The 256098-nt window shown below is 43.8% G+C and overlaps 1 protein-coding gene and 1 long non-coding RNA gene across 2 annotated transcripts; one reads left to right on the forward strand and one right to left on the reverse strand.

The window, feature by feature from the left end:
• Window positions 1-696: 696 nt before the first annotated feature.
• SLC17A7 (solute carrier family 17 member 7) lies at window positions 697-166712 on the forward strand. Its single transcript, XM_068241167.1, has 12 exons — window positions 697-1423; window positions 66884-67139; window positions 93651-93769; window positions 128716-128830; window positions 134358-134445; window positions 139305-139391; window positions 142701-142843; window positions 145230-145379; window positions 149884-150016; window positions 160424-160534; window positions 163239-163366; window positions 164859-166712. Exons 1-12 carry the CDS (start codon window positions 1359-1361, stop codon window positions 165195-165197), a joined length of 1734 nt encoding a protein of 577 aa, XP_068097268.1. The 5' UTR covers window positions 697-1358; the 3' UTR covers window positions 165198-166712.
• On the reverse strand, window positions 44812-139851 carry LOC137521649 (uncharacterized). The gene is made up of 3 exons (XR_011022172.1): window positions 139755-139851; window positions 130468-130545; window positions 44812-44935 (listed from the first exon to the last, which is right to left on the reverse strand). It is a non-coding gene; the product is annotated as an uncharacterized lncRNA (long non-coding RNA).
• Window positions 166713-256098: the final 89386 nt, after the last annotated feature.

Below are 256098 nucleotides of genomic sequence, written 5' to 3' on the forward strand. Positions count from 1 at the left end.
AAATTGGTTGCATCATCAATCGGGCATGCTCTTGGCGGTACTGATTTTAATCCGATATGATTATAATTAGGATTATTATAATACTCAAATCAGATGTTAACCACCAAGTCGCCTGATGTATCTACTGCTGCTCCTGCCGACGTAGATTTTTCCACCCTTCCGATCGATACTTTCCGTAGATTTTTGGTCTAAATCTATCAAAAATCTGACCGTTCTGACATTTTAGGAAATTGATTCCCAGCAGATTATTGAATCTGCAGGGAATCGAGTGGGAAAATCGATGAGTGTATGGACACATTTAGGATTTAAAAAAGAGAGCAAGAAACAGACAGAGAGAAAGACAGCGAGAGACAGACAGACAGAGAGTGAGAGATGAGGAAGAGAGAGAGAGAAAGAAATACACGAAAAGGGTTAACTACTGTAAATTGAACATATGCATTCCTAAACTGCACAATGCAAACCTTTTGTTCCCCCCCCCCCCCCCCACCACCTGCACCCATCCCCCTCCTCTAAGTACCTTTACAGATTATATTAAGCAATGTCTTCTTGCTTCTACATTATCCCCTCCCACTGGTCCTCACCCCCCCTCACCCCCTTCTACAGAATTCAGCTGGGACAAGCAGGAAAATGTTTTCTAATCCTACTCCAAATATAGCAATTGGAGTGGAGTTGTCTATGGTGCTGCTAGATGGGAGGGAGAGGTGGGGGAACTGAGGCGGCTACAGCTGATCACAGAGCAGGGATCTCATCCTCTTACACACTGACAGGCACTAGGTGTGCAGGCTGCCTAGCTATAGGGGCAATGGCCGTAGAGGTGTAAACGGCTGCAAGACAGAGTTTCAGGAGCTTCCTTTGAAGTTGGTGCTGAAGCTGCGGAATTCCATTGTAGCGAGTGGCCAGCCCCGCTGCTGTCCAAGGTGCTGAAACTCAAGTCCAGCCTTTTAATGCTATTCCCAAGCTTGCATCAAAACCCTTTTCCAAACCAACATTCCTACCTAAAAGTCTGACTACAGAGTTTTTTTTTCCGCTCTGGTTCATGGCCGTCCCACGCAAGAAAGAAGAATATTTATTGGATATTATACTGCATAGCACAGCCTGATCTCCCCTCATCACTCCTATGGCTCTTCTCGTTACTACATAAGCCCATGACTTCATCTTCTCGGCTCTCCCAAGGCCAGACCTTCCGCTGTGTTTTATTTACGTGTCACGATTAAATATAAAAAAATAAAGGGGAGGTAAACACTAAGAAGAAAAGGGCTCTTTTGTTTTTGACTGAAGACCTATAAAGTCGTAATGAGAACTTTTTCCTAAAAGCACAGAATTTAAGACCTGGACGTTTTCCAGAGACTGCCGCAATCATGATGGAATTTAGGAAAGATGAGTTCAAGAAATTAGCTGGGAACACCTTGGGACAACTGCACAGGTATGTGATGTATACAGGAGACTTGCAGACATGTAAACCGACTGACAGATTGTTATTAGTGATGATTAAAATGTGCTAATTCCGCTTACGTGAAATTCCACGTAAAATTTAGGAATCATGATTACTCGTTATACGATTTTGAATCTAAATTGATTTCCTGTAATCCATTCATACATTTTGCACGTTACATGGAATTATGAATGCGGCAGTTGTAAAGAATTTCTTGCATATATTGTGAAAAAAACATTTGAGTGAACCACAATTGTTTGAGTTAAAAGGAGGAATAGTGTGAACAAGTGCAAAAAAATCAAAAAGACCTTGCAGTTTTTAAGAAAGTCGATTTAAAAAAATCTAAAAACTCTGCGGTGCACTTTAATAGATACTGAATTCTAAGTTCTGTATACTTATTATATACAGGGAACCAGAAGTGGGAAAGGGCTTTGGGGGGAGGGGGAGTACAGTTCAGGGTGGAGAGCTCCAAGCGGTCCAGGTTTTGCATTCTAGCTATACCAGCCTGCATAGGTGACAAGGGGTTAAAGAGGCATTGGTGGGGGGACCCTTACAGTGTCCGTTTTCTTAAAATGTATAAAAAGGGTACATGGAACTCAAAAAATATTGAAGTGTTCTACATCTAAATGTCATTGTACCAATTTTTCTTAGAGTTTTTTTAAATCAATTTTCTCAAAAACTACAATTCTTTTTTAAAACATTTTTTGACTTGTTCCTAAAAAAAAAAAAATGACATATTTTGCTTACTTAATTACATGTAATCCTCGAAATTACGGAACATTACAGTTAAACGCAAAATTAATTATGAATTTACTGGAAAGAACACAGTACTATTCACATAGTAAGTGCTCATTTTTTTATATGAAATTGCGATTTGTGAAATTTAAGCTCAACATTAATTATTATTATTCATACTGATAGAGATGGACAAATATAATTGGTCAATTGTTTTCAAATGGCACTTATTTTCCACTGAAGCTTGTTCTAAAATTGCAGACAAGATAGAGAGAAACATAAAAAATATTTGATTGAGAATATTCCCCCCCCTCCCCCCTATTGATACCATCAGTTGTTGTTTTAAAACAGCTTTGTGTCTTCCCTATTGTTCTCTATGTGTTTATTGGGCATAACAAAAAAAAAAAAAAGATATGTAATCTGTTTATTTTGCTGAAATTCGTTTATGTTTTATGTCTATAGCAAGAAAATAAAAAATTAACCAAAATCTAATTTTGTCATTCATCGCTGTCGTTTTAAACCTTCGTGTGATGACGTGTCAAATGCTCCCACTTCTGGCAGCCAATCAGATTTTCAGTCAGGACCGTAAAGGATTCACCCTGCTTCTTTATTAGATCATGCAGTGACATCTACGTTGCTCTTAATCTTTGCCTTATTGAACATTTTTACTGCTATTATCTTTAAATTGTATCACAATAAAGCACAATTTGATAATGTGTCAGAGGTTGTTGAAACCTCCTTTCTGCCAGCTTACCATGATGAACCCCCTGCTGCAATCTCTACAAATGTCAAAATGTAAAGCATGAAGGACACATATGATGCAAACCTTTGCTGCTCAAAAAAATTGAATATATATATATATATATATATATATATATATATATATATATATATATATATATATATATATATATATATTATATATATATATAGTTGTGAGTATAGTAACAACATGTAGTAATAGTAATAATAATATTAATAATATTCTCACTTGAATTATCGTTTGGTTTAGGGGTAAGCATTTTGTAAAATATGTATATTTAACAAAAAAACAAAACAAAACAAAGAATAGAATGTATCATATACAATATACTTGGATGCATGTGAGCCTTAAAATAATAATAATAATTCAGTGTACATTTATGTAACGGAATCATTTCAATAGCTAACATTTTAAAGCTCTTGTTGGAATTAATTCTAATGATGAATATATTGAAGTTAGTGCTTGTATTCTAAATTCCAGATTAACTGGAATGCAACCTAAAACAGACAATATGAGGGAGCAAATCTAAAAAAAAAAAAGAAAATACATGCAAGTTCCCCCAAGATTGATACTATTCTATATTTGAACAATCCTTTGTAATAATATAAATATATATATATATATTATCACATTTGCTCTAGGTAATTTTTTCAGACCATTTAATATTTAACACTAAATAAAATAAGTTCAGTACATCAAAGCCGTGCCCCCCAACTCCCAAAACGTGACTGCTGGTGCCTTTTTGCTCTGACATCACCATATTGTTATGGATGGGATGTCACCTTGTCCCTGCGGTGTGATTCCTGGACTGGAATGCCCTTTATTGAAGCACTAATATTCTTTTGCTGCATCAATGGAAGTTGCCTATTTTTTTTTTTAAATTACCTATCTACCAAATAAGTAAAGTAGATTTGCAGCTTATAAAGAGTCTTAAAGGCGATGCTTAAATCAATGAAATATAAGTGAGGCTATTCCAAACTATAACTAATAAATCCGACTTCCTAAAGTACTTGAAGCTACACCTCACTGTAGCCAAATTTCAACCAAACCTTGAAAGCAGCCTGCAAACAATGTCTTTCTGCAGTGCAGCCTCAGTATTATGAATTGCTCTGTGTCAACACTGGTCATATTTTAAAACTTGTATCTGATTCAAGTGGGTGACACACATGGGCATAATTATTTTTTTGTTCTATGGAGGCACAATGCGCCCTTTTCCATTTGCGTCCTCTTTTCATGTGTGTCCTTGATGCTTCCCTGCAGGTGCACTTCTGAGGGCTGTTCCTCTATTAAGTGAGAATATCAATTATTCAGCTCATCCCCTGCAAGGTCGCCTGTGCAGTTATTTATTGTCTGTTAGATTAAACCAAATGTTACATATTTCATCTAACAACAGACAAAAAAAGGTGAAGTAACCAAATACTAATAATAACTACCAGACAAGGTAAAATGTCAATATGTCACTCAAATAGAGCTTTATATAATAAAAGTAATAAAAGTAATAATAATAATTATTATTATATTTTTTATAATTTTTATACCATTCACCATCAAAGCATTTAATCATTGGGAAATTATATGCCATTATTAACAAGTCCTAATCATATTTGCTCACACTGTTTTGAAGTTTCAACGTCCTTTTACAAGCCTATAAAGCAGTTAGTTGTTTTTAAATGATTCTCATGTCTGTATCTATGTGAATGGGCTGCAGTGGAGGGAACGTGGGCTGTACAGTCAGCAGCAAGTTATGCTATAGTTGGGGCCACGAGGGGGCGTAGCTAAAGATGCACCGGCCACTACACCTTGTGATCAGTCATCGTCCTGATTCAGCAATCAATGAGGGAAGGTTATGCACAAGGTGACATTGAGGGGATGCACCTTTCCTGCAGTACAGGCCTGATACCCCTGACTAGGACTGCCCAGGCTGGGGGTCCATGTAAGATGAGTGATAAGCATGCAAAAGGCCAAATGGTGGGAGTATGTTGTAGTTATAAATGAAAATGGAAATATAGGATGGATGGATATAGATAGATTTTTTTTTTTGGGGGGGGGGGGGGGGGATCATTAGTTCATATATTGTAGAATGCATGTTTGAGTGGGATGGACAAGCATATTCGGTATTAAAAAACAATAAAAATACAGTAAGATATACCTGTAATATTGAATGAGATGTGTGTGTATGAATGAGAGAAGATAGATAGATAGATAGATAGATAGATAGATAGATAGATAGATAGAAACTATGGTAGAGAAAGAAATGCATTCAGACAGAAATGCCAATACAGTAGGCTATACATATGATAGTGAATGAAGTGTGTGTGTGTGTGTGTGTGTGTGTGTGTGTGGGGGGGGGGGCATTAGAAATGCCTTCTGAGAGAAATATAGATACAGTGAGATAAACCTGTAATGGTGATTGTAGTGGTGTGTGTGTGTGTGTGTGCGTGCGTGCGTGCGTGTGTGTGTGTGTGTGTGTGTGTGTGTGTGCGTGTGTGAGAATAGATAGATAGAAGATAGATAGATAGATAGATGGATAGATAGAAAGATAGGTTGTACCCTACACATTAATGTAGGTGCAGTAAGATATGCTTCTGATAGTGAATTAAGCATGTGTGTGTGTGTGCGCGTGTGTGTGTGCGTCTGTGTGTGTGTGTGCACGCGTGTGTGTGCGCACGTGTGTGTGTGTGTGTGTGTGTGCGCACGTGTGTGTGGTGTGTGTGTGTGTGTTTGGTGTGTGCGCGTGCGCATGGTGTGTGTGTGTGTGTGTGTGTGTGTGTGTGTGTGTGTGTGTGTGTGCGTGTGTGAGAATAGATAGATAGAAGATAGATAGATAGATAGATAGATAGATAGATGGATAGATAGAAAGATAGGTTGTACCCTACACATTAATGTAGGTGCAGTAAGATATGCTTCTGATAGTGAATTAAGCATGTGTGTGTGTGTGTGCGCGTGTGTGTGTGTGCGTGTGTGTGTGTGTGTGTGTGTTTGGTGTGTGCGCGTGCGCATGGTGTGTGTGTGTGTGTGAGAGAGAGGGAGAGAGGGATGGATGGATGAATACATAGATAGATGGACAAATTATACCTGGTAGAGAGGAAAACACCTACAGACAGCATATGCTCAAAGCACATTTTCAAAAAGAGCTCTGAGTTAAATCTTCAGCATTGGGACAGTCATTAACCATCTGTATGCCAGCCTATTGTACTATTATCCCTACATGTAACAATTCCCCTGCAGTCTTTGGGTCCTCATCAAACTACAGATATAAAACCCCTTCAGAAAATGATCTCTAAAATCACTGCAGGATTACTGGATCACAACTTTAATATATCATATACTGTATATTATAATTATTATTTATTTTTGGGGGGCATTCATCCTATCATTTGATGGTTTAAAACAGCTTTGAGTTTTCACTATTGTTTGAACACTGTTAATTGGGCATTAAAGAAAACAGGAATCTTAATCTTGCCCTATGTAGGTAAACTGTCTCGTGTTTATTCTGCAGAGATCCATTCTCAGTGCACGCCTCTAGCTGTAAATGTAATGAAAATCTTGTTTTGTCATTCATCACTGGTGCTTTAATGCTGTGTGTACAGCAGTGTAACCCCAAGGGGTACGTCCCAGGAGCGGGGGGCCGCAGGAACATCCCCCCTAAATGCTGCTGTCCGCTCATTCATTTTCTCCTGGAGCGATAATCCCAACAAAATCAAAGCGGCTTTTCCATTCACAGTCCATGTCATTTTTATTGCTGTCTCTCCCAGATTAATTTATGCCTGGTGCCTGTCATGTGAGTGGGCATAGTGGACCATAATGTGCTTATGGGTTTAGCAGGGTGAAACGCAGGGAGGAGTGATTACGTTGATGGCCTGCAAAGTATATTATCCTGTAATCCCGCAGTGAGGTTAGGGATAATTTGATGCAGGGGCTTTTATATCGACGGTTTCGAGGCCTCACGTGCAGGAGGGATGCATGGAATGTTATATGGAGGGGCAATAAATAGGGGGGACATATAGAGGACTGTCCCAATGTCACAGAATCAACTGAGCTCTCTTGTGGAACGTGGGGTTGATGCTTATCCAATCTGCTGGATCTACATTCCTATATATGTATCTATCATCTACCTCGATAGCTTATCATTTATTAGTGTTGTTCGAATTCAGGACCACATGGTTTAGAGCCTGAACGTTCAGCATTCAGCACCGTTTCAGCACCGGACAGCAGGACTGAGTGTGTTTCATTTAGCTCTGATACTTCCTGGTTCCAAGCAGGAGGGAGGAAGTATCAGAGCTACTGTAAATGGAATGCACCCTGCCCTGCTGTCCGGTGCTGTCCGGTGCTGAATTTGGGTTCTGAGCCACATGGTCCTGAATTACAACACTTTCATTTATATCTTCTATGCATCTACATATCCTGTCAGTTAGTATTCTGAGTATTGTTACTAATGTGTCATGGGCCTCCATTTGTCTTCTATGCTCCTGAGTCTGCACTGCCCTTGTGAAGGGTATCATGTGATGCAGGACTGGCCCATGCTCTCAATGTCACCTTGTACATAACCTCCTCTTTGATAACTGTATCATGATGATGACTGATCACAAGGTACAGATGATGAACAAGATTTACCCTCTCCCCTGCCCACTTGGTCCATAGAGCAGAGTAACTTCTGCCGGACTGTACAGTGCACATTCCATCCATTTCAGAGGATACAAATGCATAAATAATACCAAAAAAGCCAAATGATTGATTTATGTGATTCTAACAGGATGTTGAAACCTCAAAATGGTTTAAGTAAAAATATCTAGAACTTGGTTAAATTGATACCCATTTTGTGTGTTCTGCTTAAGTGCTTCACTGTGCACATGGGATCATAATCTAAAGGGTTCACATTTATAAAAGTGTTGTATGTTATAAAATTATAGAGATATTCTGCTTTTGTCTTCTTCTGTTTTTCCTTCTCCTTCGTCATCTTCATCATTCCTCTTTATTATGTTTTATTTTTTATTATTTCTTCCTTTTTCATTATTGTTTCATTACCTGAATACAAAGCTTTATTTGTACAGAATCCTTTGGCTGAGATTGGAAACTATAGTTACCTTCACCTTTTATGATGTGAAGTGTAACATTTGTTGTATTCTAACAGACAATAAATAGCTGCACAGGCGACCTTGTAGGGGATAAACTGAATTGATTATCTTGGTAAAGAGCTCTTAGAGGCGTACGTAGAGAAAAGCATGAGGGGCACACATAGAAGGGGGTGCACATATAAAAGGGGTGCATCATCACAATGGAACAAAAACAATTAAAACTATGTAGAAAATGTTCAGCTTCTGAGATGAAACACCAAAAAACACACACACACACGTACACACACTTGTACACACACACATATACACACACACGTACACACACACACGTACACACACACACTCACACGTACACACACACACAAATATACACATGTACACACACACACGTACACGTACACGTACACACACACACACACACACACACACACACACACACACACACACATACACATGTACACACACACACACACACACATACACATGTACACACACACACACGTACACACACATGTACACACACACACACACACGTACACACACACACTCACACGTACGTACACACACACACAAATATACACATGTACACACACACACACACACGTACACGTACACGTACACACACACACACACAAACACACACACGCACACGTATACACACACACGCACACGTATACACACACACAAATATACACATGTACACACACACACATGTACACGTACACACACGTACACGCACACGCACACACACACACACACGTACACGTATACACACACACACACGTACACACACGCACACACGTACACACACACACACACACGCACACACACACGTACACGTATACACACACACGTACACACACACAAATATACACATGTACACACACACACACACAAACACACACACACACGTACACGTACACGTACACACACACACACACACACACACACACACACACACGTACACACACACACACACACACACACACACACACACACTTGTACACACACACATATACACACACACGTACACACACACACGTACACACACACACTCACACGTACACACACACACAAATATACACATGTACACACACGTACACGTACACACACACACACACACACACACACACACACACACACACACACGTACACACACACACACACACACACACACACACATACACATGTACACACACACACGTACACACACATGTACACACACACACACACACACGTACACACACACACTCACACATACGTACACACACACACAAATATACACATGTACACACACACACACACACACGTACACGTACACACACACACACACACAAACACACACACGCACACGTATACACACACACACACACGCACACGTATACACACACACAAATATACACATGTACACACACACACATGTACACGTACACACACGTACACGCACACGCACACACACACACACACGTACACGTATACACACACACACACACGTACACACACACACACGCACACACGTACACACACACACACACACACACGCACACACACACGTACACGTATACACACACACACACACACACGTACACACACACAAATATACACATGTACACACACACACACACACAAACACACACACACACGTACACATACACACACACACACACACACACACGTACACACACACGTACACACACACACACACACACACACACACACACACACACGTACACACACACACACACGTACACACACACACACACACGTACACACACACACACACACACACACGTACACACACACACACACACACACACAAATATACACATGTACACACACACACGCATACACATTATCATTAAAATATTTCTCAAAATAGATTTAATGTTGTAGTTAGCATCACTAGTATGCTAAGTTATTTTTCATATATATATATATATATATATATATATATATATATATATATATATATATATATATTTTTTTTTTTGTAAGTGCTAATTCATTTTGGGCACAGAAATCAAAAATAATTTCAAGCGGACCATTTACTGATTCTTGTACTGTAGGAGGTATTTTGTCATTTAATCAACTGACTTCCTTGGCTGGCTAAAAGTTATTTCTATTACTACTATGTTACTACTGCTACTATTTATTTATGTTAATACAGTCACATAAACAGAGCAAAAAATGTATTCAAGGAAACCCTAGGTGAGAGGGATATGGCGGCTGTCATATTTATTTTCTTGTAAACAACGCCAGTTACCTGGCAGTCCTTTTGATCATCTGGCACATACAGTGTCAAAACCCTGGAAAAAGCATATGTCTAATCCAGTAAAACCTGAGTCAGCTGAGTCAGGGTACCTGATCTGCATATGCTTGTTCAGGGTCTAAGGCTAAAAGTATTAGAGACACAGCATTAGGACTGCCAGGCAACTGAAAAGGAAATCAATATGGCAGCCTCCATATCCCTCTCATCTCAGGTTCCCTTTAAAACAGTTGCAAAGTAAACTGGAGCAAAAGTAGTGTAGCTGCCTAGATCATCATTTTTTTATTTTAGCTGTAGCATCTGAAACCTGATTGGTTCCTCTAGGCATCTGCTGCCTTTTGCTCCAATTCTCTTTGCACCTGTCTTGATAAATTTGCCCCATAGATCATTTCAGCAGAAAAGACCTGCATTATATGCCTCCTCCTGTGGTTATGCCGCATTGAGAGTTTGCAACAGGGAATACAGATTAGGGAACAGATTTGAGGTTTAAAGCCTTGCAATTCTTTAATAAATCCATATTCATCTTGAATACAATAACCAAAATAAGCATATAATGAGGGGAAGCACATTGTGTACATTGCTGCATTAACTAACAAAAAAAACAAACAAACAGGGTTAAACATTTACAGATCTGACTTGAAATTAGGTTGGCTGCTGCAGTTGTAGCATTGCCCACATCACCAGTTTTCTTAGCATGGATTGGATGAATACACCTCACATGACATTGTGATGCAATATGGCTGCGTTGAATGAGGTCATTCTTCTATTGCTTTCAATTGCTAGAGGAGTGCGTGAAATCAGCACCTTGTCACAGATATGGGTGGAAAATTCAATCTGCAGCTTATAATGAAACAAGTCTAGAAACAGGGCATTAATTACCCAGAAGACCCCCTAATAAGATTACGTCTGTGAGATCCGTGTGTCAGCTGAGCGCACTGATCTGCACGCACTGTCAGTGAACGCAGTGCATACACAGCTTCATACAGAGGGGAGACAGCAGGTACCCGTGTAATAATAATAATAGCAGCTCCCATACAAGAAAGGATGGTAGGATTTGATGTATCGGTAACATTAGGAAATCCTCTATATGCCCGGGGCTACCTTTTTCAATGAAGAAAGTAGCAGCCCCCATTAATTCTCCTGATTATCAATGCTGGAGATATTTCAAAGTGACTTCATCCATTGTGACTGGCAGAGCAATACACGGGGGAGCCAGTTCTGGTTTAACAACCCATTTATTAGAGAGGCCACCTGACACCCCTGTGCCAATTACACGAGCAGGAAGAGGGGTGGAAATAATGGAGGGGGGAGGGGCAAATATCAAAATAAACAACATTTATTGTGGAAAGAGAGAGACAGAGTAGGGAGTATGGAATGACTGGAGGTGAAAGTATTAGGTTGTGTATGTATTATTATTCTTTATTTATATAGCGCCAACGTCTTCTGTAGTGCTGTACATAGTACAAAACAAATAGCGGGGCACAGTGTTGCTTGCACATTTTTGCAGAAGTCATTTTTGCATCGAAAATGCTGTTTTGGATTTCGAGAAAATTTCCGTAAAAATACATTGTACCTTCACAATATGGTCAAAGGAAACAAATGTTTAATACGAAAATTCACAAATGAAAACCAGCAAAAATCTGTAATTTTTACAGTGAAAATGCTCAAAAAGTGCAAAGATCGATTCTTTAAACGCAAAATAGGGGAAAAAAATCACAAATGTATTACAAAATGGTTTTCAAAGGCATTTTCGCTCCAAAGTCGAATGTTACATTATTTTATGCCAAAAGAATATTAGCATTTTCGCCTATTGCTAGTGGGGAGCATAGATTATTATTATTTTAAGTATTTATATAGTGCCAACATCTTCAGCAGCGCTGTACAGAGTATGTTGTCTTATCACTTAACTGTCCGTCAGGGACAGTCTCACAATCTAATCCCTACTCTAGTCATATGTCTACGTATGGATCATAGTCTAGGGACATTTTTTTAGGGGGAAGCCAATTAACTTATCTAAATGTTTTTGGGATATGGGAGGAAACCTGAGTGCCAGGAGGAAACCCACGCAGACACGGAGAACATACAAAGAGATGTTTAAAACACTGTACAATCAGGACATGCAACAATACAAGTACATAATTGATGTGTGGTTTGAGACATCACTAATACTGGTCCATGCTCATATGATTCATTACAGCAGAATAAAAAATACAAGGAGGCGGTCCCTGCCCTTGCAAGCTTACAATCTAGATATATGTATGTGTGTATGCATGTATAAATGTGTGTGCGCTAAACCAGTTTATCCTTATGACCGTTGTTTGCTCTTGTCATTTTTGTTAGCAGAAGAAAAATATATGTATGCAGTATATAATTCTATGCCCCCATCTCTCCCGCTTGTGCTGTTGTTCTACAACGCTGTGTAAGATGGGGTTTATTTTTTAGATGCATGCTATAAATAATACATGAATATGATACGAGTTAGGATCCAGCACTGCAGTCAGTGCCTTTGTTAGGTGAAACCATTGCCTGGGAAGACAGTGTCGCCCATCAGGCATGGATAGAGCTCCGTCTGCCTAACACAAGCAGCTCCGGGGAACTCTGTATGGAAACCTATGAAATAAAGACATCACAGGAGATCCCTCTTCTCAGCCGGGGACAGACTGACCTACGCATGCTGAGAATTATAATTAGCATTGCGCTTCCCTAGTGCCTCTGCAGCATTTCCCCCCTACCAGGGCTAACAGCTAGATTTCTGCCTCGGCCTGTGGACCGGGATTCATCTGCTGAGGCCCCGTTTACATTGGGGCATTGCGGTGCGACGTAACGGACGCGCTGTAATGCGGAATGTCCCTGTGCAATTTGAAGTCACAAAGAAATCGAGAACCCAAATAGCGCAGTAGGTCAATTCAACGGTATTAACAGTATGTATGTATATGAGATTATACTCACAAATCTGGGTTACGCCACAGGTAACCACTTAAGTAGCAGGTGGGGGATTAGACCCAACCCCACTCGGGTTAAGTATGTCGCTCTCCATAGATGTAGAAAAAGGGTAACACCCCTCCACCAAGGGTGGATTCACGAAAAAGAGGCGCCAGATAAGGATAAAATCATTAAAAACTGTTCAAAATAGCAGGGGCGTAACTAGGCCCCACCGGGCCCCCCTGCTGAATTTCTGAGCGGGCCCCCGACCCCCTTCCCCCCCCCCCCCGGGGCCTGTTCGGGGCCGTTTTGGGGGGCTGAAGGGGTCGCAGCATGAGGGAAAGCCATGGCCACACTCAGCGGGGAGGGGGGACGTTCCCCTCCCCTCCCTCACGTCAAGGCTCTCCCCTCTGCGCTCCCCTCCAGCTTAAATTAGAGTCCGGGCAGCGGCAGGCAGCGGACTGATGCATACCTTCCATGCGCTCCAGCGTGCGTTCCTCTCTCTAGTCTCTGACGCGACTTCCTGTTTATACGTGGGCCCGCTCAGAAATTCTGCAGGGGGGCCCAGTGGGGCCTAGTTACGCCCCGGCTATTTTGAACAGTTTTTAATGATTTTATCCTTATCTGGCGCCTCTGCTCCAAAATTGTCTTTTTCGTGAATCCACCCTTGGTGGAGGGGTGTTACCCTTTTTCTACATCTATGGAGAGTGACATACTTAACCCGAGTGGGGTTGAGTCTAATCCCCCACCTGCTACTTAAAGAGACTCTGAAGCGAGAATAAATCTCGCTTCAGAGTTCATAAATAGCAGGGGCACGTGTGCCCCTGCTAAAACGCCGCTATCCCGCGGCTAAACGGGGGTCCCTTCACCCCCAACCCACCCCCGCAAAATTGTGTCGTAGAAAGGTCGCAGAATTTCCCTTCCTGGAGGCAGGGCTAACGGCTGCAGCCCTGCCTCCAGTCGCGTCTGTCAGCGGCGCATCGCCGCCTCTCCCCCGCCCCTCTCAGTGAAGGAAGACTGAGAGGGGCGGGGGAGAGGCGGAGATACGCGTTGACAGACGCGCGTGGGGCAGGGCTGCGGCGGTTAGCCCTGCCCCAACCAGGAAGCGCTCCCCGGGTGTATCGAGGGGGATTTGGGGGTGAAGGGACCCCCGTTAAGCCGCGCTATAGCGGCGTTTTAGCAGGGGCACACCTATTTATGAGGTCTGAAGCGAGATTTATTCTCGCTTCAGACTCTCTTTAAGTGGTTACCTGTGGCGTAACCCAGATTTGTGAGTATAATCTCATACAGCACGGTGCCGTAGTGGTTAGCTCTCTCGCCTTGCAGCGCTGGGTCCCTGGTTCGAATCCCAGCCAGGGCACTATCTGCAAAGAGTTTGTATGTTCTCTCCGTGTCTGCGTGGGTTTCCTCTGGGCACCCCAGTTTCCTCCCACATTCCAAAAACATACAGATAAGTTAATTGGCTCCCCCTAAAAATTGGCCCTAGACTACAGTACTTACACTACATAATATAGACATATGCCAATGGTAGGGATTAGATTGTGAGCTCCTTCGAGGGACAGTTAGTGACAAGATATATATATATATATACATTGTACAGCGCTGCTAATATGTCGGCGCTATATAAATACTAAAAATAATAATAATAATAATAATATACATACATACTGTTAATACTGTTGAATTGACCTACTGCACTATTTGGGCTCTCGATTTCTTTGTGACTTCACATGTGGCCATGGCTTTCCCCTCATGCTGCGTCCCCTCCAACCCCCACAAAACGACCCCGAGCGGGCCCCAGGCCCCCGCGGGAGCAGGGGCTGCAGGCCCTATTGTTATGCCAGTGCAAAATAGGGAGGTAGCGGTGGACTTACCTCCCCAAGTAGATTTGACAGTCTGTTTTCACTGAAAATAATTTCTTTATAGGTACTCCAAAATTATGCAACACGTGTCACGGGCTGCAAGCCGCTTCATCAGGCAATAAAAGGAGCTTATTTAGCTGGCATGAGCACCTCCTTATCTGACACTTCTATCGCTATGCAATGTTCACAGTGCGTCCGGTGCGATCTAACAGCGTGCAGCATCCCAATGCACTGCATGTAGTGTGTTACCGCAAAATAACAGTGGCAGTGAAGCATACTTTTCATTGACTGTATGCTTCTCTGTATGTGAAGCAACATGTGCATAACGTGTGATGTGACTTTTTCATTCAGTTGCATTTCATTCCTGCTTTTAAAGGGTACAATTAAAAAAAAACAAAAAAACAGATGCATCCCTAAGGAGGTTTCAAACACTGTCCTCTGGCCCTCCGCTGCTGCTTAACCTCAGGGACAAGCTCCTCATCTGACACTGGCTTGGTTGTGCTGCACCTGCACAAGCATGGCTGAGCTTGCACAGTAGCACAGAGAACGGAAAATTGAATACTTACCTGCCGGTAATTTTCCTTTCCTTTCAATATCCATGGCAGCATTACTACGGGGTTAATCCCGCCCCATTAACACCTGCAGGACATGTCAGTATAAATTCTTAGACCTGCCCCCATGAAAGTGCTTTTTTTGATAGTCTCCCACATACTGTAAATACCTGGGTGGGCGCTCCGTATGCTGCCATGGATATTGAAAGGAAAGGAAAATTACCGGCAGGTAAGTATTCAATTTTCCGTTTTCCTTCCATCTCCATGGCAGCATTACTACGGGGATTTAACTAGATAAAAATAAGGGAGGGAAACAGGTCTTTGCTGCTAAATGGTTTAATAATACCGTATTCAAAATACATCTTACGCCGAGTTACTCCACTCGACTAGTAAGTCTATCAAGATACATTCACTTTAATTGCAGAAAGTATCTCCTTTCCAAATTGGAGCGTCGTTAACGCCCCGGGGTCTACTTTGTAATGCGATATAAAAGTATTCACTGATGACCAGTTGGCTGCACGGCATATTACTTCCGGCGAGACTCTCACGAATGCCGCCCATGATGCTGCGATGGATCTTGTTGAGTGCGCTGAGATCTCATCTGGTGGTGCTTCGCCCATTATTTTGTACGCCATTCTAATAGCTCTCACCAACCAAGTAGCAATCGTCCTAGTAGTTGCCGGTTCTCCTTTCCTGTAACCCAAAGGGATAACGAATAATCTCTTCGTCTTTCTAATGTCCTTAGTGACCTCCACATATCTCATGAGTAGTTTTGGAATATCCAGGGATTCTGGCCTATCCAAACTTGGGTCCTGAAAGGAAGGTAGGCTCCATTCCTGGTTGAAGTGATACGATGTAGCAACCTTAGGCACAAACTGGTCGATCGGTCTCAGTGATACCCTATCCTGAAAAAACTGTGTATGGGGAGCTTCACAGCTTAACGCTTGCAGCTCTGAAATTCTTCTTGCCGATGTTATGGCTGTTAGGAAGACTACTTTTAAAGTTAAGTTAAGCAAAGTGCAGTCTGATAATGGTTCGAATGGTTCCTTTACAATTCCCTTCAATACTAACGGTAAACTCCATTGCGGATACCAGGGTTTTCTCGGTGGCCTCAGCTTTATGGTGGCCTGCATGAACTGGATCACCAGTGGCTCCAATGCCCACCGCTTATGTGTAAGGGCTGAGATGGCCGACACCTGGGTCTTCAACGTGCTAAGGCTGAGACCTAGATTCAATCCTGCTTGAAGGAATTCCAGTATTGTAGTAACCTGAACCGCTTCAACTCTTATATTTTTCTGTTCCAGAAAAGTCAGAAACCGATTCCATGTTCTGTGGTATGTCGAGTTCGTGGAGGACTTGCGTGCCTTCAAAAGCGTTTCTACTACCTCCTTTGACTCTCCTGGGGAAGTAGCCCCGATTTTCCCCCCGTGACTCTGGATATGGCCGTATCCATCTTAGCGCCAAACAGGTTCTTACCGTCATAGGGAATTCTGCACCAGGATGTTTTGGAATTTTGATCGGCTAGCCAGGGTCTTAACCATAGTGCTCGCTTTGCGGTTACCGTTAGTAACATTCCCTTAGATATTCCTCTGATGACATCAATCGCGGCCTCACTGATAAAGTCAGCAGCTAGACGAAATTCCTGTAGGGCCAGAGAAAGGGTCTTCCTGTCTACATTCGAATGTATTGCACCATCCAGGTTATCCGTCCAGGTCTTCAGTGCTCTGGACACCGAGGTTAGGGCTATGGCAGGTTTACATGCTCCCCCAATTGATGAATAAATTTTCCTGAGATCATTGTCCACCTTTCTCTCCAGGGGTTCCTTAAAAGAAACTGCGTCCTCTAATGGTAGCGTTATATGTTTGGCAAGGCGCATAACGGATGCATCCACTGTGGGAAGGGGGGGGGGGGGTGTCTAACTGTGTGATGATCTCCCCTTCCATGGGATATAATTTTGAAAAACGGTTGCTCATCGCGACCTTTCTCTCTGGTTTAGACCATTCGTCTAAGATCAATTCTGAAATTTCTTCCATCACTGGAAACGCTACAAGTTTCTTTTTAAGGTGGGGAAAAAAACGTTTCTTTGCGGGAGGCTCCTCCTCCTCCTCCCACTGGATTGCTTCTCGTACCGATTTTACGAAAGGTGTCACTAATGAAAAGTCAAAACCAACCGCCAGACCGTCTTCCTCGTCTGTTCTGTTGGCCTCCTCCGTGTCTTCGCGGTCTTCCTGCTGAATATGACCTGCAGCCGCTGCAGAGGTTGACGCGTGCTCAGTTAATGACTGTTGCACAATTTCCTTAACTAATGCCGTTATATCCTGAACAGGTTCCTCCTCCATAGGGATGGAATAAAAGCAGTCCACGCACACTAATTTCCCGGGCATAGGTCGTTGCCCACAAGCCCAGCACGGTTTAGGTTTGTACTGTTGTGACGGTTCTCTATGGGATTTGCTTGATCTTGCGGAAGAAGCTCTTGCAGAGGTAGAAGGATTATCTTCTGGTTGTGAGAGGCTGCATAGAGAAAACAGAAATAAATATTTCTGTTAATATATAAAGCCTCAGCGCAAACATAGCAATGATTGCGTCAAAAATAAACAAAACCGTGCCCTACCTATTATGATTTGGCTGATCTGTTTTTTGGGCAGCAGAGGATTCATCCATCTCCACAGCTAAATCGTAGTCTTAAATGAGAGATGAAACTATGAATGTATATGTAATTGTATAGAAAAAACAAAATTTATATTAGCTCACAGTGTGTGTACCTATACCTTTAGCAAAACGAATATTTCCTTTGATTCCCCAGGCTCTTGCCTGCAAGACAACAGGCAGACTAGAGTCAAAATAGTACCAAATCAAAGACACATGCGTATGAGGTAATATGGAAAATAACCTCCCCAGAGAGGTTTACCTTATGTGACCGACGTGCTCTTTGGCTGTACTGTGCGGGAGGTCAGCAGTAGCTGTTGCTGCAAGCGGCGGGACTGAGGCTCCGTAATGGCGCTGGTCGGCGTCTCCTTCCGACCTAAGTAGCTGCTCTGCCCCGCCCGCCGGAAAGAGCGACGTTTGACGTCACTTTCGCCGGACATCCAGCGCTCCGGCGTGGAGCGCATCCCCCGCATTCACTCTGCTGCCCAATCCAGGTAAGCGCTGATTTACAGCGCAGCTGCTGACCAATTGAACTTTGTCCCCAGAAAGATCAGCCAGAAAGAGGGGACACCGCTTGCTTAGGTTTATTTAAAACCAAACAGCAAGGGCTTCACACTTGGAGGCAAAAGTGTGGCTGGCTGCCAAGATAACAGCAGGTAGGGCAAAAAATGAAAAACGGACTGACAAGAAAAAATAAATAAATAGGTAGATGTCCATAATCTCCGCCTTACAAAACAAACGACAGTCCTGCAGGAGGACAGGAAAAAAAGCACTTTCATGGGGGCAGGTCTAAGAATTTATACTGACATGTCCTGCAGGTGTTAATGGGGCGGGATTAACCCCGTAGTAATGCTGCCATGGAGATGGAAGGAAATCCTTTTGTGCACAACCGGCTCCTGCTTATTGTGCAGGCGTGGCCTTACTTGTGCAGGCGCAGTATAGTCACAGTATAGTCACAGCAAGCGCCTGCAGAGGAGAGTGGCCCCAAGGCTCCTATCGGCAAGCCCGGTAATCTTTAGGGAGGAACCACGCTCTCAAACGGGGGATCTGAGAACGGCGTGGGAAGCCTCTATAGGATCCAGAGGCTTCTCTCTTCTAGGTAAGACATTTTTTTAATACCCGAGTTGGTGCAATTTTACATGTTTTGTACCAGTTCTTCTTGAACTGGTGTTGATAAATCTGCAACCTGTAGCTCTGGGCAACTGTCCGCTTTCCTCTGCTTGCTTTGCTAAGCTCTAAGGGCTTGTTCACACCTAGAGCGTTTTCGTGTTTTTTCAAGCACTGGTGATTTTTAAAAGAGCTATTCACTAAAGCGTGATAACACAGTTATCACGTGTTAAAGCTTTTCATGCACAAACCATTGTGCGCGCTTGTTGTGCGTGAAAAGTTTAGTGATCGCGTGTTAATTTTTATCGTGCGTATGGCGTTTTGCTTCACGCGCTTTTCACGTGATAATTATGGCTAAGCAGATATAGTTTGGTACAGAAATCAACAATGGTGCTACACTGATCGCGCGCAAAGTTTCAAGCGGATCGCATGATGTGCTGTGTGCAGTGATATCACGTGATACTGATGTTTATCACACCTTTGTGTGCGAAGTCATTAGTTATCATGCGTAAAGGTTTGCGTGCTTGCAATTGCGCGCAAAAGCGCTTATCGCGCCATGATAAGCGTTATCACACTTTAGTGAATCGAGCCCTTGGGCCTGATTCACAAAGCGGTGCTAACAGTTAGCTTGCTGGTGAAAAGCCCTTTATCACGCCTAAACTCAGTTTAGGCATGATACGTTTAGGTGTGATAAGTTTAGGTGTGATAAGTTTAGGCGTGATAAGTTAAGGTGTGATAAGTTTAGGTGTGATAAGTTTAGGAGTGATAAGTTTAAGCACCAACTGGGTTAGCACCGCAGTGCACAGCTGATCAAAAGTTTTGCGCTAGCAAAGTCTGATGTACTTCGCATAGAGTTTAACGGCGCTGCTTTGCGTGCGGGACTTTGCGCGCGATCTAAACTTATCTAAACTTATCACGCCTAAACTTATCATGCCTAAACTTATCATGCCTAAACTTATCACGCCTAAACTAACTTTTCACCAGCGTGGTGCAATGGTTATCATGCCTAAAGTCTCTAACTGGGTTAGCACCGCTTTGTGAATCAAGCCCATTGTATTTATTCATTTCCGGGTGAAAGAGTTCACTTTCTGACTGACATCAGGAAGTGAAAAAACGAATCGCTCTGCAAAAGCGCTTAGAAAAGCTCTTAAGCTTGAGATTTAAATGTGAACAAGGTACTCTTTGAAGACTGATAGCCACAAGGTAGCTTTCTATGGAGACATTGAGTTTCAAATTCAATGTTTAGTTGTCTAGAATCCACCACACACACTTTGGTTATATAGATTGATTTCAGCCAGATTAAATTATTTTTCATGGGGTCTGTCAGAAATCTGTCGACAGACTAAAAATCAATCGATAATCTCTGAACGTTTTCTAGGGTAGAGAATGTGACTGGGCAGTGTGAGAAATTTCACTCCAGTTAACTAGTGTATTAATAGTTTTTTACTGCAGCAAGCAATACAAAACTATAGTGTGCTGCAAAACTTTACAAAACTATAGTGTAATATAATTGTCGGTTTCATTCATTTTCAGCTGGATTTTGCCAGGAAGGGGTTGAATAGCAGGGCACTCACTCAGCAATACATCTACATCAGTATTTTGAGCAAGGAGTATAATTATAATTATGTATTTATATAGCGCCAATATTTTCTGTAGCACTGTACATAGTACAAACAAATATTGGGGAACATATTGGGCTTGATTTACAAAATGGTGCTAACTTTAGCACTGGCCCTTAGCACGTCTAAACTCAGTTGAAATGTGAGAAGTAGTGATCGTGCACAAAGTACAGCGCGCAAAGTTTTGCGCACGCACTGCACAGAGCGCAGGACGCTCCGCGCGAAGTGCCCACTAAAGCCTATGGGACATAGCGCGCGCGGTACTTAGCGCACGATCTAAATGAGAAAACCGGTGCTAACCTACTTAGCACCCTGGTTAGCACGCCTAAAGACTTTAGACGTGCTAAGTAGGTTAGCACCGCTTAGTAAATCAAGCCCATAGTGTATACATGAGGCGTTCAAATCTCTGTCCATTCAGGACATCCAACAACATAGGTACAAATACATAGTTGTTGGTGAGTGACTTGAGACATCACCAATGTTGGTAGGTACACATTCATATGATAAATTACAGCAAAATAAGAAAAATTAGGAGGCGGTCCCTGCCCTTGTGAGAATGTGGCTCTCCAGCTGTTAAGGAACTGCAAGTCCCGCAATGCATTGCAGGAGTCTGACAGCCACAGTCATGATTAATAAAGGCAAATGCATGCTGGGATTTGGAGTTTTATCATTCCCGGGTGGGTGGTATCTGGAGATTAATGATATAATTGATGAGGGAGGGGTTTGATTGGCAACATGTTTCAATAGTTTTTTATTGGGGTTTTTCAAATTATTAACAGCCATATGAAGGCAAATTGTCAAATAATAATTGTCAAATAATCAAATAATTACATAAACATATATATAATACAGTTTGATACATTTGAAATACTTATGCATATAACTGGTCACAAGGTTTGCATCTGTGATGAATAAGTATAACATAGTATGTAAAAACTCATTATCACATTATATTCAATAAAATAAAGTTTCTGGATGTATAATGTTTGAATGGAGCAGATCCTCCTGGGAACTGGGGGGACCAAAACCACCCTGCTGAATTCCCAGGTGTCGTATCCATCTCTACAGAGAGATGAATCAAAAAAACATTAATAAACCTTTAGTGATAAGAGAGATTGGAGAACTAATTAGATACTGAGCTGTGTCAGTACCCCAATTGAAAAGTCTCAATTTCAAGTGTTGAACTAAATAACAAAAAAGAAAAGAAGATAGGAAATAAAAAAAAATAAAGATAAGAATAAATGCTGTCTATTTAGATCATTGCTGAGAAAGAAATCATAGTTATCTTTATAATGATGAGTTATATTCTGTAGCATCGTCAAGGAAAGATTGGCAACATTAAACAAGATCAGCCAGTCTTTATGCAGTGTACAAGTAGCTAAATACGGTCCACGCCTAGTAAGGCTGTATTCACACAATACCTGTGGTTGCGTCATAATGCAAGTTGTAATCGCACAGCAATGAGATACAATGTTCCTGCAATTGGCACATTTACATTTTCGCATTGCCTCTGCGGTGTGTTGGATTCTATTGTAAGAACGAAAGCCAAGCTGCGTGCTTCTGGACGCTGCCGTCCTGTGCCCGTGCCAGTCCTCTAGGATCCTCCGTTCTCCCTTCGCGGCTAAGTTTAGTTCCTGACCGACTGGTTGTCGGGGAACCACTGCGCTTGCACATGAGCAGGACGCTATTGGAGATAGGAATGCGAGCTAAACTACGCACGGCGAGGGCCGCACAGGCGCAGTCGACTCCCAGTCGGTGAAGAAGGAAACGTAGCCGCGGCGGGAGAATGCAGGATCCTATAGGACCGGCGTCGTGGGCACAGGATGGCTGCGGGGGGCTGGTCGAATCACCAAGTAAGTGAAACTCATCGGTTTAGGTACCCTTTAAGTTCTTCAGAAAATGGGACTTTGACCAAGTTGGTTAACTAGCTCAGAGGAGCTCTTTTGCATAGATAACAACTCAAATGTTTTAACTCTTCCTATAGCGGAAAACAGAAAGGGACTTCACATAATTTCTTAGTAGGGCTAGGATCATATGGGAATATGTGTATCTCATCATGTCACATGTGGCTTCAGATTCACTTGAAAGAATTGCCAAAATTTTGCGTGACCTTGGGAAACACCTGCACACAGGGTCGGCCCCACACAACCCCCTCGACCAAGTTCCAACTGGCATGTGTATGCAGTGTAAGACATTCCTATTCCTATGACTTAATGACATATTGTATTGTCGGGTTGATTTTGTTATTTATCTTTGGGGGGAAATGCACTTTCATCTTAAAATCACCGTAAAAACACACAACAGCACTACACAAGTCTTTTTGTAATTTGTTTTCATTAAAGGGACTCCGAGCAGTGCAGAAACTATGGAAAGATGCACATCATTTTAAAGCTCTCTTTTTCCTCTTTCCAATGATATATAAACCGCCACCCTACGCCTTTTAGTTTTCGCAATTTTCGCGATTGAAATTGCCGCGGCCGCGATTTCGATCGCGAAAATAGAGAAAACTAAAAGGCATAGGGCAACGATTTAGGTGTCGTCAGAAAGAGGAGAAAGAGAGCTTTAAAATGATATCCATCAAGCCATAGTTATATTGTATTACACAGGGCGACTTTTTGTCAAAGTCAGCAGCTGCATTGAGCAGAATGGAGCTGCTGACACTGGGGAAAGTGTCGTCCTGTGTAATACAATATAACTATGGCTTGATGGATATCATTTTAAAGCTCTCTTTCTCCTCTTTCTGACGACACCTAAATCGTTGCCCTACACCTTTTAGTTTTCTCTATTTTCGCGATTGAAATCGCGGCCGCGGCAATTTCAATCGCGAAAATAGCGAAAACTAAAAGACGTAGGGTGGTGGTTTATATATCATTGGAAAGAGGAGAAAGAGAGCTTTAAAATGATATGTATCTTTCCATAGTTTCTGCACTGCTCGGAGTCCCTTTAAAACAAATAAATTCAAATAACTTACTTTTTGAAAGTATCACAGGTGGCAACATCTTTAGTACTGCCAGGTGATCTCTGCAGAGCGTTGGTTACTGAGGCAGGGAACACACTAGAAATGCTAGCGTTGCAAGTCTATGGGCCGCATGTAAAAATGCAATAATAATAATATATGTGCGTTTTACACTGTGCATTTTTGTAAACGCACAAATTGCTGCATGATTTTAAAAAACCATGTAAAACGCACATAACGTATCTCAATGGAGACACAGGGGAATGCATTTTTACATGCGTTTTTTGATTTTTTTTTAAATATGTTACTGCAAAACGCACCAAAATTGCATGAAAACCACACACTCAAAAATGCAAACACAGAGTGTGCTCCCAGCCTGAGAGTTCTAAAGCCATTACAAGGGCATAGCTGGTCTCTCAGAATGCTTTGGGGTGGAGAATTCCACATAATAAACAGCCTAGGTTAATCCTCAGTGGGAGGGCAGGGCTATGTACCATTTTACAGCAATATATAGCTATAGGTAGTGTGGCTGAAACCAGACTATTTAAAGTGAACCTAAAGTGAACCAAAAAAAAATGAGATTAACTCACCTGGGGCTTCCCTTAGCCCCCTGCAGATGATCGGTGCCCTCGCAGCCCCGCTCAGATGCTTCTGGACCCGCCGGCGACGACTTCCGGTTTCGCCGTCACCGGCCGACAGGCATGGGAACGCGAGTGATTGTTCGCGTTCCCAGCGTGTATATCGCCCCCTATGCTGCTATTGCGACCTCCTGGCCGCAATAGCAGCATAGGGGGCGATATACAGGCTGGGAACGCGAAGAATCACTCGCGTTCCCATGCCTGTCGGCCGGTGACGGCGAAACCGGAAGTGCTCACCGGCGGGTGCAGAAGCATCTGAGCGGGGCTGCGAGGGCACCGATCATCTGCATTTTTTTTGGTTCACTTTAGGTTCACTTTAACGTAAGAGAGTGGGTACCCAGAATAGTTTACTGCATTCTACTATATGGCTCTACAGTGCCTCTTTAGACTTTCCAAAAACACATGGTAAGCTGCAAATACCCTGTGCTGCAACCATGGCAACATTGCTCTGTTTGGATTCCAGATTGCCCCTATACTTCAGTCTTGCTGCATGACTAATTAGCTTCACAAAGCAGATGCTATTGTTATGCATTTTAACACCAGCTAAATCTGAGTCTCCACAGTTTCTGATACACATACTGGGCTTAGGCAAATTTAGGGGGGGATTACTGGTGCTCAGAATCCCCCGTCAGACCATGACCGGTGCAGTCTCTGGGGTAGAGATGGCCCGAACCTCCGATTTTCGGTTCGCGAACTGCAAACGCGAACTTCCGCAAAAGTTCGCAAACATGCGAACTTCCGCGAACCGCAATAGACTTCAATGGGGAGGCGAACTTTGAAAACTAGAAACATTTATGCTGGCCACAAAAGTGATGGAAAAGATCTTTCAAGGGGTCTAACACCTGGAGGGGGCATGGCGGAGTGGGATAGACGCCAAAACTCCCCGGGAAAAATCAGGATTTGACGCACAGCAGCGTTTTAAGGGCAGAAATCACATTTTATTGCTAAATTGGAGGCCTAAAGTGCTTTAAAACATCTTGCATGTGTATACATCAATCAGGTAGTGTAATTAGTGTACTGATTCACACTGACAGACTAAACTCACTGTGTAATGCACCGCAAACAGCTGTTTGTGTAGTGACGGCCGTGCTGGACTGGTGCGCACCATGGCTATGGCGGTTTTCAAGCCCATATGATCGCCGGGCTGAGGTAGCTGAATGACAGAACAACAGTGACTGAGTGTCCAGCTGATCGAATTTGGTCTGTCCACAATGAAGCAACAACCTTATTATCTATCTTCTTGGGTCAGGTGTGCCCCCCAACCCCAACACACTCATATAACCGGCGGTCATTGCTTCATTGTGATACGCAAGCCCCTTCACCGTGGCAAGGTAACGATCATGGAGGGGAATTGACACATGTACATACCTTTTGTTTTGTTGTTGCAGCTGCAGTGCAGCCAGAAAAATTAGGCAGGCATGTACACGCACCAGAATAATTATTATAGCGGCCACTGCTAGCTTTTTTGAGAAATAATTGTGGCCTGGTATCTTCCACTGCGGTGTGTGGCTTTGCTTTTGTGTGCTGCTTTTCCTCAGGTGGTCATCCCATTGCAGTTTGTGCTTTGTAATCATGTGTCTTCATAAGGTAGTTGTCCCTATGCGGGTCTTGGTCTTTCCACAGCTCAATTTTCGGTGGCAGAGAGTACAGATCTGCAAGTGGTGCGAGAACAACAACCTGGTCCTCAATGCAACAAAGACTGTTGAGCTGATTGTTGATTTCAGGAGGTACCCTCCCACCCACCTACCAGTCTACATAGGCGAGACCGAAGTCTCCAGAGTATCATCGGTCCGGTTCCTTGGCACAACCTTATCCACTGATCTAAGGTGGGAACAGAACACCATCAAAATTCAGAAAAAGGCACAGCAGAGGCTATTTTTCCTGCGCCAACTGAAAAAATTCGGCATGCCTTGGGAGCTGCTGACCAGCTTCTACACCGCCACCACGGAGTCCATACTTTGCTCCTCAGTTATCGTCTGGTACGCCCGCGCAACGGCCAGCGACAGACATAAACTGCAAAGAATCATTAATGAGGCAGAAAGGATCATCGGATCGCCCCTGCCACCTCTTGATCTCCTCCACGCGGCTAGGATGAGAAAGAGGGCCACCAGGATTTCCTGCGACCCCGCCCACCCTGGCAGCCGCTTCTTTGAGCCCCTCCCATCCGGCCGCCGCTTCAGAACTATCCCATCCAAGACAACCAGGCGCAGAAACTCTTTCTTCCCTCAGGCAGTTCTGCTGCTCAACAACACCGACCCCTGACTCTTCCGTCCTAGCCTGAAACCCAGCATACCTGCCTTAATGTTGCTCTTCTGCCTTCTCTTCTCTGTAGCCGCTAATGTATTGTAAATGCTGTTAGTATGTGTAACCTGTCGCCGTATATGTAAAATGTACAACTGTCATTATCTACTTGCCCAAGCCATGTGTACCACAAGCAATTCTGAGTACGGCAACAACCGTACTTGGCGAATAAAACTATCTTGTATCTTGTATCTTGTATCTTGTACAGATGGCATTGCTCTCATCTGAGGCAGACACACAAAAAAATTTCCACACCACTGAGCCCTGGGATGATGGCACTTTGGTGGTGGCAGCTGACTGAGTGTTAAGTGGGGTGCCAGAATCAGAGCAGGAGGAGGAAGATATGTCACGCTTCCGTGCGGAAGCTGAGAAAGATGAGGTGTTCTGTGTTAAATAGTCAGCTACATCCTGACAATATTGGGGGTTGATGGCACGTGCCTGCTTCTGAACACTGTACTTTGGTCGAGGGCCGCACGAAATCACGACAGCGTGACCTCGAACAGACCTGCCAGGTGGCCTGCCTCTGGCTCTGCCTTTTGTTTTGTCCATATTGGGGGGGATGAGGTGAAAGGTATGCACTGACTTGAATAATACAATGTATGGTTACACAGCTGCAGTGAACAGGTTGCAGTGACTGCTGGTGCAACAATGTGCGGTTACACAGGTGCAGTAAACAGGTATGCACAGACTGGTATATAAAACAGCGTGCGGTCACACAGGTGCAGTGAACAGGTATGCAGTGACTGGTATTAGAAATGTGTAGCTGTCACACACACAGGTACCGTGAACAGGTGTAATGACTGGTGGTATTAAAAATGCGTGCGCTCACGTAGGTAGGTAGGTAGGTAGGTGCACTGAACAGTGAACAGGTGCAGTGATTGGGATTACAAATATGCAGCTGCCTGTCACACACACACAGGTAGTCACTGAATGTGCTGGGCCTGGCAGTGGCACTGTAGGAATTACCACCAAGGAGCCAAAGGCCAGCTGGGACTGACTGACAGAGCTGCATATAATGCAAGTGGGCCACACAAAAAAAAATAGATCACAAGAACAAGATTAGCTCTAAAAAGAGCTGTTGAGGGGTGCTCTTTTAGCAATAAGAATCAGCAAGGAGCATGCTAACAAGCCTACAAGAGCCTAACTAAGCTTTCGCTATATCTCTCTCTGCAGCTGCTCTCCCTTCTCTGGTTACTGCAGGCACACAAGTGAGTCCAATTCCTGACGCTGCCTGCCTTTTATAAGGGGGGGGGGCCTCCGGGAGGGAGGGTAGCCTGATTGGCTACAATGTGCTTGCTGACTGTGATGTAGAAGGTCAAAGTTGACCCTAATGATGTAGTATAGGGGCGGACCAAACTTCCGAAAAAGTTTGCGGTTCTCTGCGATCGCGACTCACGGAAGTTCGCCAGTTCCCGTTTGCCAGCGAACCGTTCGGGCCATCTCTAGTCTGGGGACAGTCACAAGTGGTGACACCTGAATGTCTACAGGCTGCCTTTCACTTTCTACCTCTTCCTTTCCCCAACTCTCTTCTATCTCTTTCTCCAACTCTCCTGTCTCACCGTCATCATTCTAACTACTATTATGTATTTACCGTATATACACCACCAGTATAAGCCTACCCGAGTATAAGCCGATCCCCCAACTTTTACAATAAAAAACTGGAAAATGTTTGACCCAAGTATAAGGTGGAGTGGCAAAGCCACAACCACAACACCACTCACAGTCATAGTATATACCACTGATATCTTCTGCAGCACTTTACAGATTGCATAGCCATGTCACTGACTGTCCTCAGAGGAACTCACAATCTAATCCCTACCATATTCATATTCTAATTATGTATTTAAAGTATATAACACTGACATCTTCTGCAGCACTTTACAGAGTACATAGTCATGTCACTGACAGTCTAATCCCTACCATAGTCATGTATCTTACCATATTATTATTATTATTATTATTATTATTGTATATTAATATAGCACTGACATCTTCTGCAGCACTTTAAAAAGTACACAGTCATGTCACTGACAGTCTAATCCCTACCATAGTCATATGCCCTACCATATTATTATTATTATTATTATTATTATATATTTATATTGCACTGGCATCTTCTGCAGCACTTTACAGAGTACATAGTCATATCACTGACTGTCCTCAGAGGAGCTCACAGTCTAATCCCTACCATAGTCATGCTCTAAAGTCCCTACATTATTATTATATTGTGCGTGGCTGATTTAGACCTTCAGGGATATCCCCCTCTTGAAAATCCTGGGTTTGCCCCTGCTGGGGAGCCACTGAGCTTTAGATGCACATAAAACAAAAAGGCTATAACAGCTGCCATTTATGCTTGCAGTATATAGTATATAGACCAAAAACTGAATATCTTAAATCGCCTTTGAACCACTCTAGTTAAGAAGCAACTTTTGGCTGTCGGCTGCATTTCATTAACCCTTTTTTTTTTTTGGGCTGCATTTCATTAACCCTTAGGCTCTTGTGCATGGAGGATAATAAAGGTTGAGATGTTTTTGTGTGTGTGCTGACCTCTGGTTGGGATTAGCATCTGAGTCATGTAATCCAGCGGGGAAAGTGTCTCCCTCTTGGGGAATTACTCTGTGAAATCCGGAAAAGCAGGAAAGATTACAGAGGAAATGAAGGTCCTGTAATATGGTTCATTTTAGTCCGCTTTGCTATATGATAACTGGTGATTATAATCACAGCTGTGTGAACCTCACTTGTTATTGGGTGAGGTCAGGACTCCCCCCTGGCCGGGGTTTTACAGGGACAATTTACTATTTTGTGGTCAGTTTTATGTCATTTTTTTAGAGTCCACAGGTTTACAGAATTATGTTTGATATTGTTTCCATGAGAAATAATACCCTTCTCTACCCTCCTCCCCACCTAGTGGCACCCTCTCTGCCCTCTTTCCCGGACAAGTGGCACACTCCTCTCCCCTCCTCCCCACCTAGTGGAATCCTTCTCTCCCTCCCTCCACACCCAAGTGGCACCCTCCTCTCCCCTCCTCCCCACCTAGCGACACCCTCCTTTCCCTTCCTCCACACACCAGTGGCACCCTCCTCTCCCCTCCTCCCCACGTAGTAGCACCCTCCTCCCCACCCAATGGCACCCTCCTCTCCCACCACATAGTTGCACCCTCCTCTTCCCTTCTCCCAACCCAGTGTCACCCTCCTCCCGCGAATCGCACCCTCCTTTCCCCTCCTCCCCAACCAGTGGCACTCTCCTCTCCCTGTCTATGAGGTAGAAAAAAAAGAAAAAAATGCCGGGCACCTTCCGTCCATATTCATTTATTGCAGTGCATACAACGTAGGGTAGCTTGTTGAAAATGTATCCATATTTCAAATCATCATTTCAAATCATCCGGTGGTGGTGTGGTGGAGGTGGGGGGATACCGGGCATTAGTTGGGGCTTGCGACGGCCGTCTCTCTAGACGCTTGGTCACGCTGCTTTACCTCATAGACATTGACTGAATCCTTTCTTCAAGCACAGCCGTGGAGCACACGTCCCAGCAGACCTCTCAAGGGAGCGCCGGTGATCTGGTGAGAACGTTGTTTATTTCCTCCTGCTACTCACACTGCTCCACAATAGCACAGGGAGTGCCACTCAGACCCCACTTTATCTGATTTACTAGCACACTCTCCTCTCCCTGTCCTACAATTGTCCGTTAGGGCCCCCAAGCTACCCCTCCGTGGGAGGAGCTGTGAGTGGGGCAAGAGAAAAGATTTTCTATGGGGCCCAGCCATTTCTAGCTAGGCCCCTGCACGGGGGCACATTTATACACTAGGGGGAACAGTGTCTGGGGTTTTCGTCGCATTCGTCCCGATATTGATCGCCACCCGATCGACCACAATGACCTAACACCTTGCAGCATGCCCGATCAATACATGCCAAGTTTGGACCAAAATTGGTTGCATTGTCGATCAGGCATGCTCTTGGCAGCACCGATTTTCATCCGATTCGATAACAATTATCGAAGTGGATGGTCGATCAGCTACCAAGTCCAGAGATGTATGGTCACATTTATTCTTTCCCTTAACTGTAAGGAGAGATAAATCATGATATAAACAGATAAGGGGCCAGATGCAGTAAACTGTAAGGTACTACGCACAGCAATTTAACCATTACTACTACTGATACAGCCACTCACATTAACCCGTTAGCACCACGAACGTTACAAGGTAACGTGTGCATTGCTACGGTAACATGCCTTACACTGTACGTTACCATAGCAACGTTCACTTTAACACGGTCATGAGTTAAGTTAGATAAAGAGGGATAAATCATGAGTTAACTCAGTTAAGGCGAGAGAAATTGTGAGCTGGTAAGTAAGGTGAGATAATTCTACAGAAAAGATTTGTGAATCAACCACAATCAGATAAAAAACTGTGCATCTGTACAGCTCAAATTTGTGCGCTGAAAAAATGCAACTGACAATCTGGACACTGTGAAAATGTACATGTGTGAATGGATGATAGGAAAGCATAGATCTGTTCTGCATGTCCATTGGTCCAGTCTGTGAAACGGTCCAACAGCACCTAAATCACTCTGCCAGGGATTAGTCACCCGGCATGCCTAATAGATAGAACCCTCTCTGATCGGAATCTGGTTAGAGAGGGATCTATTCTTGCTACATACTGCAAACAGGTTTTTAATACATTTCAGCTTGTAATTTATTACAGATTTATTAAACCACAATTCAGTGCTACAGCCATCACCATCGATCTACTGCCGCTATTGCCCTGCCCCCACATGAGCAAGATCTTCCATCTGGACTGACTGATAATTTTCTATTGATTTTGGATGGAAATTGATCTAAATTATGATCGGGTGGGCAGGAATTCTGGGACCACGGTGATTGAATATGCAGGGGAAAAGTGACTAGTGTATGGGCACCTTTACCAGCTCCACCTCCCCCATACTGTTGTCCAATCACTAAGAGGTATGTGAGGCTGGGGAGGTTGTGTTCTCAGGAGTTGCTGCTTAGCAAAGAAGAAGTTACTCGGAAGTGATGGCTGGATTCCGGGGTGTAACTACAGCGGAGCAGCTCCTGCGACTGCAGGGGGGCCCAGAGGTGTGCCCCCCCCCCCAAACTACTAACCTTCCCTCCCTCTGATACCCCAGATCAGGTGTTTTTGTGGCTACACATGTTATGGGTATGAAGATTATGATGGCCACCTTGTTTAATGACTCTTGTAAGATGGTCCCCCAGGCTGTGAGGGTCATCAAGCAGAGGCACCGGAATGTGTGTGAATATTAATGGACCCCATCAAAGTTTGCTAGGGAGGCCCTATGATTTGTAGTTGTGCCCCTGGCTGGATTAGTAACACTGTGGTCCTATAAGCATATGCAGATGCCCCCAAACAGCCCCTTTTAAAGGAATGAGAGTGAAAGGAAATATCTCCCTGTCCCTGCGCCAATCGTTCCCTACTCTGCTTCCCTCTCCACACCAATTCACAGCGTACGTTAGAGTATATGTTGAAATGGAGCAGAATAGTCAGGTAGTGGATAGCACTGTGGCCTTGCAGCACTGGGATCTCCAAATTTGGGCCAGGATACCTCCTCCTCATGTTCTCTTCATGTTTGCGTGTGTTTGTTCCCACATGCCAAAAACATACAGATACGTGAATTGGTCCTCCCAAAGTCAGCCTAAAGCTTGGTATACACATCTAATTTTGATTGGCCAATCACTGGCCAATTTTACCACCACCATGTAGTATGAGGGTCAGCAGATTTTGAATACTATAAGCAGATTGAGTAGGCGAGCTCTCATACTACATGAAGAAATCATAATTGGATCTGTGGTACCGTGCAAGGCTTTAGCGTACAATACAGGCAAAAGTCTACGACTATGGTAGGCAGTGGCGTAGCTAAGAAGTTGTGGTCCCCAATGCAAGTTTTACAATGGGGCCTCCCAGGCACTCTATATATAATAATGGATAAGGCGCACCAAAACCTACCAATGGCAACTACAGTGTCAGAGGTGTAAGAAGGGAATGGGGAACAGTTTGTTAATGATTACCACTATTCAAAGCATCTGTAGAAGTGATTACTATGAGCACAGGACCAATAGAGAGCTAATATTGTAGTTGAGGGAGGGTCATTCGGGGCCCCTCTGGCCCAAGGACCCCGATGCGGTCGCTACCTCTGCAACCCCTATTGCTACGCCCCTGATGGTAGGGATTAGATTGTAAGCTTCTCCTCATGACTATATACTCTTTAATCCTTTCCAATCCATTTTCATGATCACCAATGCCCCCCCCCCCCCCCCCCAGCACTTGCATTTTCTTTGTGCTATCGAGGATGTAGATGATCGTGAAAATACTCCTGCTGCTGGCAACTGTGGGCCTGTACCTACTCAGTCTAAAGCATACATGTCAAACTCCGGCCCATAGGCCAAATCTGTCCCTCAGAGCCATTAAATTTGGCCCTCAAGTGGTTTCCCCATTTTGCATTATGTTTGACCCACTCTAGACCACCAGGGGAACAATATTGGTGAAGCCCTAGATCACCAGGGAATTGTATAGGGGAGGGTGGGGGCCTCTAGATACCAGGGAACTGTATAGGGGTTAGAGGGGGCCATTAGACACCAGGGAACTTTATAAGGGAGGGAAGTGACCAGTAGACATTGAGGTTGGCCCACGACTAGGTCCCAGTGTACACTTTCGGCCCACTTTGTATTTGAGTTTGACACCCCTGGTCTAGAGTAAGGGAGTAACCCAGCATCAGGAGGAGGGGATAGGCAAGTGCAAGTTTCTGCACTGTAGCTTCACCCCCTTGCATGCGGCCTGTATAATACCGTTAATTTGCGGCACAACGTGGGGATGAAGTTCATTGTTCGACACTTTGATCCACATAGCATAACGCCGTGCAAGACCAGATGCCGCGGTGGTGCCCCTAAAACAAGCCCAAATGATCCCACATAATATCTACATTACATTACACAGCTGTAGTGGATGGGATTCCTGTGATCAGAGTGTCTAACCTATTCCAGCACTTTGATTTGAAGAGAGTGACGCTGTGATTTTATCCGGCAACAAAGCCATCCAGAAGCAGCAAGTTACGTCTCACAGTACAGCAAAGAAGGAAGATGCCAAGGTTGGACACAGTCCGACATGGGAGCAGAGAGGGTTAACCTCTTGAGGACTGCAGGGCTAAACCCCCCTAGTGACCAGGCAATTTTTAGTTTAAAAGGCCACTGCAGCTTTAAGGCCAAGCTGCAGGGCCGCACAACATAGCACACAAGTGATCCCCCCCCCTTTTCTCCCCACCAACAGAGCTCTCTGTTGGTGGGGTCTGATCGCTCCCCCATGTTTATTTTTTTTTTAATAAATATTTGTGTTGCCTTTTTTTAAAAAAAAACCCCTCTTCCTTTAACCCCCTTCCCTCCCTCGCTCCCTCCCTCCCCACAGCCGGCCAATTACGGCGATCGGCTGTCATAGGCTTCTGCCTATGAGAGCCGATCGCTCTCTTGTCCCCCAGGGGGACAGCCGTGTCACACGGCTGTCCCCAGTGCAGTGCTGCTGCTGATCGCAGCGCTGCACAGAGTAAATAGACGGCGATCACGCCGTCTAACAGTCTCCCGAGCGGCAATTGCCGCTCGGAGACTGAAGGCGGGGCGGAGCTCCGCCCCCCAAGCAGGAGATGCGCGCGCAGCCTGCGCGCGATCTCCTGCAAAACAGAGCCCCAGGACTTTACGCCAATTGGCGTTAGGCGGTCCTGGGGCTGCCGCCGCGGCCACGCCTACTGGCGTGACGCGGTCGGCAAGAGGTTAAAACACTGCAGAAGATTTCAGAGCTATATAAATAAATAACAATAAGAATACACATAGAAAAATTAAGACTTAGAATGTTAGAATGATGAACCAATCAATATCGGTGACAGAAAGATGATCTGTCAGCTTTTTTCCCAGCAGGGAATAAACAAATATGGTATGCAGAGTTTATTAAAAGATCAGCAGTACCGATTTGCTATAACAGCATCTGGCAGGCTGAGCTGGGAGCACTGATTTGGCCACCTTACTAAAGGCATCAAAGTGACAGTGTGCAGTTCACTTTTTCTCCTAAGTTTTTGTTAGTTCTAGGTGATATTTTCACACCTTATCAATAAAATGCCTTTTAGGTCACCAGAAATCAAGAAAATAATCAAAATAATTTTGACAGCACTTTTTCACCTACTTTTTCAATTGCAGAGAGGTGAAAAGTTATTTTAAACAGAGGATGAAAAATTATCTACTAGGAGAAAACTTTGTAGAAAAAGTGAATTGAATAAGGGCCCCTGTCTTTAAGTTTAGGATTCAGTCAATAATTTAAGGATTCAATCATTAACTTTAGGGATCACTCCTTAACTTGAGGACATAGGGGTTGATTCATTAAGCTGCACTGCTAGAGCAGCGCAGCTTAAAGGAATACTATCGATTCACATATTTTTTTCAATTGACACAGGAATTGTTTGGGAAGTGCTGCTAAGTACTAGTGTATACATTTTAGTAGCAACTTCTTTGTTTACTGTTAGCAAAATACATTCAAAGTTTACTGACGCCAAAACTGACGGCTGACTGAGCCATGAGGGGAGGGGAAATTCCCCTCACACTTGATCAGTTAACTCTATGTGTAGCTCTGTGTGTGACAGAGAGAGAGCTCCCAATAGCTGCAGATCCTGTGTCCTGTGTTTCTGACGTGTCTGAAGAAAGCAGAGGAAATGTAACTAATTGTCACAGCTTTTTCATATTGTTTTTGTTTTCAGAGTTTGATATGTTTGATATTTGCTTTCTGTAGTCTGATATGCAACTCTGGCTGTGCATTGAAGAAGACACCCCTTCTGCAATTGATTTGTCTCAATATAGCTAAATCCTACCCTCAATAAATTACAGCTTTTGCCTCTGATATTTAACATGAAAAGTAGCAAAATGTTTACACAGCTACTTAGACATTATTTGTACATTGTACATTTGTACATTTGTACATTGTCATTTTAGAACACTTGGGTATCGATAGTATTCCTTTAATGAGTGGAGCACAAGTGGAGCACAAGTTATGCTTACACTACGCACGATAGTGCGCACACACGCATGCTACGCTGCACTACCGCACGTATAACTCGTGCTCCTCTCATAATAAATCAACTCCCTAATCCTTAATTTAAGGTTTGACTGAGGCAAATTGCTTAGTGAATACTAAACAATTTATCACCATGGTGATAACAGTAAAAACAGCTCAGAAGCATTATTAACGACAGAAGATAAGCTTGGTGAATTGTGTCCATTTGTTTAAAAAGGAATGTCAATGTAGTTAGACTGGCAGAGGGGGCCCACGCTGCTGACCACCAGCCTGTATGGACGGACACTGGTTGGCTGGCATCTATGTGGTGGGACTTCCAATGGTCTGCCAGACTACAAACACTTGCATATGATCAGGACTATAATATGATGATGGAGGTCTCTGGTTTCCTCTAAAGGTCCCTATTTGTACACCCATCAGAATGTCTGGCTGGAGGACTATAACTGCACTACTTCCACTGTTACAAAAGAAATGGCTAGAATCTACAGCTTGATATGTGTGCCTAATATGTGTCCAGCATACTAAACTCATCACATCAGCTTCCAGTGAGACTAATTGTACTTGGGATCAATAGTTCACTTTAGGTGCTACACTTATTGATTAGATTGTGCGTAACAGATCTCTTGATATTGCATGTCTCATTGTATGACTTCCTGCTCATCTGTCTTCATCCAACATTATTGACACTGCAAGGCTATTGCAGGGCAGGTTCTGCACTTTTTGCCACCTGAAGCAATCCCCCTCCCCCCCTCAGTAAGAAGTGTGGTGTCTGTTCCCTCCAAAACTCTTCCCTCTTAAGGTGCCCATTATGTTACATCTTCCGAACAATCAATCATAAGATGGAGTACCGTTAATTGCACCGATCAATGATGAATGATCTTTCTACCGATCGTTTCATTGATCCAAACATTTGGAATGAGTTTTGTAGTCTCATCAGATTGCTTACCATTTTCTCTCCGTCAGTGGCTCCAAAATGATCACAATCGCAATGATCCAATGGGACGGTCGATCATTCAGGAAATTGGATGGTTAGTTAGCGTAAAAAATGGAGCCAGAAGATCATGTACCCTCCCCCTTCTCACTCCCTCCCCCCCCTCAAGGAAAAATGCTACTGCAGGAGAGAAGCCAGCCAGCACTGGGTTAGTTGTTTGTTCTCCACTGCATGCTCTGACATTCAGATTGGGGCGGTCTAGATTTTGCCACCTGAAACATATGATTCAGGTTGCTTAATGGTTGGGCTGGCCCTGGGCTATTGTATCTATCTTCAAAATTGGGTATCTCCCTTGTGGACTGGCTATTGTGTGGACTGAGACACCCTTGCAACCACCACTTTGATCTGATTTCACATGCAGGCATACAGGGCCATAGCGTCACAATGTATCTTGACTGAATTTATATCCCGCTTTGACCAGTGTTTAGGGCTTTCTTACTTTATTATAGCAAACCAGAAGTAAAAAAATTAAAATAAACTAATGAAATTAGAAATAGTATGTGTATTATTGTTATTAATTTACATAGTGTCATCATCTTCAGTGTTTCTGTACAAAGTAAGACAGCAGTTATGGGTACATAAAAACACAGGCAGAATAACATAACACAGAAGAATATAATAGTTATAGTGACAAATATATTGTGCTTAAAAAATGTACAGCAACTTATAAGACACAAAAGGGAATGACTCCTGCCATTGCAAGCTTTAGTCTAAAACAATAGGAAGGAAAGGAGAGGTGGGAAGGTACATAACGTTTTCAGCCAGGGGTGTTTTGTCAGATTATATTCAGGAGTACAGCTCGGCCATAGCCTGGAAATAGAATCTCCTAGGTTGTTCTATGTTTGTCAGATAAAAATGGTTATAAGGGTTGGAGAGTGATGGATGAGTTTAGGAAGAATATTGCAGAGGAGGGGAGACTCTTGTGAGAAATCCTGTATACATCAGTGAAAGGAGGTGGTTCTAGGGGAGAAAAGGAGAAGGTTGTGTGCAGAGCAGAAGTTACCGTTTGCATACTGTATATACAACTTTATCAGAGTCCCTATTAATGTATCTAGTTTTTATTGGCAGTGGCATAAGTTCAAGAATACTGAAACAGTAAACAGCATTAGTTGTACCATTTTTATTACATAAAGTAAAGGTGGCCATACATGGTACAATTTTTCATTTTTTTCCGATTAGATAATTTAATTAGATTATTCTGTTGGATCGAATATAAAGATTTTTCCAGCATGTCCGATCTGATTTTTCTCAAAAAAAAAAAACAGAATAATCGTTCAAATTTCTTGATCGAAAAAAAAATATTTTCAACTTTCACTCGATTCAATCATTTCGATCGAATAAACAGGATCGAACATTTTTATTGTACCATGTATGGCCACCATAAGTGAAATAATAACAATGAAAAGACAATTGATTACAAATATTCCTAATTTGGACTAAAGGGCTGCAAACAGGGGCGTACCTAGAAATCCCCGGCCCCCCCTGCAAAAAAAAAATCCGCCCTCCCCCCTAGGGCCCGCTCAGGGACTTTTGGGGGGCAGGAGGGGTCGCAACATAAGAGAAGAGTGTGGCAGATCGGTGGGGAGGGGGGAAATTCCCTCCTCCCTCACCTCGGGCTCACCTCTCAGCGGTCCCCTACTGCAATCATTGGTGGTGGCAGCGGGCAGCAGCGGCAGCAGGCTGAATACATTACATCCTTCTCGCCGGAGGTCTTCAGATCTCTAAGAGCAACTTCCTGTTTACGCAGGAAGTTGCATGAAGCTCTTAGAGAACGGAAGACCTCTGGCGAGAAGGAGGTAATGTATTTAAGCCTGCCGCCGCCGCCGCTGCTGCCCGCTGCCACCACCAATGATTGCAGCAGGGGAGTGCTGAGAGGAGAGCCCGAGGTGAGGAAGGGGGGGGGGATTTCCCCCCTCCCCACCGATCTGCCACACTCTCCTCTTATGCTGCGACCCCTCCTGCCCCCCAAAAGTCCCTGAGCAGGCCCTAGGCCCCCCCCCCCCCCTGCGACAGCTGGGTTCGCATCCCCTATTGTTACGCCAGTGGCTGCAAACCTCAGCCTGAATTCTGACTTGTATTTAACGTCACACTCAAAATTAATCAAAAATAATAATACTGAATGAACGAGGACATATTTTCTGCCAGTACCCACAGAGTTTTTGTCATATGTGACTTGGGAACTAACTGTAAGATAGTTATACACACTAGACTTTTGTTGGCAAACTTTTGGTCAAAGGCAAATTGGATAACCATATAGTCAATAAGAAGTTGGGAGAAAGATTTTACTTGTATGCTATGCTAGACTTTAGTTTTAAAGTAAATGTAAAGTGACATAAAAAGTAAGACGCTTACCTGTGAACAGGGAAGGCTTTGGATCCTATAGCCCATTCCCTGTCCTATCTTGTTTTTCTCATTCCAGCATTGTCACCCCTGTTTAAATTGCTGATTCAGGGGGCTTCGGAAGCACTTTTTCCTGAGTGCTTCCAAAGATGGGCGGCTCCGTACTGCGTATGCACGAGTGTGTTTGCAAGGGCGCTCCCGCATGCACAGTACAGAGCCGCTCATCTTTGGAAGCCCTGAGTGCTTCCTAAACCTCCCAACAGCTCACAGACGTGTATTCAACCAGTTGGTTGAGAACACACAACGGGGTGACAACACTGGAATGAGGGGAGCAAGAGAGGACAGGGAACGCTTTATAGGGTCCAGAGCCTTCCCTGTCCATAGGTAAATATCTGACTTTTTTTTTTAGTCACTTTACATTTACTTTACTTTAAAGCAGGGGTGTTGCTAGGATCCTAAGAGATCTGGGCACTCCAGCCGGAAAATGGAGGAGGTCACACACCAGAATGTGGGTGTGGTCATGGGTGGAGGCAAATTTACATGATCTTAACAGCAGTCTTAATAGGCCTGCCAAGCAAAAATTTGGATGAAGCTCTCTGCATTTATACAAAGAAAAACAAAAATGCAGCATATCGCATAAATAGGCAGTGTCACTTAAACATTACTAGGCGGAGTTACCTGGCTTGTGTGCTGGCTGGTCTGGCTTTCTGCTGGGTGGGCTGACCTGCCGCCAGGTCATCTGGCAGTTTCCCCATAGCATTCCCTGATCTTCTAGTGGACCCTCTCCCATGCGCCTCCCATTGAGGCATCACATTTCCCAGCATGCCCCCATAGAAGAACCACAGTTTCCTGCATGCCCCAATAAAGGCACCACAGCACCCAGCATGGCACCACAGCACCCAGTATGCCCACATAGAGGCACCACAGCACCCAGTATGCCCACATAGAGGCACCACAGCACCCAGAATACCCTCGATTGATGCACCACAGCTCCCAGCATACCCACCATTGAGGCACCACAGCTGACTCTGCCTGGGGGACATCCGGGGCGTCCCAGAATATATCTGGGGCATGTGCCACTGATCGTTGGGGCTAGCATCGCCCCTGCTTCAAAGTGATCTAATAGTGGATCCATGCATAAAAAACAAAAAACACTGTGATATCTGAAAACAAAAGTGTTTAAAAAATGCTCAGATGCTGGGAATGGCGAGGTAGAGGGACCTTTAGCAATAGGGGCATTAAAATAATAGACCAAAATTTAGGCATACCTATAAATGATATAGACGTATCTGTAGGCAGTTTTGGTGGCTCCTATATGGTGACATTATTGTTGCCTTTCTCTGTAGAATTTGGGACTTTTTGCTGTGGATTCCAAGCACATTGTCCAAAGCTTTGAAAAAATTCTGAAGAAAAGTAATGGTTGTTATTGCGGGATTGTGGGATTCAGTTGTCTTTGCTAGTGATCAGTGATGCTCATCCGAGCTCGGATATCCGAGATACTCGGATATCCTAGCTCTTTTTTCACTATCCGAGCTCGAATACTGAGCTCGAATAGTATTAGCTATCCGGGCTGTGCTATCCTAACGCATTTGGATAGCAATCAGCTATCCGGAGATATCCTAGGCTATCCAAGCTCAGATAGCGTCATCCGCTCGGATAGCGTCACGTCACCTCGAGTCCTCACAAGCGAATCAGAGGGCTACCAGCCCTCTGACTGCAGCCAATCACAGAGGGGGAGCCTGGCCAAGCCCCCCTCTATAAATAGCGGGCGCCATCTTGCCTCACTCGTCCTGCTTGCGACTTACTGACTGACTGTACTGAGAGATTGCTCCAGTGCTTTTTGTCTGTGCAAGTGCATTTATTGCTCAATACACCTAGCGTTTTTACACTCCAACACTTGATATTCACCTGTATTGCTTTGTATTGTAAATAGATTGTATTTTAGGCAGTTTAGTTTGTGTGATTAGGGACTAGGGAGGGAGACTGTCGCTGGTGCTGCTGCAGCTGCAGCCAGCAGCTAGGCCCTGTGCCTAGGCAAGGCAGCCTGCCCTGCTCTGTGCTCTAGTGTCTAGTTACCTTACCTGTGCTATCACCTGTCCTACTCTACTGTACTACTTCTGTGTTAGATAGATTATTGTACTCTTTTGTAGTTAGCAGGCCCAGCTTTACTGCTATACCTGTCCTGTATCTGCTCTCTGTAATCTAGTCACACCTGTTCTATTGTTTAGCTAGATTCTTCTATTGTTTAGTTAGTACTGTAGTACTGCAGTCAGTGCTAGTAGTTGTTAGAGTAGTAGTACTACTGTGTTAGCTTTCTACAGAACTGCTGTGCTGTGAGCAGTGCCAGTGTGACAGTTAGTGTGCACCAGTGTCTTCTCCTCTGCTGTCTGACTGGCACTTGGCACGTGCCACATCCGGCATGCTCCTGGCACACGTTACACCTGCTGCTGCTGCTGCATTGCCCTGCTCCTGCTGCCTGTGCAGCTCCCACTGCCAGGCCAGGGTGCCACAGGCCACTGATACCACCTATATTTAACCCAAAACACAATTGCTGCGTAATGTTTTGGAGGTGTCTGGGGTGAAAACTGTCATGTCCCAGTTGTGCGGTTGGACTTTGGACACAATGTGGGCTGCACGACTGCTGTCTGGAACCTAGGCCTGATGTTAATTTACAGCTATTTTTTTTGGGGGGGGGAAGGGGGGGGGATTTTAAGTCCCCACATCATCAATTAGTGTTCCCCTTTACAAAATAACAATGCTACATGCCTCATATACCCTAAAAACGTTTTTACAGCAATGTAAAGGCCACTTCCGGTTTTTCTATCCGGATATCCGAATTTGCCCGGATAGCCCGGATACTGTGGTCGGATATCCGATTTGCATTCAGATCGGAAAATTTTGAACTCGGATATCCGACCTGAATCGGTTCCGGATTTTGAAAAGGGGTATCCGAGCATCACTACTAGTGATGGAACTGATTTTATTACTTGCTTTCATTGGTCCGTGAACAGTCATGCTAAAGCTGCCTATAGACATTAAGTTGTCAGGTTTGGTGGATTTAAGTGGTGGTGCATTTAAACATCAAGGTTCCTGATCAATAATGCAATATACTTGCATTATTCATTCTATCCCTCCACCCCTCACCCCTTTCTATAATATACACATGACACATGTGAACACCAGTATGTATGATATAAGCTGTTACTTATGCCAAGCTGTGGTGTGCTTCCGTGGCCACACCCTCTTCCTAACCAAATAGGGAACATGGTTGAGTGGCAGCCCCTCCCCTACAGAACACGTGAACGTTAGCACACTTCCCTCCCCTCTATCATTGTGCAATAAGGCCTGGAGGGAGAGGGAAGAAGCGTCTTTCCACATAAAATAAAAGGTCAACTGTAACAATAGGGACAGTTTGCCATATTTATTTCCTTTTATACAATACCAGTTGCTTGGCTGTCCTGCTGACCCTCTACCTCTAATCCTTTTGGCTATAGACCCTGAACAAGCATATGCAGATCAGGTGTTTTCTTCTATTGACAAGAGTAGCTGCATGCTTGTTTTTGGTGTTATTCAAACACTGCTGCAGCCAAATAGATCAGCAGGGCTGCCAGGCAGCTAGTATTGTTTACCAGGAAATAAATATGGTGGCCTCCATAGTCTTTTTACTTCAGTTGTCCTTTAAATCACAACATACAGGATATATTTTATGATTGAAAGTACTGTTTACCGCTTAACAGAACTCACCTGAGGATTCTTGCGCTTTAGTTTCGTTATATTAGGCAGGAAATGTCCACTAGAAATAGGTCTAGCTTAGCTTATTAATGATTAGGATTGTTTGAGATTCTATACTTTTGTGGGGTTTTTTTTTGTTTCCCTGCCATACTTTTGATGTGGTATTTTACATAAGTGTTTTGATGTTACATTTTACTTGATAAGTGTTATTTATGCCGCATATACACTTGAGTTCAACTTTTACACACTAAGATTCACCACTCCCTGAGGGATTTGGATACAATTAAAGAGACAGCAACCCTCAACAACTTTCCATTGAATGTTAAATGCATTTGATGCTCCAATTTTAATATTTGATCTTTTACTTTTTATATTTTTACTCCTATTTTTCTAAATATTTTTATATACACATACTTGTGCAGCCTGGTGTAGAATATAGCTGTTGATTGACCACTGAAAACAAGTTCTGTATGCATATCAATTGTATTCATATCATTGTAATTTTTTTTATATATACGTATATACTTTTTTTTTCAGACACCTATTTTTTCACTGCAGTGAGTGTGACTGTACAGTGTGGATGTGAGTGTGACTTAAAATCACCTCTTAGGATACTAATTTGTATGCATATCATTTGTATTTACAGTAATGTTCAACTGCAATAAGCTAGACCATGTTTAACTTGTGCAGCCTGGTGTAGAATATAGCTGTTGATTGACCACTGAAAACAAGTTCTGTATGCATATCAATTGTATTCATATCATTTGCATTTACAGCAGTCATCAACTGCAGTAAGATAGATAATTTTAACTTGTGCAGCCTTGTGTACAATATACAGTATATGTTTATTGATCATTTGAATAAAAGTTTTGAATGCATATCAATTGTATGCATATCATTTGCATTTAAAGCAATTATCTACTACAGTAAGATAGACCATTTTTAACTTGTGCAGCTTTCTGTCAAACATATATGTTGATTTATCATTGAATAAAAGTCGTTAGTATTCACTATTTGGCCTTCTTGTGGTCACAATATAAATCAGTAATAGGACAACAACTAGGACAGTTTGAATATCCTTTTCTACACTTGAGTTCTGTTTAATGTGTACACAGATATTCAAGTTAGTATTCAGTTGAGTACTTTTGCTTTATGAAGTCATTCATATACAATGTTTAATCTACTACTGTTGCGTCAACTATATGAATTGTATCATTATTTCTTGTACGCTGGAAACTCAATAAAAACAAGAAACAGAAAAAAAATACTGTTTATCTGTTCTGCATAAGCACAGTGCCCTGAAGACTGTTAAAATGTGACTGTCTGCCCTCCAATTTTTATGAGCCATGTATGCCTCACCAACCCAGTGTCATACTTCACAGGAAATCACCGTTCTGCTCATAAAAGGGAGCCAGAAAAAGTTTACCCACCAGGGATTTGGTGTCTGCAATCTATCCTCTTCCCACTTAGTATTCCCTTCCCCTGTGTTTTTCCCCAGCCTAAATAATTAGCAATCTGCAGGGTTTTTTTCCTGCCGCTGATCCAGAACGCGGCCTAGTGTACCAATTTGCTGCTCGCCTCATTTCAATTCATTATGCGGAATATTAACAGCACGGTGTAGTAACCTTAAATCCTCTGAAGTATCCCCAGATAGGAGCTGTGGTTGGGTTAGTCTGAGCATTAAAGGTCTGCTGAATCTGGGCCTGGCTTCAAGGAACCTCACAAATGGAGAGCTCGGCTGCAACATGTAGGGGCTGCCCCCTACCAACATGTGATATTATTTATTTATAGCGAGGGGAGGGGCTCCCTGGCAGCTCCGATGAATATTTGATGAGGCTGGGGGCTCTGTTGTATTTCTTCCACACATCCTGAAGATCTCAGCGCCAGCTCCATATGTTCACACTCCCTGCAACGCAGGACCCCTGCAAGAGAAAAAATAATGAAACACTCAATTAGCAACTCCATCAGAGGGCTGCTGACTAAACAAGACAAAGGAAATGTCAGCAGCACCTGACGCCACGTAAAAAGATGCTGTGGAAATGTACAGACATTTGTAGGTAGCTTATGTGCAGTACTGACTAGGAATCTAGGACTGAATGTGTTGAGTTTTTGAAGATGTTTCTTTTATATATTTTATTATGTTCGGTACTAAAAAAAACATAATATTATTTTAGTAGGAAAATATGAAATAGTACCAATAAATATGCCTTCTTTTGGCGCTCCGCTAGCTGCTGCGATTGTCAAGTTTTGCTTTACGGCTCTAGAGACTCACAACATCTGAGAGGTCTTTTTGTTTAAGCTTGATAAATAAGTCAAACTGGCTTGGCATAGTTCAGGATATTTAAAAAGGAGCTTTAACCCAGGATTGAACGTCATCTTAATCAGTAGTCGATACCCCCTTTACCACGAGAAATCTTTTCCTTTTCTGGAATACACTATCAGGAACGTCTGTGTGACTGATATTGTAGTGAAACCCCTCCCACTGTGTGATGTCAGGGCCATGTCCCTGACAGCTTCCTGTCTGATAACCTTTTTGCATTGTGGCTTGGCACAGTTCAGGATACTTAAAAAGGAACATTAACCCAGGATTGAACTTCATCTTAATTAGTAGTTGATACCCCCTTTCCCACGAGAAATCTTTACCTTTTTTCATTTAGCACATCAGGGACGTCTGTATGGCTGATATTTGTGGTGAAACCCCTCCCACAGTGTGATGTCAGGGCCATGGTCCTGACAGTTAAATGTCTGTGAACCTTTTGCATTTAGCCTATCTCATTGTTAGTGAGTGTGTTTGGACATAAGGGCAGTTGTGCTGTTCATTTTTTTTTTTCATATCTGCCAGCAGTACAAATGCTGACATACAGCCTCATGGTGGATGAAGCAACATGAATGTATTACACGGCAAGTATCAATGATTTTGTGACCTATGTTCTATTTTTTAACTTCCTACTTTGCAATTTTTTGTTTTATTTTTCTCCTCTTTTTACTATCATCAGTAAAATTACCAATACTCTTTAACCTCCCTGGCGGTATATTAAAAACCGCCAAGGGGCAGCGCTGCAGTTTTTTTGCTATATTTTTTTTTTTAAATCATGTAGCGAGCCAAGGGCTCGCTCCATGATAGCCGCTGCTCAGCGGCATCCCCCCAGCCCCTCCGATCGCCTCCGGCGATAGGCGATCAGGAAATCCCGTTCAAAGAACGGGATTTCCTGGAGGGCTTCCCCCGTCGCCATGGCGACGGGGCGGGATGACGTCACCGACGTCATGGACGTCGTGACGTCTAAGGGAGTCCCGATCCACCCCTTAGCGCTGCCTGGCGCTGATAGGCCAGGCAGCGCAGGGGTCTAGGGGGGGGGCTGTATGGCGGCGCGGATAGCAGCGATCGAGCGCGGGTGGCGTCGATCGGTGTGCTGGCGCAGCTAGCAAAGTGCTAGCTGCGTCCAGCAAAAAAAATTATTACGCAAATCGGCCCAGCACCGCCAAGGAGGTTAAAGAGAACCCGAGGTGGGATTTAATTATGCTAGTGGGGCACAGAGGCTGGTTGTGCACACTAACACCAGCCTCTGTTGCCTCATGGTGTGCCTCCAAGACCCCCCTGCGCGCCGCTTTACCCCCCCCCCGCTGCGCTAGCGACACGCAGTGTGTCGCCAGCACAATGTTTACCTCTGCCTGTCTGTTAGCGCCGCTCCCCCGCCTCCTCCGTAACGCTGCTACCCGCCCGCGTCCCTTCCCTCCCGCTGATTGGAGGGAAGTGACGCGGGCGGGTAGCGCCGATACGGAGGAGGCGGGGGAGCGGCGCTAAAAGACAGGCAAAGATAAACATTGTGCTGGTGACATACTGCGTGTCGCCAGCACTGCGGGGGGTATAGCAGCGGGCAGGGGGGTCCTGCAGGCACACCATGGGGCAACAGAGGCTGGTGTTAGTGTGCACAACCAGCCTCTGTGCCCCACTAGCATAATTAAATCCCACCTCGGGTTCTCTTTAAAGCCAGGCTATTTGTTGAAAATATGACAGGCACATCTTTTGTGCCACATTATGTTTCCCCAGAAATTAGGTGGCAAAAGCTATTCAAGTTGTATGGAGCTTCCAAAGAGCGCAGAATCCTTGGGGGCTGGCCTTTAGTCAACCCCTGTCACAGAGGCGTACATAGGCCCGTGCAGACCGTGCAGCTGCACAGGGGCCCCATGTCCTCTAGGGCCCATGCCATTGGACCAGTTAGGGCCTGATTATCCTCTAAGCTATTCTCCATGTATTTATCTCTGAAACTTAAGAGAAACAGTGATCATAACTTGTACACCAGTCATATACAAGTTTAAAATGTGTGCTACATTAATACAGTGCCTAGAGAATGTGACCTAGGTTCATGTACTTTTATCTTATCGGTATTGTTTGGATCCAACCATGATCTGTTATGACCACACCCACTCACATGGGGCCCGATTTATTTAATTTTGCACAGGGGCCCATTGTTGGCTTTGTCCGCCACTGCCCTGTCACCACGGCCATATTAATAATGAAGAGATGGGATATTCTCTTGCACCCCCACCACTATTCACAAAATGTTTTAAACAACAGCGCATTACCCAAATCAGCCAATTGCAGTCATATAATGAAGAACACCACTGTGCAGTTAAACAATATTTCTTAATGCAAATAATAATTTTCAGCTTTACAAAAAAACAGAGCAGAATTTATATTGTGTACTATTTTCATGAGTAGCAATGCGAGATGGAGTATAAAGTGATAGTTTGCTTCATTAACCTTCTTAGCGTTAACCCCGTGCTGGACACGGGGTAAGCCGCCGCGGAGGATATCTCAGCCCCTGGTGGGGCGATTTTCATTCTGCAAAGTGCTGTACGTGCAGCTAGCAGTTTGCTAGCCACGCGTACAGCTTGATCATCGCCGCTGCGCGGCGATCGGCCGCACGCAGCGGCGGAAGAGGGCCCCCCGCCAGAGCCCTGCGCAGCCCGGACAAATCACTCCCGGGCAGCGCAAAGGGCTGGATCGGGTGCGCCTGACGTCAGGACGTCGGCTGACGTCCATGACGTCATTCCGATCGTCGTCATGGCAACAGGAGAAGCCAAACAGGAGATTGCGTTCTATACGCAATCTCCTGTTTGCTGTTGTTGCCGGCGGCGATTGGACTAGAGGGACACATGCGCCCTCTAGTGGTGTTTCATGTAGCTACCACTCGGGTAGCTACATGAAACAAAACAATAAAAATTACAAAAAAAGTGTAATGCAGCCTCCTTGGCAAAAAAGTTGAACCGCCAAGGGGGTTAAGGGGGCCTCTATAGACTTATCTGTACTACACAGTAGTAAACCAAGGACCTGTTCTAGTACTAAAAAATTGCCAGTCAAACCAGCAGGTAGAGCCCACCAAATATAATTTTAAAATTAAAAAAAATGTTAACTTCCAGTATTGCATTTCTTGTCTCATTAAATTTAAATTTAACTAAGAGCTGTGTTTTTGTCATGTTTTACATTAACTTTTAGTAATTTTGAGGGCCCATTCACACTTGTGCGGGAATCGAGCGATTCCCGCTCACGGCAAACCGCTAGCGGTTCTGCAAGAACCGCTACACAATGTAGCGAGTGGCAGTGTTCTCACTGCCGCGGTTGCGGTTAGCGATAACCGCAACCGCGCTGCATGCAGCGGTTTGCCGGCGACGAGCGTTCCGCGATTAGCGATCGTGATTAGCGTGCACAGCACGCTAATCGCGATCGCTCCAAAACCGCCGCAGTGTCCAGTGATTTTTCCGCGCTAATCGCGGGAAAATCACTCCCGCAGAACGCCGGCGGTAATCGCCGGCGTTCTGCGATTGTAAGTGTGAATGGGCCCTTAATGATTACATCTATTTTAGTATTAAATCAGGAGAATATAAAAAACAAATTGGGAAAGAAGAAAAAAATGCCAGTACACAATTACTTCAATATTAGTTCATTTAATTAAAGGACCACTATCACAAAAAATGTAACATTTAAAATACATTTTAAAACATACAAATAAGAAGTATGCTTCTTCCCGAGTAAAATAAGCTATAAATTACTTTTCTCCTATGTTGCTGTCACTTACTGTACCTTAGCTAGCAAAAATCTGATGGAAACCAACAAGTTTTTGACTAGCCCATCTCTTCATGGGGGAATCTCAGCATTTCATTTATTGTTTACAAAAGCTCTCCATGGAAAGGATCTATACATAGATGCTGCACCCCCCCCCCCCCCCAAAAAAAAAAAACACACAAACACCTGTTTGCACACTATTTTGGTAGTTGAACTGAGCAACAGCCATTCCCTAAGTACTTTTGACAGTAAAGAAAGTCGTGAGAATCCCTCATGAGAAGATGGGCTAGTCCAAAACCTGTCAGTTCTGTCAGATTTCTACTATCTACTATGACAGTAACATAGGAGTAAATACATTTATAGAAATTTTTTATCTGGGAGAAATGTACATTTTATTTATGTACTTTCATGTATTTTAAATTTTATGATTTTTGCGATAGTTAACCTTTAAGTAAGTTAGTTGATTCACTAGTAATAATGTTAGTTTGAGTTAGTGCAGTGCTTAAAAATGAAAGGGGGTAGAGTTGTACCTTTTTATTTTCTGCCCTGTATCAGTGAGTGATGCTAGGAGCACATTGCCGTGTTTATACCCGGCATGTGTGGGCGATGTGTAGCACAAAAGGTTAAGTCAGGTTGTCTGGGATTAGCGGTCTATGCGTGGGGATCACAGGGTGGCAGATCTGAAGGAAACAGCTGAAGATTTACTAAGGATAATAGAGTATTTTCTGTCCTCCAGTCTGCTGCACATTTCTAATGGCCCTCAGAAGTCATTGTTTAAAGGGAGATATTTGTCCTGTTAAAGACTGATCTAGCACTGATGTCCATTATATAGGTCAGTAAGTTTGTTGCTATTGTTGGTATCGGGGTTTATTTTCTAACATGCTTGCACCACAATTACACAACGATAAAATGTAATTGCGAAAACCATGTTCCTTCCCCCTGACTTGTTCTCTTTAACCTTATTAAAATGCAAGCCTATGCTGAGGTGTCCCACTTTTGTACCAGGTGCAATTCACATCTATAGGTGACCAAGTGCACTTATTAAACTCAGAGAACTCGAAAAATAAAGAATAAGGCCGGTTTTACACTCGTTGTGTGCGATACAATGTGTGCACCACACCGCCACGGTGCGGCCACAGGGTCATATGCATAGGATAGTGATGTATTCCCTGTTGAGCAGGAAGAACGACACTGGAATTCCCATGGTCCACACACACGCAGTGCCACACCGTGCTCCTGTCATGCACACTGCCTTTGTCAACTATTGACTTGCATTACCTCATGATCTGTGCGGTAAGTGCGATTCATGTGGTAACATGCTGCAGACTTTGGGACGGCATTGGGGCAATTTGGGTATGTCCGTCCAGCCGTGTCGCATTGACTGTGCAAGTCTCCATAGACTTGCATCTCCCTTGCGACAAGCTACGGCGGGGAGAGTACCGCGGAGCAATGCCACTAGCGTGCAAGGGGCCTTAAAGAGACTCTGTAACAAAATGTTGAGCCTTATTTCTCCTATGCTATAAGTTCCTATACCTGTTCTAATGTGGTCTGTCTTACTGCAACCTTTTCTAGTTGCACAGTCTCTGTAATAAATATTATCTCCTTTCCTCTGTTGTGTCTGTCGGCTGAGGCTGGAATGTGTGGAATCTGCTGCACTGCTTGTCATTGGCAGAAGCTTTACACACCCCCTCCAAGCTCTGCATGAGTCACACAGTAAGCTAGTTCTCAGCCTATGATACTCTGGTTAGAAGCCAGTCTTTTGTTTGTAAACACTGCCTAAAACTGTTAATTACAAACCAGGATTGCAGCAGGGAGTGGCAGAAACAGCACAGAGGGGCACAGGAGAGCATAAGGAATAGTATGGTATGCTTTTTATTGTAAGAATATTAGAGTACGGATTCTCTTTAAAGGATTAAAGTGAACCCGAGGTGAAAATAAACTAATGAGATAAACAATTGTATTTATCCTCCTACTCCTAAAATTACCTTTTTTAGATATCCCATGGTTTTATTTTATAGTTAAACATTTACAAAGTAGAATGAATGTTTTGTTGTCTCTGCTCAGTGGCAGCCTATTCCTTTAATGAAAATACATGAACTATTGACGTTTTTCTATCTCTACCTGCTCTCAGAACAAGTTGTATTCTGCCAGAAAAAGTTTCATGGCTGTAATTTGCTTATCAGTGATGATTACTATATTCCTGACAAGTTACCGACGAGCCAGAAGCTGTCACTTCCATGCCTAAAAATTAACTCTTTCAGGCAGCAATATAATACAAGTAAAACAGCTGTTATTAATATGTTTTGTACTGTACATACACATGTTTATCTCATCATGTCACATGTCACCTTGGGTACACTTGTAGAAAACATTACAGTATTAGACTGTAACACCTGGCTTAGTACTTCAGGTTTATTGCAGGCAAGTTAATTTTATTTATTACATTTTGCATTGTGGTTGAATAATTGTTTACATGTGTAAAAAATACAACACTAAAAGTATGAAGGGAGAGTAAAAAGATTAAAATCTTGAAAAATTACTGTGTGAACAATACAAATTTGTTACATTAACTAATGCAAAATTACACCCACACATAGCTGGGATAATATAAAGAGTTTATGGTAGGTAATGCATGAAATAATGCTGGGATTCGTGTTTGATAAAATATGTGATTGCACTTTTGCGCATGCCTTAAACTTTGCGCAATGTCTAGTGTTATTAGTAGCTACACCTACAATGTTGTTTCTGAATCAACACCAATGTAAAGCAATACGACATGTTATCATCCAGCAAGTTTATTAAATTAAATTACTGTCAGTCAAAGTAATTGCTTAGCAATAAATGTAAATGGTGCACATCTTACAATTCAAAAGCAGACCTGAACTCAGAACTTCCTCTCTGCTCTAAAAGATAAGCAACAACATAATAACCTTTACAGGAAAAACATTTCTTGATTACTGCTTACAGAATCCCTGCAGTAAATCTGCATTGTCTATTTACAGATTTCATGGAAGAAGACAACGTATTACAATCCTGTGTTTACATATTAGCTGTGTCTGCCGAATTTCTGTGCTTTATTACAGCAGAAACATTTTTGATTATATTGGAATGCTTGCAATGCATGGTCAGGTTCCAGACTGCATAATAAACACAGAGCAGTGGGTAAATGGAATTTGGTTTTATGGCTGACAATCTCCCTTTAACGTTCAAACTGGCACTTCTGATTAGTTCACAACAAGTAGTGACCTGATTAGTATGCCATTGGTGTGATTGGTTCAATTAATGTGCTAAATGGTGACATATTGGTTTAGAATGATTATTTATTGATTCTTGCAGTGCAGTGCTTGAAACTAAGTAGAGGTGGAAAATGGAGGATTTTTAAAACTTTACAATGTGTGAGATGTTCACTTTCAATCTTTGACACTCAAAACAATCTTTACTGATTGTATCAGAATATAATTTTGGAAAGATTGCTGTATAGACACAATGCCCAACTCCCGGCTGAGCAGTATGTACTGGAGAGGTAAGGGGAAGACGTGTGAATGACAGCACACCACAGGAACTTCAAAGCAAGATTTCACAGGAACCACTGGAGATACCAGCAACATTAGGTTCCCCTGCATACACTTTACATTTCCTAAACAAAAGTGATAGAGATGTTCAATTAGATGGTACTCATTTTTGTTAGCAGGTAAATGTAATGCAAATTGTATGCAGCTTGGAATTGGCCAATCAAATTTAGCAGGAAGTGGATCAGATTGGTCCAATGCTAAGATGCCTACAGTTTGCAATAAATATTCATGCTTTACAGAATTATAAGCACCTTATTAACCATTGGAAACTATCATTTTGGCAAAGGAAAATCTTAACTGTATAGGTAGCTTTTTAACAGGGCCAGATGCCAGGAAAGGCCCGGGCCTCGGGTGGCTGATGGCCAAGGGGCGGCTGCACATAGAAAAGCGTTTGCTGAATATGGAAGAAAAGCCTGCAAATGGAAAAGGGAAGCAGCCAATGGGCAGCAACTAGGGATGGTCGGAAATGATAATTTCCGAATTTGCGGAAAATCCGCATTTCGCCATTGCCAATTACCGCTATTGCTACCGATTCCACTTTCCGCTACCAATTTCCGCATTCCGATGTGGATTTCCGCCGGAAATTGCGGAAATTTCCACCGACTTTAAAATCGATTTTTTTAAAAACTATAAGGTCTTTTTGAAAACTTTTTTTTTCATCTTGTTCACAAGATTCTGTTTAATAAACTCTGAAAATGTGGTGTTTCTAGTTCCTATGGAGGCTTTGCTATTAACCGCTAAATTTGGCAGATTTTTACTGTAATGTAAAAAGAAGAAAATCCGCATTATCCGATATGCGGTAATTTTAAGCCAATCAGAAGACTCAGAATGAATAAGCCAATCAGAGAATGCGGAAATTTCCACCTTAATCCCCATTCTCTCATTGGTATATTCATTCCGAGTCTTCCGATTGGCTTAAAATTACCGCATATTGGATAATGCAGATTTTCTGCATTTTACATTACAGTAAAAATCCGCCTACTTTAGCGGTTAATAGCATAAGACCTAGACACACCAAATTTTCAGAGTTTATTAAACAAAATCTTGTGAACAAGATGAAAAAAAAAGTTTTCAAAAAGACCTTATAGTTTTTGAGAAAATCGATTTTAAATCCGCCTACCGCACTTGTATTACTGATTTCCGCATTCCGATGCGGAAATGCAATTTCCGATCAGAAATGCAGAAATTACATTTCCGCGGAATCCAAATGAGCATCCCTAGCAGCAACATATGCAAAAGGGGAAATGCTGCTAAATGAAGCTGTACATGAAAGATAGGGATTGCGGTACATGGATGTTACACATGGAAGAGGGAGCTGCACATGGAATAGGAGGGATGCTGTTGCACATGTCTAAACTAGAACAACTATTAGATGTTCTAAAGGTGGAAAAAGTGTAAATCTGGCCCTTGACTTTATATTAAAGTGCCATAAAACTGCAACCCCTCTTCCATGTATAGCTGCCCCCTTAAGTAGCAGCTGCTCTAGGTATGGTCTTTCTAGAAATCCAACTCTGTAACTGTGCCCTATTCATTGCCATGGACGAGAGAATCGGGCCTGGTACTGCTCTATGATAGTGCAGAGACTATCCAATTTAGCCGACTGCCTTTTTCTTGTGCAAAGTTGGGCCAAGACATCAGGAAACGTCCACACAGACATCAGACAGTTGCCCAGTCCAACCATAAGTGGCTGACTATTGATTGATTATGCCCTAATGTTTGTATGCTTCTTTACAAAGAGGACAGGGCCGGGCCGAGGCAGAGGCTGGAGAGGCTCCAGCCTCAGGGCGCATTGTAGGAGGGGGCGCACAATTCATTCAGTTGTCATTCCCAATTGTGTTTGAAGCAGAAAGAAATAGGAAAAGGGGATACATGGCAGTGACTGCAAGTCAGATAACTAGAGATTAAGGTATTGGGGAGGTTGGGGGCCCTGGGGTGCCTCTTAGTCTAGTAGCAATCAGTGTGTGACAGCTGGGGCGGAGGGATGGAGGGGCGCACTTTGGTGTCTCAGCCTTGGGTGCTGAAGGACCTTGTCCCAGCTCTGAAAGAGGATAAATGCATTATAAAAAAAAACGTTTGCTGTGATGAGAGCATTGTTTTTTCAAAATAATGAACATAGTGGTGACATTACTGCTGCAGATGAACAGCGGTCAAGTCATCCTGGTTTCCTGTCAATAATTCCATCATTTGCTGAGATATTTCCTTGTTTGTACATTTTTCTGCTCAATTAGACATTGAGGCTGACTATAGCTTCACGTTACAACTCTCTCTTGCAGTTTTCCTCAATCCTTATAATCCCCTCATTACTTGTTTCACTGGAAAACATGAATATAGTCACAGTAGGCTTGGCAGGCTGTTGTATGCGTATACAGTGGGGTGTGAAAGTTTGGGCAACCTTGTTAATTGTCATAGTTTTCCTGTATACATCGTTGGTTGTTATGATAAAAAAATGTCAGTTAAATATATCATGTAGGAGACACACACACAGTGATATTTGAGAAGTGACATGAAGTTTATTGGATTTACAAAAAGCGTGCAATAATTGTTTGAATAAAATGAGGCAGGTACATCATTTTGGGCACTGTTGTCATTTTATTTATTCCAAAACCTTTAGAACTAATTATTGGAACTCAAATTGGCTTGGTAAGCTCAGTGACCCTTGACCTACATACACAGGTGAATCCAATTATGAGAAAGAGTATTTAAGGGAGTCGATTGTAAGTTTCCCTCCTCTTTTAATTTTCTTTGAAGAGTAGCAACATGGGGGTCTCAAAACAACTCTCAAATGACATGAAGACAAAGATTGTTCATCATCATGGTTTAGGGGAAGAATACAGAAAGCTGTCTCAGATATTTCAGCTATCTGTTTCCACAGTTAAGAACATATAGAGGAAATGGAAGACCATAGGCTCAGTTCAAGTTAAGGCTCGAAGTGGCAGGTGGCAGACCAAGAAAAATCTCGGATAGACAAAAGCTAAAAATGGTGAGAACAGTCAGAGTCAACCCTCAGACCAGCACCAAAGACCTGCAACATCATTTTGCTGCAGATGGAGTCACTGCGCATCATTCAACCATTATACAAGGAGATGCTGTTTGTGAGAGTGATGCAGAGGAAGTCTTTTCTCCGCCCACAGCACAAACAGAGCCGCTTGAGGTATGCTAAAGCACATTTGGACAAGCCAACTTTATTTTGGAATAAGGTGCTGTGGACTGATGAAACTAAAATTGAGTTATTTGGGCATAACAAGGGGCGTTATGCATGGAGGAAAAATAACACAGCATTCCAAGAAAAACACCTGCTACCTACAGTAAAATATGGTGGTGGTTCCATCATGCTGTGGGGCTGTGTGGCCAGTGCAGGGACTGGGAATCTTGTCAAAGTTGAGGGACGCATGGATTCCACTCAGTATCAGCAGATTCTGGAGGCCAATGTCCAGGAATCAGTGACAAAGCTGAAGCTGCGCTGGGGCTGGATCTTTCAACAAGACAACGACCCTAAACACTGCTCAAAATCCACTAAGGCATTCATGCAGAGGAACAAGTATAACGTTCTGGAATGGCCATCTCAGTCCCCAGACCTGAATATAATTGAAAATCTGTGGTGTGAGTTAAAGAGAGCTGTCCATGCTTGGAGGTCATCAAATCTGAATGAACTAGAGATGTTTTGTTAAGAGGAATGGTCCAAAATCCCTTCAACCAGAATCCAGATTCTCATTGGAACCTACAGGAGGTGTTTAGAGGCTGTAATTTCTGCAAAAGGAGGATCTACTAAATATTGATTTCATTTATTTTTTGTGGTGCCCAAATTTATGTACCTGTCTTATTTTGTTTAAACAATTATTGCAAACTTTTTGTAGATCCAATAAACTTAGTTTTGCTTCTCAAATATCACTGTGTGTGTCTTCTATGTGATATATTTAACTGTAATTTTTTACTGTAACAACCAACAATTTATACATGACGATTAACAAGGTTGCCCAAACTTTCGCACCCCACTGTAGGTTTTTTTGTTTTGTTTGGTCACCTACCTTCCGGTCTGTGGTCAGTAAATGGGAACAGCTGTTCCCAAAACCAATGACAGTACCTGTAATGAATGAAAGCCAGCGTCAGCGAGATGCCGACATTCATTCACAAAGTGAAAGTAAAACACAGACAAATAACACTTCCTGTGTACTGTTCACAGTATACAGGAGTTAAATTTGGCTACATCTTGTGGGCAAAAAGTAAAACTACACACACATATACACTATAATATATAAAAATAAATACAGTTGTATTAGTTTTTTACCCCTTTCCTCTCTACCCCATAGTTACCCCCCAAAAATAGTTACTTTTGCAACTAACAGTTATGTCATGAGAGAATTTTACTGTAATATTTGTAACTAAAGGCTTTTAATTATTGATATAGTATAAAAAACACTAAACAGAAAAAATACACTTTTATTTCCAAATAAAATATTAACTCCATACTTTGTACTAGGGGCACTATTGTAGCACGTTTTATTTAAAAACTGTAATGGCTGAAAACTGAGAAACAAATATTGTTTTCTTATTCCCTTCAAAAATGCATATAAATTATTATAATAATTCTTAGCAAAAAGTATCACCCAATAAAAGTAGAGGGTGTGGTACCAATGGAGTGCGACCTTCCAAAGGAGGCAAAGAACGAGACAGGGACACCAGGAGCCCCTGATAGTGTAGCACGTTGATGGTATGGGACACTCAACAACAGTATGTGCAGAATACTCACAAGAATAGGTTGCAAGACCAGCAACCACATTGTAACGGCTGGTGAGGAAAGCCCATACTCACTCGGGTTCTTTCGTTTTCGTCAATGTAGGTCGCTGTCCAGGAAAAGAAAAATGTGTGTATTAGGGTTCCAAGGAATCCAAAAAAGTAATACAATTTTTAATAGAAACCAGATACTTCAAGTGTCTGGTTTCTATTAAAAATTGTATTACTTTTTTGGGGGCTACCCCCTTCTTTTAGAGGTAAGCCTATTTAGGTATAGAGATGTGAGCGAACAGTTCGCCCGTGAATCTCTATGTGGCCATACTACTTCCGGGTCGCTATGACCCGTAGTAGTACGGCTGCCCTGGGTTGGCGGTGCGCCTCTTTGATCGCGTGCCTGTTGCCGGGCACTCTCTGCGCATGAGCGTGACATCACTCATGACGTCACACACATGTGCACAAAGTGCCTGGCAACAGGTGTGCAATCAAGGACGCGCACCGCCGGCCCAGCGCAGCCGTTCTACTACGGGTCATAGCCACCCGGAAGTAGTACAGGGTGAGGGGTTCGCTGATATCTCTATTTATGAATATTTTATCCAGCTTACATTATCCATTCCACACATCACATCTTGGGGCGCCTCCCAGAACCACCCAATGGAAGCCTAATTTGTGGAAATAAAAACAACAACAATATATAGATAATTTTGCTGTGATAAGTAACAATAACGTTATGGGCAAATGAATGGGAGGAGCACGATGTGAAAATTGTTCTGGTTTTTAAGAGAAAAGAAACTGTGGTTGGGAAGTGATTTCAAGTAAACAGAACCCAACATGTTTTTCCTGCCCGCTCCCCAATAGTCAGCTGCCTAACTATCCAATCATCAGCTGAGGGGAGGAGCTTTGCCCCAGCTCTATTGTGCACCTGCAGAGGGAAGAATGCTGAGCAAAATCCACACAGCTGATTATGCTGGCTGTACTGAAAAAATGACCTATTTTGCCAGGCGAGATATTTCCCATATACTGAATCTCCACTTTGTATGATGTAGCTCTCTGCCTAGGTTTCAGCTGTGATAGAGATATGACAAGGCAATGAATAAGATGTGCTAAGTGTGACATAAACATGAAGCATATGTGAGGGCAGAGGCATGCAGGTTTCCTGGGACAATGTAAAAGGCCTTTATGTTACTTGGATTACTTGCTCATTTGCTGTAATTAATGACAGATGGCATTTAATACTGTATAAGCCGGTTGCACTGATTCTTGTCAGGCATGCACCATTGGGCTTAATTGGTAAAACGTGAGCTTGTTAAACATGGTAAATGTATTCACTATTTATAAGGACTATTTGTCTATTGCCTAATAATTTATTACTTACATAGCTTAATAAATGCATATGATGTTTCCTTATCTGTAGTGTGGAACTTTTAAAGCCATAATGGCCAGTTGATTCTCTGCAGTATGCAAAAATTCCATTTATAATTTTTCTGATAGTATATTATTAACTATCTATGGAGAGATGGACTAGCCCAAAATCTGTCGGTAATATCAGATTTCTACTACCTACTGTAAGTGACAGCAATATAGGAGAGAAGTAATTTATGGCTCATTTTACTCTGGGAGAAATGTACTTCTCATTTGCATGTGTTTAAATTTTAAGATTTTTGCGACAGTTCCTCTTTAAAAAAGCACTGTAGTGACATATAATAGAATGCAGTAAATTATTCAGGACATCCACTAATTACATTAATTGTCCTGGTTATCCTGGTTTCATGATCAGAAACACTTCCTTGCTGTATATTGGTATGAAGCCCTGCCCTCCTGATGATGTCACAGCCTAGGCTGTTTATCTGTGTGGAATTAACCTCCCAGAGCATTCTGGGAACCCAATTATTTTTTTGACTGGTTTCTACTGGTTCCAGGACATGAATATACAAACATTCCACAGAGCTGCAAATGACAGCACTAAAAATGTCCCCACCCGTGATAAATTTCAGAACGTAAACCAGGGGGAGGAAATGGTGTGGAAAGGTTTTACAATGGACAAACACTGACTAAATTATTGACTAAATTATTCATAAAGTAATATTGTAAAAATAGGAAATTGTATCCATTACATTATTTTCAGTACAGTTCCTCTAAAGGGAATGTCCGAGGATTAAAAAAAAAATTCTATTACCCGGGGCTTTCTCCAGCCCCTGGCAGCCGTCCTGTGCCCTCGCCACAGCTCCGGTGTCCCAGGATCCCCTTTGTTGGAGATGCTTCGTAGTTCGTAGACGAAGTTTAAGAACTACACGTACGCATTTCCGCGTAGTCGTAGTCCCGCTATGCGAAGCTTCGCCCGCTACGCGTAGTTGACGTATGTATTGCGAAGTCAACAACGCGTGCGGTAACTGCATCTATATGGATCATTGCGCATGCGCAGAAATATTATTGCCCTTTTAGACGCATACCATTCCGCATTGGAAGGTGGAATGTACGCTTATATTAGTTTATATTTGCAAATAGGTTGAAGATTATTGCGGAAATTTTTCCGCATAAGGGCATAAGCGGTCGCATCAACTACGCTTCGCACTACGCGAAGCTTGCGTAATTTAACACGTAGTCTACGAAATGCAAACGTAGTGAAGTTTCTGATTACATAGCCGTAGATTGCGAAGCGTATTTGCGTAAAAATACGCATAGTTCCTGCGTAGCGAAGTTGGCTGACTACGACCATCCCTGCTTCTGCACCTGCGCAGAACGCTCCAGACCATGTGAGCGCCACCAGTGATAAATGTCAGAACGTACATCAGGGAGAGGAAAGACAATGGTAAACACTGAATAATTAATCTATAAATTAATATTGTAAAAATATAAATATTTTATTCATTATGTTATTTTCACAATACTCCACTATTAGCTTTACAGCAGAGCTTTCACTGGAGGTTTTAGTGCTTCTCCCAGTCAACCCCCTTCTACTTCCAAATGCCTAATTCTAATTTCCTCTTCTAAAGTAACGCCTTCTGTAATGCCTAACCCTAACTTATCCCCATGTTAAATCCTTCCCAAAGGTGATCATTAATGGTACAAAAAATGAATGACTCTGTAATCTCTGAAAGGACAACCGTGGTGACATGTGACATGATGAGATAGACATGTGTATGTACAGTGCCAAGCACACAAATAACTAGGCTGTGTTGCTTTTTTTCTTGCTCTGTCTGAAAAAGTCAAACATCAGGTATGCAAGTGACAGTTTCTGCCTGGGTCGGGACCCATAACCCTCACCAGAGGCGGGACAAGGTCCTCCAGCACCCAAGGCTGAGACACCAAAGTGCGCCCCTCCATCCCTCCCCCTCAGCTGTCACACACTGATTGCTGTTAGACTAAGAGGCGCCACAGGGCCCACAACCTCTCCAACACCTTAATATCTAGTTATCTGGCTTGCAGTCACTGCTATGTATCCCCTTTTCTTATTTATTTCTGCTTCAAACACAATTAGGAATGACAGCTGAATGAATTGTGCGCCCCCTCCTACACTGCGCCCTGAGGCTGGAGCCTCTCCAGCCTATGCCTCGGCCCGGCCCTGACCCTCACTGATAATTACAGCCATAAAACACTTTCCTGATAGTAAAATGACTTCTGAGAGAAGGAAATAGATAAAAAGGTTCAATCATTCATAGATTTGAGCTCTGGCATACTTCAATGAAGGTGTCATTGAGCAGAGACAAGAAACAGTGAAATATTAAAAACTAGATTTAAATATAAAATAAACTGTGGGCTAGCTTAAAAGGTAATTTTTAGGAGAAGGAGGATAGATACAATAGTTTTTCTCATCAGTTTATTTTACATCGGATGTCCTTTCAGGAGTCATCAGGGCATAAATAGTAAACTGAGTGGTACTTACCATGGGCTTCCTCCAGCCCCAAGCTCCCAGGACCCCCCTCGCCGCAGTTCTGCCTTCAGCCGTTCGCCGGACCTCCGACCTGGTCCCTGGCGATGACGTCAGAGCGACCTGCTCGATTGGCGCTGTCAATCACCGCCATGTGGGCCAGAGCGGACCGCGCAGGCGCAGAACCTCAGGTCGCTCTGACGTCATCGCCGGGGACCGGGTCGGAGCTCCGGCGAACGGCTGAAAGCAGAGCTGCGGCGAGGGAGGTCCTGGGAGCTTGGGGCTGGAGGAAGCCCCCGGTAAGTAACACTCAGTTTACTATTTATGCCCTGATGACTCCTTTAAAGGTTTACATTTTCAAAAATATTGGTACAAATTAAGAGTGTGTGTGTGTGTGTGTGTGGGGGGGGGGGGGGTTAGTGTTAGGCATTAGGTTCGGGATTTAGTTGTAAGCACTAGGATGGGAGGGTTTGTGTGAGACTGAGTGCTGGGTAATGGCTCATACACATGGGGTACGGTGGCACGCGCGTGTTTGCGGCGACAGGTCGCCTGTGTGTATGAAGCGCGCGCCCCGAACCGTCGCCTGTCGGAGCTGTCGCCAGGCGATTGACATGTTCAATCGCCGGCTACAGCTATTGCTGCAACTTCGCCGCAACTGTCGCTAGTGCGACAGGAAACACAATGCAAGTGAATGGAGCATCTGGCCGGGGATGCTCCATTCACAGACAGCTTCTGGCGTGTCTCTGCCTTTCTGGCGACATGTGGACAGCTGTCGCCGGCAGGGAGCTGTTGCTCCCTGGTCGCTTGTAAACATGCAATGGGGGACATTTGTCCCCCGTGTGTATGTAGCTTAAGTTTATGGTAAACTATCAGTAATGTAAATTGCCAATATTTTTACTAGCGGAAGCACCCTCTGCCCAACTCACGCGGTTGTGCCGCAACATGTGCTCCATCAAACAATAGCAGTACAAAGTGGCATATAGGATAGATTAGCACTAAATATAGAGTACATCACATCATGAAATGGTTAGTACATGCTTCGTGTCCTCTTTAAAAATAGTTTCTTCTTGAGATGTGATAATTTTTCCTCTGATTTTCAGGTTCTTTTTCCAAGCTGCAATGTGGAAGTGAAAGATTTCACAGCTGTTAATGAGCCATTTTTAAACAGTGAAGCGCAGCAGAAAAAAAAGTTAACAGTTCTAAAACCTGTCATTCAGAATTCATTAGGGAACCATTTCGTGCGCTGCAGTTTATGATTCACAAAATGGCTGATGGAACGACAATTCTCTCATGGTCACTAAGCTGAAACCTAAGGGTAGGTGTTTGTAGTTCTCCTCAGCTGCAGCTGTTTGCTGTGGAACGAAGCAGCAGGTTTAAAGCAGCAGGGTCAGCCATACTACCCCAGGAAAACAAACCACGTATACAGTATAAGTAGATACATACTTGTTCTATTTAAATAACATATCTATTGTACTGTCTACATTTTGATATCAGTGAATTTTATATATTAAATAAAGAGAAAACTTTTTCAGCTGTATTTCCCTTCTCAGCTTTGAACTGCCCTGAGCCAATCAGTAAGAAGCAGGAATGTGGGAGGGGAGATAACAAGATTCCATCTCATCGGCAATGTAGCAAATAGAGCCAGATTGACTGAGATAAGATTTATTACAGCAGAAACATTTATAATTATATTGGAATGCTTGCAATCAGAATCAGAATCAAGTTTATTTCGCCAAGTGTGGTAGGAGCCACACTCGGAATTGTTTGTGGTACACATCGGCATTGTGCATAGTGCAAGAACAGCAAAACACATAGTAATGCAATACACATAAATACATTGACATAGGCATTGAAATAAAAGTAGTGCAATACACATAAATACATTGACATAGGCATTGAAATAAAAGTAGTGCAATACAAATACATACATTGACATAGGCATTGAAACATTGTAGTGCAGGTGAATGAAGAACAGACATAGAGAAGGTGCGTAGCAGCTGAGCCAGCTAGATAGTTAATTAGTCCTAGGAGCGAATGTATACAGAATGAAGAACAGCTACAGAGTCGGTGCATGCAGGCTGACTAGTCCAGGGTGACAGGCCTGCTGTGTGCAGGGCTCGAGTTCAGAAGGTGCACTGCTTGGGGGAAGAAGGAGTTCCTGTGCCTGGAGGTTTTGGTGGAAATACCCTCTTTCCCCAAAATTAAGACATCCCCTGAAAGTAAGCCCTAGTAGGAATTTTGAGCATACTCGAAATATAAGCCCTACCCTGAAAGTAAGCCCTAGCGGCCGTAAGGGAGAAAAATATGGAAACTTGTGTTATTACTAGAGCCCATAGTCTTGGGAGCAAGTAGACATGGGACACTGGAGGACAGGGGATAGAGGAGGATACAGGTGCAGAGGGGGACACTAAAGGTACAAAGGGGAAAAAAGTGGCACACAAGAGGTTGATCCAGCAGAGGAAAACGTGTCACAGTGGGAAAGTCAGGAGGACACACAGCACAGGAACTGAAATATAAGACATCCCCTGAAAATAAGCCCTAGCACATCTTTTGGTGCAAAAATTAATATAAGACACTGTCTTATTTTCGGGGAAAGACGGTAGCTCTGTAGCGGTGGTCAGAGCGCATGCGGTTGAAGAAGTGGCTGCCAGGATGTTGGGGGTCTTGCGTGATCCTGTTAGCCCTTGTCCTCAGCCTGGATGCATGCAGGAGGTCCAGTGGTGGCAGGGGTATACCGATGATTCTTTCTGCGACCTTGATTACTCTTTGTAGTCTGTACTTGTCGCTTGTGGTGGCGCCTCCGTACCAGACGATGATAGAAGCGCACAGGATAGACTCGATGGTGGCAGTGTAGAAGCTTGACAATAGCTCCTGAGGCATGCCAAATTTCCTAAGTTGTCTTAGGAAGAACAGCCGTTGCTGAGCCTTCTTCTGGCATTTAGTGGTGTTTTCACTCCATCTCAAGTCATTGGTGATGGTAGTGCCCAAGAACCGAACACTTGATACTCTGCTGACCTCGGTGCCATCGATGAAGACCGGGTTGAGTGGAGGAGGGCGCTTTCTGAAGTCCACGACCAGCTCGACAGTCTTTGCAGCATTTAGGACGAGCATGTTGTCTTTACACCAGTTGCAGATTCGCTCGATCTCACTGCGGTAGGTGCGTTCATCCCCTCCCCTGATGAGGCCAAGTATGGTGGTGTCATCTGCAAATTTGATGACTTTAGCACAGTCGGCAGTTGAGGTACATCGGTTAGTATATAGAGAGAAAAGTATCGAAGACCCAATGCAGGGTCAGGTTGTAGACTGCATAATAAGCCCAGAGCAGTGGGGATATGGAATTTGATTTTATGGCTGACAATCCTGCTTTAAAGATGGCCATTCATAATTCAACCAAGGTTCTATTTTTGCATATCGATAAAAATGATCGATTGTAAAAAAAATATAATCACCTTACGACCGCCTAACGCTGATCAGCGGCCACAAGGTGGCTCCCCCAGGACCACGCAACGCTGATTGGCATTCCCACTTTAGTTATGGAGCTCCGCTCTGTAAACAGCCTGCTAGCTCACAATCGCGGCAAGGACGGCTGTCAAAAGGAAAAAAAAACACTTTTTTTTATGTAAACAACGATGTGATCGTTGCGCAGCGCTGTAAGGGGACAGCTTTGAGGCAAAGCAGACTCCTCGAGTGGCCCACAATGTGATCCCCTCTCATAGGCTGATGCCTATGAGAGGTGTTCACTGATTGGATCGTGGGGGGAGGGAGGGGGGGGGATGTAAATAATAAAAAAAATTAAAACAAAATTCTTTATAAATGAATCAAAAAAAAAAATCCTGGCAGCAGCAATCAGATGCCACCAACATAAGGCTCTGTTGATGGTAAGAAAAGGGGGGTAAGGGGGGTATTTATTATTTGTATGCTCATTTCATTTGTGTGCTCAGTTGTACAGGCCTGCAGCAAGCTTTTAAAGCTGCAGAGCACTGAATTGTAAAAAATAGCCTGGTCACTAGGGGGGTGTAAGCCTATGGTCTTTAAGTGGTTAATGTAATTTTTTGATTGTAAAACTTGTTCAAATTCCCTGAATTTTTGATTGATCAGCTGTGGTGGAAAATTCTTGTCAAAAAACTGAATAGTGTACAGGGATTGTTTTGATTTTTCAAACATTAGAATCAAAGGAATGCATGTGTACACTTCATAATGCAAATAACACCACTTAACTTATACTATGGTTAAAGACACCCACATACTTATTTGCCATTTATAGGTCACGGCCCTTTGTTTATTGGGGGTTTAAAAAATCATGAACCAGAATATAATAAACCAATATTAACCAACCACAAACTTCACACCAATTACTTGATCACATGACTCAAGCAGCTACCATAAGTTACCATCATACTTCATACCAAGTGCTTGGTCACATGACTCAAGCAACCACCGTAAGTTACCACCATATATTGCACAAAGTGCTTGGTCACATGAGTCACGCAACCATTATAAGTTACCACCGTAAAATTCACCATCAGGATCCTCACCCTTTAGTGGGAGACATTAACCACTTCAGTCTATGTAGATGACTATAGTCGTCCATATAGACACCTCTGAAGTGTAACTGGATGCGTATAAGCATCCGGTGTTATAGCGGCGGGTGGGCACGCATGTTGACGCAACCCCTGCAATTTCCCCGCCAGCTTTTCTATAGGGGTGATTGGGGAAGGGAACCGAAGCTTCCATTAACAATCGCAGTGCTTGGAGTGAATGGACATGGCTATATCCATTCATAAAGACAGAAGAAGTGTAAAGTAAAAAAAAAAAAATTAAACACTTCCTGGAAAACCAGGGTAATGTTTCTAGTGCCATCTATTGGTGAAATGTTAAATTACACACACCACAATTTCTTTTATAAAAAATAATAATAATACAATTAATCCATTCCAAAGCCCCCATCCCAGTTACCAAACAATCACAGTATAAAAAAAGATAAAGAAAAATGTATAGTTGCCTTAGGGACTCAACTTTTTTTAATATGTATGTCTTGAGGGTATATTACTGTTATTTCAGTACATATGGGCTTGCAATTGACCGCACACAAAAAAACCCAGAAACAGAAAAATACACCTTTACTTCCACATATTATATTGCTGCCATCACTTTGCAATGTATTGATTTACATTTCCCCCCATCTAATACCCTCTTTCCCACAATAAATCTTTACTTTTTCTCAAATAGATTATCAGGGAGGTCTGTATGGCTGATATTGTGGTAAAAACCTTCTCACAGTGTGATGTCATGACCAAGGTCCTGACAGTTTGCTGCCTGTTAACCCCATTGCTTTGTGGGAAATTACAGCTTTTTCCAACTGCCAAGCAAGCAATATCTCCCTCTGTGCATAGAACTCTCAGTAAACAAATATTCCATCCCGATCACCTGACATACATTTCAGAATGTAAATCAGAAGAAAGATTTTACAATGGGCAGACACAGACTAAATAACCTATAAATTAATATTGTAAAACTTAAGCAATTTTATTCATTATGTTATTTTCACTGCATTCTCCTGTTTAATTTTTAAAATATGATCTCTGTAAATGGGCATTCTTAACAGAAGCATGACAGTTATTTTCACTGGTCATTTCAGGATATTGGAGAAACGGCAGCCCAATGCGGCGGAAGTCATCGAGCTGTCAGAAGAAGGAAGGCCTGTGGTGAAGAAGGAGAAACGCCAGCCTGTGGTGGACTGTACGTGTTTTGGGCTACCCCGCCGGTATATAATTGCCATAATGAGTGGACTGGGCTTCTGTATATCATTTGGAATTAGGTGCAATCTGGGAGTGGCCATTGTCAGTATGGTGAACAATAACACCGTGTACAAAGGGAACAAGGCCGTCATGGAGGTAAGATTCTCTTATTGACTCAATACATAAAAGGTGGCTAAGGCCACAGGTGTCAAACACAAGGCTCGTGGGCCGAATGCAGCCCTCCTTGCCATTTTATGTGAATGAGAGCTTCAAATGTGCATCTTTGTAAGCAGTAAAGAATGACAGTACACTCATAAATATATAAGAAGGCGCTCCAGCCAAAAGATATTTGTTAAATGCAAAAACAAAGTGAAAATTTTAAAAACAATGCTTAAAATAAATCTAGTACAAAGGCTAATATAAATCTAGTATGAATCTAGTGGAGAAACAGAGTTCCAGTTATTTTTGGTGCATGCGCTCTCAAACAGATGTAGGTAGACCTTTCTTGTATATTCGAAGTTTGGTGTAAGTGTTCAACAGAAGTCCTTATCACTCAGGGCAACAAATAATCCTCCACCAGGCACCCGTGTAGGAGAGAACTCACCCGGCTGTTGTTGTGACCACTGCTAGGCAGTGGCGGCGCCACGCTGGGGCTTACCCAGGCTTAAGCCCCAGCTGGCAGCTCATTAGCCCCCCTCAAAGCCCCCCCGCCGCCGCCGGCTGTGTCCGACCCGACCTGGCTCAGCTGCACTGCAGTGAGCGAGGGCTGCCTGAAGTCTGGGAGGAGGGCGACTGGGCAAGAGCTTGGGCTGGCACCCACCCCAGCAGCGATCCCACGGACCCACCCACCCTGGCTGGCCGGCCGGCCGACATCTGTCCTGGGCCGGGCCGGGCGCAGGCTCAGCTGAGTGAGTCATGCAGAGCGCGGCCCGCCCCAGGGGTAACGTCGTGGTGGGTGGCAACTCGCCGGCGCCGCGTAGTATAGCGGTGCCGCGTTATAAAAGTGTCTGCGTCACAGACAGACTCTCTCTGCGGGGTGGCCGGGCTAGTCACGCTGCCTGTCACTGTGTGTCACACTGACACAGACACGCCACCGACACACGGACAGGACAGCGGCAGCGGGGCTGGACTCTCTGGACCCTCTGGACCTCACCTGGCTGACACACTGACACAGCCAGGCTAGCCAGGCAGCAGCCAGCAGGAGCAGGAGGACTCGGAACTCCGCGACAACTCCAGGTGGGTGCGGTGGGCGGTGGCTCCTCTCCCAGAGTCCCAGTCAACTGCCAAATTGTCTCTTTCTGCCGCAGCCCCCCCAGGCCTCCTGAGCCTAGCACCAGCAGCACCACCACCAACAACCCCCAGGCCCCAGGCCTGACTCTGGGGCCCCAGTCCACCAGCCAGGCCTGAGCTGCCCTTGGGCCCCCCATCCCACCACCACCAGCCAGGCCTGAGGTGCCCTGGGCCCCCCATCCCACCACCACCAGCCAGGCCTGAGGCCTTCCCACCAGGCCTGAGCTGCCCTGGTACCCCCATCCCACCACCACCAGCCAGGCCTGAGGTGCCCTGGGCCCCCCATCCCACCACCACCAACTAGGCCTGAGGCCTTCCCACCAGGCCTGAGCTGCCCTGGGCCCCCCATCCCACCACCACCAGCCAGGCCTGAGGTGCCCTGGGCCCCCCATCCCACCACCACCAGCCAGGCCTGAGGCCTTCCCGCCAGGCCTGAGCTGCCCTGGGCCCCCCATCCCACCACCACCAGCCAGGCCTGAGGTGCCCTGGGCCCCCCATCCCACCACCACCAGCCAGGCCTGAGGCCTTCCCACCAGGCCTGAGCTGCCCTGGGACCCCAATCCCACCACCACCAGCCAGGCCTGAGCTGCCCTGGGCCCCCCATCCCACCAGCCAGGCCTGAGGCCTTCCCGCCAGGCCTGAGCTGCCCTGGGGCCCCCAGCCCACCATCACTAGCCTGACTACATATACTGGGGACACTGGCTGTCTGTCATTATGTGCATTAACTGGTGAAACGCTGTCTCTCATTACATGCATTTACTAGGGAAACGCTGTCTGTCATTATGTGCATTAACTGGTGAAAAGCTGTCTCTTATGTGCATTTAATGGGGAAACTCTGTCTGTCATTACGTACATTAACTGGCGAAAAGCTGTCTCTTTATGTGCATTTTCTGCAGAAACGCTGTCTGTCATTACGTGCATTTACTGGTGAAAAGCTCTCTTATGTGCATTTAATGGGGAAACGCTGTCTGTTATTACGTGCATTTACTGGTGAAAAGCTGTCTGTCATTACGTGCGTTAGCTGGTGTAAAGCTGTCTCTTATGTGCATTTACTGGTGAAAAGCTGTCTCTTATGGGCATTAACTGGTGAAAGGCTGTCTGTCATTATGTGCATTAACTGGTGAAAAGCTGTCTCTTATGTGCATTTACTGGGGAAATGCTGTCTGTCATTATGTGCATTAACTGGTGAAAAGCTGTCCCTTATGTGCATTTACTGGGGAAACGCAGTCTATCATTATGTGCATTAACTGGTGAAAAGCTGTCCCTTATGTGCATTTACTGCGGAAACGCAGTCTATCATTATGTGAATTAACTGGTGAAAAGCTGTCTCTTATGTGCATTTAATGGGGAAACGCTGTCTGTCATTATGTGCGTTTACTTCATTTTTTTTTCCATGTAACTACGTTAGCTGGTACAACTACATTACAGTTAGCCCCGCCCACATGACATCATGACCACGCCCAATTCTTCGCCCCCCCCCCCCCCCAAGCCCGGCCTGCCAGCCCTCGTGCCCCCTTTGAGCCCCCCCAAAAATCTAAAGCTGGAGCCGCCACTGCTGCTAGGCTGGTCATTACTCGCTCCCGGCACTTTGGTCAGAGGTTTGGCCCTTTTGTTCAATCCCCCTCTGTCTTCGCAGCTCAGTTCTTCTATCGTGCAAGCTGTAACCTGTGTTTTTGTGGTCAGCTGAATTACTGATTTTCTAGTTTCTAAAGTTCAGCTTTGTGTCAGTATTCTCCATACCGATCTCGGCCCAGACTCCCAACTCCGCATGTCTACAGCCCAGTATGATTCCCTTTTAAATCTGCCTGCGGCAGCTGGGAGCTGGCTCTGTGATCCCTTATGTGGATCAAAATAAAGGACAAAGTCTGACAATTTGATCTCCTCCGGTAGCACAGAGCGTCACATAATAATGATATTATGCTGGTGCTCATGCAAAGGGATGGTGCTACAGCCAAGAGCTGGCATTGGCCTAGCCCCGTGCCACTGATGCCGGGCTCCACTCCCCACTATTGATGCCAGTCAGAGAGCCCCCAGACCACCGCCACCAGTCCTTTTTTCGGATCAACCATGTTCCCCATAGTACCCTGGAAAAAAATGGGTGCTGAGGGGACATGGATGATTGGAAGAAAAGGATTGGAAAGTGTTGGGCACACCCCAAACTGCACCCTTCTTTTGCATCTGAAAAGCTGTCTAGGCAAATGGAACAATGCACAAACATGAATGGGATTGTGACAAGTGGTTGGACCCAGCAGTGATGTTGTGAGAGCATCATGCCTGTTGTGCCTAGTGGTAAATCCAGCCCTGTAAGCAATTATTTAGCACTAAAAACCACTCCATCTACTACTACAGTGGTGGGTAGCAGCAGCATGGATTTTTTAGCTAGTGGTTACAGAAAGGCAGAAGTGCACTTGAGCAGGAAAAAAATATTACATTTTATTTAGTGCTGTACCAGTATGGGGTAACAGGATGACTTTTTTTTTACAGTGATACAATTCCTGGGACTTGTAGTAGTTGAAAGATCTTGGCTTCTTCTCCCTCCAGCCACTGGAGGTCACTGTTGGCAGACAGGACCTCTGTTATTCTGAATAAGATTTCCACCTCTTGCTACCCAGTATCAAGGATAGAAAGCTCTGTGGCTAGAATAACTGGAAACTGACTTTAGTCAAGAAGGGCATGAAGGAACAATTTTCATATTCTACTCACTTTGGATACAGAACAGATCTCAGCAAACTGGATTGTCAGGATCCGTAAAATGAATCAGCTCTATATCTCAACAATCCAGTTGGCTGAAATTTCTTCTGTATCCAACTGAGTTATGGAGAACCATAAGGGAAGAAAAAGGGTCCATAATAATAAAAATGCATTGGGAAATTCACTTACAATGTTACCATAAAAGAAAAATGTATTTGCAAATCTTTAACCATCCCGTACATGAACAAAGAGCACTTCCCATCCCTTCTGCAAAGTGAGTAGAATATGAAAATTGTTCCTTCATGCCCTTCTTGACAAAAGTCAATTCCCAACCATAGAGCTGTCTATCCTTGATACTGGGTAGCAAGAGGTGGAAATCTTATTCAGAATAACAGACCCTGTCTGCCAACAGTGACCTCCAGTGGTTGGAGGTTATAAATCAGCAGATCTGTTTAGGCATCTGGCTTACAAGGTCACCTGTTCTGCTTCTCCTCCCCCCACCTCCTTGAGCAGAGTAAGGCTGGGAACATACTTAGGAGAAACGCTAGCATTGCGAAAAAAAACACAGCGTTTTTGCCTGTAATGTTAGTCAAAGGGCCGCATCAAAAAATGCATATAAAAAACGCATATGCGATTTGTATGCATTTTATAATATGCATTTTTAAAAATGCTGGTTTTGTTGCATATTTTTCAAAAACGCATATAAAACGCACATAATAAAGGTCAATGGTGACGTAATGTGATGCATTTTGTATGCGTTTTTCATGCATTTTTACATGTGTTTTTAAAAAAAAACAACAACAAAAAATGCATAAAACGCATACAAAAGGACCCTTAGGGCCCTTTTACACTTAATGCATTGGTATGTGTTAGTGTGCGTTAGTATGTGTTAGTACACGTTAGTACGCGTTTTTCCATAGCAGTGCATTGTGAAAAAGATTTCAATTAAAATGCGTATAGTGGGAACTGTGCCATAGGAAAACGGGCATTACTTTGAAAATCCGTTTCCTTTCAGTTTTAACTGAAAGCAACTGATTAAGGAGCATTATTCTCAGGATGCCAAAAGCCAATAGACCTTAGATTATGCTAATAAAGTCTGGCATCCAGCAGAAGAGTTAAACAATCCTATGCAGTCTTCGCTGGTGCTGTTTTTTTTCCTCATTATAAACGTTGGTTCTGGCAGGTGTAAGCTTCCACTAGGGGCCAGCCTCATCCAAGTTTAAAGTTTGCTTGAATAAATAACCTCCTCTTTAATGCTGGCCTTGAGCAGGTCTGGGCATTGTGCTGCATCGTCATGGCGACCAGCAGATCCTGATATTTTTACATTGTGAAAATGAATGTATTTATTTTTATTCCTGGTAACACAGGGTTGCTGAAAATGGCCTCACATTTTCTCTGCTCTTGAACCTTAAGCTCATCATAAAGACTGCAAGCTTTTTCTTGTACAGTTTCTAGGTCTATGTTGATGTACCTGTTGTTCTTGTCAGTTAGCCGTATTCCCATCTCCTTCTCTATTCTCTCCTAAACATTGTGGTGTATGTATGAAACTTTTGCACAAGCCTGTCTGCTCTCACTTAAAGAGAGTCTGAAGCCTAAAAAAGACCTCTTTTTAATAGGCAGTCCTGTTCAGCATTAAGGCCATAGCTAAAACGCTGCATCCCCGCGGCACAACGATCAATTAATACACCCAAAATCCCGTGGCAATATTCCACGACTTTCCAGGTGGTGGATTTTGCTGCCCGGGGGAGGCAGAGCTTAGCAATGTGGCTCTGCCTCCAGTCGCGTCAATCTCCACGTATCTCCGCCTCTCCCTGCCTCTCTCAGTGAAAGAAGACTGAGAAAAATGCCTAGAACCGACCCTGCCCCCAGGTACTGGAAGGCTTCCACTATTTGCATGGAGCAGAGGTAAGGATACTTTAGGATCATCCAGTCCAAGGATGGCTGACTTCCTCCAACTGATAGATAGACCAGAATATAAGCCCATATCTGTAATGAGGTTGAATACAGTCTGCAGGCAGGATTGGAGATTTGTACGATATAAAATGGTATCACCAGCGTATTGAACTATCAATTTATAATAATAACTATTAGACCTAAGCCCGTTACTTTAATGGGCTCTAGGCCTCCCTCACCTCCCACCCCTGTCACCATCGCCGTCCGCTGCCAGTGCATGTCAGCACGCATGCACGTGCACACGCCCGCCCCCCTGGTCCTGTCCTCCTCCTGCTCTAACTGCCACCCGCGTGCCGTGCATTCGCAGTATGCAAAAGCACGGACACAGGGACACACAGGAGGAGGACGCAGGGACACAGGAGTTTTATTGTATAGGATAATAATAATAACAAGTTTCAACAATTAGTTATTGTGGGTGAAATTGGTTTATTGACTGCATTTTGTATCTACAGTATGTCACATGTGTGATGGATCTTCTGGAAGACCCCTGTACTACTCAGCAATCATAATAATTGGGGGCAACATGTGCTTGCTGGGATGGCAAGCTGGTGTCATCCATTGTTGCACGACTTTGTTCTTTTCGTGCAATTTAAATTTTTTCATTTATTTTTTTTCAGTAATAAGTTTAATTTTACATTGATGACTACACTGCTGTCTGTCCTTGTTTTTATATACAGTATTTAGCATTATTTATTTAACGCAGAGTTGGGTGCACTGCTGAACATTATTATCACTGCTGATTATGTGGTGTGCTGGTGACTTTTCTTCCTTTGTGTATAATTTATATTAATTGTTAATTATTTATTCATTATGAATTATGTATTGCAGTGTTAGTTATTATTAATATATTATTTATTACAGTGCTAGCTATAGATGTGGTGCTTTCTTTATCTCTACATGCTAGATGTTGTCATGGTTATTATGGTGCTATGTCCTGGAGTGCTGACTATACTGTTATTCCTTACTTATTTTTTAATTTAGTGGTGTTTATATGTATGGTGCTTTCTTTATTTTTAAAGAAAACCTGAACTGAAAATTAAGTCAAAATAAGCATACACAAGTCATACTTACCTTCCATGTAGTCTACTCCTCAGTGTCTTTCTCCTGTCCCGCGTCCTGTTTGTTCACTGTGATCAAGGGAATTTTCCGTCCTCCATTTTGAAAATAGCCATTACCCATAACCGCTTTCTGGTCAGCACACAGTTAAACTGTAACATCGCCCACTTCAGCCATAGGGAAGCATGGACATTACCTGGTACATCAGTTTTCCTCTCAGCTATAACTGACAGCAACTGATAATTTACTGACACCAACTGATATATTTCAGATCTGACAAAATATTGTCAGAACTGGAAGGGATTATTGTCAGAAGAAAATGGTGAGCTTCTGAGAGGAACTGATGGCAAGGTAACTCTGTAATGTTCATTTGAAGTTACCTCATGTGTTTATTTTAAATATTTTTACTCAGTACAGGTTCTCTTTAAGGACTAGATGTAGCAGTGCTTATCATAGTGCTGTGTGCTAGAGTACGGACAATTAGAACTCTCATGAAGCAAGGTGAAACTTTTGCATCAGGCGCAGAGATTACAGGGGCAGCATGTTTGTACTGTGTTTATACTAAAAGCATGCGGTCAGTGTAGGAGGAGAATCAATAAGAGAACGAGGGGGAAGAGTTCATCATTGGGAAAAAGCAGCTTGTTGTGCTGTGTGAGGAGTCTGACAGTGAGTGAGGAGTAGGGATGATCAACGAGATGCAAATACTTCCGAGTTTATGCACATTTTATGCAAATATATGCAGCTTTGAAAATGGACCAATCAATTTAAACTCAGGTTTAAATTGATTAGTCCATTTTGAAGCTGCAAATATTTGCATAAAATGTCTGCATAAATTTGCATCAACGCGGAAATATTTGCATATCATTTATCATCCCTAGTGAGGAGGCGGGAGGCAGGAGAGTAGCAGTGTCTCATTTGACTTGCACAGCAGAAGGGAGGAGGTGGCACTGCTGTCCTGACTGAGGAGGAATGGAGTGGCTGAGGGTGAGCAGTTTGTTTGTCACAGACTCACAGCCAGGCAGCCAGTGTGCTATTGTGTTGTGCTGCAGAATGTCATATGAGAACATTAAATGAAGCAGAGTAAATTGTCGGGTGCTGTGCGATCATTCCAAATCGGGGAGGCGGGGTGCATCCTCACAAGTTTGCTACAGGCAGCAAATATCTAGAACCGGCCCTGCTGAAAATTATTTATTACTAGCCATCTCATTGGACGTCATCCCACTGCACACACATGCCATGAGTACATATAGTACCATTGCTGCATGAGTTGGGCGCACAGAGTTGAATGTTGCGGCAAATCACAGCTGGGTGGGGCAGGAGGTGGAATGTGTGGGGCACAGGACACAGTGCCCTGGCCAATCAGAGCAGGGCAGTGCAGGAAGGGCATGTGCAGGACAGAATGACATACAGACACACAGCGGCTGGATTGAAATTCTTATTATACATTACTGTGCTGGCTATGTGTGTGTGTGGTGCTTTCATTATGTGTCTAACCAAGGCTGGGTGTAGTGGTGCTTATCACACTGCTCAATGCTCGAGCATGGACTGTGATTGATTTATTACATGTTGACTATGTGTGTGTTATTTTTATCTTATGAATTAGTGATGGTGGTTATTACGTTGCAGTGTGCTGGCTGCATGTAGTAGTAGTAGTAGCAGTGTGCATATGAACTTTCTCTTTTTCTCTTTGTCCTCTCACCACTCTGTACATCTGTCCACGTCTGTCCCATATAAGCAAATTAGGCCGAATATTCCAAAATAACATAATTAGACAGCATGTTCCAAACATGAAAAGATAGGTAGCATGCCACCAAATAGCATAACACCCATGTGACTCAAATAAGAAAATTAGACAGCATATCCCCAAATAACAGAATTAGGTTGCATGTCCTAAAAGTAAAAAAAATTAAAAAAATAAGCAGGAAGTCCCAAAACAGCAAAATTAAGCAGCATGGGCCCATGGCTCAAACTTATTTCTAACATCCAGCTGTATCCAGTTCTTCTCCTTCTACCAGTGTCAGTCTTCTTCTCCTGCTTCTTCTTGCACTGGCTCTCAGCCCATACGCAGGAAAACTTGGCATGAGGAGGGTGGGACCAGAGAGAGATGGGACAAAAGGAAGCCAGAAACTAGGGGAGAGACACCAAGTCAGCTGAAAAGCCTGAGTCTCAGGGTTGAAGTAAGATGGACCAGAAAATCCAAGGACTGAGAAAACGCAAAAGAGAAAGCACAGGAGCCAATAGTGCCATATGCCACAGTTTCGGGAGATAGTTTGAGTAAAGTGAATCACTTACACTTTCCTGGTTGCAGTAATATGCAGCTACCAATAAGGCCTGTGGAGGGATTCCCGCTCCTGCTCGGGTTTGTGAGGAATCTCATCGGTCATACTCCTCCTGGTTATTAGAAATGCCCCCTAGGGGGACTTGACTAAAAATTACAACCTCTCAGCATAGGTCTGAACAGAAACGCTGAAGTTGGAGGTGCCCAAAAATGTATAAAACAATTAAAATCAGTTAAAAATCAGTTTAGAGGACCACTGTCGCGAAAATCTTAAAATTTAAAATACATGTATGTAAGCACATACAAATTAGAAGCCTGTTTCCCAGAGTAAAATGAGCTATAAATTACTTTTCTCCTATTAGGTCATAATTTGTGCACTAATTATCACTGAAGCTAACACCCCCCCCCCCCCCTTGGTCTATAGTGATGCAGGGTGTGTAATATAGTCCAGTTTCTGGAGCTCTGCCCACCGGTGCAGATTAATCACTAATTCCCCCTCCCTCTCTTTGCCTGCAGTGTATGCTGCGTGTGTAATATAGTCCAGTTTCTGGAGCTCTGCTCACCATTGCATATAAACCATTCAGGTATGAGGTTTGTTTCAAACCGCTGCCATGTCTCCCACTGTGCAAAATTGAATGTAAGTATACTAGTGGCTAGCTGCCTTCACTGTTTTAAATTCACTCTCAAATTTTTAGATTAGAATTTAGCACATAATTTTGCATCTGTTTTGCATTAGAGGCATGTATTCAGCCCTAGGGGGCTCTGCACTGCCGCTGATGGCTTACAATTCAGGTGCATCCTTGAGCGCTTATCATTTGTCTGTTTTGCTTGTCCTATGTTGCTGTCACTTACAGTAGGAAGTAGAAATCTGATATTACCGACAGGTTTTGGGCTAGTTCATCTCTCCATAGGGGATTCTCAGCATGGCCTTTATTCTTTATAAAGACACTCCTGAATTTTTTTTTATGAAAATAGGCTGGTCGGCCTCTGTGGCCGCTGCACACTTATTTGGCAGTTGGACGAAGCAACTGCCATTCACTGTATGCTTTTGAAAATAAAGAAAACCCTGAGAATCCCTAATGACGAGATGGGCTAGTCCAAAACCTGTTTGTTCTTTCAGATTTCTACTACTTACTGTAAGTGACAGCAACATAGGAGAAAAATAATTTGGGGCTCATTTTACTCTGGAAGAAACCTACTTCTTATTTGTATACGTTTATATATATATTACATTTTAAGATTTTCAGTGGTCCTTTAAGAAAAGGAGATGTAGTAGTTGACTTACCTCTGCTGAAGAATACTTTCCAATATGACTTTTAAAAAATGTATTGCACAGAAAAAGGGTATGAAAATTTAAAAATGCATTTCATGGGCTTAACCTGCTTTCTCAGGTCAATATTAGCAGCCCCAAAAGATCCCTGTGTTGCTTCTAGTGATAAGGTACAGGTGCCTTGGAGGGCTTTACTTAGTGTTGGGCGAACAGTGTTCGCCACTGTTCGGGTTCTGCAGAACATCACCCTGTTCGGGTGATGTTCGAGTTCGGCCGAACACCTGACGGTGCTCGGCCAAACCGTTCGGCCACATGGCCGAACTAAGAGCGCATGGCCGAACGTTCCCCGAACGTTCGGCTAGCGCTGTGATTGGCCGAACGGGTCACGTGGTTCGGGCCCGAACGCGCTCTGATTGGCCGAACGGTCACGTGGTTCGGGTAAATAAATACCCGAACCACGTCATATCTCCGCCATTTGTCTGTGGGTTTAGCTTCGGGTAGGCAGGCAGGGTAGTTCGCTCTCCAGCCACGCTAGCCAGGGTCCCCCCCAGTCATTGTGTGTCGCTGCTGGGAATAGTAGTACACCGCCCGCTCAGCCACACTATATATATAGCATTGTTTACTGCCACTGTGTACCTCGCTCAGCCACGCTATATATAGCATTGTGTTTTCTGACACTCTGTGTACACGGCTTAGCCTGGCTATATAGCATTGTGTGTACTGCCACTGTGCACCTCGCTCAGCCACGCTATATATAGCATTGTGTTTTCTGACACTCTGTGTACACGGCTTAGCCTGACTATATAGCATTGTGTGTACTGCCACTGTGCACCTCGCTCAGCCACGCTATATATAGCATTGTGTTTACTGCCACTCTGTGTACACGGCTTAGCCAGACTATATAGCATTGTGTGTACTGCCACTGTGTACCTCGCTCAGCCACGCTATATATAGCATTGTGTTTTCTGACACTCTGTGTACACGGCTTAGCCTGACTATATAGCATTGTGTGTACTGCCACTGTGCACCTCGCTCAGCCACGCTATATATAGCATTGTGTTTACTGCCACTCTGTGTACACGGCTCAGCCAGACTATATAGCATTGTGTGTACTGCCACTGTGTACCTCGCTCAGCCACGCTATATATAGCATTGTGTTTTCTGACACTCTGTGTACACGGCTTAGCCTGACTATATAGAATTGTGTGTACTGCCACTGTGCACCTCGCTCAGCCACGCTATATATAGCATTGTGTTTTCTGACACTCTGTGTACACGGCTTAGCCTGACTATATAGCATTGTGTGTACTGCCACTGTGCACCTCGCTCAGCCACGCTATATATAGCATTGTGTTTACTGCCACTCTGTGTACACCGCTCAGCCAGACTATATACCATTGATTACTGACACTCTGTGTACACCGCTCAGCCAGACTATATACCATTGTTTACTGCCACTCTGTGTACACCGCTCAGCCAGACTATATACCATTGTTTACTGACACTCTGTGTACACCGCTCAGCCAGACTATATACCATTGTTTACTGACACTCTGATTCTGCTGGGAACAGTAGTACACCGCTCGCTCAGCCAGACTATATAGCATTGTGTTTACTGCCACTCTGTGTACACCGCTCAGCCAGACTATATACCATTGTTTACTGACACTCTGTGTACACCGCTCAGCCAGACTATATACCATTGTTTACTGACACTCTGTGTACACCGCTCAGCCAGACTATATACCATTGATTACTGACACTCTGTGTACACCGCTCAGCCAGACTATATACCATTGTTTACTGACACTCTGTGTACACCGCTCAGCCAGACTATATACCATTGTTTACTGACACTCTGTGTACACCGTTCAGCCAGACTATATACCATTGATTACTGACACTCTGTGTACACCGCTCAGCCAGACTATATTGCATTGTTTACTGACACTCTGTGTACACGGCTCAGCCAGACTATATAGCATTGTTTACTGACACTCTGTGTACACTGCTCAGCCAGACTATATACCATTGTTTACTGTCACTCTGATTCTGCTGGGAACAGTAGTACACCGCTCGCTCAGCCAGACTATATAGCATTGTGTTTACTGCCACTCTGTGTACACCGCTCAGCCACACTATATAGCATTGCGTACTCTGCCAGTCAGTGTGTATATTGCTGGGATCAGTAATACTCCACTCACCGTCAACCACTATATGAGCTCAACATGAGTTCCCCAGAGACCTCCGCTGTGAGCAGCACTCCCAACAACAGCAACAGCCAACGCCCCACGCAAGCTATAACATCCACCCCAGCAGCCAGTGGTCAGCAGCAGCCCTCCCCGGAGGAGAACGTTGTGTCCATCGGTCCGTCGCCAGAGCGATTAATGAGGGCTGCCATTGAGGAGATGATGGGGCCTGATGTGGAGGAGGAGGTCTGGCTCAGGCCAGCATCCCAAGTTAATGTTGAGGACGATGAGGGGTCTGTGTCTGGGGATGTTGGGGTGGCAGAGGTGGTGGGTGGGTCAGACTCAGGAGAAGAGTTGTATGATGAGGATGATGATCGGGACCATCTGTATGTGCCTCAGAGTCCGACCCCGGAAAACATGTTGTATCGTGTGTTTAGGTACTAAAATCTGCGTTCCCTCCCAGTAGTGTTGGGCAAACAGTGTTTGCCACTGTTCGGGTTCTGCAGAACATCACCCTGTTCGGGGTGACTATATAGCAGACTATATAGCATTGTGTTTAATGCCACTCTGTGTACACGGCTCAGCCACACTATATAGCATTGTGTTTACTTCCACTCTGTGTCTGCTGGGAACAGTAGTACACCGCTCACCCGCCACTGTATAGCATTGTGCTCTGTGTTGCTGCTGACAATAGTGGTACACCGCTCACCCACCACTGTATAGCATTTCTGTACTGCCACTGTACTGCTGCCAGTCAGCGTGTACTTTAAGGATAAGTGAAATGAGGAAGAAATCCGGTGAAAGAGGGAGGGGCAAGGGAAGAGGTGTTTCCCCTGACGGTTCACATACAGGCCACAGGGGAGCACCCAAGAAAACCCACTCAATACCGCCCATGTTGTCCAGGACAACAACCCTCACAGATCCAAAAGAACAGGACCAGATAATTACTTGGATGACCTCTCAAGCGTCCAGCAGTGGGTTAAGCAGCACCAGTACATCACGCACGAGGTCCGAGTCCTCAGCCAGTTAAAGTCTGGGCTTTCTTTGAAGACTGCACTGAGGATGTTACCATGGCGATTTGCAAGGTGTGCAAGACCCGCCTGAGCAGGGGGAAAAGTATTAACAACCTCTCCACCACCAGCATGAGCCGCCACATTCTATCCAAACATCCCACTCTGTGGGCAAACGCGGCAGGACAGGGTACCACCAGCAACACTGCCTCCCTTGGGTTCACCAGACTCACCACCAGACCCGCCTCAGCAGCAGCAGTAGCCCAGCCATTGCGTGGTTCACAACATTCACAAACATCAGACGATGCTGACACTGTCACTTTCCGGACTAGTGCTCTTGAGGTCTCCCAGTGTTCATCAAACACAACAACCAACAGCCCTTCGGTGTGCAGCCCTACGGTTGAGTTGTCTGTCTCTGAGATGTTTGAGCGCAAGAGGAAATTGCCAGCAAATGACCCCCGGGCCGTGGCAGTAACAGCCAGCCAGCATAGCCAAGCTTCTGGCCTGCGAAATGCTGCCATATCGAGTGGTGGAGACAAACAGCTTCAAGGGCATGATGTCAGTGGCCATCCCACGTTACGTGGTTCCCAGCCGCTACCACTTTGCGCGCTCTGCAGTGCCTGAGTTGCATGAGCACGTGGTCAGCTAAATAACCCGTAGCTTGAAGAATGCCGTTGCCTGCAAGGTTCACCTCACCACTGACACCTGGACGAGTGCGTTCGGCCAGGGTCGATACATCTCCCTTACCGCGCACTGGGTGAATCTTGTGGAGCCTGGCAGCGATTCCTCACCTGCTACGGCGCGGGTGTTGCCCACGCCGCAAACAGCTGCACCGCCGTCCCTCCCACTGGATAACAACAGCAGCACCTACCTCTCTGACTCCTTCTCCTCCAACGCATCTCAAAGCTGTACCTCATCCGGAAATGCTAACCCAGCACCAGCAGCAGTAGGATCGTGGAAGCAGTGCAGCACAGCTGTTGGCATGCGTCAGCAAGCGTTGCTGAAGCTGATCTGCCTTGGGGATAAGCAGCACACAGGGGAGGAAATTTGGAGGGGAATAAAGGAACAGACGGATTTGTGGCTGGCACCGCTGGACCTGAAACCGGGCATGAAGCTAGACACCTGGCACGAACTGGCAATGTACGCAATAGAGGTGCTGGCTTGCCCGGCAGCCAGCGTTATGCCGGAACGCTGTTTCAGTGCTGCCGGAGGCATCGTCACAGATCGGCGTATCCGCCTCTCCACAGAAAATGCAGACCGTCTGACTCAAATTAAAATGAATCAATCCTGGATTGGAAACGACTACGCAACACTCCAGGACCCCAACCAAGTAACATGACCGATGAACATCTGGGATGGTTTAGCGTTTCCGGTCCCTGTTTATTGAACCTCTCATCTGTATTACATTTATGACTGCATGGCGGCAAAAAGCATTGCTGCTATATCCGCACGCTTTTTGTCCTCATGCAAGGCCTGGGTTGTTGTGTCTCACAAAGCGTGGCCTTCTCCTCCTGCGCCTCCTCCTGTTCCATCACGTGTGCTGCTGCTGCTGCTGCTGGGTTAGCGTTGCCGGTCCCTGTTTATGGAACCTCTTATCTTTATTACATTTATGACTGCATGGCGGTACAAAGCATGCTATCCGCACGCTTTTTGTCCTCATGCAAGGCCTGGGTTGTTGTGTCTCACAAAGCGTGGCCTTCTCCTCCTGCGCCTCCTCCTGTTCCATCACGTGTGCTGCTGCTGCTGCTGCTGCTGCTGGGTTACCGTTGCCGGTCCCTGTTTATGGAACCTCTTATCTTTATTACATTTATGACTGCATGGCGGTACAAAGCATGCTATCCGCACGCTTTTTGTCCTCATGCAAGGCCTGGGTTGTTGTGTCTCACAAAGCGTGGCCTTCTCCTCCTGCGCCTCCTCCTGTTCCATCACGTGTGCTGCTGCTGCTGCTGGGTTAGCGTTGCCGGTCCCTGTTTATGGAACCTCTTATCTTTATTACATTTATGACTGCATGGTGGTACAAAGCATGCTATCCGCACGCTTCTTGTCCTCATGCAAGGCCTGGGTTGTTGTGTCTCAAAGCGTGGCCTTCTCCTCCTGCGCCACCCTCCTCCTGTTCCATCACGTGTGCTGCTGCTGGGTTAGCATTACCGGTCCCTTTTCCTGGAACCTCTTATATGTATTACATTTATGACTGCATGCCGACAAAAAGCATGTTACCTGTGCAAAGAAAACAGACATTTCCCGCATTTAAAAGACAGTTTTCCCTTTGAAACTTTAAAATCGATTTTCTCAAAAACTATAAGCTCTTTTTGCTAAAAAATTTTTCCTCTTGTACCCACTCCCAAGGTGTACATACCCTGTAAATTTGGGGTATGTAGCATGTAAGGAGGCTTTACAAAGCACAAAAGTTCGGGTCCCCATTGACTTCCATTATGTTCGGAGTTCGGGTCGAACACCCGAACATCGCGGCCATGTTCGGCCTGTTCGGCCCGAACCCGAACATCTAGATGTTCGCCCAACACTAGCTTTACTGAGTCTCGGGGGAAATATGCAAGTTCCTAGCTATAAATATGCCTAAAACATATGGAGGAACATATTATTATTAGGCCCTAAGGAGAGAACCTTGCTTCTGGTGAATTGGTCCAGTACAATATCACTGCAGTCTGTTTTGGAAGCAAAGGGCTTTACAAGCAAATGCCCAGATGCTTTTATCCAATTCACTACTAAAATTTCAATTTGTTGTGTGTTTTTAATGCAGAAGGTTAACGATTGCTTGCATGGAAATTGAGTCCAGTCCTCCCATTTTCCCTTATTTATGTCCCAGCAGGATCAGCATGGTTATTCTTGTCTGTGCATGTGTCTTAGCAGCCATTGTAGTCAGGCTGCAGGCTGTAGCTCTCTTCCCCCTTTGCCATCACAACCCATTTAATGGTGTGAGAGGTGCATTTGTTGCCCCCTTTAGACATTAGACTTATTCATGTGCATGCATGCATTCCCTTTGCTTGAAGTAAAACTAGAAATTACCTCTAGTAATGAGCAGAAATTACGCCCATGCGTAATGACGCATCGTAATACGCAATTACGCATCGTAATACGCAACTATGCATCATAAGCGTAATGTGAAATTTTGGGGGACTAGCGTAATGAATTTCGTAGTTAATTGTTCCTATCTGTAATAACCCATTAATTTATGCGTAGTTTACGCTTAATTTCATGTTGACTTTGGCAGTAAATAGCAAAGCTACATGCCATTGCTACCAAAATTGCTACATATGTCAAGAAGATTATTAGGTACAAGTTACAAAAAGAATTGTTCAAAAAGGCCATGTAGTTTTCGAGACTTTTTTTGACTTGTACCCAATATGCTCTTTAACATATGTAGGAATTTTGGTGGCAAAAACACATATGGGGGCTCTGCTATTCACTGGCAAAGTCAGCACAAAATTACGTGTAAATTACATGTAAATTCATGCATAATTACGAATGATTACACAAAGTCAATTGCATTACACATTTTTTAATTACGTGTATGCGTAATTGCTTAATCGTAATTTGCAGATTACGATCATCATTAATTACCTTTAATTATTAATTACCTTTAATCATTAATTATTGCTTGACTCAGAGGTATACTGAAGCATGCAGCATTTGCTTGCTTGTTGACTGGCATAGGTAGGTACTAATTCTATGGAGAGAACTTCAGTGCTGGTGAATTGGTCCAGTACAAAATGACTGCAGTCCATTTTGGAAGATAAAATCCTCCTTTTTTGCAATTAAATACAATTTTACAACCTAGTTGTCTTTATCACTGATAAAATCCCAGCCCGGTTTGAGTGCAAAGGGTTAATGATTGGTTGTATGGAAAATAGCCACACCCCTCAGCACCTGCTTATCCTTATATTACCGTATTTAAAGGGAACCTGAAGTGTGAGTAAAATTATTTAAAACAAACACATGAGGTAGCTGCAAATGAATATTACATACTCACCTCATCATCAGTTCCTGTCAGAAGCTCACCATTTTCTTCTTATAGTGATCCCTTCCAGTTCTGACACGATTTTGTCAGAACTGAAATATATCAGTTGCTGTCAGTTATATATCAGCAGCTGTCACAACTGAATGTACAAGGTAATGCCCATGTTTCCCTATGGCTCAAGTGGGCGATATTACAGTTTAACAGTGTGCTGCCCAGAAAGCTGTTATGGGGTAATGGCCATTTTCAAAATGGAGGATGGAGAATTCCATTGATCACAGTGGACAAACAGGACGCAGGAGAGGAGGAAGAGATTGAGGAGTAGACAACACCGGAGGTAAGTATGACCTGTTTATGGTTATTTTGACTTTTTATTTTCAGTTCGGGTTCTCTTTAAGTCCCAGCAGGATGAGGAATGCTATCCTTGTTTGTATATATTATTAGGCACACTGGGCTCAGCCTGGGTACAGTTGCAGTTAACTATCTAGATATTTCAGAAAAGGACTAGTGGCAGCACCAAGGCCCTGATTTGCTAAGGCTGCATAAGAATTCGCAAATTGCTAATACAAGTGCGGTAGGTGGATTTTCACAGAAATTGTGGAAATTTCTGCCAACTTTAACATTTTTTTCCTCTTGTTCCCACGTGTCAGTTTAACAAACCCCACCAAATTGGTGTTTCTAGCACCTATGGGGCTTTGCTATTAACCGCTAAAATTAGTGGCCATTGACTGTAATGTAAAATGCAGAAAATCTGCATTAGTAATATGCAGTAATTTTAAACCAATCAGAAGACCCAGAATTAATAAGCCAATCAGAGAATTCGGAAAATTACACCTAAATGCCCATTCTCTGATTGGTTTATTCATTCTGAGTCTTCTGATTGTCATAAAATTACAGCATATTGGTAATGCAGATTTTCGCATTTTACATTACAGTCAATGGCTGCCGACTTTAGAGGTTAATAGCAATAGCAAAGCAAAGCCATAGGTACCTAGAAACACCACATTTTCAGGGTATGTTAAGCAAAAGAGTGGGAACAAAAGGAAAAAAAAATCAAAAAGACCTTGTAGTTTTTGAGAAAATCGATGTTAAGATATTTACACGAAAATCTGCATCGGAATGGGGAAATCGGTAGCGGAAAGTGGAATCGGTAGCAGTAGCAGTAATTGGCAATGGTGTAAAGCGGATTTTCTGTGGAAGCAAAAATTAGCATTTCCGACCATCCGTGCCTGGAACGATTCTATTAAACCTTGTCTAATATAAGTCAGCAAATGTTTGCAATTAAACCCACACTAGGGTCATACTGTATAACATCCTAGTTAGGCCTCTTTTACACTACGCTGAAAAACCATTGCGTTTTAACTTTCCATAGAAGTGCATTGAGAAAGAACTTTCAGTTAAAATGTGTATAATGTGAACTGAGCCATAGGGAAACACTGCTCTTTAACGCTGTTTAAATGTAAAAATTCGGAGTCCACTTGTGCATGTGAGAGGTGCGAGGGGTGGGACTGTAGACACACACATGATGCTGCTGTTGTGGGGTCTTGTAATTTAGGAGACCACGAATCTTCTGGCTACAAAGTGATAAGTGCCAAAAAAGCTTAAAGAGGACCATTGGTGAAGAGGTATGCGTATGCCAGAGCCTGTAATGTAAGACTCTGGTATACTGCTGCAAGGATCAGCGGGTGGTAGAGTTAAACACTCACATGCTCACCAGCAATTCATAAGATAAGATATCACAAACTCTGCCCCCTTCATCTGCAAGACAACCACGGCCATTTTTTCCAAGTCTTCTGAAGTTCTGTGGCCACCCTCACCTGTGTTGCCATGGCCTGCCCCCTCCCCCCCCCCCCCCCCCCCAAGCAGTAGCCAATTAGACCATTGCTGCTGAGCTGGGGGCAGGCCGCAGCAAGCAGGCAGAGGTGCTTAGAAATAAGAATATTTGAAATATTCCTTAGGTTTCACCACAGCTGAAATTTGATTCCTGTAGTTGAATTCCACATCAATCAGTACACCCAGGTTGTGCACAGTGTTGGAGCTAGTAAGGTCTGAGTTCCCTACTCCCAGTGGTGTTGACTGTGTCTGGAGCTGCTTTGCTGTTAGGTGCTGACCTCTGATGAGAAGAACCTCAGTTTTACCAGCATTTATTTTTAGGCCAGGTTGTTATTATTCCACTTCTGAAGTCCACCTAAGCATGTGAGCTACTTTGGAATGGGGTCTGTCATGTCGGGTTTGAATGACAAATATAGCTTGGTGTCATCAGTGTAGCAGTGGTATGACAAACTATCGGCAATGTACAAAACTTGATGCCTGTGCAGTGTGTGTTATCCAAGTGTCTAGGTGGATGCAAGTGGGTCCAGTGCGGAACAACTGCCATTTCACGTCTGGGTCAAGCACGTGAACAAGCATTGAAAAAAGTGAAACAGCTATTGTGCTGCACTAGATCCATTTGCAACCACCTAGAGACTCATCACCCACACTTGTATAATCACACACCGCACAAGTGTTTTGTATATTGCCGATAGTTTTTCCAATGAACTTCCTTTTGAATAGTCCCCAGACATCTGTTTGTTTCCCTAATACTGTATATCCAACCCCTTGACATGTGCCATTGTAATGAGACAATCACTGTTATTCAACGGAGTGATCAATGCTAATAGGTGACGGGTGTAACTGGCAGTATGTCTAAAACCCTAAAGGTGGCCATACACTGGCCCGATTCCCGGCCGTTTCGACAGCAGATTCGATCCTGGGATCGAATCTGCTGCCAATCGTTCGCGGTAAACGCCGCCGACGATCCGATTTCCTCCCGAAATCGGATCGGTCCGTCGATCGCGCCGTGCGGGAAATTACCCTCGATCGCCCGCGGGTAAAGTGCGCGTCGCTAGCGGCGGCCGATCCGATGAAAAATACATTACCTGATGCGGGCTCCCGGGCGTCTTCTCCGCATCTTCTCAGCGCTGCACCCGCTCCATCCCGGCGCTTCCTGGGTCACTGCAGTGACCCAGGAAGTTCAAATAGAGGGCGCTCTATTTGAACTTCCTGGTCACGGAGTGACACAGGAAGCGCCGAGATGGAGCAAGAACAGAGCGGTGCAGCGTGGAGAAGATGCCCGGGAGCCAGCCTCAGGTAATGTATGCGCGGGGGGAGGACAGGCGGCAGGAGCAGCTGAACAGATTGTGATCGGTTTCAGGCTGAAATCGATTCACAATCTGTTTGCAGTAAAGGCAGCCATACGATCCCTATCTGATCAGATTCGATCAGATAGGGATCTGTCAGCTGGTCGATCTGATGGCACATCGACCAGTGTATGGCTGCCTTAACTGTGTAAGACTCATAGCAAGCCATGAAAGAGTATGGAGCTGGAATAGCAGTGTCCTCTCCTACCTTGTCTAAACAAAATGGACCTTCATGCTTTAATTTACATTCTTCCAGCCTCAGGGCCGGCCCTGGATTTTTTGCCGCCTGAGGGCCGCCGAGCTGGAGGGGTAGCGGGCAGGACGGGGGTATTGGGCCTAGCGGTGGGGAGGGGGGTCGGACCCCCCCCTCCCTCGCCTGGGTCCCCCGATCTGCGCTCCCCTCCAGCTTTAAATAGCGAGTAAGCAGCCGTCCAGCCGACAGTAAGAGGCACGGGCGGGGGATCACTCACCTCTTCCTCGTTCCAACGTGCGCTCCACTGATGTCACTTCCTGCAACGCCGGCCACGTACAATACAGTGGCCGGCGTTGCAGGAAGTGACGTCAGTGGAGCGCACGCTGGAACCAGGAAGAGGTGAGTGATCACCCGTCCGTGCCTCTTACTGTCGGATGGACGGCTGCTTACTCGCTATTTAAAGCTGGAGGGGAGCGCAGATCGGGGGACCCAGGCGAGGGAGGGGGGGGTCCAACCCCCTTCCCCACCGCTAGGCCCAATACCCCCGTCCTGCCTGCTACCCCTCCAGCTCGGCGGCCGGCCTCCCCACACCCACGGACGGGCGGATGCCGCCCCTAGAAGTTTGCCGCCTGAGGCAAATGTTTCACCCCGCCTCATGAGCGGGTCGGCCCTGTCCAGCCTAAAGCTCTCTCCTGGCTGCTCCTATTGGCCCTTACTGCAGATTTTAGGTCATAAAGCTTGTGTTCGTGAGCCTCTTGTATTTCATAGTATTAAATAATGTTTAATTTATATTCATGTATTATTTATTTCACGTTTCATTTGCATTTAAATAGTGTTTGGTACCAACAAACATTAGATTAAAAACAAAACAAAACAGTAAAGCTCTTCAAATGTAGGACAACAGGGCAGGATGAGTTTAGTATAATGGAATGCATGTCAAGCACAAGAAAACAGAGTCTGGCTGTGGTAGCGTGTTGCTGGAGATGTCAAATGTTCAGGAGGTTCTCTATTTCATATTTTATAGGAATGTTCTGGTATTAGGCCATTCTGGTAAACAGTAACTTATCTACTCATAAACATTTTGGAGACCAAAAAGGAATGCATTTCCATTAGGTTATTTATTGGGTTACCTCTTACTCACCCTTTCACATAATGCCCAAACTTACACCATATACTGTATTTTAACTACAGCTATGGGGATCAAAATATCTGCAAATAAAAAAAATGTTGACTAGTCATATTTTGGAAATGTAATGTTTGGAAGAACTCAAGGTCAGAATGGCAATAGATTAAGTGACCATATGCAATTAGGTGAAAAAGATAGGCCTCATCCAGTCCAGTTTCAATCCCACCTCACATTACTGCTGCCTAGACTAATGGTTTAACAGGGTATATATGTTGCCACGGTCTTAACTTTATAATTTTTGTTTTTTCTTATCTCCTGTTTTTATTTCAATGTTGCTTATGTTAGCTTAAAGCGAACATAAAGCAAAAATAAACTTATGAGATAATGAATTGTATGTGTTGTACAGTAAAGAAATAGAACATTAGTAGCAAAGAGAAGAGTCTCATATTATTTTCCAGTACAGGAAGAGTTCAGTTCAGTTGTAATTTATGCAAAAGAGTTTCTCTGAGATATTCGACCCAACTGGGTCGAATCCAGTCCTGTTTTCTGAAGCACTTAAACAGCCAAGAAACAGTAAGAGACAGCTTGCGATAAAGTTTTACTGCAGGAGGTTCAAATTTATTTCTGATTTGTTTTGTAGTTCAAAAGACTGTGGTTTTAAAACCATGACTGTGATAGTATGATGGAATGTTATAAAAAAAGCCATATAACTGAAAATAAAAATATAAGACTCTTTTCTTAGCTAATGTTCCATTCATTATCCAAAGGACACGTACAATTAATTATATCATAATAGTTTTTTTTTTTAATTCAGGGTTGCTTTAGGGCTGTGTTGTCTTAATTACTATTCATTGGATAGCTGTTATTCAGCTTTGTAGTTAGCTAAAATGGTTGCTAGGGTATCACAGATTTGAGGCCTCTCAAAGTCATTGGGCTTGATTCACAAAGCGGTGCTAACAGTTAGCACGCTGGTGAAAAGCCCCTTATCACGCCTAAACTCAGTTTAGGCATGATAAGTTTAGGCGTGATAAGTTTAGGCGTGATAAGTTTAGGTGTGATAAGTTTAGGCGTGATAACTATAGCACCAACTGTGTTAGCAGCGCAGTGCACAGCTGATCAAAAGTTTTGCGCTAGCAAAGTCTGGTGTGCGCTAAACGTCACATAGAGTTTAATGGCGCTGTTTTGCGTGCGGGACTTTGTGCACAATCTAAACTTATCACGCCTAAACTTATCACGCCTAAACTGAGTTTAGGCGTGATAAGGGGCTTTTCACGAGCGTGGTGCAATGGTTATCACGCCTAAAGTCTTTTTGGCGTGATAAATGGGTTATCACCGCTTTGTGAATCGAGCCCCTTGCATTCTTATGTATAATGGTTTGTAATCTGAGCTTGTGATACATTAATATAATGCCTTAGCATCTTGGTACATATGCCAGACTAACAGTTTAATTTACATTTTGAATTGTTATATAATTTTCTGATATATTCTATGAGACACTTCCCTATGTCTTTCTTGAATTTTTTTAAAGTGATATGAAACCCAAAATTGCATTTCTGCTCTAAACCATTAAACACTACATAAAAGTAATTAAGGGAAAAAAAAAAGTGGTATAAGGGCAGTGGGCACTGGAAGGCAAAGTTAAACTTTACTGAAGCTAACTGATAATATTACTGGTGGCTAGACAAATTATCAGATTATCAGAGCCTTGTAATTAAAGAAAACTGAACTGAAAATAAATTGATGAGATAAACAATTGTATCAATCCTCCTACTCCAAAAAATGCTTTGAAGAATACCACCATTTTATTTTCTGTTCAAAATATTTAATGTTTTATTGTTTCAACTGAATGACACAGTCTTTTGCATAGTATGATACAGTTCAGAACCACAATCTATGAACGTAGAGGGTTTAGGGTTACCCTAAAGTCCAGACAAAAGAGAAACTATCATTTGCATACCTGAATGTTTAACTTTTTCAGTGACAAATAGAAAAACAGAACACAGCCTAGAATGGCACTGCACATACATATGTGTATCTTATCATGTCGCATGTCAGTTCAGGTATTCTTTATTTGCAATGGGAAGCTTCTCTGCATTGTTTACTCTTCAAATACAGCTCAACACAATCTGATCATTTTGTCCAGGGCAATCTTATCAATTTGTTTCTGAAATTCTGAGTGAAGAGAAAGATTTTATTAACTCTTAAAATCCAGTCATATTTTTTCCTGTTAGTTTTATGCTGTTTTTTTAATGTTTTAAAGCAGAGATAAAATTGGAGTTTTGTATCACTAAACAGATAATATTTCAATTATTAATTAAACAATATCTTATTCAATTACTAAGTAATGCCCAGTGGTGTTGATCCAGGGATTTTATCTGATTGCCATCTGGAGTCGGGAAGGAATTTTTCCCTTTTGGGGCTAATTGGACCATGCCTTGTAAGGGTTTTTCGCCTTCCCCTGGATCAACAGGAAAATGTGAGGGTGCAGGCTGGTGTTATATTTTGTTTTCTTGTTGAACTCGATGGACGTATGTATTTTTTCAACCCAAATAACTATGTAACTATGTTGAAAAAGGTAAACATTGGGCAGTACCCTATTAACTTTTTACTTGCGTTTTCTCCAAGTAAATATTTTAAAACATTATCAATAACATACTTTTAAAGCTCCCACCAAGCAAGAACTACTTTTTTGTACTTTTTCCATTGCTAAGTACTGAAAAATTACTTTTTATAAGGGATGAAAAATGATCTCCTTGGAGAAAACTCAGGATAAAATTTAATAGGATATGGCCCATTGTCTTTAATATCCATCCAAATTGCTTTAGAAATTCAGGTGAGGTTAGAAAATACAAGTATTAAAGCGGAATATAACCCTGCATTTCAACTTTGCTCTAAAACATTATTTACAGTATATTATATGCAACCAGCATTTTTTTTTTTACTAGACCAGCATTGGAAGGGTTACACAGGGCTTTAAAGTTCCTTTAGATTCATGCAGACGCATCCGAAGCTGAAAATAGATACATTTTGTTTACAGAAATGTATCTAAGTGTTTTATGTGACTCATCTCTCTGACTGAGAAGGAGCTTGGAGGACTGCCAAAGAGTGTGTAACTGTTTATCAATAGATACATAGAATGTAACAATCTGAACTTCTGCATATCTCTCCACGGAACTTAAAACGTCTGTGTTTAACCCTTCCAATGCTGGTCTAGTAAAAAAAAAATGCTTTTTGCATATAATATGCTGTAAATAATATTTTAGAGCAAAGTTGAAATGCAGGGTTATATTCTGCTTTAATGTAACTCCAACAGCAAATTTACCATTAAAGAGTACCTGAGGCAAAAATGAAGAAATGGCAGAGCCTGTCATGACAGGATGGGGACCGGGGCAGGAAATTTGAGCGACTGTGGCTAGTGGACAAATTGGGCGCCCCATAAGCGCTAATGCAAATATCAGCAGCAGAAATTTGGGTGCCCGATAAATAGTGGGTGTTGGGCCCATCTATCTGAATTTTTTTGTTTTGAAAAATAGAAAGTTATTTTTTGTTATTTTTTCAGTTTCTGAAATTTTTTGTGTTTACAAATTTTTTATTTTGGAAAATTATTGTTTTGAAATGTATCATATTAAAAGGTTAGAAACAGGAAGATTAGGTGTTAGGAAGGGGGGGGTTTAAGATTAGGTGTCAGGAAGGAGGGTTTTAGGGTTAGAAGTCATGAAGGGGGTTTTAAGGTTAGGCATTGGAGGGGGGAGGGCTCTTTATTAGAGTAGGGTTAGGTTCTAGTTGTAGTAAAATATCGGTAACATTTACCAAAGTTTTACTATCGTCATTACCACTGTAATATTTTTTGTCTTCATTCGGCGCCCAATTCACAACAGTATAGACTTCTATCGGCTTCACCTGGTGCTAATTTTTCCCTCGTCTTCCCCTTTCATGCATGCTTCGCTGGCGATTCTGACATCATCCTTCCAGGCTTGTGATCACCTGGCACCCCTTGGAGATGAAGCCCTGCCGATTTCTTTTTTTCAAAATCTCCTCAAAGGCTCTGGCCAACCCTATCTGCGTTGCCACGGCAGCCTCTGCCTAATGAGTGTGGCTGCTGAGCTGGAGGCAGGCAGAACAGCAAGTACAGAAGGGAGAGTTTTTCTTATGGAGTGTTAAAAAAAATTATCCCAGAGTAAATGTTAAAAACATTTGTATTCTCCCTGTATGATGATTGACACAGATTAAAATCATTGTTTTTGTATGATAATGCATATTCTGTGGACTCTAATGATGTAATGATGTTGGGTGTACACTGGCTTTACTTGTATACTGCCTGTTTTTCTTGTACAAATATCAATAAAAATTATTTGTTAAGAAAAAAAATCATTGTTTTGAGAAAACATCTTTTTACAGTTATGTTACAACAGACTCGCCTGATACCTGATGTCATAACAGTATAATTTTTTACTTACAGCAAGCACAATTCACCTGGGACCCAGAGACAGTTGGAATGATCCATGGCTCATTCTTTTGGGGGTATATCGTAACGCAAATTCCGGGAGGGTACATTTCACAAAAATTTGCAGCCAACAGGTAGGAAATCAACAATGATTATTATTTTGTTATATTTCCTTTATGAATGTGATATTTATAGCATCATGATACAATAGTGCTAAGTTATTTGTGGTCTTAAAAAAATGAAAATCAAAAGCGTGCAATTATCTACACTGTATCAAATCTCCAGTGAATGCATTAAAAATATATTTTTTCCTATACTAGAGCTATCCAGGTATTTTTGAAGTGACGATTGTAGTGCAGGTGAAGCTTGAAAAATTGGAATATTCTGCAAATATCAATTTATTCCCCAACCCCCTCCTCCAGATAATTCATTATGTAGTCACATGCCACCCAACAAAAATTTTAAGTAGTAACAAGATTCCAGACCAGATAAATAGATAAAATATATAAGCAGTCAGATTCTTTAAGGTAATCAAGTTAAACAGCCAGGTACATGAAGATAAAATAATTAAGTAGATAAATACACCCTATACTGTATACATAAATTAAGTAGCCACCCACCCCTATATAGGGCTGGGTTCACACATAAAAGTGTCCAGTTCCATGCTGTCAGTTTTTGACATTCGACAGTGTAAGAAGCCCCCCAGTTTAGGGAGTGACAGGTGCCCCCTCAGTTAGATAGTGACAGGTGCCCTCCCCCCAGTTGACATGGTGACCGGTGTCCCCCCAGTTGAGGTAGTGACAGGTGCCCCCCCGGAAGATAGTGACAGGTGCCACCCCAGTTAGATAGTGACAGGTGTCCCCACAGATAAGGTAGTGACAGGTGTGTGTCCCCACTTAGATAGAGACATGTGTCCCCCTAGTTGAGGTAGTGCCAGGTGCCCCCCAGTTACATAGTGACATGTGCCCCCCCCCAGTTGAGGTAGCGGCAAGTGTCCCCTCCCATCAGTTAGATAGTGACAGGTGTCCCCCCCCCAGTTGAGGTAGTGATATGTGCCCCCCCCAGTTGAGGTAGTGACAGATGTCCCCTCCAGTTAGATAGAAACAGGTGTCCCCCAAGTTGAGGTAGTGACAGATTCCCCCAGTTACATTATATGTGCCCCCCAGTTGAGGTAGTGACAGATTCCCCCCTCCCCCCCCCCTGCCAGTTAGATAGCCACAGCATTGCTCAGACCTCACAGATCGCCGGAGACCGAAGTAAGCAGAGCGAGCATGGTACCAGCACAGCTGAACTTCACACGCGGAAGTGACTAATGATGTTACTTCCGCATGTGAAGTACTCCGTGTATGCAGGTACCATGCACCCTCTGCTTACCTCAGTCTCTGGCGATCAGTGAGGTCATGGCCAGCGGGGATAGGAGAGAGCATTGGCGGGCACCATATGAGAGAGCAGGCATGGCGCCCATGGGTGCTCTGGCACCCATAGCACGAGCCATGCCTGCACCCCTTAAGGTACGCCACTGAATTCAACTTAAAGTAAACCTGAGATTGGAAAAAAAATATACATAACTGGGGCTTCCCCCAGGCTCCTTCAGGCTGATCTCTCTCTCGCTGTACCACTGCCTGGATCATCCACAATTGGCCCCTGGATCGTTGGCCCCTAGCCAATTGCAGACAATCCAGGTTGGCGGAGGAGGACAGCGAGTGAGCAAACAGCCGGGAGGGGGCTGGAGGTAGTCCCAGGTATGTATCATTTTTTTTCAGCGTCTTTGAAAAAACATAATAAAAGTTGAAGTTGTTAAACAGAATAGCCAGATAGCTTATAGTTTCCCAGAACAAAGTGTGAAGGGCTTGAAGCAGGGGTGTAACTAGAGCTGAGCAGCCCCTGAGATAGCCAACTACTAACCTTCCTTTCCTCTGATACAGGGCACTATACTTCAGACCAGGTGTTTTTTGTGGCTATGCTTGTATTGGCTGTGAAAATCATGATGGCCACGCTTGTTTTATGACCCTTGGGATATGAGCCCCAGGGGCATGAAGGGCATCAATGAGAGGCAAGGGAATATTGTGGGGCCCCATCGAAGGTTTTCGGGGGGGGGGGGGGGGTCATGAATTGTTGTTACACCACTTGGCGTTGGGGAAAAGACCTAAAAGCCCTCTTATTAAAAAAAACAAAAAAAAGTTCTTAATCCAGCAAACCAGCGCAGCCAAATCAGAGGATATTTATTTTAATGTATTTAATCCATCATTCTTGCTGCTGTCAACAGAAGCAAGGTGACTTCTGATTGCTGTAGGTCATGGCACATGACAGCGGTGACACTGCCTTGCTAAACAAGCCCGAAGCAAAGAGTCACACTTGTCAGAGTGCAGAAACTTTTCAGGCACAGTGTAACCATCATAACATGTACTATTAATGTACTGCATGCAGAGAACATTGTTTTGTCTCTCTATCCTCCATATGCTCCATGCACATGAAGGGGTATCCAGAAAGGTGAGAGTGAGAGCTTTCATCATTGAGAAATCCAGGGACAAATAGAACATCTCACGCTGCTAAAGACTTCTTTTAACACGGAACAGTGAAGACCTTTATCAAAAAGAACTGCTGTACCAGCTAAGAAGGCTTTGTGAAGAGGGGAATGTTTCTCTACTCAGCAGGGAAAAGTGTGAGACCTCTCTGTACGAGAAATACTGCTTATTATTTTAACCCTTTCTTCACAACTGGACCTCTTCCCTGGATTCAGTGTTCCTGACACAGTATACATGATTCTAGTACTGTTCATACTGTACATGTGTAACAGTTGATAAGTTAACACATATATACATACACATAATTACACCCAATTACACCTGTCAAAAACACACCTTTGTTAAAATAGCAAAAATTGCTTTAGGTATGGCTCAGTTCCCACTGGAGTAGAAAAACTGTCATTTTTCACCAGTTTTATGGTTGGATAACAGCTATGTTGACAGGTCCTATGGACGGATCTGTTCCACAGATAGACCAAAACTTTGTGCTTCTGTACTGTGGAGCTCATTGAATAAACTGGACTAATTGGCCAAAATCTGGGTAGAGACTCAGTCGTTTCTTTCATTTGGACATTTGCTACACCTTCGGTGGATCCAGATGTTGGCTGGTTTGACTCTCTGGTGTGTGGAATGTTGTGGGTTGCAGCTCTGAAGCCTTCTTTATGGTTATGTATAGTTAAGTCCAGATTTATACTTTTTTCACCCATAGGTCAAGTATATTAGGGCTCCCCTTCCAAGCGCAGCCCCCTCTTCCATGTGTATCATCTCTGTATTGCAGACCCTCTTTTTCATTCACAGCTCTCTTGGACATCAGCTTCCCTTTTCATGTGTTGCTCCCCATTTGAAGTCTTTTCTTTCATATGTAGCAAACACTATTTCGTGTCTAGGTGCACCCTTAGGCCCCGTTCACACTTGCATTTTTGCAAAAAACGGAACAGATGTCCGGATCCGTTCCATGCGTATCCGGACCAGATGCGTACGGTTGCACTCCGGATCCGATCCGGATCCATTCCCTTTGCATCCGTTTTTTCATCAGTTAGTGATCCGGTTGATATCCGGATCCGTTTTTTAAAGAGATAACAGACTATATAAATTCTTGGGGTTTGGGAGGTCTGCAGAAGCCCTGGGGTCATTGTTGGAGACAGCCTGACGTGTGGAGACCATCCTTGGATATAGAGACTGCAGTTTGGACCATGGATCCAGTGTTTTTGTACTCATTTTACCTGGGAATTGTCTCCTTTTTGATTTTTACCTATTACTATGTGGGAAGAAGGCGTGCTCCTCGCAGGAGATGGTGGGTGCACCAGGCAGGTAGCTGCTGCACCTGTAGAATCAGGTCCTCAGGTGTGTAGGGCCTCACCTCTTCGTCCGACATGCTGCCAAATATCTCCAGCCACAAGTCACTGCTGCTCCACCCCTCAAACGCTGGGCCCATGTACCATCCAAAATGGCCGCTATGACCATAGAAAACGCATAGGAAGTGGGTAGAACGTCCAGATTTGCTAGCCAGTGTGTTGCCTCCTTTCCGTTTCTCATTGGTTTCAGCTGTGCGGATGGTGCAGTCAGGATCCGGTCCGGGTGCGGCGGCCGGATCCGACGTACGTGAAAAATAGAGCAAGTTGGAAAAGTGTCCAGAGTCCGTATCGGGTCCGGATCCGGCAAACCATTGGATTGCCAAACGTCCATTCTGTTTGTACAGTATACGTTTCGGAACCGGTCTGGAAAATCCTGACTGCTAACGCAAATGTGAACCCTGCCTTAGGCTGTAGCCGCTCAAGGCCTGGGCCTTTGTGGCCTTCCCAGAAGCCCGTCCCTCTGTATAGTACCGAACCTACTTAGAACTTGCCTATGTGTGTCCTTTGAAAGATTTGGTGAAATTAGCTTTTGTGCTAAAATCCATCTCTGGTAACTGTTACTAAGCAATGTTTTCTGTTTTCAAATAGTTCCGAACATGTTTAAAGGCATTGAAATATAGCTATAAATGTTTTTTTTAAAAGAAACATGGAATTAGATGTGGATATGTTAATTAGGGTTTTTAGTCTGAATATAAAAGTAGTCTACTCTAATCCACACCAAAGGGTTAGCGGGTGTTCAGAAGTGTTTGCGTGAAGATGTGAGGATGCTGTATACCTCTGCAGGTCCTGCTGTGTCTGATTGGAGAATGAAATGTGTAGGTGGAGCAACCTGTGTCAGAGTCTGATATCCCTGGCATTGGATTCATTTTAGGAAAGAGAACAGTGAGGATTGATTTTTTGTAATCACAATCCTTTTTGTGATTACATTCTCACAATTACTAACATTTCCGTAGTTACAAAAAATGTTAGCATGATTTTTTGTGTAAAACATGAAATTTTGATATTGTGTAATTTTCTTGTTTTGCAAAAAATTATGAGTAACACAAACTGAAACACTACATTACAATTTAACCTGAAATTATAAGACAAAATTACGAATTCCGAAAATTCAAATTTTCTGATAATTACAAATTACAATTTCCTGTTGTTATTGCAAATTTTGTATCATAATAACAAAAACTTGAAATTTTGGCTCATCACTAATAATGACAGCTAGCAAGAGCATCAAAGCAGAAATCAGCTTTTAGCAGATTCCAATAGATAGCTCTATAAGCAGATTTCTGATTGGTTGCGAGAGCTAGGAGCGCATCATCGTGTTTTACACTATTTCGTTAAAGAAGCTCAAATGAAATTGAAAGACAACATTTGGGGAAACAGAAACAACACAGTAAACCTACAAAATTGATTCGCTTTGTGAAATGCAATTTGTGCTGATAGATTACAAAATACTCAGTGTACTCTGGCAAAATAGACTTTGTATTCAACTTTATACTTTACTCTGATTAAAATCTCCAGTGTTTTGAATAAGCTGAATGTTACTGCTCAGGCACAGAGAGTACCAGCTATAAAAGATGTGGTTAATCAGGATTCAGGAGGTGCCCGGCTAAGATGAGATGTCAGTCTATTTTCTGCAGTGTATGATTATTTATGATATTATAATAGTGAGGAAAAAAGTCCTGTACAGGATGCATTATTTTTAGCTATTAGAATCCACCTCATTTACTTGACGGCAGAAGATATATCCATCTTGCGTGAGCCTTTAAAATGGTTCTGTCACTTGGCTAAAATATTTACAGCCCAAGCTCAGTCTCATGTTTTTTAATGCATATTGTGTGGCGGATATAGATAGGCTGAACTGTTTGCGTTCACCCCCTCAGGCGAACACATTGCGTTCGACCCATCCCCTATACATTATAATGGAGCCAAACTTTGACCCCTCACCCCAGAGTCAGCAGACACATGGCAGCCGATCAGCTATCCCTTCCACCTGGACCGCCCCACCACCTATCAGAAAGCCAGCACAGCAGCCATTTTGCAGTCGGTTTTTGGCTTCTGTGCTAGGCAGATAAGGGAGAGTGTGTTGCTGACAGGGAGAGCATTAGGTAGGCCTATGTTCTGTTTCCTCAGTGATTCTTGCTGCTACCACTTTGTCCTGAAATGCTAAGCCCTTCTTAGGGCGGATACATTGTTGTGTTGCTGATCTGTGTCCATTGCACAAGTTAGCTGTTGGAGACAGGTCTGCTGGTCCTAGTAGTGCACCGACCATAACCCAATAACCCTTCGCCACCACTACTGCCCTCTGTATAAGGCCTCAGTGCAGAATCAGTGTCAGAATCAGTGTTTTTTTTGGTCACTTAACTGTCAATTAACTACCTCAGTCTGACCATTGAGGCTGTAAAACCGCAATTGCCTGCACTCCCATGGACAGCGTACAAGCACGGTACCCACTACATACCACTACACAGATTGCCGACGAAATGACTAACATTTACGTCCTGGAGGTGTCCTCTAGCCAAAACAATGATTTGCTCACCTGACGTTATCACTAAAGCTCTTTGCGGTTGTTTGCGGTGCATTTAACGCAGTGTTTTGCCTGTCAATGTGAACCAGGCCTAAGTCTTACAATACTTTATCACCGTGTATGTATGCCAAACGTTTTAAAGCACTTAATTCCACAAATTTAGGAATGTACTGTGATATCTGCCCTTTAGAGATTAAAACTCTGCATCAACTATGTAATTTTTGGTGGGACTTTTGCCATGGATCCCCCTCCGGCATGCTACGGTCCAGGTGTTAGGTCCCTTGAAACAACTTTTCCATCACTTTTGGGGCCAGAAACAGTCCCTATAGGTATTGAAATTTGCATGCCCATTGAAGTCTATGCCTGTTCCCAGATTCGCCTGTTCACGAACTTTTGCAGAAATTTGCATTCAAAGTTCGCAAACTGAAAATTTGTTGCCGGGCCATCACTAGTGGAGGATATTATGATAATTTGCAGCAAACAAGCCTTTGCATACTGTACCACTGCCTGGCATAACTACCAGGGGTGCAGAACTTGAAGGAGAAAGTATTATAGTGGCAGCACATTTTTTTTTTGTTTAATAGTGTCGTCCTCAATTGACATTTGGGTTGGTTTATAGTGGCTGAAGGAGTATCGAGCGAAAGTGATAGGTGACACTCCTTAGTATGGAGGGGGGGGGGGGGGAGGGGAATGAAGAGGTACATTTGTAATAGGAAGTGGTGGTGACCTCACCTATTATTGGGGTTGGTAACTAGTCTCACTTATTATTGGTTGTAAATGACCACACTTGCTATGGGGAACAGAGGAAGTGTAGTTACTGCCCTTGTCATGTGAGGGTGAGGAGGCTTAAAGGGAGCCTGAAGTGAGAGGAATACAGAAGCGGCCATCTTCATTCTCTAATAAACAATACCAATTGCCTGACTTCTGGGGAAAATGCTCTGTCTCTAATACTTAATGATAAGTTACTGGCCCAGAATTCAGAAGACATTCTTTCACTTTAGTCTCACTCCACTGGCTGCATGCCAGTGTGAGGTTGCGAAGCTGGCAGGGAGATGCGAAGATTCAAGCTGGAGGAAGGAGAGGCAACTATGGTTTCACTGACACGATTCCAGATTGCACTTTGCATTGGGGGCTATTAATGTTTGACTTCATTGCATTACATGTTAAAAGAACCCGATATGATAGGGAAATAGAAAGCTGACATATTTATTTCATTTTAAATAAAGCACATTACCCGGCTGTCCTGCTGATCCTCTGCCTCTAATACTGTAAGTCGTAGTCCCCGAACAAGCATGCAGCAGATCAGATGTTTATGACAAATCAGACAAGATTAGCTGCATGCTTGTTTCAGGTGTATGCTTTAGACCCCACTGACCAGAAAGATCAGAAGGACAGCCAGGCAACTGGTATTGTTTAAAAGGAAATAAATATGGCAGCTTCCATAGGTCTCACACAGATCTCAAAATGCAATATAAGGTTTATAATAATTATTATATTAATGGCAACTGAAGCGACAGTGATATGGAGGCTGCCATATTTATTTCCTTTTAAACAATACCAGTTGCCAAAGCAGGATTACCAGTTGCCAAAGCAGGTGGATACCAGGCAACGTAGGCAGGTGCTTGGGGCCTAATGCGTGTCAAGGGGCTGACCTGTCCCCTTCTCTGACCTCTCTCCACTTCACCTTGACAAAAAGACCACAAGGGGGCCACAAATCGACTACCTTGCCCGGAGCACCATTACATCTTAATCCATCTCTGCCAATTGCCTGCCTATTCTGCTAATCCTCTGCCTCTAAGGGTACATACACACATCATATTTTGATTGGACAATCATTGACCAAATCACATCCATGTAGTATGACAGCTTTCCTTCACAGTCTGTTCAAGTTGTGACAAGAGTAGCTGCATGCTTGTTTCAGCTTCAGGTATGTGATGCAGACACTACTGAAGCCAAGGAGATCAGCATGTCTGCCAGACAACTGGTATTGCTTAAAAGGAAATAAATATAATGGCAGCCTCCATATTCTTATCACTATCCAGTTGTCCTTTAAAGTGGACCTGAGCTCAGAATGTCCTCTCTGCTCTAAAAGATACACAACAGCATAATAGCCCTTAAATAAAAACATTACTTTTTTACAGCTGATACAAATCCTGCAATACATCTGCATTGTGTCTACTTCCTGCTTTTATGGAAGTAGACATATTGTTAACATCCTGTGTTTACCAAATAACTCTCTGCCGTGACAGGAGCTGACACAGCTGAGGGATCAAATTACCACTTGTGCTTAGCACAGATGAGGGCGAATTAGACAGGCTAAACGCTTTAAATACATACAGGTTGCATTTCTCTGTGTTTTCTTTCTGTCCTGTGCAAGAGCTCAGGTCCACTCTAAGCTTCCAGGCTTGGCACAAATCACGCACTGAAAATGTTCATCCTCATTAGGAGTTCTGACACTGCTGCTTCTATTTAGATCTGGATATGCTGAAAAAGGGCACTGTGGTTTGACATGAAAGGCACAGGCACCCTCTACAAATACTGCATGTCTTGTTATCCAACGCTGATTTCAGCTTCATTATATGCGAGAGTCAGACAGGGTCACTTTATTGGAATCTCTTGTCAGTAGCGGCTCATTTATATATATCCGTAGTGGTTGTGACGAGTTAGGGTTGCCTATTTGCGCAGTACAGGTAAAGCACTAATGTAGGATTTCTGGGCTTTTAAAAAAGTCAGCTGCACAGCCTCATGATCTGAAACTTGGAATGAGGCTATTAGATACAAGATGATGCCTCCTCGGTCTGGACGAGAGCCCAAGCTAATGTAGAAATGCAAGTCAGCTGTCTAATGATAACACTACTCCTACACAATGCATCTGCCTAGATTGGAAAAGATGTTCAGGGAATTACTAATTAAAATTACAACCTTTTTTTCTCTACTTATGGGGAAAAGGTTATTGATTTGTGAGATGATAAGCCATTTTGAACTTCAAAGAGAACCCTTTGAAACAGTGACATGCAGTGGTCTTGGGGGGGCACGGCTCTGACACAAGAAGGTTCATCTCTTTTCTGCTCATTATTCCAACTGAGGAATCCTAATGATGTGTTCATTAGACCCGAATGGCATTCAGGCTCTTGAATTTGTTCTTCTATATGAAACATTTAATGCCCATATTTAAAGTTAGACAAATTAGTTTGCCCAATTGGGATTAGGCGCGAAGCTGGTAGATTAACGGCAAACAAATGTTCATCACACAAAACAGTCTTCATTTTAAGTGGACCCCTGGACTCATGCAAGGGATACAAGGAAAACACAGATTAATCCACCATGTATGTATTTAGAGAGTTTAGCCGAATTCCCCCTCATCTGTGACTAATCACAAATTGTAATTTGATCTCTCATCTGTGTCAGCACAGGAATCTCAGCAGTCCTTGGCAGAGCAGTTAATTTGTAAACACAGGATGTTAACCCTATGTCTGCTTCCATGAAAGCAGGAAGTAAAAACAAAATACTTTCCTATTGGAGAAATGATGACATTGTGGGGGAAAAAACTTTATAAATGAGAAAAACACAGCTTCATATATATGAAAGGCTAACTTAATCCTTCTTCGGGAGTTGTATAGTTTAAATAATATGATAGATAGCACCACACATTATTTAAGTGGTAAATATACATTTGCCAAGTTATTCCCCGCAGAGGGCAACTGAAGCAAGAGGGAAATGGAGGCTGCCATATTTATTTCCTAATACTAGTTGCCTGCCTGTCCTGCTGATCCCCCCCCCCCTCGCCCCACCTATTAGTGTGTTTGCTGCCAGGACATGCAAATTGCACACTCGCAGTTAGACACAATTAGCAAAGGTAAGGGGTGCAGCATTTTGGGGTGCAGCATGGATGGTCCCCTCTGGGCTTTGACCACGGCTGGAGGATGCACTGTCTGCATTTCTCTGCTCCCCCCTCCTGAGGGGCAGCTGCAGCCAGTGGCGTAGCTAAGGAGCTCTGGGCCCCGATGCAAGTTTTACACTGGGGCCCCCCAAGCACTCAATACATAGCAATTAATACGGTGCACCAAAATCTGCCAATGGCAACTACAGTGTCAGAGGTGTAAAAAGGGGATGGGGAACAGTTTGTTAATGATTACTACTACTCAAAGTATCTATAGAAGTGATTATTATGAGCACAGGACCAATAGAGAGCTAATACTGTAGTTGAGGGAGGGCCCCTTGGGGCCCCTCTGGCCCAAGGGCCCCGATGCGGTCGCTACCTCTGCACCCCATATTGCTACGCCCCTGGCTGCAGCACTCCCGGGCAGTGGATGCTTTGTGGGGGTGTCTACACTGCCTCCCCAGGCCTACACGCGGCACCCCTGTTGAGATGCAAAGTATTTTGCATGGGCAAAACTTCTGCAGGATAAAGCAGTGGGATAGTTTTAGGTCCTGAACTTTCTGGCAAGAAAATGCAACATGCAAATGCTATGCCATTTTAATTAGTCAATAGACCTGAGGCAGCCAGTATATAAGTCAGGTGACACCTGGTCTGAGCCCACACTACTTTTTCTTCTGTTCGTATCTAATGGTGGCCATACACGGTACAATAAAAACGTTTGATTTTCCCGTTTATTCGATCTAAATGATCGAATTGAATGAAAGTTGAAAATATTTTTTTTTCGATCAAGAAATTCGAACGATTATCCCGTTTTTTCGGGAAAAATGATCGGACATGCTGGAAAAATCTTTATATTCGATCTAACGGAATAATAGAACTAAATTATCTAATTGAAAAATTGTACCATGTATGGCCACCTTAAGGGTGGCCACTAACGATCCAATCTTTTTCATCCAATCCTACCAAAATCTATGTAGTAGTAAACTGATGGAATATATTAATTGGATACTATAGGTAGTTCCCTTATATTAGATAGAAATGGTAAGATTGGATGAAAAAGATTGGATCATTAGTGGCCACCATAAAGGTGGCCATACATGGTACAATTTATCATTTTTTTCGATTAGATAATTTAGTTGGATTATTCCGTTAGGTCGAATATAAAGATTTTTCCAGCATGTCCGATCTGATTTTTCTTGAAAAAACGGGATAATCGTTCAAATTTCTTGATTGAAAAAAAAATATATTTTCAACTTTCATTTGATTAGATCATTTAGATCGAATAAACGGGATAATCAAACATTTTTATTGTACCATGTATGGCCACCATAAGAGTAATACTCACAAACATGGTTTGCAGTACTAACCACAGTATAAAAGCAGGGGAGGAAAGCCTGTCCCCACTCGGGTTCTTTATTCAGTTAGAGATTTTTGGAAAGCTACCACTCTACAAAAATTTACTAAAAGTTCTGAAAAGAAAGTACAAAAATGCTCCCGAGGCATATTTTTTTTTTTGGGGGGGGGGGGGGGGGGTAAGATTGGGTTATTAATGTTAGTAGGGAAGAGGTGCCACCGGATGGTTTGTTTTGTAAAAAACATAAATAAAATAACATTTGCTTACCTCAAAAGAGGTAAGCAACGTTTTTAAGATAACAAGTTTTTTTTTATTTAATCAACAACTAAAAGAGATTTTGCATTTCATGGGCCTCTGCCTGCTTCCTCAGATAATACACATTGTTTTTGAAAACATTGTTCTGGAGTTAGGAGTACAGGGCCGGATTTACCATAAGGCATGTGCCTACAGGCGCCTGATGATGGAAGGGCGGCTCACTCCCCTAGTGCCTCCATCCCTATACAGAGTCCCAAGCAGAGAGTAAATGAGAGGTTACTCACCCAGCTCTCTGCATTCCACTGACAAGATGTCCCTTCAGTTGGGCGCACTTCTAGCTACTTAATACTGAGATTCCTCTAGCTACCTAATACTACGAGATATCTGTAGCTATGACAGGTAAGGGAAGTAAGGGAGAAGTCACAGCTGGGTCAGCCAGCACACTTGCAGTGTGGTTTTGTGGGGTTTGTAGGTTCATGGAGGACGAAGTCTAGGGTGCCAGGACATCTGTGCCTATAGGCTCCTGTGATGTAAATCCGGGCCTGAGTGCCTGTGAGAATTTAAAAAATTCAATGTATTTTCAATGCCTTGAGAACAGTTTTGTGAACTTTGCAGGCTCAACCCTAGTCATGAGTCATGACTCTTATCCATCTTATCCAGCTCTGTTTCTGCAGAGAGTAAGTAAAACATACACTACTTCTGAAAACAAAACACAGTTTTGAATACCTTTGTATTTTGTGACAGAAGATTGATACACACAGATCTAAGCAATGCTTCTTTTTGGGAGGTTTCTCAGCAGGACCGGTCCTACTATGAATCGACCTGAATCAAATTATTCAGATGTCGCAGGATGAGGAATGTGTACACCGAGTTGTGAACCACAGTTGAATCTAATGAAGGCAATGTGTAATAATAACAGACTATTGCTTTTCAACCTGGCCACACTGAAAGATACATTTGTGTGACTGGAATAATACTTTAACTGCCTTTCCCATGCTGGTAGCATTGTATTCAATATTAAATATGCATTGAATTGCAAATATATTTGGTCAGTCTTAGAGGCCTCGTGAACAGAGCACATCACAGACTTCATTTCAGAGAGAATTTGGCTGTTGTTCAGTTTCCCTGATATGGCTGCATTTGATTTGTAGTAGGCCTGTTCTTCAGCACACTCTCCCTGGGCAGTCATCAGAAGGAAATTGCTTCAGCTAGTTTACTGATTTCTTGTCCAGTCTTTAGTAATAGTCTCTGCCCTGCGTGTGTATTACCTTCTTGAGATGTTACTCTACACATGCTGGAATGTTTTCTAGTATGAGCCAGCTGAAAACACTTAAACCAAACCAGATCTAAATTTCCCTACCCTCAATCCCATCACTGCCATGTTCTACATACAGAAGAAACATTGGCCTCAATTCACTAAGCTTATCTGCCGTCTTTAATAACGTTTCTAGAGTTATCACCATGGTGATAAGGCATGTAGTATTCAGGAAACATTTTACCTCAGGCAAACCTAGAGTTAACTCTTCTGTCTTTAAATTAAGGAGAGATCTCTAAAGTTAACTCTTCAATCCTTAAAATAACTCTAGAATTCTAAAGTTAAAGACAGGCTGCTAATTAACTGCATGTGAATAACTACAGAGGAGGTAACTTAAGGAATGAAGAGATAAGATAACTCTCTCACTGTGAAAACTTACAGTGGGGTGCAAAAGTTTGGGCAACCTTGTTAATCGTTGTGATTTTCCTGTATAAATTGTTGGTTGTTACGATAAAAAAATGTCAGTTAAATATATCATATAGGAGACACACACACAGTGATATTTGAGAAGTGAAATGAAGTTTATTGGATTTACAGAAAGTGCGCAATGGTTTGGTAAAATCAGCAGTGTTCATGGAGATCAGTAAGATATTACAATTATTGGTAATATCTCACACCCACACTCACAAGTGACAATACTAAACATATCCTCCAGGATAGCTATCTTATCAGTAGTTTAGAAGCAAGACAGAAGTACAAGCAAGATCAGGGAAGCTTATTACGACCTAGTAATTACGGCTATGCTATAATTACAGGCCGATTTCTGCGATTACAACCTCAAAATCATCATTCATGATCTTCCTGCGATTACAGATGGTGATTTCGATTGCAGCCGCAATTGCATCCACATTCTGCCAGTAATTCCGGATTACGAGACTTAATGCCGTTTTGTATAATAAATGTATTTTGTTTTTGTTTTGTTTAGAGTGTGAGAAATTTTTAATAAATTATGTGGCGTGCCCCCTCCCGATCCTCTTTAACCCCTTTTGACCCATACAGGCTGGGATAGCAAGAATGTGGAGCAACAGCCGCATGGGGCAACGCACCTTGAGCTACACCAGCCCACATGGTGCATGGTATGGGGGGGCTCTGGGCGGGAGGGCCAATCCTCCTCCTCTCCCAGAGCCCTTGTCCAATCAGTGGACCAGGGGCTCTTCCCCACCTCTGGTGCCCCAGGAGGAGAAGGGGGTCAACAACATTCATGGTGGCATCTGGGAGTCCCCTTTAAGAAGGGGAGCCCCAGTTACCAGCTCCCTCCCCAGGAGAATTACCCATTTTCATAAAGAGTTATAGAAATAAAAACGTAACCACAAGAAAAGTCCTTAAACATTCTTAATTAACCTTGAATACTTACCTTTAAAAAATGTTCCCATGCCAATATCCTCAGAAATGGTCCCATGCCAATATCATCTAATGTTGCAAGCTTGATTGAAGATCTCCGCACACCTGCCGCAACACACGCAGCTCTAGTATAGCTAGAGCCAAAACATCTTTAAATATGGCTCCACAAGGGTTTAAATTTGGAACAAGGGATTAAAGAAGCTCGGGAGGGGGACCCCACATCATTTTTTTTTCAACTTCCCCCACTCTGAACATAAAAAAAAAAAATAAACAAATACATTTATATACATGTGATATCTATCATTTTACTGCATTAAAAAGCGACTTTTTTCCTCTAAATTTAACATCAATTATCTCAAAAAACTACAAGGTTTGTTTGAAATGTTTTGCCCTCTTATTTCTCCTGTTCTCCTTAACATACCCTGCAAATCTGGTGTGTCTAGCACATATGGGGGCTTTGCTATTAACTGATAATTACATATATAGTCATAATTCCGAGTCATAATTATGGATACAACGCAGAATTCCGACTCATAATTGAACTCAAATCAAAACGGTGATTTGATTCGTAATTTTGATTACGGTCGAATCGAAAGTGCATGAAATTGTAATCAAAACCACTCGAAGTCGAAACTGGCCCCTTGCAAGCATCACTAAGCAAGATAGTAGTATAAACGTTCTGATGTGTTGGATTCTCTTACTTGTAGACTTTTGTCCTCTGTGGTCTCCTGTGATGGTCACTGTATTTTCCTGAACATCCGTCAGATTACCTTACTGTCAAATGACTTTTATTACATGTGTGTACAGCCCAGTAGTTCTGGACAATGGATTCAGATTTCCTCCAGTTTTTATTACAGTAATCTTGATAAATCAGGCTCTCTGCCTTGCAGTGCAGTTAATTAGCTTGCCTATGGTGCAAGCTAATTTACTAATTATGGTGCGATCTAATTAGCTAATTATGGTAAGAGTTGAGAGCTGAAGGGTTCCTACAAGCTATAAAAACAACTCTCTTTGTTTTGAGTATACTTTAAAGTACTCGTTTTCTGAGGTGTCTTTGCCAATCCTTTTTACCCTAGTTTTTCTTCATGCTGCACCGACTAGGCATAAAACAACTGGGGTTGACTCACAACATTTTTCAGTTGAATTATCTCCCCTTACTTATTAAGTCACAATTTATCTCTCCTTAAATCAGCCTTAAGACCTAGTGGGCGCAAACCACGGAGTTAGGTGGTTTGCGCCCATACATAGCGCACAGCCTAGCGTAGTGCACGCACAGTCGTTAATAGTGTGCTGCACTGATGCGCCGGGGGCACCCGATGGGCAGCAGGTGCGACGTTATAGTGCACTCTGCTGGGCTGTGTGTGATGTAGCTTTGCGCGGCTATTAGAGCCCACAAAGCTACTTTTCAGGCACTAATTGGATTTTCACTCCGGTGCTATCACTTAGCGCCGGTTAGTGAATCAAGCCCAATGTCTCTTAAATCTCACCTTATTTGACTTAACTCATGATTAATGAATTATATATCCGTATTCGTTTATTTCATGCATTAGCTCTGCTTACAGTTAGGCTCTGTTCCCACCTGAGCAGAGAACAGTCATTTGATACCTTTCAGAAAACAGACATTGTTGGTTCCACATGTTCATAGACAATATGGGTTAAACCCAGAACCAAAACAAGGACAGTTTCATTCCGAAATAATCCCTACGATAGTGTAACGATCGGTGTAACACAGAGAGGGTCTGATTACCGGTGATCTGCAGTATCACCGAGAATACAGATATATACCCGATTATTGATGATCTGCAGTATCACCGATAATCAGATATATCTCTAACCTCTGGACACCTGGGTAAAAGAGTGTATAGTGCAACAGAAATACTTTGAGGACTGCACCTGTGGAGCAGGCGCACAGCAGTAAGGAGTACTGCACAGAACACGTTCCTTCCGTAAGCCTGAGACTCTCCCGAGGGAGGGGTCAGGCTAGGAGTAGGCAGGACAAGTTTGAGTGACACCAGGAGGAGTGTCACCCACAGGTCTGTGAGCTATCTCTTGGCTGAAGAGATAGCTCTCGAGGTCGGACAAGCCAGGTCGGCAACAGACAGACAGATCAGGGACAAAGACAGGAGACAGATGCGGAATCCTAAGACAAGCAGAGTACGGCAACAGAGTATCAGATATAGCGAAGTACCTAATCAGAGATCAGAAGAGTAGTTAGGAAAGCAGAAGGTCATAACAGATAAACAATGCAATTAGTACTTTAAGCTATCAAGAATCTGACTCAGTGTGGATTCCCAGCTCCAGCCGGTTCTGGCACACTGTCAGATCTAGCTAAGGTCTGAGAGCTAGCACATATAGTATTCCCTAGACTGAGGTGTGAGGTCCTTGATCATCAACACCTAGGAACTGGTCTAGATAATAACACAGATAATATCACAGAAACTGACAAGGTCTGAGTGCTACCACATAGTGATCGCAACGCCAGACACCAGAGAAATTACCAGCACCCAGTATATATACACAAGCGCTCTCCAGCGCCTCCCCTAAGTGCTGGACCAATGAAACCTGATAGAATTGTCAGCTGATCGGCTGGATCAGCTGACACCCTTCTGACTGCCATAAAGGCTCTGCCTCTCAGCGCGCGCGCGTCCTTCTGAACCTATGTGGACTATCAGTCCCAGCCACACCAGACATGTGTTGTAATGCATCCGTTGGTTTGAACGCGGAGCCAGCCGCACCGCTGTCAGAGCATGCGGCGGCTTCCCCGCGTTCATCCATACTGCTAGTGGTAAGCTCATGCGTGCAAACCGCCGCGTCAGACGCGGAATCTGCCGCCTTGTTCACTGGGCATGCGGCGGCTTCTCGGCGCTCCGTCAGGCTAGTGGATACAGGCCCATGCGTGCAAACTGCCATGTTGAACGCGGAATCAGCCGCCCTACTTTGAGTACTTGCAGCGGCTTTTCCGCGTTTTCTCACAGATAGTAATGGATGCCAATGCCAATATCTATAGTGGGCCACTTATCTGGATGAACAAAAATCAAAGCAATGAAATGATGTGTGGCTCCTTATTGGGTCAGAGATCCTAAACCTTTTGGAACGTTCGCTTATCTGCTTTTCATCCAGGCAGAGAGACACGCATAGAAGCAATTTAACTCATTTGACACTATAGATAGCGTCAAATGACACTATAGATAACACTTCAAAAAAATTAATAAAACACAGTTTGCTGTTGTTCCACAGATTTATAAATATGAGGGCAAGCTCCAGACCCACAGCCAAGCCAATCTCATTCTTTTTGTTCATCCAGATAGTGGTATGTGTCCAGTTGCAGTTGCAGATACGTTCTTAGCGATGAAGGACAAGTAAAAACTGTATAGGTACCCCAGAATAATATCAATCTTGCTAAGGCTCTGGAACTTATATCAAAAGGTGCCCATTAAAGGCAGAATCCCCCACATGGTTGACCGTACAATTGATCAGATCATGTAATGGTGGAGAACGATGGTTCTATCAATTGTTCTGTCAATCCGAATTTCTGAACAATTATTTTAGTTTGATTGGGTTGCTTATCATTTCCCCCTCCATTGGTGGGCCCAAATAATTGTTTATGATTGATTGCAAAAATTGAATCGGACGGTTGATCAATTGGGAAATTGGATCCTTAATGGGCATCTTAAGCAAACCTGAACTGAAAATTAAAAGTCAAAATAAACATATGCAGGTCATACGTACCTCCCGCATAGTCTACTCATCACTCTCTTTCTTCTTTCCTGTGTACTGTTTTTCCACTCTAATCAATGAAATTCTCCATCCTCCACTTTGAAAATGGCCATAGCCCATAACAGCTTCCTGGCCAGCACACTGCTAAACTGTAATATCGCCCACTTGAGCCATAGTAAAACATAGACAGTGCCTTGCCCATCTGTTATTCTTTTAGTTTTGACTGACAGCAACTGATATATAACTGACAGCAACTGATATATAACTGACAGAAACTGATATATTTCAGTTCTGACAAAATGTCAGAATTGGAAGGAATCATTGTAAGAACAAAATGGCAAGCTTCTGAGAGGAACTGATGGCGAGGTAAGTATGTTATATTCATTTGCAGGTACATATTCATTTGCAGATACATAATTTTACTTAGTTCAGGTTCACTTTAAGGATCTGTGGAATCACTGATCGGGGTTTTTTTTTTTAGAGTTCTTAGGGCTATGTGCTGTCTTCAAGTAAGCTGAGCCACTTTTTTTTTATATTAATTTTTGCTGTGTTTGATTAAGTGCCCTTCTGTTATGCAGGTTATTAGCCAGAGAGAGTGACACTTTGATATACAAATGTGAATTATGTCTCTATGTGACACAAGTTCATAAAAAAAATGTAGAACTGAGCAGCACCCATCAAGTATATGCATCTATATGGGTAAGGTAAAACTGTTATCAATGTCCTATTAAAGCTAGGTGAATTGTTCAGTTAAAATCTCTCAGTGCTGGGAAGTGACACTGGCTTGTCCAGCTGCCCCCTGGCGGAGACGTCGTGCTCTTGACATATTTTCCAGTCACGAACACAGGTCTGCAACCGTTTCAAACACAGCCTCATTTATAGTGTCTCACAGAGTGTCAGTGGAGGTGTTACAGGGGAGTGTGGAGGTGGGAAACCGCAACAAGATGTTCAGTTCTGAGGTTCAAGAAGTCCTCTCGGCATGTGTACAGCTGTGTACTGTCCATACCTATATATATATCGTATCGTATATCGTCAGTTTAAAGCACTTGAACCGTATTACGGATCTTTCCTTGTAAGGATAGGTGAAGACTATGCCATTACTCACACAGTTTTTATATTATTATTACTTTGTAATTCTATAGTGCCGACATCTTCCACAGCGCTTTTGCATAGTTTATTCATTTATTCACTCACTCACTCACAATCTAATCTATATTCAGTCATTGTGTTATGTTCCTATTGCAGTCTAAAGCCTAACATACAGACTCCGTGCAGATATATTTATATTTGATGCAATTACAGCAGAGAAATTCCCTTAGGCCAGTTTTACACCTGGCCAGTACATTTGCATTGTGATGCCCTGTCCCCATCGTATTGCACCGCAACACACAAAGCGTCATTCATATGACCCTGCAGCAGAGTGTGCCAACGCGGTCATATGCATAGCACCGCATTACTCCCCCTGCTGGACAGGAAGTACGTCACTGGGATTCCTGGGGATCCCCATCATATTCCGTCGACCTGTGCATGCGTCTGCAACGCCACCGCCAACCCTTTTAAAAGGTCTGTGTTGCATTACTTCTTACGCTGAGGAAGTCCGGCGGTAACGTGCTGTTGACTTAGGGGTGACTCAGCAGTGAAACGGGCACTCCCAGCGTAACGCAACATGATGCGGTAAGCCTGCTAGGCCCAATTGCATTGCCCTGCTGCAAAACGGGGTAATACAATGCAAGTGTAAAAGGGGCCTAAGATAAATTTACCTAAACATGTTTGTAGAGCCAAGTGTCTGCAATCAGAATACAATTCTCACTGGTCTTTTATTTAATCACTATGGAGAGGTTGGGAAGAGGCTGCTGCAGCTAAGAGAGTCTCGTAAGATCTTAACCTTAAGACCTCACCTACGCCCCACCCTTAAAATTACCCCCCTCCTAACCTTAACCCCCCCTCCACTCTTAACCTTTAAAACGGGGTGCATATCATTCCAGCATCGGGCAGTTTGACGCAGGGTGAACGGAATGACGGCACACCCTTCTGCCTCTAAAGTCTGAGGCAGCTTTAAATAATATTCCCACTCCTAGTTGTCGCAACTCGGAGGGAGATGTTACGCGGGGCGCGCAGCATAGCATTGCTGCTATCATGGCGCCCAGCTTTGGCGCTCATCGCCAAAATGCACTGCTTCATGTAAAAACACCCACCCATGCCGAACCTTAAAGGAATACTATCGATTCACATATTTTTTTCAATTGACACAGGAAGTGTTTGGGAAGTGCTGCTAAGTACTTGTGTACACATTTTAGTAGCAACGTCATTGTTTACTGTTATCAAAATACATTCAAACTTTACTGACGCCAAAAGGCTGACTGAGCCATGAGGAGAGGGGAAATTCCCCTCACACTTCATCAGTTAACTCTATGTGTAACTCTGAGTGTGACAGAGAGAAGGCTGCAGCTCCTGTGTCCTGTGTTTCTGACTGATCTGTCTGAAGAGAGCAGAGGAAATGTAACTAATTGTCACAGCTTTTCATACTGTTTTTGCTTTCAGAGTTTGATATGTTTGATATTTGCTTTCTGTAGTCTGATATGCAACTCTGGCTGTGCATTGATTGAAGCAGACACCCCTTCTGCAATTGATTTGTCCCAATATAGCTAAATCCTAGCCCCAATGAATTACAGTTTTTGCCTCTGATATTTAACATGAAAAGTAGGAAAATGTTTACACAGCTACTTAGACATTATTTGCACACTGTCATTTTAGAACACTTGGGTATCGATAGTATTCCTTTAATCGACCCTCTGTGACAATCCACCGCAATAACGATAATAGTAGGGGTATAAACGCCATTATAAATTGCGGCTCCACTGTGAAATTTGGCGCCCGCTATATTTTGGGCAAAATTTTACAGTATAGCTGCAATTTTTAATGGCGCCTAAGTTTCTGCCAACAGTGGGTGCTTCGCAGTTCAAAGTAAGCAGCACCCTAATATAATCCACATAGACCCCCAGCTAACTGCGGGAAAACAGAAATCTCGCATGAGGTGCCTTCATCATCATAGCTGATTACTATTACCTCAGTCCCTAGAGACATGCCTGCTAATAACTCATTTATCATTCAAATTAATTCCCTATTTAAAATTATGGCAAATTATAAAAGCAGAAGAATACACAGGAGAAAGAAGCATTGCATTGCTATACATCATTTCAGATTAAGCTGTTTGCTGATTGTGCCCATTTCTTTTTTTTTCGAACAAACAATTAAAGAGAAACTGAATATAATGTAATGAATAAAATTGCTGTTTTTTTTTGTTTTTTTTTTACAATATTCATATATATTATTATTATTATTATTACATACACTTTAAACAAGACTGCTGTCTCTCTGTACATACAATTAGATTTTAATTACAGCCTTGGCTGCATGAAGATCACAGGACATAGTTAAAAACTGTTTGCTTAAAAACAATAGTACCTGGCCAGGATATGCGTGCTTTTATCTATAGAGGGACCAGATCTGGTTATCTGCAAGGTGTAATCGCGCAGCCTATGCAGAAAACACAAAGCAACCAAGATCTGTTTGTCCTCATCCACCACCTGAACACCACACACACTGTGTTATTGTAACAAACACCGGCCTCCCTGGGACCACTGTGTTAATTGACTGCAGTTCTTTATGGCCTTTAACTTCCACAGACAACTGAGGCTACTATTGCAGACAACTTGCGGACAGACAGTTCAAACATAGGCATTGGCGTGCAGGGGCTAGCAGTTTGGAGCAAACGTTTTTTCACTGCTTCAGAACTTCTTACAGCTTGTCAGCATATTATACTTGCGCAGATTGGATGGTAAGCTCCTGCTTACACGACCTTCCATTACCGCAGTGCACTGGGTGTTAGAAACTTCCTCTGCTGCTTGAGTTGGCCATATCCTCCGTCCATGTAGGCCTCAGCGCTGTCAGCACAATGTTTCCCATAGGAGCTCGGTCAGTGTATCCAGCGTTACATGTGGGGACACCGCGCGAGCACTCCGGCGGTAGCCACGCCCACCGACGCGTTTCGCCCTGCCCACGGGGCTTTCTCAAGGTGTTTGAGTGGCAGCGGCTTCAGTTCTTCCTCTTTTGTATTAAGACGTCCCAGCTCACGCCCACACAGCTTTCAGGCTGCATTTACTTCATGTATAATCCACACATAAGAAGGTGGGGGGCCAGATGTCTTTCAAAAAACACATCACTGTATTCAGATCTCATTCTATCAGATACTTGAGTGGAACTTTCGAATCATTTCTCTGTTATGAGATGGCAAATCTTTATACACAGGTATAGAGCAGTTAGTGCATATATATATACGTCCCAAGGACATTGTAAAACATAGTCTCTTCATACATTGACTGCCGATCATAGAAAATATGACAGGTTAAGATCTGTATTGAGGCCTTTTGGAGCAAGTGTCCCCAGACGATAGATCCAGGTTTGCTCAATTTTATACAATTCCCTTTCTATGTCTCCACCTCGAAAAGGGATATGTTGTTTTATAATTCCTTTAAACACCAGACCATCAGGTTTACCGTCATGATAATCTAAGAAATGCTTCCCCAGGGGACTATCGAGATCCCCATTCCGAATGTTGCCAATATGGTCACCAATTCGTCTGCTTAATCGATTTTTCGTCTTCCCTATATACAGTAAGTTGCAGGGACATTTTATCGCATATACGACACGTGTCGAGTTGCAGTTTATATTGGCTCTGATGTCAAAGACCTTGGACCCATCAAAGTTCGTAAACGTTCTACTTCTGTCCACATACCTGCAATTGACACAAGATCCACAGGGAAACATGCCCTCCCTTCTAGGATATCTGTCCAGCCATGTTGAAGGTTGTGTGGACTGGAATTCCGACCTAACTAGATGGTCCTTTAAATTCTTCGCCCTGCGCGCCATCATAAACGGTCTTTCACCAATGCCTCGTTTGATATCTTCGTCTAACATCAACACGTGCCAATGTTTTTGGAGAATTTTTTGCAAATCATTCCAATGCGGGCCATATTCAGTCACAAATCTTATAACTTCCTTTTTCTTGTTATTGTGCTTGGGTGTTCTCCTCTTGTCTTTCAACATCAGCAGAGACCCTCTGTCTTTTTGGTTCAGTTTCCCTACTGCTTCCTCAACAATTCGTGAGGGCAGTCCATGTATGAAGAGACTATGTTTTACAATGTCCTTGGGACGTATATATATATGCACTAACTGCTCTATACCTGTGTATAAAGATTTGCCATCTCATAACAGAGAAATGATTCGAAAGTTCCACTCAAGTATCTGATAGAATGAGATCTGAATACAGTGATGTGTTTTTTGAAAGACATCTGGCCCCCCACCTTCGTATGTGTGGATTATACATGAAGTAAATGCAGCCTGAAAGCTGTGTGGGCGTGAGCTGGGACGTCTTAATACAAAAGAGGAAGAACTGAAGCCGCTGCCACTCAAACACCTTGAGAAAGCCCCGTAGGCGGGGCGAAACGCGTCGGTGGGCGTGGCTACCGCCGGAGTGCTCGCGCGGTGTCCCCACATGTAACGCTGGATACACTGACCGAGCTCCTATGGGAAACATTGTGCTGACAGCGCTGAGGCCTACATGGACGGAGGATATGGCCAACTCAAGCAGCAGAGGAAGTTTCTAACACCCAGTGCACTGCGGTAATGGAAGGTCGTGTAAGCAGGAGCTTACCATCCAATCTGCGCAAGTATAATATGCTGACAAGCTGTAAGAAGTTCTGAAGCAGTGAAAAAACGTTTGCTCCAAACTGCTAGCCCCTGCACGCCAATGCCTATGTTTGAACTGTCTGTCCGCAAGTTGTCTGCAATAGTAGCCTCAGTTGTCTGTGGAAGTTAAAGGCCATAAAGAACTGCAGTCAATTAACACAGTGGTTCCAGGGAGGCCGGTGTTTGTTACAATAACACAGTGTGTGTGGTGTTCAGGTGGTGGATGAGGACAAACAGATCTTGGTTGCTTTGTGTTTTCTGCATAGGCTGCGGCTGGGCGATTACACCTTGCAGATAACCAGATCTGGTCCCTCTATAGATAAAAGCACGCATATCCTGGCCAGGTACTATTGTTTTTAAGCAAACAGTTTTTAACTATGTCCTGTGATCTTCATGCAGCCAAGGCTGTAATTAAAATCTAATTGTATGTACAGAGAGACAGCAGTCTTGTTTAAAGTGTATGTGGCTGTATAGGAATTAAGCTGCTGGCTCCTTGCTTGTCAAGTGGTACAAGAGGTTCATAGGGGGAGGCTCTCCTTTACAAATTTCGTTAATCTATTATTATTTGTATTTATAAAGCGCCAACATATTACGCAGCGCTGGACAATAGATAGGGATACATACATTGCAACAAGGGGTGACAGACAGAGAGGTAGCAAACGGTTATACAACATAGCACAAGGTTATACATGCAATCAGGGTATAAAATGCGTTTTACAGAGACCCGGCAAAACAAGTCTGAGTTAGTCCATGAGAAGGGTGTCATTGCTGGGGTAGTAAAATTAACTAAGAAGGACACACTAAGGGAGGGGAGAGGCCCTGCAAAAGGCTTACAATCTAAAGAGTGGGGGAGGGACACATAAGGTATGACTGTGGAAAAGGTGGTTGACTGAGAGAGTTAGAGTGTGGTAGATGTGGGCTAGGCCAGTTTAAAGAAATTTGTTTTGAGGACTTGCTTGAAGGTGTTGAAGGAAGGAGCGAATCTGAGGGGGAAGGGAAGGGAGTTCCATAGGGTGGGGGCAGCTCTTAAGAAGTCTTGTAAGCGTGCATGAGAAGAATGAGAAATGCATGGGGGGGGGGGGGGTCAGGCAGAGATCATTGGAGGATTGCAGGGGGCGGGCAGGTATATATCTGTTAACGAGCTCAGAAATGTAGGTTGGGCAGGTCTTGTGCACAGATTTGTAGGTAAGGCACAGAACCTTAAATGACTGGGAGGGTAGGGTTACATACCAATATACAGGTAGAAAAAAACAACGTTTTGTAAAAAATAATACCTTTTAATGGCTAACTAATAGAGTTAAATGATGCAAGCTTTCTGGGATCTAGTCCCCTTCTTCTTCTTGCATCATTTAACTCCATTAGTTAGCCATTAAAAAGTATTATTTTTTACAAAACATTGTTTTTTCTACCTATTTAATTTTTTTTGACTAACATGGTACAGAAACTTTTTTGCTAATACCAATATACAGAAATAGAGGAACCGTTTTTGATTCTGAAACCAGGATAATTGTAATAAAAACGGAGTACCCTGAATAATTGACTGCCTTCTACGACATGTCCTCTTTAAAAGAGGATTGTCCGCCATAAAATCAAATTCCATTTAGCCCCTGCTCTGTGTTTATTATGCAGTCTACAACCTGACCCTGCATTGCAAGCATTCCAATAAAATCAGAAATAATATAATAATAAATCATTCAGCCTGGCTCTATTTGATAAATTTCCAGGGAGAAGGAGGCTGTTTATGTCCCCTCCCACGTCCCTGCTCCTGACTGATTGGCTGAGTGCAGTTCAGTTTGACACGAGGCTGAGAAGGGAAATACACCTCACCCCTCTGCAGAAGCTATTGAAATAGGATCTATGTTGTGCTCACATGTGTTTACAAAGCAAACTAAATATGACAGTGCAGTTTTTAGGAGAAAAAAAAGTAAGGGAGGAACTGACATCAGGATTGGCTTCAGTCAGAGGTAGTAAAGATGGAAAATGTCTGAAATCTTTTTCTCTTTATTTACTTCATAAAATTCACTGAAATAAAACAATGAACACTACAATCCACGTGTTATGCAAGTAGAACAAGTATTTATCTATCTATCTATCTATCTATCTATCTATCTATCTATCTATCTATATATATATATATATATATATATATGTGTGTGTGTGTGTGTGTGTGTGTGTGTGTGTGTGTGTGTGTGTGTGTGTGTGTGTGTGTGTGTGTGTGTGTGTGTGTGTGTGTGTGTGTGTGTGTGTGTGTGTGTGTGTGTGTGTGTGTGTGTGTGTGTGTGTGTGTGTTAATTATTTTTTTCTGGGATAGTATGGCTATCCCTGCTGCTTTAAATAATTAAGTAGTACTTAAAGTGCAGTTACGTCTGCTGATAACAGGGCCTGATGTCCAGTTGATCTCTCATGGCTAAAGTCACCCATCCCAAAAGCGGATATATCTGTGTATCTGTGTTTGGAAGAAAAAAGAACAGAGCTGCATTGAACCCACTTGGTTTCCCACACACGTCTTGCTCACATTATGGCTTGTTTTCCTTGGAGCCATCTGTAGCTCACAGCCTCACAGCTAGACATGGTAAGAAAGCGCTGTAGTGGAGCATAGTGGAGGAAGGCTCACGTGGCTACAAGTTTCTTGATACTTTGCCTTGGAGGCACAAGTTAATGAGACCTGCCGGGTGACTGTTCACTTCTGTACATGCCACCTGTGGTGCCAACCTAAGAGCAGTATTGATGGATTTTAATGACCTGTTTAGAATTCTCCCCCCAGTCTTTCTTTGCCGGTACAACAGTGGTACATTAATGAGCCAGCAGTAGGAAGAAAACCAAGAGAGATCAATAAATCTGTCTTCTACGGCAATTTTCTCCTTTCGGCCTGCACAGATACTCATTTAGAGCTCACAGGTTGTTCAACATTTAATTTAGCAGGCTGAAGACATTACTGACTTGTTAGGGTGTTAGGTCTGCGACGGACAGCACAATAAACCTCAAGTTTATGAGCTTAATATAGTGAGTTGGCTCTTTCCATCTCTTAGATTCCTCCTGATTCAATGAATGATGGGGACGTTTCTTGGGTGTTCAGCAGTTGCACTTCACCTTTCTGATGTACTGTTTTGAGGGCTGGTGACACTGAGTGTTCTGCTTCGCGTTATTGAGCAGTTGTATAACGCTAGTCAGACAGCTTAACAATAAGTAATCCAGTAGTAAGACACGTGAGACCTTGAGTCTGTATGAATCTTTGTTGAATTACACTTTACTTGTAAAACTGCAACATAAACAAATACAGAATGCACAAATCAGTACATGAAACATCACTACAGCACATTAAGCATTATATCATCCCATAGGCTTAAGTACTTACGGACAATTCCACCATTTAGTCCTGAAATAGTAAGAGCTCTTGCCACGTGCTGTCATTCAGCTGAATGCTTCTCACAAAATGGAAGACAGGAAGTTCCAGTTCAAGGGTTGAGACCCTCCCATGAAATTACATCATCCTGTAATTCTGATCTGACTAAACATAATTGCTCACTAGTACCACTAGGTGTCAGCATAACATCACATTTTAGCTTATTGAATGCCCATATTAGTAGATATGGGCAGAACACTCCCTGCCTGGCATAATTTATTATGTCACTACTTATATAAACTACCACTATGCAGAGAACACAAAAACAATAAAATGAAATCCTGACTAATCTGAGACTAGAATTATAACGTCAGTGATAGGTCTAAGATAAACTCTGGCAGTCCCATTTTTGGTGATTTTGACCTCCACCTTTCTAACCTTGCCATCTCTACTTGGCAGCGTGTTAACAACAAGTCCCACGGGCCACTCATTCCTGCCCTCTTGGTCATTTTTTAGCAGAACAACATCACCCACTTTAATGTTTGGACAGTCCTCAGCCCATTTCCTTCTGCGTTGCAAAGTGGACAGATACTCCCTCTTCCATCTTTTCCAAAAGGTGTCTGCTAAGCATTGCACTTGTTTCCACTGCTTCACGTGAACTTGTGTTGTGTTTAGGTCTTTAGATGGAGCAGACAAAGAGTTTGTTTTTTGAGTCAACAACATTGCTGGGGTGAGGACCATAGGTGTATCTGGGTCTGAAGATACAGGAACTAAGGGCCTGGCGTTCATGATGGCTGTAACCTCTGCCATAAAGGTACTTAAAGTTTCATGGGTCAAGTGAGCAGATTTATTTTGTAGCAACATAGCATCCAAGATTCGCCTGGCTATGCCTATAAGTCTCTCCCAGACACCGCCCATGTGAGAGGAGTGTGGAGGATTGAAAACCCATGTACATCCTTTATCATGCAGAAAGTTCTTCAACTGTGGGTCTCCGACACAAATGCCAAGTTCTTTGCAAGCTCCCACAAAGTTTGTTCCTCTATCGGAGCGGAGTAGTTTTGCTGGGCCACGAATTGAGAAGAATCTCCTCAAAGCGTTAATGAAGCTTGAAGTTGACATGGCTTCAAGTAGCTCTATATGTACAGCTCGGGTAGACAGACAAGTGAAAAGTACTGCCCAGCGTTTGCTGTTTGCGCTGCCTCCTCTAGTGCGGCGGGTTAACACTGACCAAGGACCGAACACGTCCAAACCTACATTAGTGAAAGGTGGTTCAGCAACCACTCTGTCCTTAGGTAGCTCTGCCATCTTTTGAGTCTGTAGTTTCCCTCTCAGTTTGCGACAGGTGACACATTTGTGTATGACTGCTGATACCAAGCGTTTGCCACCAAGGATCCAGAAACCTGCAGATCTAATTGCACCCTCTGTGATGTGGCGCCCTTGGTGAACAACTTGTTCATGATAATACTTAACAAGCAGTGTAGCAATGTGGTGATCGTGAGGTATGATGATAGGCTGTTTCTCTACCTCTGAAAGTTCAGCAAGAGACAAACGTCCACCTACTCTAAGCAATCCATTTTTGTCTAAAAAGGGACTAAGCTTTCTAAGACGGCTTTGTTTTGGTAATGTCTTTTGTTTTGAGATGCAGTCAATCTCCATTTGGAAGTGTTTGGCTTGAACAGAAGAAATGATAACAGACTTTGCCTGAGAAAGTTCTTCTAGATCAACCTGCTCATGGAAACTTTTCCACCCTCTAACCTGGTTGCTATTGGTTTCCCTCTGGAAGCTTTTAGAGACGTGGATGAGTCTGGCCAAGGTTCTAACTAGTACCTTCCAGGAAGAAAATCTTTCAAGGCACTGCGAGTGGAGAGTGGCTTGAGAAGCTTTAGTACTTAAACTTGTAACTTCAGATCTGATTTCTGGGTCAGCTTCGGGCTCTATGAGTGGGTACACATTAGCAGTGTTCATATTCTCACAGTGTGATTGGTACAAAAAAGATGGACCTGAGAACCATATAGAGTTCTGAAGGCATGCAACTTGTGTAGGTCTAGTGGCATAGTCTGCAGGGTTATGCTCTGTAGGTACATAGAACCACTGATCTGTCTGTGTAGATTGCCTGATTCTATTCACTCGGTTGGAGACATACAGGTAGAATCTCCTAGTGGTGTTGCAAATGTACCCTAAGACAGTCTTGCTATCGGTGAAGAATTTTACAGCATTAAAGTCAGTATCTAACTCACTTGAGATTAGCTCAAACATTTCAACTGCGAGTACAGCTGCACACAACTCTAAACGAGGAATCGTGTGGGCTGGTTTAGGGCTTAATTTGGACTTTCCCATCACAAATCCTACATGGCATACATTTTCTATGTCACTTACTCTCAAGTAAGCTACTGCACCGATAGCTGTGGTGGATGCATCTGAGAAAATGCACAGTTCCTTCTTACAAGCTGTTGATAGAGATACGGGAGCATAGCATCTGTCTATCTTTAGGTGCTCTAAAGCTTGCAAAGATTCTTTCCATTGAACCCACTTACATAATTTCTCTTGTGGAAGCAATGCATCCCAATCATTTTTACCAGATGACAGTTCGCGAACTAAGGCCTTGCCTCCTATTGTCACGGGTGATACAAACCCTAAGGGATCATAAAGGCTATTTACGGTGGACAGAATACCTCTACGTGTGAAGGGCTTTTCCTCTGAGGAAACTTGAAAAACAAAGCTATCTGCTTCTAAATCCCAACTCAGGCCTAAGCTTTTCTGCAAGGGGAGAGTATCTGTACCTAGGCAAAGGTCTTTGAGGTCCTTAGCTCTGTCTGCTACAGGGAAGGCTTCCATTACTTTTTGGCTGTTAGAAGCGATTTTGTGAAGACACAGATTGGATTCTGCCAGCATTTGTTTTGCCTTACCGAGGGTAGAGATAGCATCTTCAGGTGTGCTTGCAGAAGCGAGTCCATCATCTACATAGAAGTGTCTCAATACAAAGTGTTTGGCTTCTTGCCCATAGCACTCATTTTTCAGGGCAGTCTTTTGCATGCAGTATATAGCAACTGAAGGAGAAGGGCTGTTGCCGAATACGTGTACCTTCATTCTGTACTCAACAATTTCTTTGTGTATGTCATTGTCCTTGTACCAGAGAAAACGCAGGAAGTCTCTGTGGTCTTCTCTGACAAGGAAGCAATAAAACATTTGCTGCACATCTGCTGTGAATGCAATGGGCTCTTTTCTGAAGCGCATAAGGACACCTAGCAAAGTATTGTTAAGGTCAGGGCCACTTAACAGTACATCGTTTAAAGAAACTCCATCATACTCTGCACTGGAATCAAAAACTACTCTGATCTGGTTGGGTTTGTGTGGGTGGTAAACACCAAACATTGGTAGGTACCAGTGTTCCTTATCAGTTTCAAGTGGTCCTGCTACTTCAGCGTGGTCATTGACTAACATTCTCTCAATGAATTCAGTGAAGTCTCTTTTTACTTCTGGCTTTCTCTGCAGTGTTTTGCTAAGTGATTGCAAACGTTTCATGGCTTGCTCTCTGTTACAGGGCAAAGTACGCCTGGGTGTGCGAAAGGGGAGGGGGGCCACCCAACTGTGATTGTCATCTTGGTGGGCCTCCCTATCCATAATCTGCAAGAAAGTTTGATCCTCTATGGAGAGGGTCTGCTTATCATCATCTTTGGTTTTCTGGAACACAGTAACCCCTAGATTGTCTGTCTCCATGTTGTAACTGACTTCTTCTTCTTTGCCATATGCTATAGAAGAGTCCCAGTGTTGTGTTGGGCTGTCAAACTTTTCTTTGACAATGAAGCTGTTGTGACATGGACTGAGAAGAGATGGGCGTCCATTCATTAACACAGATGTCCTTAAAGTGCTAATGCTGTCAGGCTGGTGCCCTGTTCCCAGACAAACTTCTCCTACAACTACCCACCCCAGATCTAGTCTCTGTGCATAGGGGGCATTGTAAGGTCCATTAATTTGCTGGCGCACCTTGTGTACCTGTAGGATGTCTCTTCCAAGAAGTAGAAGGATAGAAACATCTGGCTCAACAGCTGGAATAAGGTGAGCAATTGAGCGAAGGTGGGAGTGATGACGGGCTACTTCAGGAGAGGGGATCTCTGTTTTGTCATCAGGTATCATGTCACACTCAATCAGGGTAGGAAGTGGGACCTGCACTTTCTTATTGAAAGATTCAATGGTAAAGTCAGTAGCTCTTCTCCCTGTAGTTTCAATTGTCCCTGCACATGTCCTAAGAGTGTATGGAGATGCACTTACTTTAAGATTAAAGAGATCAAAAAAGTCTGACTTTGCAAGGGACCTATTGCTCTGCTCATCTAGCACTGCATACATTTTCACTGCTCTTCCTCTCTGGCCGGTGGGGTACACAGTCACTAAACAGATTTTAGAGCACGATCGTGCACTCTTGCCTTGGCCACATACTTCGGTGCAATTAGACATTACTGAGGACAGTGGGGTGTCTTGTTGCTCCCTGCCCTGATCTTTCACGGGTTCTACAGTCTCTAGTGGAGCAGGGCCAGGGTGCAAAGCTGTGATATGTCTCTCGCTGCCACACTCTGTGCACTCTACAGGTGTTTTACAGTCTTTAGCAATGTGGTAAGTAGATCCACAGCACCTGAAGCAGATGCCGTTTTGCTTAAGGAAAGACATGCGCTCTGCAATAGGTTTGCTTCTGAAGCCCTTACATTTCTTTAGTGAATGTGGCCTTTTGTGTATTGGGCAATGTTTATCAGGGCTTTCTATTGCATGTACCTTGTGGGTGCTTTGACAGTCTGTGGCTTCTGAGGGTACAGCTGTTTTGTGTGTGGACACAGAGGTCTTACCTTGAGGTCTGTGAGGTCTTTCAGACCTATGTGTCTGATTGCTGCTTGTGGTAAAGGCGAAACTGGGATCGCTTCGGATTTTAGCTTGCTGTCGAACAAATCTGGAAAATACAGAGAAGGGGGGAAAGGCAACTCCATAGTCCTCTTTGAATTTACCTCCTACAGACATCCACTTGTCTTGTAAATTTGAGGGCAGTTTCTCTACTATTGGATTGGTACCTCTGGCTGTATCTAGATATGAAAGTCCTGGCAGGTAGCCATCCTCTTTAGCAAATTCTACCTCCAGCAGAAGATCACTCAGCTCTTGTAGTCGCACATTATCTCTGTAGCCTAACTTAGGAAAGACTTCAAGCTTTCGCAACAGTGCTCCTTCGATTGCCTCTGGGGATCCATATGTTTCTTCTAGTCTTTTCCAGGCCATGTCGAGTCCTGCTGCGGGATTGAACAGGTTTGCTCTTCTCATCCTCTTTGCATGTTCTGCTGACTCGGTACCAAGCCACTTTATCATCAAGTCAAGCGTTTCTGCTGGTGATAAGTTTAGACCTCTGGTGGCATTCAGAAAGGAGGATTTCCATGCCCAATAGTTTTCAGGACAGTCATCAAATTGGAGAAAGCCTGAGCTAATCATGTCTTTACGGATGAGATATTTGGTGATATCTGCTACACATTGTTGCTCATGCATGTAATCTTTGGGTTGAAGCGGTTGGGATACTTCCTCCTTGTTCCTGGGAGGCTCTGGTGCTTGATTCTTGGTTTGCCGGCAGCTGCTGGTGTCACGTGGTTGATTGGACTCATTCAAGTGGTCAGTGGAACTCGGTCTGAATTCCTTTGCTTCAGGTTTTAAGGACCGTTCTTTTGTATGCACATTAGTGAGGTTCTGAACATACTCGCTTGTACGATCCACAGGGGATAGAAGTTTTCCTGGGACCTCTGGGTCTTCATAGGATTTCTCGCTTCCTGGCTGGCTTGTTTCCTCATAGGCAGCAACCTTTGCTTCAGCCACAGCAACTGCTGTCTGACGCTGCAGGATGAGCAGTCTTGCTTCTTCTTGTGCTACAGCAGCTTTCTTAGCTGCCATCTCCTGGATCACCTTGGCTTCCTTTTCTGCAAACTGTAGCTGGACACGGGCAGCTGCTGCTTTCGCGCGAGCTTTGGCTGCTAGGGAACTAGCTGAGGACATCTTGCTAGATCGTGAAGATCTGGACACATGCGACTGTGCGTCATCTTGCTGGGCGCTGGGGATGCTCTCCCTGCTCTGCTGTGTCGGCGGTGGCACATCATCCACCTGATACCTTGTTCCTGATCTAAGACTCATGCTGCAGTAATGATGTCTCTGTATATTTCAGACTGCTGCGCAGGTTGTCCTTTTACTGTTCTGCTTCGCGTTATTGAGCAGTTGTATAACGCTAGTCAGACAGCTTAACAATAAGTAATCCAGTAGTAAGACACGTGAGACCTTGAGTCTGTATGAATCTTTGTTGAATTACACTTTACTTGTAAAACTGCAACATAAACAAATACAGAATGCACAAATCAGTACATGAAACATCACTACAGCACATTAAGCATTATATCATCCCATAGGCTTAAGTACTTACGGACAATTCCACCATTTAGTCCTGAAATAGTAAGAGCTCTTGCCACGTGCTGTCATTCAGCTGAATGCTTCTCACAAAATGGAAGACAGGAAGTTCCAGTTCAAGGGTTGAGACCCTCCCATGAAATTACATCATCCTGTAATTCTGATCTGACTAAACATAATTGCTCACTAGTACCACTAGGTGTCAGCATAACATCACATTTTAGCTTATTGAATGCCCATATTAGTAGATATGGGCAGAACACTGAGGGACCTTTTACATCTGAGCAGTGTAGTGATTGCGAAGCAGGGGAGCCTCACATCACCGCACCGCAGAAAGCCATATTCATATGTGCGACAACGGGGTCATATGCGTAGCCCCACCCCCGTTCAGTAACATACACCCTGCTGGGCCGGTCTTAACTTCTGATTCATCTGTACTTTTCTGAACCTGAAGTGGAGGAAAGTAAACTAAAAAGAAAAATACACCATTCCAGTGCTGGGTCCCTCTAAGGATAAAAGTTTGTAGGATATGCTCTTGTGTCTGCACTCCTGGCCAAGTTCAAGCTTCTTCATACAGGGCCTACGTGAGTATGGTCTGCACATGTCCAGTAGAATGGAGCTGCTCATGTATGAGTCGACTTCATTCTACTGAATATGTGTGGACCATATTTGCACATGCCCAGTATGAAGATGTTCACACTTGGACAAAAGCAAGGCCATAAAGAGGAAGACGGTCCTAGACAGCAGTGGTAGGCCTGAGGAAGATCAGGTAAGCGCAGCACAAATGAAGGTTTACAGTGCGCATGGTAATATCTCATAGAACATAGCTTTTTATGAGTCACATAAAAAATTCCATATGAACAGGTAAATAAAAAATAATACATCACGGTAAAGTCATTGAACGCAGCCCAAGATCAATCAGGTCCATGCTACGGTGCATGTGCAAGTCATCTGTGCATGCGCTGTAGCAAGAACTCAGTTGGCTTTTCCCGCTGAAGCCCAAGCGGGTCTGTGCTACTGCCTAGGTGCAGTGTGGTTGTGTGCCTGCGATCTTCGGGGTCTTGGTGCTGAAACGGCCTGGTGGAGGAGAACTGTGGGAGCCTCTGGAAGAACCAGAGGCTTCCCCATCCGAGGTAAGTATCTAAATTGTGGAACTGCAAACCTCACCGGTCTGCTTTAAGATATATGTTCTTTAAGTTTTGTACAGATTTTTAGTGGGATGTTTGTTGGGGTCCACACACTTTGATGTCTTTAATGTTTTACTGAATTAATAGTAGAAAGTATGACTGGGTTTGTCTTTACATTGCAGAGTATTTGGATTCGCGATAGTTGCCACATCAACGCTGAACATGTTAATACCGTCTGCAGCCAGAGTGCACTATGGCTGTGTCATCTTCGTCAGGATCCTACAGGGATTAGTAGAGGTAAGTCATGGTCAGCTCTGGCCAGAGTCTACTTTATGGTTAACTTTCGACATGTCCCATAGAGAATAAGAACTCTGCTTTAGAGGAAACCTGAATTCTGCTTTTGAAAGTTTAAACTGACAGTAAAAAGCTATATGTACACTTTATTTTTTTTGGTCGAAATGATCAGGAACAAGCTAAGGAGTATCTAAAGCATGCACAGACGTTCCTGATATTTCTGGCCTCCCATGACAGGGACATTGCTAGGATTCTGGGGCACCACTGAGAACCAGGAAGTGGAGAGTAGCGTGCCCCTGTGAAAAAATGGTCGTGATCATGCACCTGAAAGTGGGTGTGGTCACGGTACATGAATCTAGCAGTGGTGTAATTCAAAGACAAGGAGCTTGCCCAGCAAAAGGTTGGGTGAAGCTCCCTCTCCTTTAATATAGAAATAATGCCCTAGTTACCATACAAACAGCCATATGAGATTTAATAAAATATACATTTGACACCCACTTCTTAGATTATAATTAAGCATGCAGATTCCCCACATAATAATAAGGCACCATGCCACCCCAAAACACAGAATTCAGTCGTGTGTACACCAAACATCACAGTTGGCAGTGTCCAAAAGCCATTCATTAGAAAGAGTGTCGGCTCCAATCAATGTACCGGTAATATGGGCCTTTGCACGCTATTGGAATACTCTTGATCCCCTCGCCCCAAGCATTGTGGGAGATCAGGTAAATTCTGTACTGGCTTTGGAATTCTCAGTAACCAAATATTAAACACTGACTAAATAATTTATACATGATAATTGTAAAAAAAATTAAAATAAATAAAATAAGCAATTTAACCCATTATGTTATTTTCATTACAGTTCCTCTTTAAAATGCATGCAGAAGTGCATTAGCTGCTTGTCCATCACAGACAGTGCTGTTGTATGGTCTGTTTCTGCGCATCTACACTAGAAGTGTATACAGCATCTCCCATACGACGGCCGGCTATCTGCCTGGTGGGTTGACTTGGCCGATCCAGTCTAATCCCTGGTAATTCCCTCCTAGCAGAGAGTGTGGAGGAAGTCAGTGCTTTAATTTATTCTGGCTCCACATCCTCTTTTCCCCACTCATATGATGGCATTCCAAGTTCAGCATGGTGGCCAAGGGTGGAGCATGGCACTCATAGAAAGAACACCTCCAAGTATAGGCAGAAACTTGAATTGCCTGTGATCATTAACTTGGCAAGGACTGGTAAACAAGGAGGCATAATCACTAAAACATGAAAGCACTGCATGGCAATTTTACTGGTACTTACACCACTGATGTAGGGCAAGTTGTGTAATTAATACAACCCACATTACCTAGGTAACGCACGACAGGGGCGTTTCTAGGTTCATGGGAGATCCGGGGCACCCCTGGGCACCAAGAGTGTAGGTTAGATAGGAAGGTTCCCCCCGAGTAAGCAGGTGGGACGCTGGGCGGAGCGGAGTGGGCATAGCGTAGTTAAAAACTCACCTTCCGACAGCCGCGTCGCTAGGGCCTTTGATCCGGGCACCGCCAACGAACCTGTTGCCATGGTGCCCTGGATCACACTGAGCGGCAGGAGGGGGCACTGGGCGGAGCGGAAGGGGAGCGGGCATAGCGTAGTTAAAAACTCACCTTCCATCTCCGCAGGCACAACTTCCATTTTCTTCCGACTTCCTCTCCCGGCGTCCGTCGCCTTGGTTACAGTGCCCCCTGTGATGACATTTGGCAGTTTTTTTTTATTTTGTATTAATTTTTTTGAACGATAAACACTGACTGCTGCGGTTATGCAGAACAACTCCGCATAAAAGAAAACCTATATCAAGAGAAATATGGAGACTGCCTCTTTTTTTGTCATTAGGGCTCTTTTCCACTGGGAAGCATGATCATTGAGATTGTGCAACCCGCAATTTACACCCGCCGCAAAGCTGTCGGAAACAGAGCATGATCACATGCCTTTGCATTCTGGGAAAAACAAAATGTGCTAATGGGAAATGAGCACAGTGATTTTCATGTAAATTGTGGTACTGTTGCGATCGGCAAGAGGACTGCTATCCACTTTTTAAAGCAGATCACACCCTTGTGGAAAAGAGCCCTATATCTTGTTGCCGCTAAAAGATTTCTGTCACTGTTTCCTTGCATGAATAAAACACAGATTACACACATAAAAAGGTAATTAACATTCTGAACTCACATATTTTTTGAAAGCAGAGAGCTTGCATAATTTAAAATAAATAGCATCAATGATTATTTACCCCTTTCTTTATTTGCATACTGTAGATGTTTATCAAAGTGACATTTTCTGTAAAATACAGTACAGTAAAATCCCTATTAGCACAGTTAAATAAAGCATAATCTTCCCAATTACTTAAATAGATGAAACTCTGTTGAATTAATAAATATATATATATATATACAGTGGGATGTCAATGCCAATTTCTGATTCCGAGGAAATTCAGATTTTTTTTTCTATTGTTCTGTTTTCGGAATTTCCGATTTTCCATTTTTCCGATTTCTGAGGAGTTTTTATCAGTCAACTTTTGCATCAGAGAATGAAAGTGAAAAAAAAAGTCAGAAAAATGGAAATTGGAAAAAACTGAAATTGAAAAAATAGAAATCGGAAAAACGGAAAATCAGTCTTGTGATTGGGCTACAATTAAAATTTTGCAGAAAAATTCTACATTCTCTGATTGGTCCAATGTTTCGGAGTTCTGTGGTTGGACTAAAATTACAGAGTTGTGATAAATCGAATTTCCGCAAAATTACAATTTTCAATTGCGGAAGTTTCAATCCCGCGGTATTGGAATAAACATCCCACACACACATATATATATATATATATATATATATATATATATATATATATATATATATATATATATACATATATGTACGTATAGGTGAATTTGGTGCACCGCAGTTTGCCAGGCGAACACATAACATGTGTGCAAGCGACAGGCCCGGATTTACCTCTCAGGAGCCTATAGGCACAGATGTCCTTAGCCAGAAGTACCCTCAATATTAAGTAGGTAGAGGTGCCCCCAAGTATTAGGTATGTAGCATAACCTCAGTATTAAGTAGCTAGACGTGGGCGGCCCTGACTGAAGAATGATCTCGTCAGTGGAATGCCGAGAGCAGGGCGAATAACCTCTCATTTACACTCTCATCAGGACTTTGCGAAGGAAAGGAGGAAGGGAAGCGCTCTGGGAGGGGAGTGAGCCGCCTCTCCATCATCAGGCACCTGTAGGCACATGCCTACATTGCCTTATGGTAAATCCAGCCCTGGCAAGCGAATAAGTGAATGGCTAACGCGAACACCCAGATGTGAATATGTTCTCACAATCACGTTCATCGTGACAAACTCCATCCATACAGGCCGGCTGATAAAGGCATTATGTGACAAAAGTTTACCACTGGTGAATATGAATGATCACAGGGGAATCCTGTTGTGAATGCATGTTCTCAAATGTATTCACTCGTGACCTCCATCCATATACATTACAAGTATATCTGCATTCAGATCCTACTAGGCAAAGGAAGGGGTACCTAGGAGTATGTTTGATACCACTGATGCCAGGGATGGTCGTTTGGTCACAGGTTTACATGGCCAGGAATTGCAGGTCTGCCACCCTAGTAGTTCATGAGTGGGGTATTGCTGACCTACTGAGTGGGAACGGTACCAGTATCAGAAAATTGTGTGTGTGTGTGTGGGGGGGGGGGGGGGGGGGGCATACACCCCTACCTACTCCTGGGCACCAGAGGTGGGGAAGAGCCCCTTGTCAATGAATTAACCTTACTTACATGAAAATAAACACTCTGACTGCACATTTGGATTGAATTATCATTGTTATTTAGTATTTGTATATCCCTTTCCATAGCACTGTAGAGAGTATATAGTTTTGTCACTAACCGTTCCTCAGAGGGACTCACAATCTAATCCCTAGTCCTTTGTCCATCATAGTCTCGGTCCCTATACCATCTTAGGGACCCACTGCAATGGCAAATATGCAATCAACATCTAACTTAAGTGAAGAGAACCTGAAGGACCATCTACAACACCACAAGATAACCCTAAGGGAGGGTAGGGAAGCATCCTTGTTGCTCTGTCCCTGTGGAAGAAAGACCTCCCTTTCCTGTCTTGAGCTTTAAGCTTCCCCTATCCCCATCTTCTTCCTCCCAGCCAATCAGTTACTTCCTGGCTACCTAATCTCTGTCCTGTCCCAACTTAACCGATACCACTTTGAACTCCTGCCTTTGGCAAATACTCCCCCCTTATGGCTGCAAAACCTCATCATGGTGGCCCTCCCCTAGTTCTCCTTGTTTTTGTCCTGTGTCAGGCCTACCAGATATGCCACACTGTTTTTTGGCTGTGATTTGATCAACTAAATGTAACTGATAACCTTATAAATAAATCTAATTTCTTAAGCTTAACTCGAAAGTCCCTGCTTACGTTCACCCCTTCCTGACACCTAATACAAACTGCCACCCTAACTTTCACATCTTTCAGATACTTAACCCTACCTCTTGCCTTTGACGAAGCTAGAAGACTCACAAAACTAGCCAGGCTACCTTTCTGTCACCCCCACTGCTACTACCACTGTATCACTCTTCCAAGCTGATGATAAAGGGATTGAAAGGAGCAATGCCTCCTTTACCACATGGCCAACTTTAAAAGGAACCCAAGGTGAGAAACGTATGGAGGCTGCCATATTTATTTTTTTTTAAACAATACCAGTTCCATGGCAGTACTGTTGATCTTTCTGGCATTAGTAGTGTCTGATTCACACACCTGAGGCAGTCAGACTTCTGTCAGAGTACCTGATCAGCATGCTTGTTTAGGGTCTATGGCTAAAAGTATAAGAGGCAGATGATCAAAAGGACAGCCAGGCAATGTGCATTGTTTAAGCAGGTCATCAGGGTGCATGGCTCCGGCCGCATAGCGTCAGATGATGGCGCACTATAGAAATAACGCGATAGTCCACACCCCGCGCACGGGTAATTCAGAGATCCGGTGATTGCCAGACCACAAATTTACTTCTCTCTATGAGTTGTTATGACTTGGAGAGAGTATTTAACACCGTCCAATATTTAAGCGGCAGCAGGGTGAGCCGTCATTTGGCTCGCCCTGCGCCCAGCTGACCGAGCGGTGAGAAAATCCATACGCACAAATATGTCAGCCTCCATATCGATCAGGTTTTCTTTAAGAAAGACTATTATAAATCCGACTAGTGGGTTTTTCTTACTTTTGCAGTCAGTTACCCTTAGTCAGTCAGTTACCCAGACAACAGATTCTTGGAGAGCAGGCAAACGTTTTGGATGTTTTTCTCCTTGGAAATAGTAGAGAATGTTTGTATAATGCTGAGTGAGTCAGTGTTGGAGGTCTGCTTATCCCCAGCTTGTGGGTTCAGTTACATAACAATAATGCGTTGTCACATTTCTTAATCTCTGGAATTTTTGTAACCTGCTATTTTCTTATTCTAATTTTCTGTAGTTAAATGATTTAGTGACATGTAGCTGTGTTTTAGGGAGTGACATATCCCGCGTGCCATGGAATATGGAGCAAGTGGGCACCGCCACTGGAGCGCAGTAGGCTGGCCACAACAGCTTTCTGTGGTAATGTAATTCAGTTCAATTCCTATTACACTTGGTTAATCATGTAGCACATGTTGTTTATGTAGTTATGGATCAGGTTCTGGGGTGTTGGGGAGGCATAAAAAGAGGTATCTTATCTCCTACAATGACTCAAAGCAAGAATTGAGGAAAGGGAACTTTAATATTCAAAAATGGCTGTAGACAATGTGTTTCATGGGTCTTTGCCCGCTTCCTCAGGTCAATACAACAAAAACACCTTGTGCTGAGCTGTGTGGGGCGTGGGCGCCTGTATAGATATACATATTGTTTATGGTACTTAGAGAGGTCTGGAGAAGGACACAGAGCAAAGGGACACTGAAGAGTCAATCACCTATGCAAAGATCTTGCCCTCACCTCCAGCTGGCCATACAGGGTTGACTTTTCTATTCATCTAAGCAGTCCATTAAGTCAGTTCATCAAATCACCTACATCTATTCCAAATTTCTGTAATAAATCAACAAAAAGTAGGGCAGGCCTTCCTTTAAGGTACAGGGGAAGGTGCAATATTAGGCAGTGACACCCAGCGGATGTGAGGAGGAACTTTTACCAATCATTGGCCTCAGTGTGATCAATATTATTGTTGGTGTTCGAATTCGGCACCATGTGGTTCAGAACCTGAACAAACGCATTCAGCACAGAACAGCAGTATGCGGTGCATTTCATTTCACTCCGATACTTCCTCCCTCCAAGCTGGAATTGCAACGCGCGCGGTGCATTTCGTTTAACTCCAATATCAGAGTTAAGGCGTAACTGATTTGAAATAGGTGTAAACATTTATACTTACCTGAAGCTACCTCCAACCAGAGCTGACTGGGGGAGAATGGAGCAGCCTGCGAGGACAGCAATAGAGTCCACGGCCTACAGGGGTCTGGAGGTAGCCCCAGGTAGGTATAAATGCTGGTACTTGTTTCATGTCGGGTTTCCTTTAAATTAAACACACCACATCCTGCTTTTTGGTGCTGAAATGGTGCTCAAAGCGTGTGTACGGTTTCCGAACCACGTAGTGCCGAATTATAACATCAACACAAATAAATATTTAATATCAATAATTTACAGGAGCAATATTTGGGTGTATTCAGGTGTTCCAAATTCGATATGGCGCAACTGAACACCAACACTACCCACATGACACTAACCTACAGAACTGTCATGCATTATTTCTCTTTTAGATAGCATCGCTACAACACAGCACTGAAAACCTATAACCATTGCCTGAGGCTGATTATTTTATTTACTTGCCCAGGGACTTTCCTTTTGCAACCATGAATAGTTTACATGGCTGTTTATAGCAAAGTATGAAAACTCAGTAACATACAGTATTGCAACCCGTGAGAAGCCACTGATGAGTAATGTGATATCTATAAGCTGAGATGTGGTGGATGCTATGGGTTACTGCACTTAGCACATCATCAGCCCTTCCATCCCTGCATTGCTGAATAAGACATGAAGTGCCCTTGACTGATATTTCTTTAGCTCTGATGTTTGATTCCAGTAAACAGGTCAGGCTGTCTTCTAAAATTAGATTGACTACGCATTGCTTCGCCCATTAATAATGCAGGCTAATTGATTGGAAAATACAGAATGTGACCTTTTTATGCATGCTGCTCTCGCACAGTAAAATCAGTAAAATAAAGTCATTTTGAGAAATGTATGAATTAACAAGACTGTGTGGTAATTAGCTCTGATGATCTGTTAAACATATTTGTTTAGAAGTATAAATAAAAATGAAATAAAAAATAAAGTAAATGTGTTTGTCGGTCTATCTATCTATCTATCTATGGGCTTGAGTCATGAAACCTCATTAAACCTACTGTGCACATGCAGCGCAGGAATATTAGCGCATGCATGGGTCCTGTCAGCATAGCGTGTGCTCTTAACTTACAAGCGATGCTCCTAACTGCCGCACATTGTGCTTGTAGCACGACCATGGTACTCCACTAGCAAGGCCGCTACTACATTAATGTGGTAGTCAGGAGCATTGAGCATGAGTTAAGCGCACATGCTACATTGACAGGACCACACGCAGCATGCATACGCTAATATGAACCTGCACTGTGTGTGCATGGTAGATTTAACAAGGTGTCATGAATCAACACCTGTCTACCTATCTTTCTATAGCTAAGGGAATGATCGGTCCCTTTGGGATATTGTCTTTTTTTTAGGGTCATCCAGAGATTAACAGCCGTTTTCATTTAAGCGGGATCCTCCACAAGCTTCCCCCTTCCCCCTTCACCTTACTGTTCCCACACTGGCCCCCATGTATATCAATATCATCAACAAGCCCTTGTCATTGAAGCAAGGCTGCACAGAGTAGACAGCTTGCGCCTGTGCAATGGCATGGAGCCAAACATGCTTGGCTTTTTCCACCTAACCTGAGCAGTGGGTCTTTGCTACTGTCAGGCGCAAGCTGTCCTGCCCCTGCCCAGTGCGGTTGCGCTAAGTCTCGACCAGTAACGCGGCCGTGGGCTTCGGGGGAGGTGGCAGTGCTGGAACAGTGAGGTGGATGGAGGAAGCCTCTGGAGGATCCAGTGACTTTCCTGTACCAAGGTCAGTATCTATATTTCTATCCAGAGTTTCCCTCAGGTTTGCTTTAGCTAATTAAGGTAACTTTTTATACATTCTAATTTAGACATGCTGGTCCTTTCTCTTACATTATTCCTCTTCTGTTTAAAATATCTGTTCAGCACTCTGAAATTGAAAAGGTATTGTCAAAATTATTATGAGTATTTTCTTGCTTGCGGGGGGCTTAAAAGGCATTTTATTGATAAGGTGTGATAATATCACCTAAGAGAAAACATAGGAGAAAAAGTGAATTAAATAAGGGCTAGTCTAACTTCTGATTATTTCTTCACATAATGACCTCCTTTCTTTAAGTATTTATCATAGCTTTTTTACAAGGTTTTCAATCCATTTGGAGTAGTAGTATCACAGTCCTCACCTATGAACAAACAGTTACTGGAGTTCTGCAGTCACATGACATACGGTGCAGGGAGAGAGGAGGTTAACCTGACAGATGCAAGCTATATTACCCTAAGGCCCTATTTACAATTAAATAGCCAAAATGGGACTCAACACGAAGCAACTCAACACAATGCATTAAGTGTAAATACGGCCTGAAAGAATACCTCGTGTGGCAGATAAAAGCAAATGGCTGTTTCTTACTGAATGACCCTGGTAAATCAGACTTAGTATGGTAATTAAAGGGACTCCAAGTACCTCTCATGGGCATGCCTTTAAAAAGACGCCAACCAGTACTGCAAAGTACTTAAAGAGAACCTGTACTGAGTAAAAATATTTAAAATAAACACATGAGGTAACTTCAAATGAACATTACAGAGTCACCTTGCCATCAGTTCCTCTCAGAAGCTCACCATTTTCTTCTAACAATAATCCCATCCAGTTCTGACAATATTTTGTCAGATCTGAAATATATCAGTTGCTGTCAGTAAAATATCAGTTGCTGTCAGTTATAGCTGAGAGGAAAACGGATGTACCAGGTAATGTCCATGTTTCCCTATGGCTCAAGTGGGCGATGTTACAGTTTAACTGTGTGCTGACCAGAAAGCTGTTATGGGTAATGGCTATTTTCAAAATGGAGGACGGAAAATTCCCTTGATCATAGTGAACAAACAGGACGTGGGACAGGAGAAAGACACTGAGGAGTAGACTACATGGAAGTTAAGTATGACTTGTGTATGCTTATTTTTACTTTTATTTTCAGTACAGGTTTTCTTTAAAGATGCATACCTTTCTGTAGCTTGTGCTCTTCTCTTTCATTTGATGGTCTGAATTGCCATTCTACACCAAATAATGTTCGTTTGATTTCAATTTAAAAATTGCGGCTGCCATCTTGGCTATGTTATAACTTCCGGGTCACCCCTGTCTTCTCTGTTAGAGACGTGCATGACTGAATGAAGCAGGAAGAGGAAGTGACATGCATGGCCATTGCAAGAGGCTCCTCCAGAGGGGTCATAGCACGGCTTTGTTGGAAGGCTTAAAGGCATACTATCCATGAGAGGTGCTCGGAGTCCCTTTTTTTTTACCTTATTTTGTTTAACAATCCTCTTCAGCTTTAATGCCAGAGTTAAATCGCTGCATCCCCACAACAGAGGAGTGATTTATTACCTAGAAAACGACCTGCAAAGTTCTACGACTTTGCAGGTCGCAGATCATGCTGCCCGGGCTCGCAGGCCTTTTCTTCCTGGAGAGGCTGAGCTTTGAGCTGTAGCTCTGCCTCTCCGCAATCAATATCCACAAATCCCCCCCTCATTCCGCCCCTCTCAGGGAAAGAAGATTGAGAGGGGCAGGGAGAGGCGGCGATCCGCAGAGATTGACTGCGGAGGAGGCAGAGCTACAGTGTAAAGCTCTGCCTCTTCGAGCCCGGGGCTTTGCAGGGCTTATCTCTGATAATAAATCACTCCTCTGTTGCGGGGATGCGCCGATTTAACTCTGGCATTAAAGGTGAAGAGGATTGTTAAACAAAAGAACGTAAAAAAAGAGACTTCAGAGTCTCTTTAAGTCATCTGGGATGATTGAAGAAATACACAAATGCTAAAGTGTGAATCTTCAATAAGGCTGCTCTAAATGCCAATTTCTAGCAAACACTTCCACAGTGCCTGTAAGGGCCTGACCCCACTAACGCAGTTGTATCCGCTTTTGTCCGCTTTTCAGCATCTGTAACATTGATGTGTAACTGAAAAGCGGACACAACTGCATTAGTGGGCTCAGGCCCTTAGTTATGGTACTTTGCTGGTGAGTAGTTGAAAGCAACAGAAAAAATTGGTTGATCATTGGCATTGTCATAATAAAGATTTATTTCTGTTGTTATATTGTTATATTAGGCTCTTATGCTGGAGCTGTGGTGGCCATGCCTCTGGCTGGGGTGCTAGTCCAGTACTCAGGATGGAGCTCAGTATTCTATGTGTATGGTAAGTTTCACCAGAAAAAAAAACATAATGCTAATGTATTGAATAAAAATGTCACCAATAGATTGATGACAAAGGAATTTCCCCAGCCCCAAGGTTTGGCAAGTGTAACCTGATGTTTGAGGCCATATTTCTGCAAAGGCCATATAGGCAGTGGCAGCTGCAGCCGAAATCAGTTGCTGGGCTGGGAAGTAGTGATGAGCACGAGTTTCGTATAATTGTAATTTTGCATCATAATTCTCAATCACGATGCAAAATCGTAAATGCAAAATTTCATAAAAATCATAGTAGTTAAAATATTTCTGTATCGTGTTAGCCAAACAGAATATGTAGGTAGAAGAAAACAAAGTCTTGTAAAAGTAATACCTTTTCATGGCTAACTGATAAAGTTAAATAATGCAAGCTTTCTGGGATCTAGTCCCCTTCTTCAGGCATATTTCCAGATGTATGCTGTAGTGAAACACTGATGCAGGGAAATAGCAAACATGAAGATGGCAGTTGTGCTGGTTGCTGTTTAGCAGTTAGGTGTCAGGTGATCAGCAGGCTGAAGCCAGTGAGTTTATGCAAGCAAACATGAAATCTAGCAGGTTTCTGAAGATCATGAAGCCAAGTCAATCATGTTACATAAGGAGTCATGAATCCCATTCCACAATTAAAACTTCTGTTAATGTCTTGAACATTTTCATAAATGTGTACTCATAAATCTTTCTTGCTTGTTCATTTTTGAAGTTACCATTAAAGAGAACCCGAGGCGGGGTTCTAGGAATGAAATCCCCATACAGAGGCTGGGTCTGCCTAAAGAGCCCAGCCTCTGTTGCTATTTAGATTCCCCCTAAGCCCCCCCTGGGCTCAGCGAGACCCCAAAATTCACAGTCGCGCTGGCGACACTGAGCGTGTCAGCAGCGGCTGAGTTTACCTTTGTAATGCCAGTCTCCGCTCTCCCCCGCCTCCTGCATTGCTCCGGTCCCCGCCCTCGTCCCTTCCCTCCACGCTGATTGGAGGGAAGGGACGCGGGCGGGGACCGGAGCTCTGCAGGAGGCGGGTGAGAGTGGAGACTGACGTTACAAAGGTAAACACAGCCGCACAGCGCGGCTGTGAATTATGGGGTCTCGCTGAGCGCAGCGGAGGCTTAGGGGGAATCTAAATAGCAACAGAGGCTGGGCTCTTTAGGCAGACCCAGCCTCTGTATGGGGATTTCATTCCTAGAACCTCACCTCGGGTTCTCTTTAAGAATAAGTACTTTGAGATCTTGCATGCTGTGTCCTGGTTCATAGAAGTGTTGGGCCACTGGTGTGTCCATTTTACCCTCCTTAATTTTAAAGTGATGATGGTTCATTCTTGTGTGCAGTTTTTGTCCTGTTTCTCCTATATACTGCAGATTCCTCTTGAGGGGCATTTCATGCAGCGTATCATGTATACAACATTGGATGACTCACAGGAAATTATATTTCTGTGAGTTTGGTATTTGTATTTGGTTTGTGCACAAGATATAAGGGCAGGTCTCACACCTTACGTTATTGCAGGGTAATGTGCCTGGAGTTTCTGGTTAGCCATTAAAAGGTATTACTTTTACAAGACTTTGTTTTTTTCTACCTACATGAAAAATCATAATTCATTTTGTTTGTAAACATAATCAGGAACCATCATTTTGTAATTTCGTGAAATTCATAATGTTTGCATAATTTTGTGCTGAATTTAGCGTTTAAAGTGGACCTGAACTCTTGCACAGGACAGAAGGAAAACAGAGACATGCACCCTGTATGTTTTCAGAGAGTTTAGCCTGTGTAATGCCCCCTCATCTGTGACTAATCAGCAGTGTAATTTGATCTCTCAGCTGTGTCAGCTGACTGCCTTGGCAGAGCAGCTAATTTAAAAGCACAGGATGTTAACCCTTCATCTGCTTCCATGAAAGCAGGAAGTAGACACAATAAAAATTTATTGCAGGATTTGTATTCACTGTAACAAAGGAATGTTTTTCTTTAAATGTTATTCTGCTGTTGCTTATTTTTTAGAGCAGAGAGGAAGTTCTAAGTTCAGGTCCACTTTAATAGCAAAGCTCCTATACATGATAATGCTACCAAAACTGCTATGTGCGATAAAGTTAACAAAGCAAAATGTCCAAGCTAAAATGTCTTTTTTGAAAAACTATTGTTTGCCTTGTTCGCTATTAACGGCAAAATTGCAAAAAATATGCAAAATTTTGCGTAATTGTAATTAGCACAGATTACGATGATCATCACTACAGGGAAGGTGGAATTGGTTAATATGGAAAAGGGAAATTAAAACTGGATGTGGCAGCTGCAGATAGGGAACGAAACAAGGGAAGGGGAGAATCTGCCACCCAAGGTGCTGCCCATGGAATGGGAGGGGGCTGCTGCACATGGTAGTTGCTACTCATTTTTTATTTAGATACCGCTGCTTCTGAGAAGTGCTGTAGACATCTCTTACGCTATACTCACTGAACCAAACTGTATCTTCCATAGCTGTTTAAAGATAATTCCCCTCCCCTTCCCCCATGCAAAGAAGAGAGATTAGCCTAAGCTGGATCTACCTCTCCTCGCCCACCCGCCCCATATGGGGGGTGGTTAAAAGAGCAGTTCACACAGAAGGTTGGAGACTAATAAAAGACACTGAGAGCTCATCCAAAGGAAGTTTTGTGGCCAGGATTTTGAGATCTGCTAAGCAATAATTATTTATTTCTGCAACCATGGGCTGTCGTGGGGTGTTTTGTGGTTTTAATAAAAGCAAACCTCACCATAATAGTCCAACATCTAGTATAACACTATACAAGATAAGTAATGCCTGAAGCAGGTAATTTGGGTACCACCATAGGCACTTATGTTTAGGCATTGGTGGTGGTGGTGGTGGTGGGGTCAGTTAGAGTTAGGCATCAGTGGGGGTGGTTAGGATTGGGCATTAGCTGGGAGGGAACTTAGGGTTAGGCATCCACTGGTGGTGTGTGTTAAGGTTAGGCATTGGTATAGGGTGGGCTCGAGTGAGTGTAAGTTTAAGTTAGGCCATAGTAAAATATCATTGAAAATTACGTATATTTTACTATGAAAATTACCCACTGTCAAAGTAGAATATTAGTCCTTTACCGATACTCTATTTGTGGCTATCCCCAGTTCCCAAATTACCCTGGCATCCTTTTTTAAATGTACACATAATGCCTTTTTTAAATGTACACATAAAATAGGAGATCTTCAAAATAATAAGTCTTTGATGTCTATTCGCTTACTGTAGCTTCATCCCTGTGTAGCTTTATCTTTATTCATTTCACTGGAATGTAAGAGATGATGTTATCATTGGCAGGGAGCTTTGGTATCTTCTGGTACATGTTCTGGATCCTCGTCTCCTATGAGAGCCCAGCAGTACATCCTACAATATCTGCGGAGGAGAGGCAGTACATCGAGGAAAGCATTGGAGAAAGCACAGGTTTCATGAACCCGCTGACGGTGAGTGACATTTTTACGCTCTGTACTTTACAAGAACTAAGTTAAAATAATGAAACAAGAACAAGATGGTCAATGCCTGGAATGTGTTACAGTCTGATGAAGCTGAGCAGCTACATGGTATAAATGAAATTTAATGGCAATCTACGCAAAAGTGTCTGGATAGCTATGAGCTGAAATACCCATCAGCTTTCTATAGATACTCATGGAACACATGGAGTCATTTGTACACCTATAAATCTGGTGTTTCCATTCCAAAGGGATTTTAAGCTGGCCGCACATTAGTCAATGCTATATTTATTTAAATGTTTGATTCGAGTTAAACATCAAATGGCATGAAAACAATCTGGTTAAGGTTAGGGCCTCAGGCAACCAATTTTTATCAATGAAACAATCAAAAGTTGACAAGGAATCAGGTGCAAACAGGAGGGACAGTGAATTAATAACCACATAAGTTTGCACTGCATTTATTGGTACACAGCTAAAGGGGGTGTTACTTCAATTGATTGGTGGTGGGGGCCTGGACATGCTTGAAGTAAACCTGACCCGAGGCAAAGCTGCCTAACATAAGTACATAGGTATGTCGATGCTGGATTCACATACCCCTGTGTAACATGCAACATCAAAGAACAGGTGGAACTCTCTATGGCCAAGGAAGTTGAAGAAAATGCAAAATTTATTTTAGCATTGAACATGGCTAATATGTCCTGAGACCTTAGAAAACGTGCACCATATAGGTGGCACGGTGCAAAACAATACAAACACTTTGCTGTACAGTACTTTTACTTGTCTTGGATATTTATTTTAGTATGCTAGGCTGGTCATAAGAGTGGCCTTCTTTTCCCATCAATGTAAACAAATAACTATGGATGACTTTGATTTTTTTTTGCATCTTCACTCTAGTAGAAATAGTTCCTTTGTTGGTATGCATCCCTGCATTACCAACAAAGGTAATTGTCCTTGCAGACAGAATGGTAAAGAACCGAGACAAGTACTAAGCCACAGATCCTTTTGTAAAGTTTGGAATGTATTCGATTATGCTGTGCTGGTGTACTTATACTTACTATTTGTAAATTAACAATGGCATAAAAGATTTGTACTCATATCTGGCAGCGTTGGAGTCTCAGGTTCAAATCTGGGCCAGGACACTATTTGCATGGAGCGTATATGGCCACCCACGTTTCCTCCCATTTGGATTTGGATTGGCTCGGTTTTGAACTGAATACAATTGCTTTACATTTGCACAAAAAGCGGAATAATTAGCATCTTATTGACCATATCTAATGGTGACCAACCATGTTTCAGATCTCATATCAGTACCAGATGGGCATCTATCCCTTATTGAACCTAGCCATTGATACTGTGATGACTCCATATAATTACTGGACTAAATTCTTAAGCTTAACAAATTACATATTCTCTTAAAACTCTCTGAGCCCCAATTTAAGACACATTTCATTTTATTGGGAGATGGGGAATTTTTTTTTTCCAAACAATCACTTTTTCTAGTAGTGTGGCCTTTTAAAAGGTCTCTATAGTATATTTCAGTGAAGATTATCAGTTATTTCTTCTTAAAGTGTAACTGTCGGGCATAGAATCAAAAATCAATTCTTTATTTTTATCTGGTAAACAAGTAATAAGGATGCTAACCAGGCAATCCAAAAGTTAAAATCTCTATTACATTTCTTGTTAATAAATGATAATTCCCGAGTTTACCTGAGTCTTATTTGGGACGTTGCCGCACAAAGGAAGTTGCAGGGCATGCTGGGTTGTCCTTTTTTGCTTCTGTACATTAGTTTAGTCTGAGGGGGAAATAAAGAAGCAAAAAAATACAACCCAGCATGCCCTGCAACTTCTTTTTGCGGCAACGTACCAAATAAGAGTCAGGTAAACTGGGTAATGATCATTTATAAACAAAAAAAAGTAATAGAGATTTTTACATTTGGATTGCCTGGTTAGCATGCTTATTACTTGTTTACCAGATAAAAATAAAGAATTGATTTTTTATTTTATGCCCGACAGTTACACTTTAAAGGACTTACGAGGCCAAAAAATAAATGTCGTTTTACTTACCTGGGGCTTCTTTTAGCCCCTAGAAGTCATTTGGGTCCCTCACCACAGCTCCGGTCCTCTCTGGGGTCCTGCTGGCAGCCTCTCTGGATCGCCGACCCCAATGGGTCGGCCTCTTCTGCGCATGCGTGGAAGAAGCCCCAGGTAATGAACTACTTCTATTTTTTGATCTTGTAAGCCCTTTAAAGAAAAATAGTGGAGGACCACATTCTATGTTGCAGTTCTGAGTGGTATTTCAAGCTCACCCTTCTATGAACAGACTTTATCTCATTTATCTGCTTTAGTTTCATCACATTAATGGAATTATATCTTGTTGCAGAAATTCAAGGCACCTTGGCGAAAGTTCTTCACCTCCATGCCAGTGTATGCCATAATTGTTGCCAATTTTTGCCGCAGTTGGACATTCTATCTCTTGCTCATTAGTCAGCCGGCCTATTTCGAGGAAGTCTTTGGATTTGAAATCAGTAAGGTAGGTATATTTTTTGCAGACTCTGCGTTATTAACTTGCTAAATCTAGAAGAGATCAATAGCCTCCGTAAATAAATAATTTTAAGCATCTTGTGGTTTTGTATAAAAACTTAGCAAGGTCCATTATAGTCATAAAATACAGTCTTAAAAGACATTTTAACAGGGTAAATTGAGGATAAAATTGACAAGACTTCCATCAATGAGTAATACGGTGTTAAACTCCCTCCCACAACATTGCGGTGGCATAATTGTAAGTGCCAGCTGAGGCAACCAATTGCTCTTAGAAGTGCATGTCACCCAGTTGTTCAGGTGAAAAAGTCCTTTTCCACGAGGAACATAAGTTTGTTGGAAAGTAGACTTTTCCACCTGAAGATCTGATCTAATGAAGTCCGACTTTATGCCAAATTATTGTTGTAATTTAAAACTTGGAATTTGCATTTCTAGTTTTTAAACATCTCTGTATTGAAAAGCAGAGCATGAAAAAAAATGGACAAAAATTGTAGTAACGTTTGCAAGGTGTGGTAAGGTAGATAAATAAGTTGGTTATCCAATATCTAATATATATATATATATATATATATATACAGAAGACCATAACATAGCATGATCAAAAAATAAAGACTGTATCTGGTAGCAGGGTACTATCAACCTAATCGAGGAAAGGGAGAAAGTGTTGTGCATATGGAGGGGTCTCTGGTCTCTAGGCTTAAGATATATGCTAGAACACTGTGATTTAGGCAAGGAGGTTAATGGTAAGGATCCTCTATGGTCTATCCAGGGTGACCAGTTTTTGAGGAAGAAATTAGCATTTGTAAGACAAGCTGCAGAAACTGAAAATTGCAAAACTGCATGGAACTGCATTTTTTGCATTTTCTGCAAGCTCAGAGAGAAGCACTAGAGAAGGTCAGGGTAGCCAACTAGTATCAACTTTGATGAAATTTCATATATACAATTAAACGTACAATATTTCACCCAAATTGGCTTTTTGAAATTTAGGGTGTTCATTTTAAAGCCCCCAAAGATGCTTTTTTTCGCCATACTTACTTTGAAGGTCAGAGACATTTTTGGCAAAAACTAATTCACCAACTTTATATTTAAAAAAAAATTGTTTTTCTAAAAATTGTAGTTAAAGCCTTGGCAGGAAAATTTGTTTTTAAAGCTGGTGGGAGTTAGAATGGCAGCATTTTTCTTAAAGCTCACTAAAATAAAACTGAAGTGATGTGAAAGAAAAAAGGTTATATACTCACCTATGGAGAGGGAAGGCTCTGGATCCAGTAGAGCAGTGGTCCTCAAACTAAGGCCCACGGGCCGAATGTGGCCCCCTAAAGCTTTTTTACCGGCCCCCACACACAAAATGTATTATAGATGCGGTCAGCTACATTTTTAAATATTGGTGGTCCGCATATAGAATGAAGCCAGAAAGCAGTAATTCGCAGATTTCCAATCAAATTCCACATCAGGTGTAACTGTTGTCCAATTGGACTGAAGGTTGTCACCTTAGTATGCATCACTGTCTGGCCCACAAAGACGTCTATGTATACTCCGGCAGTCTGAAGTATGTTGACCTGGCCCTCGACCCAAAACGTTTGGGGACCCTTGCAGTAGAGTCTTTCCAGTCCTCTCTCTGTGCTCTTGGTCTATTGCTGCCCCCCTGTTGAAGCTATTCAACCAAATGTTCGAATACACCTTTAGGAGTCCTTCTGAAGACAGGCGGCTCTGTATTGCGCATGCTCGATTGGTGAAACTTTTAAAGCGGAAAATGACATTGCATATATGATAAATGAACAGCCCCTTCTCCTGTGCAGAGCACCATTACCCAGTGATAGTCAAGAGGTTCATCTCCACCAGGTGCTCAGAGGAGACTAAATAGTTTAGAAATTTGTGCAGAACTGTCTCAGACATCTTAAGAAATTGCTAAATACTGCAGTTTCCTTCTTAAACGGTTAAATAGGAGGAGTTAGGAAGGTTTCTCAGACAGGGCAGGGAAATTGCTGGTGCTGAGGTAACCAATACATCTGCTGTATTGATACAGAAAATATAAGTTATAATAGCATAAATATATTATGTATGATAGATTATTTTAGGTTAACTGACAAAATGTAATGTAAATAAATATATACTATAAATGTATTAGAGCTGAAAAAAAAATCAAGCTTAATAATCAATGCCCAGCACTGGAAGGGTTAAGCACAAAACAGCTTCACAGGATTTAGCAGGGGGGATGAGCACTTCACAAATCGTGTCTAGCCTGCACTGCACAATCTGTAGAAGTGCTATTAAGCACTTCTTAATCTGTGGCAGTTTAGGGTTGGATTTGCACTTTCTTAACTGCAGTGCAGTTCTAGAAATGCTTGCTAAGCTGCCACTATTAAGTATGATTTAAGAAGTTCCTAATTATCATGCAGAACAAAGTTCCCCTGCTGGTTAGAACTGTTTAAGAAGAAGAAACTGTTGGTAATGCTTTGATAAATCTGGCCAAGAGAGTTGTAGGAGGGAGAAGGACCTGGGGTGACTTATGGTGGAAACTGTAAGCTCCCTTTAGTACTGCTGATAAACTCATTGAAAGGCAGTTTATTGGCAATAGCAAGTTCATATATGGGTATTCACGTCATCAAGTTGGCTGCCAGGATCCCAGACCACAATTATGACTGGTTGGAAAAGTAGTGCTGACTGCTCCTATGGTATGTTCTGTTATGTCAAACTTCTGGTTTTGATGCAGGTCAATAAGTTACTCTTCCATCCTCCTTTCTTAAACTGATGTGGATAATAAGGAGATGAACCCCTGCGCCAGCTTTACCTCCCCACCAGTGCAGGGGTTCATCTCCTTGATGTACAGATGGCAATACTGCTTGCTTGGCAGTTGGAAAAAGCCATTATTTCCCACAATGCAATGAGGTTGAGGCTAGCATACCTTTTTATGGTAGTATTGTTTTTGTCACTGAAGTAAAACTTACTTCCAGCTCTCTACAGATTCTCCTGGTGGGTGGATTAGTCAGATGTAATCACGTGACGTGCAAAAGTAAGAAAGACCATGGGGACCAAAATACATGTCCCAGAATTAAAGTAAAAACATGTGGCTGAAAGTGATGGTGAAGGCAGAGGTGGTAGATCATGGAAACAGTTTACACACTTGTTTTTTTTAGCAGCATGGATCCCCACCCACCTCATCCATATTCCCTTTTATGCACAAGAGAAGGGTGAGAAGTTGTGTTAGTCATTATGCTAGTTTAATATTTTTTCAATTTAAAAAGTGCAATGCCAAAACTGATACACAAAAGTCACACTAAATAACATATGCACTTTCCCAGTTTATCTACTTAAAGGGAATCTGAAGTGAGAGGGATATGGGGGCTGCCAGATTTATTTCCATTGAAACAATACAAGTTGCCTGGTAGTCCTGATCTCTTTGGCTGCAGTCAGGGGCGTAACTAGGGGCAGGGCCGGGCCGAGGCAGAGGCGAGAGAGGCTCCAGTCTCTGGGTGCAGAGTAGGAGGGGGCGCACAACTCACTCAGCTATCATTCCTGCTTCATTGAAGCAGAGAGAATTAAGAAAAGGGGATATATGGCAGTGACTGCAAGCCAGATAACTAGAGATTAAGGTGCTGGGGGGTTGGGGGCCTGGGGCGCCTCTTAATCTAATAACAATCAGTGTGTGACGATTGGGGTGGGGGGTATGTTGTCTCAGCCTAGGGTGCTGGAGGACCTTGTCTCGGCTCTGACTAGGGGGTAGCAGCCCTTGCAACTTTGGGATGGCCCCAACTACTAACATCCCTTTCTTTAATACACCATAGCCAGTGTTTTTGTGGCTACACTTGTTATGGGTGTGAAGATCCTGATCATCATCATCATCATCATCCGAACATTTGTATAGCGCTTTTCTCCTGTCGGACTCAAAGCGCTCAAGAGCTGCAGCCACAGGGACGTGCTCAGGAGGCCACCCTGCAGTGTTAGGGAGTCTTGCCTTGAACTCCTTACTGAATAGGTACTTGACCTAGCCAGGATTCGAACCCTGGTCTCCCATGTCAAAGGCAGAGCCCTTAACCAGTACACTATCCAGCCACTTCTACTACTGATGGCCACACTTGTTTTATGACCCTTGTATGGTGGACCCCCATGTTGTGAAGGTCACCAAGAGGTAAGGGGAGGGTTGTGAACATTAAGGGGACCTCATCAAAGTTTTGCTGGGAGCCCCATAATTTGCAGCTACGGCTGCAGTACTATCTGAATCACATACCTGAAACAAAGATGCAGCTAAATCGGGTCAGACTTAGGTCAGAAAATCTGATCTGCATGACTTTTCAGGCTCTAGGGCTATAAGTAATTGGGGCAAAGGGTCAACAGGACAGCCAGGCAATTTGCATTGTTTAAAAATAAATAAATATGTCAGCCTCCATATCCTCCTCACTTCCCTTTAAATTTGGGGTTTATTTGATTCCGTGTATTTGCAAAAAAAAAAAATGTATGCGTTCTAAATGTCACGATCCCCTTCCCCATCTGTCTTGCAGGTTGGTCTTCTCTCTGCACTACCCCACTTGGTTATGACAATCATTGTCCCCATTGGAGGACAGATAGCCGATTTCCTGCGTACTAAGAGGATTATGTCAACAACCAATGTCCGTAAAATGATGAACTGCGGAGGTATGTCTTCTTGGAGAGTAGATGGCTTCATTGTCGTATATTGGAACACAGCAGCAATGTTATTTTGCAAAAAAATATCAACCTAAAAACAGAGCTCCAAGCATAAGATAAAAATCAAACTGTAGGGAGACAACATGGTCCTTAGTCCTCTTCTACTTTCCTTTGCAGGGGTCTTCTCTCCCTTCATGGTTATGAAATGTTCAGCAAGTGCAGTGTCTGTAAGGTCATCCATTCCATTGCATCTGTTATCTAGGCCTATAGAAAGCATAGGATCATAGTGACCCTGACGCCTTATCTTCCTAAAGTGGTGATTACCAGAAGGGTCACAGCATAGTGGCTATGTTGGTAGACATGGCTGGATGATTTTCACTAGAGAGCCAGAGCAATGGGTGAGAAGAAGCCTGTAAAGTAAAGAAAGGCCTTCCTAGCTAGATGCTTGTTTTTCACTGTGAACTAATTTTGGTTTAAAGCCATTTAGGCTGGTTCATTGAGAACCATGTAAAGAACACGAAATCATAAAACACTCCAACATTCTTAAAATATTCAGTATTCACTTTTAACAATTGGATTGTTCTGGAATTTAGAAATCAGCAACAAAAAAGATTAAGTGAATAAAGTGGAACTAAGTCACAGCATATCTTTTTGATGTGTACTTATTTAAGAAGGATTGGCACTTCTGTCATACAATTGTTGAAAAAATAATTTTTATTAAAGTTTTTTTTTTCCTATAGCAACAATAGTGTCCATCAAAACTGTTGACACCATAACAACACAATTAAACAGTTGAACAATCGAAGTGGCTTGTCAGTGTCCAGTGTTGAGCTCGAGTGACCATTGTTACAATAATGATAGGTATGGTATACAGCAGAGGTCCCCAAACTTTTTCGGTCAAGGGCCGGGTCAACATACCTCAGACTGCCGATGGGGCCGGAATATACATAAAATGATGTTGAAAAACATTACATTGAATCTAGGTATTGATTCCCCCAATTATGCCCGGAGGAGAACTCCCAGCAGCCAATTAGTCATGCGTTGCTCAAAGAACGTCTTTGTACACCAAACAGTGAAGCATACCAAGGTGACAACCTGCCGTCCACTTGGACAGCAGTGTCACCTGATACAGAATTGGATTGGTAGCCACTAGCCAGCGAATGACTGCTAGCTGGCTTCTGTAGTATGTGCATGGGTGATGCCAGCACTGCTATTCTATATTCAAGCAGCCGATATTTAAAAGGTATATTGGACTGCATCTATAAGTTATACATTTTGTGTTTGGGGAGCCAGTGAAAAAGCCTCAGCATGCTGCATTCGGCCCGCAGGCCTTAGTTTGAGGACCACTGGTATACAGTGTCAAAGAGCCCAAAGCAAAATAAAACAAATTAAAAGAAAGTAAAGTAAAGTAGTCCTAATCCGATTGCATTTCCCCACGGGGGGTTCAGAGCCTTCAGAAGAACTGTGCATTTATTAGAAATGAATCATCAAATTTAAGTTTATAGTAGATCCAGCTAGACCACACTTTTCTACATTTCTTAGAGAATTTTCGTTTAAGGTAAACACTCTGGAGGATAACTAATTCCCTGTCATACAATTGTGGTGTTTATGTTACATGTGGTGAGATTTTCCTCACTTCTAAACCTAGTGACAGTTGTCATCAGCACACAAAGTGTCTGAACATTTTACCTGACAGAATTCTCAATAATTTTGAGAGGTGGTTAATCTTGGCAATTGCTAGAATTTCAGAATGGTCTATAAAAAGAAGGAAGACCAGAAGCCCAATGGTGCAGCATCTTTATGTGGTTGGGCAATTGAAATTAATAAGCGTTTATACTCACAACGGTGGACTTCAAGCACGTGCAACCACGGTCTGTTCCTGTAGGGAGAGAAGAGCCCCCACTTGGTTTATCCAGATCTGCTACACAGGAACTGGTTGTTGGTCGCACTTCTTTGGTGTTCTTAAGTGTAAGACCAAAAACCTTCAACATTCCAACTAAGGTGGGTTACATCTTGAAAAGCACTAGTTGGAGGCACTTGTTAGCCAAATTGTAAGATCTCACGTTACTCCGATACTTCCTCCTTCATTTTGGAAGGAGAAAGCATCAGAGTCATGTGAAGTGCAACGTGACATGTAGGTCAGTGAACTCCTCCCTGTCCGCTCGTTCAGGTGCTGAACAGTGGAAGTTGGGACTATTCAAATTCACTATACCGAATTGGTACACCAACAATAGGAATAACCCGTTTGGCAGGTTAGAAACAAAGCAGTCAATTTGGGCTCATAGCTGATCATTAATGGGGGCCTGAATTGGGCTGTTATATAGCCGGACATAGGACTGACTGTGGCACTCAGCTATACAGGTTAGTATTAGGCATAGGTGCAGAGGAGGTTAATGTTAGGCATGGGTATGGGGTGGTTAGTTTTAGGTGTAAGTGGGGAGGGTTAATGTGAGGTTGTGGTCATGGAAGCTGATAGTAAAATACTGGTAATATTACATTACCAATATTAAAACTACTGGCAACAGCAGACACCAAAGTTAACAGGTGCTATTATTAAATGTAGAAAAAGCAATTTCAACTGATATTGTTCCTTGCTGAGATAAATGCATGGGGCGGCGTCTATGAAACGCGTCAGTAACTTTTGTGGAGTGGAGTTTTACTGGAGCCATTGATGTGTTTTGGATCTATTCTAACTACCTGTTTGGATTGCGTTGGAGAAAAGGTCTTTTGTAGCACCATCTTGGTTATGAGCATTGTCATTTGACTTTGAATCAGGTAGTGTCTGCTGCTCACATCATACAGAGTATAAGCAGAAATGGATTAAGATGAAATTAAGCCCGAGGCAAGGTAGCAGATTTGGGGCCCTGCCCCCTTGTGGTTCTTTTGATAAGCTCAAGTGGAGAGAGGTCAAATACAAACAGAAAGAGTGGAGGAGCACCCAATAAATGTGGCATCGTGCCCAGACCCTTAACCCAATGCCTCCAGGTGGTTCACCAGTCCAATGTGCGAAGATTGGGTCGGCACCCCCATCAGTTAGTTTTATAGCTCTTTTATTGTAGTAAGCAAGACTGCAATGACTGACTGCTGTTAAGGGCAGTAATTCCCTTTATCAAATTGTAAATAGCTGTCACGGAACAGCAGTCTGTCATTGCAGCCTTGCTTACTACAATAAAAGAGCTATAAAACGAACTGCTGGCAGTGCCGACCCATCTTTGCACAGTAGAGAGAGGTCAAGGAAGGTGTCAGGTGATTGACACCCACTAGGCCCCAAGCACCTGCTTAGGTTGCCTGGTGGATAATCCTGCTCTGAGTATAAGTGCTGCCAACTTCATAAAAATATGCCCATTTACGGGAAGATACCTGGTCATAACAAAGGGCACAACAAGCAAACTGCAGCGAGTCCCTGTGGAATAGGCCTAGTCAGGTCTATGTTGCCGGTGCACAATCCCTCTGTGGGTCACCACTCCACACACGGTTCAATGTAGTAAATACGAAGGAGGCACTCAATTGGCTTCAAACTTGCGTTTTATCAAATCCCAGTAATACACGACATGTTTCGGGGCATATCCCCTTCATCAGGTGTACATACATTGAATGGCACACAGTGAATAAATGCATACTTCTAACCACCACACCCTAAATTGGACCACCTCCATCTTGTCAGCTGACAAGTCAGCTGATCACTGACATCACACAGTCCAAAGTCTTGTTAACCCCTTAGGGCACTGATCAGAGGCATTACTATATCCGTCTACCTCGGTAAACCTGATTAACAAATCAAATTACTGCATCTTAGGTAAACCTAATACAGACAATACTGCGAAAAACTTCTGTTGCAAATATTTGGACCACAGATCCATCTTACCACCCTCCAACCGACACCCCCAACCAATCACGATGGTGTGTGTCCCATTAATACCTGGGGATTGGAGAGAGAGAGAGAAATTAAGTCAGTAACACATAATACAGCATCATAAAAAACATTTCAAGCTGAACATTTCATTCATCCCCTTGGGGTTGATGGACTCCAACTTTCTCATCCACCGGGCCTCCTTCTGTAGGAGAATCCGGTCTCTGTTCCCACCTCTCTGCAGCGGTGGTACGTGGTCCAAAACTAGCCATCTTAACTGTGACACCCTATGTCCGCATTCAAAAAAATGTCGGGCTACTGGGGTGTCACAGCTTTTTTCTCCTGGCTTATAACCACGAATGTCACCCTTATGCTCCTGAATCCTAGATTTTACTATTCTGGTGGTTTTACCCACATAGAACATCCCACAAGGGCATTTCAAGGCATAAACAACAAACATGCTGTTGCATGTATACATTGAGTTAATCTTTATTCTGACACCAGAGTATGGATGTTCAACATAAGCGCCTTTTATAATTGCATGGCAGCAATTGCACTCCAAACAGGGAAAAGAACCCCTTTTCCCTGTCAGATCACCAATACATTGTTTCCAGGTTGACAGATCAACCCTGCTCACCCTGTCACGTATTGTTTTACCTTTCTTGTAGGAGAATAAAGGTGGCTCAGTGAATAACATCCCCTTAATCATTCCAGACTGTTTACAGAATTCCGTTCGTGCAGACATTCTGTAAACAGTCTGGAATGATTAAGGGGGTCGTTATGAAGTATTGGCCCATACTTCAGCATGACCCAAGTTTTGGAATGTTATTCACTGAGCCACCTTTATTCTCCTACAAGAAAGGTAAAACAATACATGACAGGGTGAGCAGGGTTGATCTGTCAACCAGGAAACAATGTATTGGTGATCTGACAGGGAAAAGGGGTACTTTTCCCTGTTTGGAGTGCAATTGCTGCCATGCAATTATAAAAGGCGCTTATGTTGAACATCCATACTCTGGTGTCAGAATAAAGATTAACTCAATGTATACATGCAACAGCATGTTTGTTGTTTATGCCTTGAAATGCCCTTGTGGGATGTTCTATGTGGGTAAAACCACCAGAATAGTAAAATCTAGGATTCAGGAGCATAAGGGTGACATTCGTGGTTATAAGCCAGGAGAAAAAAGCTGTGATACCCCAGTAGCCCGACATTTTTTTGAATGCGGACATAGGGTGTCACAGTTAAGATGGCTAGTTTTGGACCACGTACCACCGCTGCAGAGAGGTGGGAACAGAGACCGGATTCTCCTACAGAAGGAGGCCCGGTGGATGAGAAAGTTGGAGTCCATCAACCCCAAGGGGATGAATGAAATGTTCAGCTTGAAATGTTTTTTATGATGCTGTATTATGTGTTACTGACTTAATTTCTCTCTCTCTCTCCAATCCCCAGGTATTAATGGGACACACACCATCGTGATTGGTTGGGGGTGTCGGTTGGAGGGTGGTAAGATGGATCTGTGGTCCAAATATTTGCAACAGAAGTTTTTCGCAGTATTGTCTGTATTAGGTTTACCTAAGATGCAGTAATTTGATTTGTTAATCAGGTTTACCGAGGTAGACGGATATATTAATGCCTCTGATCAGTGCCCTAAGGGGTTAACAAGACTTTGGACTGTGTGAAGTCAGTGATCAGCTGACTTGTCAGCTGACAAGATGGAGGTGGTCCAATTTAGGGTGTGGTGGTTAGAAGTATGTATTTATTCACTGTGTGCCATTCAATGTATGTACACCTGATGAAGGGGATATGCCCCGAAACATGTCGTGTATTACTGGGATTTGATAAAACGCAAGTTTGAAGCCAATTGAGTGCCTCCTTCGTATTTACTACATAACAGAGGGCACTCAGATCATGCCTGGCTGAGTCACGGAATCTGGGAAATGGATCAAGAACCATCCAGAGTTCATAAAGTAGTAACTGACTTTGTGAATTTTCTGGGCCCTTGTAAACTGCTGCTAGATTTCCACAGAGTGGTGTCACCAGGACCTAGTTTATTGATGCCATAAATCACAGATTCCCACCCAGTGACACTTGTATTCCTCGGGGTTAGCTAAAAATAGCTTACATGTAATAACAATTTGTTAAGTGATATGCCTACAATTCACACATTGCAAAGGTGGAATAATGTGACCCATTTCTAAGGCTAATTACCAGTGGCGTAGCTGACGAGTTGTGGGCCCTGATGCAAGTTTTACAATGGGGCCCCCCAAGCACTCTATACATAGCAATTGATACGGTGCACCAAAACCTGCCAATGGCAACTACAGGGTCTGAGGTGCAAGAAGGGGATGGGGAGCAGTTTGTTAATGATTACCACTATTTAAAGTATCTATAGAAGTGATCATTATGAACACCGGACCAATAGAGAGCTAATACTGTAGTTGAGGGAGGGCCCTTCGGGGCCCCGCTGGCCCAAGGGCCCCGATGCGGTGGCTACCTCTGCAACCCCTATTGCTACGCCCCTGCTAATTACCATGCCATGTTTTACAAAGCTGTACATTCTGCTATGGACATGAGCTCCTCTGTTATAAACTTTCTGTTTCAGATTTGTGAGACAGAGTTTTTTGTTCCACATATTTGAGCTTTCAATGATAAGCCTTTGTGGCTTAGATACCGTTTTGTGCTGATGTACAAGGAAGGAGTTGGATGGGGGTCTTCACAGCTATATTCATCTGAATATATGGGGTTCTCTGGCTCCTTGGTCAAGGCGAAAATATAGCAGAGAATAGTTATAATTTTTTATATTTTTATCAGGCTTCAACCATCCCCAATGCCTGTCTATTAGCATGTCTGTCAAGGGCTTAGCTATAAATCATGGCTCCTCATAGCAAAAATTGTCGCCCCCCCCCCACCGAAAAAAAAATATGATAAGGTAGCTTATAGATGGAAAGCTAACACTCAGACAGCAGGTGTTGGCTGTCGTCAAGTCCTCATTCTTCCATCTGAGAAATTGAGAAAGAATTCAACACCTTATCCCAGCTGAAGACCAACCTACTCTAGTTCATGCAGTTGTATCCTCCTGTCTGGAGTACTGCAATGCCCTAGTCATTGGATCACCAGATACAATTCTGTGCCCCTTACAACTAGTACAGAATGCAGCAGCCAGACTCCTAGCCAATGTCCCCTGCAGATCACACATCTCCCCAGTACTGTAAACTCTTCACTGGTTGCCAGTAGAATGGAAAATCCATTTTAAGATCAGCCTGCTGAGAGTCGAGGCTTTAAACCACATTGGACCCAAGTACATAGCAGATCTTTTGGAACTATATGTCCCTCCACACACCCTCCACTCTGCCAGTAAGATGAATCTGGTTATTCCCAGGATCCACATAAAAACATGTGGTGCATGGGCCTTTTCCTTTGCAGCCCCTACTCTATGGAACTCACTTCCACAATCAGTGAAAGAGGCTCCTTCTCTGGATAGCTTTAAGAAAAGGCTAAAAACCCACCTCTTCTCCCGAACCTTTGAGACTGCATAATGCAGGGTCACAGTGTTTTGAGTACCCAGGGAGAAAAGTGCTATAAACATATTATTATTATTATTATTATTGTAGGTAGCCTGATTATCTACCCAGCCCCAGTATAGGTAGCCCACCAGCATAGGTGGCCAGATTATCCACTAAGCATAAGTAGCCAGATTATCCACCAAGCATAGGTAACCAGATTATCCACCCAGCATAGGTAGTCAGATTAGCCCCAGTATAGGTAGCCAGATTAGAACCCCCCCCCCCCAGTATAGGTAGCCCACCGTATAGTTAGACAAATTAGCTCTCTGTATAGATAGAGAGATTAGCCCCCCCCCCCCCAATATAGGTAGCCAGATAAGCCCCCAAAGTAAAGATATAGCCAAATTAAATGCCAAAGCATAGGTAACCAGATTAGCATCCCAAGTATAGGTAGCAAGATTAGCCTACCAAACTACAGGTAGCCTGGAGAGAAGTAACATACTTCTCCGGGATCCACCGATGATCTGCCTTCCCCATGTATCCAAGTCTCTATGATTACAGCGCCCTTTCTTGTCACATAAGAGAGGGCATTGTAGCCATGGATACAACAATGCTATGAGGAAAGTGCATCATCGCAGGAGCACAGAGAGGTAAGTCCTTTACTTCCACTAGTCCGCTTGCTATTCTGCAATTCGGCAGGCCTGCCACAGGGTCTCCATGAGGCCCCCAGTGGACTCCCTTAATGCTGGCCCAAAACTATCCGGGCCATCCTTGGCTACGGGCCCCATAGGAGCCACTGTGAGTGCTATAGTGATTCCTATGCTACCAGGGTCGGCCCTAGACTTTTAAAAAAATCGCCCCCCACCACGTGTGGGTGGGGGGGGCACCGAGCTGGAGGGGTAGCGGGCAGGAAGGGGGTATTGGGCCTAGCGGTGGGGAGGGGGGTGTTAGGCTTGGAGGTGTATTCTCCACGGTCAGCACGTGATGCATAAGCTGACGTGAAGGAGGTACACACACCAGCACAAGGAATCAGGATATCCCTAGTTTAGTGGAGGAGAGGACTGACTCCAATAGGAGATTGTGGCGCACAGAGCCGGTGCAGATCCGAACAGCCACAAACAATACTTTCGTGATAACGTCTCAGCGCAAAGTAGCGCTGAGCGCATAAACCAGAACTGAGGAGATCAGGGCAGGTAGACAGAATGAACGCTTGCTTAACTAGCCACTACTTAGTGACAGCAAGCGTCCACAACAAGACAGACTGGAATGAGGCAGCCAATGCGTTTGCAGCGATGGTGTGCCTCACAAAGACAGGACAGGATAGTCAGGAAATAGCAGGATCAAGATAGATGAACGTAACACAGACAAATATACAATAAGTATGTTTTCCTAGCGTATTACAATTACAGCTATCAATGAAACTATTTGTAACGTCTGACTAACATATGTATATATTGGCAATGAACCGATATATGACATAAGCAGAAACACTGACTAGCACTGGAGCAATACAGGGAACAGGACTCAGAAGGATTCGCTATCTCTTCGCAGAGATGAACGCAATCCACAAACGGTAACAGGACAGGATTCAGAAGTATTCGTTATCTCCTCGCAGAGATGAACGCAATCCACAAACAGGACCAGGAGCAGGATACTAACTCAGCACGGGTGATCACGATACGCGCAAACTACCAAAACGTGCTGGAAAACTGACTAACTGAACACAGGATATAAACAGTTCATGTACGTATATATCAGCGACACTGATGTATCAACGTAACACGAATACAAGGAAAATAATAAACGTGCTGGTATGCATATATATTGGAGATGAACCAATATATGATGCAAAACCAGCAAAGTATCTTTTGAACAAGAAACACGGTCTGGGGCTGAAGCAACAGCAAGACTAGCTACACTGAAACTATGATAGCCCGAGGAAACCCTGCAGGAAGCAGATCTTTATACTGAGGTCATCCAATGGGAGCAGACATGCAGATTCCCACACAGGGGAATGATAATCAGTCACAAGCTGACAGCAGGGAAAGGCAGACAAAGCTATGCAGCTTGCATGGAAAGAGATCAGAACTGCCTGAGCAGCAGCACTACTACTGCCAGCAATACCTGCTGCAGCAGCGATCATAACAGGGGTCGGACCACTATGGGCGGCGTTGCAGGAAGTGACATCAGTGGAGCGCTCGCTGGAACTCGGAAAAGGTGAGTGATCCCCGCCCGTTGCCTCTTATCTATAAGCTGGAACTTAACTATTTTCAGCTGGAGGAGAGCTCAGATCGGGGGACCCAGGCGAGGGAGGGAGGGGTCCGACCCCCCTCTCCCCACCGCTAGGCCCAATACCCCACGGACAGGCGGGTGCCGCCCCCCCAGATGTGCCGCCTGAGGCAAATGTTTCACCCCGCCTCATGAGCGGGCCGGCCCTGTATGCTACTGATGTCTGTGTATCTAGGCAGTCCCTCAGTGCTATGATATTTAAAGCTTAACTATAATGAACAAACACGTCTTGTTTAAGCTTAACTGCACTAAACCAGAATGTCTTGTGTAACCAGGGGTGAGCAGAAACTACGCCCAAACATAATTACGCATCGTAATTGTAAAGCAGTTTGTAAATTACGCTTACGAATTTACACGTAAAAATCTTCCACTATGTGTAATTACAGCTGTTACGTGTAGTTCACATGTATATTGCGAAGTCACTGACGATTGTGCTACACGCGCACATTTACGTTCAGCTTACGCGTAATTCAATGCGTAATTACGTAGGTGAAATCTGGTTACACCTACGTCATTCCGCCACGGGTAATTGCGGAAAATTACGCGTAATTAAACGTAATCGTAGTTTGCTCATTATGAGCAACCCTATGTGTAACAGATCTGTGTATAGTTCATTATGTTGGAGAAAGTGAGAGATGTACTTTATGCTGACTCTGAAGCAGGAAAGAACAATGTTACCAAGCCTGTTTTCCAACAACTAGAGGTTTATAACATGTGTTTAGTAATTGCATCCATTTTACTATTTTGAGCTCTGTTATTATTTTCCCCCTAAGGATTTGGGATGGAAGCCACCCTCCTTCTAGTAGTGGGTTATTCACACTCCAGAGGAGTAGCCATATCATTCCTTGTCCTAGCCGTCGGCTTCAGTGGCTTTGCTATATCAGGTAAGTCACTAACCTCCTATAAGTATACAGTATCTGATATATTCATTCATGTAATCCTCTTATTGAGATTAGAGTTTTCCTAGTAGGTGATGTATGATAAGTTCACTGTGATCTTTGCCTTATAGAGTAAATCATTAAAAATGCATGCCAACAACGTGGCTCATTATTAAGAAAAACTTCAATTTTACCTTTTCTTTTTACATGTAAAAGTTTAGCAGAGGCCTTTATTACCATACTTCCAATCCAAGGCGTGCCCACCCGCAGAAATTTCAGGCAGATAAGGACTGATGTAATTATTTTATTGAACACATTAGCAGAGAGAAAACAAAAAGCTTTCATTAGTGTGTGTGTGTGTGGGGGGGATAGGACACTGTGCTTTAAAGAGTTTAGAGAAGCCACAAATGCAACAGATGCTATCTTAACACTTTCCCCTGGATAAATAATGGGCATCTAGAAGGGGGGACATGGCAGTTCCTATAGCTATTAGAAACCAGGAGAAACTGTGAGAAAAAAAAGTGGTGCTTAGTTCCCTTTAAACTCCCCAGCATTATTCTCAAGTAGATGGGGTTTACTTTTACTTGCCAAAAGCAGTAACCCTGAGATACACTTGGGACCCCCCCCCCCTGATTCCCGAGCTGGGAATGTACAGTGAGCGCAGTAGAGCCGGGCTGTGTGTAGCTGGATCCTGCGGAGGAGGACACAATGCACATGTGCTTCATGTCGCCAGATCCCTTAAGAGGTAAGTTGTATTCTGCTCCACTTTGCATATAAGGGGACAAGTGTGCCCTGTCAGACTACCTATAATGAAGGAGAAGGACACTCACTGGCTACCTATGCTGGAGGGAGAGTTCTCTCTGGCTACCTATGCTGGAGGGGGGGACCTCTGGCCACCTATACTGGGGGACACACTGGCTGCCTATATGGAGGGGCAGTTTATAGGCTATCTACATTGGGGTGGCACTGTCTGGCTAGCTATAATGAGGGGGCACTCTCTGCCTAGCTACACTTAAGGGACCTCTCTGGTTACCTATAATGGGGGGAGTGGCGATCCATAAGGGGGGGCATTCTCTGAATACCTATACTTGGTTGGTACTTTCTGACTACCTACACGGGTGGGGGGGGGGTAATCTCTGACTAAACATACAATTCCAGTAACTCTTCTTCTGCCACGTAGGCTGAGTCTGTCTTGTAACACTTCCAGTGAATGTTCTGGTGCCACAATAACTCAGGCAAAAATATCGATCGGGATCGTCCATCAGTAACCTTTGGATGCCGACCAGATGAACAGCTGACTACTGCAGATCCTGATTGATGCCCAAGTTATTGTGGTACAAGCCCATATGCTGAAACTAACAAATTCACCCTATGGAGCAGGCGAGAGTCATTGGAATTGTGTGTGACTCTTGCCAGTGAAACTGATACACACAAAGAAAAACTATGTACCACCTTTAACACTGAAATCCAGACCGAAATGAAACGCCCTGGAGGTTAAATTTGTAGTTAAACCAAAATTATTTTCATCTCATCAACCATCTCTAATGTTGACCAGTTGATATATAATTCTTAAGGTGCCCACTAGTGATACAATCTTAATTGCACAATCTTACTGTGAGGCCTGGCCAGTGGCGTAGCTAAGGAGCTGTGAGCCCCGATGCAGGTTTTACAATGGGGCCCCCCAAGCACTCTATCCATAACAATTGATATGGCGCACCAAAACCTGCCAATGGCAACTACAGTGTCAGAGGTGCAAGAAGGGGATGGGGAACAGTGTGTTAATGATTATTACTATTCAAAGTATCTATTAGAAGTGATTATTATGAGCACAGGACCAATAGAGAGCTAATACTGTACTTGAGGGAGGGCCCTTTGGGGCCCCTCTGGCCCAAGGGCCCCGATGCGGTCGCAACCTCTGCAACCCCTATTGCTACGCCACTGGGCCTGGCAGAATCCTTTCCTTCTTTTCAGTCCTTATGCCCCAAACAACCACCATGCTCTTTGCCTATAGACAGTAGTACCAAAACAAGTACACGGTCCCGTCTGGAGTGATGCTGGGGTTGTTGCGCTGGCTGCATCGCTGGAACCACCAGGTAAGTTCCTGATACCTACCACTTCTATGCAATATGAGGGACTACTTAAAGTATCCGTACAAAGTATATTCCCTCATTTTATTCTTGTACTTCATATGTTTAGTAAGATTGTACAATCAAGATTGCATCATTAGTGGTCACCTAAAGACAGTCGGTAATGATTGAATTGCAAACAAACATCCAAAATAGCGTAACAGTTTAATGAATGAGGGTCCTTTTGCACTGTGCATCTTACATTGCGGTAACATTGCAATGCAACAGTGCCGAAAAGTCACATTAGATGTGTGGTGCGACTATACAGTGAAACACACAGTAGAATGAAAGAATGCTTCACTGCCACACCATGCTTCACGGCGCATGTGCCTGGTAAATGCAGAGCATGCTATGCATTACTCCGTTGGAACCTGCCACACTGCACTCAACGTGAAAGCACCATATAATTTGTCAATATCAACGTTGCATTGTGATATTGTCGCTCAACGCAATGGACAAAGTGTGATAGGATCCTGACGTACTACAGAAGACATGAGTTTACTTAGATCTAATTAATTGTAGAAATTGAGAACTTTAATGTAAGCTGATGTTTTAATTTGAACTCCTTTTTTGCTTGACTTTAGGTTTCAATGTGAATCATCTGGACATTGCGCCTCGCTATGCCAGTATTCTTATGGGTATTTCCAATGGTGTGGGGACCCTGTCCGGGATGGTTTGTCCGCTCATTGTAGGAGCCATGACAAAGCACAAGGTATGTAAATAGTACAATACTACAAACTCCCCATACATTCACAATTTCAACTCTTTTTCAGCCAAGCATATGAAACTTCTCACCATATATATTCAGTAAATTAAAAGATAACAGCAATGCAAAGGCTCTCTTGTAGTTATCAAAAACATGTTCTTGCAGTGGGTGCATCACATGACCACAATAGCACAAAATCCAATTCACTAAACGTTCAGCAGACCTACCTATGGTTTGCTATTGCCCAGATCACAGTAGCTAACATTTGCCACCTAGTAGCAGGCAGTTCTTAAACATCTAGTCTGGGTTCTGTGGATCATTTTGGTTCTTCTGTGCCCTTCAGTAGTCATGTCTAGAAGAACTCATGGAGAAGCATGTGATTTGTCTGATCAGCTGATTTGCAAAGTCCTGATTTGCTGTGATCACAATCTGCTTTAGCACATGAACTAGCAACTCAGAGACTTACATATCTACTACCTGACCAAATTGATCACATGCTTCTCCATGAGTTCTCCTAGACATGTCCATCACTATTCTTCAGCTTCTTGTTGAATTAGGTAGTTATGGCACAAACATGATGGTAGGGCTACATAGTATCAGAACTTACCATCAGATAAATGTATCAGTGTTTTAACCATTTCTCATAATTCAACAGGACTGTATTTCAGATTTTGGGGATTCTATAGCTGTAATAATTAGTGTCGTTCTGCCTGATTTAGCTTGAGAAGATATGTTTGTCTTTAGTTAGGCATTTACTAGGCTAGTCCAGGCTAGTCTTGAAATATGGTCCCTGTCTTAAAGGGATCCTGAGCAGTACCTAAAATCTAAAATTTCAATTACCTGGGGCTTCCTCCAGCCCCCTGTAGGCTGTGAGGTCCCCCGGCGTCCTCCTGGCTCCTCTCCGTGTCCCGCTGGAGGCTCCGTTACCGGCAACACCTGGGCGGGTGTCGGACAGAGTCTTCCTGGATCTGGTCGCTCCAGTGGAGTGACAGTGCTGCGCATGCACAGTTTAGAGTTCGAAAACTGTGCATGCGCAGGATTGTCACGCCGGCCGCCGTGATGACGTGTAGCGGCCGGCATGCTGTTGCGGAGTGTCCAGATCCAGGAAGAGTTGGCCCGACACCCGCCCAGGTGTCGCTGGTAAGGGAGCTGCCAGTGGGAGACAGAGAGGAGCCAAGAGGATGCTGGGGGACCTCACGGCCTATGGTGGGCTGGAGGAAGCCCCAGGTAAGTACCAATTTTAATTTTAACCCACTGCTCAGGGTCCCTTTAACTGAACATAGCTCTGCCATAGTGGGAATAGTTTTGTAAAATTCACGTTAATTTAGATTAATCAGGATCATATGAAATATCCAAATGTAAGTTTGCAAGACATTATATAAACACAGGAAGTATTTTTAGAAGTACTCAAAACGGAAATTGTAGGCGTTATGAAATTGTCTCATATTACATGTAAGCTTGAATTTATCTCTGTTCTTTCTCATTATTTCCACTGTAGACTAGAGAAGAGTGGCAATATGTCTTCCTCATTGCAGCCCTTGTCCACTATGGTGGTGTCATTTTCTATGGCCTATTTGCTTCAGGAGAGAAGCAGCCATGGGCTGAGCCGGAGGAGACCACTGACGAGAAGTGTGGTTTCATCCATGAAGATGAGCTTGCTGAAGAAAGTGAGGATCAGGGCTATAGTGGTGGTTATGGAAGTTATGGTGCTACCCAAACCACTAGCTTTGCCAATGGTGGTTGGCCAGCAGAATGGGAGAAAAAGGAAGAGTTCATCCAGGACCAGGGCAAGGACCCCTATTTATATGGGACAGCTGCAGAAAGGGACTTGTCTTGAAAAAAAATACTGAAGCCTAACTAGATAGCTGTGTCTCAACTTCAAATGAAGGTGAGCAAGAATCTAACGAGAGGTGACTGGTGTTGCCAAGTCTCCACATTTCACATGATCACAGTGGCTTCCTTTTTATTGTTTTACTACATTACTATATGAGGGGATAAAGGCAGTGCCTATAGTGACTCCTTCCTCAAAACCCCAACATTTCTTGTGGTGTCCAAGGGTCCATTCTGTTTCTGGTATCAGTGATTTGCTTGTTGCTTGTGTAGGTTGCCACAAGACTTGATTATTTTATTTTAATTTATTTTTTCAAAATGTTTATCACTTGTATAAGTGTGTCAGCAATAACTGATGAATGAGTGTGTTTTAACATTGACAGTGAACACTGAGTTACAGATGTATTCTTTCTTGTGAGTTGTTATTTATTCATAATTATAAACAAGCCAGAAAAGAAATCATGGGTACTTCCATGGGCACATGTTTCTCCAACCAAGGCAGGATATCCAAATACTTACAACCTTATTTTGATTCTTCTATTTATTTTTTAAAGAGGTTTTAAAAATAAATAACTATTATATAAAGATGAGTATATAGAAAAATGAATTCAATATATAAATATATATATATATATGAATAGAAAAAGTCTCCTTATTTGGAGTAATGTGGGGTTATGTCTGGTACCCATGGCAGTCCCATCGTTTTGTAATTTTTCATTCTCCCTGAGTTTTTTTAGTGCCAGGGTAACTATCATAGGCATTGGTTGATGGGTGAGAAATATTTGCCAACACATTGGGTATTGTCATTTCCTGGTCTTGGGGCTTATTTTTGTGATTGGCGTAATTGACAAGGCACCTTTTTGTGTACTGTTGTGTGCTTGGCAATGGTGTGTAAGTCCATGGCATGCAGTATCAACCCTTGGACCATCCTAATGGCAAAAAAACAAAACCTCTCATCAGCTACCATTCAGTTTTTTTGGTTCCTTTTTCATCTACTCTTTAAGGTCCAAGTCAGCGCCCCATGTCTAGAGAATAAGTGCATTACTTTACAGTCTTATGTGTGGCCTCTTAGTACATTGCAGTAAACTTGGAGTAAATTGTGCCCTCACCAAAACAGTGTTTTGTTCATTGAAACATACCGAGCATTTTGGATTCTAATGCCAAAGCCCTTGCTGGACTTTTCAGACCTAATCCAAAGAAAACAGCTTTCGATCTGTAAAGCGCTGTAGCTTTCCCCAGTTCTCACACACAGTGTTAAACCCCAGCATTCCAGCTGCCAATAACACATTGCATAGAGAAAAAGCCATTTGCTACATGTCTGGGCAGTAGGGTGAGCTTCCTGTTGGCATTATTTTGTGTTGTCATCAGACAAACCTGGCACTTTCTGTACATTAAGCTTATGGCAGAGGGGTAACCTGGGGCTGAGCAAGGATAGGTTCTCTGGGAGGGGTGATGGACTGGAAGATAAAATGACTTTAATATGTGCAGTTATTGTACATAATAAAATATATTCCAATTCAGATTGTGGTGATTCTGTTTATTTGTTTCCCACGTTTATTAATGGATATACAAACTTTTGGAAACAATGTATTCATGGAGAATATTAAAGAAGAGGAAATAAATTATTACTTATCCTAAAGGTGCTCATTAATGATACAGTCTTGCCCCTTCTATGTAATATGAGGAATTACCTAACGTATCCCTTTAAAGTGGACCTGAACTCAGAACTTCCTCTCTGCTCTAAAATATAAGCAACAGCATAAAAACATTTCTTTGTTACAGGCGATACGGATCCTGCAATAAATCTGCAGTGTGTCTACTTCCTGCTTTCATGGAAGTAGGCATAGAGTTGACATCTTGTGTTTACAGACACAGCTGAGAAATTACAGTTTTGATTAGTCACAGATGAGGGGGAATTAGACAGGCTAAGCTCTCTAAATAATACAGGGTGAATTTCTCTCTGTTTTCCTTCTGTCCTGTGCAAGAGTTTAGGTCCACATTAAGTATATTCGCTCAGTTTACCCTTCTACAACATACATTTTAACATTGTAAAGAATCATTGATGGACACCTTAAAGGAATACTGTAGGGGGGTCGGGGGAAAATGAGTTGAACTTACCCGGGGCTTCTAACGATCCCCCGCAGACATCCTGTGCCCGCGCAGCCACTCACCAATGCTCCAGCCCTGCACATGGCAACACAGGCGCAGTGGTTTTCAGACTTTAAATTCTGAAATTCCAGAAGTGAACCAGAGGCGGGGCCAGAGCATCGGTGAGTGGCTGCGCGGGCACAGGATGCCTGCAGGGGACCATTAGAAGCCCCAGGTAAGTTCAACTCCTTTTCCCCGACCCTCTACAGTGTCACTTTAAGGCAATGTTTGCTAAAAAAAAAAAAAAAAAAGAATAGATGAAGATGCCTGACAATGATTTGATCATATAATCAGTTTATATTCCCCTTGCTGATCATGGTCACATGATGATGTTTACTCTCTGCTTCCCATTTTTGCCAAAGCTAGGTAACGATGGCTAGGTAATAGGGACACATGACCCGTCAGATTGATAATTTCCAACATGTCTGATCTGCTCCCGATTAATAACAGGAATGAATTTCAGTACTGCACAAAATTGTTATCAATCGGGAGCAGATTGGACATGTTGGAAATGATCAAGTTGACTTGTCGATCTGGTGGGAAATTGCGTTGTGTATACCTAGCATTACACAAGAAGCCAAAGTCAGATGTTATCAGAAAAGTACATATCAATCACCTGATGGAACTGATCACATGCATTCTTTTTCTCTCCTATGAGAATCCAGGATCTTGGAAAATTCCAGTGCTCAATTTTGGCCACTTCTGTGGATTGTTAACTCTTCTGGAAAGTACAGTTTTGAGTGACTTTCTAAAACAATAGGAATTTCCAAGTAGACAAGTTCACATGAGCAAGATATTTCACCCATAATGCATCAGGACAATGAGGTAATATGGAAATCGTTCTTTGATGTACCTGAATATGCAGACACATGTTCAGAACTGTTTATACTACGTTAGTTGTTTCAGACGTAATTGATCTTCATTCAGAGCAAGGTATGGATTGATCTGGTTCCACAGTAGGACCTGCAATGTAGAGGTGTTACAGCTTACCCAGTCAGGTTATGGAAAATCAGAACTAGTACTTTTGTAGAACTTAAATGAACCGAAAATTTTCCCTACTAAAAAAAGCCATGCGAGACAGAGTTGTTTTTTTTTAAATAGAGAGTTTTTGGGTACCTTTAGGCCCTCTGCAAAAATCCTATTGGTTTTAGTTATGCATAATGTAAGTGGATAGCCTGTGAAGGTTCTACTGGATAAACAGTACTTATAGCTAATGGGAAGACACACACACACACACACACACACACACACACGCACACGCGCACACACACACACACACACACACACACACAAAAGCAACAACAGATACCGGTACTTACCTAAGCAGAGTCCTAGAGCAACCCCACTCCTCTCCCAGCCACCACTTTCCAGCGTTGGCTCCTCCGTTTCAATGCCCCGCTGCGGGAGGCTTCAGAAGTCTTTGGGAGCCCGAGAGCTCCTGAAGATGGGCGGCTCTATGCTGTGCTTGCCTGACCATGCAAGAGAGGGCGCTTGTGCAGGCGCAGTACAAAGCCACCTGTCTTTGGGAGCACTCGGGCTCCCAAAGACTTCCAAAGTCTCCAGAGACCAGTATGCTACTGACCGGTCTCTGCTACTGGGGATGCCAGCGCTGGACCATAAGAGGAGAAGAAAGGCTCTATAGGACCCAGAGCCTTCCCTCTTCTTAGGTAAGTATCTGTTTGTTTGCACAATGAGGGTAAAGAAGCGCCCAAGGGTTTATAAAACTGAGTTAAAAACAACAGTAAAAACGATAAATGAGGTGGCTTATCTTAATAAGGACACTCTCATAGGAAAAAAAAGAATTTTATTTTTGCACAGGCAACATGTTTCTCGGGTCTAAGCCCGCTTCCGCAGGCCAATAAGAGTGCCAGAGTATGTAGAGCCAGTATACATGGAGCACTTCCCTTGTTTTTGTTTTGTCTCTTCTTTCCAGGGTGTCCCGACACCCCATCCACTGCATCTGTTTGCTTCCCATTCACTTTAAAGTGTTCTAGCCATACTATCAGTACTGTTCATATGAAAAGAATAGATTCCCTCACCTCAAATGTGTTGAAGCTATTCTTGAAAAGTGGGATGTGTTAACCGATATTATCAATTGTTATAATTAGGATTCTCTATTCATTTGTGTGATTCCACTGGTACGTCAAAGAGAAAAGATAAACACAAGAAACTAAAAAAGTATGGTAAGTGTGGTAAAAATTATTTAGTAAATAAATTTGCTTCTTTTTTGTACAATACTCATTTATAAATTATTAAGTCAGTGTTTGCCCACTGTAAAAAATGTTTCTCACCCTAATTTACACTCTGAAATATTGTATATCACAAGTGGAGATGTCTTTAGTCCTGTCAGGTGATTTCTGCAGAATGTTTGTTTAGGTCCGGTTCACACTGAACAGGTGAAAAACTGATTTGTGGAAAATTGATCTGTGGAATGCATCAGTTTTTAAAAGGCATCTGTTTTTCATCTGCGGCCCTCCGTTCTATTAACGCATGGTCAATGCGTATTACGTGTCAACTGAGAGTTCCAAAGCCAGCACAAATAATACCTGGGGCTCGATTCACAAAGTGGTGCTAACCCAGTTAGAGACTTTAGGCGTGATAACCATTGCACCATGCTGGTGAAACCAGTTTAGGCATGATAAGTTTAGGTGTGATAAGTTTAGGTGTGATAAGTTTAGGCATGCTAAGTTTAGATAAGTGTAGATAGCGTGCAAAGTCCCGCACGCAAAGCAGCGCCATTAAACTCTATGCAAAGTGCACCAGACTTTGCTAGCGCAAAACTTTTGATCAGCTGTGCACTGCGGTGCTAACGCAGTTGGTGCTTAAAGAAAACCTGAACTGAAAATTAAAAGTCAAAATAAGCATACACAAGTCATACTTACCTTCCATGTAGTTTACTCCTCAGTGTCTTTCTCCTGTCCCGCGTCCTGTTTGTTCACTGTGATCAAGGGAATTTTCCGTCCTCCATTTTGAAAATGGCCATTACCCATAACAGCTTTCTGGTCAGCACACAGTAAAACTGTAACATCGCCCACTTGAGCCATAGGGAAACATAGACATTACCGGGCACATCAGTTTTCCTCTCAGCTATAACTGACAGCAACTGATATTTTACTGACAGCAACTGATATATTTCAGTTCTGACAAAATGTTGTCAGAACTGGAAGGGATCATTGTCAGAAGAAAATGGCGAGCTTCTGCGAGGGACTGATGGCAAGGTAACTATGTAATGTTCATTTGAAGTTACCTCATGTGTTTATTTTAAATATTTTTACTCAGTACAGGTTCTCTTTAAACTTATCATGCCTAAACTTATCACACCTAAACTTATCACACCTAAACTTATAATGCCTAAACTGAGTTTAGGCGTGATAAAGGGCTTTTCACCAGCGTGCTAACTGTTAGCACTGCTTTGTGAATCAGGCCCTTGGTCTCCCAGCACTCCCTGGGTGGAAATTCTGCATATCTAAACAGCCTAAGCTAAGCATCAATGGGAGGGTGGGGCTACATACCAATATACAGCAATATGTACTGTATAATATAGGAAGTGTTTCTGATGCTGTATCCTGAAAAATGTACTGCATTCTACTGTATGTCACTGCATGTGTAAATTTAACTTGGATATTAACCACTTCGCATCCAGACCTTGTTTTCCCCTTATTGACCAGAGCAGTTTTGACACTTTAGCGGTGTTCCTTTTTAATCAGCAATAACTTCATCTGTACTCGTGCCACTTAAATTATCTATATATCGTTTTTTTCAAGACAAACTAAGCTTTCATTGGGGGTATTTGGTACAAAGTAAAATGTTCCTCTCTATGCATTTTAATGGGAAAAAGTGGGAAAATTTTTAAAAAATGCATTGTTTCTCAATTTTGACCAATTCCTGTTTGGAAATAAAAAGTGCGATTGACATAAAAACTGTGCCGCCAGTTAAAGTCGCCCCAGTATAGATATCCAGATGTGTCCCCAGTATCACCGCCTCCCCCTGCATAGTCAGATGTGTCCCCAATATCAGCCCCCCTAGCATAGCCACATGTGTCCCCTGCGTTTGACAGCCCCAGAATAGATTGACAGACGCACCCCCAGGAATAGTGCCCCTCTTTATAGCCATATGTGTTCCCGGATCAGGATTAACCCCATTATGGCCAGATGTACCCCCAGGATTAGTGCTGCCCCCCCATTATAGCCAAATGTGCCCCCAGTATATGATAACTGCCCCCCCAGTTGCCCAGATGCACCAAATTAGTACCCCCCCCCTCCCCTTAGTCAATTAGATGCCCCAACAAATATCTAAATCCCCCTTTTATTTATGCTACCCCCCACCCCCCAGGATGGATAGCCAGATGCCCCCCCCCCCCATGAGGCATCCCCCTCCGTGCAGAAATCCTAAAAAAAATCATCCAGCAAGCAGCCTCACTCACCTACCTCGTTCCTGTGACGATCCTGAAGCCTGATCCTCTGTTCGCTGCTCTGCAGTCAGCCGCATATTGCCGGTAACCCGGGTCCCGGCTTGATGACGTCATCAAGCCGGGACCCGGGTTTCCGGCAATATGCGGCTGAATGCAGAGCGGTGATCGGAGGATCAGACTTCAGGATCATCGCAGGAACGAGGTAGGTGAGTGAGGCTGCTTGCAGGATGATTTTTTTAAATCTTTGTGCGCCGAGGGGGACAGATGAAGGATCGCTGCAGTTCACTACTGCAGCGATCGTTCATGGGAGGGGGGTGGACTAATTGGCCAAAAGGGAACATGTTCCCTTCCACCAATTAGTATTGCAGCTGACAGTGCCGGAGGGTGCGCTCTGAAGCGCACCCGACCGTGCACAGCAGGGCTGCAGCCAGGTCAGTATATCTACGTCGCTGTGGCTTGGAGGATGCCACAGCTGACGTAGATATACTGTAGCGGTGGGGAAAGTGGTTAAAGAGACTCTAAAGTATCTAAAAAAACCACGTCTTTTTATTTCGTAAATGTTTTTAATATGTTATCCCTAACTAAACCGCCGAACCCCCGCCGCAGTACGCTATCTAAATCCCCCCCAAACTCGACCCTACCTCTCCCCCGCAAAATCCACAACTTTCTTGGTTGTGGATTTTGCTGCCCTCTAGTCTTCTGTGTGAGGCAGAGCTATGAGCTGCAGCCCTGCCTCACACGCGTCTGTCAGCGGCGGATCTCCGCCTCTCCCCCGCCCCTCTCAGTGAAGGAAGACTGAGAGGGGCGGGGGAGAGGCGGAGATCCGCCGCTGACAGACGCGTGTGAGGCAGGGCTGCAGCCAATAGCCCTGCCTCACACGGAAGTGCCCCCCGGGGAGTTTGAGGGGATTTAGATAGCGTACTGCGGCGGGGATGCGGCGGTTTAGTTAGGGATAACATAATAAACATATTTATGAAATAAAAATACTTTTTTTAGAGACTTCAGAAGTCTCTTTAAACTGGAATTTGAGTAGCAGGTTAAGTAGTGCAAGCTCACTACTGTGACTTCTGTTACCATACTATCTCTTGTGACCCCCTAGCCAATCACCCATTCCCACCTTATCCTCATTTCGAACCCTCTATCCTACGTCTAATTCTAATCTCCCCCTTCCCCGTACTTACACAAAATTATGAATAGATTACGCAAAAGCAATTGAATTTCCAAATCGTAATTCGATATGGCCGTAATTGTGAAATTTTACGCAAAATTCTGCGTAATCGCAATTAGCACATTACGATCATCATTACTCTTTTACGCACACTGGATTATCAATTGAGATGTTTCCAAATGGATGTCTCTTTATTTGTGTTTTGTACATTGTTGGTGAATTCTATTTAAAGGTGGCCATATATCTATTGACTTGACGGCCATCGAATTCAATAATTATTATCAAATGAAAATTGGTGCTGCCAAGTGCGTGCCCGATTGACATTGCGACCAATTTCAGGCCGAGCATGTCAAGTGGAACATGCTGCAAGATGTCGAGTCATTGTGGTCGATCAGGTGCACGGCAGTAGTGACGAACAATATCAGGGAGTGAGTGACAAACGCAACAAAACCCCCGTCGATGTCCCCCCGATGTTTACTGTGCCCCCACCTGCATTATACATTACCTGTCCATGCCCACCACTGGCTCTGGGCGCCGTTATCCATCCATACATGGAGGACGTATGGTACATCGAGTCTGGATTGATTTCAGCATGAAATTTATCGGGAATCGGCCTGGGGGCAGATCAGGTTTGATTAGAGAGAGATTTGTCTCTAGGTCGAATCTGCCCATCATTGCTGGATGTATGGCTACCTTAAAGGATTGCAAGCAGATGAATGGAGTGACATACGAGTAGAGCAAGTTTTGACTTTATCACTGCAGACTGCGTATCGTGAATTAGCCTCCAATGTATCATAGTCCATTCTGACACGCTGCACAGTGGATTTTCTCTGCTCCAGCATCTTTACCATCATTTTTCAATGCCCCTCTAATTTATACAGCATGTCAGTAATGGTGCCTGTAGGTCTCTGTTGAGGTTTATGAATCTGTTAACACTACATTACATCCCCTGACAAGACAGAGCACAATGCACCCGTGCCCGGGGACCCCGGGGAAAAACAATCAATCTCTGGTCAATAATTAAGCAGTTAGTGTCATCGCATCTGGGCCTTCCATCTCAAGGTCCCATTAGTGACCAGTAGAATCGTTCACCATTAATCATTTCCTAATTGGTTACTGCTGGACCAGCTGTGCTTAGCCAGGCAGAGGACAGTGAGTGCAGTTATCAGGGAGGAGGGCAGTGCTTGCAGTGTGTACACTAGCAATTGTCTTCACTGTATAGAGCCATGGCAACTAGGATATCACCTCAACAATGTCAGAATTTCAGTAGAAAATAATGGTGATGATTGCCATAGTTATAAAAGTGAGGAAAGATCACTATTGCTGATAATTATGACCCCAGCATGAGGCCCACGGCCGGTTTAACACCAGAAGGGGTCCCGGGGGAAAGGTAACCCGGGGGCCTGATCCCCCAGAAACATTTCCCAGATGCCAAGCCACCCCCCCCCCCCCCTCCTGCTACCAGAACCCCAACCTTCCTCCTAATTGATCCACGCTAACAAATATATCAGCAAGCGGGGCCCCAGCATGACAGCAGCATTTGTAGTTTACCTGTCTCTGCTGCTGTGCTGGAGCCGCTTACCCGTCACCATTCTACTTCCTGTGTGACTGATGGTTACACATGCGCCCGGTCACACAGGAAATGGAATGAAGATGGGCAAGCGACTCCAGCACAGCAGCTGAGACAGGTAAACTAAAAATGCTGCTGTCGTGCTGGGACTCCGCTTGTGGTGATCTTTATCAGTGCAGATCAATTAGGGGTAAGGTCGGGGTTCTGGCAGTGTGGGGGGTGATGGCGCAAACACAGTTTTAAGGCAGAGAGAGTTTTCGGGGCCCTGGGGCAATTGCCCCCTTGCCTTAATGCAAGCGTCGGCCCTAATGAGGCCAGTTTCAAACTTCTAACTGGCTTTATAGCTGAGCTGCAGTGCAATGATATGATAAAATTAGATTTCCGAGATTACCACGACAATGCTTGGTAATCTCACTTCTGGCTACAAGCCAAGCAGGAAGGGAAACTCTAGCATTCGCTTCCTGTGGTCGAAATTAGAATAATTTGAAAAAATAGACTTCCACGCATGGGTGTTGCAACGCGAATGCCAAACATTTGAAACTTCTGCGTCGCCATAGACTTACATGACTTCTGGTTGCCGCACGTTGCTGATAACCCACTGTTGTTGCGTCAAATTCGATACATCGTAAAACATATTTTTTTGCATTCAAAATGCACCAGTGTGAAAGGGGCCTCATGTGGAGAACTCTGTTGACTTCAGTGGAACAGAGTGGAAAACGGGATGTTTTAGTTTCACTTTAAAAAGTGGCAAAACCCACGAGAATTCCAAGGGAGGGGTTGGGGGGGGGGGGGGCTGGTTGTTGGGGATGTTCATGTTGTACTGTTTTATGTTTATGTGCAAAAGACAAAAAAACTTATTTGAAAAAAAAAAAAAAAAGTGACAATCCACTACTGCAATAAAAGTCAAGTTATTTGTCTTATTTTGACAAAAATAACCAATAATGACCGTAAATGCTTTCCAGGACTCCATTCAAGTGAATAGAGCTACGAGTTATCATTTTAGGGTAATTAAGGTAGAGAATGAAAATGATCATCATTACCATAATTCATTATATAAAATGTTTGGTAAATATAGTAATCTTAAAGGGGTAGTTAGATTTTTAAAACAGGCAAACAAACAAAGCGGTAATAAGATCACCATTTCTTAAATAAGTAAGTAAGTAATAAATAAGCCTTTATCATTCACTTGCATTAGATTTCTGTATATACTGTGTATTTAGATGCCTTCAAAGATTGTGAGCTGTTAAACATAGGGGGAGATTTACGAAGAGTCAAGGACAGTGAAGAAAATACAGTAAGTGACGCACAAACCTGGACATTTTAAAGACGTTTTCTCATAGGTGGTAAGAATTTTGAAGCCTTACCTGGTTTTGTATCCTTATCTTATCTGCTCTATCTATCTTTATATATTATTAACCACTTGACCCCCCAGTGCTAAATTTCTCCGTCCCTCTGCGCACTGCTTCACCCCCAGGGACGGAGAAAGGCGCACTTATTTGTTTACTGGCTGGGAGTGGGCGGGGACCTCGCGCGCACACTCCAGCCAGCCAGCACAGCAGGTGACTAATTGGATGTTAGGAACAAGCGTTCCTAAATCCAATTAGACGCGCCGATTGCGGACACAATGGAGGCTGCTTCAAACAGAAGCAGTCTCCATTGATAACACATTAATGTAAACAAACGTGTAGCGCGCGATCGCGCGCCCCCGCGACCCACGCGCGCGCGCACACACCCCCGCTCTGCAGTGCAATGATTGGTTATGGGGACCCCAGTCCCCAATAACCAATCATATCACAGTAAAAAATGAATGGAAGCAGCGCTGCAATGTACAAATTGCGCTGGTGCTTCAGGGGTAAAACCCCTCCGTTGTGAAGTGGTTAAAGATGTAGCACAGTGCTGTACAAAAAGACAGATGCAAAAAGAACTTGAGAAAACATGCAGCTGGTGCACTGAACACCAATCAACCAATCAGGTTAAACCTGTTTAATGAAAAGCAGGGGCATAACGAGGGGGCAGCAGCCTCTGCGACTGCAGGGGGGCCTAGAGGTGTGGGGGGCCCCAACTAATAACCTTTCCTTTCTCTGATACCCCAGATCAGGTGTAGGTTAGATAGTTAGGTGCCACCAATATAGTTAGCCAGCATAGTTGCCCCAGTATAGGTTAGATAGGTAGGTTCCCCGCAGTATAGGTTAGCTACTATAGTTGCCCCCAGTATAGGTAAGATAGGTAGGTGCCCCAGTATAGGTTAGATAGGTATATGCCCCCAGTAAAGATTAGATAGGTATATACCCCCAGTATAGGTTAGATAGGCTTAATTGCCCCCAGTATAAATTAGATAGGTATATGCCCCCAGTATAGGTTAGATACTGTAGGTATATGCCCCCAGTATAGATTAAATAGGTATATGCCCCCAGTATAGATTAGATAGGTATATGTCCCCAGTATAGGCAGGAGGGTGGGCGCAGTGGCGGTGGGGGAGCGGGTGGGGGAGTGGGCAGAGAGAAGTTTCCACTTACCTGCCTGGATCCTGCATGCAGCTTCTATCTACATCCTGTCCCGGCATGCGTTGCATCGGTAAGAGCTCCCCCTGTGATGACATGCGGTTACGTCATCACAGGGGGCGCTGTTACAATAGCGACAGACGCCGGGACAGGAAGTAGATAGAAGCTGTATTCAGGATCCAGGCAGGTAAGTGAAAACTTCTCTCTTCCTCGCCGCTGCGCCCACCGTCCTGCCGCTCCGCCTGGCGCCCCCACCTGCACGCCCGCCACCAGCAGCAGAGCAAGGCCCCCCGCAGTGTGAGGCCCCAAGCGGGGACGTGCCTCACCTGTATGCTGACGACGCCCCTGATGATGTGCAGGCTCATTGTGGAACAAACAACATGGATGAATTGCATGGCGAATATCAATCATTTCTTGATCTCTCGTCTATTTTTCAACTTCTCACTTTGCAATTAATTGATTCATTTTCCCCCATTTTCGTTAAAGTTCCTCTTTAATTAATAGCATTTACCAGCACTTTAATGCAAGGTATTATCTGCTGCTGTGCCGAGTATTCATTTATTAATATTTTATGTCAATACGTCTTCTTTCTGCCTGTAGAGGCAGCCCCCCTGCAGCACTTCTGCTGTTACCAGAGTTCCTGGGGTCCCATTCAGAATGATTAGGTAGGTCACACACAGGCTAATGATAGCGAATTGGAGCTCAGGACTTCCAGGACCAGCAGAGGTGCAGGTGGTCCTGAGCTGCAGGTGGGCAACCGGTAAAGCAGTGAAGGTTATTGACGAAATGCATAGGGCGGAGCTTTGATGCACGTGACTGGACCAGGAAGCAGTGCCGGCGGGGAGACGGAGCGAGCTTGGATCTGACGCTAAAGCAGCTGAGCGGTTCCCGGGGACCCTAACTGTTTTTGATACACGCTTGTTACCCTGCGAGGCTTATGAGTGAATCCGTTTTTAACTTTTTTAATAAATTGGCAATATTACGCTATATCCGCTGTTTTTAAGTTTTAGTTGGATGGGCAGGCTGCAACCAAGGTCTTGAGACATCTCTGGAAAAAACCCCCATATACCTTCAATCCTACCTCCGGAGATCTAGGAGGCCAGAGCGGTGAGTGCGGGCACTTGGGGGGTGTCCTGGCACTGCTACTGGTTTAGAGGAGTCTTTCTAGCATTTGGCACATTAAGGGATCCTGGTGACGGCCTTTTTCCTTTTTTATAAGGAGTCTGCGTACTCGCAGGATTACGCTATATTTGTCTTTCTTCTTCTTTACATGTGGAAGTGTTGGTCCAAGGATAAAGATTATTAGGACATTGTCTGACAGGACCTCCTGGAAATTCCCCCAGTGCTTGGAATTGTGAGACTTTTCTGATCTTATCCGGTTTGAGACATTTGTGCGCGTTTCTCCTCAATATACAATATAAAGGTTATTCATTAGCATAAAAATGAGTAAAGAGAGCATCATGAGTAGATATAAACCACGTGGGAACACTACATATTGTTTTGAAGCCCTGGGAAAACCCTTTTAATTAAAAGTTCAGTTGGACTTTAAGATTTGGAAAACTTTCTGATGAAACATGTTTTATATTACTTACATTTTCCCTCCGGCTCAGAAGAGCTCACCTTCTCAGAGATGCTGAGGCTAAAGATGCTGCGATACCATCTGAAAACTTTTCATGCTCAATTAGTTTCCTGAAGGTAAAAATAGTTTTTAAAACTATGACTATGTAACTGAAAGCAGACCAGTGAAGTTATTGACAGCAAGTAGGTGGGGCACAGACCTGTATCTTTAAGAAAGTTACAGCTTGTAGTTCTGGAAGTCTGCGCTACAGGGGGGTGTGGCAGAGGAGAACCAATGAGATGGCCTGAGAGGCAGGAAAGGGGTGTTACGCAGGAGTGCCTCTCCTGCTACAGGTGCCTCTTCCCCATTAATCTACTGACAAGCTGCTTGTCGGTAGAACCGGGAAGGGAGGTGCAGCGGTACGCAGGGGATGTAAAGAGTGGCACAGAGGGGACATGGACCTAGCATTATGGAGTGAACTTGCCTCTGTGTCCCAATTGGCACATAAATATAGGCCTTAGGTACACTTTAAAGTGTACCCGAGGCGACCTGACATGATGAGATAAACAGGAGTATTTAGAGGGCAAAACATATAACCAGGCTGTTTTACTTGTTTTATTTTGCTGTTTCAAAGAGTTAATTTTGGGGTATGGAAGTGACAGCTTCTGTCTTGTCGAAACCTTGTCGGGACTATAATAACCATCACTGATAAGCAAATTACAGCCATAAAAGTTTTCCTGCCAGAATTCAACTTCTGAGGGCAGGGAGAGTTAGAAAAAGGTCAATAGTTCATGTATTTTCACTCAGGGACACTTAATAGGCTGCCACTGAGCAGAGACAATAAAACAGTCAAACTACTTTGAAAGCGTTTAAATATAAAATAAAACTATGAAATATCTAACAAAAAAAAGACATTTTTAGGAATAGGAGGATAAATACAATTGTTTATCTCATCAGTTTATTTTAAGCTTGGGTTCGCTTTAAGCCAAGACTAAGAGCTTGATTCACAAAATAGTGCTAACTGTTAGCACGGCCGTTTTCGCGCGAATTTTCGCATTGCGTGCGATCACGAATTTTTGCGCAAATCGTTAACGTTTTCACGCGCAAACGTGAATTTTTGCACAAAAACGATATCGATTTTGCACGGAAATTCGCATTTGCACGCAAAACCGTTATCGTTTCGCGCAAAAAATCGCGAGCGCGCAATGCGAAAATTCGCGCGAAAACGGCCGTGCTAACAGTTAGCACTCTTTTGTGAATCAAGCCCTAAATGTTTAAATATTTGGAGGATGCGCCCCCCATTGTTTGCCATGGGCGCAGTTTTCCCTAGATACGCCTCTGCCTGTCACACAAATGACTGAAAAAGTGATCACTTAGCGATGACATGCGTCCAGCGATAAATCCTTCAAATAGTATAGCTGCAAAAGCTGCAATAATCCAATGGAGCAGTGTTGAGCGAAAATGCCAATATTGTTTTCGCATTAATTTATGTGACAATAATGTTAAATTTAATTTTCGAGCGAAAATGCTATCGAAAATTATTTTTAGTTTTCGCGAAAACATCGTAAAACATATTTTTTTGCATTTTTTTGCAGTAAAAATGTGCGCGGTAAACATATCCAAAAAATTTGAAAACACACAAATTTTAGCTATTTTTTACAAACATTTCTCAAAAATTGAAATTAGTTCACAAGCAAATTCAGGGCTGAGACACACCAGAAAAGCTCCCCAAACGCTAGAGGTTCCAAAAGCTCTTCCCAATGTAATGCTATGTTTTTTTTTTTTTTTACAAAACCTCATCGCTCCAGTGTGCCCAGACACATAGGATAACATTAGCAGGAGGTTTCAAAAACTCAAAACGCTCAGAAAAACTCCTCTGGTGTGCACCAGGCCTCACTCTGTGTGCGTGCAGTAGGCTTGATAGTGGTAAAGTAAGTCGCATCATTGCTAGCTCTGCTGTCTGTGCTGTGTCTGTTCCTATAAAAGCGTTTGGGCAATTCCTGGCAACCTATCACCAGTGAGGAATCACCTTGGCAGCTTGATGTGGGGCCTTGGTGGTGAACAGGGAAGGGGTCACACAGATCACCTGATGTGATTTCTATACACTGCAGAACAGCTGATCCAGCATGGATCTCGGTGCAGAGTGACACACTCAACACTAATTGAAACATTCTCAGCAAATCAGTTTTTTTCACCATTCCATATAACCAGCTTAATGGGCACAACTTGAAAGAAGTAAAATAAAAAAAAGCCACAAGGGAGCTGACAACAATGTATTCATCATCTTGCTTGAGCCAGGCCCAGCTGCTCCCTGTCAGGCTGGTGTAATGAAGGATATTTCCATCACATTTCAGGTCCCCGGAGTCATTACTTAGGGAGGGCGAGGAACTGCAGAAACATTGCCTGGGGGGTGTTGGGGAATTGCCAAGACAGGCAACACTTCATTGAGTACTCAGTGATCCCTCCTAGTATTCATGTACATACAAACAAGCCTCCCACCCATCACAAGACACACATACTCCCTATGAAATAAAAATCACTTAGGCATGACTAATTGATCCTGGAAGAGTCTGAACACAGATATCAAGACTATGGCTATTCGCTAACAAACATAAAATAGTCACCATTTCCAATAATTATTAGAGACTAGAGCATTGGAGATCACATTGAATATAAAGTGATTTTCTTAGTTATTACGGGTAATTTATGCAGTGCTAAAAAAAAAATGGTAGCAGGAAAAAGGGGCGCCAGCTGAGGCTGGACGAAAAGGGTGCCGCAATAGACTCTAATGCAATTATCGTTAACACGGTGAAAAAAGCTGAAAAGAGGGCACCGCAATAAATATTGTTAACGATATTAGAACTCTAAAGTTTTTGAAGTATGTTATCATTTTAGAAGCTTGCAACGTTATATAGTTTTTATCGTATTATTTTGTTTGTATGTACAGATTGTACAATATCAAAGATATTATCGTTTCTATGTGTAAAAGGGTGTTCCTGCAGAGGGAGTGGTTAGGGTTAGGCACCACCGGGGGGGGTGGTGGTTAGGGTTAGGCACCACCGGGGGAGTGGTTAGGATTAGGCAACACCGGGGGGTTAGAGTTAGGCACCACCGGGGGGGTTAGGGTTATGCACCACCAGGGGGTTAGGGTTGGGCACCACCTGGGGGGGGTTAGGGTTAGGCACCACCGGGGGGTTAGGGTTGGGCACCACCTGGGGGGGTGTTAGGGTTAGGCACCACCGGGGGGGTTAGGGTTGGGCACCACCGAGGGGGGGTTAGGGTTAGGCACCACCGGGGGAGTGGTTAGGGTTAGGCAACACTGGGGGGTTAGAGTTAGGCACCACCGAGGGGTTAGGGTTATGCACCACCGGGGGGTTAGGGTTGGGCACCACCTGGGGGAGGTTAGGGTTAGGCACCACCGGGGGGTTGTTAGGGTTAGGTACCACCGGGGTGGGGGGGGGTTAGTTAGGCACCACCGGGGGGTTAGAGTTAGGCACCACCAGGGGGGTTAGGGTTAGGCACCACCTGGGGGGTGGTTAGGGTTAGGCACCACTGGGGGGTGGTTAGGTTTAGGCACCACCAGGGGAGGGTTCTGTGTGAGAGTAGGGTTGAGTTAAGCTGTATTGTTGAATTACGTAATGATTTTTAATGTTAATATATTTTCGTTATTATTTCCCGTAACCAAGTTTGACAACGATGTTATCAGATTTCGTTATCCACCGGCGCCATTTCGTTAACCATCCAGGCCCTTTTTTTCATGTACGTAAAAAAAATTTACATGTGCTTTTCAGAATGCCCTGAAGGAGTTTACAGCCTAATGTCCCAATCACACTAAGGGCTGGGACCCACTTGATTTTAGACAATCGCTGGAGATTGGAAAAAGAAAATGCTTTGCTAATGTATTTCAATGATGTAAAACCCACTGGCGAGATTGCGATTAGGGCTAATTGCAATCACAGGACTTGCAGCATTTTGGGTGCATTTGCGCTCCAATGCAAAGTGTACAAGTGCTGCAAAATAGCTTTTGAATCCCTTTTCAAAACAATTTTACAGTGATTTGGGGGCCTAAGGTTTGTTTAATATGCTCACTGGGTACCCCAATGTCTGGCTTTCATCCATAGTCCTGCCCCGTAGCAGGAGAGGTCACAGGTGCTTGTCTGATTGGAGTTAGAAAAGCACCTATGACTTCTAGGGTAATATGCAGTTGAACGGAGGCGCCAAAATAATAAATAGCTAAAATAGCCAAAATATATAATAGCTAAAATTGTTAAAAATAAAGGAGGCAGTGGTGGACTTACCTCCTCCACATAGACACAAGATAGCTGTATTAAACAACTATAAAGTTTTATTTACATACTCCGAGTTTCAATGTAACGCGTTTTGCAGGCGTAACCCCTCTTCATCAGGCAGTATAGACAGGAGCATATAACTGTGGGTTAGAGACATCTGGCTAAGTATGACATGCATTTTAATACAGTATAATAATATGATATAGTAATAAAATAGTAAAATATAATGTACTCAGGTTGCAATAAATAGATAGGTGTTTTTAGGGTTGGTAATATATGTGTAGTAAGATCATACTTACCATATGCAGGTCTAGTTCAAACCAATGACTCTGTAACTGACCTTTTTCCAGAGACCTTAAATACAAAATAGGGGGGGGGGTCAATTATCCAATGGGTGATCAATGAAGGTTATTTTGTAATAAAAATGCAGTGCGATGCGGCCGGCCCACCACATGACGTCACACGCATGCGTACGCATGAGACGGCGGCTGCCATGTTGGATAAGGGAACGTGTGGCAAAGATGCGGGAAGCACACCGCATGTATTAGTTTGCAATAGAACTGTTGTTCAAAATATGGAAGTGGGTGGGGACGGGGGAGAAGAAAAGGAACAGTAAAAGTCTGGAGGGAGGGATGGGAGGGGGGAATGAGCAGTGTGGCAATGGTGTGTTAGCTTCATCATTAATACACATAGGGAAAGAAAGTGGTCTGGCCCCACCTTGTGGTAAGAAAAAGGAACTGCAGTATGATATAGTTATAACATTGAACAGAAAAGTAGGTAAACAAATGCGATTGGTATGATGCGCTATCTGTCCCAGGAGAGGACGTCAGGATGTGTGCTCCTAATCCCTTGATAGGTTTTAACCACTTCACCACTGAGGGGGTTTACCCCCTGACCACCAGAGCAATTTTCACCTTTCAGCTCTCCTTCCATTCATTCGTCTATAACTTTATCATTACTTATCACAATTAAACGATCTATATCTTGTTTTTTCCACCACTAATTAGGCTTTCTTTAGGTGGGACATTATGCCAAGAATTATTTTATTCTAAATGTGTTTTAATGGGAAAATTGGAAAAATGTGGGAAAAAAATTAATTATTTTTCAGTTTTCGGCCATTATAGTTTTTAATTAATGCATGCTACTGTAATTAAAACCCATGAAATGTATTTGCCCTTTTGTCCCGGTTAAATTATGTCCCTATCACAATGTTTGGCGCCAATATTTTATTTGGAAATAAAGGTGCATTTTTTTCAGTTTTGCGTCCATCCCTATTTACAAGCCCATAGTTTATAAAGTAACAGTGTTGTACCCTCCTGACATAAATATTTAAAAAGTTCAGTCCCTAAGGTAACTATTTATGTATTTTTTTATTGTACATTTTTTAATTTTTTTTTAATTACAAAAAAAAAAAAATTGGGAATGTGGGAGATAATGAGTTAATTTTTTGTGTAAAAGTAATTTATTTGTATGTGAAAAATGTGTAGGGTGTAGTTTTACTATTTGGCCACAAGATGGCCACAGTAACTTTTTGTTTTAATGCGACCTCCAAGCGTCCTTCCGGAAGCTTGGAGGAAGTACTTGGAGGCTGGGTAAGTGTTTACTTTTCACAATGATCGCGCTGCTCATCGGAGAGCAGCGGATCATTGCGGGACTTAGATCAACGAACGAGAATGGATTTTCCCATTCATTGATCTCCGGGTGAGCGGGCGGCGGCGTGTTTACTAGCGGCGGGCGGCGTGTTTACGAGCGGGAGCGCGGACAGCGGCGGGAACGCGGAAAGTACAGATTTCTCTGTCCCTGGGGGTTAAAGGATGGAAAAAGGGACGGAGAAATTCGTACGGGCGGGGGGAAAATGGTTAAGCACTGAATGTTTGCATGTCTGCACTATGCATGTTACAGGGCCAGAGTTAGGACACCTACGTTTACCTGGGTACTTGTGCGCAGTATAGGTGACAAAGCATAAGAATGCATTCTGCTGTGAACTAAGACCCCGGCTTTTGGCTTGGCTGTAGGGATAACAGTGGTGCCTGTGAGTCCTCGTGAGTCCTTAAGGGGAAGGCAGGGCTGGATTCCCATGCTGGTGGGGCCCCTTACACTGTGACCGGGGCCTCAATCAAGTGCTTGTGTTGCCTGGTCGGTAACTGGCCCTGTTGAGCTGGTGTGTTGACAAAGTTTCAAAATTGCATCCCTAGCTTCTCAATGTCGTCTCCACTCATTTTTTGCCCATCCTGAATTTTATCTGTCCTACATGTTCATCATCACTGGCACAATGGCCACAGGACTGTTATGACACATTACACTGGTGATAAATAAAGGTGTGGGATGCCAGAACGAAGGATGTGTGTAGAGCAGATGAAGAGGAAAAAGAGAGAACCCAAACGCCACGCAACTATTGCGGGGAGTGCAATGATGGAGAGCATGAAAAGGGGTGCCTGTAAAGGCGAAACATGGAGTTGGGACTATTACAATAGTAAAAGCATCGCCCTCCATTAATGACCAATCCTACCTTTAGGATCCTACCAATCCTACTATAAAACGAATCCCCTCTCCCTCTGTTTATGCAGGGGTTCCCTGAGATCCAATAAGTATTTGAACAGTTCCTCCAGGGTGACAAGGTTGAGAAATGCTGCCCTAACCTGATGTGTCAGTTTAAAATTAGGCTTTGCCAAAATGTGCCTAGTGAGGAGAAATTATCTAAATACATGATGAGCGATATTAAATGTTTTTCCTTTGCCTGTTTACTTTTTCCATAGTTAGTAAGCTTTTGAATTCATGTTTAAAGCAGGAATGTGTATGTCTCTGCACTTCCCTTGTTCTGTGTATGTATTGTTCCTTGTACATTTTCATTTGTTGCAAATCCTTTTTTTCCTTTGTGTGATTTTTTCTGCGTTCAAGGGTTGCAGTCAAGGCAAAGAACTGTGTCATATTTCAAGGCTTACAAATTTAAATACTGTTCATAAAGCATCATTCTGAGATCCAACAGTCATTCTTATGTACAGCATTGGCATTTCCCCCCATAGGACCAAATTTTAACCAAAGCCAACATAGGAAAGCTGGGTGCCGCAAGATGGCGCTGTTGTTAGATACAATCGGGGCAGCATCAACTCCTTCAAATCAAAGTGTCAGACTAGGTTTGAAATTTTGATTGACGCTGGCCTCATTCGCCACCACTGCTCCAGGTAATATAAATATTACATAGGTGCATTACCCTATGTGGATCAAAGTGTCAGACAAAGACCGAAACTTTAATTCTCTGATCTGTATGGCTGATATTGTGGTGAAACACCTACCACAGTGTGATGTAAGAACTGTAGGAAATATCTCCTGTGTCCAACTGCCAAGCAAGCAGTAATATCTCCCTCCGTGCGTACTATTCATTGTGGGCTGGCCTTTCTTACATACATTTAAACAACTGCAATATTCTCAAACTACAGTTACCCTTTACAGTTACCCTTTAATACAGTGGGCGGGGCTAAGTGCTGTACTTATTAGCAACAGTACAGAGATGGAGAATATTCTTGGAATAAGACCCTAGTACTCCAACAGAGAATTCCGCTATCTGGATTTCTGGTGAGATAGAAGAGACTGGCAACTGAGAGGTTTTTTTTTATTTATTTATTTATTTTTTTACAATGTTAGCCTTTCAACACTTTGTCATGCTTTTGTTCAGTATTATCTGAACTGCATTTTAGCTCTTAGCAATTAGTAAGAGGAAGGAGCAGATGGTATCAGTTTTGAGAGTTGTATCATTAATACATGTCACGTTGCCCAGAATCTGCTCCCCTGAATTTCAGTGGAGCTTGCTGTACCATAATTGTGTCCTGATAGACTTTCTTTGTGTTTATTCTTTTCTATACTTAATTGATGAGATAACATTTAAAGTGATACTTTCCATTTTTTATTTTCATATGTGGAATTGTTTTTTTAGTGGAGTCAGCTTTGGCACCTTCTAGAATCTGTTTGCATCAGGTTACTTTTAATCATTTCTTTTTAGTCCTATTAAAGACTAATAAATACTATTGTTTGTTTCATCCTTGGGTGTAAATATAGCCCCACGCAACCCATGTATTGGGGGTCAGGGCCATGGGGCCCTCCCTGCTCCTCTTTCCACTTCTGCAATGATGCTGCCTACCAGAGCAATGAGTAGAGCAATATTTACCTGTTCCAGTGCTGCATCTGATCTCTGCAGTTCTGTCTGGTAGCTGCGCGCTCTATGCTGTGTTCTTCTGACTCCTGATCTTGTGACGTGTATCAGGAGTGTGAGCTATCCAATCAGAGACCATGCAGCTGCCAGAAAGTACTCAGCACTGGAGCAGGTAAATATACTGGTCTACTGCACAGTATCTTTGCATCATGTGGGGCTGGTGGAGGGTTGCAGAAAGTGAGGGGAAACGGGGAAGTGTTTTAGAGCTGGTTCACATAGGCGGTAAACTTTTCCCCCCATTTTTGGGTGAGAAAAGGTGAGTCTTGTAGTCCAAAAAATACAGTAATACACTGTAAATGTGTGATAAGTCCAACCAATCCAGAACACAACGTTGTTATCCTGGCACAGTTATTCCTTGTGTACACGGCACACAAACAAATCAGTCTATTCTTATACAAGTAGAGCGTATGCAATTTGAATGATTTCTATATCATCCTCGTCCTCCTCATCTGATATAATCCATTTAAATTGCTACGTTGCTTCTGCTTCTGTTTTTAGTTTTCAGATTTTGAATAAATTGCCTCTTCCCCTTTTCTCTTGTTAATAGCGCAGTTCTATTTGTGTGTGTTTTATTCTAGTGAGTAGCCTCACCTATGGGGATAATGTTATTCCCCAAGCATCTGTTCCTATCTGCGATAAATGCAGATGCTACGCCGTGAAAGCAAAGGCCGGGGCGCTGCAGACTCTTATGTCAGAGCGGGCGGTGAAAACTGACACTGCACTAAAAGCTTTCAGATGATGTAATGAGTGTAACATGAGGCTGCGGCTTTTTATTTATTTACGTCAATTTAACTCCTTCAATCGTAGCTGTGCTTTCTTTAAAGTAAAAAATAACCTGAATCACTGCTACACAAAGCACTTTACGTGATTAAACAACACATTTCATTTCAGTTTGCAACCGTTTTTCTTTCTAAAATTGAAACCGAGCTGTTCGAGTTTTTTAAAGTTATCAAGAAATAGTATCAATCTAACTTAAAATTCCCTGCCTAAAATTGCCAGGAAATCTTTCATTTCCCTGCTTGGCAAATAGAGATGGCCCGAACCTCCGATTTTAGGTTCGCGAACTGGGTTTACGTACCTTTGCGAACTTGCGAACTTTCGCGAACCGCAATAGACTTCAATGGGGAAGTGAACATTGAAAACTAGAAACATTTATGCTGGCCAGAAAAGTGATGGAAAAGATGTTTCAAGGGGTCTAACATCTGAGTTTTTGCATGGATGAGTGGGATAGACACCAAAAGTCCCGGGGAAAAATCTGGATTTGAGGCAAAGCAGCGTTTTAAGGGCAGAAATCACATTGAATGCTAAATTGGAGGCCTGAAGTGCTTTAAAACATCTTGCATGTCTATACATCAATCAGGGAGTGTAATTAGAGTACTGCTTCACACTGACACACCAAACTCACTGTGTAACCAGGGCCGGGCTGAGGCATAGGCTGAAGAGGCTCCAGCCTCAGGGCGCAGTGTAGGAGGGGGCGCAAAATTCATTCAGCTGTCATTCCTAATTGTGTTTGAAGCAGAAAGAAATAAGAAAAGGGGATACATGGCAGTGACTGCAAGCCAGATAACTAGATATTAAGGTGTTGGGGAGGTTGTGGGCCCTGTGGCGCCTCTTAGTCTAATAGCAATCAGTGTGTCATGGCTGGGGTGGCAGGGATGGAGGGGCGCACTTTGGTGTCTCAGCCTTGGGTGCTGGAGGACCTTGTCCTGGCTCTGTGTGTAACACACCGCAAACAGCTGTTTGTGTTGTGACGGCCATGCTGGACTGGTGCGCACCATGGCGAGAGTGCAGGCCATGGCGGTTTTCAAGACCATATGGTCACCAGGCTGAGGTAGCTCAATGACAGAACAACAGTGACTGTCCAGCTGATCAAATTTGGTCTGTCTACAATGAAGCAACAACCTTCATCTTAGATAGAATGATTAATATGTAAAAATAACAGTGATAAAAAAAATTGCAAAATATTGTCTATAATATAGAAATTAAAATATATTTACAGTCATAATAAGCATAGTAAAGCATTGGTAAATATTTCCAATATTTTACTACAACTAAACGTAACCCTACTCTCACACAGAACCCTCCCTCTATTGATGCTTAACCCTAAGACCCCCCTGGTGGTCCTAACCCTAAGACCCCCCCCTGGTGTTGCCTAACCCTAAAGGTGAATACACACGTCGGATTTGCGCAAACGACCCGTCGTTTGGATGCCCAAACGACGGGTCGTCTGCGCAAATCTGACATGTGTATGTACCTTCAGAACCCCCCAGTGGTGCCCAAACCTAGGAGCCCCCTGGTGGTGCCTAACCCTAAGACCCCCCTAGTTGTTTCTAACACTAAGACCAAAATGTTATTTGGTGTTACTGGAGTGCACGGCCTAAGAAAGAGCGAGAAAGAGCAAAAGCCGTGGAGATAAAGATAATTTGTCAGTGAAACATAACTAGATCTGTTAACCTGTCAGCAAATTAGATTAGAAGATTGGTGGTGGAATTACACTACATCCTGTGTTATTGAGAGCACTGCAGTGGAGAACGGAGTGACATCTGACAAGAGATAAAGAGTCAACAAAGTTGGAGATTCAAGTGTTGCAAATAGCATGGTGGCGTAGTGGTTAGCTCTCTCGCCTTGCAGAGCTGGGTCCCTGGTTCAAATCCTGGCCAGGGCACTATCTGCAAAGAGTTTGTATGTTCTCTCCGTGTCTGCGTGGGTTTCCTCCGGGCACTCCGGTTTCCTCCCACATTCCAAAAACATACAGATAAGTTAATTGGCTCCCTCTAAAAATTGCCTCTAGACTACAGTACTTACACTACATAATATAGACATATGGCAATGGTAGGGATTAGATTGTGAGCTCCTTTGAGGGACAGTTAGTGACAAGATATATATATATATACACTGTACAGCGCTGCGTAATATGTCGGCGCTATATAAATACTAAATAATAATAATAATAATAATAATAAAGTTCAAATAGTATAAGAAAAGAGTGAAATTGAAGGAGAGTGAGATATTGATGGTATAGCTGGGTGTATTGGTTAATTTTGTTCTTTTATTTAATTTATTTTTATTTCTCGAACCCCTTTTTGATTATTTAATTCTTTCTTTATTTTGTGTATTATTTTGGGATTCCCTATCCAAGAAAGTGGTGCCTAAGAGATAAGATAAGATAAGCAAAAGTCTGAGAAATCTTCTGAGTAAAGTGAACATTCTTTTGGATGCCAAATTGCCAACCAACGAACTGTGGGAATTGCTTCAGTACCATAGTAATGAGAATCACGAGTCCCCTAAGCTTTTGCTGAGCAATATAGCTTGGACTTGGCCACAAGGGACTGAGACTGCATAGGAACTGAATTGCTCAGTAGACCCATACCTACCCAAGCCCCTAAATCTCAGTCAATGTTACTTTGTTTAAAGGTGTTGTACTGAAAAGTGGTTGATGATTGTAAAAGAAGATCTGTTGTAGCTCAATATATATAAAAGTTTCTGTGTAACTTAACCTTTTTATCCCGCAGCTTTTACCAATGCACCGGCTGTGAAGAGGAGAAGATTGTATTTTGACCTGTGATGTGCAAAGAAAGTGAATTTTTGTGTTGAGAGTTATACTGGTTGTGAGAAGTTACCAGTTAACAAATAAATCCTTGATATTTGCGTCAGTGTCTGGTGGATTCCTCTCAGCCGGGGCCGAGTGCTAAGGATAAATTGGGTTACACATAGTCTTGTCAATAGCTGTCCCTCACAGGGTTTAGATTCTAATCCATACCATAGTCATATGACTTTTATAGTCTAGGGACATTTTTTAGGGGGGGGGGGGGGAATTAACTTTCAGTATGTTTTTTTGTTTTCCGGATGTGAGAGGAAACTGGAGTGCCCGGAAGAAACCCACACAGACACAAGGAGAACATGCAAACTCTGTGTAGATAGTGTCCCACATGGTATTTAAACAAGATTTCCATAGTCGCTCTTACCCGCCACATGTCCACACTTGAGACCATAATTGGTTGCCTGGCATTACAAAACAGACATGAATATCTGTTAAAGCCAACATCAAACTGGATATTGATGGTGTACTGGGGTTATGGAGGCACTTCACAATGGCCCCAATTCACTAGTAATACTGCATTCGTTATTGCTGAAAACAGCTGATTTTACTTATCACCTTCCCAAATTCCAATTCACTAAACCTGTTACTGCACAGAAGATTAGAATCCCCGACTAGTAAGGTTTATTACCAACTTGTGCGGTAAATGCCTCAAGAAATGTCAAGAAATTGCAATTCACATAGATTTACGTATTCGGTAAATCGGGCAAAAGTGTTCAGCAATTTTTGCCAGCTCTTACCAGCTATAACTCTCTCCATGCTATCTCCATGTGGTAACATTGACAGACAGCCGATAGGGAGAGCCAGGCAGCCAATAGTTAGATCCCCACAGCCATGATTCTCAAGCTGCACAAGTATCCAACATGGTGGAAGGCGGGTCTTCACTGTAGCAGAGCAGGGGAAAGAGACATTTTATGAGGCTTTTCCGCATCCCTTTAGATGTGAAAATCTGTATACGGTTATACAGAAGAGCTCCCCCTGGTGGCTGCAGCACATCTAAAGGGATGCACTGGACAGAAAACCTCAACTCATACACACAGCTCCCTGCCTCACCACTGACCTGCTCCACAGCTGGTGACACTTACCGACCAGGGCTTCATGAATTGAAGCATGTTTGTTCTGTAAATTACCAAACTTCTGCCACATGTGGAAAATCATAAGTGAATTTCAAACAAAAAGTGTAAAATACTGAATGCAGTATTTTACTAACCTAAATTATTTTTTAGAACTGTCTTTAGTGAATTGAGGCCACTGCTGGGTTTCTATTTATAATAAGATAAAAACAAAAATAAATTCTAATCCCATTATTCCAAGACATCCTTTATGGTGGACAGGCTGTATTAAAGTGTACCCAAACTGAAGTTCGGGTACAAAAACACATACTTGCCTAAGAAGAGGGAAGCCTCTGGATCCTATATAGGCTTCTCATGGAGTCCTCTGATCCAATGGTCCATTGCCGAGCGTGGATCTTCCAATGATTACCGGCAAGACTTGTTGGTAATCTGATTGGTGCCACACTCAACTTTTGGCATGAGCGTGGCTGTAGCGCATCTGCACAAGTACGTCTTCACCTGCGCAGGCCTGACCATGCTCCCGCGGCCGCCACACATCCGGATCGTGCCAGAAGAGGAGCGGGGCAGGAGGGACCTGGGCAGCAGCGGGGGACCGGAGGGTGGAGGACAGCTTTGACAGGATCCAGAGCCTTCCTTCTCCTTAGGTAGGTATTTGTTTCTGAACCCAAGCTTGGGTTCTCCTTAAATATTACGTCACCGTATGTGATCTCATCTTTTTATCTAAATTAAAATGTAATTCTCCCATGTTTGATACAGAGGGTGATGGATGAAGCATTGTATACCATTAGTGTCAAAGATAATGATGTAAAGGCCATTCTATCATTTATTTGCCTGCTCAGGGTATTAATTTTACATACAATAATGTCTCTGCTTGTCTTGGCAAAGCCACATCCAGCAGACAGACGTAGGCTCGGGGGAGATCCAGGCTCCGCGTATAGGCAGATTAAAAAATCTAAATCTCTCTGTAGTGATTAATGTTCATTTTATCTATTATTCATAGGGACATAATGATAGCATGGAAATAATATGTAAAGCAGATAAATTAGAAGAGAGAAGACACACCATGTAACCATTTACTATATAAATTCACATTTTGATCTTTGTAATCATTTTTTAGTTTTTCCTGGTTATACGCAAAAGCAGACAGTTGTCACAGTTCACACCTAGCCGGTAGCCAACACCACAGATACCTCAGTTCCATCTGCTAGTGGTACTTTATCATGCCCTGATCATTTTAACCTTGGTCTATTTCACACAGTTTATATAAGATCTTCTATATCCAGCATTGCTTGTGTTGCAAAGCAGTCAAAGAGTTGAACTTTTCAATGTCAGCTATTGTACCCTTTTGAAGCTGCACCCAAAACTTCCTGTCTTAACCCTGGTACATTCAATTTTGATTGATCAATATCTCACCAATTTTGCCACCTCCATGTAGCAGGAGGGCCAACAGATTTTTAATGCTATGACAGAATTGTAGGCAAGCTCTTACACTATGGCAAGCTCTTACACTTTATCAAACGTTTGATAATTTATCTCATGAGTAAAATCTAATTTTTAATTCACTACGGTGTTATAGATTTATTGAACATTTTATCGATAAAACATTCGATAAATCTTTAACACCTTAGTGAATTTAAAATTAGATTTTACTCATGAGGTAAATTATCAAACGTTTGATAAAGTGTTTGATAAAGCTTAGTGAATTGAGGCCTATGTGGAAGGTGTAAAACTGGCCAATCATTGGCCAATCAAAATTATGTGTGTGTGTACCAGGCTTAAACCTTAGGCCATTTAAAAGAGTTCAGCACATCTGACCAACTGACTTAGCAAGAGGCCTTTCAGTTTCCCAAATGCTAGGCTCCTTCTGCTATTGGCTTGCTAGAGATTCTGTTTGCACCTATGTTCTGTTTGTTCCTATTGGTGAGGACTCTGCAGATCTGGGTTGTGTTGAAGCTGTCCCCACCAATCTAGTTGTCCTTTTTGGGTGGGTTCACTACCACTTGGTGTCATGTAGAGGCCACTACTATTGCTCTTGGCTAACTAGGCAAATTCTAGCAAGATGACACCTAAAGATAGAAGAATTGAGTGGTGTTTAGATTCCAAACAGATGTGGAATGTAACATGTCATGTGGCATGTAACTTAAATGTTGCCAGTGATTTACACTATTCATCAAGTCTTTTTAAAACAGAGTTTTAAAGAATTGGGAGATAATCCCAGATTACTGCCCCTCGCTTTACCCTGCTTGTGATAGCTGAGGAACTAAGGAAGTGCTTTGCAACATCCTTTTTCAGTCACGACACCCCTTATCCCAGGAGACAGGGACCATTTTGGCTGAGAGAGCCATAAACACCTCATATTTTAAAATGAAATTCCGTGAGAGCCATACAATGTGTTTCAAACTGGAACAGTAGGGCTCATGTCCCTGTTGCCATGGTGATGTGTTTACAGTTGAACCGCCAGGCAGCGGCAGTGTCAGACACGTCTTCAGTTTCTCTTGGGTTTTTAGCAACATCAGAAATTTCCCCAAGACCCAGAGAGGAGAAATACCAACTAACGGCTGGCTGGCTGCAGCTGTAAGAGGCAACGGGCGGGGATCACTCACCTCGTCCTCGTTCCAGCCTAGCCTGCGCTCCACTGACGTCACTTCCTGCTACGCCGCAGGAAGTGACGTCAGTGGAGCGCACGCTGGAACGAGGAAGTGGTGAGTGGTCCCCGCCCGTTGCCTCTTACAGCTGCAGCCAGCCAGCCAGCCACGCAACTTTTTAAAGCTGGAAGGGAGCGGAGGACGGGGGACCCAGGCGAGGGAGGGGGGGGGTCCGACCCCCCTCCCCGCCACTAGGCTCAATACCCCCTTCCTGCCCGCTATCCCCTCCAGCTCGGGCAGCCCCTCACACCCACGGACGGGCGGGTGCCGCCCCCCCAAAAGTGCCGCCTGAGGCAAAAGTTTCACCCCGCCTCATGGGCGGGCCGGTCCTGATTGTGACAGCCAATCACAGGGTTATTTTAATTTTAAAAAGATGTTCTCATGCTCTGCAGTTCCAGTGATGTATAATGTCCCATCTTTCTAAGAACTAGCACTGCACAGACGTTGCTTAAAGGACCTCTGTCGCGAAAATCTCAAAATTTTAAATACATGTAAACAGTTACAAATAAGAAGTATGTTTCCTCAAGAGTAAAATGAGTCATAAATTACTTTTCTCCTATGTTGCTATCACTTACAGTAAGTAGTAGAAATCTGACATTACCGACTCATAGGGAGTTCTCAGGGTTTTCTTTATTTTAAAAAGCACTTAGTGAATGGCAGTTGCTCCGTCTAACTGCCAAAAAAAGTGTACATTGAGCAGGGAGGCTGGCCAGCATCATTGTATAAATCTTTTTCAGGGAGTGTCTTTATAAAAAATAAAGGCCATGCTGAGAATGCCCCATGAAGAGATGGACTAACCCAAAACCTATCGGTAATGTCAGATTTCTACTACCTACTGCAAGTGACAGCAACATAGGAAAAACAATTATGCATGGCTCATTTTACTCTGGAAGAAATGTACTTTTGTTCACGACGGTTTCTCTTTAAATTATGCTGAAGACTGTTTAGCTTGATAGATGGTTTATAGATATCCCAATTAAAGGTTCGTCTGGTCTTGTCTTGTGTGCATGAATGAATGAATGAGTGAATGATGATTTATATGAAACAACCCAGATATCTCCCACATTAATGAGTATTATTCCCCAAACCCACTATTCTCTAATGCAGTCCCCCCTCCTTCCTTCTGCACTGATATGAATTATTAATCAGATTGTGCATCTTGGATATGGCAGGAGGAATGAATAGAACAGACTGAAAGGCAGTAGGCAGAAGGAGTCTGTGTATTCATTTCTGACAGATCATCAAATGAACAGATGGATTTTACACTGGGAGCTGGTGGTGGATCCATGTCCAAAATATTCCCGGGACCTGTAATTAACACTGGCAGGAAGAACACTTGTGTTCGAGGCTTCCACAGTGCTTCAGGGGAAGTGGCAGAAGAATGCTCCAAGCAGTATGGCAAGCTTATCAGTGTCCAATAGTAACACCTCCCAGAAAAAAAAGTAGTCTCTTCTATAGGGAAACTGTATTTGTCAATTACATGTAAACAGTTATATGCAAAATGTAGAAGCTTGGAAATGGACCAATCAAATGCAAACAGTTTTTTTTAAGGACCATGACAGCAGAAAAAAAGTAAGCAGTTAAAATCTGACAGAACTGAGGGCCCATTTCCACTATCGCGAATTCGCATGCGTTTTTCGCATGCAAATTCGCATACCAATACAAGCGAATGGGACTGTTTCCACTTGTCAGGATTCCTTTGCGTTTTTCTGTGCAGAAAAAATTCGCATGGCAGAGCCATCAGAATTCGCATATTGCATACCGCTATGCGAATCGCATACAATGTATTTAATAGGAAATTCGCATGAGGTTTGGGTATGCGAATTTTCATGCGATCGCATGAAAATTCGCATAGAAACAATGGAAAAGCACACCAGCACTGCCATGGTTAAATTCGCATACATCGTCATCCATGCGAATTCACATGAAAATTTGCATAGACCCGCATGCAAAATTCGCATCCGCACGCAAATTTTTACCGCGGTGAGTGCGAATTTTCATGCGAGTTCGCGTGGATGACGATGTATGCGAATTTAACCATGGCAGTGCTGGTGTGCTTTTGCATTGTTTCTATGCGAATTCGCATGAACGTACCCAAACCTCATGCGAATTTCCTATTAAATACATTGTATGCGATTCGCATAGCGGTATGCGGTATGCGAATTCTGATGGCTCTGCCATGCGAATTTTTTCTGCACAGAAAAACGCAAAGGAATCCTGACAAGTGGAAACCGTCCCATTCACTTGTATTGCTATGCGAATTTGCATGCGAAAAACGTATGCGAATTTGCGATAGTGGAAATGGGCCCTAACAGGTTTTGGACTAGTCCATCTCCTTATGGGGAATTCTCATGGTTTCCTTTGTTTTCAAAAGCATATCCTGAACGGCAGTTTAACTGACAAAATAGTAAGATACCAGCCAGCCTCCCTACTCACTTGCACACTATTTTGTCAGTTATACTTCGCAACAGCCATTATGGAAATGCATTTTAAAACAAAGAACTTTACTTATAAAATATAAAATACTGTTAAAATCACCAAACATGCAAGAAAATGTCCAAAATAAATTTGATATTACTTTTTCGCCTAATTTTGAGCACTTTTTAAATTGTTAGGTGCTGAAAAGTAATATCTTGATAAGATTAAAAATGATCTCCTGGGAGAGAAATCAGGAGAAATAGTTAAATAAGGGCCTTAAAGAGAAACCGTAACAAAGGATTGAACTTCATCCCAATCAGCAGCTGATACCCCCTTTCCAATGAGAAATCTTTTTCTTTTCTCAAATAGATCATCAGGGGGCTCTGTATGGCTGATATTGTGGTGAAACCCCTCCCACAGTGTGATGTCAGGACCATGGTGCTGACATCACACTGTGGGAGTCTTGTTGCATTGTTCCAACTGCCAAAAAAGCAAGCAGCAGCTACTTCCACTGACATCACCTGCCAGCAGTAAAAATGTCGCCATGTGATAAATGTCAGAATGTAAATCAGGGAGAGGAAATGTTTCACAATGGGCAATGGGTAAACGCACGTCATACGCAGAAGTGCATGACCAGCCGCGACTGGCCAGATTACCAGGGATTACAAGAGAACAGAGTGGCCAAAGAGGATTGTGAGGGCCCCTCGGACCTCATGGGGTTGGAGGAAGCCCCAAGTAAGTATAAATACATGCATTTGGGTGCTAAGTTGTATGACCAAGCAATAAACCATTAAAGAGACTCTGAAGCGAGAATAAATCTCGCTTCAGAGCTCATAGTTAGCAGGGGCATGTGTGCCCCTGCTAAACCGCTGCTATCGCGCCGCTAAGCGGGGGTCCCTTCACCCCCAAACCCCCCACTGCGACACTTGGTCGCAGACGTGGTCGCTACTGGAGGCAGGGCTAACGGCTGCAGCCCTGCCTCCAGTTGCGTCTATCAGCGGCGCATCGCCGCCTCTCCCCCGCCCCTCTCAGTGAAGGAAGACGGAGAGGGGCGGGGGAGAGGCGGAGATACGCGCTGACAGACGCGCGTGGGGCAGGGCTGCGGCGGTTAGCCCTGCCCCAACCAGGAAGCGTTCCCCCGCTGCACCGAGGGGATTTGGGGGTGAAGGGACCCCCGTTTAGCGGAGCGATAGCGGCGGTTTAGCAGGGGCACACATGCCCCTGCAATCTATGAGGTCTGAAGCGAGATTTATTCTCGCTTCAGACTCTCTTTAAAGCTGTGAAGTGGTGGTCACTAGGGAGGTGTAAACCTCTGGTCTGGTCCACGAGTGGTTAAGGCACAATTGAACAATGCAATGTGAACTGAACATCGCTGTAAAATGCAGGAGTATTACAGTAATGGAAACACTAGGAGAAATGGTCATTCCCTTTTGAGCTTATAATAAAGGGGGATGAGGAAACATGAGGACGAGGAGACAGTAAGCTGTATACAAGATGGAAGAGTGTGCCAGAGTAAAGCTGCAGGACAGAATACACACTGCAATAATTCAGACACTTATTCAATTCACTTTTTTCTCATAAGTGTTCTCTGAGGTGATATTTTCATACCTTGGCCCATATGCAATTACAATTTTTTGCTAAATTTTCTCATAGGAGAGACATCTTCATCTTCTCTTTAAAATAACTTTTCAACACCTTTCTATTGAAAAAGAACCAAACGTAGGCGAAAAAGTATGATAACAATTAATCTAAGTATTTACTTGGTTGCTAGTGGTTTTAAAGTTATTTTAAATAGAAGATGACAAAATATCTCCTGGGAGAAAACTTAGGAGAAAAAATTGTTTTGAATAAGGGCCTCAGACTCCAAACTCCACCCTTACAGCCGGAGTCGCTGAGGCCAACATCTGGAAACATGAAATTCTCTTCCTTAACAGACGATAATGCCTGAGTCTAAAAGAATCTCTGAAAAAAATGTGTTTCATCACACATTAACCTGTAAGTATGATCCCATCCTATGAATAATGTCATTTCACTTTCCGCTCTGAGAATAGTACACACTTGTATCACTCATGTCCTATATCAGTAATTTCCTGAGTGGTGTTTTTTTCCCTGGAACCTGCGAAATGTTAAAATTAATGACTTACTAGACCAGGTCGGAAATGAGTGCTCACAGTGGATTCTGCCATTGGAAAGTCTGTATAGTGATTTGTGCTATGCATGGCGGGTGCTGCTCCAGCGCTGGCACTGAGGCTGTGGACAGACATAGAGCTGGCAACACATAATGACTGAAGGTGGCTAATAATGGCAATGCTGTGCTGACACATTCTATGTGTCACATTGCCCTGCATACATATAATGTTGGAAGCGGAACAAAATCAGTCCGCCAACACTAAGGCTGTCGCACACCACTTGATTTTAATGATCCAGTCTCCCTGAAATCATTTGTTCCCCCTAGATATTATTATTAATGCCATTACCTGTGCTGTACAATGTAAAATAAAGACGCATCAAATGCAAATATAGGTGTGTAGTAATACATCACAGACAGACATCTCTTAGGAGATAATTTTCATACTCTATATAAAATAACTTAACTTAATAAGAGAACCCGAGGTGGCTTGTAAGAATCCTATTAGCACACAGAGGCTGGGTCTGCATATAATGCCCAGCCTCTGTTGCTATACTGTTTCCCCCCAGGACTCCCCTGCGCTCTGCTGTCCCCCATAAATTAAACGCCGTGCTATGCAGCGTGTCGCCAGCAGGCTGTTTACCTCTGCACTGTCACTCTCGCCACTCCCCCACCTCCTCTATATCACCGCTCTCCGCCTGCGTCCCTTCCCTCCAATCAACGGGGAGGGAAGGGATGCAGACGGGGAGCGGAGACATAGAGGAGGAAGGTGAGCGGCGAGAGTGACAGTGCAGCTGTAAACAGCCTGCTAGCAATGTCGCTAGCACGGCGTTTGATTTTTGGGGGATAGCAAAGCGTGCGGGGGGGGCGGCCTGGGAGGAAACACTATAGCAACAGAGGCTGGTGATTATATGTAGAATCAGCCTCTGTGTGCTAATAGGATTCCTACAAGCCACCTCGGGTTCTCATTAAGCACTACCATTTAAAAAAAAAAAAGCTTTTCTAGCTTGCTCCTAGGTGATATTTTTAAATGTGTCAATAAAATGCCATTTAAATTACCAGCAAGCAAGAAAATACTTAAAATACAGGTCCTTCTCAAAAAATTAGCATATTGTGATAAAGTTCATTCTTTTCTGTAATGTACTGATAAACATTAGACTTTTATATATTTTAGATTCATTACACACAACTGAAGTAGTTCAAGCCTTTTATTATTTTAATATTGATAATTTTGGCATACAGCTCATGAAAACCCAAAATTCCTATCTAAAAAAATTAGCATATCATGAAAAGGTTCTCTAAACGAACTATTAACCTAATCATCTGAATCAACTAATTAACTCTAAACACCTGCAAAAGATTCCTGAGGCTTTTAAAAACTCCCAGCCTGGTTGATTACTCAAAACTGCAATCATGGGTAAGACTGCCGACCTGACTGCTGTCCAGAAGGCCATCATTGACACCCTCAAGCAAGAGGGAAAGACACAGAAAGAAATTTCTGAACGAATAGGCTGTTCCCAGAGTGCTGTATCAAGGCACCTCAGTGGGAAGTCTGTGGGAAGGAAAAAGTGTGGCAGAAAACGCTGCACAATGAGAAGAGGTGACCGGACCCTGAGGAAGATTGTGGAGAAGGACCGATTCCAGACCTTCGGGGACCTGCAGAACCAGTGGACTGAGTCTGGAGTAGAAACATCCAGAGCCACCGTGTGCAGACGTGTGCAGGAAATGAGCTACAGGTTCCGCATTCCCCAGGTCAAGCCACTTTTGAACCAGAAACAGCGGCAGAAGCTCCTGACCTGGGATACAGAGAAGCAGCACTGGACTGTTGCTCAGTGGTCCAAAGTACTTTTTTCGGATGAAAGCAACTTTTGCATGTCATTCGGAAATCAAGGTGCCAGAGTCTGGAGGAAGACTGGGGAGAGGGAAATGCCAAAATGCCTGAAGTCCAGTGTCAAGTACCCACAGTCAGTAATGGTCTGGGGTGCCATGTCAGCTGCTGGTGTTGGTCCACTGTGTTTTATCAAGGGCAGGGTCAACGCAGCTAGCTATCAGGAGATTTTGGAGCACTTTATGCTTCCATCTGCTGAAAAGCTTTATGGAGATGAAGATTTCATTTTTCAGCACGACCTGGCACCTGCTCACAGTGCCAAAACCACTGGTAAATGGTTTCCTGACCATGGTATTACTGTGCTCAATTTGCCTGCCAACTCTCCTGACCTGAACCCTATAGAGAATCTGTGGGATATTGTGAAGAGAAAGTTGAGAAACGCAATACCCATGATGAGCTTAAGGTCGCTATCGAAGCATCCTGGGCCTCCATAACACCTGAGCAGTGCCACAGGCTGATTGCCTCCATGCCACGCCGCATTGAAGCAGTCATTTCTGCAAAAGGATTCCCAACCAAGTATTGAGTGCATAACTGAACATAATTATTTGAAGGTTGACTTTTTTTGTTTTAAAAACACTTTTCTTTTATTGGTCGGAAGAAATATGCTAATTTTTTTGAGATAGGAAATTTGGGTTTTCATGAGCTGTATGCCAAAATCATCAATATTAAAACAATAAAAGGCTTGAACTACTTCAGTTGTGTGTAATGAATCTAAAATATATGAAAGTCTAATGTTTATCAGTACATTACAGAAAATAATGAACTTTATCACAATATGCTAATTTTTTGAGAAGATCCTGGCTGTATACTGTATCCTTCCCTGAGCTGGTACAGTAAAAAGCTTATTGGGTTCTCTTGCGAGGCTCGTTGCTTATTTTTAATTCCTGCCTTTATCCTCCAGTCCTCAGCTCTGTAAACATGTACCCTGTTTATCTGTATTATGGAAATAAACACAAAGCAGATTCCGTCTGTCTTTTCCTCTTCCAATTTTGAGTTACCGTTACACATTTGCAAAGCTACCAAATGTAAAATCACACCGTAAGGAATGAACCGAAAATAAAAATAACCATCATGCCTCTCTTCCAGGAACAAATTACCGGCACAGCAGTACTTTGAAAACAGTATGAAGTCTTTTAATAATACATCGTTATTTTAAAGCAGAATTAAATTAGCGGTGCAAATAAACACCCCTTTCCTTCAAATGTACTGTTTAAAATGAAATATACCGTATACAGCGGGATGCGAAAGTTTGGGCAACCTTGTTAATCGTCATGATTTTCCTGTATAAATCGTTGGTTGTTATGATAAAAAATGTCATTTAAATATATCATATAGGAGACACACGCAGTGATATTTGAGAAGTGAAATGAAGTTTAGTGGATTTACAGAAAGTGTGCAAAAATTGTTAAAATAAAATTAGGCAGGTGCATAAATTTGGAAACCACAAAAAAGAAAGGAAATCCATATTAAGTAAATCCTACTTTTGCAGAAATTACAGCCTCTAGGTTGCCCAAACTTTCGCATCCCACTGTAGTACAGTAAATCTTGTTCTTGGAGGATAAGAGGTTTTTTTCAGTGTTATTGTTGTATCTAAAATTGGTCTCATTGTCGTGTTTGCAGTTTTCATTTACTAGCCCTCAGTATGACCAATACTGAGGAGGATCTCTGTGAGACAGCTATTGCTGGTAGTAAAGTGCATCACAGGAAAGGACAAAGGGCCTGATGCACTAAATTCAGTGATAATGTGAGTCCACCCTGGATCTATTTACCGGCCACCGTATGCCCGTCAGCAGTGGAGTACCTTGCAATATGAAGGTGGAAAATGCCCTCTCCATAAAGTCCATTGTTGCCGGGCAGGGGAGCTCCTCTGGCCCAGCTAGCCTGCAGGCATTTCGCATCAGTGTCCAAACGTGGGTGCTGGCCTTTCCACGGCTCAATTTTTGGAGGCAGAGAGAACAGATGGCATTGCTCTGATCTACGGCAGACACACTAAAACATTTTCAAACCGCTGAGCCCCCCCCTGTGGTGTGGGCACTATGGTGGCCTCGGCAGCTGACGTTGAAGGGCATGTTGGTTGGCTGTCTATAGGTGGCGATACATGGCGTTGGACACTGCCACCAGCTGTTTCTGATGACGAGCTCCCCCTGCTTCTTTCAGCAATTTGTCTCCTCCTACTCCTCTCTGACTCCCCCTCTGAACTGTCCCCATGTTCATCTCCTCTATTGGGAACTAACGTGGCATCCGTATCATCATAATCATCCTCCCCAGCTTCGCTTACCTCAGGCACTTCATAACCTGCACCGACTGCAGGTACATCATCCTCCTCCTCCTCACATGTTACGTCCATAGTGTCGCCTAACTCAGACATTTGAGGTGGTGTAACTTAGCGCCTTCATCTTGTTGTAACAAGAATGGCTGTGCATCAGTGATTTCTCCACCAAATAACTCCTGCGAAGTGTCAAATGCAGCGGATGTGGTGCTAATAGTAGTGCTGGTGGCTGCGGAAGATGAGGTGTTCTGTGTTAAATAGTCAACCACGTCCTGACAATCTTGAGAGTTGAGAGGACATGCCTTCTTCTGAGCACTGTACTTTGGGCCAGGGCCGCACAAAATCACGTCAGCACGACTCTGAACAGACCTGCCGGGTGGCCTGCCTTTGGGTCTGCCCCTGCCTCTGCCTGTTTTGTCCATATCGGGGGGGGGGGGGGGGGGATGAAGTGAAAGGTATGCACTGACTTGACTAATACAATGTGCAGTCACACAGGTGCAGTGACTGGTATTACAATACAATGTGCAGCTGTCACACAGGTGCAGTTAACAAGTATGCTCGGAGTGGTATATTACACAGCATGCGGTCACACAGGTACTGTGAACAATTATGCAATGACTAGTATTACAAATGTGCACCTGGCTGTCACACACACACAGGTACTGGACAGGCACAGTGACACTGCGTGCGCTCATGTAGGTAGGTGGGTGTACTGAAGTGAACAGCAGGTAGGTATATGTAGTGATTGGTATTACAATGTGCACCTGTCACACACAAACAGGTACCGGACAAGCACAGTGACACTGACGTAGGTAGGTGGGTGCACTGAACAACTGGTAGGTATATGCAGTGATGTGTATTACAATGTGCACCTGTCACACACAGACAGGTACGGGACAGGCACAGTGATACTGTGTGCGCTCATGTAGGTAGGTGGGTGCACTGAACAACAGTTAGGTATATGCAGTGATGGGTATTACAATGTGCACCTGTCACACACAGACAGGTACTGGACAAGCACAGTGACAGTGCGTGCGCTCATGTAGGTAGGTGTGTGCACTGAACAACAGGTAGGTATATGCAGTAATGGGTATCATAATGTGCACCTGTCACACACAGACAGGCACTGGACAGGCACAGTGACACTGCGTGCACTCACGTAGGTAGGTGGGTGCACTGAAATGAACAACAGGTAGTTATATGCAGTGATGGGTATTACAAATCTGCACCTGGCACAGTAGTAATTACCACCAAGGGGCCAAAGGCCAGCTCGACTGACTGACAGGGCTTTATATAATGCAAGTGGGCCACACACACAAAAAAAAATAGATCACAAGAACAAGATTAGCTCAAAAGAGCTGTTGAGGGGTGTTTTTTAAGTAATAAGAAACAGCAAGGAGCAAGCTAACAAGCCTACAAGAGCCTAACTAAGCTTCCCCTATGAGAGTCTGCAGAAGCTCTCCCATCTCTAATTACTGCAGGCACATGAGTGAGTCCAATGCCTGACACTGCCTGCCTTTTATAAGGGGGGTGGGGCTCCAGGAGGTAGTGTAGCCTGATTGGCTACAATGTGTCTGCTGACTGTGATGTAGAGGGTCAAAGTTGACCCTAATGAGACACTATGGGGGCTAATCGAACTTCCGGAAACGTTTGTGGTTCTCCGCGATCGCGAACCCCGGAAGTTCGCCGGTGAACAGTTCGGGCCATCTCTACCTACCTTACACCTTTCAATTTTCATAAAAATTGATCAGAAAAACCCACCACTCCCAAATGACTTATGCCACTTAAAAAAAATTGGTCAGATGATTTCTCAAACAAATTCAATAAAAGCGTTCAGTTTTTCTGTACATTATGTAGAAAGAACAGAGGCGCCAGCAGGATAAAATCAGGTAATAAAACGTTTAAAAGTGCTTTGGAGGCAGTGGTGGACTTACCTCCTGTAAGCAGACACTATAAACTGTCAGTTCAAATCTAAATACATTTTATTGGCATACTCCAAGGGGGTTGCAACGCGTTTCACAGGTGTAAACCTGCTTCTTCAGGCAATATAACATAGGAGCATACAAGAGTATAAGGTCCGGGTAACACCTGGCGCCTCAGTAGTTTTTCTGTACAACTTATCATGTTTATAGAATTGCTGTAAAACTGGGGCATTTTATTGTATCGCGTGTGGCCACCTTCTCATTGACTATTGTAACATATTATTGCATTTCATTTATTCAATAAACTTTTTTTTAAAACAAATAAAACAGATCGCACGTCTAACATCCTGAAAAGAATACATATAAAAAAGCCACATTGGACATGTGTCAGAAACAGCAAAGAGGTAGAGCATTGGGCACACTTAAAAGTATGCAAACCGTTACATTGTTCTTCAGTTTTCAATATAATGAATGTTAACAAACCCCCTTGTCGGAACAAGCATCCGGGGGGAAGGGGGGAAGGGGAGTATGAAAGTAACATATAAAGTTGATAGGCAATGGAACTAATGCAGAGCAAACTGACATTGCACAAGGTACAAAAACACTTTTTCACACTAAGACTTTTTCACTTTTCTTAAAAATTACAAGGTCAAATTTTGTGATGAGAACATGTATAGGGGGGGCTTTACAATCACCATAATTATGAAAGACTGTGCCAAAGATTTCAAGACAACATCGCCTCATGGCAAATTTAGGCCACAGATACACAAAAGGACTCACATTAAGGAGGAACTTCATTCCAATCAGTAGTAGTGTTGGGCGAACAGTGTTCGCCACTGTTCGGGTTCTGCAGAACATCACCCTGTTCGGGTGATGTTCGAGTTTGGCCGAACACCTGATGGTGTTCGGCCAAACTGTTCGGCCGTATGGCCGAACTAAGAGCGCATGGCCGAACGTTACCCGAACGTTCGGCTAGCGCTGTGATTGGCCGAACGGGTCACGTGTAGTGTTGGGCGAACATCTAGATGTTCGGGTTCGGGCCGAACATGGCCGCGATGTTCGGGTGTTCGAGCCGAACTCCGAACATAATGGAAGTCAATGGGGACCCGAACTTTCATGCTTTGTAAAGCCTCCTTACATGCTACATACCCCAAATTTACAGGGTATGTGCACATTGGGAGTGGGCACAAGAGGAAAAAAAATTTAGCAAAAAGAGCTTATAGTTTTTGAGAAAATCGATTTTAAAGTTTCAAAGGGAAAACTGTCTTTTAAATGCGAGAAATGTCTGTTTTCTTTGCACAGGTAACATGCTTTTTGTCGGCATGCAGTCATAAATGTAATACATATAAGAGGTTCCAGGAAAAGGGACCGGTAACGCTAACCCAGCAGCAGCACACGTGATGGAACAGGAGGAGGGTGGCGCAGGAGGAGAAGGCCACGCTTTGAGACACAACAACCCAGGCCTTGCATGAGGACAAGAAGCGTGCGGATAGCAATTTGCATTTTGTCGCCATGCAGTCATAAATGTAATACAGATGAGAGGTTCAATAAACAGGGACCAGAAACGCTAACCCATCACAGATGTTCATTGTTCATGTTACTTGATTGGGGTCCGGGAGTGTTGCGTAGTCGTTTCCAATCCAGGATTGATTCATTTTAATTTGAGTCAGACGGTCTGCATTTTCTGTGGAGAGGCGGATACGCCGATCTGTGACGATGCCTCCGGCAGCACTGAAACAGCGTTCCGACATAACGCTGGTTGCCGGGCAAGCCAGCACCTCTATTGCATACATTGCCAGTTTGTGCCAGGTGTCTAGCTTCGATACCCAATAGTTGAAGGGTGCAGATGGATTGTTCAACACAGCTATGCCATCTGACATGTAGTCCTTGACCATCTTCTCCAGGCGATCGGTGTTGGAGGTGGATCTGCACGCTTGCTGTTCTGTGTGCTGCTGCATGGGTGTCAGAACATTTTCCCACTCCAAGGACACTGCCGATACCATTCCCTTTTGGGCACTAGCTGCGGCTTGTGTTGTTTGCTGCCCTCCTGGTCGTCCTGGGTTTGCGGAAGTCAGTCTGTCGGCGTACAACTGGCTAGAGGAGGGGGAGGATGTCAATCTCCTCTCTAAAGTCTCCACAAGGGCCTGCTGGTATTCTTCCATTTTGACCTGTCTGACTCTTTCTTCAAGCAGTTTTGGAACATTGTGTTTGTACCGTGGATCCAGAAGGGTATAAACCCAGCAATTGGTGTTGTCCAGAATGCGCACAATGCGTGGGTCGCGTTCAATGCAGTCCTAGGCCGAAGAGGTCATAGCCTAGGGTCACAAAAACCTGTTTATTTGGGCAATTTCAATGGTAGTGATGCTGACGTACATAAATCTCAGCCATGGCCGTTAGCAACGTCTGAATTTCACGAAAATGTCTCATGCAGGTAGAAGACATATTGTTAGACTTGGATTCCAAAGATGGGGTCCCTACATCTCTGCAAACCAGAGTTACAGGGGTGCAAAATTGGTAAAATCCCCCATAGGCTTTCATTGCCTCCCTATTTCACTTTCCAAAATCTCACATCTTTTCAAAGGGCAATTGCTCAGCGGTGGCAAATTTTCTAGCATTGTAGGGACCCTTAGGGGGAACATGACTGGTGAGTTTCGGGCCCCTAGGCTGAAGAGGTCATAGCCTAGGGTCACAAAAACCTGTTTATTTGGGCAATTTCAATGGTAGTGATGCTGACGTACATAAATCTCAGCCATGGCCGTTAGCAACGTCTGAATTTCACGAAATGTCTCATGCAGGTAGAAGACATATTGTTAGACTTGGATTCCAAAGATGGGGTCCCTACATCTCTGCAAACCAGAGTTACAGGGGTCCAAAATTGGCAAAATCCCCCATAGGCTTTCATTGCCTCCCTATTTCACTTTCCAAAATCTCACATCTTTTCAAAGGGCAATTGCTCAGCAGTGGCAAATTTTCTAGCATTGTAGGGACCCTTAGGGGGAACATGACTGGTGAGTTTCGGGCCCCTAGGCCGAAGAGGTCATAGCCTAGGGTCACAAAAACCTGTTTATTTGGGCAATTTCATTGGTGGCGAGTCTGACGTACATAAATCGCAGCAATGGCCGTTAGCAACGTCTGAATCTCACGAAATGTCTCATGCAGGTAGAAGATATATTGTTAGACTTGGGCTCCAAAGATGGGTTCCCTACATCTCTGCAAACCAGAGTTACAGGGCTCCAAATTTGGCAAAATCACGCATAGGCTTTTATTGGGCCTCCTATTTACAGTTCCAAAATCTCACATCTTTTCAAAGGGCAATTGCTCAGCAGTGGCAAATTTTCTAGCATTGTAGGAACTGTTAGGGGGATCATAACTGGTGAGTTCCGGGCCCCTAGGCCGAAGAGGTCATAGCCTAGGGTCACAAATACCTGTTTATTTGGGCAATTTCAATGGTAGTGATGCTGACGTACATAAATTTTAGCCATGGCCGTTAGCAACGTCTGAATTTCACGAAATGTCTCATGCAGGTAGAAGACATATTGTTAGACTTGGATTCCAAAGATGGGGTCCCTACATCTCTGCAAACCAGAGTTACAGGGGTCCAAAATTGGTAAAATCCCCCATAGGCTTTCATTGCCTCCCTATTTCACTTTCCAAAATCTCACATCTTTTCAAAGGGCAATTGCTCAGCAGTGGCAAATTTTCTAGCATTGTAGGGACCCTTAGGGGGAACATGACTGGTGAGTTTCGGGCCCCTAGGCCGAAGAGGTCATAGCCTAGGGTCACAAAAACCTGTTTATTTGGGCTATTTCAATGGTAGTGATGCTGACGTACATAAATCTCAGCCATGGCCGTTAGCAACGTCTGAATTTCACGAAATGTCTCATGCAGGTAGAAGACATATTGTTAGACTTGGATTCCAAAGATGGGGTCCCTACATCTCTGCAAACCAGAGTTACAGGGGTCCAAAATTGGTAAAATCCCCCATAGGCTTTCATTGCCTCCCTATTTCACTTTCCAAAATCTCACATCTTTTCAAAGGGCAATTGCTCAGCAGTGGCAAATTTTCTAGCATTGTAGGGACCCTTAGGGGGAACATGACTGGTGAGTTTCGGGCCCCTAGGCCGAAGAGGTCATAGCCTAGGGTCACAAAAACCTGTTTATTTGGGCAATTTCAATGGTAGTGATGCTGACGTACATAAATCTCAGCCATGGCCGTTAGCAACGTCTGAATTTCACGAAATGTCTCATGCAGGTAGAAGACATATTGTTAGACTTGGATTCCAAAGATGGGGTCCCTACATCTCTGCAAACCAGAGTTACAGGGGTCCAAAATTGGCAAAATCCCCCATAGGCTTTCATTGCCTCCCTATTTCACTTTCCAAAATCTCACATCTTTTCAAAGGGCAATTGCTCAGCAGTGGCAAATTTTCTAGCATTGTAGGGACCCTTAGGGGGAACATGACTGGTGAGTTTCGGGCCACTAGGCCGAAGAGGTCATAGCCTAGGGTCACAAAAACCTGTTTATTTGGGCTATTTCAATGGTAGTGATGGTGACGTACATAAATCTCAGCCATGGCCGTTAGCAACGTCTGAATTTCACGAAATGTCTCATGCAGGTAGAAGACATATTGTTAGACTTGGATTCCAAAGATGGGGTCACTACATCTCTGCAAACCAGAGTTACAGGGGTGCAAAATTGGTAAAATCCCCCATAGGCTTTCATTGCCTCCCTATTTCACTTTCCAAAATCTCACATCTTTTCAAGGGGCAATTGCTCAGCAGTGGCACATTTTCTAGCATTGTAGGGACCCTTAGGGGGAACATGACTGGTGAGTTTCGGGCCCCTAGGCCGAAGAGGTCATAGCCTAGGGTCACAAAAACCTGTTTATTTGGGCTATTTCAATGGTAGTGATGCTGACGTACATAAATCTCAGCCATGGCCGTTAGCAACGTCTGAATTTCATGAAATGTCTCATGCAGGTAGAAGACATATTGTTAGACTTGGATTCCAAAGATGGGGTCCCTACATCTCTGCAAACCAGAGTTACAGGGGTCCAAAATTGGTAAAATCCCCCATAGGCTTTCATTGCCTCCCTATTTCACTTTCCAAAATCTCACATCTTTTCAAAGGGCAATTGCTCAGCAGTGGCAAATTTTCTAGCATTGTAGGGACCCTTAGGGGGAACATGACTGGTGAGTTTCGGGCCCCTAGGCTGAAGAGGTCATAGCCTAGGGTCACAAAAACCTGTTTATTTGAGCTATTTCAATGGTAGTGATGGTGACGTACATAAATCTCAGCCATAGCCGTTAGCAACGTCTGAATTTCACGAAATGTCTCATGCAGGTAAAAGACATATTGTTAGACTTGGATTCCAAAGATGAGGTCCCTACATCTCTGCAAACCAGAGTTACAGGGGTGCAAAATTGGTAAAATCCCCCATAGGCTTTCATTGCCTCCCTATTTCACTTTCTAAAATCTCACATCTTTTCAAAGGGCAATTGCTCAGCAGTGGCAAATTTTCTAGCATTGTTGGGACCCTTAGGGGGAACATGACTGGTGAGTTTCGGGCCCCTAGGCCAAAGAGGTCATAGCCTAGGGTCACAAAAACCTGTTTATTTGGGCAATTTCAATAGTAGTGATGCTGACGTACATAAATCTCAGCCATGGCCGTTAGCAACGTCTGAATTTCACGAAATGTCTCATGCAGGTAGAAGACATATTGTTAGACTTGGATTCCAAAGATGGGGTCCCTACATCTCTGCAAACCAGAGTTACAGGGGTGCAAAATTGGGAAAATCCCCCATAGGCTTTCATTGCCTCCCTATTTCACTTTCCAAAATCTCACATCTTTTCAAAGGGCAATGGCTCAGCAGTACCAAATTTTCTAGCATTATAGGGACTCTTAGGGGGATCATGACTGGTGAGTTTTGCCACTGCTGAGCCATTGCCCTTTGAAATGGTATGAGATTTTGGAACGGTAAATAGTAGGCCCAATGAAAGCCTATGGGGGATTTTACCAATTTTGGAGCCCTGTAACTCTGGTTTGCAGAGATGTAGAGACCCCATCTTTGGAATCCAAGTCTAACAATATGTCTTCTACCTGCATGAGACATTTCGTGAGATTCAGACGTTGCTAACGGCCATGGCTGAGATTTATGTACGTCAGCATCACTACCATTGAAATAGCCCAAATAAACAGGTTTTTGTGACCCTAGGCTATGACCTCTTCTGCCTAGGGGCCCGAAACTCACCAGTCATGTTCCCCCTAAGGGTCCCTACAATGCTAGAAAATTTGCCACTGCTGAGCAATTGCCCTTTGAAAAGATGTGAGATTTTGGGAAGTGAAATAGGGAGGCAATGAAAGCCTATAGGGGATTTTACCAATTTTGGACCCCTGTAACTCTGGTTTGCAGAGATGTAGGGACCCCATCTTTGGAATCCAAGTCTAACAATATGTCTTCTACCTGCATGAGACATTTCGTGAAATTCAGACGTTGCTAACGGCCATGGCTGAGATTTATGTACGTCAGCATCACTACCATTGAAATTGCCCAAATAAACAGGTTTTTGTGACCCTAGGCTATGACCTCTTCGGCCTAGGACTGCATTGAACGCGACCCACGCATTGTGCGCATTCTGGACAACACCAATTACTGGGTTTATACCCTTCTGGATCCACGGTACAAACACAATGTTCCAAAACTGCTTGAAGAAAGAGTCAGACAGGTCAAAATGGAAGAATACCAGCAGGCCCTTGTGGAGACTTTAGAGAGGAGATTGACATCCTCCCCCTCCTCTAGCCAGTTGTACGCCGACAGACTGACTTCCGCAAACCCAGGACGACCAGGAGGGCAGCAAACAACACAAGCCGCAGCTAGTGCCCAAAAGGGAATGGTATCGGCAGTGTCCTTGGAGTGGGAAAATGTTCTGACACCCATGCAGCAGCACACAGAACAGCAAGCGTGCAGATCCACCTCCAACACCGATCGCCTGGAGAAGATGGTCAAGGACTACATGTCAGATGGCATAGCTGTGTTGAACAATCCATCTGCACCCTTCAACTATTGGGTATCGAAGCTAGACACCTGGCACAAACTGGCAATGTACGCAATAGAGGTGCTGGCTTGCCCGGCAACCAGCGTTATGTCGGAACGCTGTTTCAGTGCTGCCGGAGGCATCGTCACAGATCGGCGTATCCGCCTCTCCACAGAAAATGCAGACCGTCTGACTCAAATTAAAATGAATCAATCCTGGATTGGAAACGACTACGCAACACTCCCGGACCCCAACCAAGTAACATGAACAATGAACATCTGTGATGGGTTAGCGTTTCCGGTCCCTGTTTATTGAACCTCTTATCTGTATTACATTTATGACTGCATGGCGACAAAATGCAAATTGCTATCCGCACGCTTCTTGTCCTCATGCAAGGCCTGGGTTGTTGTGTCTCAAAGCGTGGCCTTCTCCTCCTGCGCCACCCTCCTCCTGTTCCATCACGTGTGCTGCTGCTGGGTTAGCGTTACCGGTCCCTTTTCCTGGAACCTCTTATATGTATTACATTTATGACTGCATGCCGACAAAAAGCATGTTACCTGTGCAAAGAAAACAGACATTTCCCGCATTTAAAAGACAGTTTTCCCTTTGAAACTTTAAAATCGATTTTCTTAAAAACTATAAGCTCTTTTTGCTAAATTTTTTTTCCTCTTGTGCCCACTCCCAATGTGCACATACCCTGTAAATTTGGGGTATGTAGCATGTAAGGAGGCTTTACAAAGCACGAAAGTTCGGGTCCCCATTGACTTCCATTATGTTCGGCGTTCGGCTCGAACACCCGAACATCGCGGCCATGTTCGGCCCGAACCCGAACATCTAGATGTTCGCCCAACACTACACGTGACCCGTTCGGCCAATCACAGCGCTAGCCGAACGTTCGGGTAACGTTCGGCCATGCGCTCTTAGTTCGGCCATACGGCCGAACAGTTTGGCCGAACACCATCAGGTGTTCGGCCAAACTCGAACATCACCCGAACAGGGTGATGTTCTGCAGAACCCGAACAGTGGCGAACACTGTTCGCCCAACACTACTACTGATTGGAATGAAGTTCCTCCTTAATGTGAGTCCTTTTGTGTATCTGTGGCCTAAATTTGCCATGAGGCGATGTTGTCTTGAAATCTTTGGCACAGTCTTTCATAATTATGGTGATTGTAAAGCCCCCCCTATACATGTTCTCATCACAAAATTTGACCTTGTAATTTTTAAGAAAAGTGAAAAAGTCTTAGTGTGAAAAAGTGTTTTTGTACCTTGTGCAATGTCAGTTTGCTCTGCATTAGTTCCATTGCCTATCAACTTTATATGTTACTTTCATACTCCCCTTCCCCCCTTCCCCCCGGATGCTTGTTCCGACAAGGGGGTTTGTTAACATTCATTATATTGAAAACTGAAGAACAATGTAACGGTTTGCATACTTTTAAGTGTGCCCAATGCTCTACCTCTTTGCTGTTTCTGACACATGTCCAATGTGGCTTTTTTATATGTATTCTTTTCAGGATGTTAGACGTGCGATCTGTTTTATTTGTTTTAAAAAAAAGTTTATTGAATAAATGAAATGCAATAATATGTTACAATAGTCAATGAGAAGGTGGCCACACGCGATACAATAAAATGCCCCAGTTTTACAGCAATTCTATAAACATGATAAGTTGTACAGAAAAACTACTGAGGCGCCAGGTGTTACCCGGACCTTATACTCTTGTATGCTCCTATGTTATAGTTATGTTTATTTTTTTTCCTCTTGTACCCACTCACAAGGTGCACATACCCTGCAAATTTGGGGTATGTAGCATGTAAGGAAGCTTTACAAAGCACGAAAGTTCGGGTCCCCATTGACTTCCATTATGTTCGGAGTTCGGGTCGAACACCCGAACATCGCGGCGATGTTCGGCGAACCCGAACATCTAGGTGTTCGCCCAACACTAATCAGTAGCTGATACTCCCTTTCCCTTGAGAAATCTTTACCTTCTCTCAAATAGTTGCAGGGGTGTCTAATGTGGCTGATATTGTAGTGAAGCCCCTCCCACAGTATGATGTCATGACCATGGTCCTGACAGTTTGCTGTCTGTGAATCTAGTTGCATCGTGGGAAATATCGGCTTTTTCTGCTAAGCAAGCAGCATCTCCCTCTGTGTATAGAACTCTCAGTAACGAACATTCCACACAGATCACCTGGCAGATCTAAAGATGTCACCACCAGTGATACATTTCAGAATGTAAATCAGGGAGAGGAAAGATTTTACAATGGGCAAACACTGACTAAATAATTAATGAAAATTGTAAAAAAAATTGCAATTTTAATTTATTGTTATTTTCCCTACAGTTCCTCTTTAAGCAAATCAGCGAGATTCCCCATGAGTGTCACTTGGTGAACTCTGCCTGCTTATCACTAAGGCCTGGTTCTCACTTGCGTTACAGTGGCAAACGGATCTATGAAAACAGATCTGTTCACCGGTCGATCTGATCCGTTTTCCCTCCGTTGCCACTCCATTTCCGTTCCGCTGCCTCCGTTCCATTTCCCCACATCCCCCCGTCCCAGATCCCCACCCCAAAGTGTATTTTTCTATTTAGAACGGTCTGTTTCTTCACTAGTGTGAAAAAAAATCCATTTTGTCATTGCCCCCAATGCAACACTTCAGCTTTCGTTTCCGTTCGTTCAGTGGTCCGGAAAAATTGGTGCAGCAGGAAACTCTCGGTCCGTTCAGCAGATCATGCAGAACGGATCCGTTTGAATGGACGAATGTGAACAGATCCATAGGTTAACACCGAATCCGTTTCCTTCAGATCCGGGAGCAGACTGTTTTTTTTAACTCTAATGTGAACCGGGCCTCATTGTAGGTATACAGACTATGTTGTGAGCTGCAGAACCAACAGCAATTCCTCTGCAGCAAGCTGAGCATTAAGTTGGAGTTTTGGTTCAGGTCAGAGGGTTTCTTCATTGCTTTCAGCTAGCTCTCTATTAGCTGCTGCACCCATGCAGTAGGATTGATTGCCCAGCTCTAGCAGCTATGCTAACGTTGCATAAATAGGTTACTATTCCTGTCTGGCTCACCGCTACATTCCTCCAGGCCCTGTGACTGGCGCAGCAAGATATTTCTGCTCTGATGCTGCATTATTAAACACCTCTCCTCCCTGGCAGGGTCACAAGAGATTCTGCCACTTGCTTCTCATCATCGGGATTCCTCCATTCAGTTTTCCTGCAGGAAGAAGAGTCAAAAGTAGAAACTGATCCGGCAATTAACTTCAGCGGCCTCAAAGCAAAGCTGTCAAAAACCCAGGCAATAGACGAAAATGTGCTAAAAATATAAAGAATCGGAGGCTGTCTTGAGTGAGAACACCGTGTTAAAATGTCTTGTAGTCTCAGAGGCAAATGCTAGAACCAGGGATGCTGCTAAATTTAATGTGGCCCCAAGAGGCACATGATTTGTCCCCCCCCCCCCCCCCCCCGCCTGAGGCTACTTCTCCCTTAATAATAGGTAGCCAAAGTTGTTTGTCCCCACCCCCACCCCCCATCACCCAAATGGGTAGCTTTCCAGTATGAGTAGGTAGCTAAAGGTGCACCCCCCAGTATAGGAAACTGACCACAGTATAAGTAGCGAGGTGTTCCCCCAGTATAGGCAGCCACCTCCAGTATAGGTAGTCAAAAGGTGTCCTGCTAATATAGGAAGCCACCCCCAGTATAGGTAGCCAAAAGGAGTCCTTCCAATATAGGAAGCCACCCCCAGTATAGGTAGCCAAAAGGAGACCTGCCAGTATAGGTAGCCACTCCCAGTATAGGTAGCCAAAAGGAGTCCTGACAGTATAGGTAGCCACCCCAGTATAGGTAGCCAAAAGGAGTACTGCCAGTATAGGTAGCCACCCCCAGTATAGGTAGCCAAAAGGAGTCCTGCCAGTATAGGAAGCCACCCCCAGTATAGGTAGCCAAAAGGTGTCCTGCCAGTATAGGAAGCCACCCCCAGTATAGGTAGCCAAAAGGAGTCCTTCCAATATAGGAAGTCACCCCCAGTATAGGTAGCCAAAAGGAGTCCTGTCAGTATAGGTAGCCACCCCCAGTATAGGTAGCCAAAAAGAGTCCTGCCAGTATAGGCAGCCACCCCCAGTATAGGTAGCCAAAAGGAGTCCTTCCAATATAGGAAGCCACCCCCAGTATAGGTAGCCAAAAGGAGTCCTGCCAGTATAGGTAGCCACCCCCAGTATAGGTAGCCAAAGGGAGACCTGCCAGTATAGGTAGCCACCCCAGTATAGGTAGCCAAAAGGAGTCCTGCCAGTATAGGTAGCCACCCCCAGTATAGGTAGCCAAAAGGAGACCTGCCAGTATAGGTAGCCACCCCAGTATAGGTAGCCAAAAGGAGTCCTGCCAGTATAGGTAGCCACCCCAGTATAGGTAGCCAAAAGGAGTCCTGCCAGTATAGGTAGCCACCCCCAGTATAGGTAGCCAAAAGGAGACCTGCCAGTATAGGTAGCCACCCCAGTATAGGTAGCCAAAAGGTGTCCTGCCAGTATAGGTAGCCACCCCCAGTATAGGTAGCCAGAAGGAGACCTGCCAGTATAGGTAGCCACCCCAGTATAGGTAGCCAAAAGGAGTCCTGCCAGTATAGGTAGCCACCCCCAGTATAGGTAGCCAAAAGGAGACCTGCCAGTATAGGTAGCCACCCCCAGTGTAGGTAGCCAAAAGGAGTCCTGCCAGTATAGGTAGCCACCCCCAGTATAGGTAGCCAAAATGAGTCCTGCCAGTGTGTGCAGCCACCTCCAGTATATGTAGCCAAAGATGTCTGCTCAGTATAGGTAGCCACCCCCAGTATAGGTAGCCAAAGGCATAAGAAATATATGTTGTTTTGCAATTCAAACCACGCTGGTCCTTTCTATCCTGTTTTCCTTCATATTTGACATTTGAAAATAAGAAATATATCAATATAAAGGATGGGAATAGAGTTTAGAGTGAATTAAACACATTTTTAGTAGAAAGACAGATTTATTTACATAGATCTGTACATCAGTCCTAATGAGGAAGAAAGAGGGACAGAGGGGAGCTAGGCAAAGGTGTCCTGGCAGTAAAGGAAGCCACCCCAATATAGGAGCCAAAGGTATCCCCCTAGTATAGGTAGCCAGTAGCCACCCCCACATTAGGTAGCCAAAGGTGTCACAAACCCCCTTCCACCAAATAGGGCATTGAAATCAGCGGTACCCCAAAGAGAGGAGAGCAGCACTCAGTAGCTATGGGGCACACTTCAAATGCAGGAAATAGGAAAATAAACAAAGTCTTCACTTCTGCATCTGAAGTGTACTTCATGGTCACTGCGCTGCTCTCTCCCCTGTTCACATTGCTGCTAAGCTGATCTGAGCAGTGATGCTCATCCATATTCCAGATACCCGAACTATCCAGATATCCGAACGTTTTTCTGGATTCCAGATACTTGGAAAAATCCGGAATGCACTATCCAAGCGAATACGTATTGGGTATCCGGTAATCAGTCCAGATACGTAGTTCAGGTACCCGGATCCGGATAGCGTAACCACGGAGATGACGTTCATGACGTCATTGAGCCAATCAGAGGGGTCCCAGCCGAAGCCCTAGCAACCAATCACAGAGGGGAACCCTGGCCAGCCCCTCCTGTATATAAGGCGATCGCCATGATGAGAATCTCGTCCTTGCTTGTGACTGCTCACTGAGAGACATCTCCTGTGCTGTTGGCTAAGCAAGTGCTGTATTACTGTTTTAAACCTAGCATTTTTGCTCCTAAACATCTGTACTACACCAGTATTTTGTTGTTTTTTAGTTAGCTAGCTTGCATTTTGATTTTAGTCAGTGTGACAGTCAGACTCAGTGCTGCCTGCAGCTGCTAGGCTAGGGCCTGCTGTGTACACAGGCTAGGCCTGCTGCCAGCCTTCGCTACAGTATAGCTTGTAGGTTATTAGGGATTAGATTACTGTTACTAGTAGTCTTATATTGTGTGTAGTTAGTTGTTAGAGAGAGTACTACTACTGCATACCTCCCAACATTTTAAACTAAGAAACCGGGACACTGGCCACACCCCTAACCACACCCCAACCACACCCCCAAGACACGCCTACCATCGTTTTTTTTAATATTTTTTTTTTATTAATATTTATGCCCTTATTATTTTTTTTTAATTAAATATACCCTCATACACCCTGCCCGTGGGTGGGGAGGAGGGTAAGGGTGCCCGTGGGTGGGGAGGAGGGTGAGGATGGGTGCCAAAAAATGATTGAGGCGCCAGCCGCGCGTGGTATGCGGGATGCGGCCATATCATTACTACCTCCCTCCCTCCCTTGAGATCTGCCCCCGTGTCCCCGTTAGCAGAGTGCGTAGCGAGCGGAGCGGGCTGTCATCTTACCTCCGTCCATGCACGCATACCGATGTCTTTCTCCAGCTTCCTGCTTCCTGTGACGTCAAAGGAAGCAGAGTGAAGCCGAACATCGGTATGCGTGCATGGACGCAGGTAATGACAGCCCGCTCCGCTCGCTGCGCACTCTGCTAACGGGGACACGGGGGCAGATCTCAAGGGAAGGAGGGAGGGAAGTAGTAATGCTATGGCCGGCATCCCGCATATCACTTAGGCGCGGCTGGCGCCTCGATCATTTTTTTTTTACTGCTGCCCACTGCCGCCGGGACTTGGGGGGCTCATACCGTGACAGCGGGAGAGCCCCCCCAAATCGTGACAGTCCCGACGAGATCGGGACGGTTGGGCCCTCTGCTACTGTGTTAGCTTCATTTACTACAGATAGTTACTGCAGTGCTGCTGTGAGTCAGTCAGTGTGTGATCGATAGACAGCTAGTGTGTGCTCCTGTCACTCCGTCAGTTGAAGTTTTACTAGTACTACTACAACTAGTCTACTACTACCAGTTATATATAGTTAATTTGTATTGAATTAGCTTACTTTAATTACAGTGCTGTTACAGTGTGACAGATAGACAGACAGTTAGTGTGTCAGTGTGTGCTTCTCTGCTGTGACTCCGTTAGTTGAAGTTCTACTACTGCTACTATCTACTAGTACTACTGATTTGAATAAAGTACAAGTACCCCACTTCATTTGGACACATATAAAGTTTTACTATGTCTGCTAGCACTGGCAGCCGGGGGAGGGGCAGCATGAAACGCAAGGATAAGAGGAGAGGGAGCAGCATTGCCGTCACCTTCGGCAGTTCTGCCGCGTCAGTGTCCATTCCGCCGCTAGCCACAGGGCGTGGTCGCACTGGGCGCCCAGCTGTTAAGGGTAGTCACATTGCAGAGGTGCAGCAGCGTGTAGCGGCCATTTTCCAGCAGGGTCGTCGGCGCACATTGGAGGAGAAAGACGCCGAGCCTGTGATGGAGCTGATGGTGGCTGAGCAGGCCACCACCAGCTCTACAACAGAGATCTCTACCCACCGCCAGGGTCCACACAGAACAAATCTTCTGCTGCCAGTCTGCCACCAGCTATTTCGCCACTACAGTAGCTGTATTTTGTTGAAAAAACAAAACTGTTAAATTCTTTTGAGATGTCAGGTTGTGCATTGGACACAATGTGGGCTGCACGACCGCTGTCTGGAACCTCCTGATGTTAATTTACAGCCATTTCTTTATTCATTTTTTTTTTTTGTATTATACCTCCCCACGTAAACATTTACTGTTTTTCTTTAAAAAAAAACATGATGCTTCATGCATCATTTACTGTAAAAGACGTTTTGGAAGCAATTTAAAGGCCACTTCCAGATTTCAATCCGGATTCTGGATTTCAATCTGGATAATGGGTTCGGATATCTGGATAGACTCGGATTTCCGTATGGTTTGAATCCAGATATCTGGAATTATCCAGATTATTTGCTATCCGAATCCGGAACAATCCAGATATCAAAAAGAGGTAACCAGGTATCTGGATTTATCCAGATTTTTTGCTATCCGGATCCGGAACAATCCAGATATTAAAAAGAGGTATCTGAGCACCACTTCTGAGGTCTGTGTGATGGGGAGGCAGTGGCGGCCATTTAAGTCACAGACAGGGCAGCCCTGGCAGCAGGAGAGGCCACTGTTGGGAAGGAGGCCCCAAGCGGCCGCTTGGTTCGCCTTGGCCTAGCAGCACCCCTGGCTAGAACTGAGATTTGGCCCAACTTCCTTAGAAGCTCTGCTATTTAGTCCTATGACTTGTCACATGATGCAAAACCACTGAAATTGGGGCCAGTTCCCATTGGATCCTATTACCAGAGTGGCAAAGAAAAAAAAGTTTTTACCAATGTGCACTATTTTCAGATCCTAATTCAACCTCCCATTTTTAATATATTTCATAGTAAATTTGTATAAATTATTAATGCACAATGTTTTGTGTAGTGTTGCTCGGATATGCCCCGATCATGGATTCGAGTAAATTCAGCCACAGCAGGATCAAAATCTGAATACGCCGAATACGAATACTAATATGCCGTGATTGTGATCTGGATTTAAATCTGAGCTCCGAATTCACCTCGGATTTTAGCCGTGTTTACACTTGTAGAATCTGTGGTCACGGCCGTGATCACAGATTAGACTTTAATGTTAAGAACAAATCCCCCATACATGCTACAATCACCAAAATTGCATGGATTATAAAGGTGATCAGTGGCTACAACGCAAAAAAAATTTTTTTTCAGAAAAACGATTTTCAAGTTCCAAATGAAAAAAGTATTTGTGATGAAAAACCCGCCAAAACCCGCCGACTTTAGAGGTTAATAGCAAAGCCCCTACATGATACAATCATATAATTGTCAGGATATGTTAAAGGGAACCTTAACTGAGAGGGATATGGATGTTTCCTTTTAAACAATACCAGCTGCTTGGCGTCATGCTGATCTCTTTGGCTGCAATAGTGACTGAATCACAGACCTGCAATAAGCGTGCAGCTAATCCAGTCTGACTTCAGTCAGAGCACCTGATCTGCATGCTTGTTGAGGGGCTTTGGCTGAAAGTATTAGAGACACAGGATCAGCAGGAAAGTCAGGAAAGTCAGGCAACTGGTATTATTTTAAAAGGTAAAATACATGCCCTTCTCAGTTTAGGTTCCCTTTAAGTAGACCAGTGGGAACAAGGGAAATTTTTTTCTCAAAAAGACCTTATAGTTTTTTAGAAAATCGATTTTAAACGTTCAAAGGAAGTATCAAAGGAAAAAAATATACGTGTAAATGCGGTAAATACATTAAGTGTTATTTACCGCATTTAAATGTATAATATTTTTCTTTTGAAACTTTAAAATTGATTTTTTTCAAAAACTTTTTTCCCCTTGTTCCCACTGTTTTATGTAATATATCCTGCAAATTTGATGTTTATATCATGTAAGGGGGCTTGGCTATTCATTTCTAAAGTCGGCGGGTTTTCAGGTTATTATTCACGGCCAATCTGTGATCACTAGCCGGATTTGGACCACCATCACGAGTGCATTCGGAACTGAATCCGTGATCGAGAGGCGATCATGAATTCGGAATCCGACCTCGTTATCAGGAAAAACAGCTCATGATCACGGGTTACCCGTGATCACGAGGCCGTGGAGAGCAACACTGGTTTTGTACATTGTACTGTATGTTTGTAATATAAGATACCTGATTATCTAGCTCCTTGTTGCCAGAGTGGGTGTGCTTTTCCCAGCACTCAACAGATCACTTGACCCCACCCAGCTCCGTCCTGTGCTGAAAAACATAAACTCTTTGCGGTTAGCTCAGCAGCTCAGCAATCTTGTCACCTTCCTGCCCAGTTCTTTCATTCTCAGTGTGTAATAAAGCATCTAACCATCCCCCTACCCTTCCTATTATGTTTATTAAAGCTGCATTGCCTTCAATAATACATTATTACTTACTTTTCTTGTATTCCCCTCTTTAATAAAGACACTGAGGGAAATGCTAAAGTTGAGCTATTATCAAAATATCCTGTCTATCTGTACTAACAGATTAACCACACCATGATATCCTTTAGACTCAATTTTTCCTTTATAGGAAGTTACTGAAAGGGCTAATAGACAGTGTTTCACTTTGTTCTGAAGCCTATCAGTTACATTTTACAGTGCAGCTCACAAAGATATGTGAATGCATTTGATGATATACTATACATATAATGTTTCCTAGCAATGCTGTACTTTGAGCTGGGGGGACTTGTGACTTTTTACATTTTACACAAATGACATTACTTGTAGACAAAAGCAAGTAGGATATCAATATGGGCAATTAAACTTGGAAAACATTTTTTATCCCACTAAGCAGGAAAATTGGAGGTAAAACTCTTGGCTGTGTTGCTACATCCCAGAAAATGGGAGGCTAAACTAAGGCTTTACCTTTCAGACATCTGACTTTTCACTTTATTGAAATCTTAAAGAGGCACTGTAGTGACATATAGTAGAATGCAGTAAATTGTTCAGGATAGCCACATTTATCTTAATTATCCTGGTTTCAGCATTAGAAACACTTCTTATAGCTGTATATTGCTGTATACTGGTATGTAACCCCACCCTCCCAGTGATGTCACAGCCTAGGGTATTTAGTTAATTGACATTCTCCTCTCAGACTATTCTGGGAGACCAGGTATTGTTCCTTTCCTACTGGCTTCTACTGGCTTTGGAACACAGAGTAAACAAACATTTCACAGAGATGCACCTGACAGCACTAATGATGTCGCCAACTGTAAAAAAAAATTCAAAATGTAAATCAGGGTGAGAGTCAAATTTTCAGACAAGAAGAGGCAGGCTTGTTGTGATGTTCTCTCCTTTCACCCTCCCATTTCCTCTTGTTCCCCATCTAATTTACTCCACTCACATACTGTATAGTTGCTGAGAAATTCACTCTGTGTGTTTAGATAGATCAGCCTGTCTAATTACCCCTTTATCAGCAAGTAATCAGCAAGTGTAAACCAGGGTTGGCAGCTGTGTCTGAGCTGTGCCATGGTTTTTCTGTGCTAATATGTAAACACTGAAGGTTAACCCTTTCTGTGTTCCCGGGAATGTCCAGGAAGTAAACACTACAGATTTATTGTAGTTCTATAAGTCGTAACAAAAATGTTTTCCTTTAAAGGTTATTGCTGTTGCTTATCTTTTAGAGCATAGAGGAAGTTCTGAGCTTAGTCCTGCTTTAAGGGGCGGGGAAGAGGTGGGACGGGAAAGGGACAGGGTAATATTAGGGAACATCGCTACAAGCCTGCCTCTTCCTGAGCCAAAAGTCTAATTTTTCAAGGAGAGATTTCAAGGACTGGGGGAATAAGGAGAGGAACAGACAGTGCACAGAAGTACAAGGATCAAGCATGAACATAGCTCTGTGCTTAGGTAGCTTCAACTTGATTTGGCTGTGTTCTTTTTTTTTCCAATTTAAAGTGGACCTAAACTCAGAACTTTCTCCCTGCTCTAAAAACTCAGATACAGAAACAGATAAGCAACAGCATAACAACCTTTTTTTAACCAGGAAAAGGTAGCAGGAAAAAAGGGTGCCAGCAGCTAGTGGATGAAAAGGGCGCCGCCATAAACTCTAATGCAATTATCATTAATACGGCAAAAAAAAAAAAAACTGAAAAAAGGGCGCCCGATAAATATCGTTAACAACATTAGAACTTTACAGTTTTTTAAGTATGTTATCGTTTTAGAAGCTTGCAACGCTATCGTTATTGTCATATTGTTTAGTTTTTATGTACAAATTTTACGTTATCAAAGATATTATAGTTTCTATGTGTAAAAGGGCGTTTCTGCAGAGGGAGTGGTTAGGGTTAGGCACCATCAGGGGAGTGGCTAGGGTTAGGCACCATCGGGGGGGGGGGGTTAGAGTTAGGCACTACAGGGGGGGTGGTTAGGGTTAGGCGCCACCAGGGGAGTGGTTAGTTTTAGGCACCACCAGGGGAGGGTTCTGTGTGAGGGTAGGTTTGGGTTAAGCTGTATTGCTTAATTATGTAACAATTTTTAATGTTAATATCTTTTCGTTATTATCTCCTATCTGTTTTAAAATGGTATTTGTCGTTAGCCAAGTTCGACAACAATGTTTATCGTTATTAAGATTTCGTTATCCACGGCGCCATTTTTGTATCCAGCCGGGCCCTTTTTTCCTGTCACCCTTTTTTTCATGCACGCCCAGGAAAAGGTTTATTGTACAAAAACAAAAGGAGAACAATGTACATGTACAGTTTTACACAATTCCAGTGAAATACAGAAAAGCAACTATGGATGACGTGTCACACAAGTATTGAAACAGACCTCATAGCCACACATACAGAATATATTACATAATTGTAGTGAAAAACTCCAGCTTATGTAGTAACTTGGTGTTCATTGGTAGGTGAGACAAGACCCAGAGAGAGTGCACATCATAATAACCTTTAAAGAAAAACATTTATTTGTTACAGCTGATAGATCCTGCAATAAATCTGCAGTGTCTACTTCCTGCTTTCATGCCAAGATTTCTGAGCTGACACAGCTGAGAGCTCAAATTACACCTGTAGTTAGTCACAAATGATGGGGAATTAGACAGGCTTAACTCTCTAAATACATACAGGGTGCATTTCTCTGTGTTTTCCTTGTGTTCAGGTCCACTTTAAGCTGTCCGTTTTTTTCTACAGCCAGTGTTTCTATACTATTCTAGAAGCATTTATATGGTATATGAATACTAAACTGCCTGTTTCCCAAAATAGTAATCCATTGCTCAGACTTACACACATAGAATAATTGGGAATGTGCTAATTGGTTCTATTCGTAATTATAACAGCCACTAATAGTAAAATAATAGCAGGAATCATAATTGAATTTCAGCAACAATCATCAAATAATCATCACTTTTCTTTCTTTTTAAAGTATAATCTAGATCACTGGCTAAACTTGCATGCTGGTATAAACTCCCCTGTGCTGTATATAGGCATGTAAAAGATTATTTAGCGTATTAAAGCAGAAATTTAAATGAGATTTCCTCGCACTTTATTCTGATAGCGGCTCATTAATATGTTTTAATATGTTTTAATTTTCCTCTATGCGTCATCAGGTTTTCTGGCCTCTTAAAAATAAATATCTAAGCAGGGAAGTCTTATATGCAGCTTCTCGTAATCCTTTCCATTAGTTGTTTTTTTTTTATTTGTCCTCAAAGCTCTGCAATCTGTCACTGGAAGTAGCCAGTGCTAATCCTTTCAGAGCACCAAATGTTGTGAGTGGGGAGAGGGGGAGAGGGTGACAGGAGAGGAGACAGCTTCTGTGAAGACATGTTAGATGGGATTTGGCAGTCCCTCCCCACTCCTCCAATGCTGCCCACACAGCGGGGGCTTGTGAGAACACAGCATCAGAACGCTAAGCAGATCATGATGTCATCAGGTGAATCATTAAGGGATGTCTTCTGCCCGGACCTGACTTCTTTATGTGAGCATGCTGGATTTGAGAGAAACAACTGTGGATGCTGCCATTGTAATATTTGGCCCAGAGCAGGATGATCCACTAGGCAACCTAGGCAGGTGCCAAGGGCCTAGTGGGTGGTAAGGGGGTGGTAAGGGGCACACCAGCCATCTTCTCCAGTCTTCACTAGAGATGACCCGAACGGTTCGCCGGCGAACGGTTCCAGGCGAACTTCCGGGGTTTGCGATTGCGAAAAACCACGAACTTTTCCGGAAGTTCGGTTCGCCCCATAGTGCATCATGAGGGTCAACTTTGACCCTCTACATCCCAGTCAGCAGGCACATTGTAGCCAATTAGGCTACACTCCCTCCTGGAGCCCCACCCCCCCTTATAAAAGGCAGGCAGTGTCAGGCATTGGGCTCACTCGTGTGCCTGCAGTAATTAGAGAAGGGAGAGCTGCTGCAGACTCTCATAGGGAAATCTTAGTTAGGCTCTTGTAGGCTTGTTAGCTTGCTCCTGGCTGATTGTTATTGCTAAAAAAAAAGCACCCCTCAATAGCTCTTTTGAGAGCTAATCTTGTCTTTGTGATCTATTTTTTTTTTTTTGCTGTGTGTGAGTCCCACTGACACTTCTGTTGCCTTGGTAATTCCTACTGCGTGTGCTACTGCCAGGCCCAGCAAATTCAGTGACTACCTGTGTATGTGACAGGTGCACATTGTAATACCCATCACTGCATATACATACTACCTGTTGTTCACTTCAGTGCACCCACCTACCTACGTGAGCGCACGCAGTGTCACTGAGCCTGTCCGGTACCTGTCTGTGTGTGACAGGTGCACATTGTAATATCCATCACTGCATATACCTACTTGACAGTCACTGTTGTTCTATCATTGAGCTACGACAGCCCGGCAACCATATGGGCTTGAAAACCGCCACGGCCTGCACTCTCGCCATGGTGCGCACCAGTCCAGCATGGCCGTCACTGCACAAACAGTTGTTTGCGGTGTGTTACACAGTGAGTTTGGTGTGTCAGTGTGAAGCAGTACTCTAATTACACTCCCTGATTGATGTATACACATGCAAGATGTTTTAAAGCACTTTAGTCCTGCAATTTAGCATTCAATGTGATTTCTGCCCTTAAAACGCTGCTTTGCGTCACATCCAGATTTTTCCCCGGGGCTTTTGGCGTTTATCTCACTCCACCATGCCCCCCTCCAGGTGTTAAACCCCTTGAAACATCTTTTCCATCACTTTTCTGGCCAGCATAAGTGTTTCTAGTTTTCAAAGTTCGCCTCCCCATTGAAGTCTATTGCGGTTCACGAAAGTTTGCGAGAACCGAACCCTTGTGGAAGTTCGCGAACTGAAAATCGGAGGTTTGGGCCATCTCTAGTCTTCACTTCAGCTTAGCAAAAACACCACAAGGAGGCCCCAAATCCACTACATTGCCCAGGGCCACATTGCATCTTAATTCATCTCTGATCTGGCTAGGTTGTTGTGATGACCACTTGGCTGCAAAGTTTGTGTAGCCAGCAGGGCCGGATTTCTACTCTTTACCGCCTAAGGCCACTGTCACCAGCAGCCCCCCTTCAGTATAGGTAGCAAGATAACCCCTCCCCCCTTCCCTCCAGTATAAGTAGCCAGATGACCTCTCCCCCCCTTTCCTCTACTATAGGTAGCCTAATGACCCTCCCCAGTATAGGTAGCCAGATAACTCCCTTAATCCCTCCTTTTCCCACCCACCCCCTTTCAGTATGGGTAGCCAGCTCACCTTTACACTGCAGTAGCCATCAGTGTCACTAACATCTCCACTCGCCTCCAGTGCAGACACTTCCTCTTCCTTTCTGTCTCCAATGCTGCCCAAGTCCATAGCCACCGGCGACAATGCAAACATGCACAGAGAGCAAGGTGGCTGCTGCTGCACAGGCAGCTAGCAGCAGAGTACCGTGGTAAGGCACTCGCCTGCTCCGGCGCATCTCCCTGCATTGCAGCATTCGCAAGCTTGCAAATGCTGCTCCAGTTTAGGTTACTACTTTGGTGTCCTTGTTCCTGTGGTGCTCTAGGCCATGGCCTAGGTGGCCTTGGCCTAAATCCGGCCCTGGTAGCCAGTAGAGACACATGGGGCCTTATTCAATTCACTTTTTCTAGGAAGTTTTCTCCTAGGTGATATTTTTTCACCTTCTGTTTGAAATAGCTTTTCAGCACTCTGCAATTGAAAAAGTTCCAAGAAGTAGGTAAAAAAAAGTACTGTCTAAATCAGGGGTCTCAAACTCGCGGCCCGCGGGCCATTTGCGGCCCGCGATACAATATTTTGTGGCCCCAGGGCCCCAGAGCTTGTAGGGGCCCCCAGTGGCTACAAGAGGAAAAAAAAAATTTTCAAATCGGCCTTATAGTTTTTGAGAAAATTGATTTTAAAGTTGCAAAGGAAAAAAATACACATTTAAAAACCCGCCGACTTTAATGGTTAATAGCAAATCCACCTTAAATGCTAGAAACCCTAAATTTGCAGGATATGTTAAGGAGATCATTAGGAATAAGAGGAAAAAACAATTTTTCAAAAAGACCTTATAGTTTTTGAGAAAATCGATTTTAAAGTTTCAAAGGAAAATAGTATACTTTTAAATGCGGTAAATGTCACTTTTAGTAGCAAGCCTAACGGTAGTGTAATTTTACATGTATCAAAAGAAAGAGCAATACATTTCCTGACGGGGTTTCCAGGGGGTCCATACGCAGCCGCAGCGCTTTGGCCAGGGATCGCTATACAGCCGTAATATGGCTGTATGAAGATTCCTGGCATTTTTTCCTATTTTCCCAATTTTTTTTTTTATGTTTAGAGTGGGCGGGCAGAGGCGGCGATCCGCCGCGATTGACTTCAGGAGGGGCAGAGCTGAAGCTGAAAGCTCTGCCCCTTCCAGGAAATGCCGGCGGATTGCCCCCCGGGGCGATTTGGGGGCTCTGCAGCCCTCGTTTTGCGGCGGGGACATGTGAACTCCCTTATGCGGCCCAGCCTCATCCTGACTTTGCCTCCTGCGGCCCCCGGGTAAATTGAGTTTGAGACCCCTGGTCTAAATCATTCTGAGTAATTTTTTTTTTTTGTGCTTGCCTATAGGCATGAACGACCAGATGCTTGAAGCTCCCATCCTCCGTGCCACCCCCTGCAGATGCCACACCCTATAGGAGTCACGCACTACTTATGCAAATTTAAAGTATGCAGAAATAAGGGGAGCTTAAAGGACCACTATCGTGAAGAATTGTAAAATTTAAAATGTGTGTAAACAAATACAAATAAGAAGTATTTTTCTTGCAGAGTAAAATGATCTATAAATTACTTTTCTCCTATGTTGCTATCACTACTAACAGAAGGTAGTAGAAATTTGACAGAACCAACAGGTTTTGGACTAGTCCATCTCTTCATGGGGGATTGTCAGCAAGGCTCTTATTCTTTATAAAGACATTCCATGAAAAAGATTTATACAATGATGCTGGCCAGCTTCCCTGCTCACTGCACACTTTTTTTGGCAGCTGGTTAGAGCAACTGCCATTCACTAAGTGCTTTTGAAAATAAACAAAACCCTGAGACTCCCCTAAGAGGAGATGGGCTAGTCAAAAACGTGTCACTTCTGTCAGATTTCTACTACCTACTGTAAGTGACAGCAACATAGGAGAAAGGTAATTTATGGCTCATTTTACTTTGGAAGAAAATGTACTTCTTATTTTTATGTGTTTACATAAATTTTAAATTTAAAATGTTTGCGATAGTGGTCCTTTAACTCAGAACTTCCTTTCTTCCCTAAAATATTAGTCACAGCATGATGATAACCTTTATTGGGAAAAAAAATTATTCACAAGTTTTACTAAGTTTCATTTTTGCAGAAGGCACTGAAAGGGTTAAGCCTCATCTTTACTATATGGAGCGCTGCCTTGGTAGCAGTGGCATACCGATGGGGGTGTGGCCTTTCCGGGCCGCCCCGGGTAACAGAGAGAGGGAGTGCCACCTGTGCCCCCTGAGTCCCCCCCCCCCCCCTCGCTCAAGATATGCAGGGCGGTGCGCGTGGACTGGAGTGAGCTGGCATAGTTACCTGTCTTACTCTGCGCATACCGCTCTGCATATTTGGGGGGAAGGCTACCATATACAAGGGGGGACATCTGGCAATACTGGGGGGAGGGGATGCATAATACGAGGGGGGGGCGTCTGGCTATATTGGGGACTGCCTAATACAAGGAGGGACATCTGGCTACACTGGAGGGCTGCTTAATACTAGGGGGGATATCTGGCTATACAGGTGGGGGACTGCCTAAAACAAGGGAGACATCTGGCTATACTGGGGTGGGGCTGCCTAATAGAAGTGAGGACATCATTTCACATTATTGCTGCAATTCATGTGTGGGAGGTAACTTTTGTCTGCATTGCATGTGTCGGAGACAGTGTTTGCTACATTGCATGTGGCGGAGGTAACATTTGCTGCATTGCATGTGTCAGAGTTAACATTTGCTGCATTGCATGTGTCAGAGCCTAACGTCTGCGTATTTATTATTCAATGGTCATTGTGCTGCCTTTGAAACTTTGGGGTTATTGTTGCAGCGTTTGGCATTTTGGGGGCTCACGATAGTTAGTACTGAGTTTTACCTTTTTGCCTTAAGAGTTGCCTTCATTCTTCCTGGTATTCCTCAGTCAATATTGGAACAATAGCATCACACCGTTTTATTATCTGCACGTCTATGATGCAAATCTCCTGTTCCACCACATGCATGAAACGCTGCTTTCTTATGTGTGTATGAGAAATGTTGTCTAATTACCTTTAGGGATTTGAAGGAAACTCTGCCCACTGCCTTTGAGTTTAAATTAGTTTGCTCCAAACCATATCATGTCCTGGCCATGCCCATTTTTTACCGCGGTACGCTTTGCATGCCTCCTTTTCCCAAAAATGTTGTCATAACACACTTTGGGCTTGATTCACTAAGATAAATAGCATGCCTAATCCGAGTTAACACGCCTTATCAGAGATAGCGCGCCTTATCCGAGTTAACGTGCCTTATCAGAGTAGCACAATGAGCGCTACAAATGTATGCCTGCTAATTGGCAATGACGAGAGCTCCACTCATCCTGCCCTGAGCCCCTGCGGGTTCCTAACGCTCGCTATGCTACTCTGATAAGGGGCTTGATTCACTAAACCGTGATAACTCATAGCACGGCAGTGCTAGCATTTTCGCACGCAATTGCGAAATTTCGCACGCAATTGCATATTTTTGTCCGCAATTGCGTGCGAAAATTCGTCCTTAAAGTCCTTAAGTGGTTAATGAATCGAGCCCAAGGAGTGGTAACTTTGATAAGGCGTGTTATCTCTGATAAGGTGTGTTAACTCGGATAAGGCATGTTATATCAGATAAGGCGTGTTAACTCAGATAAGGCATGCTATTTGTCTTAGTGAATCAAGCCCTTGCAGCAGACATCACCCCTAGCAACAGCCAGATATATATTTGCACTGGTTTGCTGTCTTCCTTCTCTCCATCAGCTCCAATTCATACAAGTGGCTATAAATTGCATGTATTGTGCTGTAAGCAGAATTTTCTATATATACATCATGCAAGATTTATATGAGAATGACTGACAAGAGAAATGGCAGAGAGGCTCTGCAGGAAGATAGATATGTTAGTATATTTTATAAAGCGTGGAAGCCGGGCACAAGGAGGTGGGAAGGAAGTGTGTGAGGAAGGAGTGTAAAAACAAGACATATGGTCTTGTTAGCAGATGAATAAGGATTATCTGACAGGTTTAGTAGGAAGAGGTGAGTAATAAATGTGTTAGAGAGCTACAAAGGAAGTAAAACACTGTTACAGCAAACCATAAAAACGAGGAGCAGCTATTAGTGGAGAAAATAGGCAGCAAAGCTGCCCCGATCAGGCGATGACTTTGTAAGTCAATGACTACAAAGGGGCTTGGAGGACAGGTAGTAACGTCAGCACCATACCATGAAAAATGATCAATATGGAATGCTGAAGGATATCAGATATCCACAGTGCATTATAAGCTAGTCACTAAAAGCATGTCTATTACCTAAATAGTATAGTAGTTATTGTGTTCCCCACTACTGATTGCTGTTCTCTACTGCCCAGAGCTAGCATACTGGCTGAAACTCTAGTTAAAGCCAATGGGTACCGTTTAAAAAAAGAAAAAGTCAGATACTCACCTAAGGAGAGGGAAGGCTCGGTCCTAATGAGCCTTCCCTCTCCTCTCCCGGTGCCCTTGGTGCTGCGCTGGCTCCTCCATTCGCGTCCACCGCCGCAGGGACTTCAGAGATCTTCGGGAGCACTCGGGCTTCCGAAGACGAGCCGCTCCATACTACATACGCGTGAGCGCATCATAGAGGGCGCTCGCGCATGCGTAGTATGGAGCGGCCCGCGTCATCGGGAGCCCGAGTGCTCCCGAAGGCTTCCGAAAGCTCCCTTCGGCATGCGGAAGTGGCAGTATTTGACCGAACTGGTCGAATACTGCCACGGGGGATCCTGCGCGGGACCGGGCACCTTAGGTGAGTATCTGACTTTTTCTTTTTTTAAACGGTAAACATTCACTTTAAGGAAGTTGCATAATTTCCTACTATCATTGGGACTACTAGACTGGAGCAGCGGCCTGTGTGTATTGGCCTTGGTACTGTAAGTAGCAATACATGGTGCAGTGTGAAGTGCAGGATTGGGGTAAGCACAAGGAGCAGGATGGGGGGTGTGGGGTGTGAGAAGAGGCCGTTGTTGTAGGTGGGCAGTGAAGTCCAACTAGAATCAGGGGCGGTTCTTCATTGAAGCAACGTAAGTCACATGCTTCAAGGTGGAAACAAATAGAGGGTAGCAAGCTCCATTCCACAAATGTCCCCCTCCTCGTACTCCCTATCTCCCCCTTCACGCCGCTTCACTCACCTGCTCTCAGCGTTCCAGCGATGGGATCTCCATCCGCCCATCCAGCATCCTGTATCCAGTGCCAGTGTCTGCAACGCACAGCACGATGTGTCTCTCCTCACTCCGGGACAGCTTTGCACACACACATTAAGTTTGTGTGTGTGTGAGTGTGTGTTTTGGGCGGGTGGGGGGGTCTTGGATTAAGAGGATCCTGGGGGCGGAGATAGTGCTGTGGCATCAGCCAAGGCTGCCATGAACCTCTTACTGATTGGAGCTGAAGGAGAATGTCTTTGTCTTGGCTCATGGAGGCACCTCCATATCTATAGATGTATGGAACCAACAATCTCAGTCTTTGAAGGTGTTGTGTGCATCTGCTGGCTTCATTTCAGTTTGAGCCAAGATCCCTTTAAATTGTATTGCAAATGCACATATGTCTGTATGCGAGACGAAAGGTGAAGCAAGTTTAGAGGTTTACTTGAGGTCCATGGAGTCTTACTTCCTATCTGGAATGTCTGTTTCACTTACCTCCAATATTCACCCATTTTTAAGTACGGAATGTTAATCTTGTGACAAATTCATTCCTCCGTTCAAATTTGCATTCAGTGTGGGAACAACTTAAAAACACAGATCAGACCCACCCAAACGTATAGCTGACTTTTGCTGAATCCACTTCATCTGTACATATGGGAAAGTCAAAAACAGACAACACAGGAGTGCTGAACAAATGGTTGATGACAAAGGTACACAGCACAGTACGTGTGAACAGATGGCAAGAGAAAGAAACACTAAGGAGGTTTGGGCTTTTTTTTAACACATTGTTGTCTTATGGGAAATCAAATGCCTAAAATTATGGAAGATATGTACATGACTACCTGGCAATTAGAGAAAGATTCGGATGAAATGGGGCCTAAGTCAAGGTAATAGCTTTGGCTCTCTTTGACATTCCGTCTAGGAAGCTGAGGTGGAAGAAGTGTCAAAGGCAGTGGCAGCTGGGCCTCTTGATATCCACTAGGCTAGAGAGGCCTGCCTAGGCTGATCGTCTATTTGCAGTTGGCACTGTTATTGGCCTGAGGAAGCGGGCTTGGACCCGTGAAACGTGTTGCCTGTGCTAAATAAATATTTCTTTGGCTATGCAAAGATCTCGTCACTGGGTTAAGCCACCTCATTTTTTTTAGATTTTATCTTGTTTTTAATCAAATTTTATTCACTCTGAGGCACCTCTTTACCCAAATTGTGCTTATCTCAAACTGTCTCTCTCTGTTTCTTGGCAGTGGCGCCGCGAGGCACCAAGCAAACCAAGCGGCCGCTGTGGGCCTCAAGGTCTTAGGGGCCTCGGCGGCTCCATGACGTCGGCATGACGTTACTGTTTTCCCACAGCCCCGGCGTGGGGCTGGCAGAGCAGAGCAGGGCTATGGGAAGATGGCCGCCGCCGAAGCCCTGCTCTGGAGACTATTTATGTCTCCAGTACAGGGCTTCGGGTGGCCATCTTCCCGTAGCCCTGCATTTAATCAGCGCGGGAGACTGGAGGAGGGAGGGAGCGCCGTGGGAACTGAGCGCCTGAGGAGCCGGCCGGGAGACGGGGAGAGAAGACTTCTGCCAGTGCCAGGTGAGTAAATTCTTTTCTTTTTGCAGCCCTAATTGCGTTTGATATCTGCTGAAAATGTGCCCTAATTGCATTTGATTTCTGCTGAACTGTGCCCAAATTGCGTTTGATATCTGCTGAAAATGTGCCCTAATTGCGTTTGATTTCTGCTGAAAATGTGCCCTAATTCCATTTGATTTCTGCTGAAAATGTGCCCAAATTGCGTTTGATATCTGCTGAAAATGTGCCCAAATTGCATTTGATTTCTGCTGAAATGTGGCCCAAATTGCTTTTGATTTCTGCTGAAAATGAGCCCTAATTGCGTTTGATTTATGCTGAAAATGTGCCCAAATTGCATTTGATTTCTGCTGAAATGTTGCACAAATTGCGTTTTTATTTTCTGGTGTCTGGGGTAACTGTTGCTGCATTTACTATTTAATGGTCATAGTTGGCTATATTTGCTGTGCTATGGTTAAGCTCCGCCTATACAATGTCATGGCCACGCCCAATCACTCCCACATCAATTTTTCCCCGCAAACAGCCCCGCCTCAATCCGCCCTCCCGCTCCACCCACATGTCATGGCCATGCCCACTTACGCGGGATAGCCACACCCATTTTTGCCGCGGCGCGCAGGATAGGGCCTCTTCCTACAGTGCGCTTGGGGCCAGAAAAACCTGTTTCTTGGCTGATTAATGCGCCAGAAAACAGGACTGTATTCGATCCAGTGGGCCGAATAGCTCAGACAAGCTCTTTTGCATAGATAATAAGTGACTTTTTTTAACTCTTCTTGTACCTGAAAACCATATGAGACTTTTCTTTGCTACTTATGTTCTATTTCTTAGCTGTACTACACATACAATTCATTATCTCATAAGTTTATTTTCACTTCAAGTTTGCTTTAAGAACGTATTTTTTTTGATGCCACTAAAATCCAACACTATACAGACATCTAAATATTGGTTATTTACTAATATATCCTATATAATAAAACCCTAATGTCCCTGCGTCCAACCCGGTGTCAGTGCTTTTTTGCACTGCGCATGTGCAGGGACAGATGCAGAGACACTGCGGAAATAGCGTGCATAGCGGGCGCGTGCATCAGGTGTATGTGCGATGGGCACACCGCGGATGCGCGGATGTGCGAGGCGGTATTAGTGGCAGACCTAGCCCGTTTTTAAAAGGGGTAAGTTATATATATATATATATATATATATATATATATATATATATATATATATATATATATATATATATACTGTACATACATACAGTGCTGCCCATAATTATTCATACCCCTGGCAAATTTTAACTTCAAGTTAGTTTTATTCAGCCAGCAAGTAATTTTTTGAAGGGAAATGACAGGTGTCCCCCAAAAGATAATAAGACGATTTACAAGAGACATTATTGTGGAAAAATATACAGCTTCTATTTACATTTGAGCAAAAAGTGCCCAGTCCAAAATTATTCATACCCTTCACAAATTGTCACAGTCTGTGGGAAAATCCAAAGTTCTATACCATTCCAAATAGTCCAAGCTGTTCTAAAGCATCCTAATTACCCTGATTAATTAGGAACAGCTGTTTTATTCAAATCAACAGGTGAAAAACAGCAGCTCTCTGCAGTTGGTTTGTGGACAGTCATGGCTGAGACATAGGAGTTCAGTGAGGACCTGCCGCTGCACATTGTGACTGCTCACAATTCAGGAAAGGGCTACAAGGCCATTTTCTAAATGTTTTCAAGTTCCAGTGGCTACAGCGCAAAATATTAAAAAATACAAGATGTTCCACACTGTGGAAAATCTCATAGGATGTGGTTGGAAGCCAAAAGTGACACCTGTGCTGGCCAGGAGAATAGTGAGAAAAGTGAAAACGAATCCAAGGATCACCACCAAGGCCATCCTGGTCAATCTGGGCTCTGTGGTTGGCAATCCAACGGACACTGCTGGGTTCCACGGATGCAGAATACTTCTCCAGATAAGGCACACAAAAGCTCGCTTGGCCTTGGCAAATGTTCATCTAGACAAAGAAGAAGGCTTCTGGTATTCTGTGTTAGGGTTAGATGAAAAAAAATTGAATTGTTGGGTCCCAATGATGTTTCCTTCATTTGGCGTAAAAAAGGAGAAGCCTTCAACCCAAAGAACACTATCCCTACTGTCAAACATGGTAGTGGGAACCTAATGGTTTGGGGGTGTTTTTCAGCCAATGGACCAGAGAACCTAATCACAGTAAACAGCTCCATGAAAAAAAGAGCAATACATGAGGATTCTCAATGACAAAATAAGGCAGTCTGCAGAGAAACTTGGCCTTGGGCACCAGTGGACATTTCAGCATGTCAATGACCTAAAACCAGTGGCGGCTCCAGCTTCAGAATTTTGGGGGGCTCAAAAGGGGCACAATGGCTGGCTGGCGGGGCTCAAGGGGGGGGGACGACAGGAGTGGGCGTGGGCATGACATCATGTGGGCGGGGCTAACTGTAATGTAGTTGTACCAGCTAATGTAGTTACATTAAAAAAAAATGAAGTAAATGCACGTAATGACAGACAGCCTTTCACCAGTAAATGCATGTAATGAGAGACAGCCTTTCAATAGTAAATGCATGTAATGAGAGACAGTGTTTCACCAGTAAATGCACATAATGAGAGACAGCGTTTCCCCACTAAATGCACGTAAGAGAAAGCCTTTCACCAGTAAATGCACATAATGAGAGACAGCGTTTCCCCACTAAATGCACATAAGAGACAGCCTTTCACCAGTAAATGCATGTAATGAGAGACAGCCTTTCACCAGTAAATGCACGTCATGAGAGACAGCGTTTCCCCACTAAATGCACATAAGTTACAGCCTTTCCGTAGCAAATGCATGTAATGAGAGACAGCCTTTCAGCAGTAAATGCATATAAGAGACAGCTTTTCACCAGTAAATGCACGTAATGAGAGACAGCATTTCACCACCAAATGCACATAAGAGACAGCCTTTCACCAGTAAATGCACATAATGAGAGACAGCGTTTCACCACAAAATGCACGTAATGAGAGACAGTGTTTCACCAGTTAATGCACATAATGACAGACAGCCTTTCACCAGTAAATGCATGTAATGATATAGATGTCCCCAGTATATGTAGCCAGGGGTATGTGTGCCCAGTATATGTAGCCAGGGGTATATGTCCCAGTATATGTAGCCAGGGGTATATGTGCCCAGTATATGTAGCCAGGGGTATAAGTGCCCAGTATATGTAGCCAGGGGTATATGTCCCAGTATATGTAGGCAGGGGTATATGTGCCCAGTATATGTAGCCAGGTGTATAGTTGTCTCCAGGGGTATATGTCCCAGTATATGTAGGCAGGGGTATACGTGCCCAGTATATATAGCCAGGGGTATATGTCCCAGTATATGTAGCCAGGGGTATATTTGCCCAGTATATGTAGCCAGGGGTATATGTACCCAGTATATGTAGCCAGAGGTATATGTGCCCAGTATATGTAGCCAGGGGTATATGTGCCCAGTGTATGTAGTCAGGGGTATATGTGCCCAGTGTATGTAGCCAGAGGTATATGTGCCCAGTATATGTAGCCAGGGGTATATGTGCCCAGTATATGTAGCCAGGGGTGTATGTGCCCAGTATATGTAGCCAGGGGTATATGTGCCCAGTATATGTAGCCAGGGGTATATGTGTCCAGTATATGTAGCCAGGGGTATATGTGCCCAGTATATGTAGCCAGGGGTATATGTGCCCAGTATATGTAGCCAGGGGTATATGTGCCCAGTATATGTAGCCAGGGGTATATGTGCCCAGTATATGTAGCCAGGGGTATATGTGCCCAGTATATGTAGCCAGGTGTATAGTTGTCCCCAGTATATGTAGGTAGGACTTACCATGTGTATAGGTGTCCCCAGGAGGGGTGGAAGCGGAGAGAAGAGGAAGCCGTGTGGACAGCGGCGGAGAAGGGGGCCGTCTCCCCCCCTTCCCTCACCTTGGGGCTCCCACTCTCTGCCTCGCTCCCCCCTCAGATATCAGCGGCTGGCGTCAGAAGACTTCCTCTCTTCCCAGCGTGGGAGAGAGAGATCGATCTAGACTAGACCAGAGCGGCGCATAGATCAGCCGCGCTGGGAAGAGAGGAAGTCTTCTGATGCCAGACGCTGATATCTGAGGGGGGAGCGAGGCAGAGAGTGGGAGCCCAAAGGTGAGGGAAGGGGGGGAGACGGCCCCCTTCTCCGCCGCTGTCCACACGGCTTCATCTTCTCTCCGCTTCCACCCCTCCTGCTGCTTGGCAACCCTGCGGAGGGGGGGCTTTTGCAGGGGCTGACAGCTTGTCAGCTGGGGCTTAAGCCTGGGTAAGCCCCAGTGTAGCGCCGCCAGTGCCCAAAACACACAGCAAAAGTGGTGAAGAAATGGTTAGCAGACAACAACATTAACGTTTTGGAGTGGCCCAGCCAGCTAGAGTCCTAACTTGAATCCAATTGAGAATCTGTGGAGGGAGCTAAAGATCAGGGTGATGGCAAGAAGACCCTTCAACCTGAAAGATTTGGAGATCATTGCTAAAGATGAATGGGCAAAAATACCTGTGGAGACATGCAAAAAGCTGGTCTGCAATTATAGGAAGCGTTTCATTGCTGTAATAGCCAATAAAGGCTTTTCTATTGATTATTGAGAAGGGTATGAATAATTTTCGACTGGACACTTTTTGCTCAAATGTTCATTAAAGCTGAGAAATGTTTTTTTTTTTTTTTTTTTAATCCCTCTTGTACATCGTCTTATTATCTTTTTGGAGACACCTATGTCATTTCCCGTTAAAAAATTACAGTACTTGCTGGTTGAATAAAAGTAACTTTAAGGGGTATGAATAATTATGGGCAGCACTGTATATATATATATATATATATATATATATATATATATATATATATATATATATATATATATATATATACATACTTCAGACAATGAAATTTCCTCATAATTTAAAGGAGTCATCAGGGCAAGTAAGCTAAAATACAGTAAGTGGTACTTACCGAGGGCTTCCTCCAGTTCCAAGCTCCCAGGACGTCCCTCGTCTGCGCAGTTTGCTCCGGCCCACGTGGTGGTCCGCTTGCGCAGGCGCAGTACAGAGCGACCTGGAGGTCGCTCTGACGTCATCGCCGGGGACCGGGACGGACCTGCGGCGAATGGCTGCGGGCAGAGCTGCGGCGAGGGACGTCCTTGGAGCTTGGAGCTGGAGGAAGCCCCCGGAAAGTACCACTTATTTTAGCTTATTTGCCCTGATGACTCCTTTAAGGGAGTTAAGGCCAGCCTGTTGTCTTTTCAGTACCAAACTGCAGAAAGACTGGAGGCTTTATAATTTGCAATGTAGTGCTGCCACCCAGTGGCAAATTATTGGCCAACAGTTTCTTTTTTTTTTTTTCACCTCCCAAAATATATTTTCTTCTGTATTACAACAACATCACTACTGAGCAGCAATGACTGTACTAAAGCAGAAGTCCTGCACGGAATAATTAGCGGCTATTGCCGGAGGTTTGTGGGAAGAGGGTTAGTGTTAGGCATAAGTAGGGAAGGGCTCCTGTGAGGGTTAGGTAATAAAATATCGGTAAATTTACTTATCTTCTACTAACGGTAAAATTACATGTTAGAATATTAGTAAATTTACCGATATTCTACTAATGATAAAAATCAGGTAGTAGAATATTGCTAAATTTATCAATATTCTACTACCTGGTAAATCCACACTAATTTTAACTATCGGCTTTTTAGAACTTACGCTTTGAGAAGAGGTGTCTTTAAATTTTTCTCTGGGTTTGTTTGTCCTGCTGTTCTTCACATTCTAGTTATAACTTGATTAAGTGAACTTTTGGTATTGGAGAGGGATTAGCTTGGGCACTCTGACTGGTCTACAGATATGCAGTGTCCCTCCGTACCTATTTGACATAATAGGCATAGAGGGACCCTGTGCTAGGATGGTGGGCTCTACTACAGGGTTTCTCAACAACACAGTACTCAAGTACTCACAACAGTGTATGTTTTGCAGAAAACCACAAACATGCACAGGTGAGGTAATAAGCTCCTCAGCAGAGCTCATTAACTACCTCAGGACTCTGAGCGGGGCTCTGTTTACATGTTGCTAAGACAGCATGTCAGGTGACGGTGACCTCTCCCAGCAAGCGCTTGGCGTGTGACATGAGGCGGAGCTGTGCGCGTCATGGGACGCATCACATGCGTCTCTTGAGACGCATGGCGCTAACCGGGAACCTGATTGGCCGCCGTGGGCACGAGGGAAACCACGTGTCAGCGGGGGCGGGGCTCAGGGAACACACTGTGAAGTCCTGATTGGACCACAAAGCAGGGGGAGTTGAGTATTGGTATGGAGTCCCGCCCACATCCTGCGTCTCGGTGGGGAACAGAGGCGGAATGAGTTGTGCGCAGCCAACAATTGCACCGATAATTTTGGACATAACGGCTGTGGGGCAGCGCTGGATTTAAATAATACCAGCACAATTGGCAGCAAGTGACACCTGGAACAACAGGGGCATATCTGAATGGTAAGATCTATGGCTCTAGTAACACTGTGTGTACTGTAACATATTAGAACCTGGATGTTTACTTGATTACAAGCAATTTATAAGAAGTGTTCATTGTTTATGTCTGTCAATCATTATGATGATTTTGTGTGGTTTCTTATTTGGGGTGGGGTATTTAGGGATTTGTATGATATAAAATGTGCTTGGTGTAGAAATGCCATGTAACCGCATAGCTTGATAAAAGGGGACCCTGCATGGCCCCGAAAAAAATCGTTGGACTATCTTGTGGAAACTGACACAATAAAGTGTGTGCTGTAGAGAGTGGTGTGCTGACAATCCTTTCAACCTGCATCGATTTGTGTGGTATTGCCTATGCCACTTTGTCAAGCACCCAGGAATTGTTGATGGTGTGCCGACTTCTTCAAGGAACATTAACTACCTCTGTGGACTTCTAAAAAAAAAATGCACTGTTGGTGGTACTTAAAGAAAACCTGAACTGAAAATTAAAAGTCAAAATAAGCATACACAAGTCATTCTTACCTCCTGTGTAGTCTACTCCTCAATCTCTTTTTCCTCTCCTGTGTCCTGTTTGTCCACTGTGATCAAGGGAATTATCCGTCCTCCATTTTGAAAATGGCCATTACACCATAACAGCTTTCTGGTCAGCACACAGTTAAACTGTAACATTGCCCACTTGAGTCATATGGAAACATGGACACATCAGTTCTCCTCTCAGCTGTAACTGACAGCAACTGATATATAACTGACAGCAACTGATATATTTCAGTTCTGGTGAGTTTCTGAGAGGAACATGATGGCAAGGTAACTATGTAATGTTCATTTGAAGTTACCTCATGTGTTTATTTTAAATAATTTTACTCAGTACAGGTTCTCTTTAACCACTTCAGGACCACAGTGCTAAACCCCCCTAAAGACCAGGTTATTTTTTGTTTAATTGGCCACTGCAACTTTAAGGCCAAGCTGCAGGGCCACAAAACACAGCACACTAGTGATTCCCCCCCCCCTTTTCCCCCCACCAACAGAGCCACCCCCCCCCCAGTGTTTTTCTTTTTATAAAAATATTTATGTTTTTTTTATATATATATTTTCCTATTTATGTTCCTATTTATTTTTCTAAACCCCTTCCTCCCCCCCCCCCAGCCAGCCAATCATGGCGATCAGCTCTCATAGACTTCCCCCTATGAGAGCCGATCGCTCCCTTGTGCCTCAGGGGGACAGCCGGGGGACAGGGGACAAGCAGGAGATGTGCGCGCATGATCTCCTGCAAACTGCAGCCTCAGTGAGAAGTAAAAGAATAGAAGAAAGTTCAGGAAATGGTTGATATTCGCCATGTAATTTGTTCATATTGCTTCATCCACACTCAGCCTGCATATAATCATCTTTACTACTGGCAAAAAAGATAGAAACTAGACAGCACCAACTGCCATAATCAATAACCACACCCCCTAACAATGCAATAGGCTAAAAGGTCATTTTTCTTTATTTTTTTTATAAATATACATATGCACAGAGGGAGATGCTGGTTGCTTGGCCATTGGCAACAGCTGTTTTTTCCCACAATGCAACAAGGCATCACACTGTGGGAAGGATCAGCCATACTTTTACCTCCCTTCACACCTCAGGTTTCTTTAGGTTTTTAAGCAAGTTTTGCTACAGTAGCTCTTTTGTGAGTTCGGATAGACATATTTGCCATCTCTCCCAGTGACCATCAATGGAACTTCAGCTTACATGGCTCTGTTGTCAGTGTTTGTTGTTCCTTGGATCCTTTTGATTAGACCTAACCACTGCATACTGGGAACGAGATCTGCCAAGTTGGAGATGTTCTAACCCATATGTGTAGTTATCAAGTCAGACCTTGTCAAAGTCGCTCACAAACTTATGCTGGGTACACACGATGAGATTTCCCGTTCGATTTGCGGATCGATTCGATTAAATCAAACATGTTCGATTGGATTTCGATCGTTTTTTCCGTCGATTTTGCATACCTATCATGAAAAAAACGATCGAAATCCAATCGAACATGTTTGATTTAATCGAATCGATCCGCAAATCGAACGGGAAATCTCATCGTGTGTACCCAGCATTACACTTGACAATTTGCTCTGCTTCTAACACACATCACTTTCAAGAACTGACTGTTTACTTGCTGCCAATCATAACTCACCCCCTTGGCGGGTGCAATTGTAACAAGATAATCAACGTCATTCTTTTCCTCTGCTAGTGGTTTTTATGTTGTGGGTAACAAGTAATTGTATTCAATGCCAAGCTGCTGCAGCTAAAGCACATACGTTTTTGGATGCATTAAGGCTGCTTACACACCAAGACGTTACAGGCGCACGTTAGTGCGCCTGTAACGCTCCCCCAACGCACAGCAATGTAACACAAGTGGGCTGTTCACACAGCCCACGTTGCGTTACATGTAACGCTGCACGTTCTGTGCAAAGTGCAGCATGCTACGGCGTTGGAGCGGCTATAGCCGCGTTAGACTGTTTGCACATGCGCAGTGGGGGGCGGAGAGGAGGCGGGGAGAGCCAGCTACAGTAGCCGCGCACATGGCTACTTAATATTCACTGCACTGGCGGGCGCTGATTGGCCGGCGGGACCACGTGATGCGGAGTGTCTCGCTCCGCATCACGTGGTCCCGCTGGCCAATCAGCGCCACTCTGGGAGACATTATAGGACTCAAGCCGCCTAACGTGGCTCACTCTACCGTCGGCTCTTGCAGCACCATACGTTGTGTTAGGTGCACGTTATGCGACCTTAACGTGGCACCTAATGCAACGTCTTGGTGTGCAAGAAGCCTAAAAGGGAAATAAAAACTTGGTATGCTAGCATAATACTGACCATGTTTAACTCTCTAGTAAAGCTGCATCTGGAATATGGAATTCAGTTTTGGGCACCGCATTACAGGAAGGATATTGCAATTTAAGAGCAGGTGCAGAAACGAGCAACAAAATTGATTAGAGGCATGGAAGGTCTCACTTACCAGGAAAGGATAGAGAAACTGGGTTTATTTAGTCCGGAAACAATACACCTTTTAGGAGATCTAATTAACATGTATAAATACATCAGAGGGCACTCAGGGCAATATAAAAGCTTGGCAGATGTGTTACTTGTCCCTAGACTTGAGCAAAGGACTAGGGGACATAATCTGGAAAAAAGTTTTAGCCACTTATTTATGTAAGGGTTATTTACAGTAAGAGTGATTAAAATGTGGATTGTATTACCACAGGAAGTAGTTATGGCAAATTCTATATCTGTGTTCAAAGCGGACCCAAACCAAACATTTTTTTACTTTAAAATATTTAGTTGCACCACTCTGACACATACAAAGATAAATAAACACTCCTTCACGCCTATGAGCATTTCAGTGCATGCTTTTCATAACTAGGGTTATACAGGTGGCAGCCATTAGCAACTCCTCCTTTGCCGGACACCACCTACTCCACCAGTCTGCCAGATTCTGTCCCGGCAATATGAAAGGAAGGGAGGGGTTCCTCCAATAAATGTAGAATATTTTATATTTGTCATCATGCAGCTGAAAAAAGGCTGCTATTTATTATTATAATTTAGAAAATAGATTTTATTTCTGAAATCTTGTATTTTTAATTTGGATCCACTTTAATGGTGGGATTACACGGTACGTTTCTTTGCGTTCGATTCAGCGCGCAATCTATTAGCCATTCGATTTTCTGCTCGATTCTCTTATCTTCCACTCGTTTTTCTTATCTTTTTTCCATTCACTTCTATGAGAAATCAAGCAGAAAAGAATCGAGAGGAACATTGGACATAAAACAAATGAGAGCGCTCATAGGCTGCAACTGAATTGTAGACCAACAGAGGCATGCAGAGCCCCCCAGGGCTAAATACATGCCTTGAATGCAAATCAGATGCAAATCATGTACTAGTCCTAATCTATAATTTGAATGCAAATTGATGCACATGGATGCAGCTAGCCATAAGTATACTTACATGAGTTTTGTACAGCAGGAGATATTGGCAGCGCTTCCAAACATCGGGCATGTCGGAATTTTACCATCTAAGGTATCCATCGGAACGATTCTTTGCAAAAAACGTACCATGTAATCCCAGCAAGGGCGCTTAGATGCTTTCCTTTTGTTGAAAGATATTCATTGTTATAATTACTAGGTAATTCCCCGTGGTGTTGATCCAGGGATGGTATCTGATTGCCATCTGGAGTCAGGAAGGATTTTTTCTCCTATTGGGGCTAATTGGACCATGCCTTGTAAGGGTTTTTTGCCTTCCTCTCGATCAACAGGGGTATGTGAGGGTGCTAGTGTTGTACCATTTTTTTCTAGTAGAACTTGATGGACGTATATCTTTTTCTAACCCAAATAACTATGCAACTACTGTCTTAACCCGAAAATAAGCCCTTCCCCAAAAATAAGCCCTAGCTGGAATTTCGAGCATGCTCAAAATATAAGTACCTCCCCTGAAAGTAAGCCCTAGCAGAGGAAGAGCCAGGCAAGTGTGGACAGAGCAGTGTAGTGCCGAACAGGCACCGATCCGGTCCATCTTACACACAGCAAAGTTATCAGCTGTGTGCAGGGATGGCAGGGCTGAGTGCCTGATTAGTACATTACTGCAATGCACAGAGGAAGAGCTGGAGTGGTGTTGATATATGCCTCTTATCTAGGCATGCTACAGTAAATAAAACTGCATCACCAGCGAGAGATCACCATGGCCAGTCAGAGGGAAAGCTTTGGCACACGACCAATCAGGTGGGGGTGCTGGCACGAGACCAGCCATTCACTGCCACTTACTGCTAGAGATGACCCGAACGGTTCGCTTGCGAACAGTTCCAGGCAAACTTTGGGTGGATCGCGTTCACCAGCGAAGGCGAACTTTTACGGAAGTTCGATTCACCCCGTAATGCTCCATTACGGTTAGCTTTGACCCTCTACATCACAGTCAGCAGGCACCTTGTCACCAGTCACGCTACACTGCTGGAGCCCCAGCCTCCCTTATAAAAGGCAAGGTTCTTGTAACGATCGGTGAAGCACAGAGAGGATCTGATTACCAGTGATCTGCAGAATCACTGGGAATACAGATGTATACCAGATTATACGTGATCTGCAGTATCACTGATAATCCGATATACTAGCTAACCTCTGTTCACCTGAGTAGAGTGTAGTGTTAGGTGCAACAATAACACTTAGAGGACTAGGCCTCAGTGCAGCAAGGAGTACTGCACAGATTCCTTCCGCAGACCTGAGCTCTCCAAGATGGGAGGAGTCAGACTGACAGTAGGAAGGACAGACTGAAAGTAACCTTCAGAGGGAAGGATCACTAACAGAGCGAGGAACCGTCTCTAACAGTAAGGTCGGTTCTCGAGGTCGGACAAGCCAGGTCGTACACACACGGACAGATAAAGTACAAGATCAGGAGGCAAAGGCGGAGTCAAAGTACAGGCAGGGTTCAGCAACGGGGTATCAGAAATATCGAGGTACAAGATCAGAGTTCAGGAGGATAGTCAAGGCAGGCAAAAGTCATAACAGATAATCACAATCAAACTAGTACTTTAGCTATCAACAGAATCTAGCTAAGTGTAGGATTACAGCTCCAGCTGGTCCCGGCACACTTGCGGATCTGACTACGGATCTGGGTGCTCCCACATATGTGATCGCACGCCAGACAAAGAGCAAGTAAACAACCAGCAGTATATATACTCTAGGACCTTTCCAGGACCTCCCTAATTGCTGGTCCAATGAGAGCAGTGGAATTTGTCAGCTGACCCAGCTGGTCAGCCGACTCTCTTCTAACTGCTATTTAAACTTTGCCTCTGTGCTCGCGCGCGTGTAAGTCTGAATCTTGGTGGACTATCAGTCCCAGCCACACCAGTACTGTCATGCAATGTATCTAGTGCGGGGGCCGCCTCTGATGCGGATTCCGCCGTTACCAATGCGGATTCCGCCGTTACCAATGCGGATTCCGCCGCACTGCCTATGCGGCATGCAGCGTTTTTTCCGCGTTGTGACGCCATGCTGGACGCGGAAACAGCCGCCTCACTTCGAGAGACGGCGGCCTTTCCGCGTTTCCTTACAGTACCCCCCCCGAGGAGTGGACTCCGGACAACTCCTACCAGGTTTCTCGTGGTGTAAGGCATGAAACTCCCTCCTTAACTCGTCTGCATGCATGCGTGAGCCCGGTACCCATTGCCTCTCTTCAATGCCGTACCCTTTCCAATGTACGAGGTACTGTACTGAGTTTTGTACCGTGCGTGAATCTAAAATTTTTTCCACTTCATACTCGGGTTGGGCATCTACCAACACGGGAGGAGGAGAAGTGGGACCCACCTGGACTGCTGGTTTAAGAAGGGACACGTGGAAGGACCTTACCCCCCGCATGCTGGTGGGAAGGTCAACGGTATAAGTGACGTTATTAATCTTTTTTGCTACCGGAAATGGACCGACAAACCTGGGGCCTAATTTATCTGAGAGCTGTTTCAGGGCCAAATGACGTGTGGACACCCAAACCAAGTCTCCTGGCTGGAAGCTCCACTCTACTGAACGTTTTTTGTCAGCTTGACCCTTCTGAGTAAAAAACGCCTTTTGTAAACTATCTCTCACCGTGCGCCAAATGTCTTTAAAAGACCTCTGCCAGGCCTCCAGAGCTGGAAACGGGGTGGAGGCCACTGGCAACGGTGAGAACTTGGGCAATCTTCCAGACACAACCTGAAACGGAGAGAATCCGGTGGAGGAGCTTTTCAAATTGTTTTGTGCGAATTCCGCGAAGGGCAGAAATTTGACCCAATCGCTCTGTGTCTCCGCAACATAGCACCTCAAAAATTGCTCCAATGACTAGTTGATTCTCTCCGTCTGCCCATTGGTCTGTGGGTGGTAGCCCGATGAAAATGACAGCTTCATGCCCATTTGTTGGCAGAATGCCCTCCAGAATCTAGAAACGAACTGGACTCCCCGATCCGACACTATATTTTCCGGAATGCCGTGCAGCCGGAACACATGTGTAATAAACAGGTCAGCCAACTCCTGGGCCGAGGGGAGTCCTTTCAAGGGCACGAAATGGGCCATTTTGCTGAAGCGGTCAACTACCACCCAAATGACCGACATACCTTCTGACTTAGGAAGTTCACCCACAAAATCCATGGACAAATGAGTCCATGGTTCACTCAGGGTGGGTAAAGGCTGCAAGGTACCCACAGGTGCCAGCCGGGAGGGTTTACTCTTGGCACAAATTGCACATTCCCTCACGAATTCCTTGCAATCTGCTGCCAAGGACGGCCACCAGGCGCACCTGGCTACCAGATCCTGAGTTCTAGATGCCCCAGGATGCCCAGCATTTTTATGCGCATGGAACATCTCTAGAACCTGGAGACGGAACGGTAGCGGAATGAACAGTACCCCTGCGGGCTTCCCTTCCGGGATGCCTTGTTGAAAGGGAATTAAAGTCCCCTTCAATTCCCCCAAGTCTCAGTTGCGGCTAGTACCAACCTCTGGGGAATAATAGTCTCTGGAATGGAGGGCTGTGCTGTCTCTGACTCGAAGCACCGGGATAAAGCATCCGCCTTGACATTTTTGCTACCCGGGGTGTACGTAATAATGAAAGAGAACCTGGAGAAAAATAATGACCAACGGGCCTGACGGGGGCTCAACCTCTTAGCCCCCTCAATGTACTCTAGGTTCTTGTGGTCAGTGTAGACCGTGACCGTATGCTCCCCTCCTTCTAACCAATGTCGCCATTCCTCGAAAGCTAACTTAATGGCTAAAAGCTCTCTGTTGCCAATATCGTAGTTCCTTTCCGCAGGGGAGAACCTACGGGAGAAGTAAGCACACGGGTGCATTCTACCCTGCAAGCCAGATCGCTGAGACAGCACAGCCCCCACCCCGACCTCCGAGGCATCCACCTCAACAATAAATGGAAAAGACGTATCCACATGTCTGAGGATGGGTGCAGAACAAAATAGGCCCTTCAGGGTGGCAAAAGCCTGTAACGCCTCAGGAGACCAGTGAGTGGTATCTGCCCCTTTCTTGGTGAGACTGGTAAGTGGAGAAATGACCGTAGAGTACCCCTTTATGAATCTCCTATAATAATTGGCGAAGCCAAGAAACCGCTGAAGGGATTTCAAGCCTACTGGCTGAGGCCATTCCAGAACAGCGGAAACCTTGGCAGGATCCATAGACAAGCCTGTGGTGGAAATTATGTACCCCAGGAAGGCGACAGATGTTACTTCAAAGATACACTTTTCTATTTTTGCGTACAATAGGTTCTGCCTTAGCTTGTTCAAAACGAACCTCAAATGGGTCCTATGTTCAGAGAGATTGTTGGAGAAGATCAGAATATCGTCTAGGTAGACTAGAACAAATTTCCCCAACACCTCTCTGAAAACCTCGTTGATGAGTTCCTGGAAAACGGCCGGGGCATTACACAATTCGAAGGGCATCACCAGGTACTCGTAATGCCCGTCCGGTGTATTGAAGGCCGTTTTCCACTCATCGCCCTCTCTTATGCGTACCAGGTTGTACGCACCCCGTAAATCCAGCTTAGAAAAAATCTGGGCCCTCGTGATCTGAGTGAACAAATCGTCTATCAGGGGTAGCGGATAGCGATTCTTTACTGTAATCTTGTTGAGACCGCGGTAATCGATGCAAGGTCGCAGGCCTCCGTCTTTCTTTTTTACAAAAAAGAAGCCTGCCCCAGCAGGCGACCGGGACGGGTGAATGAAACCTTTGGCCAGATTCTCCCTGATGTACTCTTGCATAGCCAATTTCTCGGGCCCCGACAAATTGTACAAATGGCCCCGAGGAGGTACACATCCAGAACGGAGATCAATGGGACAATCGAAAGGGCGATGTGGAGGTAATTTATCTGCTGCTTTGGGGCAGAATACATCCGAATATTCAGCATACTGGTCTGGTACACCTCCCACCTGAACTCTGGTTTGCCCCAATGTGAATTTCCCCAAACACTGTTGAAAACATTGAGGAGACCAGGAGGTTAACTGACCCATGGCCCAGTCTATTTGTGGTGAATGGATCTGCAACCACGGCATGCCTAAGATAATGGTGGAAGTTGACATGTGTAACACAAAAAATTGCAACTGTTCCCCATGCAATACCCCTATGGTGAGCTTCACCACCGGAGTCTGCGACAGAGCACGATTCCGTTGCAGAGGGGAATCGTCCACTGCCGTGACCTGAATGGGGGGTGTCACAGGAGTGAGCGGAATACCCAACTCCTGAGCAAACTTAAAGTTCATAAAATTGGCCGCTGAGCCTGAGTCAATGAAAGCCTCAGTGGCCACAGATTTCTTCTCCCATGTAACTGTACAAGGGAGAAGCAATTTCTTTTCTTTAAGGGGTGCAAGTGGCGTGCCTAGGGTGTCACCCCCCACTACTCCTAGGCAAATTCGTTTCCCGACTTGTTCGGGCAGTTGATCCGTCATTCTCCGCCTTCGCTCCACCTGGGTCAATTTCGAACAACCAATCTGCATTGGTTCGGGTGGAGGCAAGGCCGGAGGAGATGAGACAGATGGAGATGGCGTTACTAAGGCTGCAGCGGAGGGTGCCACATATGATGTTACCCTGGCACTGTGACTGCCCCGAATCTGCCTCTGATGGCGTAATTGACGGTCGACTCGAATGGCCGATGTGATGGCCTCATCGACTGTCCTGGGCTCGGGCAAGGTTAGCATAAAATCGGAGACCTCCTCCGACAACCCAGACAAGAAGTAATCCATGAGGGCAAAATTATCAAATCTGGCCGTGACTGACCATCTGCGAAATTCTGCCGCGTAATCCTCGACTGAACCCCTGTCTTGCCGCAAAAGTTTGAGCTTCCGCTCAGAGGTTGCCGCAAGGTCAGGGTCGTCGTTAATTACGGCCATGGCCTTAAAGAATTCCTCTACCGAGGTCAGAGCAGTATCGGTAGGAGGCAGGTTGTATGCCCATGACTGGGAGTCACCAGTCAGCAAAGTTTTAATAAAGGTGACCCGTTGGGTCTCAGTCCCCGAGGATCGGGGTCTCAACTCGAAGTACGATAACACTCTACTCTTAAAATTCCGGAAGTCAGACTTGTGGCCGGAAAATTTATCTGGTACGGGCATACGTATGTCAGCACTAGGAGGAGATCGCACTGAATCAACTGACGTCTGGAGGGTTCGCACAGAGCCTGATAGGACATCAATCATAGCCTTGTGGCTACCCAGCACTTGGTTGATGTTTTCCACCGAAGTGGCAAGTGCGCCCAGACGGTCAGTGTGTGCGTCCATTTGCATTTTTTGGTCTGGCGTTCTGTAACGATCGGTGAAGCACAGAGAGGATCTGATTACCAGTGATCTGCAGAATCACTGGGAATACAGATGTATACCAGATTATACGTGATCTGCAGTATCACTGATAATCCGATATACTAGCTAACCTCTGTTCACCTGAGTAGAGTGTAGTGTTAGGTGCAACAATAACACTTAGAGGACTAGGCCTCAGTGCAGCAAGGAGTACTGCACAGATTCCTTCCGCAGACCTGAGCTCTCCAAGACGGGAGGAGTCAGACTGACAGTAGGAAGGACAGACTGAAAGTAACCTTCAGGGGGAAGGATCACTAACAGAGCGAGGAACCGCCTCTAACAGTAAGGTCGGTTCTCGAGGTCGGACAAGCCAGGTCGTACACACACGGACAGATAAAGTACAAGATCAGGAGGCAAAGGCGGAGTCAAAGTACAGGCAGGGTTCAGCAACGGGGTATCAGAAATATCGAGGTACAAGATCAGAGTTCAGGAGGATAGTCAAGGCAGGCAAAAGTCATAACAGATAATCACAATCAAACTAGTACTTTAGCTATCAACAGAATCTAGCTAAGTGTAGGATTACAGCTCCAGCTGGTCCCGGCACACTTGCGGATCTGACTACGGATCTGGGTGCTCCCACATATGTGATCGCACGCCAGACAAAGAGCAAGTGAACAACCAGCAGTATATATACTCTAGGACCTTTCCAGGACCTCCCTAATTGCTGGTCCAATGAGAGCAGTGGAATTTGTCAGCTGACCCAGCTGGTCAGCCGACTCCCTTCTAACTGCTATTTAAACTTTGCCTCTGTGCTCGCGCGCGTGTAAGTCTGAATCTTGGTGGACTATCAGTCCCAGCCACACCAGTACTGTCATGCAATGTATCTAGTGCGGGGGCCGCCTCTGATGCGGATTCCGCCGTTACCAATGCGGATTCCGCCGTTACCAATGCGGATTCCGCCGCATTGCCTATGCGGCATGCGGCGGTTTTTCCGCGTTGTGACGCCATGCTGGATGCGGAAACAGCCGCCTCACTTCGAGAGACGGCGGCCTTTCCGCGTTTCCTTACAGTTCTCCAGCCGTTTTACTCACTCGTCTGCCTTCAGTAATTAGTTAAAGGGAACCTACACTGAGAAGGATATGGAATTTTCCTTTTAAAATAATACCAGTTGCCTGAATCGCTTGCTGATCCTGTGTCTCTAATACTTTTAGCCACAGCCCCTGAACAAGCATGCAGATCAGGTGCTCTGGCTGAAGTCAGACTGGATTAGCTGCATGCTTGTTTCAGGGTGTGATTCAGCCACTATTGCAGCCACAGAGATCAGCTGGACTGCCAGGCAACTGGTATTGTTTAACAGGAAACATCCATATCACGCTCAGTTAACCCTCCTGGCGGTATATTAAAAACAGCCAGGGGGCAGCGCAGCCGTTTTTTTGATTTTTTTTTTTAAATCATGTAGCGAGCCTAGGGCTTGCTACATGATAGCCGCTGCTCAGCCGAAACCCCTCAGCCCCGCCGATCGCCTCCGGCGATAGGCGATCAGGAAATCCCGTTCAAAGAACGGGATTTCCTGGAGGGCTTCCCCCGTCGCCATGGCGACGTGGCGGGATGACATCACCGACGTCATGGACGTCGTGACGTCTAAGGGAGTCCCGATCCACCCCTTGCCGCTGCCTGGCGCTGATAGGCCAGGCAGCGCAGGGGTCTAGGGGGGGGCTGTGTTGCGACGCGGATAGCGGCGATCGAGCGCGGGGCGGCAGCGATCGAAGTGCTGACGCAGCTAGCAAAGTGCTAGCTGCGTTCAGCAAAAAAAAAAATTACTCAAATCGGCCCAGCAGGGCCTGAGAAAACCTCCTGCGCGGCTTACCTCGAACTACGTTCGGGGTTACCGCCAGGAAGGTTAAGGTTCCCTTTAAGGGACAGCTGCTGACAGACTCTGCTAGGGAAAGCTTAGTTAGGCTCTTGTAGGCTTGTTAGCTTGCTCCTGGCTGATTGTTATTCCTTATATTGCACCCCACAACAGCTCCCTCTCTCCCTCCTCCCTTTCTCCTCCTCCGGAGGAGGGTCTTGTCTTCCAGGGAATTGTAGGATTTCAAAAGCCAGCTTAAATACATTGGCCGGGAATCGAACCCAGGTCTAGTGCTTGGTAGGCAGCTCTCCTCACCACTATACCACCACCAACACTACATGCTGAAGCCAGCCTAGCATGTACCATTATGATATATCCAAGAGAAAAATGAGCTTGCTTAGGGATTTGTAGGATGTCAAAAGCCAACTCACATACATTGGCCAGGAATCGAACCCAGACCTACCACTTGGAAGGCTGCTATCCACACCATTATATCACCAACACTACATGCTGAAACTTATTGGAGCAGACTTACTTACTTCCTCCAAAAGACACACATACATCCCCATAAAATTATTCAACAGCAATTGCGTGCACAGTGTTTGTGGTACACAGTCTCTGTGGCACAATTGGTTAGCGTGTTTGGCTGTTAACTGAAAGGTTGGTGGTTCAAGCCCACCCAGGCATGGCCTTGCCTTTTGTGTTCAACAGTTGTCCGCGTGGTAGGCCTGGGTTTGATTCCTGGCCAATGTATGTGAGTTGGCTTTTGACATACTACAAATACCTAAGCAAGCACATTTTTCTCTTGGATATATCATAAGGGTACATGCTAGGCTGGCTTCAGCATGTAGTGTTGATAGTGGTATAGTGCTAGGCTGGCTTCAGCATGTAGTGTTGATAGTGGTATAGTGGTGAGGAGAGCTGCCTACCAAGCACTAGACCTGGGTTCGATTCCCGGCCAATGTATGTAAGCTGGCTTTTGAAATCCTACAATTCCCTGGAAGACAAGAACCGAGGAGGGAGGATTACACTTCCTGATGTAAAGCAGTGTAGGCCTGCAATTGAACATTCAATGAGATGTCTGACCATAAAACACTACTTTGTATTAAAATTTGATTTTTTTTCTGGAACTTTTGATGTTTATTCCACTCAACCATGGCTCCCTCCAGGTATTAGACCCCTTGAAAGATCTCTTCCATCACTTTTGTGGCCAGCATAATTTTTTCTAATTTTCCAAGTTTGCCTCTCCATTGAAGTGTATTGCGGTTCGCGAAAGTTCGCACGAACCGAACATTCGCGGTAGGTTTGCAAACTAGGTTCATGAACCAAAAATCGGAGGTTCGGGCCATCTCTACCCACTGCTCCTTTTGCTAACTGGTGGCGATGATCTTGTGGGCGGGACCACAGCACCGTCATTGGGCCAATCACTGCACTCAATCAGTAGCAGTGACCTCTTTGATTTTCATTGTTTCTTCTCCAGATCTTATGCACAAGTCTGTCAAAATAAATATATGATACCTCTCCCTTTTGTGTCTTGTAAAATTCCTGTGAAGCACCACGGAAGATCATTGCACATTATACTGTAACTCATTCATAATAATAACTATTTTGTGTTCCAGTGTAACTGTGGTCATTGCAGGATATGGATATTTGAATTATGTAATTAATTAATTAATTTAATTAATTGATTTTATATAATTGTTTACTGTTGACCAATAAAGTTTATACAGTTTTTTGACAAAACTTTTTGGAGTGGTTTGGTGCTGATACTAGTGGGTACTTTTTCTTGTTCGGCTGCTGTATATTGTCAATTGCCCATATAGCACATACCTCTCTTTACAACATAATATATCCTCTTATATTTATGATGGTGCTTGTCCACAATTGTTGTATTATTTGAATTATGTACACTAGATGGCACTATTGAGCTCCCAAAGAACTACTCCTACCCATAAGAACTTGTGCTGCTGTAGCATATTATTATATTCCTTTCACTGGCATCGACAGCTAATCGTTATCATGAAATATCTGTTGAATATTATTTTTCGACTCTTTGGGTAATGAATGTGCAATGTTAATGTAGCCCTCAAGCTCTACAGAATATCACTGGGATCATCAGATAATTATTACTTTGATCAAAATATCTGCAGCAATTAAGTTTGCATTGAATCTTAGCAGGTGCTTGCCATAAGGACAATAAACTGCTTTAGTGTTGACGATGAAGATGTATTCTCAATGGGAAAGATTTAAATGTAATAAAGATGCAGTGAAAGGGAGTTGTATGACTCACATTGGCCCATATGCAAGTACATTTTTTTTCTTAGTTATCTCCCAGGTGATAATTTTCCTCTTCTCTAGAAAATAACTTTTTAAGCATTTTATAATTTTAAAAAAAGTCCCTAAAAATTGGTAAAAAGTACTCTCAACATTATTTTTAGTATTTTCTTGCTTTCTGGTGGCTTAAAACGCATTTTATTGACACATTTAAATATATCTCCTAGGAGAAAACTCAGGAGATAAAGTTAATTGCATATGGGCCACTGTGTGCACATTTGTAAAACGGCTTTGTTTTGCGTTTCTGTGCACTATTTGGGTCCGTTTACTATTCACTTTTTCTCCTAAGTCTTCTCCTAGGTGATATTTTCATACAGGGGCCATATGCAATTACCTTTTTCTCCTGAGTTTTGTCCTAGGAGATATTTTTAAACTTATCACTAAAATACTTTTTCAGCCACCAGCAAGCAAGGCAATGCTCAAAATAGTTCTGATAGTTCTTTATCACCTACTTTTCGGTACTTTTTCAATTGTAAAATGATGAGAGGTTATTTTAGATGATAAAAAATTATCTCCTAGGAGTAAACTGAGGAGAAAAAGTGAATTGCATATGGGCCCTTGTCACTAAAATACCTTTTAAAAGCACCAGAGAATAAGAAAATACTCAAAATACTTTTGATAGTACTTTTTCAACTACTTTTGGTACTTTTACAATTGCAAAGTGCTGAATTGTTATTTTAAAGTAAACCTGAGATGGGCACGCTAATAGATTTTATACTTACTCAGGACTTCCTCCAGCCCCATGAGCAACGATGCGTCCCTCACCGTCCTCCCAAGTGCCTCCATTTGCCTGGTATCAATCCCGGTAATCTGGCTCAGTCGCGCCAGACGGCTCTTCCACACATGCTCGGCCCCTCCACACATGCGCAGAAGAGCCCGACTGGTGCGGCTCAGCCAGGTACTGGAAGCGATACCAGGATAACAGAGGCACTTGGGAGGATGGCGAGTGCTCATGGGGCTGGAGGAAGTCCCTGGTAAGTATAACATTTTTTAGTGTGCCTATCTCAGGTTTACTTTCAAGAGAAGATGAAAAATGATCTCCTAGGAGAAAACTCAGTAAAAAAAAGTGAAACAAATATGGGCCCTAGCGTCACTGTGCTTTTCCCCTGATTACAAAGTAGTTGCAGAGTACTCCCTGGTGTTCCAGGTGGATTTGCCTTGGTAGATCTGGAAGCATCAAGGATTGGCGATCAATAGAATCCAAGAACCGGCACCAACCAAAGTAGTATTTATATGCTCTTTATTTATTCAGATAAGATCATATCAGTGCAGCATAAATCAGCAATGTGTCAAAGTTCACCTCCTTTA

Source organism: Hyperolius riggenbachi, chromosome 6 (genome assembly GCF_040937935.1).
Source record: "Hyperolius riggenbachi isolate aHypRig1 chromosome 6, aHypRig1.pri, whole genome shotgun sequence".
Taxonomy (NCBI): domain Eukaryota; kingdom Metazoa; phylum Chordata; class Amphibia; order Anura; family Hyperoliidae; genus Hyperolius; species Hyperolius riggenbachi.

What these genes read in the sequence shown, in the direction of transcription:
- SLC17A7 (XM_068241167.1), top strand. Translation starts at nt 1,359, where the DNA reads ATGATGGAATTTAGGAAAGATGAGTTCAAGAAATTAGCTGGGAACACC. An exon ending in CAAAAATTTGCAGCCAACAG is followed by an intron (nt 93,770 to 128,715) that starts GTAGGAAATCAA and finishes TTTACATTGCAG; the next exon opens with AGTATTTGGATTCGCGATAG. An exon ending in GAGCCATGACAAAGCACAAG is followed by an intron (nt 163,367 to 164,858) that starts GTATGTAAATAG and finishes TTTCCACTGTAG; the next exon opens with ACTAGAGAAGAGTGGCAATA.